Source organism: Cupressus sempervirens, chromosome 10, assembly GCF_028749045.1.
Source record: "Cupressus sempervirens isolate cs-2001-9-10 chromosome 10, ASM2874904v1, whole genome shotgun sequence".
Taxonomy (NCBI): domain Eukaryota; kingdom Viridiplantae; phylum Streptophyta; class Pinopsida; order Cupressales; family Cupressaceae; genus Cupressus; species Cupressus sempervirens.
This window is the reverse complement of record NC_143127.1, coordinates 364,118,556-364,406,913: the sequence shown is the minus strand read 5'-3', so window position 1 is coordinate 364,406,913 and position 288,358 is coordinate 364,118,556. Positions and strand designations below refer to the sequence as shown.

General features: G+C 35.3%; 2 protein-coding genes across 5 annotated transcripts; one reads left to right on the top strand and one right to left on the bottom strand.

The window, feature by feature from the left end:
* Positions 1-52,647: 52,647 nt before the first annotated feature.
* LOC149534165 (DNA replication licensing factor MCM7-like) lies at positions 52,648-54,111 on the bottom strand. The gene is made up of 5 exons (XM_089805981.1): positions 54,004-54,111; positions 53,701-53,884; positions 53,355-53,517; positions 52,888-53,091; positions 52,648-52,792 (listed from the first exon to the last, which is right to left on the bottom strand). The coding sequence occupies exons 1-5, from the start codon at positions 54,109-54,111 to the stop codon at positions 52,648-52,650; spliced, it is 804 nt and encodes a 267-aa protein (XP_089662107.1).
* Positions 54,112-126,298: 72,187 nt separating this feature from the next.
* LOC149534164 (protein KINASE OF THE OUTER CHLOROPLAST MEMBRANE 1-like) lies at positions 126,299-243,651 on the top strand. 4 transcript variants are annotated; one of them, XR_016358004.1, is made up of 8 exons: positions 126,299-126,416; positions 126,644-126,678; positions 173,598-173,985; positions 174,175-174,266; positions 189,391-189,864; positions 241,490-242,373; positions 243,095-243,260; positions 243,355-243,651. XR_016358004.1 is itself a non-coding variant. In XM_089807201.1 (7 exons), exons 3-7 carry the CDS (start codon positions 173,623-173,625, stop codon positions 243,109-243,111), a joined length of 1,830 nt encoding a protein of 609 aa, XP_089663327.1. In that variant the 5' UTR covers positions 126,299-126,416; positions 126,644-126,678; positions 173,598-173,622; the 3' UTR covers positions 243,112-243,651. The 4 variants fall into 4 exon arrangements, 2 of the variants coding, with proteins under 2 accessions (XP_089663327.1, XP_089663328.1); XR_016358005.1 differs by having other exon boundaries at positions 126,299-126,499; XM_089807201.1 differs by having other exon boundaries at positions 243,095-243,651.
* Positions 243,652-288,358: the final 44,707 nt, after the last annotated feature.

The window sequence follows — 288,358 nt, the reverse complement described above, 5'->3', positions numbered from 1 at the left end:
CATACTCTGCCTACTAGGCTGCCTACATACCCCTATCCACAAGATCAAGACCCTTGAACTACTAACTCTAAAAAATATATAGTTCTAGTTTCTAATTTTTTTGATGCAGCTTTATTCCTATAACCACTAGTGAGCTTTACTCACCTAATACAACTCTTTGCCATCATACACCCACTCAAGTGAATTAGGCAGTTTTCTATAATTACAATACTATAATACCTGGTGCAACATTTATGTTGTAGGTTACAATTAATGTAAGGTTAACCTATATACATCCTAACTCACTCCTTATGTAGTTATGTTTAAAAGCTGGTTTTGAAGCACATATTCCTTTTATTAAATGTAAGTTTGATCCAAGAATGTTCTCATTGCCTCCTACATAAATTGAATCCAATATTAGTAAATTCCCCCTAAGAAATAATAATTTAAGTGAAATAAACACATGAAAAATGAGAGAGAAAAAGAGGAATCTACTTACCAATAGGCGTTTCCATTGCATATATGGTCATGCTACTTGTTGAGTGAGTTTTTTTTTTTTTTTTTTGTGCCAAGATCTCTCTGTTTATATGAATACATACATACATATATAGAGATCACAAGGGCATGACAATGAAATGCAGTGATCACAAGGGCATGGGAACAAAATCCTAGATCTCTGTTGATCTCCACAATACACTAGATCTCTCTCTCTCTCTCTCTCTCTCTCTCTCTCTCTCTATATATATATATATATATATATATATATATATATGTATGTATGTATGTATGTATATATATATATATATATGTATGTATGTATATATACATACATACATACATACATACATACATAGACATACACTTATGTGTGTGTATGTATGTGATGGGGACACAACAAGAAAGGGAAAACTTTATTAACTATGAAAATATGCTAGTACACTTAGTGCAGAGAAAACAGACTCCAAAACATGCCCTATGGGCTTACAATAGCATAAATCTGGAGATAATTTCTTCTCCCAGTACCTTCTCTCAAACTCCACTCCGAACTGCCTTTTACATGCCAAAAATGTCCTTAAATAGACCCCAAAAGGTTAAGGACTAGGAATAGATTCTAGAAAGTGCAAGTTGGCATCCACCACCAAAATGGAAGGCTCTAGAAGTCACTTTAGAAGTCAATACAAATTTAGAAGAATCCAGAAATGGTAGCCGAACTTTTGAGAGGCATAACTTTTGAATCATAGCTCCGATTGATTAACCATTTACATTTTCAAAAAGCTCTCAGAGTGCTCTATAGCCCTACAGACCAACTTTGCTCATCTCCCATTTTTTGGCCTTGTACAAGGTCATTTAATGCCTTGAACCTGACTTTGAAGCATTCTTAGGAGGTCTCTAGAAACCAAAAAACTGCGATAACTTTCAAACCATGCAACCTTTTGACCTGATTCTTTTTCTAGAATGTTCTAAATAACAATTTTAATCCTCCCTCCAATTTACACCTTCTAATTCACCATAATTATGGATCAATTGCATAGTCCTAGCATTTACACGTATCCCAAGGTGCTTAAATACTCTAACCCATAACACTGATAGTGGAACTGTGAGAGTTCAAACCTTTATTTGACTCAAATGGGTATCCAAAAATGAAAACACATGGAACAAAAACTATCTAGGTACATTTTTTTTAGGTGACACATGATTGCCCTTATACCTCTGGATGCTCCTACATCCATATGTATATATACACATATATACATATACATATGTGTATATATGTACATACATACATATATACATATATATATACATATATACATACATACATCTGCATATGCAATTTTATCATCTTGGAAAATTGTATTTGATCCTACTAGTTGGGAACAACTGATTTTTCATTTTATTGTACCTAATCTGATGACAGTTCTACAAGAATTTGTAATCAATCCAGCTAATCAGCAACTAGACCAATTTAACTAGGTTATGGTTTGTTTCTTTCTAAAAATATTTGCTATAATATGTTTTTCTAAAATTTCTTGCTAACTCTACACATTTTTCCTAGTCTGCATTATTTTTGTCCAGGATCTTGAGCTAAGTCACTTAGCATGGGTTGAGTGAGTTTTATTGTTTAATTATTTGGATTCTGGAATATGTATGCAACTAGATCAATTTTTTTGTTGTGGCTAATATGTAATAAGCACCTTAAAAAAGATCTCTTTGTATATATAAAGACTACAAGTTGTGCAATTTGTCATGTATTGTATCTACATTTCCTTTGACATTTCTTGTAAGAGTGTTTCAAGGTTGGGAATGTGCTTCATGCATGGCATTCAAGTGGTGCATCTACATATGCAATTTTATCACCTTGGAAAACTATATTTGATCGTGCTAGCTGGGAACAATTGATTGTGTGTTTTATCATACCTAATCTAATGATAGTTCTACAGGAATTTGTAATCAACCTAGCTAATTAGCTACTAGACCAATTTAACTGGGTTATGGATTGGGCATGTGCTATTCCCATTTATCGTATGGTTGCAATGTTGGAGGCAACATTTTTTCAAAGTGGCATCATGTTTTGTATCATTAGCTTTGTTTAAGTCCTAATTTTAATGAAGTAATAAAGTGGTTTTTAGGTGGCAAGGACTGTATAATGAAGAGGAAAATTGAAAACTTGAATGTTGAAATGTTGAAATGAAAGCTATCGAGGATCAAACACCTATGCCAAAGTTACAACACAATGTGAAGTTGATTTTAGATATTTAAAAAATAAAAATAAAAACACGACATAAATCATTCCCCATTTATTTTGATTGTGGAGATCTCTAAACAAGGGTGGAGAGCTCTGAAGGTTGTCATGCCCTTGTCATTGGTGCATTTTGTTGTTGTGCCCTTGGTGGAGATCAATGGAGATCTACGATTTCATTTTTGTGCCCTTGTGATCACTACTTTTCATTGTCATGTTCTTGTGATCTCTACATTTTGGTGTCATGCCCTTGTGATCTTTGTGCCCTTGCTCTGTGATTTTTTTGTTGTGTCATGCCCTTGTGATCTCTGTTCCCTTTGCACTACAACATTTGGGGTCAAATTGTGATGGCAATTTACAATAGCAATGTAATTTGTGGTGTATTCGAACCCAAATGTAGTAGTGCTCTATAATTTTCTTCAAGGGGAGAAGAGGTACCTATGTAGATGTTCTTTTCTTTTCCTTCTAAACATGTATATCTTTATATTCCCCCCATCAGGTGATTAGAAAAGCTTCTCTTTATGTATATGTATGTGTATATATACATATACACACATATATATGTGTGTGTCCATGTACGCATGTATGTATATATAGAGAAGCTTCTCTTTATGTATATGTATGTGTATATATACATAGATTTCTTTTTTTATATACATACATACATACATAGACACACATATGTGTGTGTATGTATATATACATATACAGAGATCACAAGGGCATGACAAGGAGATACAAAGATACATATATACATACATACATACACATGCACATACATGCATACATTTGCATATGCATATGCAATTTTATCACCTTGGGAAACTGTATTTGATCTTTACTCAATCACCAAGAGATAATATAATCTATAAGAACATATTTATGCATACTTAGTTTGGTATGAATAGTTTTGATTGAATTCATTTGAGGACAGTGAGTCTACTCATGATGATAATGGCTCCATGTATTGGGTCTTTAGAGGAGAGAGACTTACAGAAGATTAGATTTTGTTTATGGATATGGGATGATTCATTTGTGATGCCAATATATCCTCCTCCATATTGAATTTATATATCATCAAATTGCTAGATAAAAATCATTCGACTTGGTCTTCTAAAATGGTATGGGCTACTTGGAATTGTCAAACTTGAACTGTTGAACTGTACATTCAGATTGATGAACCAACACTTTCAATCACTAGTTTCATGTTCAAAACCTTTGGCCTTTGAAATGTGAACTTTGATTTTTATTTGTGGTCCATGGACTATTATGAACCAAAATACACCTAAATGTTCTTGGAGACATCTAAAAGCATCTACACAAATTGATATGAACCATTCAATATAAATTACAGAGTTTTTGAATCTTAGTACTCTGATCCAATGCAAGAGCCTTCTAAACATTGAAACAACTAAACTACTAGGACATTGAACTTATCTAACATATGAACCTCCTTGAACCAATGGAACCATTTTGAAATAGGTTCAATGAGGTTCAAAAACCAAGAGGGACTAAGATATAAACCTCAAACAAGGGTTGCATGCTATGGTGGGGTAGGAGGAAGATGGTTGTCTGAATGGCTGATATGGCAAGTTGCAGAAAATTAGGGTGTCAGTTGCCAGTAGTCTCATTAATTTGATAAGGGAATCAACTTTGAAAGCAGGATGATCAAAATTGGCATGTTCATCCTTATGATAGATGTATCTATCTCAAAATAGAATATTACCTCAAACGACAAATGACAAGTGAAAAATTATTTAATGTATGGAAAATTAGAAGAACATTCACCTGTAATATTTTTGAAGGACAAAAATATAATAAAAATATAATTTGGTGGAAAAAGCCATGAGCTATGTGGCTCTACATTATGGCTATTCCATTGACCAGTAGTGGAAATGCTTCACGTTAAATATGAAGATCTTGAAATTAAAAAAGATAATTATCAAAGATCTATATTTGTGTTTTAGTGATAACAAACATACAGTCTAATTTTAAGAAAAATAATAGACTTAAATATATATGATTAAAAAAAATAAACAAGAGTACTAGTTGTAGCTATATAATTCTAGTATTATTGATTATGTTAAAAAAAATGTTTAATAAAACAAGTATGAATTAACATAAATAGATCATCTGCTCGATCGTATTATGACAATGTGAATGCATATGATCATTACTTGGATGATATTATGCACGAGATCTTTACTCAATCACCAAGAGATAATATAATCTATAATTACAGATTTCTACATACTTATTTTGGTATGAATAATTTCTATTGAATGCAAGGATAATTACTTGTGTGAATTCAAGACATGAATGATTAATTTAATTTAACACAAGTACTATGCAAGTGTGTGTGTATGCATATAAAGTAGTTCACATAGTGAACTGATATACATACATACATGCACATATGCATACAATCATCATAATCAGTTATTCTTGAATTTGACACAAGAGATACATGTTTAGAAGGGAAAAAAAGCAACATTTGCATAGGTACCTGTTCTCCCCTTGAAGAAAATCATAGAGCAAGGGCACTAAGATCACAAGGGCACAACATGACAACAACATGCAGTGATCATAAGGGAATGGAAACAAAATCCTATATCTCCACTAATCTCCACCAACATTTAAAGCTCTTCACCCTCTTTCGTACACAGCTCCCACAATTAATCAAAACAAATGTGGAATGTTTAATGTCATTTTTTTTTTTTTTTTTAATAATCCATAATCCACAATCCACAAGATCTCTCTGTATATATACATACATACATGAAAACAACAATGCAGTTTCTAAGAGTTTACAATTTTTTAACAAAATTAATGTTTTACAAGATAATGCACTTGAAGAACTATTAGCTTAGAAGCAAGAACATGGTGTTGAAATAGTATAGAAAGTGCTTGACTTAACAAGAGGTAGATATTTAGAAGTTTGATAATCAAAATTTGAGGCAAGAGAGCGAAGGACAAGGAGCAGCTTTAGAAGAAGGACAAGGAGCAACTTTAGAAAGAGAGTGCACGGCAGAAACAATAGCTAGACAACATAGATAATATTATGGGAGCCACTAGATAGAATCCAGGAAATTTTTGCAGTAGGTACTGTGACATTGGAAACACCAGTTAAATTGGTCTAGTTGTCGATCATCTGGGTTGATTACTTCATTAGTTTATGATCCAATGGTAATGTTAGTTATTATTTTGACATACATGAAAACATTATTATTATTCATTATTATATATGCATACATACATGAAAACAACAATGCACTTTCTAAGCATTTATAATTGTTCAACAAAATTAATGTTTTACGAGAAAATGCACCTGAAGAATTGTTAGCTCAAAAGCAAGAACATGGTGTTGAAATGATACAAAAAGTGCTTGACATGAGAGGTCCACACGTGAGGGTGTTGACCTAATCTGATGATAGTTCTATAGGAGTTTGTAATCAACCTAGCTAATCAGCAACTAGACCCATTTAACTAGGTTATGGCTAGTTTCTTTCTAAAAATATCTGTTGTGATATGTTTTTGTAAATTTTCTTGCAAACTCTGCCCATTTTTCCTGGTCTACATTATTTTTGTGGAGGATCTTGAGGTAAGTCACTTAGCATGGGTTGAGTGAGTTTTATTGTTTTATTATTTAGATTTTGGAATATGTATGCAACTAGATGAATTTTTTTGGTGTGCCAAGATGTAATAAGCGCCTTTAAAAAGATCTCTAAATATACATGTTTAGAAGGAAATACAAAGAGATACCTATTTAGAAGGAAGAGAAACCAACATTTCCATAGCTCCTTTGAAGAAAATTGTACAGCTAGAGCATGGCAATGAAATCACAGAGCAAGGCCATGACATGGCAACAAAATCATAGAGAAAGGTCACAAAGATCACAAGGGCACGACATGGCAAGAAAATCACAGAGCAAGTGCACAGCAACAAAATCACAAAGCAAGGGCACAACAAGGAAATGTATAGATACACAACAACAAAATTGCAGAGCAAGGGCACAAAAATGAAATGCAGAGATACATAGCAATAAAAAGGGCACGAAAACATTTAGAGCTCTCCATCCTCGTTTGGAGCTCTCCACCCTCTTTCGCATGCAACTCTCGACAATCAAAACAAATAGGTAATGATTTATGTTGTGTTTTCTTTTTTTTGTTTATACACATACGAGCATCGCAATTATGACACAAACATGGGTATTGCGACGATGTCGGGGACAATTGCAAAAAAACCATGACAATCACCACAAATTACACTGTAATCACAAATTGCCATTGTAATTTGACCCCAAATGTTGTAGTGGTCAGTCATTACAATACGTAATGATTGGTTCCCTTTGAACCTTTACATACTTATTCTCTTTTCTCTTTCATGGTCTTTAAATTTGCGTAGAATAGGAAGTACTAATAGTAGAGGCTACTCTCGTAGCCTTGTGTTAGAGATATATTTACATCTAGCATGTTCATTTCATTTTCACCAGTAGTACATATCATATGATGATTAATACAAAGGACATTTTAGCTTTAAGTTTTTGTACATAATGAAAAATGATTTCCAATAAGTATAAACTAAATGTAGATATAAAAGGAATATGTATCTTAGGTGAACCCTTTTGTAATGTTTAAGACTAAATTTTCACATGAGTAAAAATTAGTAATAATGATATTAAAATAAATAATGGAATAATGTTATCAAAATACATTATTATTTAAAACATTCCCAAAATAAATGTCAATAGGATTTATATTAACATTGGAAATTTTCTAGATTAGATTACATGATAGATTTTGCATCAACATTGCAAATCACACTATATGATACCTAACTATGATATAACTTCTTAAACCCTATTTATAAGAAAATTCAAATTTTAAATAAGGGTAATGAATTTATCTAGAGAGGAAAAGTTATATTTGATGTGTACTCATATTTTGGAAAATTCTAAACATTCACACATAAAAGAGAAAACTAATAGTATTTATATATCTCTAATCTAATAATATTTTTGGACTCTTCCATGACAACATAACAATATCACTAATTTTTTCAAAGTGTGCGATAATGTGAATTTATTCCAACAAAAAACTACAAATGTTTAATGTCAAAAAGGTGGATCCAATATATTCATGTATTACATGTGCAGGGGAAGGGTTGCCCACTAAAAGAAAATTAGGTGGCAAGTTGTTTGATTATGCTATCAGAGAAGTAAAATAAATTGTGGAAGATCAAAAGAAGTAATGGTAAAAGTTTGGATGCACAATTATTTTATATTGGGGGACAGATAGAAGAATTTAAACCCTTCTCAAATTTTTAGTCGATTCAAATGGTGAGTTATTTTTTTTAAAGTCAATTGACACCTCTAACATAATAAATAATTTAGAAAAATTGAGCTTGGTGTTGTGTCATGCCCAAACTAAGAGGGCAAAAACACACACAAATTTTTTTTTATTTTTTTTTTAACAATAATTACCCATGTCCTAAGTTGGAAATGATAGTGATAACTGCTTAAGTCAGTTTCTCTATATAATGTCTTAGGGTTATAAACAAGAGGATGGTTATCATAATTAAGATTGGAAATTTTAGTTATAAGATTTATCTCAATAGACTCATGTTATTACATTAACTTTTAATGATAAGAAAACAATTATTTAAATGACAAGGCAAAGTATTCGAGTACAGATTCATTGAGAAAGTATAATCAAAATCAACTATGAAACTTTTAGACAATAATCAATTTACAAACTAATCGATATTGGAAGTCACTTTATGGAAAAACAATTTAACTAGAATTAAAACATATTATATCTATATAATTTATTAACTTTAAACTTTTCAACTGTTTTAACATAAAGAGTAACTATCTAATCTTACTGAATTTGCATGATAATAGAACCTAAAATTTAGTATTAATTTATCACAATGTTTATAACAAAATCTAACTTAACCTTGTAATTCAAATAAAATCACCATTCAGGTACCAATTCGATTTATGCTAATAAAACTATGATCGCAACTAAACTATATTAAAAGATAAATTTATTTATTATTATTATTATTATTTTTTAAATACTAACTGAATTAAAATCTAACTATATTATATTTAATAAAATTTGATACTAAACTAACTTTAATTTTAAGAAGATGTTTACAAAACTTAAACAAAAATTACATTTAAATATATATATATAAACATATAGAACGCTAACCAAATTTACTTAATTAACCTAACGAATCTAAATGCATCGGAGAATATGAGAAATAAAAAATATATATAATTTAATGCAACATTGCACTAATATAATTTAGAATAAAACTATAATAATTGACACAATATTCTAAATTATATAACACTTACTAACTTACACTAACATCAACTATCAAAAAAAAGGTTAAACTAAACATATATAATAACAACTTAAATCTACCACATAAAACTAACCTATTAGTAACAACATAATCATCACTAGACACAAAACCTCACACCTACACTAACTTCTAACTCTAACAACTTCAATAAAAAAACAACATACTAATCTCAATTACTTACCCAAAACCCCCACTCCCTTTCTACGAATGGAGGCGTGAGTAATGCTTAAAGTTTCCTCTGACAAGAGGGGGATGTCAGACCCTTGCACCAATGGCATGGAGCAATTTCCACCAGCGCTGATCCAACCAACCCCCTGCGCTTTCCAAGCGCTGACACAGGGTAGAGGACAGGCCTGTCCCCTCCCTCCTGCACGTGACTTTCTGTGTCAGATCTGAGCCCCAAGGGTGAAGGGGAAGCGCTACAACAAGCTAAGTCTCCCTCCAAAAAAAAGATCTCGCCTCAACCAGGATCCCAATGCAATAACGCCATGTCCTTACTGGCAGAAGGGAAAAGATAGGGTGATGTCACCCACAAAGGATTTGACTAATACAAAACTCTTCTTCCACCCTCCTTTTGAGCTGACGCCTAGGGGAGAGAGAGAGTTATTGCAAAAGTTATCTTGGTAAGAATAGATAGAATTTAGCTAGGATATTAAGGATAGCTTTTGAAAAAAAAAGTTTATTTTAATGATGGCCTAATATTTTATTAGTCTGTAATAGAGAGCACTATATTTGTGATTGCCATACAAATTCTAGAAGGATAATGTGCCTCTACAGGCCTCTTTTATATGCATTTTTGAACTTTACTTGTTGGCTTAGATCATATTATGTAGCTTTATAGGATTGATGTTTTTAATGCATAATGATATTAATCTACCACCTTTTTGTGCATTTGGCTCAACAATTCAACTATTGTAAGATCATCAAAAACTACGTAAATTTCTTTTGAATCCCTGCTTAATAACTTTCATGAACCTCAGATGCTATGTGTTTCAATGATACCTACATTACAGGAAATAATCATCTACGTATTCGTTTAACTATCTATTATAACTAATGGAGCAAAATTGAAATAACATAGTGACGAAACTAGTCTTAAGGCAATTGAAACAATAAAGAGATCAAATGATAATACTCTATTCATTTTTTATGGGAGTATCAATACACACCACGTTCTTTCCTCTATCGTGTTTTCAGATTTAAGTTGGATATCTTGACATAATTCTTTCCTTCATGTTCTTGCAAATTCACCTTCAACACAACCTTACATAAACTAAATCATACCAACTCAAGGAAATACCATACATTTATAATTTGAATCTTGCATAATTGGATATCATTGTTCCATCTTATTTTTGATACACATCCATATAACAACATAGAATACGAAAAATTTGAGAGAAGCAAAATTTACTCCATCACTTATTTTATTATCAACCTGATTCAAGGCTCAGTCGGGAAAGAATCAGGAAGAAAACTCGGCTTCATTGCCATATGCAATAAGGTTTAAAATACAATTTTACACTAGGATCTCAATCCCAAATTACAACAATTTTATCAAATTTTCTTCATGATCAAATCAAGGAGTTTGTTATATTTTTTGAATCTCATTTCAAGAACCATGGAGGAAACCAATAACTGATCGGGTGACAACCAAGCAGAACCAAAAGAACATCAAGCATGCATAGTCATACATGGTTTACACAATAAGATTCACAGTGAATCAAGACTAGGGAGAGGTGGATTCTTCCAACTGGAGAAGTCACGCACAACACCAATTCAAATGCCCAATCGGGGCCGATAACTAAGAACTTTCGTTCTTCCATTTTAACTTGCCGTACTCATACCAGGTTTGTGCTGATGGGTAGGGGCCCATAACACCCTACCCTTTATCCCTCTTCTCATCCTGAGAAGAGACTCTACACAGGTTGGAGTCCAACTAAAAAGACCTCTCCCAAAATTGGTCACTTCTGCCCTCTCCTAGGGTGAGTAATACCAAAACACCCATGCAAGGAAACTCAAAATTGCAAACATAAACAAGAAAGGAAAACAACCAAAAGAAACAAGGTTTACAAATCTTCCCAACATACCCACAACCATACAACAGTAAACAACAACAAGGTAACAAGAACATGAAACAAAACATAAAAACTGAGTAAGGGAGAGGGGAGTTTTCCTACCTTCACAAGGAGGTAATGGCAATGAACAAATTTGAGTAGAGTATCCCTCCTTCCTCCAAGCTTCAAGAAATCTTCCCTAAAAGTAGAGATTGGGTAACCCCCCCACTAGACCAAGGAAGACCTCTAAATAAACCTCCAACTCAACCACCCAAAAGGAGCAATAACTATTTCCACCCACTAGCCACACTAGAACTCCCAACTCAACCTACACGATGGTTAAACCCTAAAAGGAGGTGGGGTAAGACAACTCATGACAACCACTTGCAATTTTCGCACAAAGGCAAAAAGGGACTTTTTGAGTGCCCTCAAAAGTCAAAGCTAGGGGCTTAGGGGTTGGAAAAGACCCCTAACCCATACCCACACCCATAGGTTAGAAAAAAAACATGTTTTAAAGCCTTAGGGAAGAGGTTAGAGACAAAATAAAAAAATCTAGAAATAAAATAGGTCCACCTAACAACTCTAACTAGCAAACTAAGCACATAACCCTTTTTACGAGTGTCAAGCGACACTGAAAGAACACAATTACGAATAATAGGGTTTCCAAATTTTAGCACATGGAGATCAGTTTTGTTCCTCCGTAGGGTTCCTCGGCTAAATATCTGCACACTCATTGCACCCATCAGTAGTCCCGTAAAATCACATGTATATAAACGTATATGTATCATAAATTTTCATAATTTAAAACATACATCAATAAAGTTTCTTCATCCTTTATAATTCTTAACCATTGAAATATCTTAAATCACATCTCAATCCTACATCTACTGATTTTGTCAACATACATATACATGAACATTAAATGACAATCATCAAATATATCTGGAAATAACATCACACAACATGAAATAATAAAATATGTTCCAAGCATCAGATAATGTCTCGACGTCTCGAGTCGTGAATAACAAAATAAGGGTAAAGTATCACTATGCTACGATGGGTCGGGGCGAGGCCTCACATGTTGGAGGAGGTTATTTTAGAGTTCATTTGTACCAAATTTTTTGCAAGCTATTATAAAAAATGTAGCAACATATGTGGTGGCATGAAGATTGTTTCAAGAGAGGCATCTAACAAATTTTTGGACTCCTTGTCTAGGTCATTCTCTTGACCTTGTTTTGGAGGCCATGGGAAAAATTGAACGGGTGAGATCAACTATAAAAGATGCATGAGATATACAAAAATATATTTATAATAATATGTGGGTTCTTGACTTGATGAATGATCATGCCAAGAAGGAAGAGCTTGTGCAATAAGGTTTTACAATGTTTGTACCTAATTTTCTAATGGTGTAAAGTATTTCTAGATTATTGACTTCTTTGAAGCAAATGTTTGTGATTCAAGCATGGCAAGGATCAAATTACTCAAAAAACATTGATGGAGAAAGGAAAAAAAAAATAGTGTTTTCTTATGTTGATGTCTTTACGAATAGAGCTATAGAGATTTTCTAGGCAACAAAGCTACTAATGAGGTTTTTATGCTTGGTGGATAAAGAGAATAATTCATTTGGATATATTTATAAGGACATATTTATGGCTGAAGAGGTCATCCAAAACTATTATAGGGGAATGCAAAGAGATTTTCCCTTATCTTGGATATAATTGATTAGAGTGGAACAAACAACTTCACAAAGCCTTTTATGTGGTAGGTTATTACCTTAACCCTAAGTTTTTCTTCTGTGATGGTTTTATATATGTTGATGGAAATGTTATGGAAGGTTTTCCCACATTCATTGAGAAGATGGTACTTGAGGTTGAAGTGAGTGACCTCATCATTTATGGGTTGTAGAATTATAAGCGAGCTAGTGGGAGGTTATTTTCTTCATCATTATCCATATGAGGAAGAACCACTCAAAAACCAAGTTATTGGTGGGAATATTGGGGGGGAAATACCCCAAATCTGCAAGGGGGTGCCCTTCAAATTTTGTCTCAACCTTGTAGTGCATCTAGTTGTGAATGTAGTTGGAGTTCGTTTGATGTCATTCACACAAAGAATCTTTACAAGTTGACTCAACAACACCTCAATGATCTAGACTTTATGCAATTCAACCTTTGGCAACTTGAAAGAAAATTGGAGAAACACTAAGAGAAAGTTATTGATTTGGATGAGATTAATCCCTACAACAACTTGGCTATGCAGGATGATGATTCCTTCTTGGATGAGACTAATCATTGTCTAGGATCAAGCAAGATAGAAGTACGTGCACTACTTCTAGGCCAAGTAGGGAGCCACAATCGAGTGTGAGGACTATACCCTCCACTTCTCAATCTTTTACTGGCACGGGGAGGAGGAAATTCTAAAAACTTGCGACTTATGATAATGATTTTCCAAGATAATCATCATATATCCATTATAAATATCAATCAGTAGTTAACTATTTTATTCTTTGCCTAACTTGGCAAGATGATGGGACTTATTGATTCATATGTAATCAAAAGTCAAATCTCTTAGAAACATTTGTTATCATTTTTTCCCAGTCCAATACATTTTTTAATTGAATTTGATAAAAAAAAGTGCTTTCTTAAGGTGTCAAGTTAAAAAAATTATGCTTATTGAGGGCTCTCTATGTCTTAATTTAGAAACTATGCAATATAAAATGTTATTCTTCTGGTCACATTTTCTTAGATACAAATTTTATATTCATGCTTAAAATCTAGCTCAATTTTATTAGTACTGCCTATACCACTACTATCACCACAAAAGTTGAAATTGAATTTAATCTAGTAATGTGTGTGCTAGTGTCAAAAGAGGGTGTTGAAGATGAAAAAATTCTTCATGAAGTGTCTACTATTGTTGAGTGAAATTGGAGGAATCTGAAGTATGTTAGGAAAATTTCAAAGCCAAAGAAAATCAATGTTTGAACTAAAACATCATAGAGGTGCATTATGTGAGGACGTTGGAACTGAGCTTACTTTTGTTGAAGAAGGTTCCTATGTTAAATTAAAAGAGAGGTTGTTCTATGAATCAAAATGATTTTGGTGGGCCTGGAATGGGACATTGTGAAGAAAGATTAAGACGTTAAACACTAGTGCAATTAATTTCTATGCAATTTCCAAAACATGTTTTTCTCTAATCAAGATTAGATAATATACCATTGTAGATAAAGAGTAAACTAAATCTTATACTTCAAAAATCGCCTATGATGATTACTTGCTTTCAAAATATTATAGACCAATAGACAACATAGTAATAATAATACAACTGGCTACTTTTAGACTTTAAAAAATAAAAAATAAATTTGCGTATATTTCCTTAGTGGGAATAATTTTGATCTAAAACACTTCACATTTTTTTTATCTTCACTAGATCCTCATTATTTTAAATGTTATTAGAAATGCCAATACATTAAAGAATATAAAGGACTCCTTAGATTTAGTTTTTTCTCAATGTAACAACTATTAATATTAAAAAATTAACTACAAAAGGTGGTAGGAGATATTATTTTTCAAATGGTTTTTTATACAAAATTTATGATTTAAGTGGAAGAAACTTTTCTTAGCATCTTTAAAATAATTTTTTAAAGATAGATACATTTCTTTTATTTCCTCAATATATTTTATTTTATTTTTATCAATAAAAGACCAAAACCATTTTTTTTAATTCAACTTATTTACAACCCAGCTCACCAGGAAAATGGTTAGGAAAGAGTTGACTAGAGAAAACCTTCAGTCTTACCCCCTATAAAAAATTTTAAAATAAATTAATTAATTAAAAAGAAAAAGAAAAGAAAACTTATTACTTCTTTTTGCATACATCCCATGCATAATTGAGAGTTAAGGAAATACCTAATTTCAATGTTACATTTGTCTCATTTAAACATACAAGATAATGTTGAGGAGTAGGAATATCCTCCTTTATATGCCATGATATGATATTATAATAAGATGCAATTGTATTACAATGCAATTGTATCATTAGTTTCTTTGTACTTTCCAATTGGAACCTTTAGTCATTTTGACTCTATCTTGGCACAGTCTATTTTGTAACCTTCGTGGAAGCCTAAATCCTACATCTGTCATAACATAAAGACCACCTTAAGAAGTAGGTTAATGCCACAATAAATAAAGACATAATAAACCTCATTACTATTTTAAGCAATTTGAGTTTTGGATAATAATGGACACATAAAATATATAATACTTATCAACCCTCAAGGAAATAACTAAAGTCACTTAAGAGCATTAGGTACCAAAATATGATATTGAGATAGATTTGTACCACATTATCCTGAGTCATTCAAAGGACCATTTTACATTTTTTTGTAAAGAAAGATGTCTCGGTCACTTACACTAGATATGACTAACATGACTACTAATGTTACCCAATATCATGACACAATGCATCAGAAGTACATAAAAGACCACATAAAATTATTCCACATAGATCTTGTTTAAGACCACAATTTTCTAAATTTATGAAACAAATCATTCCCTTATAATAGAGAATACTCAAACATTCATACCCAAATAGAAGTAAAGGGTAATTTAAATTGACTGATACCACCATACAAAGCAACTCAAAATATGATTCAAAGAATCTCAAAACTTAAAATCTGGAATGAGATATACAAGTCAAAGAATTATGCATATAATCATCTTAATGCATGCATACATGTTTGCATGTGTATAAAAAATGATTCAACTGTTGTTTCTAGAACAAAAAAATCAACAACTAAATTTAAAACTATTTTTATGTGTCTTGTACCCAACTTATGGCTTTGGTTATGAGTCAAAAGGGCTAAACTACTAAATATAAGAAACCAATTAACTCAACAAGTTCATATTCATCAAATAAATAATTTGAATCAATAGGATCTTAGACTATAGGCTTTCTTGCTAGTGGTAGGTATGGATCATTTTCTAATGATGCACAATCAATTGCTTATTTGGAACTTTCATAGCTTTACCAATATTTGTTGAATAAGAATGGTCTAAATATTTCATAACCTATCCTTAACAAGATAAATATTTAAGAAAACCCTATATCCATTGATATATCTATTGTCATAATATTGTCCTAAAGCTTTACACTTAATTACATATGTATTTGTTGAATCAAGAGTGGAAAAAAGTGTATTTGTGCACATTTCCTTAACACTTAAAAAGATTAGGTACCTACTTTCATCAGGTGTCATACTCTTTCACATGATAGGGAAAAATCTTCTTGTCAAATAAGAGTGAGTATAATGAGGGTTTCTACTATGGAACCATCAATTATTATCCCATATAATTGTAGTGACTTAGCCTAATATATATAATAATTGCACTCACAAACTCTTGACGATCATGGGTATTGGTCACTTAGCCATAGCTTGAATCTTGTTGTATCTTATACTAATTCCTTCATGATCATCTATATGGGTGGTCTCCCTACATTTCAATCAACTTTGTTTTTTATCTCGTGATATAGTTGAGTTGCTTCCAAATGCAAAGCACTTCATCAACCTACTATGGATTGTTTTACCATCACATGTTGTGGATGTTTCATATCATTAAGTAAAAAATAACACAATTTGAAACCCAAATAATGATCTTGAATATATAGTTCATAAGGAAAATTTAAAATGTAGATGGGAGCATTCTACAACCCAAAAATATGACCACAAATTTCTTGCAATGATTCCTCATCATGTGTCTAGAATATTGATTTGAAGATAGATGTTTCCCTTTATGCAACATTGATATTTTTTTTTTGGTATTTTGCTTGCTCAACATTTCTAACATGTTCAATCAAATATACTACCCCATGCAATAATTGATCTATCATATTGTCAATGACTACAATAGGAAATTGGTGTTGGAGTTTGATTCTCTCGAGATATTAATAGCCACCCACACACAATCACCATGAGTTCTTTTTTTATGACCATAAATATTATTGTAGAGAATGAACCACTATAAAGGTAGGAAGTGGCCTAATGATACTTATATCTAGAAATTATCTACTCCTTGAAACAAATTTTATGGCATATTTATGATTACACATGAAAGGAAGTCTTGTTGGGTTTTCCTCAATGGTTTTTAATTCTCATTTATAATGAAAGGTAAATATATTTTACCTTATTCCCTACCTTAGAATAGTAAGGGTCACCCACATTAATAGAGATGAAGCCAATTGTCAATAATAATGGTCAATTTAGTAGGCCTTATAATAGTAGGGTTGAGCTTTTTTTTAATGTACAATGCATGTGATTGATTAATTCCCCTAGTATTTTAAGGGCATAGACTCGCCCTCACCTAGGACCCCTACTATTTTATGGTCCCTACTAGTCTATGGTAAAGGAAAAACAATGCCCAATATATCTAGCACCAACCTTAGTAATGGAAGCATTTGAGTCATGAGCTTATCCGAGATTATTGGCATGACTGATGTTGATGAGATGAGGAAGTCCACTTTTAGTTTACTGATGTGTTCTATTAGTTGTGATGTTGTAATTGATGTCAACTTATGTGTTCCTTGTTCACTATGTTCTTGATGTACTAAGTCTTGATAGAATAGGTGAAGTGAGTTATATTATGAGTTATGGTGAGTAGTCATGCACATAGTTTCTAGAGGTGTTTATTTTACTTTCTCTATCATCACACATATTAATGATAATTTTGGTGCAAGTTATAATCATTTTTATGAAAATAGGGAATAGGTTTTGTACTATCTTAAAATGGTCACACTTCATTTTGAGACCTTTTAGCCCTCCTTACTGTGGTTTTGGTTGCTTTTTCTCTTATCATCTTTGATTTCACTCTTCTTCTTCATCTCTTCCTTTTTTTCATGGTCTTCTAAGTATCTTTTTGATTCCCTTTTGACCATATCTCATGTTCAGATTACTATCTTTCAATTTCACCTACATCAGCTCCTAGCACTTTTTGTGGCACCCGAGATTGGACCTCCAGGACTAGGTCGACTCAAGTTGACCTAGTCTGGACTAGGTTGACCCAGGTCAATCTAGTCCTAGACCAAGTCAACCTAGATCAACCTTATCCTCCTAGGTCAACCTGGTCCCCTGCAATTCCAAAGCTTGGGACCTGAAAGGCCTTAGGGGCTTCATTTTCATATCTCATTCTCAAGTTATCTCATATCCACAAGAAAGTGTTCAAGGTGTTCTTCTTCAAGAAAACATCTTCAAGCATTTAAATCCAAGCATCTCCTTTTTGCATCAAGCTTCTTTGTTCAAGGTGGTAGTGGAGTTTGGCTCTAAGAGGAAGATCCATCATTATTATCCATTCAAATTCTTCTATTATTCATCCATAGAAAGTCACATACATTTTCATACATGAGGTTTTGGCTTCTTTGATTTCCTTATTCTTTCTTTGAGTCAAGGCTATTACACTTACATACTTGATCACATATCAAAGTCAATTGTATCTTCAAAGGTAATTGTATCTTTTACTTGATATTATTCAAATCTACTACATGCAAGCATATCATTTACATTTAAATTTCTCAATTACAATTAATTCCTTAACCTAGGGCTTGACCAAGGCAAGCCCTCATCAAACCCCAGCCCCAAACCTTTCTTTTCGATGTTGATTTATAGGTTAGTAGCAAAAAGGATTATAGATTTGGAACATATTGTTCACAAGCTTCTTGAAGTCATTAGTTGCAGATCATCAAACTACGTTAACCTAATTGTAGGACATCTTCCCAAAGCAACCTAGTCCTTCAATCTTAGATTTTGGGGAGATTTCTAGATTTTGTTCCTTTCCTCATTTTATTACGAAGTTCGCAGATGGTTATTCATATACAGTTCAAATCTACAAGTTTTGGAGCTAAAATACATCTTCCTTTATGCATTTTGAGGCAATTCTTTCATATTTTATTCCCTTTCATATCTTTACCCTATATTTACATTTTAATTGGGCTAATTGTGTTTACATAACATCTAGATTTGCATTATTTAAGAAATTAGTTCAATTTCACATTCACATTATCCTATCAAGGGCCAAAGAGTACATTTCCTTGTAGTGCATTCCTATTTATTATTAGCTCCCTTATTTCTTTAGGTCTTAGCTAATCTAATTTGGGTCATAAGTGGAATCACACTTGGAAATTCACCCCTTTCCCTCACACACATATTTGAATGGCTTGGTGACCCGGTAAAGTGGAAGTCTACATCCTGATTAAAGTGCTTCCATTTTACCACTAAATTTTTTGGTGAACCTAACCTTCTTACCCTCTTTCTTGGAGTTAGATATTTCTCTTTTGACAATCTCTCTTCTTTGGCCTCAGCTTCACCTTCTTTTGGTGAATCCAACTTCATGCCTCTTTCTTATTGGAGTTAGATTGCATCATCTCTCTTTATATTTTGGTGTATCGAGGTCTACTTTTTTCAGCATTGGTGGAAATTTAGATCTTTGTATACATTATTTTCATATAGATTGTATTTCATATTTTTGCATTTTGAAAATCCAAAATTTGCATATAGTTCAGTTTTAGATTGCATTTCCTTTAAATGGGGTTGTTATCTTTCTTTTCAAATCTCATTCATGAGATTCAAGACATTTCATTTCATGCATACGATGATGCTTCAATATGTTCTCTTATTGAGACTTATCTTCCTAAAGATGATATTGATCAACATTTAGTGATTCATGATGTTCCTAACCTTGATAGTACTACTATTTTGGATGAGCTAGCCCTTGGATAGGAATATTGACTACTCTCTTCCTCATGAAAATTCTTTCTCTAATGTTTACTTTCCTCCTTCCTTGGATGATTCTCTTATTTGAGATGAACTCTTAGATAATGACATGGATTATTTCCTTCCTCGTGAGATACATTTAGATGATCAACATATTTCTACACATTTGATTGATATACCTTCTATAAATGAGGCCTTTATGAGTTTTGTTTATCCTCCTCCTAATAGTGTCTTATAAATAGAAGACCGTGAATTTGATCCTTCTTCTCATGGCATATCTTGCTTCACTCTAGGCCTTGTGGGAAAATATAATTCTTATGACCATATTTTTACCAATTCAATTTTAGATTGTAAGGATCCTACTCACATTGACTTTATAAGCGACTTCTCACCTCATTATGATTCAGAAACCCTAGATTCTACACCAACTTTCTTTATTCTTGACTTTGTGCATCCAACACCTTTATTTGATGATTATATGCAAATTGAATGCTTCTCTTTACATTTCCATCTAATTTACCCTAACAGATCTTCTTTATCTATGCTTCATCCTTCTTTTCTATTCATTACTTGTATTATGTTTCATACGAATGGCAATGTTGAATGGTATCTTTTTCATGAGCATTTTACCTAATATATCCACATCCTTGTTATGTTTCTCCTAGCTATTATACATTGTTAGCCTATCTTTTGGGGGCTCTTTGTCCCACTTTGTGAGTAACATAATAGTCATTCCCCTTGTCTCCTCACTTAGGGACAAGGCCTTGTTTTTCTCTTTCTATCTTTATTATAGGATACATTTTCTCCCTTTGTTGACTTTTTTTTCTTTTATATGATGACATGTTTTCTTGTATACATTTATTGTGATTACTTGTGGACTAACATCCCAAGTGCAATCTTATGTTTTCTTCAAGTTCTTTGTCTCACATAAATTGAAACCACTTAGGGAGGTATAATGTAATTCTTCTTCACTTCTCTTTTGCAATATCCTTTGTGAACTTTAATTCTTTTATAATTTTATGTTTTCTCTAGCATAAATTTATTATGCTTCTAAGTATATCTTTATTATAACATAATCTCTCATTTAGGGCATTTATTGGATTCTCTTTTTCTTTCTTTTCTCAAGGTTTTTTATCCCTTCGTTATTCATTTCATGATAACCAAGTGTGCATAATGTGGTATCCTTTAATCTTCCTCCTTCATTTCTCTATAGATTGCATTATTTTATGGTGCATTCCTATCTTTGTCTATGAAAAGCCTTGTTACATGTAGGATTGTGTGTCTATTGCCCAGCAAATATCTTTTTATACCTTAAGTAACAATGATTCTTATTTGATAATCATCTATAGTTTACTTCATAAGTGATATCTTTTCCTGTTTAGACTTGGGTATCCTATGATGTTTCTTGCTTTAATCATCTATTGTATTGCATTATTATATAACACTTCTTGTTGGATACAAAATGTTTCCATTTTGTCCATGACTATCAGTTGTTGCTTACGATTCATCTTTATATCTTATTATATTTTGTTACATAATCTTACCATATACTTTCTTTCTTTCTTCATGCTTGGTGGGCAAGATTTTTTTATACATACTATCTCTCTCTTTGTCTAAGGATTGACTTTCCTTAGTACTGTGGCATTTGTTTATTATGCAACATTCTTTTCCTATAAGGAATTGTGTCTTGATCATGACTCTCTCTAATACAAGAGGTGCATGGTGTTGATCATCACCTCTTCTTTATTCACAAAACTAAGTTCATTATAAACATTTTCCATTACTATGTGCTCTAAAGTCTTTTATCCTTCTTTCAAGGATTCTTATCTCACTTGTACACATGGGGCTCAATAGGTGCATCCTTGTTCTTCTTGTAAGTTATATCTTTTTTCATGACACTCCTATTGAAGGTAGTTTTCTTGTACACAATATCTCTTCCTTTCAAGGGTCTCTTCTCATTTGTGACATATCCTTTCATAATTTATCTATTTCCTTAGCTTATAAGAGTACACACTCTTTGCTAAGTTTATGGCATACATTGTTGATAAATGATATCTCCTTGTTGACATAAGTAGTTATCCTTGATTATCTTCCTTGTGATATCTATGTCTACATAGACATCCTAAGGAGGATGACATATATATACACCCTCTTTGTACATAGTTTCCATGAAGCACACACACAAATTTTGAGTATGACTTGGAGTACTTTGGCCTTAAGTGCTTGGTATGATTTCTACATCTCCCTCAAATCTATGCATTGTGGCTTCATTTCTCTTTTTCACACACAAGAACATATGCTAAATCTCATACATATTGGTAACACGTGACATTTTCTAAATCCTCTATGGGTCTTAGTAATACTTCTCCATCCCAAAGACACACATTTTTGTTTGTTTTTTATTTTACTAAATCCCTCCTAGGTTCACACACACACACACACACACACACACACGCACGCACGCACGCACACACGCACACACACACACACACACACACACACACACACACACACACACACACACACACACACACACACACACACACACACACATATTCAAATAGTGGAGATACCAGGAAATTGCTTCATGGGAGGACACATACATACACATGCATGCATAAGCCACCGATAGGCGCACATGATCGACTATCGGGCACACAAACCCACTAGACCATTTGATCTTGGTTTTTATTTTTATTTTTTAGGATTTACTATCAAGCACACAAACTTGTTAGACCATTCAATCCTCCTTCTATGTGATTCACAATAAGGAACATATACCTTATTGGGCAAGATAATCACTTTCTCTTTATGCTTTCATGTTGGTGGGACATAATCATTAGGGACATAGTCCTTTGCAATGCTCTTGCCTTTCCTATATGATCTCTTATGTTTTGTAATAGCCTTCCAAATATGATATTAGTGAGTGAGACATTTCCTTGGCTAAGGTCTCTTTTACTAGTTGATTTGGGCTTTAGCACTAACCCCTTTTGTGTCTTTTTGGCTTTGTTTTCATTTTATTTTATTTTTGATTTGTTTTCATGCTCTTGTGCATGGGAATGGAGTTAGGATCCTCGATTTGGGGGCTTGTGTGTTAAAACTTAGTGATGTTCTACCTTGATGTTACATTGTCTTTCCTCTCTTCCTTTTGTTATCCATAAAATGACTTGCCTCATACTCCCGCTAAAGTCGGGGCTAAATGTACCATCTTAAAATGGTCGTACTTCATTTTGAGACCTTTTAGTCCTCCTTAGTGTGGATTTGGTCTCTTTTTCTCCTCTCCTCTTTGATTTCACTCTTCTTCATCATCTCTTGATCTTTGACATGGTCTTCTAGATGTCATTTTGATACCCTTTTGACCATATCTCATTTTTAGATTACCATCTTCCAATTTCACTTGCATCAGCTCCTAGCACTTTTTGTGGCACTTGGGACTAGACCTCCAGGACTAAGTTGGTTCAATTTGACCTAGTCTGGACTAGGTCAAACCAAGTTAACCTCGTCTTGGACCAGGTTGACCCAAGTTAACCTTGTCCCCAAAAATTTTAGAGCTCAGGGCCAGAAAGGCCTCGAGGATTTAATTAGTTTGTGATAGTTATCTAGTTAACCTGAATTATTTTTTTGCCTAAAAATTAGTATAAAAGGAGGCTTGGAGACTTAATTTTCATATCTCATTATCAAGTTATCTCATATCCACAAGCAATTGTTCAAGGTGTTCTTCTTCAAGAAAGCCTCTTCAAGCATTCAAGTCTAAGCATCTCCTTTTTGCATCAAGCTTCTTCCTTCAAGGTGGTAGTGGAGTTTGGCTCTAAGGAGAAGATCAATCATTCCAATCCATTTAAGTTCTTCAATTATTCATCTATGGAATGTCACATACATTTCCATACATTAGGTTTTGGCTTCTTTTATTTCCTTATGGTTTCTTTGAGTCAAGGCTATTACACTTACATACTTGATCACATATCAAAGTCAATTGAATCTTCGAAGGTAATTGTATCTTTAACTTGATATTATTTAGATCTACTAAATGCAAGCATTTCAATTACATTTACATTTCTTAGTTACGATTAATTCCTTAACCTAGGGCTTGACCAAGACAAGCCCTCATCAAATCCCAACCCCAAACCTTTCTTTTTTGTGTTGATTTGCAAGTTGGGAGCGAAAAGGATTATAGATCTGGAACTTACCATTCGTAAGCTTTCTAGAGTCATTAGTTGCAGATCATCAGACTATGTCAACCCAGTTGTAGGACATCTTCCCAACTCAACCTAGTCCTTTAGTCTCAGATTCTGAGGAGATTTATGGGTTCTTTTCCTTTTGTCATTTTATTCCAACATCTACAAATATATATTCAAATATAGTTTAGATCTGCAAGTCTTTGAGCTAAAATAATTTTTCATCTATGTATTTCAAGGTAAGTGTTTCATAATTTATTTCCTTTCATATCTTTACCCTAGATTTACATCTTAATTGGGCTAATTGTGTCTACATAGCATCTATATTTACATTATTTAAGTAATTAGTTCAATTTCACATTCACATTATCCTAGTAAGGGCCAAAGAGTACATTTCCTTGTATTGCATTCCTCTTTATAATTCAAATTCAGTATTAGCTCCCTTATTCCTTTGGATCCTAGCTAATCTAATTTGGATCATAAGTCAAATCATAATTGGAAATTTCCCCCTTTCCTTTAGACACATATTTGAATGGCTTAGTGACCCAGTAAAGTGGATGTCTACATCCTGATTAAAGTGCTTCCATTTTAGCACTAAACAGGTTCAACAATACAAAACAAAGAAAAAGATTTGATCGACATGCTCTATAGGAATGTAAATAGGTGTTGTGATTGGAGGTATTTGATCTTCAAGATGTTATTTGGTTATTGTGATCATGACAAGATTGGTGATGGATGGATAAAGTTATATGAGTTTGATGATTTGACAGTGAAGTTATGAAGAATAATTGGTTAGGTTCTTGGTCAGTGAAGGCAGATCAGTTAGTAGGTATGACTAAAGGTTAAAAGATAGTGATGATGTTTCAAAGATGACATGGAATATTAGGTGTACAATTTTGGATGATATTATTGGTGATTCATGAAGAGGTGCATGAACCTAGGGAAGTGTAATACATTTTGACTTCCCTCTCAAATCAATGTGCAATTTTACCCTGATGTCAATGTGAGATGGAAAATGAGTTCAACTTGTTTGCAAACTTCTTAGGAGGGAAACTTGAATTTCATACAAAGGGTTGAGGTGGTTGAATGCCCTAATTATTATAATGTGTTAATATCATTTTATGCATGAAAAATATTAGAGAAAATGCAAAGATTGTGTTTTTATTGATGATACATTGTGAATCAAGGAGTGTGATTCAGACGATAAGTTAATCTACATGTAAGGAGGAAGTATGAACTTATTGTCCTATAAAAGAAAGGCATTAGTTCTATTTTTAGATCATTCATCTTGTTGTTCCCTAATAGTTGTTGCAAGCTAAATCCTATAATCAGTTAGATCTGAATAGATCTTTATTATAAAACCTTTAATAGGGTGACATTTAGCTAGTGTTTTAAGTCCTCTCACAAGGCTACTCCTAACAAGGTTAGAGGGAAATCCCTTAACTAGATGGCTCCTAATAAGGCCAGTTCTCAATTAGACTTAATGTAAGCTCATTTATAAGTACTTTAGAATGTAAGCTCATTTAAACTAATTATTAAGTACTTACATTAGATTATTCTCTTGTACTCCTTTATAAACCGATTATTAAGTACTTACAAACCGATTATTAAGAACTTAATGTAAGCTCATTTAAACCGATTATTAAGTACTTACATTAGCTTAGACTCTTAACCTAATGTACTTAAGAAGACTGCATTCATATTCATGGGAATCAATCCCACTATAGTTTTCATCCAAATTGGGTTCCCAAAATATAAATCCTTGTATCATCTATTGAACTTATGGATGGTTATTTATTGTTGCATGTTTCATTACAAGTGAAGGTTCTTTATTACATGCATATAATGAAGGTTTAATTGATAAGTTTTATCATATTTGATTTTTAATTTATGGTTGATAATTTATCCACCCCACCCCCCTCCCCCCAATATTAGGGCCCAATGATTCCAACAATTGGTATGAGAGCCTAGGTACTCTTGGTGATAAGCTTAACCACTTGATGCAAAATGTGAATTGACAAGATGTTTATAAAGGAGTCTCCTAAGTTCACAAAGAACAACTACCTAGTATGGGATCATAGGATGGAGTTGTATATCATAGATATGGGTGATCAATACAAGAAGCATGTAGAAACATAATATATTGTACCTACAGGACTCCTATATGAAGATCAATCAAAAGAGAAGCAAGAGAACACACAAGCACACAAAAGCATTGCAAGTACCCTTCAATATTCAATACAAATGACTTAGAACTACTCATGGGTCTAGAAGAAACTTGAACAAGTTTATGGTAGGGATAAGAATTTGCAAAAAGAAAGAAAATAAAATCTCAAAGGAATATAGGATGACATACAAATGGTAGAAGGAGAGAACATTACTCAACATGGTGCAAGAATCAAAGAAGTTATTGTAATGAGGTTCAAGTGGTATCATGGAAGAAGAAGCCATAGTGAGTAAAATGTAAAGAACTTTGTTACCTGCTTATGTCATTAGAGTGACTATAATTAATGAGTTGAGAACACTTGAGAAAGTAATGATTGATGAAGTAATCAGTGATCTTGTTTCTTTTGAACTTAATAATTATGATAGCAATATTTTGGAGGTTGAAGCTACCTTCAAGGCCTCTCTATTATTTCCTCCTACAAGAAAATTCGAAGAGGCTATGTATGAATTTTTTAGTTTGTCAAGTCTTACCAAGGATGTTGATGCTCTTTTAGAGGAAGAGCAAAAACAAGGAAAACTCAAAGCATTGCTAGCAAGAAGATTACCTAGAGTAACTAGTATGTACAAAGGAAAGTCACCATTAGTATGCTTCTCTTGTAAAATGAATTGGTCACATTTTTGATAGGTACCTAAATGGAGAACAACAAAAGATAAGGGTACATGTAAGAATCACAAGGGGAAGCCAAAGACACAATGTTATGTGGTTGTGGATGAAGGTGTAACCGATGAATAATCCAATGTTAATGATTAAGAGGAGATTACCTTTGTTTCTATAAAGGAACATCATTGTATAGAAGTCAAAGAAGTGGAAAAAGAACTTATTTCACAGATTAGAGAAAATGATGGCTAGATCTTAGATAGTGGGTGCTCACATCACATGATTGGTGACAAAAGTAAGTTTATTAGACTTAATACATTTGATGATGTTGTTGTAAGGCTTGATAATAGTTCATCATACTTAATGAAAGGTAAAGGTACTATTTACTTTAATGGAAAAGGCACCACAATTGATGTTTATTATGTTGAAGGCCTAACACATAACTTGTTGAGTGTGGGACAACTAAATGATAAAGGTTACATACTTGAATTCAAAGGAGGATTGTGTAGTGTCATTGGAAGATTTGGTGATGAGATTTCTACTTGAAGGAATACTAGAGGTAACTTATTTTAGTTGAACAATATAATTTATTATTGTTTGGTTGATAAGGTGGAAGATAGTGGGTTATAGCATGCCAACTTTCATAGTTGTGTGAAAGTAAGCAATGTTAAAGCAGTACGAGGATTGCCACAACTTGTGAAACTAGATAATTTGATGTGTAAATAGTGTCAACTTGCTACGTTAAATAATACATATTTCAAAAGAAATTATGGTTCATCTAAGAACATACTTGATCTAGCACATACTAATTTATGTGGTCTCACAAGATAAATAAGTTATAATGGTGATAGATACTTCATTATGTTTATTGATGATTATTCAAGAATGATGTGGGTGCCATTTATCAAGGAGAAATCAGATGCACTCAATAAATTTGAAGCTTTCAGAGTACTAGTGGAAAAAAATCAAGAGGAAACATGGAGTGTTTAAAATCAGATAGAGGAGGTGAGTTTGCATCTAATGAGTTTATCAAGTATTGTGAAGATAAATGTATAAAAGGACAAATATATTCTCTAAGAATTCCTTAGCAAAGTGATATTGCAGAGAGGAAGAACATAATCATTGTTGATGTTGCAAGGACCATGTTGATACAGGGAGATACACCAAAGATCTACTGAAGAGAAGCAATAAGTACTATAGTGTATACTATGAACTAGGTGCAATTTAAGAAAGGAACCATCAAAACACCTTATGAACTATGATATGGTCATTCTCCAAGTGTCAAGTATTTCAAATTTTGTGGAGGTAAGTACTACATAAAAAAGATGATTTTATAGGAAAGTTTGATCGCAAAAGTGATGAAGGTATATTTTATGGTTATTCAACTAAGAGCATAACCTACAAATTCTTCAACAAAAAAGCTAACAAAAAGATTGAGAGTGCCAATGTAAGGATTTAGGAAATTCCTCATAAATTTAAAGGAATAATTAGTAAGAAGGCAAAAAGTGATGGATAAATAAATTATATTGAACCAAAAGAAACTAGACTAATTAAGACAAAAACAATGTGGAAGAAGTAGCTCAATTGACTGAAGAAGAAGTTCGTAGTCTGAACCGATAATCTCAAGGTATGTGAAAAAGAATCATTCTATTGATCATATAATTGTTGATAGGAATTCAAGTGCGTTGTCAAGAAGTAAGATCAAAGAAATAAAATGTATGATATCAAAAATTGAGCCCAAAACATCAAAGGAAATAGTTAAAAACAAAGATGTCCCTAATGGTCTATTTATTTCATTAACTATCTTTAATAAGATAGATATTTAAGATGACCTTAGATCTATTAATATATCTATTGTCATAATATTTTCCCAAAGCTTTACACTTAATTACATATGTATTTGTCAAATCAAGCATGGAAAAATTTGTATTTGAGCACATTTCCTATTCATTTCAAAAGCTTAAGTACCAACTTTAATCATTTGTTGAACACCTAGATCTATAATGAGTTGAAGGCACTGAAGAAAAAAGTTGTTGATATGTTGTAGAATGATGAAGTTGCTAAAAGAGATTATTTGGAAGCTAAATTTTGCAACATTCCTAATAAGCTCTTGGAATATGAAGGTAATCTCTACTAGTTACTTAAATCTAGTTGAGAAGAGCATGTAGAATATTACTTCTAGTCTCCTTGAGGTTGCGACTAAAATGGGCAAAGGTTCTTCTAATGAAACCATAGTTAAAGGCTCTCCAACAGTTGATATGTTGAGTGGTGGTATGAGAAAACACACTAGGGAAATTACAAGGAAGGCCAATCCCATTGCCACTGCTCCTTCTATTAAGGACACTATTGAGGAGGTTGCTAGTGTGGGGAAGAGTCTAGTTAATGCAATTTAGAAGTAGGTCCAATGTCTTTCTTCTTCTATTGTTTGTTTATGTTTTTTAGTGCCCTTCTAATCTTCTATGTTGATTGGTATTTTTTCTTGCTAGTATTTGTTTCTTCTAGCAGTTCTTTTATTCTTTTGTATCCCTTATGGGATTCTAGTTCTTAAAACTTAATATTTTTTAGATGATAAATGGCATTTCAAGTCCCCTTAAATCTGTCATCTTTCGCTGGTTATTATGGTTTATCTTGAAAATATTTGGACATATTGTAAGGGGTATAGGGTCCCCTCAAAACCTATTTTTACCATAATCCAAAAACTTTCATCAGGTGTCATACTATTTCATCTGACAGGAAAAAAGACACTTGTCAAATAAGCATGAGTATAATGAGGGTTACTAATATGGAACCATCATTTTTATCCCATATAATTGTATGAGCTTAGCCTAATATTAGACAATAACTAGACTCACAAACTCTTGAGAATCATGGGCATTGGTCACTTAGCTATAGCTTGAATCATGTGCTATCTCACACTAATTCCTTCATGATCTTCTGTATAGGTGGCCTGCCTACATTTCTATCAACAATTTTATCTTATGATATAATTGGGTTTCTTCCAAATGCAAAGCACTTCATCAACCTACTATGGATGGTTTTACCATCACATGTTGTAGATGTTTCATATCATTAACTAGCAAAAAATAACACAATTTGAAACCAAAATAAGGAGCTTGAAGATAGATTTCATAAGGTAGATTTAAAATGTAGATGGGAGCATTCTACAACCTAAAAAGATGACCACAAATATCTTGTAATGGATCCTCTTCATGTGTCTATAATATTGTCTTTGAGATAGATGTTTTCCTTTATGCAACATTGATATAGATATTTTGGTATTTTCTTTATCAAGATTCTAATATGTTCAATCAAAGATACTGTATAATAATTGTTCTAGCATATTGTCGATGATTAGAATAGGAAATTGATGTTGGAGTTTTATTTTCTTGAGATATAGCTGCCCACACACATTCTCTATGAGGAGTTCTTTTCTAATGACCATAATTGTTATTGTAGAGAATGAACCACTCTAAAGGTAGGGTTGGGCCTAATGATAATTATATCTAGTAATTATCTACTCCTTGAAACTAATTGTACTACATAATTATGGTTATGCATGAAAGGAAATCTTGTTTGGTTTTCTTCAATGTTGTACCTTTTGATTCTCATCTATAATAAAAGGTAAATATATTGTACCTTATGCCCTACCTTAGAATAGTAGGAGCCACACACATTAGTAGAGATGAAGCAAATTACCCAATAATAATGGTCAATTTAGTAGTCTTTATAATAGTAGGGATTGAGCTTGATTTTGTGTACAATGCACATGATAGATCAATGCCCCTAGTCTTTTAAATGTGTAAACCCTCACCTAGGACCCCTACTATTTTATGGGTCCTACTATTCTATGGGTAAAGGTAAAAGAATACCCAATATATCTAGAACCAACCTTAGTAATGGAAGCATTTGAGATGTGAGCTTATCCAACATTGCTAGCATAACTGATGCTGATGAGATGACGAAGTATATATTTATTTTACTGATGTATTTTATCAGTTATGTTGGTGTCATTGATGTAAACTTAAGTGTTCTTGGTTGGCTATGTTCTTGATGTATTAAGTCTTGATAGAATAGGTGAAGTGAGATTTGTATTGAGAATTATGGTGAGCGGTCATGAACATAGTTTTTAGATGTGTTTATTATTATATCTCTATGATCACACATGTTAATGATAAGTTTGGTGCAAGTTACGATCATTTTGATGAAATAGGGAATAGATTCAATAGTATAGAAACAAAACAAAAAAATGATTTGATCAGTATGCTCTACAAGAATGGAATCAGGTGTTGTGATTGGAGGTATTTGATCTTCAGGATGTTATTGGGTAGTTGTTGTAATCATGACAAGATTGGCGATAGGTGGATAGAGTTATAAGATTATGATGATTTGATAGTGAAGTTATGAAGAATGATCAGTTAGATTCTTGATCAGTGAAGACATATCATTTAGTAAATATGATTGGAGATTACATGATATGTGATGATGTGTCTAAGATAACTTGGAATGTTAGGTATAAATATTTTGGGATGATCTAATTGATGCTTCATGAAGAGGTGCATGAACCTAGGGAAGTGTAATACATTTTGACCTTCTTGTCAATTTAATGTATAGTTGGATCTTGATGTCAATGTGAGCTGGAAAAAAAAATTCAACTTTTTTGCCAACCTTCTTAGGAAGGAAATTTGAATTTCATACAAAGTGTTGAGTTGGTGAAATGTCCTAAATTATATTAATATCATTTTATGAAAAAGAAAGAGAAATTCTAGAGGTCATTTGTGCAGTGGTGACAGATCGTGAATCAAGTAGTGTGATTGAGATGATAAGTTAATTTGCATGTAACGAAGAAGTGTGAGTTTATTAGATTTGTACAATAAGGTTATTAATTCTATTTCTAGATAATTCCTCTTGTTGTTTCCTAACACTTGTAGCAAGATAAATTCCTTAATCAGTTAGATCTTAATAGATCTTTATTATAAATCCTTTAATAGGGTGGAACTTTAGCTAGTATTTGAAGTCCTCCCACAAGGATACTCTTAACAAGGCTAGAGAGAAATCCCTGACCTAGGTGGCTCCTAATAGGGACAAGATCTTAACTTGGGTGTACTTAAAAGAAGTGCATTTATATTCATGGGAATCAATCCCACTATATGTCATCTATTGAACTTGTCGATGGTTATTTCTTGTTGCATGTTTCATTGCAAGTGAAATTTCTTTATTACATACACAAGGTGAAGATTTAAAGGATATGTTTTATCAGATTTTTTATTTTATTTGTGGTAGATTATTCATATACCCTACCCCCCCTCCCCCCCAAAAAAAAATAAAAAACATCTTAAGGCTTGATAACTCCAATAATTGGTATTAGATTCTGGGTCCTCTTGGTCATAAGATTACTTGAGGGAAAAAGTTGATTGACAAGATGTTTAGAAAGGAGTCTCCTAAGTTCACAAAGGAAAACTACATGGTATGTGTTTATTGGATGGAGTTGTACATAAAAGGTATGGGTTATCAATACTAGAAGCATGTTGAAACATAGTATATTGTACCTAAAGGAAACCTATCTACAAATTGTTAAAGGAGAAGAAAGAGAACACACAAGCACACAAATCCATTGCAAGAACCCTTTCCAATATTGAATACATTAATGTAAAATGACTTAGAACTACTTATGAGGTCTAGAAGAATATTGAAAAGGTTAATGGTGGTGATAAGAATTTGCAAAAAGTAAGAGAAGAAAGTCTCAAAGGTAAATACGATGACATGCAAATAGTAGGAGTGAACATTACTCAACGTGGTGCAAGAATCAAATAAGTTGTTGATGTAGAAGCATCCTGGGTGTAACGACAATCTTGCATCACCCAAAAATATTTTATTTTCAACCTTTTCTATTTTAATAAGGACTAGTAGACAGGGTGGTTACTATTTATGGGAACTTATTATTTTTAGTAAGTTTATCATACGAGCTTAGAATGTTCTCATTTTCTATAGGAAGATTCATTTTAGAGTTGTAAGCCTACCATAAAAATCTAATTGCTCAAGCATTAGTATCAAAGAAGTTATTACAAATTTTCAGTGGAAAAATTTGTAGAAAAATCTTCAGGCTCACCGTTGGAGGCCTTAGAGTGCTTGGATGAGGTCTGAAAACTTGATGTAATGGTGCTAGCACCATTCCAAGCCTATAGATTAGGAGTTGACATTTTGAAAAAGTGGTTATAATAGCCAATCGGAGCAATGGTTCATGAGTTATGGGCTTCAAAAGTTGGGCTATTGAAATTTCTAAAATAATTTGTCAAAGATGTATTTGGCCGACTTTATGTGTATTGTTAGGGTCTGTTGGCCCTAGGTATTAAGTTTAACCATCTAGAACCTTCTTGGGTGGCATAAAACTACCTATTTAAGAAAGGCCCGAAGATTGTCTAAGACAGTTGGAGGCAATAGTTCGTAGCACTATCTTGTAGATTACTATAATGAAGGTGCCCATTTTGGTTAGGAAATTGTAATTGAGAATTCTGTAGTTCTGCATTTGTGGCAATGATAAGAAGTTTTTCTTTGTTTCTGTTATGATTTTATGGTATTAAGGGGAGTCCCTTACATCAAATGGTATCAGAGCAAGAGTTCTTGAATGTGTGGACAGATCGCCCACTATGAGGCAATTTGCACCAGGACTGTGGTTTGGGCTGAGCGTGTAGACAAATCGCTGATTGTGAGGCAGTTTGCACTAAGGTTTCAGTAGAAGCTCAAAAATGCCTCCACAAAGAGAGTGTGGCAAAAGAGTTGTAAGTGTTATGCCTGAGCATTTTCAAGCCCTCCAAAGACAAATGCAAGCATTAGAAGAACAAATGCATAGAGGTATGAATCTTCCCATAAGAGATGAAAGCGAGGATGAGGATGAAGTAGAAGAAAATGATGAAGTAGAGGCAGTTCTAAATATAGAGGAAGAGAGGCTTTTTAGGGCCATCACCAAGATTGGAAAAAGACCTAAGTTTGAGGTTCCCACATTTTCAAGAAATCTTAACCTAGAAGAGTTGATCGATTGGATCAATGAACTAGAGGAGTACTTTAAGCATGAAGATATTGAGGATCTAAATAAGGTCAAGTTTGCGAAGGCAAAACTGAAGGGACATGCAAAGATCTGGTCGCAAGAGGTTTAGTTGGAATGAAATAGAAAGGGAAAGGAAAAAATCATCAGATGGGATCGGATGATAGCTAAAATGAAGCGAAAATGCATTCCTATGGATTATGAGCTTCATCTATTGAATAAGATGCAAGGAATGAAGCAAGTGGGAAAATCTATTCAAGAGTATACTAAGGAGTTCTACTGAGTTCTCATTAGAATCCGCCATATAGAAGCTAATAAGGAGAAATTTTCTTGTTATCTTAATGGGTTAAAGCCCAGCATTCAGGACAAGCCTAGTCTAGTTCAGATGAATAGTATTGAGGAGGCATACCAGTTTTCCCTAAGAGTTGAGGAGAAACTGAGCAAGAAGTTTGACAATAAGAATAGTGGAAGAGGTCATAGTGGAAGATCTGGCAGATGATCTTATGGAGGTCGTAATGATGATTAGAAGAACAAGGATGAGGATAGAAGTAGCAATTAGAACCAAAGGGGAAACAATTCTAATCATTTCCATGATCAGAACAATAGAGATCAGAGAAGAAGAGGTAGAGGACAAGGATCTGGAAGAGGAGGCTTCCGTGGAAAATCTTTTCACTGTGAGGAAGAAGGGCATAGAGCATTTGAATGTACCCAGTGCCAAGGAAGGATAGATTGAAGAATAGAAGGTCAGGCGAGAGTTTCACATGTTGATGAAGATGCTAGATCCTCACATTCTGAAGATGTTGAAAGAGGAGAAGTCCTAGTTAACAGAAGAGTCCTACTGAGTGGTGAAAATGAACCTGATCAAAGAAGGAGTTTGTTTCAAACAAGGTGCAGATGTGAAGATAAGTCTTGTGATGTGATCATTGATAGTGGAAGTACTGACAATCTAGTGTTAGAAATGATGGTCACCAAGTTGAACCTAAAGAGATAGAAACACCCACATCCATACCATATTTCTTGGGTGCAAGATGACCACAAGGTTATGGTCAATGAGCAGTGCTCAGTGAGGTTCAAGATTGGGAGCTACCAGGATGAGGTACTATGTGATATCATACCTATGGAGATATGTCATATGTTTTTGGGTAGGCCGTGGTAGTTTGATAGGCATGTTGTACATGATGGGCGAGCAAGTACCTACGCTATAACTAAGGATGGAGTGAAACATAAGTTGAATCTGTTGAAAGATAAAGAAGAAAAGGTATGTAGTGCTGCCAGAATATGTTTTCTTGATGGAAAAAAGTTTCTTAAAGGTATGAAACATGAGCATATGTGTTTTGCTATAATTCCTAAAGATAGTAAAGAAGAAGTAGAGGATGTACCTACAGAAGTTGCAGATATGTTGGAAGAGTTTTATGATATTGTATCAGATAATGTATCTGATGGATTACCTTTAATGAGGAAGATCAGTCATCAGATGGATTTGGTTCTAGCAGCCAATTTTCCAAACAAGGTAGTGCACAGAATGATGCCAACAGAAAGTGAATAGTTGAACAAGAAAGTTCATGAGTTGTTGCAGAAAAGGTTGATTCAAGAGAGTTTGAGTCCATGTGTTGTACTAGCAGTGTTAGCATCAAAGAAGAATGCAGAATGGAGGATGTACACAGATTCTTGTGCTATCAACAAGATCACCATCAAGTGTACATATCCTTTGTTGAGGGTGGATGATATTATGGATTGTTTGAGTAGAGCTCAGTATTTCACAAAGATAGATCTAAAGAGTGGGTACCATCAAATTCGTATCAAAGAAGGTGATAAGTGGAAGATTGCTTTCAAGATAAGGGAAGGATTGTATGAGTGGTTAGTCATGTCTTTTGGGCTAATTAATGCACGAGCACTTTCATGAGGCTCATGAATGAGGTATTGAAGGAGTTTCTAGGTAAGTTTTTCATTGTTTACCTAGATGATATACTGATCTTTAGTAAGACATTGGAGGAGCATTTGATTCATATTTGCAAGGTGTTTGAAAAGTTGAGGGAAGAAAAGTTGTTGATACACTTGAAGAAGTACAATTTTGTAAAGAAGGGGTTGGTGTACCTAGGATTTGTAGTCTTAGGAGAAGGTCTAAAAATGGACCCAAACAAAGTGAAGGCTATCCTTGAATGGCCTACTCCAAGGAGTGTGACAAAGGTAAGATCTTTTCATGGACTCACTACATTCTATAGAAAGTTCATAAGAAGTTTTAGTAGTATTTGTGGACCCTTGACTGAAACAATGAGAGGAGACAGGAAAGAGTTTAAGTGGACTTTAGGAACAGATAAAAGTTTCAATCTATTGAAACAAAAAGTTACTAAGCAACCTATTTTAGCACTTCCTGATTTTAACAAGATGTTTCAAGTAGACTGTGATGCTAGTGGTACTATAATAGGAGTTGTTTTGAGCCAAGACGGTAAACCTGTTGCTTATTTTAGTGAGAAGTTGAATGATGTAAAAAGAAAATATTATGTTTATCATAAGGAATTTTATGCCATCGTTCAAGCATTGAAGAAGTGCAAACACTATCTTCTTCCCAAGGAGTTTGTTTTGTATATTGATCATCAAGCTTTACAATATTTGAATAGTTAAGGAAAATTGAACCAAAGGCATTTAAAGTGGGTTGATTTTTTGCAGAGTTATACAATTTTTTTGAAACACAGAAGTGGGAAGTCTAACAAAGTTGTAAGTGCTCTTAGTAGAAGATAACTTTTGTTGGCAGAAATGCAAATAGAGGTTGTTGGGTTCAAGGAACTTAGTACATGGTATCCAAATGATCCTAATTTTGGTGAAGCGTGGAAGGCTTGTACAGAACCTATTACACTTAACAGGACAAAGTGGTTGGATTTTATGATCCAAGATAATATGTTGTTCAAAGGAAGCCAGTTGTGCATTCCAAGAAGTTCAATGAGAGAGAACCTCATCAAGGAGAAGCATAGTGGAGGATTGGCTGGACATTTTGGAAGAGATAAAACTATAGCTTTGGTTGCTAAAAATTATTGCTGGCCACAGTTATAGCAAGACGTGACGAAGTTTGTACAAAGTTGTTAAGTATGCCAGATGGTAAAAGGAGTGAAACAGAATACAGGGTTGTATCAGCCATTACCTATACCAAAGAAGCCTTGGGAGGATGTCAACATGGATTTTGTTCTTGGATTACCGAGTACATAGCATAAGCATGATTCTATTTTTGCAGTGGTTGATAGGTTTTCAAAGATGGCACATTTTATTCCTTGCAAGAAGAATAGTGATGTTGTTCATGTAGCAAAGTTGTTTTTTAGAGAAGTGGTGAGATTGCATGGTCGACCAAAGAGTATAGTCTCAGATAGAGATACCAAATTTGTTGGGTATTTCTGGTTTACATTGTGGAAGAAGTTGAAGACAAATTTGAAGTTTAGTCCATCACATCATACATAGATTGATGAGCAAACAGACATTGTGAATCACAGTTTGAGAAACTTGTTGAGATGCTTGGTTGGAGATAAACCAAAAGGATGGGATATGATTTTACCACAGGCAAAATTTGCATATAATAATTCTATCAATAGGAGTATTGGTAAATCACCATTCTAGATTGTATATGGGAGTAGTCCCAGAAATGTTTTTGAATTGAGGAAGTTGGATAAGGGAGAGATAAGTATTGTTGAAGCATAAGATTTTGCTAAACATTTGAAGAACATCCATGAGGAGGTGAGGAAGCACATCATAAAGATAAATACACAGTATAAGTCTAAGGTAGATGTGAAAAGGAGATATAAGGAATTTTCAAATTAGAGATGAAGTCATGGTTCATTTTAGAAAGGCATGTTTTCTAGTAGGTACATATAATAAGTTGAAGATGAAGAAGTTTGGACCATGCAAGATAGTGAAGAGGCATGATTCTGGAAATGCATATGACGTGGAGTTGCCTACTGAATTGAATATTTCACCAATATTTCATATTTCATATTTGACAGAGTATTAAGAAGGAGGTGATGGAGATGAAGTTGCAAAAGTGCAGTGGAGCATTCTAGCAGCTAGTTCGGCTACCAAGGAGATTGAGGAGATACTAGATAGTCATATTGGAAAAAGTACCAGAAATAGAACTTATGAGGAATATCTAGTCAAATGGAAAGGGGGACCAGTTGAGGATTCATCATGGCTAGCAAAGGAGGAGGTCAACTATCTTGGTTTCCTCTAAACACCTAAGACATGATGGGGTCACTTCTCAAATTACCCTAGGTGTCTAAGGCAAGAGCATCCTAGGTGTAAGGGCAATCTTGCATCACCCAAAAATATTTTATTTTCAACCTTTTCTATTTTAATAAGGACTAGTAGACAGGGTGGTTACTATTTATGGGAACTTACTATTTTTAGTATGTTTTTCATACGAGCTCAGAATATTCTCATTTTCTATAGGAACGTTCATTTTAGTGTTGTAAGCCTACCATAAAAATCTCATTGCTCAAGCATTAGTATCAGAGAAGTTATTGCAAATTTTCAGTGGAAAAATTTGTAGAAAAATCTTCAGGCTCACCGTTGGAGGCCTTAGAATGCCTAGATGAGTTTTGAAAACTCAACGGAAGGGTGCTAGCACCATTGCAAGCCTATAGATTAGGAGTTGGTAGTTCTAAAAAGTGGTTATATAGCCAATCGGAGCAATGGTTCATGAGTTATGGCCTTTGGAAGTTGGGCTATCAAAATTTCTAAAATAATTTGTCAAAGATGTATTTGGCTGACTCTATGTGTATTGTTAGGGTTTGTTGGCCCTAGGTATTAAGTTTAAGCATCAAGAACCTTCCCAAGTGGCATAAATCTACCTATTCAAGGAAGGCCCGAAGATTGTCTAAGACAACTGGGGGTGATAGTTCACAGCACTATCTTGCAGAATACTGTAATGAAGGGGTCCATTTGGGTTAGCATATTGTAATTGAGAATTCTATAATTTTGCATTCGCGGCAATAATAAGAAGTTTTTATTTGTTTCTGTTATGAGTTTATGGTATTAAGGGGGGGTCCCCTACATCAATTGTTGTTGTAATGAGGTTTAGGTGGTATCATGGAAGGAGAAGCCATGGTGAGTAAAATGTAAATAACTTTTTTGCTTATGTTGTTAGAGTGGCTATAATTAATGAGTGGAGAACACTTGGGAATGTTACCATTGATGGACTAATCGGTAAGCTCACTACTTTTGAACTTAATAATTATAATAATATAATTTTGTAGGATGAAACTTCCTTCAAGGCTTAAATAGTAATTTATCCTACAAGAAAAGACCAAGAGGTTATGTATTAATCTAATGGTTTGTCAAGTCTTACTAGGGATGTTGATGCTCTTTTGGAGAATGATAGAAAATGAGGAGAACTTGAAGCACTGATAGCAAGAAGATTACCTAGAGGAACCAATAAGTACAAAGGAAAATCATGATTAGTATGTTTCTCTTGTAAAAAGAATTGGTCACATTACTTGTAGGTGCTCCAATTGAGAACAAAAACAAGATAAGGACACGTGTAAGAATTAAAATGGGAAGCTAAGGAAACAATTCTATATGGTTGTAGATGAAGGTGTAACCGATGAATAATTTGATGGTAATGACTAAAAGGATATTGTGTTTGTTTCTATAAAGGAAGATCATCATGTAGGATAAAAACATGTGGAAAAAGCACTTATTTCACACATTAGCCAAAATGATGACTAGATCATAGACAGTGGGTGCTCACATCACATGACTAATGAAAAAAGTAAGTTCTTTAGACTCGATGAATTTGATGGTGTTGTTTTAAGGTTTGGTAATAGTTCATTCTACTTAATGAAAGTTAAAGGTACTATTTTCTTTAATAAAAAAGGCACCACAATTGATGTTTATTATGTTGAAGGCCTAACACATAACTTGTTCAGTGTGGGACACATAAATGATAAAGGTTACAGATTTAAATTCAAAGAAGGATTGTACAAGATCATTGGAAGGTTTGGTCATGAGATAATTACTGCAAGGAATACTAGAGACAACTTATTTTAGATGAACAATATAATGAATAGTTGTTTGGTTGATAAGGTGGAAGATAGTTGGTAATGGCATGAAATTTGATGTTATGTCAACTTTCATAGTTGTGTGAAAGGAAGCAATGTTAAAGCAGTAAGATTATTTCCAAAACTTGTGAATCTAGACAATTTGATATGTGAAAAGTGTCAACTTGCTAAGTTAACTAGTGCATCTTTCAAAACCAAGTCTTATTCAACTAAGAACATACTTGATCTAGTACATATTGATTTATGTGGTCTCAAGAGACAAAGAAGTTATAATGGTGATAAATACTTCATGTTTTTTTCCTGGTTATTATTCAAGAATGATGTGGGTGACATTTTTCAAGGTGAAATCATATGCACTGAAAAAATTCAAATCTTTTAGAGTACTAGTGGAAAAGGAATCAAGAAGAAACATGAAGTGTTTAAGATTGAATAGAGGAGGTGAGTTCACATCTTATGAGTTTATGAATTATTGTGAAGATAATGGTATAAAAAGACAAATGTCTTCTCTAAGAACTCCTCAACAAGAGGTGTTACAGAGAGGAAGAACATACTAATTTTTGATGTTGCAAGGACCATGTTGATACAAGGAGATGCACCAAAGATCTACAGGAGAGAAGCAATTAGTACTATAGTGTATACTCTAAACCAGGCACAATTTAAGAAAGGAACCAACAAGATACCTTTTGAACTATGGTATGGTCATTCTCTAAGTGTTAAGTATTTCAAATTTTTTGGAAGTAAGTGACACATAAAAAGAGATGATTTATAGGAAAGCTTGATCCCAAAAGTGAGGAAGGTATATTTTTGGGTTATTCAACTAAGAGAAGAGCCTACAAATTCTTCAAGAAAATAACTAAGGAAATGGTTGACAGTGCCAATGTAAGGATTTAGGATTTTCTTAATAAATCTGAAGGAACAAGTAGTAAGGAGACAAAAAGTGATGGGGGAATAAAGTATATTGAACCAGATGAACCTAGACTAATTGAGAAAAAATAGAAGAACTAGCGGCTAAAGGAGAAATTCCTAGCCTAAATTGATAATCTCAAGGTATGTGAACAAGAATTATTCTACTGATAAAATAAATTGTGATAGTAATGCAAGTTTTAAGTCAAGAAGTAAGATCAAAGAAAGAAAATGTATGATATCACAATATGAGCTCAAAAAAACAAAGGAAGTAGTTTAAAATGATGATTGGGTGAGAGCAATGAATAAAGAACTAGATTAGATTGAGAAAAATGATTATTGGACTATTTTTCCAAGACTCAAAGAAAAAAATGTGATAGTAACAAAATGAGTTTTTAGAAATAAAATAGATGAGGATGGTGAAGTAATAATAAAAAAATCAAGACTTTGGTGTAAGGGTCACCCACAAGAAGAAGGCCTGGACTATGGTAAGACATTTTCTCCCATTGCAAAATTGAAAGTTGTCATAATATTAGTTGCTTATACTGCATTCAAGAAGTTCAAGGTATATCAAATGGACAACAAATCATCATTCTTGAATGGAATTCTAGAAGAGGATATTTACATTGAACAACTAGATGGATTTGGATTGACCAGGGAAAATAACATGGTATTAAAACTTCATAAAAAACTACATGGTTTAAAATAAGCCCCTAGAGCATGATATGAAAAATTACAGTCTTATCTCATTAAGATTTGTCTCAATAAGACTTCTGGTATAGTAATTTTTACTTAAAGTTGAAGGTCAAAAAGTATTAATTGTTGAAATCTTGTTGATGAAATAATTTTTGGTGGTGATGATGAGATGAGTCTATCTTTTTATGATGAGATGAAGAAATAATTTAAAATATAAATGATAGGGGAAATCAAATTCTTCATAAGATTCTAAAACAATTTGGTGCCCCAGTGATTAAAAGTTGTAACCTATCCATGAATAATGAATTTAAGTTTGTTGATTCAACTTTATGTAGGTCCATCATTGGAAAGCTACATCATTTTGTTCATAGTAAATCGTTCATATCACAAGTAGTTGACATAGTTGTAAGGTTTCAGTATAATCCAAGGAGACACACATGATTGGAGTGAAGAGAATATTCAGATACCTAAAAGATACTATAGATTATGGGTTATGGTATGCTCATGAAGGTTATTTTTTGTAAGTGTCTTTACAGATGTTGATTGGAAAACAATATTGATCATTAGAACTACACAAGCAATGGTGTGTTCTTTCTAAGTGGTAGGCTTGTGTCTTGGACAACCAAGAAATATAATTCCATATCTCAATTGACAATTAAAGATGAATATGCAACATTAGCTATCAATTGCACTCAAGTAGCTTGGATGAAGAAAATCTTAGAAGGATCAAGAGAAAGAGAATTGAACTGGTGATAATTCTAGTACTATAAACATTTCCAAGAACCTAGTGACACACTCAAAGACAAAGTACATTGATATTAAGTATCATTTCTTGAGAGAGAAAAGTGCAAGAGAAAGTGATGAAGTTGGAGTACATTCTAACTAAAGAGAAAATTCCAAATATATTTATAAAGTCACTCCCTATGGATTCTTTTGAGTACCATATAAGTAAGTTAGGGATAATGCACCTAGTTAAGAAAAAATAAGATGCATATGTTACATCAATCTAGTGAGTATTATTGTTTTATCTTTTAGTGGATTGATGTAAAGGGGATTACTCCTTAAGGGGAAATGTTAGAGAGTTAAAGTCTTGATCTCTACGGTGCCTTTAGAATTGTTGCCAAAGGAGGAGAAGAGAAAAAGAAGTGTCAAATGAGAGAAGAGTAGTTAGAAGAAGGGAGATGATCTATAAAGTATGAAGAAATGGTGAACATAGGGAGAGAGAAGTCGATAAAGAGGACAAAGAGATTAATGAGCAGGATTAGGTTGAGCTTGACATTTTCTATCTATTGGTGTTTCAAGAACATGTTTTGGTATTTCTTGGTGTGTTGTCATCAATGCCAAAGGGGATATTGTTGGTATAATTAATTTTGATGAGATGGGGAAGTATATTGCTAGTTTGTTGACATGTGCTATCTGTTAGAATAAAGCAATAACTTACTTATTAAGTCATCTTGATCTAGTTGTTAACTTACATTTACTTCTTTCTTAAGATAGAACTTTATGCACTACTGATATTTAATAATTACATTAATTATTAAATTATTTCTTTTTAGTGTTTCTTATTTTAGGTTACTACATCTCCTTTATAAGAATTAATCATTATATACTTTATTTATCCATTTGAAATCTATTTTGAGATTTGGTTGATCTGTTAATATAATTTTTCATATTTTCAGAGCCCAAACTCTTGCTTTTTTATTCCATTCTTCCACAATCCATGCAAACTATTCTATCTTTTTTTTGGGATCAATTGTGTAAGCTTTTTTATATCAACATTTCAGATCATACTACATGATCCATCATCATGATGCAAGAGAGTCAAGGAGAAAATGAAAAATGATGGATCCTGTTGTGTGATATGAAATGTTGATATAAAAAGACTTACATAATCAATACTAGCAAAAAGATAGAACATATTCCATTCTTCCCAGTGACAGGTTATCTTTGCATGCAAGTGATCTTGGCTTTATGAAGTTGGATTGAAAACTTCTACATGGCATCGAAGCATTGACATGCGATAGCTTGTTCTGATTTTTTGAGGTTTTTGAAGTAACAAGGGTTCGCTCAGATGAACCACAATTTTCATTGATTTTTTTTTGAAATATAAGGTCACCTATTTTTTGGTGCACTTTGATCTCAATCAAACCTTACTATTGGGTTTGTAGTGCCCAAAAACCCTTATTTCCATATAAATTTTGACCAATGTGGATGTAGTTGCAATCTGAGGCAAAAAACAATAACCCAAAGTCGTATGGCCTTAGGCATGACTATTGAGGACAGCAATTTTTTTCCCTTGTCAAAAAATATATAAAAATAATTTATTTAATGAAAAAAGAACTTTAATGAATAAACCACTTTTTAAAGTATTAGCACATGATTTTGATTTTGGGCACATTTACATTGGTGGTGGTCCCTTTTTAGATTGCATAGGTATGACATCATCCTTATGCAGACTGCACCTTTGGACTTTACACTGCCCACGTAGCTCATGCTCCTCCCTGCACACCACATGACACCTTTAGACTTCCAATTGTATCATACATGTTGGCCTCTTGTTGCATCAACTCCCCTTGGGACTCATCTAGCTATGCCATTTAGTTCACTCAACAATAACTTCTTCTTTTCGGTGACCTGTTCTTATTTTTAGGCCACTGAATTTTTTCTCGAATCGACCCATTATTTTTCCAGCATCTAACAAATTTTCTTGGTGAGAGGGATTTTTTGATAATTTTTCTCAACAATTTTTTTTAGCCAAGGGAGGTCTTTTTTTGTGGAAACAACCATCAAGCCATCAAATTTTACCTTAGAGAATGTTATCATCATCCCTACTTCAACATGTCTACTAGCCCTTCTAGCCATTTTTTGGAGCTACCCTTGGTTTTTTTATCATATCTTGCTCATACAAACTTTGGGTTTTTCAAACAAAATATTGTTGAAAAGATTATTCTAATCCCATTGCAATGATGTAGGTTTGGTTGTTTGATTTTGTTATTTTGGTGATTTTTTTTCACTGGCAAAGCAAGGAGTTCAATTTTTCACTCTAGGAGACATAACTTGAGCATCTAAACTCTTTTTTTTGAAAACATTATATCATTGGAAAGCTCATTATGTGCTCTTTGCAATGATATGGGTCTTTCAAGATTCTACTCTAGGTACTTTCTACTCATTTTTTTACATTTTTGTCTTCTGGTGAATATCTTGGTTGTTTTAGGTCTGGGGATCATTGTTTGTTGCATGGGATGCCTTATCTTGGGTTTTTCTTTCTGTTGTAGAAGCCTCATATATGTTATAATCTTTTTGACATATTTTTAAAGTGTTTTTACTCAAATGCACTAAGAAAGTGCCATTTTCCATTTGTATCTTTGACTTCAATTATTTTCCTTTGTTTTGCCTCTTGATTTGAGTAGTGTCATATAAGGGAAATCATGCATCTAACTATCTTCCTGGGATCTACCACACCTTGTTCCTTATTGTATATGCACTATGGATAAAGTGTTACCTACCTTTGTCATGTGAGTGTTCCTTCCATGATATTAGCCTCATGATCTGTGTCTAGAGACTATCACCTCACAATACTATTATGTTTTTTTTGTGCATCTTGTTGTTCTTGGTTCCTTAGGATACAGTTCTTGTTGGGTACTTTCTCAATTGCCTATTACCTCTCCCTTTTCTACATTTCGGGGATCTCTTGTTTGTTCTTATGCTTCCTTGGTTCAATGGAGTAAGCTATGTAAATAATATTTGTTCCTATATATTAGGTAGATGCATTGGTTGGCTACTTATGTATTTAGGTGAGATGGATCATTTACCATATGGACAATTTTTTCATTCCTATTTTGGAGGCATCCTTCCATGTTCATTGATCAACTCTTCAAACTTTGGTGTTTTATGCCATTTTTATCTTTGAGTTTAATTGTTTTCCTCCTAATTCGAGTAGTTTTATTTGAGGGAACTAATGCAGATTATAGTCTTCTATACCTATTCATGTTCGATGTTCGATTGATCAACTCTTTAGACTTTGGTGTTTTATGCCATCTATATCTTTCAGTTCATTTGTTTGCTTTTGTTTGCCTCCTTAACGAGAGTGTGATCTAAAGAAACTCATGTAGATTATACTCTTCTCTATCTAGTCATGTTCTATGTTTGATTGATCAACCCCTAAAGATTTGGTGATTAATGCCATCTATATCTTTGAGTTCAGTTGTTTGTCTTTGTTTGAATTTTTATTCAAGCAGTGTCATTTGAGTGCACTCATTCATATTATATTCTTCTCTACATTGTCATGTTCTATTTAAGTAGATCTTCTTTACATTAGCAGTTGCCTTTTCACAGAGTTTTGGAGCTTCTTTGTGATCATTTTTTTGTTCCTATTTTCTGGGACATTCTCTAGTGTGGAGGCTTCTACAATTCTTCACTAGTTTTTCAAAATTCGTTTCATCTCTATTTGGAGTAGAGTTTTTCCTATGTGTTTTTCTCTATTTCTCCATGTTACAAAGATTTGATTGTAACTAGGTACCTCATCAAGCCATGTTATTGGTTGTGATTGGTTGTTATTTCTTGTTGCATGTTTCATTAAAAGTGAAATTTATTTATTATATGCATGTGGTGAAGATTTAAAGGATAAGTTTTATCAAACCTTGTTTTTTATTTATTGTAGATTACTTATTCAACCCCACCCCCACAATAATATTAGGGCTTGATTATTCCAATAAAAACCACCAAAAACATAGGCATATGTAATATATATAGTAGCAATTGATCCTGTAGATTCAACCCTACTATGGGAAATGGAACTGATGCCTCTATCTCTAGTTTAACAAGCAACTTGGTCAATAGTTTATTATCCCACATAACAACCCATAAATAATTCAATGAAGTAGAATATTGAGAAACATATGCTCATTCACATATACAATAGCTCTTGTCATAGGTCAAGACCTAGTATAAGTAGAAAGGTAAGTACAAACAATAACAATAATTGTTTTCAGCAGAAGTTGACTATGTAGCTATTGAATACTTCATAGTGTATTTAGTAGCATAGGCACATATATCTAAGCAAAAAAATACAAAAGATGTATGTATGTATGTATATATGCGTGTGTGTCTATGTGCGCACGCGCGTGCACATGTGTGTGTACTCTTATATATCTATATAGATATACAAGGATATATGTAATGTATAGAACACTACTTATATAATTTATATTATTACAACTAGTTTCATTTCCAACATGGTATGAAAAAATTAATGGAGTTATAGCTACTAATTATTAATTGTCCATCATAATTATAATAAAATACCATTATGGTCTGTATAAACAAATATTATTTATCATGCAAGAAATAAAATACCATTTTCTAAAGCCAAATGAGGTTATCTATGTCCCAAAACTTATTAGAAGAGACATGATTTTCCAACTGAGATAATAAACATAATAAGTACATTGTTTCTAAGAACATTATTCAATCTTTTCCAAACCTTCAATGTATGCTCTTTAGGTAACACCCTCCTATGGAACACATGAGAAATGTAATATGTATTTGAGTTGCATTTATGTGTATCTAATGTATTTCATTGTATTTCTCCCACATTTTTATCATTATCATTGTATAAAATCTAAAAGAAAAAAAGTATTTGATAAACTTAGGAGCATGTTTAGGTTAATTTCCCTTGGGGTCCTTAGTAGGGCGTTATAATTTATAAAAATAAAATTGAATTCCATACTATATAAACCCTCTTATTGATCAAGAATTATAAAATTAAAGGAGAAAGTGGATAATTCCACTCCAAAATATATATCTTGACAGGTAAACACCATTAAAGTTCTTGGTATAAGACATACTTAATTATTAGTATACAAAGCCATAAGCAAGATGATATAAATTATAACTATTAATAACTATTATCATGGTTAAAGCATGTAGCTTTGGTCTGACAATAACTGTGATCGGCATATATATACATATGTATATATGTACAACAATATGATGCACATACTATTTTATACACACACACACACACACACACACATATGTATTATTGTTGTATGTGAATAAATGCATATTTGAAACCAATGATCATATATATATATATATATATATATATATATATATATATATATATTGAGATCATTTAAGGCATGATTGAAACTTATTCTAATTTCTTTGATATTTGGATCACTATTGATCTATACTTTATATCGGGTTGCAGATCATAATGATTGGTGATACATTGTTAGACTTGTGTTAAGTCTGTAATAAATCGGGCATGATTAGTTAACACCAAACAAGTGTGAGGATGAATGTCCATGTCTCCATTCAAGGACATGACCATTCATCCCCACACCCTTCCACATGATATTTATACTTGATCTCCTCAAATAAACAAGGAATAAAAATCAATTAATGCAAGCAAATCAAAGGATTGAAGGACATTTCAAGTTCAAGAATATTATATTATCTCTGTTATTTTTTACTAACTTCTATAGATTCTGGAGCAAATCTATCCTGTTTCAACAATATTCATACCTACAATAAAATTGTCCATTGACAAGCCACAAATTTGAAATCTAGTAAGAAACTTTACATGGTATCAGAGCCTTGTTAAGGAGAGATCTCATTAAGTTTAAGAGATTAGATTTCACATTATGTTGTTGATGGTAGAATTGACTTTGTATCACCAAAGTCATTGAATGTTGGCTGAACATGTTGGAATTACAATAGGAAAGGTAAAATTCTAAAGGGGGGGGAGGGGGTGAATTAGCTATTAAAACATGAACCCATAAAAATTTCACCTCACATCCATCTCATACATTCAATAGATAAACTGAAATAACCTGTAAAGCACATACATCTAAATCATGTAAACATATAAGCAATCACACATATGACACCAGATATGATTACCCAAAATCCCTCCAAGTGAGAAGGTAAAACTGGGGTGGGGATGACACCCATAAATCTTCACTACTGCAGTTTTAAAGTGTATCTAATTAAGTTTACACTGTTTTGATCATAAACTATGATCTACCCTATGAAAGGTCTACCATATTAAAGGCTTACAAAGACTGTTAAGTCCTACCTTCTTAGAGGATTTCAACACCATGTTAGAAGTGTGCCTTGTTAGAGGACTTCAACTTACAACTAAATAAGCACCCTATTAAAGGATTTTATACAGCTTGCTAGGACTACTCTATTAAGAGATTTGACTGAAATCACTTGCTAAAATGCCTCAACATAGATCTTGTGATTGGCACTTTCTTGCCTGATGACATATCGCCTCTAAACACTTATCTTTTTTATCCTTCTCAATCAAATGTCTCAATGTTGTATCCTTTTCTCTATCCTCTATTCTTCTCTAACTGATTCTATAATTTACTCTTACTTCATAACTTCTAAGTCTCCATGAATGCTCTGTTTGTGCATGCAAACTTCTCCTATTGCTTACTAAACTTCATTACACACACATAGATAGTTTAGGATTTTGTCCTCCTTAAGAAGACTAGGAGACTTAGGCTTAGGTATGAATCTACGACTGAGATTCATCCAAATTAACTTAAACTTTTCCATTCTCTGATTGGCTACATGTAATTGCATAGGAAATCTACATGTAGATTCGTCCTTATCTCCAAAAGATTGTAATCTATCCTTAGGTCGGCTAAAAAATGGTTTACATAGTTGTTTCTACCATTACAAACAAATATGTCCAATCTATGTCACTCAACATCTGAAGTTACTAATGCTTGGCATCCACTGTAATTATGTTATGACTTAGCACCTACACTACTTGACATCCTATTTACTTGGCTCCTAAATCACTCGGCATGGTCTATCTACTCAATACTTGAGTGACTTGGCACATGAGTGACTCAGTACTCATTGCAACTTGACATAGTCTAATATTTATTTGTTATGCTTGGCATGTATTACTAGTTCGGCATGAACTAAGTAAATGGCTTAAGTGTGTTGACACTCACTTGTCAAAACCAATCTGAGATCAACAATCTCCCCCTTTGACATGAGTGTCAAAAAAACTTGAATATACATAATCAATCTTAATCTTCTCGAGTATAACATATCCATGACTTGACTTATATACAAAACTTTAAAATTTCAAAAAATTTGCAATAACCTATATACCTCAAAATTTGTAAATCCCCCTAAGTTAAATTTGTCTATTTTGTACCCAAAAAAAAACTATGTTCCATTTTGAGTAGATTTATCTCTGCTGATGTTCTTTGCACTTATACTCTTTCATGTTGTTCTATTTCTAACTCCCCCTTTTGTTCTCCCCTATAAGATAGTCTCCCCCTTTTTGACACTTATGTCAAATGGGCTATACACATATAGTGTGTTTGTCCAAAAATGATTTGTTGACCTCTAGTATTATCTTGAGAGTTGCATCCTACTTCTCACATGCAACATCCAATGACTTGAGTTGGATGGCAAGCTCGGCAGCAAGGTGTACTAGGCCATCTAGTGTAGAAAGATTGGGGTCTTTCTTTAGTAAAGTTTTTGCATAACCTAGCTCCTTGTGTAGTGTCTTCATATGAGGGGTGAGGGATGCCTATATACATATTAATTTGGCTCTTATACTAGCCTATTCTACTATTAATACAGCTAATTGACTTTGTGATTGAAGCAATGCATGAAAATGCTTCTCACTCTGAGCTGGGTTCTGAGGTAATTTTGTACCTGATATGTTTAAATTTCTCTCCAGACTCAGAATATGATGTCTAGTCTCTTGGGTGAATAGTGTAGGGTCACACAATTTGGTGTACAATGAGAATATATTCTCAAGTACCTTCTTCACATCCTCAACCTTTGTTGCTAATGCAACTTGAGTCAATGCTATCTCACCAGATATCTTCCCATTGACCTTGCTTTGGAATTTCTTTTCAGACCATTCTAAGAGTTTTGCATTAGTATCAATGTCTTCATTATTGACCCTTTCCACTATATCTGACAATTGTTCTAGTAGTGGCTTGGTCTCTTCAGGAGTAAACAAATTAAATGCATCTAGAAAGATGTCTTTTATGTCTTGAAGTGCTTGCTTCTGCCTGTGTTCTTTCCTAAGCATTTCCTGATGCTTTTTCTTCTCTAAAGCTTCTTACAAAATGCCTATTTGATCTAATGTCATTGTATTATAATCAAACTTAGGTATAACAATCTCTTCATCAAGAGTGATATCTCCATAGTGAATTACCTTTTCAACTTTTGTAGAGCTAGAGCCCAGCACTGAGATTTGCAATGGTATACCTTCGGTGCTTGGCTTATGAAGAGCTTTTGTTGAAGGAGTGCCAGATGTTGGTAGAGTTACCAATGCTTGGATGGCCTCTTGTTCCTTCACCTTAGGTGTTTCCTCACTCTCTTTAGGTTTTCTCTTTTCTATTTCAATGACATGAGTAGCACTTTGTCCTTGTGTTGTAGGTACAGATGAATCCATCTGTCCTATTTCCTATTGTTCTGTAGTGTCTTTCTCTTCTTCTACAGTCTACTTCTACTCAATTGTAACAATCTTAAGAAGCATATCAACCTTAGTAGATGTATCTATTATTTTTTTAATCAAAGGTTATACTTGAGTAATTGAAGGGATGGTAGAAGGTGGTTCTTGTGGATTCACCTTGTCCCTTGTGGTGTTAGTTACTGCCTTTTGGAGCTCATCTACACTAACCAAAATTGGATTTTCACATAACTTATCTTGCAGTGTAGAATGATTCAATATTTGCTTCAAGTCTTCTATAGTCAGGGGATTGATGTTCTGAGCTAAAGCATTAGGAACATTTTTGACAATAATAGTTTTGGTAGACTTGACTATGTCATGGGGAAGACTGATGCTCGACACTTGTGTGTCCTACACACTCTGTCCATCTAGCTACTACTTAGTTGTTGTCTTTTCATCATCTTGCTTATTTTTTACTTCCCCAACATTATTATCTTTATTCTCATCTTCCTTATCATCATCTTCCTAGTCATCATTATGTTCATCATCCTTGTCATCATGCTTACCTTCTGTAGGATCAACTTCTCCTTGTTTCACAATGGTCAACCCATAGATAAGTTTCCTATTTGAGTTGATTTCTCACTAATACATTAGACCTCAATTTGCGACGGCAAGAAAAGGTAATGTGTTTTTGGCTTTTTTTTTTCAATTTTAGCTCGATTCCGTCACAATTGCGATGACAGGCATCGCAATTGTGACGCCAGCGGGATATAAGAGAAAAAAAAAAGTGAAAAACCCTCATTTGCATGAAATCGCGCGACATAGGGTTCTTGTGAAAGAAAAGGCGCGCGTGCGGGAGATCACTTCGGCAGCATTGAGAGGGTCGGGGCATTGAAAATTCATGCATATACATGGAAAATGTAAGTAGCAAAGGTAAAGCTCCTCAATACATTGAAAATTCATGCATATACACATTCTTTCTATTTGTTCCTATTTCCTGCAACCAATATAGACCTTTATGAAAACTATCACTTATTTTTAGTGACTCATCTTTTTCTATGACAAATGCATTTATCCTCCTTCGTATGCATAGAGCTTACCTTCATACAGCTAGATTCAATATGATGTTATAATAATGGTACAGTCAAAGATCTTAGATGCGTAATAATCATCAAGGATATTTGACCTAGTAATATATTTTATGGAACTGTTGAAATCTTTCGAAAATCAATATAATTTAGTAACATACACAATGAAAGTTAGAATATGAAGATAATGGTAGAAAATTGCAAGAATGAGCTAGAGATGAATAGATATGGGAAGACCGAAAAATCTGGATAGGTAAACAACTTGTATAAGCTCACTCTTTCAATTTTCTTTCATAATCTTCTTTTCTTGGAAAAAGGTCATGATGTACAAACCCAAACATCAACTTATTTAAGTATATGAACATAAATTAAAAAAACAATGTCATCTTAGAGACTGTAAATGGTTACACAAATATACTATTTATTAGAATCTTAGTACCATTGAGATTCAAAGAATGCTTAAAAGTGATATGGTTACACAAATGTACTATTTATTAGAATCTTAGTACCATTGAGATTTGAAGAATGCTTTAAAGTGTTCTTGCTGTGGTGTAAGAATGTGGTGCATCACTCTGTGCTTCCTCTTGCCTCATAGCAACATATGCACTGGCAATGTATTCTGTTAAATCTTTGGGTACATAAGGCACCATTCTTCTTGCAGCTGCTATATATGCCCTGGTGAAAATAACTCGTGAGAATGTAATTAATGCAGTCAAAATTATAGTATGTAAGTTGAAGAATTAGAATCTAAGGATCAGTCAATTACTCACCTCAGTATGGATGAATCAAGAGGAGCAAAACCCAAAGGAGGTGGCTTGCACTTTTGGTGCACATATAAGACGTGTCTAGCCATTTCCAAATCACTATCCATGTTAGCTTTGTGAAGTATCAGCCACATTAAGTCAAAACGGGAAAGCAGTGTTGGAGGAAGATTGATATTTTCTGCAGGAGTTCTCCGGAGATCATACCGACCCCTGTCGCAGTTACAAGTGTCAGATCACAAGAAACAAAATTGAAGCAATCAAAAGGGGAAAAACTGTAACAAATTTGTCACTCAATATGCTGCTAATTTGGAAATGGTATGAAATGTATTTAGCAGTTAAAATTAATAATCCCTCATTCTTATAGAATTTGAGCATAAATACCCTTCACACTGGCCTGAAGGTTTCAAGAATCTAAGATTTAACAATTCATTTTGACATTAAACCAGATTAGAGATCAATGATTCAATTCATACCAGGCAGGATTAGCAACAACTAGAACTGCAGTTCTTGCATTTAAAGAGGTTGTTATGCTTGCCTTTGCAATACTCACAGTCTGCTGCTCCATCACTTCATGAATAGCAGTATGGTCTATCTCATCCATTTTGTCAAATTCATCAATAGCACATATACCCATATCTGCAAGAACCCGATTCATCCCACAAAAAATTGAAATGTTACTTCAGCAGCTCTATATGTACCAAATATAGATATTAGCTACACCTTCCACGATCAGCCTTACAGAACATTTGACTAACATCCCAACCCACAATTACAATGCCATTAACAGGTCAATACATTGAATTACTCATACCAAGGCACCACCCTTAAGAACCATCTCATTTGTAACTGGGTCCCTTTGAACAGCAGCTGTGAGACCTACACCGCTACTTCCTCGCCCAGTGGTGTAAACTCCAGGAGGTGCCACACTGACCATGTGTTTCAATAGCTGACTTTTTGCTACTCTAGGATCTCCCATCAACCAGACATTCAAATCGCCCCTAATCTGTGAATTCAATGAAAATTAGCTATACAGTTCCTTGAGTAGAAACAATTGGAATTGATGTGAGTCGGTAGATATTTGGCTCTAGCTACAACCAATTGTACTATTAAGGTCACACCTACCCTCCAATTGCGACGGGGTTGTTGTAGGTGCGACGGCAACCCCGTCGCAATTGCGACAGAAAACACAAGAATTGTGACGAGGATGACGGGACAACAAGGTGGCTGCATAGCGACGGATAGGTGTCACAAATGCGACGGCAAGGGTAGACGTCGTAAATTGTGACTAAATAACTATGACGTCTATGTCTGTCGCAGTGGCGACACATTGCTGTCATAATTGTGACACATAACCGTCACAAATCGATGCCAAATCTATTAGTGTCTTGACCACATCTTCAATGTTGTTTTGAAGAATGCTAAAGGCTCTATACTTAGGTGCAAACCTAACTACATATCTCTTTACTGCCTTAACAATTTGACCTTTTGTCAATTTTGGCATTACTTGGGCTAATGTTGTTTCCCTGATCTATTTCTCCAAGTTCAAATAGTAATGCCACTTTTGCTCAACAATATCATATAAACCTTTTGGTAATGAGTTGGCAAATTCTATCGGTGTGTTCTTGAACTTTGACATCATGGCATATGATGCCTCTTCCACTTGACTCTTCTCATCTCTTTCCAATTTATCAAAATCAATATTCTTTAAACTAGATAAATATGCATTATTCTTGACATTATCACACAAATTTTCAAGATCATATAGTGGTTTGTGACTTACCACTTTGAATTGGCTAATATCATCTGATTTTGTCCTTTCTTCATCTGAATCAGGTTGTGCAACATATTTTCTCCTTTGTTTCTTTTGAACTTGGCCTCCTTGATCTGTAGCATTTATTTCCTCCTTGGCCTTTTGAGTTGTATCATGTGTGCTTGCTCTGGTGGGAGGGGCAGTAGGCTTCACTAGGCTTGGTTTCACAATTTTCTTTGCCTTAGCCACTGGTTGTGCCTTAGCCTTCCTCTTCTTTGGCTTGGCAGGAGTAGGTGCTTCCTCGGCTTCTTCTCCCTCAGCACCTTTTATTTCCTCTTCTTCTTTATCCTCTCCCATGCCTTGATTTAATGCAAGAGGTCTTTGAGTTTTTTCTCGTTCTTTCATCTTCTTCCTCTTCCTTATGTGCACCCTCACCAAATTTAGCTTTAAGCTTCTTGACCAACATATCTTTCTTCTTGAGTGTGGAGGCAGTTTTCAACTCCATGGTAATTTTTGACTTTACAATATCATAGATGCCAAATATCTTTGCACTTTTGTCAACTTCCTCTGCTAGGAGTGTAGTTATGGTTGCAGATGCTTCATCAACGTTAATTTCATACCCAAGTGGTCTTAACCATCTAACTCTAGGTGTAGCAGCTTGCACAAAAGTGCAGTTAGCATCAACAAGAAAACATATATCATTGTAATGTTTCTCAACCAAAGAATCAAGTATCCTCATTCTTTCTTTCATAGATTTCTTGAAATCTTCAAAGTAACTTGTCATCAATGTCTCAAAGTTTTCTCTCATCTACTTAATGTATTCATTTATTTGCACCACAATTGACCTATTGGTCTTCCATCCTATAGTACCAAAATAGGGGAATGTATTATGCATATAGAAGAATATGCAAACTAGTATTGAACCAAACTTGCATTGTGCACTCTTGGTTTTCCTTATAGCTCCAAGGTTCTCCATCAGTTGTTGTAGCTAAAGTTTTGCCAAATCATAAGTATGATCTTTCTTTACAATTTTATAACCAACATCCACAGCTATGTAGGGTACACTATTCAATCTGATGGATTGATAGAATTTATATGAGATTACCCTCACAACAAAGCCTAGTAGTGGATCAGTGATGGTGTCTATTGTCATGCCTCTTTTGTTCCATTTTGCTCCAATGTTTTTCTCTATAATTTCTTTGGAATCACTCCTCAAGGTCTTGGGTTGATCTAGGGTTGGGTAGCCAATAACTCTATGAACTATCCTCCTAGATATCTTAATTGGTCCACCCTCTAGCCATAAGCATCCATCATGTATTTGGCTGAATACTATTCCAATTCATTCAATTTTGAATACAGTAGGAAAATGTAGGGCACACATTAAACCCTTCTTTTCATTAATTTTATATTCTTCCTTCAAAACACCATTTTCACATAATGTGTCATAGGCTTCTCTAATTTTTGAGTCACCAATGTTACCAATCTTGCCATTATAACATTTTCTAACATCTTGGACCATAATTACTTTTGGTGGGATCATTGACAGAGTGTCAAAATGATCTTGTTTATAGGCGATGTTAGGAATGGCCTTAAATACAGGTTGTTTGACTTCATTACTGACCAACTAAACATTTAGAACTTTCTTTCATTCCACATTTTTTGAACTAGATCTATCAAACTAGGGTTTATGCAAAATTGAAACTATGTAGCTTGGCTTGTGATAAATACCTTGTGAAATTTGAGGAACTAGTGTGAGATTGCTATGAGAATCTCTGTAAATGCTTTGAACAGGTTGTATGAATCACCTTCTACTCTGCTCTCTCTTGCTTGAATTCAAAATGGATGAAAAATGAGCAGAAATTGATCATATACCCTTCAAAAACCTTGCATTTAATGTGGAGTGCTTACACAACTATAAGCTCGGCATTAACCAATTTTAGGATCACTCGACATCCTCTGATATTTCCATCACTTGGAAGCTAATACGAATTTGGCATCAACTAGCCACCCTTCTAGCTTGACATCAACTAACATTCCACTCGGCATCCATTGGAAACATTTCATGCTTGGCAACAACATGAAAAACTTGAAGATTTAACTTGAATTTTCAACAACATCTTGCATCTTTATTCATGTTGTAAGAATTTGGTATAGCTTTGATACCATGTAAGAATTGTCCTTAGAGAAAAATTCACCCAAGATCAAGGAGCATAAGCACAGGCACATAGTAGACCAAAGAGTATGATCAATATGAAAATGCTTTCTATTATCCGAAGCATCTGCATACACACTAGAAGATCATGTATATAAAGGCCTCTAAGATGCATCTAGAATGTGTCTAGAAAGAACTAGGAGATAAGCATGAAAACTAAGCACATATCCTCCACAATAAGAGGATAAGCACGATGAGGTGTCTAGAATGTTGTAGACACCATGTGCTCAAATAATGTGCTAACTTCTAAGTGTAGACAACGTGTGCATAATTAGAGTACAAACTCCTATGTTATCAACATCACAACTCACAAGACTATGCATACTCCTAGGTGAATAATAAATAAATAATAAAATATATGCATTAACCTAAGTAAACTTAAGTAAGTGTAAATAGTAAATACTTATTTACACCAACACCCCCCCTTAAGTGCAACTTACGGGAATGCCCTTAAGCTTACATAATCTAGGATGAAATGCATGATGGGTCCTGGCTACTAGGCCATGTTAGGTACCCCATGTACATTATAAGATGCAATCTCTCATAAAGTGGAGAAAGAGGGAAAACATCATGGGAAACCCCCCCCCCCCCCCCAATTACAACATACATCGAATATATTAGGAGAAGGACAAAACCTCAAAGAGGAAAAGTCCCCCCCAAAAAAGGAGAAGAAGGAGACAAGGTAGTCCCCCCCAAAAGGTAGTGTGTCGATCAATGAGAAATGCTCCAATGTAGAAGCTAATCCATGACTCTTTTATAATGTCCCTCCCCTTTAGAAGAAATAATGACAAAGATACATGTGAGATGCTTCCCCTATGTGTGGAAAGAATCTTGATGATGAAAGGTATCTCTAAAACCTGTTCAAGTGTCCCTGTGTCGATGTCGATGGTTGCTCCCTCCAAGACTTCTAAAAGGAACATGTGAACATTGAGCAAGGATCCATGTAGAACTTGTCTCAAAGAACCAATAGTCTCCTGAAATGATAAAGAGATCTCCTACAACTGTTGTACATAAGTATCCACAATCATATCAACCTATAAAGACTGATCATGTAGAGAATGGACATGAGGGTCAGAGTGAGCCCTTGCAAAAACTATAGAAGGATTGTCCCCATTAAAGAGAAGTTTAATATCATCAAAGAATTCCTCCAAATCTACTATGTGTGACTCAACAAACAAACCCAAAATGTCAATCAAGAAGTCATCGCCTGAGGCTAGAACTAGAAGACATAGTGTACCCTACTATGCTAAAGTACATAAATCTATCACTGCAGCAACAGATGAAGAATTCGCCTCAAAGAGAAGATGAATATCATCAATAGTGTCTCCCACATCTTCAATATGAGACTCCACGAATAGGCTTGCAAGGGCAGGAAGGAAGTCATCGCATGAAGGTAAAGTAGGAAGACGTGAAGGGTCCTGTTGCACTGAATCCAAAGCATCTGTGGTTGGAAGTGGATCAATGGAATCAATAGGAGAATCAGGAGGTGAGATCTCAACTGGAGTTGAAGGTACCATAACTAGAGTGACTGGATATAGAATGTCCTCTAGAAATGGAGGTACACATGGATCTCCATATGCTTCCCAAAGAGCCATCCAAACATCATGTGGAAAACTTGGCATAAGAAGAGGAGAAAAGGATTCCTTACTCATACTATTATACATAAAGCTAAGAAGTTTAGAAAGATATTTGAACGAAGGTAGTATCTTCGAGCAAAGAGAAGGAATCACTTATTGATGTTCTCTTAGATGATCAAGCATCAAAGCACTCCATTTTTTATAGTTCCTTGGTGTCAACTTGGGTCTTATACCAAACTGACATATGTGACAAACTTCCATGGGATCAATGAATGTATGCACCCCCCAAAATATATAAATAATCAATCAACCCCCCCTAATGTATGATTTGACACTTAGTGCAATAGCCACATGCCAATTTAGGGCCTATTTCTAAAAGCAATATTTCTATCCACATAACCTATAATCTAATTTCAGATCTAAAAAGTAGACAAAAAAAAATGCACTTTCAAAGAAAACAGAACTTGTTTTGGAGTCCAGATGAGCCCATACCAAGCATTTGAAGTGGCAAAAATTGGGATTTGTGACTTGCCAAAAAATTCAAGAATAAAGATCTCAAACCACTTGCACCAATGTGTAGATCATGAAATTCTAGCCCAAAACAAAAAAAAAACCGCTCGAAAAAAGGAGTCTGTATGAGGGAGACATTGCTATTTGAAAATCGCTGCTATAATTATTTTTCCTGAATCACCGCCGCACCTCCAAAAAATAAATGGCTCTAGATTTTGCCTCAGATGTCCGATTTGGATGAAACAAAATCTAATTTGGGGGTTTTTTGACCTTCTGAATGTGATGCAAATATTAGATTTGGACCAGCAAGCTTTAATCTTCACCTGCAAAAATCTCTCCTATAGGCCTAATGGCCAAATGCAGATCTGAAAAAAATTGCAGAGAGGCAGATGAAAAAAAATGCAGATCTAAAAATTAAATGTATAGATTTGAAATGATCATACCAATTTCAAAAATTAGGCCTTCAAGTTGCCTGTTTGTAAAAGAATTTTGCCTCAATTTTGACTATTGCCCAACATAGGCGAATTTATAGTCAATTCACCGAATCGACGCACCAGACACAGTGGTGAGGTCTACTTTAATTTGGCTCTAGACGCTCCCAATTTCTATGGATCTTCCAGATCTTTGGATTGAAAGTGTTGAAGCAACAATGGTCTCGAATGGCTAGTGACAAGAATCTCCCCAAGCTCTGATACCATGTAAGAATTTGGTATAGCTCTGATACCATGTAAGAATTTTCCTTAGAGAAAAGTTCACCCAAGATCAAGAAGCACAAGCACAAGCACATAGTAGACCAAAGAGTATGATCAATATGAAAATGCTTTCTATTATCAGAAGCATGTAGAAGCATGTGCATACACACTAGACGAGTCTGTATATAAAGGCCTCTAAGATGCATCTAGAATGTCTCTAGAAAGAACTAGGAGATAAGCATGACAACTAAGTATATATCCTCCACAATAAGAGGATAAGCATGATGAGGTGTCTAGAATGTTGTAGACACAATGTGCTCAAATAATGTGCTAACTCTTAAATGTAGACAACATGTGCATAATTAGAGTACAAACTCTTGTGTTGTCAACATGACAACTCACAAGAGTACGCATACTCCTAGGTGAGTAATAAATAAATAATAAAATATATGCATTAACCTAAGTAAACTTAAGTAAGTGTAAATAGTAAATACTTATTTACACCAACACGTGCTAATGTAGTCTTTTCAATACTATCTCCTTTGGAACTGATGTATGATATAACACTTAATATCAGTCCCACATACCTCTTGATTGTATAGTTTGATGAGGTGTACTCACTTGACCCATTGAATGAGGTGATATCTTCTCCATTTGTTGTACTAGAATCATCTTTTCTTTTCCATGTCTTGTTCATTTCATTTCTGATATTTTCAACATCTGCTTTGCCTTTGCCTTTGCCTTTATCAAATTCACAACTTGGTGCCTTTGACCTTGTTGGACAATGTTTACTGATGTGACTAGTCTTAAAATAGCTAGCATGTGGTTTGACTCAACCATCTTTTGTAATTACTACTGAAGTGTGTTCTAATATAGTTTTCAGGAACATGTCCATAGTCTTGACAATAATGACAGCTAAATCTTTTATTATAATCCTAGTTATAAGAGTTGTCATTGTTCCTTATCTTTTTTTGCTTGTTCAATGACCACATGGATTTGGATCTACATTCAAAAGCTCTATGTCCATACTTCTGATAGTTATAGCAATATCCTTCAAATCTGTGTGTATTCATGGTCCTAGTTCTACATTCATGTGCCTGATGACCCTGCTTGTTGCACTTGTGACAATGAATCATGCTTATAGGTCTAGCATTTTGATTTTTAGTCTTGCTTCTACACACATTAGCAATATGTCCTTTTTTACCACAATTATGACAAGTAGGTTTGGAGTCCTTACCTTATTGTTCCTTTCTTTAGTACTTTTGGATGACTCTCCTTCTTTAGTGCTTGTGTTTCCCAGTCTAGATGTATCAGTATTAGATCTAGGGGATCTCATCAATTGCTAAAAGTACTTGATGGCTTCATTTGGTTTGTCGAAACTTTCAGCAAATTATTTTTCCCTCTTTAAGTCATTTTGCAATTGTTCATTCTGCAATTTTAGTGTCATTATCTCAATGTCCTTGATATTCAATTTAGGGTATCCAATTGCATGTTGGAAATCTTGGTTAGTTCTAATGATGTCTCTTCCAGTCTATTGGACAAAGCTCTATTGTCTTCTTCAATCATGGCTTTGTCTTCCACAGCTTTCTTCTTCCATTCAGTTACCTCACATAGCATTATGGCATGTGATTCTTGCCCTAACTTGAGATTTCTAATTTCCTCAGCTTGGATCTTGTTCTTTTCCATCAGATCTGCAACTATTGCATCAAATTCATTTGAGTCTCCATTTGCAAATAGCTTAGTAGTGTCAATCTCTTTCTGTTGTGTGTCATTCTCTACAATAGCAATTTCTTTCCTTCTCTTCAAGGAATTCTTTAAGGCTTCTCTTGCCTCATTTAGCTATTGTAGAATGAGATGTATTTCAATCTCTTGGTTCTCAATAGTCTTCCCTAACTTGTAGGCTTCCATTTCAAGATATTTCCTCAAAGTTGCAAAGCTTCTCTTTTAGAGGACAAAGCTTTGATACCAATTGTTGGAATTACAATAGGAAAGGTAAACTTCTAAGAGGGGGGGTGAATCAACAGTTAAACATGAACCCATAAAACTTTCACCTTGCACCCATCTCATACATTAAATAGATAAATTGAAATAACATATAAAGCACATACATCTAAATCATGTAAACATATAAGCAATCACACATATGACACCAGATATGATTACCCAAAAACCCTCCAAGTGAGAAGGTAAAACTGGGTTGGGGATGACACCCACAAATCTTCACTACTGTAGTTGTAAAGTGTATCCAATTAAGGTTACAATGTTTTGATCATAAACTATGATCTACCCTATGAAAGGTCTGCCCTGTTAAAGGGTTACAAAGACTATTAAGTCCTTGTTAGAGGATTTCAACACCCTATTAGAAGTGTGCCTTGTTAAAGGACTTCAACTTACAACTAAGTAAACACCTTGTTAAAGGATTTCATATAGCCTAATAGGACTACTCTATTAAGAGATTTGACTAAAATCACCTGCTAAAATGTCTCAGCATAGATCCTACAATTGGCACTTTCTTGCCTGATGACAAATCACCTCTAAACACTTATCTTTTTTATCCTTCTCGATCAGATGTCTCAATACTATATCCTTTTCTCTATCCTCTATTCTTCTCTAACTAATTATATAATTTACTCTTACTTCATAACTTCTAAGTCTCCATGAATGCTCTATTTGTCCTGTAAACTTCTCCTTTTGCTCACTAAACTTCATTCCACACACATAGATAGTTTAGGGTTTTGTCCTCCTTAAGAAGACTAGGAGACTTAGGATTAGGTATGAATCTATGACTAAGATTCATCCAATTTTCCACTTAAACCTTCCCATTTTCTAATTGGTTGCATGTAATTGCATAGGGAGTCCGCATGTAGATTCATCCTTATCTCCAAAAGATTGTCATCTATCGCCTAAAAAATGGTTTACATAGTTGTTTGTTCCATTACAAAAAAATATGTCCAATTTGTGTCACTTGTCATATGAAGTTACTGATGCTTGCATGCACTATAATTTTGTTCTGACTCAGCACCTGCATTGCTCGGCATCTATTGTTTACTCAGCTCCTGAATCACTCGGCATTGTCTATCTACTCGGCACTTGAGTGACTCAACACTCATCACAACTTGGCATGGTCTAATATTTATATGTTATGCTCAGCATGTATTACTAGTTTGGCATGAACTAAGTAAATGACTTAAGTGTATTGACACTCACTTGTCAAAACCAATCTAAGATCAACATAACAATCTACATGTTTTAAATCGCATCCCTCCTTAAATCATTGAAACATTTGATCAGGAGGACTCAATGATGTTGTGTGGACGTCATGTATAGGTTGAATATATTGCATATGGATTTGTCTTTGATGCTTGAGTCTCATATAAAATTTGTTGAGCATTTAGAAAGAATAGTTGTGGATCTAAAACAAAACAAAAAAAGAGTGGTTGTAGACCCATGAGCATGAAAGTTATGAGAATATCACTTTCTCTAATGTTATCTCATGCTGGCATAAAATGTTTGAAAAAGACCACTCTAACCCATGCACAGAATATCAACAATTACACTTAATAATGAATGAAAGATGTAGCTTGTGTTCTAAAGAAAAAATGAATGACAGTAGTAAACAGAATAAAGATGGATAGACATACATTGGTATAGTACCTTGAAGTGTTGCATTTCACATTAAAGTGGCAAAGATAAGGTCAAGAACCAAAAGACTGTGGAGTAAAATGTATAGGTAGATGTATTGACATATCATGGCCTTGAGGTGGTTGCTTCATTGTTGCCATGTTCATTGAAGTGGCATGTGAGGATGAAAGTGTTGGCTTACTTACATTAGAGAATGTAAAGGAATGGATTGAGACCATTGTAATGGTTGATTCATTATACTTTGGGGTTATGACTATGTTGTCACTAGCACTCGACCTTGCTGCCCCACATGCATTTGTGATTGTTGGCATGCTTGTGGTTTTTGGATCCTTCATTGAATGAAAGGACCCTATTAGGACTTAGAAGAAATCTAATATTTAGGAAAGAAAAGCTAATCCATGATATATGTATGTCACAGTTGTAATACTAATCTTAGAAGTCTATTGTGTGAGCGAGCCATGCTTTCATGATAGAGGGAGCAACTAGAGGGCCTAGTTCAATTGACTTTTAAGGAACTTGGCAAGATTGGCTCAGAGGGAGTGGACCATGATGCTACCACCTAAGTCATGATAAATGCATACTCTCTGAGCTTGAGATTCCTCTTATTAGGGTGCAACTAGAGGATCTATTGTAATTGACTATCAAGGATTATATTGATTCAGAGGGAGAAGATCATGTCTAGATGACTTGTCTATTGACAAGGAAACTATAGCAATCAAGAAGTAGATATACAATACATGTTTGTGAATTTCTTCATGTTTTGCTTGGAACCAGCAAGATAGAAAAGGAAATAATATTACTATAGTCTAGTGACCCAGCTCTAGGCTAGCTTTATGATGTGCTAAAATAAGAGATAATTATTTCATACCCTTGAATACTGTTCATTGGTTAATGCTATAACATTGGGATGAAAAATCTTGTATGCTTCTATGATTAACATTTTCCATTGGGATAGTTTTGTTTTATCAATTTTGAAATGTCTTTAGGATGGATCAAGAAGCATAAGAAATTACATTCAAGGGAAAGAAAAACTTAATACTTTAAGTTATGAAGCTGGAGTTAAGATGGAAATCATATTTTGAGGGAGTTTGATAATCTATTAAAGGAAACCATGGATGAGAAGGTCAAGAGGTTGATGTATGTACTTGGAGCTTAAAATAGAAGCCACATTATTATGAATGTTTGGTGTCACCAAACTTGGGGATAAATCCAAAGATTATTATATTCACTCATGTTACTATGGAATTAGACAAGTAAATTTGTGTATGAAAACTAACTGCCATGAATAATGTTGTGATCAAAATAGAGGGAGTTGTTAAAAGACCTGCCAAGTGGATCTTTAATGACTTTGATCATAGTGATTCATGGAAGTAGTTTGTGGAGATGGTTTCTGGACAAGCTACATTATCACTAAAGTACAAGTGGTCAATATTCTCACCAAGTCTCCTACCAAAATAATCTTTGTGCATTTTGAGACTAGCTTGGAAATTGTGGAGAATGAAGCTAAGACTGGATAGAGAAATGTAGCATATCATCTAATATTAGATGATGAAGCGATATGTTGATCCTAATTCTTTATGTTGATGATTATAGGAGAAGACTATCCCATTAATCAATGTAAGAAAGAATTGACTTCTGAATTTGACATGGGCTTAGGGATTCTTCATTAGTTCCTTGGATTGGAAGTTCATCAAAAGTCTAGGAATATCTTCCTACATCAAAAGAACTATACTATCAATATTTTGAAAAGATTTGGAATGTGGAATTGTCGACCTATGTCAACACCTATGGAAATCAACTTACAAGTTAAAGGAAGCAAGTGTTGAATCCAGACTAGTTGATCCCACTTTATAAAAATAGATAATTGGATCTCTGATGTATCTGGTGAATACTTGACATAATATCTGCTATGCTATGAAAGCATTAATTTTGTTCATGTGTGAACCTCATGAAATTCATCTTGTTTCCTTGAACCATATTTTAAGGTACCTTCAAGGAACTATTGGGTATGAACTTAAATATGAGAATACCATCTTGGAGTTACTAGATATATTGATTTTTATTGGGCCAAAAGTGTAAAAGATTGGAAGAGCACATCAAGATGTTGTTTCAGCTTAGGATCAACTATGATCTCATGGATCTACAGGAAGCAAGCTTTAGTTGCTCAAAGTTCTATTAAGGTAGAGTATATTGCATCAACAATGGGAGCAAGAGAAGCAGTGTGGCTTTGAAAATTGCTTTCTAGCTTACTTTGTGAGCCTCTGAAACCTACTACTATTCTCTTTGATAACCAAAGTTGTATCAAGTTATCTGTGAATCTAGTATTTCATAATAGATCCAAGCATATAGAAATTCCTTACCACTACGTAAGAGACATGGTGGAAAGAAGAGCTATTTAGTTGGAATATATTAAATACAGGTGATCAAACAATTGACATTCTCACCAAGGCTCTTCCTAAAGTGAAGGTTGATCATTTCAGAAAGAAACTTGGTATGGTTGAAATGTAAGTTTATGAGATTGAGTCTCAACTTTGTAAATTTGTATTATCTTTAATAAAGATGTTTAAAGTGTAAACTCTTTTGTCATATGTGTGACTCTATGACTTATGGACCTACCCTATGTACATTATAAAAAGGTGACAATCTTTTATAATGAAATCTCAACTCTAATATTATAAGGTGATGACTTTATAATTAGCAGATTACTATCATGATGAATATCATGTGACTTGATATTCATGGACAAGTCATGATAGTTAAAAGAACATGTTAATAGATATCATGTGACGTGATATCTGTAGAAGATCGGTATGTTCATTTTTATCATGGTGGATATTATGTGACATAATATCTATGGATATACCATGATCTCATTTATAATTATTAGATTTCTATCATGATGAATATCATGTGACTTGATATTCATGGACAAGTCATGATAGTTAAAAGAACATGTTGATAGATATCATGTGGCGTGAAATTTGTAGAAGATCAATATGTTCATTTTCATCATGGTGGATATTATGTGACATAATATCTATGGATATACCATGATCTTATTTATAATTATTAAATTACTATCATGATGAATATCATGTAACTCGATATTCATGGAAAAATCATGATAGTTAAAAGAGCATGTTGATAGATATCATGTGACTTGATATCTATTAAAGATCAATATGTTCAAGCTCATGGTGGATATTATGTGACATAATATCTATGGATATACCATGATCTCTTATGGTAGATATCATGAGACTTGATATCTATGTACACACCATAACTAGAAAGAATATCATGAGACTTGATTTTCTTAAATATATCTAGATTATATCATTTTTCAAATAAGGAGAACTTATATATGTATATGCACTTTGTCTTCCCTAGCTAAGAGGGAGTTTTAAAGCATGTAGCTTTAGTCTGACAATAACTGTGATCAACATATATATACATATGTATATATGTACAACATTATCATATACATACGGTTATATATATGCATATGTATTATTGTTGTATCTGAATCAATGCACAATTGAAACCGATGATCCTATATATTTTTTTTGAAATCATTTAAGGCATGATCGAAACTTATTATGATTCCTTTGATATTTAGATCACTATCAATCTATACTTGATATCGGGTTGCAGATCATAATGATTGGTAATACATTGTTAGACTTGTGTTAAGTATGTAACAAATCAGGCATGATTAGCTAACACCGAACAAATGTGATGATGAATGTTCACGTCTCCATTTGGAGACATGACCATTCACCCCCAAACCCTTCCACATGATATGGATACTTGATCTACCCAGATAAACAAGGTATCAAAATCAATTAATGCAACTAAATCAAAGCATCAAAAGAAATTTCAAGTTCAAGAATATTATATTATCTCTATTATTTTTGTACTAACTTCTACAGATTTTGGAACAAATCTATGCTTTGTCAACAATGTGCATACCTACACTAAAATTGTGCATCAGCAAGCCACAAATTTGAAATCTGGTAAGAAATTTTACAATCATAATATAGATTCTATAGATTTTTTTAGTTTTTTGGGTAGAGGGAGGCTTAATGTTGACTCAAAGAAAGCTTGACCTTTTCAAACTTTCCTCAGCCATACCAACAAAACTAAAGGTGTTATTTGATAATCTATTTCCATAACAACTATCTAAAGAAAAATAATATCTTACTAATAATAAAAAAGGTAGAAAACATGGTATGCCCAACCTAGTCCTCTATCTTTATCTTTTTTACTTTGTGGCCCTCGCCCTTCTCTTTACCCTTGTTGTTTCATGTGGATGCTTCCCCAAATACATAGGTAAGATTGGCTATTTCAAATACTTCATCTTGTACCTCTAATATCTCTTCCTATAGATATTGTTTGAACTAATTGTGAAGCTTGGGTCACTATGCATGCAATAGATATGGCAACAAATCTAATTTTTTGGTCATTGCCACCTTCCTAGCTTTAAATAACTCCTAATCCTTAGTGAAGTTGACTAGGTAGCATAAGATGGGAATGTTTACCTTATCATAGTTTCTAGGTAAGGGAATGGTGAGAGTTTTATTTATATTTCTTAATACCCTATCCAACCCTAATAGGATGTCACTTTCAATGATGCTCTAAATAGAATTTTGAGAATTTCTTATCATTTTCAAATTGAAACACTATAGAAATGAAGATGGAAGGAATGTGGAGGTTATCCCTAAACATGTCCTTACTGAAAATAAAATCATTTCTAAAAAAACTCCCTAACAATCCTAATTACAAGGTCATGTGGGAAAACTATCATAAGATTACAACTGTGCCTCATTATCAAAGGTGATTCGCATGTTCCTAGTACCCAACTTAATCATAGTATCTATCTCTACTACTCAACTCTCCAATACGATAATTATCACAACTTAACCATTGTATCTATTAGCATGATTTTTTATGGTATTCCTTTGGGGGAGTCTATCGACATGTTTGGAGAGATAATTAAGTGCTTATGTGTTGCATTCATGGGTTGGTTTGTCATTGATGTCAACATATATTATTTCTAGTTGGAATAGTCATAATTTTGGTCAGTGTGGTCAGAGCATATAGAGTTATGTTCAACAAGGTTATAACATATTGATGGATATGTCTATGTTTGTGAAAAGTAATTTGAAGGTTTGCATGAGTTGTGGAAAATTTGTAGAAGATTGGTTGCAGACCAATGTGTAGGGAACAATTTACTAGTATTTGAGTTGTATCTATTCAAAGAGATGGAATTTTGTTCACCGAGCTTGGATTTTGGTTGAAGGAATGTTCATGGTAATATGTTTGAGGTATTAGATGCTAGTGATTATTCTATGATGGTTGTTGAAGTTTAATGTGTCATATGTTCACGGTCAAGCTCATTGAGTATTGGAATTTGCTTTGGATGTGTAATTGTAATGTAACATGTAATGCATTGTCTTAATGAGGTCCTATATTATTCATTTTACATTGGGAAGGCCTCAAGGCTGACTTAATTAGTTGATTATGACTTGGTATAAAGGAAAGGTTGATCATATAGTTCACCCTTGTATATATTATCCTAATAATTATTTTGTGAAGACAATTCTAAAGCAATTTGGATAGTGGATTTAGTTGACTTCTTATTGTCTCCTAATAGGGTTGAAGTAGCTCCTAACAGGGTTGGAATCTTCTAGGAGGGATTAAAAGTCTCCTAACATGGACTATATTATCTTGCATTTTGTCACCACAAAATGTTGGTAACAACACAAAAAAATTTCAAGCTAGTTTTGTGTTTCTCTAAGCCTGAATTTGATGTTCAATTGCTTAATGTTGATTGATTGATCTATTTCAATTCGTATATCAAATCATTTTGTTGAAGGCCTTTGTCAAGTCTTTTTTGTTTTATTGTTTGTTGAACCTTTGCTTGATTTTTGAAGCCTCCATCATCCTTTATTTTCTTTTGAGTTTGCTTTTGTTGGTTTGTAGTCATTTGGTTTTGCTCATGTCATGCCTTTTGCTTTTCCCTTCAATTTGGTCTAACCTAGAGCTCAATCGGAGTTGTCAGTGAATAGATGACCATTTTAGTGCCTTAAAGTAGACCTTTTTGGTGCAACAACATGAATTAAAAATATGATATTATATTTTTAATTTGACTTTCACTTTTTTATCAATATTACTTAAATTCACTTTTTGTTAGGTTTTTAAGTTACTTTAACTTTAAATTTTAACTTAAAATGACTATAGTGCACTTTATGTTATAATTTTAAGTTGAGTTACTTTTTAATTTTTCACTTAAAGTAACTATATAACTATATAGTTCCAGTTTAAATATTTTATTTTTAAATCAAATGCTTATTTTAAATGTTACTTTTTAAATGATGTTTATATGTTATATTTTTAAATATGACATAGAAATATTGTTTATGACCCATTTAGTAACATTTTTATAAATTTAAGTGAATTAAATGACTTTAAGTTATCAAAAGTGGACATTTTATATGCAATTACATGTAAAATCCATGAAAACTAGATATTTTACATGTCACTGCATATAAGGTTCAACTTGGTGGACCTTTTTGATGTCATTACATCAAAAGGTTATCAAAAGTGGACCTTTTTGATGTCACTGCATCAAAAGTGAAGTTTTTATATCTTTTCATCCATAATGTGAGATGTAACTTAAAATGTGCAATTAACCTCAAAAGGTCTGATTTTGATTGCTTGCACATTTTAAAATATGTTATTGACCCAAAAAGGTCTTATTTGCCTTGTTTCCACATTTTAAAATATGCTACTGACCTCAAAAGGTCCAATTTTAGCTTGAGACATGTTTTGATATGTGTATTAGCCTCCAAAAAGTCTAATTTTGAAGAAATGCATTTATTTGCCCTCGAAGAACCCGATTTTGATCATAAATGGAGATTTTCTTGATGGATTTACATGAAATCTTTTCCATTTAAGGCATTTTTTATGGGCAATGAGTTTTCTTGCATTCAAAATGGATCTAACAAGTTAAAAAACATTTTTGGAAGCTCCAATCTAGGCACGTTTTTGACGAAATTAGCATTTTTTATCCATTTTTTCGCTCCAATCCAAATAGAATTGGCTTTATTTGGTGTTTGCATTGCATATTGGTGCATGATTTGAGGTTTAAACACGAAATCAATTTGCTCATGCACCATGGTGAATTTTTTTTTTTGCTAAAAACGTCCCAAGCACATATATTTCAAAATGTTGGATATTGGAGCAATCTTAGGGCACGTTTTGGCATCATTTGACAACTATTCCTTGTTTGTTGCCCTTTCCCATTTGAATTTGTAAAAACTTGAAAGATTCAAACATTTTTGGAGAATTTTTCAACATTAGAGCATCTTTCTCCTTCATTTTTGGCACTTATCTTCATGTAAGTGGACTTCTTCTTTCTTGTTATTTAATTTGTGCTTATCTTGTTGATTTTACACACATAATTGCTTGATGATTGCCACTTTTTGAAATCTATGCCATGGAAAGTGCATTTTTCCTTTAAAAATGAAGAAATTGTTCATTTTTATATTTTCGGTTCTTTCCCAAGTTCCAATTTTGAATTTGAGTGTTGAAGTGTTTTGCATCTTGGCATGTTTGAGTCACTTTCCAAAGGTATGTTTTTCTTTATGTTTTTGTGCTTTGTGTTTTCTTGCTGATTTTCTCCACTTTGGAGAAGTCACAAGTTCTTTCGCATGAACTTGTTGTTGCTTCACTTCATGCGAAAGCATCATCACGTTCCACTTTCCATTTTCGTGTCACAACACCTCACCTCTCATTCAACGAATGTGATTACATGTTTTCCATCTCATTCACCATCCACACATGCATGTAATCTCATTTTCCATTTCCATTTTCACTCATCTCACTTTTTGCATTCATTGGCACGACACGATTACACGAAATGTCTTACGTGTAATTGCCTCCAAAAGGTCTGATTTTGATTAAAATTCACTTTTTGAAAAGTCAAAAAAATGACATTTTCATCTCTCATGTATTTTGACTTCCCCTTTTCACCAAAAGTGACTATAAAACTCATTATCCCTCTTCCATTTTCCATTTCCATCCCTCCATATGCATTTGCGCCTCCATAAGAAAATAAATATTTTTGCTTCTTTCCATATCATCCTCCATTCACACTTACATGTGAAGTGCATCCTCCACCTACAATCACATCTCATCTCACCTTTCATCACCCCTTGCATGTTGCACTTACATGTACTCATTTTTCATGCAATAATGCCTTGAAAACCCTAAGTCACTTTTGAAATCAACAATCTTCATTTGCACACATTCTCATGCATTCCACCTTCACACATTCTCATTTTATTCTATTTCATTCCATCTTCCATATTTTCACTTTCATAACACTTCATTCCACTTTCTGTTCAATTCATTTTCATCCATTGCATCTGCATATGGTTTCTTCGAGATCATTTTGTTGGATCTACCAAGTCTCCAATTTGTTTCCAGATCTTTGTTGATCACAAATCAACTTGTATGGTGATTCCATGTGATGATGTATTTATGCTTTAGTATTTTTGTGTTGCACTACAAGCATAAGAAATGTCCTCACCATCAAAATTCAAAGGCAAAATGAAATATCAATATGATAAAGAGTTGGCTCATGCAACTCCCTCATCAATTGTATCTATTCTGGATAATATGATGGACACGAAGATTGGTCATGTGGATGTGGCTGATTTTTTGCAAAGAGTTGAAGCTCCAACTAGTCATGAAATAAAGCGTATCAAGAGAAGTAGCATTCACCTAGTGTCTACATTTCTTATGGTAGCCATAGAACTTGATTTCATTCTTGGATGCCCACAATGGTTTACTCCAAAGATGAAGATTGTCAAAGATGCTGACGACAAGGTTATCATTACCCTTGATCCTGAGGTCACAGAACAAATCTTCAAGGTTCCACATAATGTAGAATGTGTAGATTTGAAGAAAGAATCATCTTTGGCATGTTGGAATGGGCAAAAGGGTAATTATCAGAAGTATGTCAATCTTTACTGGTTAAACAATAAAAGAAGAAACTTCTCCAGATGGCCAAAAACTATTCATCGGTCTAACTTTAAACAAGAATATAAGGATCTCATCATCCTTCTCAAAAAAATTTGTGGCCTTAAAGATTCCACTAATTTTGAGCCATGCATGTATAAGTTCATGTTTCAAATCATGGAGAATAAAGAACACATCTTTTGGGGAGAGCTCATCAGCACTACACTTTGCCAATAGATAGGTAGTGTGGGAACATCAACACCCTTCTACATGAATTCTTATCTTGTTTATATTCCTACTACCATGGGATCTTTCTCTAGTCTTTCTACCAAGGGAGATTGTCTTCAAGTTCCTATTTTGGATTAGTATGACCAAACCACTTTGGCAAATAATAAATTTCATTATAAAAAAGTCCAAGATGCTTTCTTTGGGCATTTCCAATGCTTGTTCAAGAAACAATTATCTGTCAAAAGAGTATCTGATGTGGCATGGGAGAAGGTGAACCAATATGGTTGTATTTTCATTCAGTTTCTCACTTTCACATACTTGAGAGTTGGATATTTCAAAGGCAAGCTGTATACCTTACCTAGGTATGCTACCAATTGAATTATTTTGATGGAGCTAGCTAGATAGCTCATGAACGTGTAGAGTGATTAGCATGCTATACATAGGCTTGGTTTTGGCACTACCTCGGCTAAACCTTTGGCTATTGGAAACTATTCAATCATTTATGTACCTAAAGCAAGGAACATGGAAGCAGAGTTGCAGTTGATCACCTTGAAGAAGTTTAAACCCAGATTTGACTTTGATTATAGAGAGACAAATTCTCAAATGAAAAGAGCTTACACTCATGTTCATCACATTGAGGACATGTTTGGATTGATATGAGGACAAAGCTTGACATCATGAAGATGGACTACTGCAAATTAACCCTGCAATAGATAATTGATCTTAATATATTGGAGATCCCTTCAAATTTCTAAGTTGAAGATGATGGCAACATTCTTGATCTAGAGTTTCATCAAGCCGACTTTGATTCCTATCCAATGACAAAAAAATGAAGGTACTTCTATCATGGATAGATTTCAATCCATTTTGGCAAACACTAATAAATGGTTGAAAAATAAAGGTCGTAAAAGATTAAATCCTAAGATGGGCTTGGATTCTGGAAGTTTTGGTCCTCCTAGTAGGAAGTCACAACTGGAAATCACAGGAAAAGATGGTGCTTCATCTTTTAATGCTAAGGGTTTCCTCAAATTCAAATTGAAGGGTGGAAAAGGAGCTAAATCATCTCAAATCTCTAAACCAATTCAAGAATTAGATGAAGAATTAGAAGAAGAATTGGAAACAAAATCCGATAAAGAAGATTCAGATGAAGAAGGGGAAATCATGATCATATCTCCTCCAAAGCCTGCACAAGCTTGTGCACTGTCTATACATGAAGAGCCTTTTTTGCATGAAGTAGATGACAATGTGGATTCATTCTCCATTGTTTTTAATCCTTCCATTCCAGTCTTAGAAGTTAATACCATGGCTCTTCCTATTTCCTCTATTGCTCGTCACATCCCTACAAATGAACAATATAAGCATTTAGCAAATGTGTTTGAGGATTTTCCAACTCTTACAAGTGGTCAAGTTTCCCAACTTGATACATCTTTGACAGGGTTTGAGCTTTTCATGACAAAGTCTTCTCAACGTGTTCCTTTTCCTTCAGCTGTGCAGACTGAATCTTGTTCTATTACAATGGAAATACAATCAAGATCAATGTCAATACTCTCCACTATATCTAGTTCTATAGATGAAGGTTTCAGCCTACCTACATGGTTGAGAAAAATAATAATGAAGAGGAGAAAAGTGGTTGTTCCTCCGAAAAATCTCCCTGTTCAGAAGACCAAATACAAATCTTTGAAAGACAAGATTGTTTCAAGGATTTTGGTTGATTTAGATAAAACCAAATTTGTTAAAGTTGTTAAGCCCTAGGTGGACAAACTTGTTGAGGAACTTACTAATTCTGATTACAAGTTTACTAAAGTTGAAATCGAAAAGAAATCATGCTTGAGTTGTTTGCAAGATGCATTATCTAATGTATCAAAGGGTAATATTGAGCTATGGGAAAAGAAAAGTCAACTAAAACAGGAGGTCTCTCATCTGAACAAGGTCATTCAGCAACAATCTTCTCATAATGTTGTCATTATGTCTCAAACATCTAAAGAAAGAAAGTTGATTCAAGCTACCAAGTCTTGGATACATGAAATCATTTCTGAAGGAGTTCGAGCCATCACAGAGACATTTGCAATTCTTAGGCGCATCAAAGAGATGAATGAAATGGAGCAAAGTTAGATTTCTTCTTTGAATCAAGAAGTAGATAATTTGAAGGAAATCCTTGATGATTGGGATGAAATGGTAAGATTTTATTTGGATGTCTTGGTCTCATGTGACATTCATCCATCATGTGAAATGTTCTTTAGATATCAAGGTCTCATTGGTTACAAAGAGGAAACATTGAGGAAACTGATCACAAAGTTTCAGGCAACCTTTGGAGATTGTCAAGCAGTTGAAGCAAGTGTTATTTGTGATTTGGAACAGATGGGCTACCATGTTATTGATGAATCTGGTAATCTCATTATAGTAGAAAGAGTAAATTTAGAATATACAATTGGGATCAATGCTGATGTAGATTCTAAAGACTTTAGTTCACACATAATGAACAAGATTATCTTGTATAAATCCTCAACAAAACACTTTTTGGATACCATGGCAACAAATTTTAAAGTTTTACAATCAACATATGCAAATGCAATGAGAGTTAAGCCATATCGAAGACATGGAGATTGTTGATCTTCCCACCTTGCGTGACATCGTTTCCAATTGTTGTTTCTATTTTTTCATGTTAGTAGTTGTAAAGGATGCATTACATGAAAATTTTTAATTACATGTAATGTGAGTTACATGTATGTAAAAGGATGTAATGTGACTTGCATGTGCAGTTGCATGTAACCCTTTATTTTCTCCCGTAGTTAGAGTAGGTCAAAGTTGGTTGAGTTGCTCCCACTTTTTCCTCCACATTTTTCTCAACTCTTTTGCCTATATAAAGGAGAGCCCCATCATTGTAAAATCATCATTATCTTTATGCAAGAGAGCCCTGCAGAAATTGTGCCAACAGAACTTTGTTTGTGTAAGCACTATTTTGAGAGAAAGTGAACACAAAGGAGCATTTGAGACTTAACTTTGATTAAGTAAGATTGTTACTTGCATGACTTATAAGCTTTGTCTATAATTCATTTAAGTTATCTTTGATTCATGTTATCTTTTGTTCTTGATAATTGTATCTCATGAATTGAATAGAAAAGAGTTAAGAAGAAATTGGAGCCAGAGCTTTGACTAAGAGCAATTGTGGAAGTGTATAGCTAGAAGATTTGTCTATAGCTTATATTTTCTTCTTAATTCACAAAATAGTTAAGTTATTCTTACTTTTAGGAGTCTTTGTGCCCTAATTGTAAATATTTTCCATATAGAAGTATGATCAAATTTAGAGCCAAACAGGTACATTTTAGCTAGCCTTTGCGTTAGTGAAGGTTTATCGGTATCATTGTTTCCAGCTCTTGATAAAAGTATAGTTAGAGATTCACCCTACCCATTACTCACTCCACGAGTAAGTGGATTCTTTCTTGAAAGATAAGAAGAAAGGATATTGGTAACACCCATTTTATAAAATCTCTTAACTTCTTGCTTACCTTGAGTTGATCCAAGGAACGGTGAGAAGGGGGAGTCTTCCCTTTAAGGTAGGAGAGACTCTGTCTCACGCATTGTGGTTGGTCATCCTATTTTGCGACTGAATTTTTACCCAAAACTATCGGTTGCAAAATATCCACCCAACAGACTACATGTATTGATTGTATGTAAGTGGCTCCTAACAAAATCTTACCCTTTCACAAGGAACTTTAATATTAGTACATCATCTTGTGGGCATCATTCCTACTAGGGGTTTCCCTCTAATCAAGAGTTTCCCTAGTTAACATATCTCCTGTCATTTTGTATGTTTGTTTAATCTATTGGTTGTATGTTTTAGGTTTGATAAAGCTAAATTAAGTTGTTTAAGCACACAATTGATTCACCACCCCCCCCCCCCCCCCCCCCCCCAACCCCCGTAGTTGTATTGCTGGACTTTACTTTCTAATAGTATCTTCTTAATAGGTTTCGACATCCAAAATTTCTAATAAACTATGTTTATTTTCTTTTGTAATTTAAATGATTGGGGCCAAGGCTCATTATTATTGCATATTGAGTATCAGCTCATAATTAATTAAAGATTTCAATTGAAAAATGATAATAAATTACATACAAGGTAAAAATCAAATAAATAGTAATCACATTAATGAAATTTAGTAATTATCATTTTTTATTTAAATTAGGTAAACATTCGCCTATGAGAAATCTCTAAGCATAATTTTTTTTCGTGAAATGCAACTATAGACTTAAACTACCAATTAAACCTTTGAAAGTTTTCAAAACCCTTTTCTTCAAATCTATTTTTCACAAACTATGACATACATGAGATGAGGTCTCTTGGAATGTTCTGTCAAATAGTTATTGTGCTTGTATGTAGTTCAAAATCAGGTATTCATGTACATTAGTTTTATTATATAGAAAGTCTCTAGACAATATTTTCAATAAATAGATTGTGTATATCTATAACTAATGCATTTAATGCCTTGTCCATACTTCAATAGTTTGCATCCATTTTAGTTAGAGCATTTCCACCTGTAAAATTTGACATAAATTATCTTATTTTATTTTTACATATATTTGTAAAATCTCCCACTTTGCATAGACTAGGATTATTCTAGCAATGGTTGAAAATATTCCCATTAAGCCTATCAATTTCATTTTTCTAGAACTACTACATTTGGGCCCATTTTCTAACGATTGTTCATCACATGAAGTGATGAAACAATTTCAGACAACTAACTAATGATCCATTGTTGAATGGGCATCAAAATTTTTGATGGAATTGGAAGTTGTCACAATATCGATGCTAAATTTCATCGGTAGGACACGAGGAAGTGATAGTTGTGAAAGCAACTTGACTATCATTCCTATCATCAATGGTATGGTGTGTCGGCATTGGTAGTTTGATGATAAGGAGTTAAATTTACCAATGAGGATGTTGTTTGATGTATGGCATCCTCATCGTGTATTATGTCAAAAATTATTAGTTTGACATCACATATCAAACAATATGTTAATAGCATAATCGTGTCAAGCAAGATTTTTTCTAGTTAACGAGTTCATTTTGGTAGTGATATAGTATTCTCTTGCCATAGACCATTTTTAAAATTTTGACTTAAAAATTACATAAATGTATTAAAATAATACACATGATAAAATGGGTTTTGTTCATTATCTGAGTGGCATATATCAAGCTTAAAGCCCCAATATTGGAATGAAAATCAACTTGATGACATTTATGCAAGAGATTGACGCAATTTTGTCAATCTCTTGAATAAATGTCTTTAAGTTGTTTCTCATTCCAATAGTGGGACCTTTAGCTTGATATTTTCCAATTTTACAATCAACACTCCTCATATAACCATTTGCATTTTATTTTAGAATATTTCTACAATTTTTATGTCAACTTCAAAAAAAAATGGTTCCTCCAGCCACAAACTAGCATGGAAATCAATAATTGGCAAATATTTTGCCTGAGACAATTATACTATACAAAGGTCATCAGACTTCAAAGAAAGAGCATTGGCATGATTTACAAGTTCAAAGAATATAGAATAATAAAATATATGAAAGCACATTATGGATTTATTAACATTTTCATCATAGAAAAGGATGTCCATGTTAATAATGTTCTAATTATAGCAAAAAGGTGTTGCTATTATGGTGTTGACAAGGTTAGGTGGATGCTTGCATGAGACATAATAGCATATACATTGTATTACTAACTACAATGAGGGATGTAAATGGTTTCCTTAGAGAAATCTAATGCACAAACCAATCAGTCCAAAAGTTGCAAAGAACCTTTAAAACAAGTATTTTTCCTGGGCTTAAAATATACTACTAGTCAAAGTTACTATAACTATGCCACAACAATACATAAAAGAAAACTTCCCCTAATAAGTGATATGAGAGTTTTGGAATGTGGAATCCAAATCAGTTCATGACAAAAAAGTATTCTTGGGTCCTTGTGGAAGCATTCATATTTTACTTCCTTGTATATGTTCACTGGTAGACTTTTAAGCTTGATTTCCTTGTAACAAGGCATTATAAAGTTTGAACTATACTTACTAAATATACTCGTGGAATTTTTCTACCACAATGGGTTTCTATCACAAACAGAATGTTAAGGTGGTGTTCTTGAAATACCTTCTTGCCATTTAACTTTCTAAGTTATTATCTCAATCTATACGTCTATTTCATTTTGAGCACTATGTCAAGTAAAACAACATATGTAAGCTAATTTGATAAGAACAACAACATTTCAAAAGACTTAAGGATGAATATGTAAGTTAATTTTAAAAATTACAATATCATTGGCTAAATATTTGAAGACAAAAAATTATAATACTTGCAGATGAATAACGTATTTTGGATTTCCTTTATCATTTGTTTCTGATGGAGTCCTATGCATACAATCAACAATAAAGACTTGATATTCTATTTCAGAGGATAGATGGAAAATCCCTACAAGCAACACCCATTACAAGTATAGTGATGCTTATCTCTTTCTCTCTCATTTCACAATATAAGAGAACCACAAAATTAGAAGAAACTATATTTGTGGAAATTGCTCATTTTTAGTGTTTGAAAATCATGGTTACAAGTGATAAAGTTACATACATTTGATTTTGGGTGCACAAACAATGTATGCAAATAGTTGATTGACTAGGATAGTACAAAAATTGACACCAAAAATTTTCTACTCTGTGATAGTCATCTATACAAAAGATCAATTTCATTAAATGACAAACCAAGAAAGTCTGAAATGCATAATAAAGAGATATAAAATATCAATAATGACGAAAGAAACATACCTTAAACTGATAAGGTTCCATGGCAAAGGAGCTATCAAAACGAGGTGAGTGTAGAGTTTACTACATTAGAGGAAAAAAGACAAGGAAGGAAAAATGAATATTATTTGGTAAAGACAAGTATAGTAGGAATACAAATATTCATAGTAGGATTATTTGAAGCAATAATATATTACTTAATTACAGACGAGACATTACTAATTATGAAAGGAGCTCATTTGTATATGAACAACCAAGCACTTAGTCTCCTCAATAGCCAAGAAAAACTAAGTCATACGAATATGAAATGGATGGAGGCTTTGCAGGCCTACACCTTAACCATCAAGCACAAGAAGGGCATATCCAACAAAGTAGCTGATGCACTTAGTCTAAGGAGCATGATTGTTTCTCATATTCAACTAGAAAGTGTGGGAGTTGAAGCACTCAAATACATGTATGCAACATATCCTAACTTTGGAGAAATTCGTAAGCTATGTATCGAATTTGGTGATAGGTATCATGTTGAATTCTCTTATTTTCTGATTCAGGACAAACTTCTATTTAAAGAAAGGCTACTTCAAACTGATGTTAGAAACTTTGTGGAAACATGCATGATTTGTCAAAGAGCTAAAGGGAGGACTAAAAATGCAGGGACCTATAAACCTTTTCTAATACCATCTGGGCCATGGGAAAGCATAATAATGGATTTTGTTGATGGGGTTTCCAAGGACACAAAGAGGACATGATTGTGTGTTTGTGGTAGTTGATAGGTTATGCAAGATGTCTCACTTCTTTCCATGCAAATCAACCAACGATGCTTCCCATATAACATATTTGTTTTCAAAGACATTATAAGGATTCATGGGCTACCTCTTAACATAGTTTCAGAATGTGATGTGAAGTTTGTGGAAAACTTTTCAAGGCTTGGAACAAATTATTATGAGATTCAATTTCCACCTGAGATTGGGATCTCTCCCATCTTCAATATAGATGACCTCACACCATTCAAAGGAGGTAATGAAAAAGTTGGTTTAGAGAAGATTGTAGATGTACAAGACATCAAGGACCTACTATTGAAGGAATCTCCAAAACTAGACAAGATACTTGACACCAAAATTTTGAAGAAAACCACATGAAAGGAGTACAAGTAGTACCTAGTCAAAATCAAAGACTATTCAAATGTGGATGACAAAGGAAGACATAAAGAATCTCAACTCAAGTGGACTTGAGATAAATCTTCCTGGGGTGTATGGTGCAAGGGCTTCTACATGAAAAACTCTTCTTTGAATTTCACCTCTTTATGTAAATAATTCCATCATGCATATCAAAATAGGTCATTTCATGTTTTCAAGTCATTTGATTTCTTTAAGTTGTAATAAAGGCCTATTTGGTAATGCATTGGCATGACTTGGCACACCTATAAGCCATAAAGATCAAGTTTCCCAATTGGCCTATGGACATGTAATTAGATCAGTTAGTTCATAATTAAGGTCGTCTAAATGTCTTCGAAGGTTCACCTAAATAGGAATGCATTATAGTTCAATAATGTTGGCATATTGCAAAAGTTGCACTTTTGCAACTATGCAACTTTGGCAACAGAAAAAGAATACAAGTCTTTTCGCTTTACAAGATCATGAAAAGTCATGAGACACGTGTATATATGCTAAGCATGATTGAATGAGATTAGTGTAGAATTTTTTTGGATCATTTGTATGTTGAGGAATACCAAAAGCCCAAGAACTTTGTTTTTCCTGTGCATTTTTGCTGATCACAAGATTAGTACGAAGGTGTGCATATTGAAACAAGGTTGGAACCACCATGCATGTCTGAAGGGTCGTGTTAGCTCTAATTTGTAACAACTTTGAGATCTTAAAATTTTAGCATGGCAGAAAGATCATGATGTATATATTAGAGCTATCAAATTTCCACAATCCATTAGTGTCATTAGTTTGTTTTCTAGATTTGATTGTGTGCATAATTTTGATCATCAAAATTTCAAATCACACTACGTGATCCTTTCTCCTCTTCTTCTTTTGCATTTTCATCCTAATGATGGATCATGCAGTGTGATCTGAAATGTTGATGAAAAAATTTTTGCACACAAACAAATCTAGAAAATAAACTAATAACGATGATGCATATAGGGAAGTTGGAAAATGGTCTTGGAAGGAAAGATGATGTTGACATGATATTGGTAGAGGGTTGACATGATGCTAACAAGATCATGATGTTGACATGATGTAGAATGGTTTGATTTAATATATTATTGAGTTTCGCTTTATTTCAAGAATAGTTTACCATTCTCTTCTTCACCTAGCCAACCACGTGAAGGTGGGAGCTCAAATAGCCCCACCCCCTAAAATAACTCTAACTCCTCGCTAACATCTAACATTCATTCATTCCTTAACATTCATTAACACTAAAATTCATTCATTATTTAACATTCTTTAACATAAACATGTAACATTCCATAACACATAACACTTAATAGCACTCATTAGCACTCAATTACATTTAAAATATATTGAAAATGATTACCTGCACTCCTCAAGGACTGACATAGGTTCCTTTCCTTTTCCCTGAGTATCCATCTGTGCCAACAATATTATTAACACTATCAAAATTACTCCAATACACTTGAGAAAAGAATATAATAGAATAACATTTTGCTTCTATCCAATTTAAACAATTACAATGAGGTTTACCTACTAGGAAGAAGAGCCGAGAGTATCAACGTCCTTGTTTGTGCCATGTGGTTGTTGATCCATGTGGCCCTAAGAAAAAGATCAAATATAAAAACATTAACAAAAAAAACTTAATAATAAAATGTTGTAGCAAAAAATCTTACCATTCATAATTGTATTCAATAAACTATCTCTATATAGTGTATTGACTTATACCTCTCGATCCATGAGACTGTGAGGGATGCTCAGGAAAGGGGATCAGGTTCCTACATATGTTAGCTAAAAAATGGGAGCATTCAAAAATGGAGCACACACACAAATTTATGTAAGTTCATTGTTTCTACAATTTTAGTATATAAAAAATAGGAAAGAGCCTACAACACAATGATAAATTATGAGCCTCTCATATGGGAGGTATTGGGTTAAATCTACTCGAGCTTAACACATAATAATTATTAATATCCATAAATAATAATATTTAATTAATATTCTAGGCTTCAACTGTTATCGATAAAAATCATATAGTATGTACGAAAAAATATATGTGCATATATATCCAAAAGAATGCGAGTATGTACAAATTAAATAATTTTTCATCTCCATTTTGGACTCAGTTTGATATATACGTTTGTGTACATGTGATTGTGTGCCTCAAGTTATTCATATGCCTTGTCTATGCTTCTATGGTTTGCAAAATTGTTTACTTGATCATTTGCAACTACATCATCTCACAAAATTACTATATCCTTTATACTTTGATGGATGTTTATAAGCTATTCCAAAGTTATCATTTTAACATAGGAAGGCTAGATGCTAGTAAAGTTCTCATATGAACATTTGAAACTAACTATTTGGGGAAAGAAGTGGAATGGTAAGCAGTGAATTTATTAGAAAATAATGTATGCAATGATAGTGGAGTTTATTATTTAGTTGTAGTGATTGTTAAAGATATAGAGCTTATGAATTTTAAAAATGAGATTCCATATAGATCAACCTTGCAAATGAATCAATCACATTTATATTTAGATGAACAAATCACATTTATATTTAGATGAACAACTCACTCATAGAAATATAGATTTCTATATGAGCTAATAAAAAACATCATACAAACTTTAATGAGTGTAATATATCTAAAAGAGAAACGTCACTTGAAGTTGCAGTCATTTGAGAATTGATTTGACATAGAAGTATAACATATCTAGTCACACACACACACACATCATAATAAAAATTTATCTGTCATATATAGAAAATAGTGATGAGAGAAAAATAAAAAAATTGATGTTATATCTCTCATGTCATACATAACACTGAATATAAATTTATTCATATAGTCATTGAATGTGCATTTATATAAATCATCAAATATAGTAAGAAAATAATGGCAAAATAGATTTATATATAGGAAGTTAGAGATTATTAGGTAGACATAGGAAGTAGAAATTTGAAATTATTAAGTAGACATAAGTTGTAGATTATTAAGTAGATATTTGGAACTACTCTACAATAATCATCATTTAGTAGTTATGAGATGATCAAATAAGAGGAAACAGTTGAGAGCTTAGATTAACGCAATTATCAGATGATTATATGAAATGAAAAGGGTGTATGAGTAGAAAGAAACTAGAAAGACATTGTGTATAGATGAAGGTATGAAATGGATGATTATTGAGTACTCAATACAAACACTCAATATTGTGTATACACATATCATCATTCGAGATCAAATGGGTGTGTGATGAATTATACACATAGTGAACAATAAAGGAGGGAATTAGACATAACAAGGAGGTCCCAAGGCCCACACTTGTTGAGGTCCAATTTAGCAATGGCCCATCCTATGAAACTATTGTCTAAAACCTTTCTCATGAGATAATGTGTAATTTTCTCTTCATCAATGGGATGAAACCTAAATCTAGGGGATAGTTATGCATCACCCTTATCATGACTGTTGTGTTGACTTCTTATATGGGTGTTAAGAGAGATGGAAAAATGAGACATGAATATGGGATGTGTGGAGAAGCATAGATAAAAGATGAATATAGATGAATCCTATTGCTAATATGAAATGAATTCCCTCAGCCTGGTGTATACATGTGCATGAAAATCATTGTCATACTTTGGCTTGCTTGGTTGCAAAAGAGTATGTGTATATATTATTATCATTAGGAGGGGGAGGTGTTGATAGAATAAATGATTCATACTGCATGAAACAAGAGTTGAAGTATTCTTTACACACACACACACACACACACACACACACTATATATATATATATATATATATATATATATATATATATATATATATATATATATATATATATATATATATGGCAATATGAAATGAAATGGGTGGGTTAAGATTATGCACATAATTTGTGCATCAAACTAGGGTCATACTACAATATATAATATAAGTATATACACATAATATATATTATATTATGAGAGAAACTATGTGCACAAGATTATGTAGGCATAATTTGTGCATCCAACAAGGGTTATAGTATATACAGATAATATAGTTGGTGATATGATAAGAAATGGGTGTGTGAGATTACGTTGATGCAATTTGTGTACCAAACAAGGGTAGGAGGTAGTGTACAAACACACACACACACACACACACACACACACATATATATATGATATGATGAGAAGAAATGAGTGTGTGAGATTTTCTAGGCATAATTTGAGCACGAGGATATGTGGGTGTGAGCCTGCATAGACAAGTTTTGAGATAATCAAACGAGAGGACATAGTTGAGAGCTTAGATTGATACAATTTTCAAATGATCATATGAAATGAAATGGGTGTATAAGTAGAAAGAAACTATGAACATATGAAATGGTCAATACAAACACTCGATATTCAATGTCTTGAACATATCATCATTTGAGATCAAATAGATGTTTGGGATTATACACATAATGAAGAACAAAGGAGGGAGTTGAACATACCTGAGAGGTCCTAAGGTGCACACTTGTTGAGCTCTACTTCAACAATGACCCTTCCTATGAAACTATTATCCAAAACCTTTCTCATGGAACAAGATTATGTGTAATGAGCTCTTCATTAGTGGGGTGGAACCTAAATCCAAGAGGCAATTGTGCATCACCATTCTCTTGACTATAGCCAAAGTTAAGACCCTCCATTGTTGAATTCTCTTTCCAATCTACTCACAAGAACACATGAAAACAAATGGATTGTTTCACCTGTCCTCCACTATATAGGCCAAGACAACCCAACCTAGCTTAATTTGTGAGATACCCACTTATCCTTTGTAAAATCTAATATGTGGGTTGTTGTATTGACTTCTTATATGGGTGTAAAGGGACAGAGTTGGGGAAATGAGATAGGATGGGATGTATGGATAGGTAGAGATCATGTATGACTATGGATGAATCCTATTGCCAATCTAAAATGAATTCCCCCAGTCTAGTGTGTACATGTGTAAGAAAAGAATCACCATAGAGTGGATTACTTGGTGTCAAAAGAGTGTGTATATATTCTTACCCACATTGGAAAAATCCCAACTATTTCTCATCAAATTCCACCTAGATTTATAAATCAAAACCTCACAAACTAGAATTTAAAAAGACTATATCATGGTTAGTACATATACTAAATGAATATATGAATGTCATAGGAATGAGTGTGTTGTACAGTTGGGCCATGGGGGGGTTGCATTTTTGCTACAACTTAGTGCTGAAGGAAGTCATCCCAAATAGATTGGTACCGCAAATTGTGCACCTTAAAAGTGTTTTTGTATAGATTTTTTTTGTGGTTTCAAGAAATTTATTTTCAAATAAATTTTTCTTTCAAGATAGACAATTTCATTTTCAAATTACATAAATCACATTTTAAACAATTTCATTTTCAAATCACATAACTCATATTTCAAGCAATTTCATTTTCAAATCACATTAACTTGAAGTAGTACACATTCTTACCCACGTAGTATTGATGATATGTCATGGGCTTTCAATGTTGAGTGACTCACACTTGAATTTTCCACTCAAAACTCACCATGCCAAATTCATGACTTTTGTGCATGTAAGGTCAATTGTGAAAATGATTTGGTGTTTTGTCTTCTTTTTTTTTGTATTGCCCATGATTGTTAGTATTATGATAAAATAGATTTGTCAAAATTTTGATGACATTAGAGGCAATTTTTTTTTAAAAATCACCACTTTCACAAAATGTGTCGTCGACGTCAAAAATTAATGTCAACAATCAAATCCAAATGTATAGTGTAGAAAGTTTCTAAAACCTTTTTGACTACTCAATTTTGAGCATATCAAGCAATCATTTACCTGATGGAATGGTACATTTTTTTTTCTATCCCAAACCACCAACATGCCTTGTTTATGCCAATGGATGCCTATATAGCTTAATGAAGGAAAAATGAAAGAAAAACATAATGAAGAATGCTCATTTTCTCCCAAGGTACCATACCAACTAAAAGACAAGCTCAGTGTTGCCCAATTTCCTACCTCTTTTTTTTCTATGATTGTCTTCCATCTGCAAAGTTACTTATGTGAGTATTAATCTTGTTTTTGTATTCTCTCATTTAGGAACAAATAAGATGTTAGATAATTGGGAGGGGGAGGTGAATCAATTATGTCCAGTTATCTCACAGTCCCTTCAAACATTTCAATACCAACAAAGCATCACAAACATCAACAATAATAACTTCAATATATCCAATCACTCAATATACTCCTCCAACTTAATATTTAACTCATACATAAAATTATTTCCAAACTATTATGAAATTGTTCCTTGCATTACCGAATGTCAATAAAATTTTAGTTATTACCTAGTGATATCTTAGTTATTACCGAGTTGCAGTAAATTGTTAAAAATATGTAAATCAACTTGTAACACAAATAACATTCACATAATTTTGACAACAATATTTTTAACGTAGAAACCCTATTAAGGGAAAAACCACCTGGGAATGACAACCTAAATATTTCACTCTTTTGAAGTGATTTGTATTAGGAGACTACCTTGTTAAATTTTACATACACTTTGTTAAAGTGACCTTGTTAGGGAATTTCACCAAAAGATCATCTAGACCTTATCACTCCATATCCTTGACCAAAAATAGTTGTCTGATTTAAAGGACTTACAAACACCACTAATCAACGTTACTATTAGAAATGTTTAGAATAACTAAGACGGGGGGGAGAGGTGAATCAATTGCTCAAGGTCTATATGTACCACTTGAACAATCAAACATTAAACACATCATTGTTCTACTTATCATGCATATCCTATTGTTTCTTGGTCTCTACTATAAAACTGTCATATGCTTTAACTTGCATTGCATAATGAAAAAATCGTCACATGTAAAACATTCATAAGACATTCGTCGTAGTTTGACACTAGAATTTTATGTGGAAACCCAATTTGGGAAAAACCACTAGCAACATGTCACTCTTAATCACTCTTTCGAAGTGAACTTTGTTAGGAGCCAACCCTGTTAAAAGTTACAATACACACTATTAAATGTGACTAGGTTAGAGGATTTAATCACCCTATTAGGAGTGGCCTTGTAAGAGGAATTTGATCATTCCATTTAGAATGTCACCTAGTTAAAGGATTTACATAGACTATTAAGTCTTCAAATGACTATTAGGTCAACCTCTGTTAAAAGGATTTCAATACAAATTGTTTACAATGATAAGAAAGAAAATAATAGGTTTTGATCTGTGTGATTACAACTCACTTTTGTTGGTTTAGATCTTTGTTCAGTCCTTATGTTGGTTCACTAATAAGCCTTTCATTGTCATCTCTGATCTTGATCTTCTTGGACGCCCTTCAAGAAATTAGTCCACTCGTTTCATCAACACTTAATCCTTCTGCTCAAATTGACTTATCAATAACAACATCACATTTGCAATCTTTTCTCTTTTAGCTTCGCATCCACTCACTTGTGTGTATATGATCAACCTTGTTCTGTATGACTTCCTTCACATACAAACTCGTGCACACACTAGCTGGGGCTGGACTGGGCACCAAATGCTCAATTTTGTATCACCTTAAATAGGTAATTTGTGATTTACCATTTTCTACATCCATTGTAGATCTTAGGGTTTACTATCAGATTCAACTTCATTCAATGTATCTATACATCTTCTTGATCATCCTCTAGAAATGTCTCTAGAATCTTTTGGTTAGGTCTTTACCTAATCATCACCTTGAATTTAATGATCCAACTCATCAATCTTATCTTCAACACATTTTCGTCTCCCAAGAAATCAATTGAGTTGGCTTGATCTTACAATTTCTTTGAATTTGATCTTTTACTGTCACTCAACAATCACTGAATTCTAACACTCAATCAATACTAAAATACTTGATCGTTGTTTAAGCTTTCTAGCTTGGCATCAACTAACTTGCTCAATCAATGATAGTGCTCAGTCAATACTAGATTTTCTCAGCACTAACTATGGCTTGGCTGACACTAGCATTACTTGACACTCCTTAGTGTTTTATTCTTTTGCTCGACTTGGCTTAGCTTCCTTAACATAAACAGTTACATTGCTTTATCAAAGTCAATCTAATCAAATGTCCATTGTAACTTCCTTTTCCTAACTTCAACCTTTCCTCTAGGTGTTATGGTTATGAGTAACCCTCAAATCCTCTTTATCAATCAAATAGATATGACATTCAAATTAGGTAGCAATATGTCTCATCCATATATTTGAAATCAATGACAAAACAACAATTGTTCCAATTGTAAGTTTCCAATAGTTACTATATTGGATTTCACAGGCTTCTTAGGTCCACTCAGTACTTCCAAGATTTTCTTCTACAATAGTTAAACAGTAACACTGTAAAGTGATATGTTAAGAATGGCAACTACCTTTTCTTGTTCAGATCTTTTTTCTAGCTCCTTTGTCTTTTACTCACTTGAATGATTCTATCTTCCACAAACTCTTCTCCTTTTCTTCTCTTTACTTTTCTTAGTTCACTTGGTTCATCACTTCTTCTCCTTCAACAACTTCGTGCTTCATAAAATCCTTCAATCAAATCTCCTTCAACTTCATCAACTCTTGAACAACATCACAATGAAACCAACATTATTAGATTAGCAACATAGTGAAACCAACAGCCTTAATTGCCTTGTTCTCCTCCTTAAATATTTTTCTCAGTGCTTCCATATCCTTCCATCTTTTGCTACTTACTTTGCTACTAGCTTCTCGTATGTTGTAATGCTAACTGGAAGAGATCCCCAAAAGCTATTCTATAATAGATTTAGGATAAATAGATTGCTTCAATTCTAGAACTAACCTAGAATCTTCCTTGTGAGAAGAACAAAATCTCTACAAGCTAGGCATTTTCCATATCTCCAAAGGGAAGTTCCCTTGGAGCTCATTGTGAGGACCACCCTCAAACATCACACACTAAGGAAGAAATTAAGCTTGGAAAAATAAGTCAATCTTTGACTATTTAACACTTTTAGCTTAAGAATCAAGAAATAGAGTGTGATGTTTAAGTCATCCATATTGTGAGATATCAATCAATGAAATAAATCTTATGGGATGGGGAAAGACTATGGGGTATTCCATGGCTCAAATTGTTGTAAGCCAACTCAAGCATGCACAAATTTATGAAGCTGCCAAACCTAGCGGGGACTAGATCAATTAACTTATTATTCTATACTCTGGCCCTCAAAAGAGATGGGCACATGGTCAAGTCCTCGGGAATGGGGCATGTGAAGCCATAGTTGAAAAGGATAAGCATTCTGAAGTTGCCCCTACTATAGAGGCTCAGAGGTATTAGACTACTGAAGCAATTAAACAATGCATCTAGCCACTGCAATACTAAATTTCTTCCCAAATTTTGAGGCAAAAAGTTGCTTCCCCACAATCTTTCAATTAAAGATATTCCTATGAGTTTTAGGTCCAACCTCATATTTTCTTTATATTTTTTTAAACCAGTTGTACCTTCCACTTGTCGAACGACCTTCCTGTGTTAACTTCTATACAGGCACCTACAGAGATCCTTGGCAAGAATCTAGCTTTAAACCTGCCAATAATGTTCCAAATTACATACATATATACTTTATAACATGTCCTTTCATCGAGGGTTTTAAATTCAATTCCAAACTTTTAAATCGATCAATATTTTGAAAGACTGTGTTATTTATAGTTATAGATTTATATTTATTTCATATTAGTGGTAAATTGATTTTAGAATTTAAATTAAATTAGTCTAATTATGTATTGGTTAAAGTCAATTTTTTTTGGTTACATTTGATTTTCTATTTTCACACTTACAATGAACTATGAACACAATTTGGTTTCTTAATAAAAAAACCATTTATATAATTTTATCTTTTATAAAATAAATTTTGATAAAGTGAACTATTTCTCTCGTCAAAATTGATTATTTCTATTAATTTATGTCAAAATATTAAAAATAAGCATATACAATGGCATATTTAGGGATGACCTCTAAGACACATGTATATAATGATATGTGGTTATAAAAAATTCAAGTGTATCATGAATAAGGCATCATGCATTCTGTTACATACTAGTAGATAATGTATCTACCAATTATGATTGTTAAGTGTTCCATTCATTCTCTATCTACATATTCTTCATTGCATTTATCTCTTATCTCAATATTCTCCATCCAGTCTCTCAAACTATTACTTATTTTTCTCCCTCTTCCCTCCCTTCCCTGTCTTCACCTATACTTCATCCTACTTTAAAATACATCTGCTTGTTCAAATATTTGTTCCTGCTCTTTCTTTGTCTTTTACTTACTCGGATGATTCTGTCTTCCACAAACTCTTCTTCTTTTCTTCTCTCTACTCTTCTCAGTTCACTTGGTTCAACACTTCTTCTCCTTCAACAACTTCGCTCTTCATAAAATCCTTCAATCAGATCTCCTCTAGCTTCATCAACTCTCGAACAACATCACAATGAAACCATCATTATTAGATTACCAACATAGTAAATTGATAGCCTTAATTGTCTTGTCCTCCTCCTTAAATAGTTTTCTCAATGCTTCCAGATCCTTCCATCTTTTGTTGCTTAATTAGAATCATTGATCTTTGGTTTACAACATAATTCCTTCATACAATGAATTTAGACACATAAAATATAACCTTACATAGAACTCTGCATCCAACTTTATCCTTCTTGAATTTTCTCCATCATAGATCTTGTAACGAACTTTGACTCTCGCTTTAGACCTTCTTGAACTTTTCAAATTTCCATAAAAAGTCAGCCTTAAATTTCAATTTCTCAAACTTGTTCATATGGCTATCACTTGGTAAAAATTACATTTACTTGAGAAACATATAACTCAGTTAATACTGGTTCGTTTGGGCAACATTGTGTTCTTCCTTCCCTCTTTATAATCACTTGGGCATTATTGTAGTCACTCAATGAATATAGTCACCCTTCATTAACCTTGTGACTCAGTTAATCTTGTGATCTTCAATATATTGCAACAATACATGATTGTAAAATAACCAAACCAATATTACATAATCAATGTCCAATTCATTCAAGTACTCATTGAATTCTTTACATATCAACTTTGACTTTACCATACTTTCTTCAAATCCTCTTAATCAATCAAATGATATGGTACTTTCTTGAGTTAGCATAATGTTTAGATAACTAAGACTTTGACATCAATGATAAAATATACCAACTGATATGAGTCTTTTACATACATTCATCACCACCTAAAAATCTCCCACTGTCAATTACAATATCAGTTGCGGATAAAAATATCCCCCTTCTGCATTGATGGCAACACATAACATAAGATTTTACATACAAAAGGTAATCAAATGTATGCATTGTCAACAATACAACTTTTCAATTTTGAATCTTCAAACTGGTACTCGATATGTATATTCAGCAATAACAAAACTCTTCAAATTCTTCAACATTACTCCCCTTTGATTATGATCTCATGTTTCAAGTTCAGTATTTTGTCATCTTCATCTCTCTAATAATCCTCCTTTGGGTTATCTTTCTTCCTTTACTATTTTGATTATCTTTCTCCATTGATTCTCTCTCTTTAGTTACACTTCTACCATTCAATATCTTCTCATAGTAAATTCTCCCATTCAATATCTTCTCCTCCTTTGACAACAATGCCAAAGGTCATTATAAATTTCATCATGATACTTATAAAACCTTATAGTTACCCTTGTACCTTGCATGTATAGATTACACCAATTCAATCACAGTTAACTTCACAACTTCAAAAATACTCCTAAAGTGTGAGCACTTCTCCATCAACTCCAAAAGATTGGATGAATTGATACAGCATGGAGCTTCACCGAGTGAATTTTGGATAAGGGTAGGACCCCATTTTATCTCTGAGATACCCAAAAGTATCCTTGGGCAATGATTTGGTAAATATATCAGCAATTTGTTCCTTAGACTTCACATACTCAAGCCTTACTTATTTTTCTTGTACTTTCTCCCTCAAATAATGATACTTGATTGAAATGTTCTTTGTCTTTGCATCCATCACTGGGTTTTTTGATATTTTAATAGCACTTATGTTATCACAGTAAATAGTGACAGGCTTGAGTACTTCTTCTTACATTCCTTCCAATAGTTGTTTGATCCATACAATATTTGAACAATTGATTGCAACGACAACATATTCTGCTTCAACAGGAGATTGTGAAATACAACTTTGTTTCTTACTTATCCATGTGATCAACCTTTGTCTAAGAAAGAAATCTCCTCCACTTGTGCTTTTTCTGTCATCAACATTTCTAGCTCAAACAACATCAATGTAGACTTTAAGATTAAAGTCATTCTCTTGTTTCTATCATAATCTTTGGTTCCTTTGAGATATCTAAATATCCTTTTTACAACAGTCATTTGTGTTTCCCTTGGATTAGATGAAAACCTTGCAACAATTCTAATAGCTAGGGTAATATCTAGTCTACTATGTACAACATACTATAACTTTCCAATCATATTTGTACTATGTTTGATCAAGTTCTCTAGTAGTGTTTTCTTTTGAAAATTTCACTCCAGTCATCATAGGTGTACCAACTGGTTTAGATTCATCCATCCCAAATGTTTTCAAGATTTCCTTCACATACTTGATTGAGTAACATAAATACCTTTTGATGTTTGATAGACTTGTAATTTAATGAAAAATTTAATCTCTCCAAACATTGACATTTCAAATTCAATACTCATTTGATTAGCAAATGACTTACTCAACATATCATTTCCTCCAAATATTATATCATCAACAAATATTTTGGCAATAAACACCATATCTTGTGCTTTATTCTTCAAATACAAATTATTGTTTCTACTTGTTCTAGAAAATCCTATCTCAATAAGATAAGAGTGTAAACCTTTTATACCATGCTCTTGGGACTTGTTTCAGTTCATATAGTATTTTATTCAACTTGCAGACCATGTCCTTCTTTCTAGGTTCAACTAATCCTTTAGGTTGATCAATGTAGACTTCTTCTTCAAGTATTCCATTCAGAAATGCAGATTTTACATTCATTTGATATACCTTGAATTTCTTGTAGGTAGCATTAACTAATAGAACTCTTACAACTTCCAATCTTGCAACAGGTGAAAAAGTCTCACCATAGTCAATTCTTTCTTCTTGTGCATAACCTTTGTAAACCAATCTAGCCTTGTTTCTTACCACTTCTCCATTCTCATTCAATTCGTTTATGAAAATCCACTTTGTTCCAATCACATTCTTATCAACATGTCTCGATACAAGTGCCTAGGTATTTTTCTTCTCAATTTTATCAATCTCTTCATTCATAGCATTAATCCAACATTCATCATCCAATGTAGCTTTAATTAATCTAGGATCAAAATTAGCTATTAAACATGTACCTTCTCTTAGTTTTCTTCTTGTTTGTACTCCAACAATTCAACTCTAATTATTTGTTCAAGTGAATGGTTCTTTCTCACATATTTGGGCAATACAGGTTCAGTTCTCTAATTCTCAAATTTTCTTCACTTGTTAGGGGTTCAACTTTGTGCTCAGGTTGTATTGGCTGGTTGGGTATAATTTTCTGAGACTTGGTAACCACTGTCTAATGCTTAGATGATACTACATGATGCTCGTTAGGCATGTGTTGTAACTCGAGTAGAGTGTCTAGTGCATAGACATAACTTGTTGTAATCTTCAGGTTCTTTCTTGCTTTCCAAATCATCTCTCTACAAACTCATAAAATCTTACATTTTCACATTCAATTGTCTTATTAGTAGCCTTATTTAAACATTTGTAAGCTTTTATCTTAGATAAATATCATAGGAATATACCTTCATCTCCTTTAACATCAAGTTTACTATTCCTAGCATCCTTGTGAATGTAGCATCTACTTCCACAGATTTTGAAATAACTTACATCTGATGTTTGACCATACTATAGCTCATAAGGTGTCTTATTTGTTCCTTTCTTCAATTGAACTCAGTTGAGCATGTAAAAAAAATTATTGATTACTTCCCTCAAGAATATCTAAGAGACCTCCTTCTCAATCATCAATGTCCTTACACCGTCCATGATAGATCTATTTCTCCTTTCAATAATAACATTTTTTTGTGGCATCCTTAGTGTAGATAATTTTCTATTGATACCATTCTCATCACAAAAGTTAGTCAATTCGGCAGACATAAATCCACCACCTCTATCAGATCTTAAACATTTCACCAATTCACCAATTTTCTTTTCAATTCTTTATTTGTACCACTTAAACATATCAAAAGCATGTGATTTGACTTTCATGAAAATTATATTCAACATCCTTGAATAATCATCTACAAACAATATAAAGTATCTATCACCATAGTAACTGTCAACTCTCATTGAACCACATAAATCAATTTGCACTAATTATAGAATATCATTTGAAGTGTGTGTCTTGCTAGAAAAATAAGACTTTGTCATTTTTACTGAGTTGACATTCTTTGCACATGGAATTTTTAGGTTTTTGCAAATTTAGTAAACCTCTTACTCTCTTCTTTCTACTAATTTTCACCATATTTTAAAAGTTAACATGACACAACCTTTTATTCCATAACCATAGATCCTTGATTCTAGCAAATAAACATGTCTCAATTGAGGATCAAGGTAGAATAAGTTAGCTTCGATTTGCATTCTTGTTCCAATCAGATTACCTTCATCATCAAAGATCTTAACCTTTTTTTTCTAAAATTCTAGCTTGTGACCTTAGTTATTCAACTGAGAAACACTCAAAAGATTATATTTAAGTCCTTGAACCCAATATGCATCATCACATCCGATCTTATCATTTAGCATTAGTGATCCTTTACCTTCACCGAGTATGGAACATCACTACCAAACTTAATAGTTCCACCATCATCAATTTCTTCAAATTTTCTTAAATCACTAGTCATATGATGTGAACAACCACTATCAATAATTAATGAATCATTCTTAGTAACATGTGAAATAAGGGTAGTTGCATTCTCATACCTTTCACCATTTGGTTCTTCCTTGATTGCAACATAGACCATTTCAACTACTTCCTTACCATCATCATAACTTGACTTGGTATGCTCTTCTTCAACAATGTAGCATGAATTCTTGTTGTTGTATTTATAATCTTTGTTCTTCCTGTACTTAAAATATTTCTTGTAATTTCTATCATTTCTATCATATTTGCCTCGGCTAGGACATTTAGCAGCAAAGTGATCAACCGCATTACGTTTGAAATAGATCAAGGGTAGTTTACCTTTGTAATCACCTTTACCTCTTGATAACCTTCTTGCAAGCAATGCTTCAATCTCATCCAGATCATCTTTAGTTTTAGATTCACTTTCTTCTCTTTCTTTGGATTGCTAACAGTTAGTGAAGACTTAAAATCATTTCCCACTATAGTCATACTGTTATCATAATTACTCAACTCAAATGTAGTCAATTGACCAACTAGACCAACAAGTGTCAAATCATTTCCAACCATAGCTCTTACTTCTTGAATAGAAGAAACTTTGATAGCATAAACATGCAAAAGAGTTCTCAAGACTTTACTTACAATTTCAGATCCAAGATGGCACCTCTAGCAACTTTAATTGCACTCACAACATTCCTGATTTGATTCACATATTGTGCAACATTTTCATCTTCTTTCATTCTCATGTCATCATACTTACCTCTAAGACTTTAAGATTTAGCTCTTCTTACATTGTCATCTCCTCGATAAACAAGCTTCAGTTTATCCCACATTTTCTTAGCATTGACACAGTTCTTTAGATCATCAAATTCAACATCATTAAGAAAAGATGCAATATCAATCATTATACTATTGTGATTCCTCTTTTCATTCATTTGGTCCAAATTGAGGGGACCAACAAGTGTGACATATTCATTCTCCAACCATGAAATTTATAAATGTGATTAGTGCAAAATAATATTAGTAATAACAATTTAAGTTTATTGTCTCAACTAACTCATAATAGATATGTCATATATCTTAAATGCTATTTAGAAGTAAATTAGAAAGAATCTTGAATAAGAATAAATTATTTATTGAATAAAATTTAGCAAAAATTTATTTTAAAAATGTATTTATTAAACTACCATACTTATTTTTAGATAAATTCATTCTTAAGGCATCTATGCTAATTTCAAAACTATTTTAGACTTTTATTTATTTTTATTCAAACTTATTTCTATTTAATTAAGAGCTATTTAAAGTAGCTAATGACATACTTAATGGTTACTTTGTGGTGTTGTTCTTTTTGTCATCAAAGTTCAAACTCTATTAGTGTCTTATTGCTAAATGTTGTTGAACTGGGGATGATATTTCCTCTTTGCTAACTTAAAAAGGCTAGGAGTAAGACTAATTATTTAATTTAAATAAATAAATAGAATTGACTTCACCAAAACCAAGGATGGATACAAGCAAGGATGTGCCTCCTTAAAAAGACCTTAACAACAAGAGCCCATTATCAGGCCAAGCAAGAATTATATTTAGACCCACTCTTTGAGTGAGAGTGGAGTATTATGTCAAAGTCCTAGATTTATTTTCCTTTTTACCTTTTACTACTTCCCAACCATCTTATATTTTTATAGCCTCCTTGATCCACAATAATGTGGATTTGGATGAAGTCTCACTCGATTTTCTATAATTCACCCCTTCAAAATCCACAATAGTACTCATAGAACCACAACCATTTCTTGCAGAAGGTCCCAAGAATGTTGAAGGCCCTAAAGGATAGAAAGAAGCCCCTCTACCCCCTATTCACTGCAAATTATTCTTAGTTTATTGATGAACTTTTAGTCCCTTTAACATCCAAAGATGATGGTTTTTATCTTATTTTTCTAGAAGTTCCTTGTCCATACCATCTTGAAAATTACCTTTTTTCTTTGTTGAGATCCAAATTATAAGAAGCCTCTTGTGTCCCTTGTCTTTATAGAATCCACCTCATATTTCTCAATTTCTAATTCTTCACTCCCTCTTATAATAATCAAATACAACTTAGGGAAAGTCTCCTTTCATCATATGACCTATTTATAAACCCTCTTCCTTGAGCAATTCAATATAACATGTTTAGTGTGGAAGCATCTTATACATCTATAAGGGATACCTTTGTAGTCTATATTTTACACCCATATTACACTCAAATTTTTAAAAGATAATTATGCCAACATGGCTTTTGTCATATCCATTTTAACAGGGATATAAGAAAAGGTAGTATGAAAGTACTTGAGTGAATCCTTTTCTACCTCCAAAAGTCTACCTAAGGAATTCCCTATAGCTTCAAAACATGAGTTAAACCAAAACTATAGTGAAAAATTTGATAATGTTATTGATATAAGAATCTATAGGGAATAATTCAATTGTTGAATTGAAGGCTGGGTACCATGGTTTCAACAAAAATCATATATTTATCTTCCCAACTCTATTGTGGGAAGAAAAATTTATGTCTATCTTTTTCACTATCAAACCATAACATTAAAAAACCTCTCATTCCTAGATAGATCTAAACATCTTCTTCTGAAAAACTAATCTTGTGATTGAGATCCATTTATGAAGATCTCTTGGATTAGGCCAAAAACCCTTAAGTTCCTTAAACCTCGCATCAACCATGAATCCATAAAGAACTTTTCATATTTTATTATTTCTTCTTGAATCTCTCCTACCATATTAATAGGTGGCCTGTCTGGGAAAAGTTCAAACCACTTTAAACACTTCATTCCAATATAATAATTGCCTTCCTTCTTAGCTACAGCAGCAAAAGAGACAATCTTCATCACCCTTCAAATCCTTGCTACATTTCCCTATCTCCACTATTGTCAAGCCCCAAACAACAACTACATGATGAAGACCAAAATTTGGAGCCACAACAACCTTACTAGTTCCAAACCCTTTAAAATTTCACTTCCTCATCCACTATAGTAGCAACTCATCCTTTTTGTTTGATGCATAAATCCACACATCTCCATTCTGAAGTATCTAGAAAACTTCCACTTGGCCCCACACCAAATAAAATATGAGCACCATTGTTCTATAGAAGATTTCAACTAGTATTGTCATGGGAGGGTAAAACCTTAGATCTAGAAGGTAACATAAGAAACACAAATTTTTTTTTAATAATTTAAGTGTTATATCACTATTCATAATCATTTTATCTATTAAGCATGATTTCTCCAAACAAAAATTATATCAATTATTACAATAATTAATTAGTAGAGATTGTTCTAAGATAATTAAAACTAATAAAACTTTATGGAAATACTTATTTTATATAAAGGATCATATTGTTAAAGGCTATGTATTTAAATTAAGTCACTATTTAGCTAAGTTGTCACAAGTGAGTGGATTGTGTTAGTAATATTATTTAGAAATCAAACTTGATCCAAACACGACTTCAAAGAATTCAAACCTTAGTGAATGATGTAATCAAAGTACACTAAATATAAAACTAATTATAAATGTTTTGGAAGATCATATTTATCTTTAAAATGTTAACAAAAATGTTGGGATTGTAATTAGATAAATCTCTATATTAGTCAAAGTTGTAAGATAAGGCCTGATAAAAAACATTTTCTATTCTCTAGCACTTTCTCTCATCTTGATGATGGTGTTGGGATTAAAGATAGAGTAACTGAGAGGGGGGGTGAATCAGTTACTCACAAAAATTAATCCATAGATCCCTTAGATGTCTTAAAGATCTAGTTACTACTGATACTCGGTAAACAAATGATGTAACTCGATAAATTAAACTATTACTTATCTTCAAGCATTCATGCATGTAACTGAAAATAAAAATGAACACAAGAGACACTAGATTTAACGTGGAAACCCAATATGGGAAAAACCACCAAGTAACTAGTCACCAATTTTCCACTCTTCTGAAGTGAGCGCCGTTAGGAGCCAACCCTGTTAAAGGTTACAATACACACTGTTAGGTGTGACCTTGTTAGAGGATTTAATCACCCTGTTAGGAGTGGCCTTACTAGAGGTCTTTAGAAAAATTCAACTGAATTGTCACCTTGTTAGAGGATTTACAAAATGGTTGTTAAACCAACTCTATTAAGAGATTTGAAATCACTGCTACAGTGGTTAGAAAGATACAATGAATTTCCCTGAATAAGATGCAACTGAATTTGCTGACTACAGGTCTTTGTTCAACATCATTAGATCCTCCTTGATCAAGTATAGCTTTGCTGCTCCTCAATGATCTCTAATCATCTTTCAAATTTGCTTCCATAATAATCAATCTTCATATCACATTAATTCCACACACACTTCCACTTGCATTTAGAATTTGCAACTTGACCTCTTAATTATACCATTCAGATTGTCAAGTTGGCCCATTTACATGTTACATTTACCAATAAAACATATATCAGTCGGCTACAAATATTACTCTAAACAAATAGACGTTATTTCATAAAATAATGAAATCCTTTACTGGCTGACCTTGCTCGGTAAATACCGCTTCCAAAAAAATTCTAAGTTAACCTTCTTGACTCGGTGAACATTCCAATATCCTTAAAATCCTTTGGCTGTCGAGTTTACTCAGTAAGAACTATTTCTGCCACATTTGCTTTGATGACTGAGTGAGCTCGGTAAGAACTGTTTCTGTCACATTTTCTTTGATGACCGAGTGAGCTCGGTAAGAACTGTTTCTGTCACATTTCCTTTGATGATCAAGTGAGCTCGATAAAAACTATTTACTCAGTAGATACTGCAAGTTTTCTTTACTAACCTTCTAGGCTCGGTAGATTCTGTCCTTTTGCCTTGCTGACCATTTGAGCTCGGTAGACTCTGTCCTTTGCCTTGCTGACCTTCTAAGCTCGGTAGACTCTATCCTTTGCCTTGCTAACCTTCTGAGCTGGGTAGACACTGTCCTTTGCCTTGCTGACCTTCTGATCTTTGTAGACTCTATCTAATGACTGATATGACATTTGTGTGACATCAAAGACAACACACAATTGAACAATTGTATCCAACATTCTCCCTCTTTGGCATTGATGGCAACACAGCATGTCATAGTAGAATGAAATTTGAAAACAAGTCTTTTACTGATAGAATACTTCACTTTCTACATAAAACTCCATCTTTCATAATAATCTCTCCCTCTTACACAAACTCTTATTATTTTACAAATTTCAGAAAGATATGATAGTATACTCTCCCTCTTTGACAACACATGCCAAAGACAACTCAAAACAACTGAATAGCATTGTACCTGATGTACTGATTCATATGCAATGTCTTCATTGGATTGTTGCATCAACTGATAGATAGTCAATTTTGTTCTTGTTGATGCATCACTAGAACTGTATTTTAGTGAGCTTGAGATAGGGGAATGACCCCTAACTTACCTCTTAGATACAAGAATGCATCCTTAGGTAAAGGCTTTGTGAATATGTCAGCAATTTTTTCCTTTGTATGGACATAGTCCAATCTTATTTCCTTTTCTTGCACCAATTCTCTAACAAAGTGATACTTTATGACAATATGCTTGGTTTTTGAATGCATCACTGGATTCTTGGAGATGTTAACTGCACTTGTGTTATCACAAAACATAACAAAAGGTTCTTTGATTTCTTGCTTCATACCTTCCAATAATTGTTTAAACCACACAATGTTTGAGCAATTTACTGCTGATACAACATATTCAGCCTCTGCTGTGGATTGAGATGTACAATTCTGCTTTTTGCTTGTCCAAGAAACCAACCTTTTTCCAAGAAAGAAAGCTCCTCCACTTGTGCTCTTTCTGTCATCAATATTTCTTGCCCAATCTACATCAGTGAATACCTTTAAATCTAGATTTCCTCCAAGTTTATACCATAATCCATAATCTTCAGTTCCTTTTAAGTATCTCATGATCCTTTTGATTTCCATCATGTGATTTTCTTTTGGTTTTGCTGAGAATCTTGCTACAATTCCTACTGAAAGGGCAATGTCTGGTCTTGTGTGCACTACATATTGCAACTTTCCAATCATAGATCTATACAATGTCTGATCCACTTCCTTTGATTCATCATCTTTGGTAAGTTTTAATCTAGTACACATAGGAGTCCCAACTAATTTGTAGTCTTCCATACCAAACTTTTTTAGTATCTCCTTGATTTATTTAGATTGAGTGACGTAGATGCCATTCTTACTCTGTTGAATTTGAAGACCAACAAAGAATTTGATTTCACCAAACATTGACATTTCAAATTTCTTGTTCATTTGTTCTGAAAATTATTTGCAAAGATCATCATTTCTTGTGAACAAAGTATCATCTACAAATATTTCTGCCAAAACAATCTTATTATCTGGTCCTTCCTTTATGTACAAACTACTATTGTCATTAGTTCTTTGAAAACCAATCTGAATAAGATAGTTATGCAATCTTTCATACCATGCTCTAGGGGCTTGTTTTAGATCATACAATGCTTTATGCAATTCGCAGACCATGTCCTTCTTGTCTAGATCAAAAAAACCTTCAGGCTGTTCAATGTAAACCTCTTCATCCAATATGCCATTGAGAAATGTCAACTTGACATCCATTTGATAAACTTTGAATCCTTTGAATGTAGCATATGCAAGTAAGGTTCTGACACCTTCCAATCTTGCAACAATAGAAAAAGTCTCTCCATAGTCTACACCTTCTTCTTGAGAGTATCCTTTGCATACCAGTCTAGCTTTGTTCCTTGATACGTTACCATCTTCATTTAGTTTGTTTCTAAATACCCACTTTGTTTCAATCACATTTTTGTCTTTCGATCTAGGTACAAGAGTCCATGTTTTGTTTTTCTCTATCTGTTCTATCTCTTCATTCATAGCTTCAATCCAACTTTCATTGTCTAGTGCATCTTTGACATTTCTAGGTTCAAAATTAGCAAGTAAACAAGTGCTTTTCAACTTACTTCTTATCATTGTCCTTCTGATTTATCTCCAATGATCTGATCTGGTGCATGATGCTTTCTAACATACTTGGCTAACATGGGCTCCTTGCCTTTTGAATGACTTGCATTTTTATCCTTCTGTGCCTCAACTTCTAGTTCTGATTCTGGTTGCTCAGGCTCAGTAGATGTTAACTCAGTAGCTTCTGTTTGCAACTCAGGTTCTTGCAGCTCAGTAGGTACTGACTCGGTTTGAACTTCTTGTGACTCGGTTAATGAAGACTTTGGAGTTGAGGATTCTTGATTAATAGGTATACTTGGCATTGTATCAGGTTCCATGTAAACAAATCTTTTGTAGTCTTCAGGTTCCTTTTTGCTTTCTTCTTCTATTCTTTCTACAAACTCATCAACTTTCACATGTGCACTTTCTATGACTTTGTGAGTAGATAAGTTCAAACATCTATATGCTTTGCTTTGTAAGAGTATCCCAAAAATATTTCTTCATCACTTTTTACATCAAATTTACCTTTTCTAGATTATTTCAAAATGTAAAATTTGCTTCCAAATACTTTTAGATAACTTACATTGGGTTTGTAGCCATACCACAACTCATAGGGTGTTCTGACTGAGTCCTTTTTTAGCTGTACTCGGTTCAAGGTATAAACTGCAGTGTTGATAGCTTCCTTCTAGTATTTGATAGCAATGTCTTTCTCAATCATTAAGGTTCTTACACAATTCATGATAGATCTGTTCCTTCTTTCTACTATTCCATTTTGTTTAGGAGTTCTAGGTGCTAAAACCTGTCTTTTGATTCCCCTTTCAATGAAAAAGTTATTGAACTCATGTGAAATGAATTCACCACCTCTGTCAAACCTTAAGCATTTCAGTCTTTTGCCTATTTCCTTTTCTACTTTGGCCAAATACCATTTGAACTTTTCAAATGCTTCTGATTTCTCTCTTAGGTATATGACAGTCATCATTCTTGAATAATCATCAACAAAAAAAATGAAATTTTTTTCACCAGTATAACTTTCAATGCCAATAGGTCCACACAAATCAGTATGCACAATTTCTAGAACTTCTTCAGTCTGATAGTTCTTGCTTTTAAAACTAGTCTTTCCCATTTTACCAATTTGACAATTCTTGCATAGACCAACCTCAGGTTTCTTTATGTTAGGAATACCTCTTACTTTCCTAAATTTATTGATCTTTATCAAGTTGTTAAAGTTTACATGACATAACCTCCTATGCCATAACCAAATTTCTTCAATTTGAGCAATGAAACATGAAAATTCACCAAGTTCAAGATAAAATAAGTTACCTTTTGTTTGAGTGCCTGATCCAATCAGCTTTCCTTTTCCATCTAGAAATCTTGCTTTTCCATGCATAAATTCCACTTTCAATCCATTATTGAGTAGGTGTGCCACACTCAAAAAATTATGCTTTAGTACTTGTACCCAATATGCATTATCACATACAAGTTCCTTGGTTAGTGAGATTCTTCCTTTTCTTCTTATACAACAAGGTTCATTGTTACCAAATCTTACACTACCACCATCATAGTCTTCAAAGTATTCAAACTTAGTTTAATCACCAGTCATGTGATGAGAACAACCACTATCTATGATCCATGTATCATTTCTACTCATATGAGAAATGAGTGCCATTTCTTCATCATTATCAGACTCATCTTTCACAGCAATGTAGACAATTTCATCTTCTTCTTCATCATCAAAATCATTAGAATCTTTAGCCATGAAACATGTTTTCTTACCTTTATCCTTGAATTATTTGAAGTCTTTCTTGCCATTGTACTTGTGACCTTTCTTCTCATCCTTGTTCTACTTATTTGGGCACCTAGCAGCAATATGTCCAATTTCTTCACAGGAAAAGCAGATTAGAGGAACCTTACCTTTGTATTTCCCTTTGCCTCTTGAATATTTTCTTGCAAGTAGAGCTTCAACCACCTCAATATCATTGTCTGAACTTTGTTCTGATTCTTCATCACTGCCTGATTGTGAATCCTTCATCTTTTTCCCTTTTTCTTTGAGTGAAAGCTTGGCTTCAAATGTTGATTCAATGTTCTTGGTAGCTGGAACATAATTGTCATAGTTGTCTAGCTCAAATGCAGTCAATCTTCCAACTATGGCCTCTAAATTTATTTTATGATTTGCCTCACATCTTCTTTCTTGAATTGCAGAGACTCTGACTGCATAAATGGGAAGTAGAGTTCTAAGAACTTTACTTATAACTGTCTCATCATTGATATCTCCTCTAGATGCTTTGATTGCACTAACACATGCTTTAACTCTTTCAACATACTTTGCAATGTTTTCATCCTCTCTCATCCTCATTTGATCAAGTTGTCCTCTCAAACTTTTTGCTTTGGCTCTTCTCACACTATCATCTCCTCCATAGATCTCTTTCAGCTTGTTCCAAATTTCAAAGGTAGTTTTGCAATCCTTGATGTCATCAAATTCTTCATAACTTAGAGAAGATGCTATATCTATCATCATGTTGTTGTGAATCTTATTTTCAGCAATATCATTGATAGATAATGTACCAGAAGGTTCTTCATATTTTTCATTGAGGTACTTTAGCCCTGTATCACCAATAGAATTCAGATGAAGCCTCGTCAGTCCTTTCCATGCTGAGAAGTTGTCCCTATTAAGTCTTGGAATTTTCTTTTTGTAAGACATCGAGATCTTTAGCTTAGATCCTTGAAATCTTGTCGTGTAAGCACCAAAAGCTTTGATACCAATTGTTGGGATTAAAGATAGAGTAACTAAGAGGGGGGTGAATCAGTTACTCACAAAAATTAATCCACAGATCCCTTAGATGTCTTAAAGATATAGTTACTATTGATACTTGATAAACAAATGTTGTAACTCGATAAATTGTTGTATCTCGATAAATTAAACTATTACTTATCTTCAAGCATTCATGCATGTAACTGAAAACAAAAATGAACACAAGAGACACCAGATTTAATGTGGAAACCCAATATGGGAAAAACCACCAAGTAACTAGTCACCAATTTTTCACTCTTCTGAAGTGAGCCCTGTTAGGAGCCAACCCTGTTAAAGATTACAATACACACTGTTAGGTGTGACCCTATTAGGAGTGGCCTTGCTAGAGGTCTTTAGAGCAATTCAACTGAATTGTCACCTTATTAGAGGATTTACAAAATGGCTATTAAACCAACTCTGTTAAGAGATTTGAACTCACTGCTACAATGGTTAGAAAGCAACAATGAATTGACCTAAACAAGATACAACTGAATTTGCTGACTACAGGTCTTTGTTCAGCATCATTAGATCCTCTTTGATCAAGTATAGCTTTGCTGCTCCTCAATGATCTCTGATCATCCTTCAAATTCACTTCCACAATAATCAGTCTTCATATCACATTAATTCCACACGCACACTTCCACTTGCACTTAGAATTCGCAACTTGACCTCTTAATTATACCATTTAAATTTTCAAGTCAGCTCATTTACATGTTACATTTACCAATAAACCATACATCGGTTAGCTACAAATATTACTCTAAACAAATAAACATTATTTCATAAAACAATGAAATCCTTTACTGGCTGACCTTGCTCGATAAATACTGCTTCCAGAAATTTCCTAAGTTAACCTTCTTGACTTGGTTAACATTGCAATATCCTTAAAATCCTTTGGCTACCAAGTTTACTTGGTAATAATTATTTCTGCCACATTTCCTTTGATGACCGAGTGAGCTCAGTAAGAACTGTTTTTGCCACATTTCCTTTGATGACCGAGTGAGCTCGATAAGAACTGTTTCTGCCACATTTCCTTTGATGACCAAGTGAGCTCGGTAAGAACTGTTTACTCGGTAGATACTGCAAGTTTTCTTTACTAACATTTTGGGCTCAGTAGATTCTGTCCTTTTGCCTTGCTGACCATCTGAGCTTGATAGACTCTGTCCTTTGCCTTGCTAACCTTCTAAGCTCGGTAGACACTGTCCTTTGCCTTGTTGACCTTCTGAGCTTAGTAGACTCTATCTGATGAATGATATGACATTTGTGTGACATCAAAGACAACGCACAATTGAACAATTGTATCCAATAGATGGATCACTGTGTGTGATCCGAAATGTTGATGTTAAAAATTCTAACATAATCAAAATTTCCAGAAAACTTAAATTATAAATGGATTGTGGAAATATGATGACATTAACATTTGCAACAGATTTCATTCATAACATTTTTTAAAAGAGTGTATTACTCGTAGAGGTATAATAAGATGCTTATATATTTATATTTAAGAATGTACATACATATCACTATAATAATTTGAGTAGTCCCAAAGCATGCAAACATTAGTACTTTAACTTCCTAGCCCTTATCATTCTACCTCAAACGCTGGTCACATTATGAAATAGATGAGATATATAAGTGTTCCTTGTCTATTATTTAGCTCAATTCTCCCAATCATTTTAATCTTAGTGCTTTCCACTAACAAGGTAGAATTTGTGGGATTGTTCCCACATATAGCAAAAAGGATAAGAGCACATGAAGTTTGAGGCAACTATTAAACATATAGGGATAAAAGATGCCAATGATGTAAATGTGCAGAGTTTGGTGTCAATAAGATATAGAAGTAGTAATTTATATAGATATGTGTGAGAGTAGAAATAAATGATTGCACTGACAAAGAATAGAGAAGAAGCCAAGATTAAACAATTTCATGTTAATCTATGTATTCATGTTCACATAATCTTTCAAAATGACTCCAAAAAGTATATACAAAATTTGCCCTCATAATAAGTAATTTTTTTTCCAATTTTTGCTTGACAAACCCATTGCATTTGCTCACATTGCAAGTGTTATTTGAATTTCTCTACATGTAATCACCACCAAAAGATTTGTATAAAGAAAAATATTCTTTGTTAAAGAGTAATTATGCTTAAAGGTCAATTAAAGTCTAACCCACACCATTATAGATATACAAAAAGTGAATTTAAATAAAATAAAAATGTTTGAAAAATATATATGTATCTTCCACAGAATATCGATTATTAGATTATACTTCCCAAGATACTTATACTTATGCATTTGTTGGATGCAAATAGATCAATTAGCTTGGCCAATCAAATTTAACATTTTTTTTACACATATCATATTTCCTATGGTTATACATTTATACATATTTTTTAAATATTTAAAATATCAATTATCTTTATGTTTATTGGTTGAATATGAAAATAGAAAGGGAGAAAATTAATAAAAAATAATTTTTTATTGGAAATAAATACACTTTAAATATTTGGTTAAGGTATTAAATTATATTATTTTGAATCTTTAAGCTTGTTGGCTAGACATTGAAGTTTCCACAACTTTCTTAGAACATGGAGGCATGGAAGCCAGGAAAAATGGAAGCGAAAAGACCTAGTGGAGGTGTTATCTATGATACTAGAGGCCAAGGCAGTTTCCCATGATTGAAACAATGGAGACAGGGTGGGTCACAACAACCCCAACATTTTGACCACTTGGTTTCATCGCTTCTCATCATCTATGACAGGAGACAAAGAATGGAGGGACAATTTCCACATGAAAAACCCCACCTTCCATGCCCTTCTCGAATCCCTATTCCCAACTCTTGATCAGCCAGGGGAAGAGCAAGTAGAAATGCTTCCAATCCCTGTCGGTTCCAACAAGCTATCAATGATCAATATGACAACCTGTTGGTTTGATTGTCAAGATTCATAGCAAGAGGTTGGATGTGGAAAAGAATCAGGATTAATGCTTCTCATCTGTGGTCCCTTGGACCGATGGTCCTGTGGACGTCATTAAAATCCTTCATTCATTCATTCAACATTCTGAAAACACCATTTATTTAAATTAAATCAATCTAATTATGTATTGGTTAAAGTCAATTTTTTTTGGTTGAATTTGATTTTCTTTTTTCAGGCTTACAATGAACTATGAGCACAATCTAGTTTCTTAATCAAGATCATTTATATAATTTTCTCTTTTAAATATAAAATAAATTTTGGTAAAGTGAACTATTTCTTTGGTCAAAATTGGTTATTTCTATCAATTTATTTCAAAATATAAAAAATGAGCATGTACAATGGCATATTTAGGGATGACCTCTAAGACACATGTACATAACGATATGTGGTTATAAAAAGAACTCAAGTATATCATTAATAAGGTATCATGCATTCTATTACATATTAGTAGATAATGTATCTACCATTTATGATTGTTAAGTATTCCATTCATTCTCTATCTACATCTTCTTCATTGTATTTATCTCTTATCTCAATATTCTCCATCACGTGTCTCTGACCACTACTTATTTTTCTCCTTCTTCCATCCCTTCTCTATCTTCATCTCTATTTCATCCTACTTTAAAATATGTTCGCTTTAGCTAGGAACTTTGATGCATTGCATCTCTTGTTTAATAAAAAATATTTATATTAAAATACAAGATGTATAATATGTATAGTCTTAAAATGGAAACACCCATCAATTAAGAGCTTTGAGCTCTCACCCTTTAGTGATTTTATGGTCCATGGATGTATTTGTGCTCAAATGACTCTTTCTCCTTTTTCTCAAGTCCTCCTATGCAATCTCTGAGACCCCTAGATTATCTCTCCTTAGGATAATCTTCATATAGGTCAATCCATTCAACCTATATTTGCATAGGTCAACTAGGTCAACTTGTACCCATACCTATTTTGGTTTTGGAGTTTGTCTTGAGTGTTTAAATCGTTAAACATTGTGACGCTGTTAGGTTGCTTTGCTTTCAATATCAAAAACTTGTATACAAGGAAGCTTGGGCACTCTATTTTCACAAACCACGTGCATGAATACACACACTCACAAAACCTATGGATGTCAAGAAAGAATATTCAAAGCATTTTAAGTTTCCAAGGCAATTTTCAAGCTCTTCTCAAGATTCAAGGACCCATTATGAGGATTTCCTCTTCAAGATCCAATATTCTGTTCGCAATCAAGGGAGGAGATATACATTATGACATTCATCCTCTCCTTCCTTTGTACACATCTACATACATGGCTCCGTGATCTGGTAAATTGATTAGACCCATTGCATTTGTGGATATTTTCTACATTCCTATTGAAGACTCGACATCAACAACATCTTGTAGAACAAAACTCTTTCTAATAAGGGTTTCTTCAAGTAAGGTGTATTATTGCATTTGTCTTACTTCTTTACATGCTTTTACATTCTTATATCTTTCAAAGTTAATTCCTTCCTTAGTATAACTTGGGTTTTGTTGATCTAACTTAAATTATATTGAGAGTTATGTTTGGAAGCCCATCTTTCTCTGGTATTGAATGGCTTAGGATGAAGCTGTTTAACTAATGAATTCATCTAATCTAGTTCACATTAACAAATTCATCCCTTCTGTTTTGCCCTAATGACAATAATATAAACCAAACATAAAAATTTAGATATAGTCAAATAGATAGAAATGTTTGAAAGTGGAAATAAATGAGCAAAGAAAGATCAAAGAAGAAATCAAGATGAACACAATATTGTGCCATATGTCTATGTAATCATAATCATATATTTTTTCAAAATGAGTACAAAACTGTAATGCCCCACCAAGGAACCCAAAAGAAATTAACCTAAAGTTTCACTAAGGTTGCCAAACCTTTTTTTTTAAAGATAATAACTTAACAACAATAGATTCAATATAGCGGAAGCATTAACTCACATACATATAACCATCAGAAATAGATTACATCTCTTAAGGGTTCCATGACATTGACTCACATGTAAAAGTTTATTAATATTAAATCCAATATATAACAAATCCACCATCAAAGAATAACTACAAGTACGAATCCACTTAAACAATATACAATTATATAAGATGCCACTTGGCAATAATCAAATTGCTTAATCATCCACTGTACAGGTCACAAGGTATGAAAAGCTCAAAGAATAGACATCATGAATACAATACATCATCTCATAAGATCTTTGAAAATCAAATACAGTAAAACATAATCTAACTATCCATCAGAATCACACAATTAGAAACAAAGGATCATCTACACAAACACATCTAACAACAACATCCAGTTGTTGGAGCTCAATGGTATAAGAAAAAAAAACTACCACCTAGCCTCCTGGTAACCTAAATGGCCCACTCCCACCGTGCTAAGGAGATAGTCTCAAGTCCCATACATATATCAAAACACAAGTCATAGCCAACATCTAGGTCAAGGAAACACCTGAAAGAAAACTATCTCAAAGGGTACCAAGACACAAGTATCATCTAATCCCAGAGGCAACAAGTCATGTAGGAAATCCACTAAGTAAGTGGGCAAGTGTCATCACATGAGCCAACTCTAAAGTTACCCTCATAGCCACTCTAGACTCTTGCCCCCTAGTGTCTCTATATGACACCAATATCCTTTCATACAGACAAGGCATACTAACGAAGCAAGCTCGCAACCAAGCATCCTCTCTACTAGATCTCATCATAGTATGTACTAGCACTCGAGGCATGAATGAGGAAAAACATAGACTCTTATTAATTCATTTAAAAACCCATTTAATGAAATGTTATCACCGACTAAAATAACTTACAATGGGTTACCCAGGTAGCTACTCTGGGCTCCAACCTCCATTCCAAGCCACTTCCCAATGTACACATAGATTACCTCTTCTAGGCTCATAAAAATGCAAATCATAGAATCAAAGTTTTCACCTTAGCCCTTTACAAGTGACTGGTAAACACCTATAGATAAAACACAGTACTCACCTCAATCCTTTACAAGCAACTGGAAAGCACCTATGACCAATCATAACATTCACCTCATTCCTATGCAAGTAACTGGAAGGCACCACAAGACAAATCACAATAATCACCTCAGTCCTATACAAGCAACTGGAAAGCACTAGAAGATAACCGATCAAAAACTCAAAGGTTACAACAAGAAATTCACAATTATTACCTCAGTTCTATACAAGCAACTGGAAAGCACAAACAAACACTGATCATAAGTCATCATAGAAATACGTCACACATCACCATGGTCAGGTATAAAAGATCGCATACAAAATATCATCATGACATCACCAAAATAGAAACTCTCGGCCTTTGGTAGACATCCAAAACTAGTCAATGCTCTAAGTTAACCCCAAACCCAACACAAAAGAATTCATACAACTGGTAGTGTAGTTTCATAGTTTTTGTTTGGTTTTGAAAACATATAGTTTTGGTTTAACAGTAAGGTTCAAATTTACATTTCGTTATAGATTTTCAACTTGATAAAGTTTACAAATTCTCCCTTATAATTGAATCCATTTTCCCTTTTAAATCTGAACACACAGATACCACTAACTTCTAAAACTAATGCCTTAATTAAATATTATAAATAATTTAAATAATAATTATTAAATTATTAAAATAATAATTATCGATTTACTAATAAAATAATACAATTAGCAAAAACCATAATCATTAAATTATATATATATATATATATATATATATATATATATATAAATTTAAGTTTATTAAATAACAATTAGTATTGATTTAATAATTAACAATAATTAAAAACAATATTAAATAATTTAATTAACATCAATCTAAATCTATAATCTAAATATTTATTAAATTAAGTTATAAAATTTAATGCATTAAATTTTTTTTATAATTTTTAAAATAAAAAAACAAACACACACATATATATACCTGTTTAAAGGCTATATAAATACTGCCACAGTAGTCTACTACGGCCACATCAGAGTACTATTGCGTTAGCAGTCCTTCTGTTGCACACATAGCAGTAATATCACCGTTGAGGTTAGGGAATGGGAAGGAGAGGTGGGGTGTGGTGGCTCGCCTCCATCCCATTTTAATTTTGTTTTTATTTATTTATTTAATATTATTAATAAAACAAAGAATTCAAAGCCCCCTATTTTATATGAAAAATCACATTTTTCTGCTATGATACGTGATAAACAAATCATCATATATGTATATATTTTTATTTATTTATTTAATAAAATAAAAATTAATGGTATGGATTTGATAGGAACATTATACATAACCAAACAAATTTTACAACTCAATTCTTGATTCCTTCTCCAAGACCTATTTGATTTTAATCAATCAAATCACGAATACAAGATTCAAAACAAGGGTTTCAATTAATTAAATCATTCACAGACATTTGTAAGAATTTTAAGAATAGATAACGGTAAATTTCAATACGAGGGTTTCAAAAAGATTAAATTTATTCACAAACATCTTTGAAAACAAAGTACAATAGATTCACAAATAAGGGTTTCAACCCAAATTGAAATTCTACAGACAATTTTATTCAGATACGAAGAAGACATATATTTTTAATGCAAGAACTACTGTGCAAAACTCACGAGATCCTACCTGGATCTAATGCTAAACAATGAACACACAAAACACACAAGAATTTTCCTTTTCTTTCGAAAACCCTCTTCTCGGAAATCGACTCCTCCAAATCTCGATATGGAGAAATGAGCTCTGATTTTTTTAATAAAGAGCTTTTCCCCAAATTAGGGCTTCGATTGTGCAATCATGCGAAACCCCTTTTCCTTAATTACTTTATTATATTTTAATTTTCATGTGCAACCTTTTGCAATTTAATTAAAATATCTTTATTAAATTAATTCCTCTCTTTCTTGAACTAATTCACAAGACATTTTTAAATAATATATTTATTAATTCAACTAATAATATTATTTAGAGTTTATTATTAAAATGAAACTCCTAAATAAATTATTATTAAATTAAATAAATATAAATACGCCAAAATTAGAACTTTAAACTATATCTTTAAATTTAATTCTTTTATTTAATTAATTTCTCAATTAATTAAATATAATTAAATATTGAATTTTCTTTATAAGATTTTCATTAAATTATCTTTTAATTTGATTTAATTATAATAGAAAATCGTCACAGACCCACAAGACTAAATACGACAACTCAACTAAAGACAAAGAACATAATCAAACTCTAGGGTCAAAATCACGAATTCATGTCACTTGACGAATTTAGACGAGTAAACAACTCATATACTTGTCCTACTTTCTAAGAAAACTGGCTTAGGTTAGGGTTTGGACTCAAGAATTATCTCCCCACTTTTACCATTGAGATACTGTGATAGGGCACACTCATCCTGGGAATTCAAGGAAGTCGATGCCCAGTACCTGCATTCTGCATAAAATCTAAGCATGTGCATACACATATAATTTAAACTAAATAGGCAATGGCGAGGAGTGGTGCACCGTGTTGATCCCAACTCCATCAACTACATCAAGAATGTCAATCATAAAGTAAAACATACAAGTACACCATACACATGCATGTATGGAGTAAGTAACCATAAAATTGCATATAAATCATTCATCTAACATCATGAAATAATTGAAATCACTATATGAAAATACATGTATCATCATTGGAATAATCTTGAACACATGAAATAACTAAGTAACTATCACATAAATCAATTGAATATGAAATGACATCTAATCCAATCTGGTAACCAAGTACCGCTAATCATAAAACATAATCATAAAATAGGCCTAAAAGAATCTGACAATACGACAAGAAAAGTCAACTAGGGGTAGGCATTACAAAATGAGATTAACAAGAATATCTACAATAGATGTTTTTTGAAAATTTGCTTGGTACATCCATTGCATCTTTTCACATTTGAAGTACTAGTAATACAAATTTCACAAGATGTAATCACCACTAAAAGATCCAAATATAGGAAATTATTGTCTAGAGAGCATGTAACCACCACCAAAAGATCCATATAAAGAAATTATTTTCTAGAGAGCATGTAATCACCACCTATATAAAGGAAATTATTATTTATTGGGCATGTAACCATCACCAAAAGGTCCATATAAACAAAATTATTACCTAGAGAGCATGTAACCTCCAACAAAGAATTTATATCAAAAAATCATTATTTAGAGAACATGTAACCACCACCAAAAGATCCATATAAAGACAGTTATTATCTAGAGAGCATGTAACCACCACCAAAAGATCCATACAAAGAAACCTATTATCCAGAGAACCAAAAGTTCTATTTAAAGGAAATTATTATCTAAAGAGCACATAACCACTTCCAAAAGATCGATATGAAATAAATTATTATCTACGTCCATATTGGTAGCACCATCAACTTGAGGTTGTGGTAGTTCCCTATGGTCTTAGGTTTGCAAATGCTCTCAGGTTAAAGAGGTGGAACAACTAGTGGGCGAAGGGCCTCACCCGTGAGAACTAGTCTCACTAGGCAAGGTCGTAGGAATACTTCCTTGTATAAAAATAAAGAAATTATTATCTAAAGAGGATGTAATCACCACTAAAAGATCCATATAAAAAAAATTATTATGTAGAAAATATGTAATCATGATCAAAAGATAAAATATTTAAATAAAGAAAATTATGATCTAGAGAGTTGTAATGCTCATAGCTCAATAATATTTAAAGAAGGGAAAAAACTATATGTTTTATAAAATCATTATAATTTAATAAAAAATATTACATTAAAATACCAATATAGAATAATAATAATAATATTCAAGTTAGATATTCTTGATCCTTTAAACTGAAGAAATTCCTTCATCCATTTAGTATAATTCTACTCCAAGCTCTCCAAAAGACACTCCAAAGTCTTGGGAATGATCCTACTCCTTGTTCTGGACTCAAAACATACCCTAAGGAAATCATATCCCCAAAGTCTTACTACATCAGCAAGTTCAACCCCACATATGACCAACGCCAAAAGGAGTATTAGAGGCCAACATACTTTGGAGAGCTAAGACAGTCATTGCACAACTAAGGACCGACTCCCATCAACTCCAATGCGAGACCGGGCGGTGGAAGAGACTAAAAGAAATTTGGGAAGAGAGAATTTGCTTGTTTTGCAATTTAGGGAAGGTAGAAACTGAACAACACTTCATTTTGGAATGTGAGGCATTCAGGGACAATAAGGTCAAATTTGCAGATATCTTAGCTGACAACTCGTGGTACAACCTATTCAGCAAAGAGAACATGGAAAAGTTTGGTGGACTCATCATCAGCTTTAACAAAAAGTGAACCAAACTAAGTAGGTGTAGGGGGCATGGTTTGACGTAGCAAGTAATAACAAAATCTCATCTAATCTAATCTAATCTATTTTTCAGCCTAGTGGACGTTAAAATCTCCTCTAATCTATCGTGGAACGTAACAAGTAATAAATTTACTTATGCATTCATTCAATGCTATTAGTTTGGTTTTTTGAACCAATGGATTTTGATTATTTTTCTCTAACCTAAAGTTGTATTAAAAGTTTTATAATTAGATTATATTTAAAACATATTAAAATACAGTTTTCCTCTCATATCATTGGTTCTCAGGAATTTTGGCAAGGAGGAAAATATTTTTCTTCAATCAAATTAGGCTGAAATTAGGAGGAGGTCCCAAAAAATCTTTGTCACATATATTTGTGTAATAAATGATGATCATTAATGTTTTGTTGCCGTTACTTATCTGTTGTTTCCTCCCTGTGCTGTGCTAGATAGTTGGACCAGTTAAATTTTTTCACCTGTATTGGGTCGGTTGGGTCGGCGGTAGTGATAAGAGCATTATCAATGTTTGCCCAAAATGATAAGTAATTCATTAATAGCTCTAGTCAGTGGCATGTGTTGTATTAACCTTGTGACATCAAACTTTCCTTCAACGGTTGTTGCTGCTAAGTTTATATGTTGTTTCCTTCTGTGCGAGCGGCTACACAAACAGGTAAAATGTATATTTCCTTTTCTTTGAAATGTTTATTTCCTTTTCTATGCTACATGTATGTAAGTGTGTAGTTTCCCCTCTAATATATAATCATTAGTTTTTTCCTTTTTCTCTATTATTGCAACTAGACAAAATCCAGGCTTCAATGGGTATTTTTGCGCACAGGATTTATTGCAATCCAAGCGCTTCTGAATCCTCTAAAGAGTTTTTGAAACTTCAATTCTATTCTTCAACAGTTTTCTGCCCTCCTCTCGAAGATTTTTAAAAAAATTTGGGTGAGTTTTCATTTATTTATTTTTGAATTGTAATTTGGCTTACGTGATCCATCATTTTTTTCCTCTGATGGTGGAGAGGTCCAGTGATCTCTTAGCCTCTTCTTGCATCTTTCATGGAGAGCTTTCTGGAATTGAGGGCTTCAATTGGGTGCATTAATAACTCATTTTTATTTCACTGTGGTGGGCATAATTTTTCTAGATTTGGGTTAAGGATCCATATTATTATCAATTTTTGTTCATATACGTAGTTTCCCAAATCAAATTCGTGTAATGGGTATGCAGTTTTTTTGTTTTGTTCTCATTTGAATCATTTGTAAATTTTGTTTTACCGTTGTTGGATATGCCCATCTGACGGTTTAAAATGGCATTTGTTTCCCAAAAGTGTTGTTTTTTATTTACACTCAAAAGTGGTGTTTTTTATTTACTCTTTGTACGCTAGTTACCCTCTTAAATTAAGAGGCAGCAGTGTGAGAAGGGATTTTAAAGACAAGAGGACTTGCTGGTAAAGAGGAACATATAGAACTTTGAAAAAGTCTTATGTGAGTTGTTTATATTGTATGAATTTGCCCTTTTGATGTTTTTCTCTTTCCTATTTTCTGATTGAAATTTCCTTTCCCATCAAAAAGTTTGACCACTTAACATTCCATCTCCTTTGAGAAACTCCCAGGCCTCCACTGAGTCCATAAATCCATAGCTAAATATGACTCGTTGATATCAATCTCAGGAGCTATTTTTGAGAAGAATATTAAATTTAGCATTAAAGTTAGCGCCACTCAGAAGATGACAAAAAATGGGGATTTTTCTCTGAGAGAGGTGGGTGACTACGTAATCAACGACCACATTGGATTGGATTCATTTGCGATCCTATGGCATGCGAAGCACATGTTCATTGGTCGTGAAGTTGCTATAAAGGAAATCGCAACCGGGAAACACAACAGAAAGGTGTTAGATAGTCTTCAGTTGGAGATTGAAATTCTAAAGAGGATTGATCATCCAAATATTGTATGTCTGCATGACATTTTTCAAGTAAAGCCTTCCTCTAGCCTTGCAATAACTACAAAATATTGTAATTTAAAAATAAATAAATTGTTCTAATATATTCAAACGATATGGTGCCTAGTGGGCTTTGGTTCTAGATTTTGGTAATGCATATAACTTTAGTAACACGCTTTTCTATTTATATAATTGGCAGTAAAAGTAAGATTATTTGAGTACATTTAGGTTAGAAAACTTAAGCCAATTTCTGTAAGAAGAAAACTATACAATTTGACATATTTTACATGGCAGAAGTGGAAATTGACTGCATGGTTATCTTTTTTTATTTTTTTAGACAATTTTGTTAGAGGGAATGCTAGAGTTCTGGTTCAAAGATAATTTCCTTAGCTATGATTCCTATTGCGATTGCGTTTTAAAATAAAATTTGGTCTTTTTAATTCCATATTTGAAGCAGGTTGTGACGACAATCCTCTGTACTAGATTTTCTTTTTAATACAGAACTCACTGTAGGTATGTTATTTAATGGGGTTCTTCGAGTGATAATGTTATATTTTACAGTGAAACGAATACTAATTGTGTTAGTTCATATATATTATCTGGGAAGCATACTACTTACTCAAGAATCACTAGAAAGAGTGAAGTATGTTGCTTGCCTAATAACAAATGCAAGAGCCCTAATAATGCAAAATGATTAATAGGGGAGTACTCCAATTTAGGAATAAATGATGAAAGAGAATTCATAAGAGTAATTCCAATTCATCACGTCCCAACAATCACTTTACACACAAGTGTTAGATATGTGACTCTTCCATGCTTTTCTTACGTTGTAGCCAGTGTACATATTATTGATGACTGTTATAAACTTATACATGTTGTTTGTTGGTGGCACAAGACAAGATGATTTCTATTTGAGAAAAGGCACAAGAAGTTGAATAACACATCTTTGGATAGGGCTCCTAAGGTGTTAGTTTTTAGCCTTGTATATTTGAGAAGATCTTTCTCATTTTTCCATTTCAATGAGCGAGTGGCGTCATTTTTTGACGTTTGCTAATGTGCTTTACCTTAGGTTAAAATTTTTACATAGAATACATATTTGAGAGACTATAACTTGGATGTTGTGATGAATTGACATAATTGTTTTGTAATTTGAGGCCTTTTTCAGTTATGTAAATGCCTTCTATTATGAATGCTCTTGTTGAAATATACAATTATAAACAAATGCTCTGTGCCAATTTTATCAAATATAAAATTGTGACATTAACATTAAAATCATTTATATTATACTTCTATTTACACATTTAATGATATTTGTAATGTTAGATAATATTTGATATAAATAAATTAATAAATTTATTTTCAATATATTATTCTATTAGAATTTATACTACACATTTAAAAATAATTTAGGGTGCAACTTGGTATATATAATATAAATTTAATAAATATCTAATTTATTTAATATTTAAACTACTTTTTGGTTTCTCTTTCCATTCCCTTGTTAGGGTATGTCAAATTAATAGATTGATGTTTTTGAAAACTTTTTAAAGATTAGCGTTTTTTGTTGTCACTGTTCCTAGTGTTTTAAAAACCAATTTTTCTTTTTTGCAATGTTTATAGTTTTTTGAAGTGCTTTTTAATTCTATTATAAGTAGTTATCATTGTCCAATGCTGATAGTTGGAAGTTTCCAACTCCAACGAGCTTACCGCATGTAAAGATTATATTTTAGAATAATTTTGATCCAATTTGTAAGGTAGATTTTGAATTATTTTAGAATAATTTTGATCCAATTCGTAAGGTAGATTTTGAATTAAATGTCATTATTTGAAAATGTATACGTGGCTTGCTACATTCTTTTATAGTTTGCATGCAACAGACTTGTGTTGCCACAACATAGCAATGTTGGGCATATGCTGCAGTTATTGAGGTCCATGAGAAATCATTTTTTTTGGGCATTTTCTTAAAAGTCATCTTTGGATCATCTATGTTCCGGCATTTAGCATACATAATTCATGAAAGTAATATCTAACTTCATGGCGAATTTTGAGAATGTAACCATGAAGCTATCTCCCAGCTTCATGCACTCTGTCAAACAATTGTTTTGTGCCTTCCAAGCTACCACATTTTTCATACATATTAATTAAGGCACATCCCACTTTCAGATCTCCTATGCAACAACATGCACCTAAGGTACTTTACAAAGCTAAAGTGAGTATCATCAAAAGCTGTGCATATTTTTATGATTATTTCAAGTCTATATGTTCGGAGAGCATTCTTTTCTCCGCTATTTGTTTCATCATGCAATTCTAGTGCGCTCAAATTTATGTTTGTGCAACTCAGATGAAAAAAAAAGAGTTTTTTTGGCAATAGCAATGGAAAATGTATAGAGATTCTATCAAATGACCACTGCCCACATTCTAGGAATGAAAAAATCAGAATCTTTGCCAAATGACTAGTGCCCACATTTTGAGAATGAAAACAAATCAGAATTTTTGTCAAATGACCAGTGCCCATATTCTGAGAATGAACAAATTAAGGGTAATATACAAAGAGAGGATCTTGTTAGAATATTTGATACCTTGGATAGTAACAAAGATGGCAGTGTAAGTGGAGAGGACACAGATAGTTGGTGTCCCTGCCATAGCCGTGGCTCATGCATTTCGCTGGAGCAAATTCCTCTCCCCCTCCTCTCTGTAATGGCGGGGATGTCTGTGTGAACAGTATTCTTCAGCCATTATTCAGCCACCATGTCATCGTAGAAATTGGGCAGTGCAAAGCTTTTTTCAACCATGGTGAGAAGCAGAAATAAAGGGTCATGGCTACCATTTTAGAACCTTTAGGGCTTCCAACTTAAGAAAACAAGAAGAAGTTTCCAGAATTTTCGGTAGTTTCCAAAATTTTTTGAAGTTTTCCATGTTTTTTTCCATTGTTATAATGTTCAGAAAAATTTGTATTTTCTGTAAACGAAAATTATTTTTCTACTCACTTCATCCAATGAAAAATTAGATAAACCACATTTTTCAATTTTAAAAAATAAACACTTATATATAACTATAATGTTTTTTGCAGAACGAAATATAATACTTTGCGCTGATTGGTCTGTCAACAAAGTCAAAATAACAAATAGGGACTGAACGAATGCGATAGTTACATGCCTATCGGCAGGAACTTCTATGCTTCAACATCTACATGTCATTGGCAGCACATGCAAGCTCAAGTGTCAAATTTATACATATACATTTGTCCACCTATTAGGAAAAACAATCCATGCACTCTGTATATGTTGTGATATTTGGCAAACGATTGTTTAAGTTTTGTTTTGTTGTTGACAGTAGAAGCAATGGCAACCAATCCTCTCTTCCTACATTGTTATTTTTGAATTGTGTTTGAAAACCATTCTGGAACTTGTTTTCTCGGATTCTACTTGTGTGAAGAATTCAATGAAATTGAAATCTTTATACCCATATGTGGTTTAATTTTGTTGGTGGAGTTCTTGATCTCATTATGTGCATTAGTTTTTTTGGTGACAGTATTGATGAAACTGAATTCTTAATTTAGTTTTTGTGTATAGAAATTAGGCTAGATTTGAATTTATTTCACAAAATTTGTCACAGATGTGATATATTGTAGGTGGTTTCTGCAAGTTTGAGCAAGTTTCTGATTTCATTTATGTTTGTTTCAAATCTTGATGATACATCATACCGTGTAAGTTGAGGACTTGAAGCTTCATGTGCCAAACAGAGGGATATCCTCCTCAACCGCTTTGCTTCACCCACCCTGTCCTTGATGAAGATGTTCTACCTCATTGAAGTGCTCAGCCTTCCTACCAGTAACTCCGACAGAGTTAATTTCCTTACTCCACTCGGCCTTGTGACTGCTAGGATCTCCCATGGCTTCACCGTGCAATTCATATTCCACAGAATATGACTATTTGTGCTCTCCTCCTAATCTCTGCTCCAAAATTGGGTATTGAAGGGCTTTGGTATGGAGTAGGAGAGATCCCTAGCCTCAATCTTGTACGCCCTCTAACCTTAGGTTCACCTGCGCTTCTACTCTCACTCCCTTCTCCTCAATGTAGCAACTCCCCATCTCCATCACATGCAGATTCATCGCTTATCTACACTCTGCAGATCACTAAAGAAGTTTGAATTTGTGTCGATGGTGTTGAGTTGAGCAAGCTTGAATTATTGTATGCTCTACATGAGAAGCTCTCGTCATAAACATGGGGTGATTGCATGAGAGGAAGGAATATTTCTTGGCATGGGCAATACAGCCGAGTGTTCTTAAAGTTAGAATTATGGCTTTGGCCCGGTAGCTTCTAGATTTTTCCAATAGAAGCTTTAATGTACATTTAATGCACATTTAATGGTAAAAGACCTCGAATTGGAATTTCCTTCTAATTTTTGTTCTAAAAATTGATTTTTCGCCTTGCCTTTTTTGCCTTGAGCCAATAGAAGCTCAAATAAATCATATTATCTTAATTGAAAAAATTATAAAAACTAACAAACTTATGTAATAGACTTTGGAAATGAATTAATTCTACAATTCTATTGGTTGAAGTGTTGAAGAATAATTGAATCTTATGCACTTATTCATTCATTCAATGCTATTAGTTTGGTTTTTTGAACCAATGGATTTGATTATTTTTCTCTAACCTAAAGTTGTATTAAAAGTTTTATAATTAGATTATATTCAAAACATATTAAAATACAGTTTTCCTCTCATATCATTGGTTCTCACGAATTTTGGCAAGGAGGAAAATATTTTTCTTCGATCAAAATTAGGCTGAAATTAGGAGGAGGTCCCAACAAATCTTTGTCACATATATTTGTGTAATAAATGATGATCATTAATGTTTTGTTGCTGTTACTTATCTGTTGTTTCCTCCCTGTGCTGTGCTAGATAGCTGGACCAGTTAAAATTTTTCACCTGTATTGGGTCGGTTGGGTCGACGGTAGTGATAAGAGCGTTATCAATGTTTGCCCAAAATGATAAGTAATTCATTAATAGCTCTAGTCAGTGGCATGTGCTGTATTAACCTTGTGACATCAAACTTTCCTTCAGCAGTTGTTGCTGCTAAGTTTATCTGTTGTTTCCTTCTGTGCGAGCGACTACACAAATAGGTAAAATGTACATTTTACCTTTTCTTTGAAATGTTTATTTCCTTTTCTGTGCTACATGTATGTAAGTGTGTAGTTTTCCCTCTAATAAATAATCATTAGTTTTTTCTTTTTTCTCTATTATTGCAACTAGACAGAATCCAGGCTTCAATGGTTATTTTTGCGCACAGGATTTATCGCAATCCAAGTGCTTTTGAATCCTCTAAAGAGTTTTTGAAACTTCAATTCTATTCTTCAACCGTTTTCTGCCCTCCTCTCGAAGATTTTTTAAAAAATTTGTTTAAATATTAAATAAATTAGATATTTATTAAATTTATATTATATATACCAAGTTGCACCCTAAATTATTTTTAAATGTGTAGTATAAATTCTAATAGAATAATATATTGAAAATAAATTTATTAATTAATTTATATCAAATATTATCTAACATTACAAATATCATTAAATGTGTAAATAGAAGTATAATATAAATGATTTTAATGTTAATGTCACAATTTTATATTTGATAAAATTGGCACAAAGCATTTGTTTATAATTGTATATTTCAACAAGAGCATTCATAATAGAAGGCATTTACATAACTGAAAAAGGCCTCAAATTACAAAACAATTATGTCAATTCATCACAACATCCAAGTTATAGTCTCTCAAATATGTATTATATGTAAATTTTTTAACCTGATGTAAAGCACATTAGCAAACGTCAAAAAATGATGCCACTCGCTCATTGAAATGGAAAAATGAGAAAGATCTTCTCAAATATACAAGGCTAAAAAATGACACCTTAGGAGCCCTATCCAAAGATGTGTTACTCAACTTCTTGTGCCTTTTCTCAAATAGAAATCATCTTGTCTTGTGCCACCAACAAACAACATATATAAGTTTATAACAGTCATCACTAATATGTACACTGGCTGCAACGTAAGAAAGGCATGGAAGAGTCACATATCTAACACTTGTGTGTAAAGTGATTGCTGGGACGTGATGAATTGGAATTACTCTTATGAATTCTCTTTCATCATTTATTCCTAAATTGGAGTACTCCCCTATTAATCATTTTGCATTATCAGGTCTCTTGCATTTGTTATTAGGCAAGCAACATACTTCACTCTTTCTAGTGATTCTTGAGTAAGTAGTATGCTTCCCAGATAATATATATGAACTAACACAATTAGTATTCGTTTCACTGCAAAATATAACATTATCACTCGAAGAACCCCATTAAATAACATACCTACAGTGAGTTCTGTATTAAAAAGAAAATCTAGTACAGAGGATTGTCGTCACAACCTGCTTCAAATATGGAGTTAAAAAGACCAAATTTTATTTTAAAACGTAATCGCAACAGGAATCATAGCTAAGGAAATTATCTTTGAACTAGAACTCTAGCATTCCCTCTAACAAAATTGTCTAAAAAAGAAAGAAAGATAACCATGCAGTCAATTTCCACTTCTGCCATGTAAAATATGTCAAATTGTATAGTTTTCTTCTTATAGAAATTGGCTTAAGTTTTCTAACCTAAATGTACTCAAATAATCTTACTTTTACTGCCAATTATATAAATAGAAAAGCGTGTTACTAAAGTTATATGCATTACCAAAATCGAGAACCAAAGCCCACTAGGCACCATATTGTTTGAATATATTAGAACAATTTATTTATATTTAAATTACAATATTTTGTAGTTATTGCAAGGCTAGAGGAAGGCTTTAACTGAAAAATGTCATGCAGGCATACAATATTTGGATGATCAATCTTCTTTAGAATTTCAATCTCCAACTGAAGACTGTCTAACACCTTTCTGTTGTGTTTCCCAGTTGAGATTTCCTTTATAGCAACTTCATGACCAGTGAACATGTGCTTCGCATGCCATAGGATCGCAAATGAATCCGATCCAATGTGGTCATTGATTACGTAGTCACCCACCTCTCTTAGAGAAAAATCCTCATTTTTTGTCATCTTCTGAGTGGTGCTAACTTTAATGCTAAATTTAATATTCTTCTCCAAAACAACTCCTGAGATTGATATCAAGGAGTCATATTTAGCTATGGATTTATGGACTCGGTAGAGGCCTGGGAGTTTCTCAAAGGAGATGGAATGTTAAGTGGTCAAACTTTTTGATGGGAAAGGAAATTTCAATCAGAAAATAGGAAAGAGAAAAACATCAAAAGGGCGAATTCATACAATATAAACAACTCACATAAGACTTTTTCAGAGTTCTATATGTTCCTCTTTACCAGCAAGTCCTCTTGTCTTTAAAATCCCTTTTCACACTGTTGCCTTTTAATTTAAGAGGGTAACTGGCGTACAAAGAGTAAATAAAAAACACCACTTTTGAGAGTAAATAAAAAGCACCACTTTTGTGAAACAAATGCCGTTTTAAACCGTCGAATGGGCATATCTGACAACGGTAAAACAAAATTTACAAATGATTCAAATGAGAACAAAACAAAAAAACTGCATACCCATTACACGAATTTGATCTGGGAAACTACGTATATGAACAAAAATTGATAATAATATGGATCCTTAACCCAAATCTAGAAAAATTACGCCCACCACAGTCAAATAAAAATGAGTTATTAATGCAACCAATTGAAGCCCTTAATTCCATAAAGCTCTCCACGAAAGATGCAAGAAGAGGCTAAGAGGCCAATGGTTCAAAAGAAACAGACCTCTCCACCATCAGAGGAAAAAAAATGATGGATTACGTAAGCCAAATTACAATTCAAAAATAAATAAATGAAAACTCACCCAAATTTTTTACAAAATCTTCGAGAGGAGGGCAGAAAACGGTTGAAGAATAGAATTGAAGTTTCAAAAACTCTTTAGAGGATTCAGAAGCGCTTGGATTGCGATAAATCCTGTGCGCAAAAATACCCATTGAAGCCTGGATTCTGTCTAGTTGCAATAATAGAGAAAAAAGCAAAAACTAATGATTATATATTAGAGGGGAAACTACACACTTACATACATGTAGCACAGAAAAGGAAATAAACATTTCAAAGAAAAAGAAATATACATTTTACCTGTTTGTGTGCTCGCACAGAAGGAAACAACAGATAAACTTAGCAGCAACAACCGATGAAGGAAAGTTTGATGTCACAAGGTTAATACAACACATGCCACTGACTAGAGCTATTAATGAATTACTTATCATTTTGGGCAAACATTGATAACGCTCTTATCACTACCGCCGACCCAACCGACCCAATACAGGTGAAAAAATTTAACTGGTCCAGCTATCTAGCACAGCACAGGGAGGAAACAACAGATAAGTAACAGCAACAAAACATTAATGATCATCATTTATTACACAAATATATGTTACAAAGATTTTTTGGGACCTCCTCCTAATTTCAGCCTAATTTTGATTGAAGAAAAATATTTTCCTCCTTGCCAAAATTCCTGAGAACCAATGATATGAAAGGAAAAATGTATTTTAATATGTTTTAAATATAATCTAATTATAAAACTTTTAATACAACTTTAGATTAGAGAAAAATAATCAAAATCCATTGATTCAAAAAACCAAACTAATAGCATTGAATGAATGCATAAGTATTCCTGCCATAGCAGGAACTAATAACAAAATCTACGCGTCCATAATGTGAAGCCTTAAATATTCAATTTCATACAAAAAAATATATTTGACGGAAGTCCAGGACACCACAAACGTGTATGGAACCCACCATGTAAGGACGAGATGAGCAGCAATATCTCTTTTTCTCGTATTACGCTTCTCTAGGAATCAGTAGTCTTCTCCAGTCACGCAATTCTCTTTCTTTTCTCAAATGTAAGAATCTAATGTCGGTGGATCCTTATTTAGAAGTGGCCGATTCACTACTTGCAGAGCCATAACAGGCAAGAATTGCGTTTGTAGTATTTGTTTTCTTTTTTCAATCTATAAGATTTTCTGTGCTGTTTTAACTATTTGAAATCTGAAGGTGATTGGATTAATTTTTGTTTTTGTCAGAAATGAATTTAACAGCTTTGATCTGAGTTATAACTTATGTGGAGTTTACTGTTTGGTTATTTCATTTATTGCTGTTACTAATTTAATCGCGTTAAATTTGTCGAAATCTCTGCAGTTAAACGAAATTTGGCGAGAAACCGCAGTTAACAGGTGATATTTCTGAAGTTTTTGATATTTGTATTTTGTAAAGTAGTTTTTACCTTCTTTATTGCGTTTCCTGCTGTGCAATTAAATATATGAAGTGAAGTACTTATTTCTGCTTCATACTAGTGAACTGATGACCTTTTACCGCAAAGTGGATTTTCATAAACACCCCCGCCATCTTTGCTCTGAATTATTTTGGGAGTTCTTAGCACTTCAGCTTTAAGTTAGCTATATAAGTTTTAGATTTGGCTAATTTAGTTTGGAAATTCTTTCACAGCTGTTTTACTCTGGATTTCTCGTGGCTTAATTCCTTGAGAAAAGTAGCTTGGACAAAATTAATTAGGTTTTACTAGGAACAGGAGCTCGGCCATCAAGGACAAAAGTAGTTTGGAACAAAATGAATTGGGTTTTACTAGGGAAATGAGCTCGGCCTTCAAGGATAAAAGTAGTTTGTAACGAAATGAATTGTGTTTAACTACGAACTTAAGCTTCGCCATCTAGAACAAAAGTTTTTTTGGATTATGATAAATTAGGATTCGATTCTACATCTAGATTTTACAAAACGCTACTCTTACACTGTGATGTGCGGATGATATCCCACGGGTTTGACTCTGCATTGATTTTTTTTGAAGAGTTCGGAATATTGGACGCAAAATGAAATCCTGTTTAGAATAAAGACCAGGAGCGTCACTCCTTTACCTGCACGCATTTGAGTTGTTCATCATGTGTTGAAGAAGTCGAGATAGAAATTCAAGGAATTAAGCTTAGTTGTCTTTGGTTAAGATTGTTCTTGGTAAAGGACTGATGTAATTTCCCTCCCCGGCATTTCTCTTGTAATTTTAAAATATGCATTGAGAGAGATGAAAAACAGTCTAAAAACATCTTGAATAGCCATTTTGATGCAACGGTGGTGCACTACTGTTCTTTGGATGGATGGTTCCACTGTCTTTTGAGTGGAAGTGCATGCTGGAGTTAGTCACTGGTGTAATCATATGTACTTTCTTTCTATTTGTGCGTCGGGGGTTGGGAAACTAATGTGAATTAGATTGAATGGAATGGTAATAGATTTAGTGCGTGACTCTCTGGATGATATAGGAAGCGTTTTCTTATTGTGATTTTGACTTTTAGCTAACTGTTTTGGAACGTATTTTTGTCTCTCTTGCAACGTGTTTTACTTTCTATTTTCATTGAGCTATTTTATTTATTTGTAAACATTAAGGCCCTGTTTAGCTGCTGGCATTAGCAAATGCTGCATTTGTTTTATATCCAGTATTTGTCAGATGCTGTGAAATAACCCTGACAGGTGATTGCTTCTTAAACACCAAAAACTTAACACTTTAATCGAGCTCTGATACCACTGAGATATCCCCGACAGGATATTTGCCTCAAAATACTAAAACTTCAATGATTAGGCATTTTGTCAAACAGTTAGCACACAGGCTCTGATACCATTGTAAGGAACCTATTTACAAAGTTATTGAAGAAAAACTGAATTGTGACAATTTGTCGAATACTTATCACGTAACCTTCAGTTTATATTATCTTCAGTGATATGCACTCAGCAATATAGATGTAATAGAATAGATAAAATTACCAGCAATAATCAAACAAGAATCTTATTGGAGTCAAACCCTTACAATATTCAGTAATAATTTAAAGCCTGGTTTGAATGTAATAAGCTAGATCAATATCAAAACCTGGATTTGCTGATTCTGATAATCATTGTGAAATGGGTGGAAGTCTGCTATGACCCGATCCAAAGAATGCTGATGCCCTCAATTCCCACAACTCATAATTGCTCCATTTGGGTCGGGTGTGTCCTAGCGGAATGACAATTTGTTTCGATGTCTCCTCTATACCCGTCCTGCGAATGACTCCTGGCTATGATCTCCAGCCACGAATGGTGGTAGGCGCTGATGGTCCACAGTGCATTGAGATTCCGCCGGTTAATATTGTTGTTTGTGCCTTAATTGCCAATGAAGCCAGATCATGGGTGTGACAGAGCAGTTTGAGGGGATGCCCTGAGTCGATTCACTGCTGGTGTCTATGCAAGGAAGACGCCTGACTTGGAAAATAGCGAGCAGATGCAACCTTCCCGTGAGCTCTAGTAGAGTATCGGGTTGTCTTGGAATTGCTGGAGTCGTTGTTTAATATCATGCGGCAGATTATTCATAAGGAAGGACGTTCGGCTCCACTTCGACCTGCACTTGGTTAGCTGCGGGAGAACAGTTTCTAACAGAGTCGGGAACGGAGTTTGGACTTAGTTGCCGGCCCATACGAATGCACCTCGACCTCCTAGCTCTGGCCCGAAATCACTGCAATCGATGTTCAATACAGCCCTTCAAATCCCGACTGCAATCCGATCCATTACAAATATGACTCAGCTCCGGATATGGAAGAATAAGTATCAACAATATGAGTGGCCCGATTTCTTCATGGCTCGGCCAGATGCCATTATTCTGCTAAACTTTGTGCAAGTAATTTCAAATGCCTTCTATACAAACAGCCCATATACGGAAATGCTAATTGGAAGGGAAACTTGGAAACTTGTTCATGCCTCCAATCTGCCTTGCCACCTGAAATTATAATGAATTTCAAACCTTACGAAAGCTTAAATCTACAAATAGCAATTCTCAAATGATCCTCCGGATTTGGCCTTAGGCCACAAATTCTGCCCTCGATGAAATGACTATATCGTCACCTCCAATCTGCAATAATTCAGATGATATTTCACACCCTCAAAATTGCGAACCAATTGAGAGTTATCGTTCTCAATGGCCAACTGTGACAATTGCCGAAACCCTAGGTTTCCACAATGCACCCGTGATTGAATCACAATCTGAAAATACAAAGAGAAATAATCAACTGCCTGATTCGAATGGAGCCCCGGGGTGCCTATTTATTCTTTTCTCCATCTTCTCCAGAGACTTCTAGAACCCTTTTTGATCTTATCCCTCAAGTGACTTTATTAAATACTCCAAGTAACTTTATTAAATACTAAAGTCACTTTATTAAATACAAGGTCATCTTTTAATATTTATTTATTTAATTAAAATAACTAATTAGTCGTCCTTGGACAACTATTAATTAAATTAATTAAATCGAACTGTCACCAGAAATTTGGGGACATGACATGCTGGATTTGTTAATTGAAATTGGGTTTCGGGAAAATAGTTAGACCCGTTTGGTTCACCTGGAATTTGATGGGGACGATGTTTTTTTTACATTTGATTTTACAAAACTGAAATTTTGAATTTGAATTGGACCATTTTGATCCCACTGTTTTCATCCACATCAGCACATTGGAGGCATTTGATCCCACTTGCAGCTTCACAACATTATCCACAGATCTACGAAATTGAGAGCAGCTCATCTCCGACTTGTCGATCTGAGACCCACCAAGATTTTGAAGTCAAGGAGCTGAAAAAGAGGCTGATGACAACAAGATGACAACAACTGTAACTATGAGCAAGGTGTCAGTCAAGCATGCCTTGACCAAAGCTCCTTTCTTGAATCTCAATTTCAGCAACGAAGTTTGGAGCTCTGCTAACTCATCAACATTTAGATGAATCATATGCACCCTGTTCAGGGACTCATGTTCCAAGCTGCTCTCGGACTTGCCGATCAGCAACTTCCTGGATCCGACTTCGTAACCAGAGCACAAATATAGACATACAGGGAGAAGACCAGTGACATAGCCAAGTGCCCACGACTAGTGACATAGTCTGATCCAAGACACACAAAGAAGTTTGCAGCTACGTGGACCAAGATTGGCAACCATTGTTAGACATTTAAATACATCCCTGCCCACAGCAGGGTCTCCATGCGGAAACCCCGACATTGGATCTGATCTATAGAATATTGATCCTACAACAGGCTCTAGCACATATGTGTCAATCAACAACATTCACATTGGTCCATGACATTGCCCCATGCTTCAGCGATTTAATTCCTCTACGGTTTTTTTTGAGTGGGATTTTTTTTTTTCAAATTTGATTTAATTTTAATTCCAGTTCCATCTCTTTAGGTGGAATTAACAAATCCTCATTTCAAACCAAAATGAGAATTCAAAACTCATATTCCAATTCCGGTTTGATGTATCCAAACTGAGGATTAAATTTCTATAGAATTTGTACCTACCAATCCCGGTTCAATCCCAGCAAACAAATGGGCCCTAATATAATTTCAATCTTTTCTACCAGATTATCGGAGGGTTCTGATGGATACCTAGGAGAGGTTAACATGACCTTTTGTTCTCTTGCAGTTGGAACACAATCTTGTATCGTTTTCCTTTTGGCACAAGCTAAATTAATTCACAAGCATCTGTAAATACTATAGCTACTTGCTTTTGAAGATTACTAACACTTTTTGGTTTTACCTTAAATCTTTTAGTACTTTTATGAAATGTATATGCCTAGTTCTGTTAGTATGCATAATGTAACATTTCATAGAATAGTTATCATCTACATTATGTGCGGTTTTAAAGATCCAAAATTCAGTAAATTGCTTTTGCATATTCATTCACTTGAATGTGGAGGGTGAAGCTTGTGGTGTTATAAACAATGGTAATTTTGTTTCTAATAATTCTAGTTCAAGCTAGTAAATTGTAGTGTTCTACTTGTAACTTCAGCATGACAAAACATAAAGTTTAACCATTTTTGTCTCTATTTATCTGTATATATGATTGTGATTATACATGCCTATGCATAGACACATCCACACGCGCTCACATATATCTATACACACACTCGTACATATACTTGCATATGCATATAAATATATGTATGGTGCCAATTGATGAATTTGTACAAAGCTAGTCATGAGTTAATGATCTGCTTAATGTTTAAAGGTGATATCGATGCAGATGCACAATTCAGGTAACATATTGTTTTGTTTCCTTCATACGTTCACATATACATTTTCTGATGCCTATACATGTATGTATTGTTCTAACTAAAGGAATTGTGCAAAGTTAGGGATGAGTGATATCTATATAGAAAGTACAAGGCAATGTCAACCTGGATTTCAATACAGATGCACATTTCAGGAGATATATTTGTAATTGTTAAAACTGAACACAAAGAGAAAATGCGATGATTATTGTATTAACAATGAACTCTTAAATAGAGTTTACAAACACTAGTTATAGTGTAGTCTAAAAATAGACCTATCTGAGAAAAACTAAAAGGGAAGACTAAATGGCCATTAACTAGATGCTAAAAATAATTTAATACCTTCCCTTAATGGTCATTCTAGGAACTACCTTGCAAAAGACAATACATGTCTTGTAGTCACGAATACTATAGAACATCCAACTACTACTGACCGTCCCTAGATCTGCAAAATGTCAATGACCAAGTGTAGTTGGAAGAAATCGGTCCCCTTCTTCAGAATGATTTGCTGGTGTGAGAGTAGAGCCTACCATAGACTCTTGCATTGACCTTCCCAGAATTGGCAAAACCACTGAAACAAAATCATTGCAAAAACACCAACTTGATATTGGATAACCGAACTGTCCTTCCCTGAAAATAGAGATGCATTTTGAGAACAATTGCAGAACCCTCCAAACTACTGTAGGTAGTAGAATGCCCCAAAACCTATGTTCCCGCAAGTTTTTGGGATGGGGACGGCGGGACAGGTTTTTGAGACTGCCATTTTTTTGGGCGATTTTGGGGACGGGGGGACGACAAACGGGGGCGGCTATATATATATAGGGAAATTTTAAAATATACACTGAAAATTGCAAATATACATGTCATTCATATGAATCTAAGCACAAAGCATGTCATTTAAACATTATAGAACCTTAAGTACACCATTTGAATGCCATCTAGGAAATAATAACCGATTTGAGTACTTAATTGTCAATATGCTTATCAATATGTGAACAAAAATATTTAAATATAAGTTTAGCAGTGAACAATATCATAAAAATCTGAAAATCTAAATATGCCCAAAGGCTAGAGGGCTGTCATAAAATTTCATCATCATATTCAAGTTCAACATAGAAAACAAAATATAGAAAAATGAAGTAGACTGCTGCTCAAGCTCTTGGAAGCAAAAAAAAATCACCTCTTCTTGCAAAATGAAAACCCCAGCTAGTTGCAACACACTCTGACTTCACGGGCAAAACCAAACAAATGACAAAACAACCACAATGTGGTCTCTTTTGACCTTTTAGGGCATTTGGAGAGGCAAATCCCACTGGACGACCAAGTAAGGACAAACAAAATAAAGCTTTTTGTTTTAATTTTTTTTTTAAAGTTTCACAAAAAACGGGCCGTTATGGTTAGTGGACTTTTGGATGTCCCATTTCCTTACCGGGGACGGCAAGCCGTCTCCCTTTTCTTTCCTAGAAGTCCCTGAGTTTCGGAGATGTCCCCAGGTGATTTGCAAATTTTGGGGAAGGCTGGAGGACGTCCCCTACCCGTTCCCCCGTACTCGTAACGTCCCTGTCTTGGAAACTCGTTGGTCGGGGGCGCGTCTCCGGGTTACATAGCTCAAAACGGACTGCAAAGTACCACGATCTGAGGAGTACAAAGCATCTTTTGGAGAAAAACAATAAAAAATCGTGAAATAACATCCCCCGCGAACTTTGTGTCTTACAAAAATTAGAAACGTTTGTTGAGGAGAAAAATAGACCAAAACCAAACATGATTTTTGAGGCGAAAAATCAATCAAAACCAAACAAATGAAAGAAGATATGGATCAAAGAATATGGATAAAAGGATATTGATCAAAGAGTATGAAACTCCATAAAAACGGTAAATCCTAATTGAATTTTTTTAAGAGAAAAATTTATGAAAACCCATTAGATAATTTTTGAAGAAAAAATAATTAAAACCCTTCCATAATATGAGTGGATCAGAATGCATAGGAGCCAACCTCCTCATTTGAATACAGAGCAATTGAGGCTTGTTGTTAAGACCTATCCTATGAAAACTACGTGGCTGCAAACCATTTCCTGCAATCTTCATGTGACCAAGCTTGTGACTATAATTGCGCTGAACACTGCTCTTCTTTGAAGATGTCAGAGGTTCACCTCATCCTTTCTGTTGAGAGAACTGAGAGGTACTTTTGTTCTTGTTTGAGGCTTGCATTGGAAAGACCACCTATTCAGAAGAGGAGGAACTGTCGTGACTTTCAAATTTTGCAGAGATCAGAGAATGTTAGGGAAACACTAATAGACATGCATTGAGCATCTCTATGAAGTGCTTGTAGGATCGGGGCAGGGTTTTTAGTGTAATCACTATCATATCTTCTTCCTCTCTCTTGCAGCTAATAGCCTTAGATATGCCTGGAGAGATGTCTTCTGATCTATCATGATAGAAAACAACGAATTCTTCAAAAAGAAAGCACGACTCTTGTCAGACGTCTCATAAAGATCCTAAGATGTCCCAAATTTGTTTAGTTGTTTGACCAGAAGGCACTTGAGGGAATTGATCATCTATAACTGAGAGTTTGATCAATGTGAGAACTTCTTGATCACCTTCATCCCATTTATCATGCTCTGTTTGAACTGTCATGGGATGCTGGTTTTGTACCCAAAACAATTTTTTCCAGACAACAATATTCGTCATCATGCATTGCTTCTAGGTGTATTTGCGATCATTAAACCACTGACTGCCTTCCTTCATTTGTTCACAAAAATTCACTAGATGAATTAAATTAATCCATACATATGCATATGCTTACAACTATTCGTGTACGTTGGAAATAATAGGTACTAAGAGTGGGGGTGAATCAGTGTTAAAACAATACTCTACTTTTACTGATATCCTTAACTTGCAACAAAATAAACTTTAAAAACGATGAAGATTGTAACTGAAATGTAAAGTAGAAATGCAACAAGCAAATTGACAATGTATGCACACACTTAATGCTCAGATTTTTCTCGTGGAAAGACTAAATGACCATTAACTAGAACTAGCCAACTATAGCAAGATACTGAAAATAATCTAATAATATTATTTGCTTTTCCTTCATTTGTTCACAAAAAATCACTAGACTAATTAAATTAATACATATATATACATATGCTTATGACTATATGTGTATGTTGGAAATAATAGGTACTAAGATGGGGACGAATTAGTGTTGAAACAATATTTCTACTTCTACTGATATCCTTAACTTGCAACAAAATAAGTTTCCAAACTATGAAGCATGCAACTGAAATGTAAAGTAGAAATGCAACAAGCAAATTGACAACATATGCACACGCTTAACCCTCATATCTTTTCTCGTGGAAACCCTTGGGTCAGAGGGAAAAACCACAGTGGGGTTGACACCCACAATCTTCTTACTGTAGTTGAAGAGAGTGCTCCGTTAGGAGCTTACAATTTGTCACTTTCTAGGTGATTCACCTTGTCAGGAGTGACTGATACCCTATTAAAAGTATCTCAAGTCCAGTTACATACTAACTTGTTAAAGGATTTCAATCCCATTTATGCAGTGTTCACCCTGTTAACGGATTTATAGTAAAGTCCTACTAGAGACTACTTGGTTAGGGTATTTAGATTTGTTGAAACTGCTAGGAATACAACAAGAGAAATCGACCTGTAAAATGCACTTCTCTATGCTGATCAGATCCTTTATGCTCTTATCCTCGACCTTAAATCAATCCTGTAATCTCTTTGCAAATAGCTCTGTTGTCGCAGCTCATTATCGATTTTTCACAACTGCAACTCTCTTTTTCTCTTCTTTGCTCTATATTTTTCATAGAAGTTGTCATCTTATAAACCATCTTTACCCTTTGAGATGAAAAACTAATTAGGTTTTCTATTTCTCTCCAAAATTGTTTTTCCTATCTTAACTAACTCACAAAAACTTGGAATCCTTACTCCATCGGCCAAATCACAATGAATTATCATTCCTTCATTTTTATTTGGCAAAACATGGTTTGAATTAAGAATTGACTCATTCAATTCCTCGAACAATGTAATACATTTCTTGTTTTGTCTAGATTCATTGAATCATTCTTTGTCATGCCCGATCTAGCCATTTAATCAAAACTGTTTAATAACATTTGGCTTTTACCTATTCACCAGATTGTGCGGTAGATGATATCTTCACTTTTGCATGTACATCGGTAGTTCACCTGTTGTCTTTCCTCTTTACTGATAACAAAACCTGTTTCCTTTTATGGATGAGACCTTCACCTATTGTCTTGTTAATGAATTTCCTTATTGCATACTGGTTGTATATAACTGCTTAACATGCGGTGAATCTTCAAATACTTATGCAAAACACTCTTACTGGTGTAATGGTTTGCTAGCAATGACAACCATACTCAACAAAATCATCATCAATGTCATATATCATCATTCTTCATTCAACATATGTATGATTCTAACTAATGGAATTGTGCAAAGTTAGGGATGAGTGAATGATCCGTTTAATGAATACGGGGCAATATCAAACTGGATATCTATAAAGATGCACTTTTCAGGGGATATACTATTTTCTTTTCTTTCATTTGTCCACAAAAATTCACTAGATTAATTAAATTAAAACATTCTTGATCTGAGAAACAAACAGGCATTTTGAACAAGACTTTGTAATCCTAGTTTTATTACAGGTATTTCTGTGAATTGGGTTCTTCAATAATCTAACCTTTGAACAGCCTGCACTCTACATTCAAGTTATATTTCTTAAGTGACCCTTCAGGTGCAAAGCCTCTTCTCTATGCCCTTTAGGAATTGGCGACTTAGGTTCATTGATTGTGGCAATATCTATGAATGCTACATAGAGGGTGATAGGTAAAAACCTACAAGTCTATCATGGAATGACCTGGTTGTAGATCTACAAAGGTCTTGGCATGTAAGTTTAATCTTCGTTTCCATTGCTAGTTTTTTCGCCAATGTAGCCTTGGCATGAGTCCAGTATTTGGTGCAAATTTTAAGATTAATGCCATCTAAGTGCGAACCTTTAGTTGATAACAATTTTAGCATGTTGTGTTTGGTGTAGATCTTGCGTGAATATTGACCCTCGGGTTTGGTGCAGATCTTGCATGAATATTGATCCTCAGTTTTGGTGCAGCTCCAAGGTTTTATATCACCTTGACCTCTTTAGTGCAAGATGTTGTGATGCAAGAGGGTACTCCCTTCTTTCCACAGACATAGAAATCAGACACAAACAAACAATCACAAAGACGCTTTGCATTCAAACTACTACTTAGATTGCAACAATGAAATCAAATTACATTCTCCCTAAATCTGCAAATACAAATTTAACAATCATGACCTCCCTTATTCTCACACCTAAGTGGACAACATCTAGTGCATCTCTAACCTTACATTATATTACAATATTCATTATTCATAAATGAGTAATAAAAAACGGAGACATAGTCTCCTTGTATAGAGAATAACTGAGAATGAAATAGAAACTTTTTAAAAGGCTGACAAGAATTATTTTATGTTATCTAAAAACTTACTCATAAACTAAATGTCTTAATGATCATTAATATAACTAAATACTTTTTAACCCTCCCTTAATAGTCATTTCAAAACAACCCTATAGAAGACATAATCTCTTTTGTTCACAAATAAAGAAAGCTGCTCCCTTCTCATCTAAACATTATGTTGCTGCTGAGACCCTTCCTGGATCTGCAAAATGATAATGACCAAGAATCTATCTAACCTGATATTAGGTAACAAAGCTATCCCTTTGAGAAAAGTTGATGAAACTTGAAGCTACGATTTTGCGGAAAATTCGACAAACCCTTGTGTGTAGATGTTGCCCTAGCAACTCCAGGTGTGATCCAAAACAATTTCAAAAAAACATGATTATTGTGGAAAAAATTGCCAAACCCTGAAGTAAAGTTCAGAAAGGATCGGTTTTTTGGAAAAAAGTGTAAGAACACTCCAAAAACAAAATTTGAGGATAAATTTGAAAAAAACCGAACACAATTTTTGAGAAGAAAAATTGACCAAAACTAGACATGATTTTTGAGGATTAGAATTGATCAAAACCCAACACAAAATCCTAGACACGAATTAGAATACAATTTTGTTTTGAGGAAAAATGGTAGAACCCTTCACAAAACAATTTTTGAGGCAAACAATCACATAAAAGTTACAATATTCTTTTATGGACAAACCTTATAATACCAAGCTAGAATTTGTTGAGAAAAATATTATAAAAATGATTAAGGGTACTCCCCTTAATAACATGAACATGTAACAAAAATAGAGAAATAACAAGAAGTTGCAAGAACATAAAATTGACTTCTTATTATCTCCAAAGTATGGAATTACAAATTTCAGAAATAAAACATGCAAAGCCACATGGGCATTTCCCTTATAATATTTTGTAAGCCAAAACCACCACAAACATCCCAAAACTATACTAGACAAGCCTACAAGCCTAGTTTATTCGGTATCAACAATATCTCGGTTGACCCAAAATTTTTGGAAAACTTGGAATCGACAAACTCTGGCAAAAGATTCGGCAATAAATCGGCACTTTTATTGAACATTTGAAAATATACAATTTCTTAAAATATTCTTAAAAACACATACATGCACACCAAATTTGTAGAATATATATATTAATTTGAGATATCCACCTTATATCAATTAAAGTTTGTAGTTAAACAGTAATTCATAGCAAGTAGAACTTAGTAGATTAACATAGTGCTAGAGTCATATACCAAAATACAAGTACGACATTTGTATATAAATAAGTTAATACATATAGAAGTCAAACTCCATGAAACTACTACCTTTGAATACATATTAAGTTCAAGTTTCAGTATCAATGAAAACTAAAAGTAGTAATCATAAATTGTGTCTACAAATAAAACTCAAAAGAGATCATTGCTGCTGGGTGGGTGGTGTTGAAGTAGTTGTTGTGGCAACATCCTCAACAGGTGCCCTAATAGGTACCTCACGCTTGATAGAAGCCTCTGATGGATGACCAAAGCTCATGTTCCTCATCACATGCTGCCACATCTGCATCCCACTCATCTGCTTCTCTCTCAAACTTAGCTAGCTCTTGCTCTGTCAATAAAGGTTCACCCACATTTGCATTTGCATCCTCACCATCACAAGGATCAATCCAATTGGCTGAATATGGATCAATCTCATCCAAGTCTATTGCTTCATATGAAGCTTGCCTTTTCACCTTCTTCTCGTGCAAGAGAAGGTTGTACTTCACATAAACCAAGTCATTCAAGCGCTTTTGAGTCAACCTATTACGTTTCTTTGCGTGTATGTTCTGAAAAGTACTCCAATTTCTCTCCTAGCCAAAAGCACTACAAGATTGCGATAAAATTCGGATGGCAAGCTATTGAAGATTAGGCATTGTGGCATCATAATCTTCCTGCCAAAGATCTGCAAGGATTAAAAAACCATTTATGATGTGGTAAAACTTCCAATAAACTTCACGAGCGAAATAAATGGTATGATAAAACTAAACACATGTTCTTTTTTACCTGGTTGCAAGGTGTATCTCTTACGTTTGCAATCAGGAGAAGAAAACAATGGCCCCTCTTCCCTCTTGTAGCTCTGTAACTCATCAAGTATGAGGTCTCAAAGGTCTGTATCAACAACCAATCTTCGAATACATGTGTCCAAGCCAGTTTGAACCTCTGCATCTGCTTTAGAAGTGTTGGAGAAATAGTACTTGGGGTTCAAGAAGTAGGCAGCTGCATGAATGTGTTGGTGGAGTTGTCAATTCCCCCTACGATCAATGATGTTCCATATGGGTCTATATTTGGTCTCATTTGACCTATACAAGTTTTGAATGACCTCTTTTGCCATATCCATGGCCTCGTATAGAAACCCCATGGGGTTTTTATCCCCATCCACAATTCGTAGAACCTTCACCAATGGTTCTGACACCTGGACATAATAAAACATAGAAAAATTAGCTAATGAAAATATTTCAAAATTAAATATTAAATCATCAATTAGGACTTGAAAACTTACTTTGAGGGTCTCCTCCATTAGCTTTTCAAAGCTAGCATCAAACATAATCCTTACAATCTTCTCCGCTTCAGGCTTCCTAGCATAAGGACTCTCTAACCATGTCTTATCAAGAAACATGCGCCTAAGGTCTAACAATTTCTCTGATATGCTCTGCAAGTTTAGAAAATTAGTAGCAAAGTGTATGACCCTGCTCGTACAAGATCCTTACCACTAGTGTGCTCTCTCATAAGACTCAAGAACCATGTATGATTTGTTGTCTTGCATTTTGTCACCACAAAATGTTGGTACAAAACTTTTCACGCTAGTTTCACGTTTCTCTAAGCTTGAATTTGATATTCAATTGCTTAATGTTGATTGATCAATCCATTTCAATTCGTATATCAAATCATTTTTTGAAGGCCTTCGTCAAGTCTTTTTCGTTTTTCTTTTTGTCGAGCCTTTGCTTTATTTTTGGAGCCTTCACAATCCGTTCTTTGCTTTTGAGTTTGCATTTGCTTGTTTTTAGTCCTTTAATTTTGCTCATGTCATGCCTTTCATTTTTCCCTTCGATTCAGTCTAACCTAGAGGTCAATCGGAGTTGTTAGTCAAGAGTTATGCCCGTTTTAGTGTCTCAAAAGTGGACATTTTAGGTGCAACAACACGAATTAAAAATATGATGTTATATTTTCAATTTGACATTCAGTTTCTGAAAAATATAACATATATTCACTTTTTGTTATGTTTTAAGTTACTTTTACATTAAATTTATAACTTAAAGTGAGTATAGTTCACTTTATGTTATAATTTTAAGTTGAGTTACTTTTTAATTTTTCACTTAAAGTAACTATATAACTATATAGTTTCATTTTTATTTTTGGTTTTATAAATCAAATGTTTATTTAAATGTTAATTTAAAATGATGTTTATGTATTATATTTCATAATATGATAAATAAATATTGTTTATGACCCATTTTGTAACATTTTTATAATTTTAAGTGAATTAAATAAGTTAAAGTCTTCATAAGTGTACATTTTATATGCAATAACATGTAAAATCCATCAAAAGTGGATTTTTTACATGTCGTTGCATATAAAAGTTTACTTTGGTGGGCCTTTTTGATATCATTACATCAAAAGTTCATCACAAGTGGACCTTTTTGATGCTATGACATGAAAATTGAAGTTTTTATGTCTAAACATCTAAAAGGTGAGTTGAATTTTAAAATATGCATTCTCCTCCATAAAGTGCGATTTTATTTGGATGCATATTTTAAAACATGCTATGCACCCAAAAGGTCTGATTTTGATCAAAAGCATGTTTTAAAATGTGTTGTGCCCTCCAAAAAGTCCAATTTTGAAAGAATGCATGCATTTGCTCCCCAAGACTCCTAATTTGCTCATTGCGAGAGATTTACTTGGTGGATTTGCATGAAATCTTCTCCATTGAAGGTGTTTTTACTTGGCAGTGAGTTTCCTTACATCAAGAATGGGTTTAACATGCTGAAAATTGTTTTTTGGGAGCTCAATCCTAGGGCATGTTTTTGAAGAAAACTCTAAATACCTCCATTTTTGATCAACTTTTTTGCATGAGGATGAATCGATTTGGTTTTATTTGATGATTACATTGCATATTGGTTAACATTTTGATGTTTAAACACCAAATCGATTTACTCAAGCTCCTTGGTGAAACACGTTTTTCACAAAAAACGTCTCGTGAGTTTCCAATTGCAAAAACGTTGGATCTTGGAGTGTTTTTAGGGCACGTTTTGACATCTTCTAACAAGAACTCCTTGTTTGCTGCCCTTTCCCATTCAAATTTGCAAAGCTGGAAAAAGTCTTACTATTTTTGGAGAATTTTTCAACATTGGAGCATTTTTTTCTTTTATTTTTGGCACTTAATCTTCATGTAAGTGGACTTCTTCTTCCTTGCTATTTAATTCATGCTTATCTTGTTGATTTTATGCATGAAACTACTTGATGGTTGCCATTTGTGAGAATTTTTGCCATGGAAAGTGCATTTTTCCTTTAAATATGAAGTTTTTATTCATTTTCATATTTTTGGTTCTTTCCCAAGTCCCAATTTCGAATTTGAGTGTTGAAGTGCATTGCATCTTGGTATGTTTGAGTCACTTTCCAAAGGTATGTTATTTCTTTTGTGTTTTGTGCTTTGTGCTTGCTTGTCAGTTTTCTCCACTTGGAGAAATTGCAAGTTCTTTCCCAAGAACTTGCTTTTGCTTCATTACATGCGAAAGCATCATCACGTTTCACTTCCATTTTCCATGTCACAACACTTTGCATCTCATCCCATCACCCGCACTTACATGTAAAACGCATCCTCCATCCGCATTTGCGTGTCACCTCACTTTTCATTCCTTATTACATGTTGCATATACGTGTAATCCATTTTCTATGTAATGACGTCTTAAAGATCCTAAGTCACGTTGGAAAATCAACAATTTCCAACAGCACGCATTCCCATGTGCCATGCACTTTACTTCAAAAAAAACAGAGTTACAGGTGCTGATAGAAAGTTATTCCGAGTTTACATTCGGACATTGTTAAGAAGGTTTTCAAAGTGTCAGAGACTCTAGTTTGTGTTGATCTACAAAGGAGAATTCATGACAACTTGAGCGAGAAGTTGGATCACATCAAGTTTTCAAATGACAGCGGACAATTCATCAATGGTGGAGGTTATCAAAAGACACAACACCATGGTTACCAAGGTGAGTGCAGTGGTACAAAGTACAGGAACTTCTGATCCGGTGATCATTCAGGATAGCATCGCCAAGTACAAGGCCCTTCAGAACAATCCCTAGGATTGTTTCCTTCTCTTCTGTCTTTTTCTTCTTGTTTCATATTTGTAATTGAAGAGAATGTATTATATGAAAATGTGTAATTACATGTAATGCGAGTTGCACGTGTAGTTGCATGTAACCCTATATTTTCTCTTTTAGCTAGACTAGGTCAAAGTTGGTTGAGTTGCTACCACTTTTTCCTCCACCTTTTTCTCAACTTCTTTGCCTATATAAAAGAGTGCCCCCTCATTGTAAAATCATTATTATCTTTATGCAAGAGAGCTCTGGAGAAATTGTGTCAGCAGAACTTTGTTTGTGTAAGCACTATTTTGAGAGAAAGTGAATACAAAGGAGCATTTGATACTTAACTTTGATTAAGTGAGATTGTTATTTGTGTGAGTTGTAAGCTTTGTCTATAATTCATCCAAGTTATTTTTGATTCATATTATTTTGTGTTACTGGTAATTGTATCTCATGAATTGAATAGAAAAGAGTTAAGAGGCAATTGAAGCCAGAGCTTTGACCAGGAACAATTGTGAAAGTGTATAGCTAGAAGCTTTATCTGCAGCTTATATTTTCTTCTTAATTTGCAAAATAGTTAAGTATTCTTACTTTTAGGAGTCTCTGTGTCCTAATTGTAAAGCTTTTTCCATATAGAAGTACGATCGGACTTAGAGCCAAACGGTACATTTTTAGCTAGCCTTTGAGTTAGTAAATGTTTATCAGTATCGCTGTTTCCAGCTCTTGGTAGAAGTGTAGTTAGAGATTTACCCTGCCCATTACTCGCTTTACGAGTAAGTGGATTCTTTCTTGAAAGATAGAAGAAAGGATATTGGTAACACCAATTTTATAAAATCTCTCGACTGCTTGCTTACCTTGCGTTGATCCAACGAATGGTGAGAAGGGGGAGTCTTCCCTTTAAGGTAGGAGAGACTGTCACACACGCTGTGGTTGGTCATCCTATTTTGCAACTGGATTTTTACCCAAAACTGTTGGTTGCAAAATATCCACCCAATAGTTTTTTTGGCGACTCCGCTGTTGATCACGAACTCATTCATAAGCCTTAAGCTTTCGTTTGGAGTTTAGTTCCTTATTCTGATTGGCATTATTGGTTATCACATTGGCAAGTTTTGAGCACGTGTATTCCCGGAGAAAGAAGGGAGATAGTTCTTCAAGTTCTACTGGATCATTTTGGGCACAATGGGCTCGTTTTGATTTACTTACTAGCATTCCCTATCTCTCCCGTACTACAAGTTATCCTCCTAAAAAAATTCTACTGTGTCTAGTGAAGATTCCTAGTTTTTTGTCAACACCCTATTGTTTGCTGCACAATTACACGTAGCTACTACTAACCCTCCAATCATCAATATGGCTGCTGGTCCGTAGGGAGCAGCTTTTGGTCTGTTAAATCTTGCAGCACCATTGCATGCATTACCTAAAGGTTCTCATAAGAATTTTCTCAAATTCTATGGAGACGGTAAGCAACACCCTGATTAACACATTAAAAGCCTTTTACATTACTGTGGGAGTCTTTGGTGTTGAACATGAAGATATATTTGTAAGGCTCTTTATTGAGACTTTACAAGGTATAGCCGCTGATTGGTTCTATAATCTAGAACCTAATTCCATCACTGATTGGGCATCTCTGCATGCTAGGTTCCTTGAAAGATTCAAGCCTGCAGAAGATGAGCATGCTCTCCTAGCCTAGCTCATGCAAATGAAGCAGGCAAATGATGGAGTGCGGGAGTTTATTGCTAAGTTCAATAAATTAGCTAATAGAATTCCAATTGCTTCTTAGCCCATTGCCACAAATTTGAAGTGTTTCTTCATTAACACTCAACTTCCTGAAGTTAGCTTTTTACTTCGAAGGGCTGCCCCTGCAACATTGGCTCATGCACAATCTTTGGCAATTGAAATTGAAGATGATCTGATCCTTGCAGGAAAGATTCACAAAGATGCTAGCCGATTCAAGAATAATTCCTCCTCGGAATCCTCTTCATCGGGTAATCTAATCCACTAGTTCAGAAGCTGGCAAATGAACTTCTTGCTCTCAAGAAGCAGATATCTCAAGGTTCATATGCAGCACCATATAAGGATATTCCAAGGCGACCTTATCCTAATGCTGCAAACAATTATGCAACTAAGAATCAGAATAAGCTTCCTCCTCCTTTGGAGAGGCTTGCGCTCGAAGCATCACCAAGTAACACAACTACTGGTTACTTCGAAGCTGATCCATTGAATGACAATCAAGATGAACATCCTTTTGAGGATAATGCTGCTCTGTATCATGATGATCCTCAAACAGCTGGTGACTTTACTATTGGTTATGTGCAGTACAATGCTGAAGACTATGAAATTGATTTTGCACAAGCTTATGCGGTGATGACATGTTCACAAACTAAGTTGGCTCAACAACAAGAGGAGGCTGAAAAGAAGTTGGATGTTCCTCAGATGCCTGTTACTATTGTAAAGAGGGGGACACCATTGCCCAATCCACTTAATGATCCAGCTAAAAATTAAGTAAGTGCTGATCAAACTACTCTTGCATCTAATATGTTAAAGCCCAGTATGCCTAAATCTTAGGCTGAAAATTTTAATTCTTCCTTAGCAAATTCTTTCCAAACTTTTGATATCATAGATCATGCTAAGAAGACCAAAATTCAAATGTTTGAGGTAGAATATCTACAAGCTCATCTAGATCAGCTAGATATACTTGCTAAATTTGTCAAAGAATCCTAGCCTACTCAAAACCACTTGGTTGCTCCTGAAGTCAAGAATATGCAAAATAACTTAGTAACCATTCCATCCTCAGTGCCAGGGAAGATTGAGCCTTTCTATCTTTCTCTTTTGATCAATGGTTTTAAGTTAAGTAACTACGTTATAGATTCAGGTGCCTTCGATAATGTCATACCTGCCAAGGTTACAGATGCCTTAGGTTTGACCTTAACCAAGTCTTTTCGTAGCTGCTATTCTATGGAGAACAAACAAGTGCCTCTTAAAGGGCAAATCAAGGATGCTCAGTTTGCTTTTGCATTATTCCCAGACAAAATGATCAAAATTATGGTCTTAGTTGTTGATGTACCAGCCTCCTATGGTATGTTACTTGGTCGCAATTTCTGTAAGGATGTAGGAGGAGAACTCAACATGGATATGACTAAAGCTAGAATACCTATTAAAGGTTTTATGCAGAAATTGTATCCTGAAAGAGAAACAAAGTATGTCGTAGTCAAATCCAATGATCCACATGCCTAAATTCTTTTTGAATCAGCAGGGATGGGAAATTATTATCTACATGCTAGTGAAGCATTTGAATTCGCCAAAGACTGGACGGATTTTGAAAGCTCATCACTATTATCAGACACTGAGAGATTTGTTGATGCCATAGAGGGAGATGTCATTCTTGATGAAAAATTATTTTTAAAGATGATCCTATGGATTGTTTTAAGGATGAAGAGATGCATTCTGAAGGTGATTCTATTGATTCTCTTGAAGGAAGAATTATTCTTAATGATTTTGGTGCAAGTACAAGTAGCTCTACTACTGTTTGAGTTATGGAATTTGATGGTGGTTGTGCTTCTATGGGATTCGGTGTTGGAGTTGTTTTTATTTCCCCCGATGGTGAATTTGTCCCTTTTTTGTACAAGTTGCAATTTTCCAACTCCAATAACACGGCTGAATATGAAGCCTTGATATTGGGATTGAACATAGCGCAGGCTAGAGGAATTCATAACTTGCATGTTAAAGGAGATGCTGAATTGGTAGTGTGTCAAGGGTCAATATCAAGCCAAAAATGACCAACTTAGACACTATCGTGATTTAGCCTGGGATTACATCAGGCTTTTTGATGCATATTTCAGTGATCCCTAGAGAATTAAATGATAGAGCTGATGCGCTTGCTGTTTCAGCCACTCTTCTACTTCTACATCAGGATTTTGAAGACAACATCTATGAAATACAGTTGGTCTACCGACCAAGTATTCCAAATAATTGTGAACACTAGGAAGTCTTCAACGATGATACTCAAATCATCAACTTTCTTGAAACTAAAGAAAGTTTTGATGAAATGTACTTCGAAGGAGGTGAGTATGATCCAAATGAAGTTCTCTTTGAAGTAGATCTAGAAACTGTTCATGAAGTCATTCAACTTAAAGGGAATAAGATTCCTAAAGGTTTGGTTTCTTTGGAAAAGTTGTTTGATAAACATGATAGGTATATCAAAGAACAACAAAAGACAAGAACCAGGTCTATGGAACAATACGAGAAACACAACATTGGAATGAATGAAGACCTAGAGCTGGTGAACATTGGTAATTGGTGCACGGAGGAAGAGAAAGAAAAGTTTATTACTCTTCTTTGTGAATATAAAGATGTCCTAGCTTATTCTTATGAAGATTTTAAGTCTTTCCGTCCTAAAGAAGTACAACATGATATTCCTCTGAAGTTTGGTACAACTCCTTTTCGCCAAAAGCAGAGGCAATATAATTCTAAGATTTCAGGTACTATTTTGGCTGAAATTCAGAAGATGCTCGAAGCAAGTATCATTTTTTCTATTCATCATTCCTCTTGGGTAGCCAATATTGTTCCCATTAGAAAGAAGAATGGGGAGATTCGGATATGTGTGGATTTCTGCAATCTTAATCAAGCATCTCTTAAGGACAATTATCCATTGCCCGCCATGGACCAAGTGTTGCAAGTTGTCACTGGTTCTGAGATGTTGTCTATGCTCGATGGTTTTTCTGGAGATAATCAAATTGAGATCCGTGAAGACGATTAATACAAGACAACATTTACCATCCCATGGGGAACTTTTGCATATAGGTGGATGTCTTTTGGTCTTATTAATGTTGGAGTGACTTTTCAAAGGGCGATGGATCTTGCTTTTGATGGTTTAATCTGTTGGGTGGATATTTTGCAATCGACAGTTTTGGGTAAAAAACTAGTCGCAAAATAGGATGATCAGCAATAGCATGTGAGACGGAGTCTCTCCTACCATAAAGGGAAGGCTCTCCCTTCTCACCGTTCCTTGGATCAACTCAAGGTAAGCAAGAAGTTGAGAGATTTTGTAAATAGCGTGTGACCAAGATCCTTTCTTCTTAATTTTCAAGAAAGAATCCACTTACTCGTAGAGCGAGTAATGGGCAAGGTGAATCTCTAACTACACTTCTATCAAGAGCTGGAAACAGTGATACCAATAAACCTTTACTAACTCAAAGGCTAGCTAAAAATGTACCAGTTTGGCTCTAAGTCTAATCGTACTTCTATATGGAAAAGCTTTACAATTAGGGCACAAAGACTCCTAAAAGTAAGAATAACTTAACTATTTTGCGAATTAAGAAAGAAGTATAAGCCACAGAGAAAGCTTCTAGCTATATATTTTCACAATCGCTCCAAGTCAAAGCTTTGGCTCCGATTGCTCTTTAAATCACTATGCTCTTTTATTGAACACACAATAATAGCATGAATGAAGACAATAGGCACAAATTACAGTCAAAGCTTCTAATTTTCTCTGTCACAATTGCTTTCAGTCAAAGCTTTGAATCCAATCGCTTATTTTATTCACTTTTCTCCCAAATTCGTACGACACAATCAAAGTTATGCTTACACAAATATGGCAGAGCTTTCTTGCATACAAAAAAAGATGATTTTTACAATGAGGGGGCACTCCTTTATATAGGCACAAGAGTTGAGAAAAAGGTGGAGGAAAAAGTGGGAGCAACTTAACCAACTTTGACCTAGTCTAACTATGGGAGAAAATATAGGGTTACATGCAACTGCATGTGCAATTTGCATTACATCTTTTACATACACATGCAACTCGCGTTACATGTAATTACACATCTTCATGTAATGCATCCTCTCTAGTGACAAATATGAAAGAAGACAGAAAAGAAGGAAACAATCCTAGGGATTGTTCTGAAAGGCCTTGTACTTGGCGATGCTATCTAGGATGATAACAGGATTGGGAGTTTTTATTTTTATTTTGTACTGTTGCATTCACGTTGATAACCATGGAGCTACGTCTTTTGATAACCTTTGACTTTGATGAATTGTCCGTTGTCATGTGGAAACTTGATGTGATCCAACTTTTCTTGCTCAAGTTGTCGTGAATTCTCCTTTGTAGATTGACACATTCTGGATTCTCTGACACTTTGAAAACCTTCTTGACGATGTCCGGATGTAAACTCGGAATAACTTTCCATCAGCACTTTTACCTTTTTTTTTTGACAAAGTGCTTGACGCATGGGAATGCGTGCAAATGGAGATTGTTGATTTCCAAAATGTGACTTGGGCTTTTATGATGTCATTACATGGAAAATGGATTACATGTAAATGCAACATGTAACAATGGATGAAGGATGAGATGGAAAGCATGGAAAGATGCGGATACATGTATTTACTCATGAAGGTGCGAATGCATATGAAGAGATGGAAATGGAAAATGGAAGGGAGATAATGAGTTTTATAGTCACTTTTGGGGAAAAGGAGAAGTCAAAGTACATGGGAGATGAAAATGACATCCCTTTTGACTTTTTAAAAAGTGACTTTTAATCAAAATCGGACCTTTTGGATGCAATTACATGTAAGACATTTCGTGTAATCGTGTCATGCAAATGCAAGCGAAAAGTGAGATGGGTGAAAATGGAAACGGAAAATGGGATTATATGCATGTGCGGATGGTGAATGAGATAGAAAACATGTAATTGCATTTCGTTGAGTGAGATGAAGTGTTGTGACATGGAAATGGAAATGAAATGTGAAAGATGATGATGCTATCGCATGTAATGAAGCAAAAACAAGTTCTTGGGAAAGAACTTGCAATTTCTCCAAGGGGAGAAAAATCGGCAAGCAAGCACAAAACACAAAACACAAAAGAAACAACGTACCTTTGAAAATAACTCAAAACATGCCAAGATGCAATGCACTTCAAAGCTCAAATTTGAAATTGGGACTTGGGAAAGAACCAAAAACAGGAAAATGAATGAAAACTTCATATTTAAAGGAAAAATGCACTTTCCATGGCAAAGATTTTCACAAATGGCAACCATCTAGTAATTTCATGCATAAAATCAGCAAGATAAGCATGAATTAAATCGCAAGGAGGAAGAAGTCCACTTACATGAAGATTAAGTGCCAAATATGAAGGAAAAAGATGCTCCAATGTTTGAATTTTTTTTCAAAAATGGTAAGACTTTTGCCAACTTTGCAAATTCGAATGAGAAAGGGCAGCAAACAAGGGATTCTTGTTACAAGATGCCAAAACGTGTCGTAATAACTCTCCATATTCCAATGTTTTTGAAGATTTATGCTTGCAACACGTTTTTGGCAGGAAAACGTTTTTCTTCATGTTGCAAGATCAAAATGTTTTGATCATTAAACTTCAAAACATGAACTCCAATGCAATGTATTCCCAAAAGAAGCCAAAACGATTTGGTTGGGAGGAAAAACATGTATTAAAAATGATTTTTTTTGCAGATTTCTCCAAAAACGTGATCCATTATGAAAGTTCCAAAAACGTTTTTGAAGCAAATGAATCTATTTTAGAAGCAAGGGAACTCATTGCCATGCAAAAACATTTCAAATGGAACAAATTCCATGCAAATCCATTGAGTAAAACTCAAGTTATGAGCAAAAATGAAGGATTTTGGAGTTTTTCTTCAAAAATGTGCCTTGGGATTGATCTTCAAAAACAAATTTTCAGCGTGTTAAATCCACTCTTGATGCAAAGAAATTCATTGCCAAGGAAAAACGTCTTCAATGGAGAAGATTTCATCCAATTCCACCAAGAAAATCTCAAGTTATGGGCAAAATCGGGTTCTTGGAGGCCAAGTGCATGCTTTCCTTTCAAAATCGAACTTTTTAGGATGCATAGCATATTTTAAAACATGCTTTCCTTCCAAATCGGACCTTTTTAGGTGCAATGCATGTTTTAAAATATGCATCAAGTGAAAATATGACCTTTTTGGGTGCAATGCATATTTTAAAATGTGCTTCTTAGTGAAAATCGAATCTTTTGGAGGGGAATGCATATTTTAAAATGCATCTCACTTTTTAGATGCATAAGCATAAAATCTCCATTTTTCATGTCATAGCATCAAAAAGGTCCACTTATGGTGAACTTTTGATGTAATGACATGAAAAATGTCCACCAAAGTAAACTTTATATGCAATGGCATGTAAAAAGTCCACTTTTGATGGATTTTACATGTTATTGCATATAAAATGTCCACTTTTGAAGTCTTTAAGTCATTTAAAATTGTAAACATGTTACAAAATGGGTCAAAAACAATATTTATTTATCATATTATGAAATATAATACATAAATATCATTTTAAAGTAACATTTGAACAAGTATTTGATTTTTAAAACCAAAAATAAAAATGAAACTGTATAGGTATATAGTTACTTTAAGTGAAAAATAAAAAAGTAACTCAACTTAAAATTATAGCATAAAGTGCACTGTAGTCAATTTAAGTTATAAATTTAAAGTAAAAGTAACTTAAAAACATAACAAAAAGTGAGTATAATGTTATATTGTTCAAAAAGTGAATGTCAAATTGAAAATATAACATCATATTTTTAATTTGTGTTGTTGCACCTAAAATGTCCACTTTTGAGGCACTAAAACGGGCATAACTCTTAATTGACAACTCCGATTTATCTCTATGTTAGACCGAATCGAAGGAAAAAATGAAAGGCAAGACATGAGCAAAAACACAGGACTAAAAACAAGCAAACACAAACTTAAAAGCGAAGAATGGACGATGAAGGCTTCAAAAATCAAGCAAAGGCTCGACAGAAAGCAAAACGAAAAAGACTTGACGAAGGCCTTCAGTAAAACAATTTGATATTTGAATTGAAATGGATCAATTGATCGACATTAAACAATCAAATATCAAATTCAATCTTAGAGAAATGCAAAACTAGCTTGGAAAAGTTTCGTGTTGTTACCAACATTTTGTGATGACAAAATGTAGGACAACATAATCAATGACAGTATTGTCGTATACTTAGATGACTTGACTGTTTATTTCAAGAAATGTCAAGATCATTTCTTTCATCTATGACAAGTTTTAGAAAGGTGCAGACAACATGATGTGTCTTTGAATACCAAGAAGTCAGTTTTTGGTTTGATGGAGGGAAAACTCCTAGGACACATTGTGTCAAAGGAAGGTATTAAGATTGATCCTGAGAGGGTACTGGCAATTCAAAACCTATCTCTACCATCAAGTAAGACAACAGTTCATTCTTTTTTCGGAAAGGTGAATTTTCTCAAAAGATTTGTACCAGATTTTGTCAAACTAACTCGTCATATTGTTGAGATGATGAAAGGCAAGATTACTTTCCATTGGAATTAGGAAGGAAGGAAAGCATTTGCAGAAATCAAGGACACTATAACACACGCTTTTGTGTTGGTATGTCCTGATTATACTAAAAGCTTCATTATGTATAGTTATGCTTCAGAGCATACCCTTTCTACCATTCTGATGTAGAAAAATAATGAAGGTGTTGAATCACCTATTTCATTTATGAGTTGTCCTCTGAAAGCTCATGAATTGAAATACAGTCAAATGGAGAAACATGCTTATTCTGTTGTCAATGCAGTGAAGATCATTGCTCTAGTTCCGGATACTACAGTCAAGACTATTTTGACTCAGCAAGATTTTGGTACAAAAAGAGAGAATTGGATCACCAAGATTCAAGAGTATGATATGGAGATATGCCCTACCAAATTAGTTTGTGGTAAGGGACTCTGTCAGCTTATGGCTGAAAATGAACCATTGCAAGTAGAAGATGAGAATTCTTCCTCACTTCCTATTGTATTGTTCGTTAGTACAATGGATAATTGGTTTTCCGAAATGGCTTATTATTTAAGTTATGGTGAGTGTCCTCCACACTTGACATACAAGGAATGAAGTTGAAAGCTTCTAGTTTTGTTCTTTGGGAAAGTGGTCTCTTCAAGCGAGCATTGGATGGAATATATTAAAGGTGTGTTGATAAAAGTCAGCAAATCCGAATTTTGGATTCTTTTCACAATCAAGTATGTGGTGGACATTTCTCAGCACCTGTCATTGCTCACAAGATTTTGAGAGCACAATATTATTTGCCCACGCTTTTTCAAGATACATATCAGTGGGTAAAGAAATGTGAGTTATGCCAGCAGTTTGTTGGTAAGCAGAAACTTGCTGCCCTTCCATTGAAGCTAGTAGTAATTGATGAGCCATTTCAACAATGGGGAATTGATTTCATTGGTACGATTAATCCACCTTCAAGCAAGGGTCATACTCATATATTAGTAGCAACGGATTACTTCAAATGGGTTGAAGCAATTCCGATGAAAGGCTCTACATCAAAAATTATATGTGACTTTTTGAAGTAGAACATCATCTCACATTTTGGTGTTCCAAATAACGCAGATAATGTAGCTTCTTTCTCTTCTAAGGAGGTTATTGAATTTTGTTTCAATCATGGAGTTACCTTGGCACATGCATTTGATTATTACCCTTAGGGTAATGGTCAAGCATAATCAAGCAACAAAAATTTGGTCAACATCATGAAGAAGTTGATTAATTCAAATCAGCGAACTTGGCACAAGGCTTTGTTTAATGCTTTGTGGGCAGATCAGATCACTCTGAAGCGAGCAATTGGAATGTTATCTTTTCAATTGTTATATGGGATCAATGCTGAGATTCCAATAACTTTAGAGCTTCCCACTCTCAAGTTGGTACGTGCTATTGAAGATGAAACTTATTCAGATGCACTGGATAAGAGAATTATGTTTCTTCAATAGTTGGAGGAACGAAGAAAAGACACTGTTGACACACTTGCTGCTCATCAGCAACAAGTGAAAGTTCTTTTTGATAAGAAGGCCAAGTATCAAGAATTTCAAATTGATGATCTTGCCCTACGTTGGGACAAGAGGTGAGAACGAAAAGGAATGCATTGTAAATTTGATTCTCTTTGGCGAGGTTCTTTCACAATTCATCAGATTGTAGTCGAAAATAGTTTTTGGCTTGCATATCATGATGGAACACCAATGCCACTACCTTACAGTGGACAACATCTAAAACATTACTTCCAATAATTATCAGATAAGTACCCCTTGTATATAGTTTTGATTTTTGAGTTGTTAGTTTGGTTTTTGTTTTTGGTTACTTGACTCTATAGCCCAATGGAGTGGATAAAGGCACTTAGAGAACTGGATTCTATGTCACTCTTTATTTCCAAGAACAAATGAGTAACATTCCCTAGACAGAGCCAGCGGTTGTCCTGCATTTTGTCACCACAAAATGTTGGTAACAACACAAAACTTTTTCAAGCTAGTTTCGCGTTTGTCTAAACTTGAATTTGATATTCAATTGCTTAATGTTGATTGATCGATCCATTTCAATTCGTATATCAAATCGTTTTTTTGAAGGCCTTCGTCAAGTCTTTCATTTTGCTTTCTGTCGAGCCTTTGCTTGATTTTTGAAGCCTTCACAGTCCGTTCTTTGTTTTTGAGTTTGCATTTGCTTGTTTTTAGTCCTTTAGTTTTGCTCATGTCATGCCTTTCGTTTTTTTCCTTCGATTTGGTCTAACCTAGAGGTCAATCGGAGTTGTTAGTCAAGAGTTATGCTTGTTTTAATGTGTTAAAAGTGAACATTTTAGGTGCAACAACATGAATTAAAAATATGATGTTATATTTTCAACTTGACATTCATTTTTAGAAAAATATATCATATATTCACTTTTTGTTATGTTTTGAAGTTACTTTTACTTTAAATCTATAACTTAAAGTGACTATAGTTCACTTTATGTTATAATTTTAAGTTTAGTTACTTCTTATTTTTCACTTAAAGTAACTATATAACTGTATAGTTTCATTTTAATTTTTGGTTTTATAAATTAAGTGTTTATTTAAATGTTACTTTAAAATGATGTTTATGTATTATATTTCATAATATGATAAATAAATATTGTTTATGACCCATTTTGTAACCTTTTTATAATTTTAAGTGAATTAAATAACTTAAAGTCTTCATAAGTGTACATTTTATATGCAATAACATATAAAATCCATCAAAAGTGAAACTTTTTACATGTCACTGCATCTAAAAGTTTACTTTGGTGGACCTTTTTGATGTCATTACATCAAATGTTCATCATAAGTGGACCTTTTTGATGCTATGACATGAAATGTGAAGTTTTTATGTCTAAAAATCTAAAAGGTGAGTTACATTTTAAAACATGCATTCTCCTCCAAAAAGTGCGATTTTATTTGGATGCATATTTTAAAACATGCTATGCACCCAAAAAGGTCCGATTTTAACTTGTTGCATATTTTAAAACATGCTATGCACTGCAAAAGGTCCAATTTTGATAAAAAACATGTTTTAAAATGTGTTGTGCCCTTTAAAAAGTCCAATTTTGAAAGAATGCATGCATTTGCTCCCCAAGAACCCGATTTTGCTCATTGTGAGAGATTTACTTAGTGGATTTGCATGACATCTTCTCCATTGAAGGTGTTTTTACTTGGCAATGAGTTTCCTTGCATCAATAATGGATTTAACATGCTGAAAATTGTTTTTGGGAGCTCAATCCTAGGGCACATTTTTGAAGAAAACTCCAAATACCTCCATTTTTAATCAACGTTTTTGCATGAGGATGAATCGATTTGGTCTTATTTGATGATTACATTGCATATTGGTTAACATTTTGGTGTTCAAACACCAAATCGATTTACTCAAGCTCCTTGGTGAAACACATTTTTCATGAAAAACGTCTCATGAGTTTCCATTTGCAAAAATGTTGGATCTTGGATTGTTTTTAGGGCACGTTTTGACATCTTCTAACAAGAACTCCTTGTTTTCTGCCCTCTCCCATTTGAATTTGCAAGGTTGGAAAAAGTCTTACCATTTTTGGAGAGTTTTTCAACATTGGAGCATCTTTTTCCTTCATTTTTGGCACTTAATCTTCATGTAAGTGAACTTCTTCTTCCTTGCTATTTAATTTGTGCTTATCTTGCTGATTTTATGCATGAAATTACTTGATGGTTGCCATTTGTGAGAATCTTTCCCATGATATGAAGTTTTTATTCATTTTCATATTTTTGGTTCTTTCCCAAGTCCCAATTTCGATTTTGACTGTTGAAGTGCATTGCATCTTGGTATGTTTGAGTCTCTTTCCAAAGGTATGATGTTTCTTTTGTGTTTTGTGCTTTGTGCTTGCTTGCCGGTTTTCTCCACTTGGAGAAATTGCAAGTTCGTTTCCAAGAACTTATTTTTGCTTCATTACATGCGAAAACATCATCACGTTTCACTTCCATTTTCCATGTCACAACACTTCGCATCTCATCCCATCACCCGCACTTACATGTAAAGCGCATCCTCCATCCGCATTTGCATGTCATCTCACTTTTCATTCCTCAATACATGTTGCATATACATGTAATCTATTTTCCATGTAATGATGTCTTGAAGATCCTAAGTCATGTTTGAAAATCAGCAATTCACAACAGCACGCATTCCCATGCACAAGCACTTTACTTCAAAAAAAGAAGAAAGTTACAAGTGCTGATGGAAAGTTATTTCGAGTTTACACCCGGACATCATCAAGAAGGTTTTCAAAGTGTTAGAGACTCGAGTTTGTTCTGATCTACAAAGGAAATTCATGACAACTTGAGTGAGAAGTTGGATCACATCAAGTTTTCAAATAACAACGGACAATTCATCAAAGTTAGAGGTTATCAAAAGATGCAACAACATGGTTACCAAGGTGAATGCAGTGGTACAAAGTACATGAATTTCTGATTCGGTGATCATTCAGGATAGCATCGCCAAGTACAAGGTCCTTCAGAACAATCCCTAGGATTGTTTCCTTCTCTTCCGTCTTCTTTCTTCTTCTTTCATATTTGTAATTGAAGAGAATGTATTATATGAAAGTGTGTAGTTACATGTAATGTGAGCCACATGTGTATATAATTACATGTAATGCGAGTTGCATGTGACCCTATATTTTCTCTTTTAGCTAGACTAGGTCAAAGTTGGTTGAGTTGCTCCCACTTTTTCCTCCACCTTTTTCTCAACTTCTTTGTCTATATAAAGAAGTGCCCCCTCATTGTAAAATCATCATTATGTTTATGCAAGAGAGCTCTGGAGAAATTGCACCAACAAAACTTTGTTTTTGTAATCACTATTTTGAGAGAAAGTGAATACAAAGGAGCATTTGATACTTAACTTTGATTAAGTGAGATTGTTATTTGTGTGAGTTGTAAGATTTGTCTATAATTCATCCAAGTTATCTTTGATTCATATTATCTTGTGTTATTGGTAATTGTATCTCGTGAATTGAATAGAAAAGAGTTAAGAAGCAGTTGAAGCAAGAGCTTTGACTAGGAGCAATTGTGAAAGTGTATAGCTAGAAGTTTTGTTTGTAGCTTATATTTTCTTCTTAATTCACAAAATAATTAAGTATTCTTACTTTTAGGAGTCTTTGTGCCCTAATTGTAAAGCGTTTTTCATATAGAAGTATAACCGGACTTAGAGCCAAATCGGTACATTTTTAGTTAGCCTTTGAGTTAGTAAAGGTTTATTGGTATTATTGTTTCTAACTCTTGATGAAAGTGTAGTTAGAGATTCACCCGCCCATTACTCGCTCTACGAGTAAGTGGATTCTTTCTTGAAAGATACAAAGAAAGGATATTGGTAACATCCATTTTATAAAATCTCTTGACTTCTTGCTTACCTTGAGTTGATCCAAGGAATGGTGAGAAGGGGGAGCCTTCCCTTTAAGGTAGGAGAGATGTTGCCTCACACGTTGTAGCTGGTCATCCTATTTTGGAGATTGGATTTTTACCCAAAATTGTTGGTTACAAAATATTCACCCAACATGATTGTAGATGTACTTTGCAATATTCCTTCCATCTTCAATCATCTTCTCCACCCAATTCGGTTTCCCTAGATCCTTAAGAAGTAAGTCAAGACAATGGGCTGCACAAGGGCTCCAAAATAATGTGGGATGCCTCTCTATCAGAAGTCTACTAGCTGCCACATATGCAGTTGCATTATCAGTAACAATTTGTATGACATTAGCCACTTCCATTTCTATTACCACCTCATCCAACATTTTGCATGAATTTTCTGCATTTTTCATTTGATTAGAGGCATCAACAGATTTTAGAAATACCATTTGTCCTTTGAAGCAACTATAAAATTGATGAGTGACCTATTCCTGCCATCTGTCTACCCATTAGATATAATACTGCAACCTTTTTGTTCCCAAACTTTTCTTTGATCTTCCACAAACTGATGAATGTGTCTTACCTCATCATCTAACAATGTCCTACTCACCTCATAAGGAGTTGGGGGTTGGAACCCCTTACCAAACATAGAAATCGAAGTTACCAGTTGATCCCAATACGGATTATATAAAGCATTGAAGGGAATATCACAGCAGATCCAAAATCTTTTGTAATTGCCGCCTTTGTCTTCTCATGCATCTCTTTGTTCCATGCAGTGTCTAGCAAGCTGGGTTGAGCACCAGGAGTTAAGTGGAACCCAAAAGTCTGATAAAGACGCACTCCCACTTCTCGATCCTTATATCCGAGGCCCAATAGAAGAAGAAATCTTTCCACCTGTTTGTGATCCTCTAGAACTAAAAGTCCTCACTGGGGCAGCCATGGCCTCGAAAGTCCTCTTTTTTGCTGCCTTATTTTGTGCATATTTTTGTAGGCTTGTGAAAGCCTCTCTTGTAGCCTTTTCTGGACATGTATCACACGGTGTAATATCATTGTTTCGAACCTTTGCAAGATGGCATTTCAATCGGCTTATGCTTGAAGTTGTATGCTTATGGCAAAAGATACATTCAACTTGTCCTTTGCGTTCTCCTGGGATCCCATATTTCCATAATGCATCCTTCTCTTTGCCACCGACCATCTTTTGAAGGAATAGATAGACTTTAAGCACCTAGCAAAAAACAACCAATTATAATTACTATTAGAACACATAGAATAAAATTTCAAATTACAATTACAAATTATAACAAATATATACAACATTCTTCAAATTGTATATAAAATTAGTAAAATACATAATGTTTCAATAACAAATGTCAATGAGTATTATAAAATAACAATTTTTTTATAGGTATTGCTAACTGTAAAGAAGTTAGTAATACAAACTTTTATTGGTAACTTTAATTTTTTACTATTAAAATATAAATTATAAATATTAGATATGTTAATTAAAAAACAATATTATTATAAATTTAAATTATAGTTGCAAAATAAAACATTAAAAATTAAAATAATTAAGACAAACCGATATTACAATATTACAAAATTATAATAAACAGTAAAATTAAAACTAAAATTTATATTGGTTTTAATTAAAAATAAATAAAATTAAGTTTTAAACAATGAAACATTACAAAGTTTAATTTTAAATAAATATATCAAAAACATTTAAAAAAAAAACATACATGGTTTGAAGTGGATGCAGGCTAGAAGTCAATGTCGACAAATATTGCGAATGCCAAATATTGTGAATGTAGAGAAAGTTGATTGTTGTAGGCAAATGCTAAAGGCAGGAAATGTCAACTATTGCAGAGTCTAAATTGCATTTTTCATGCAAATTTGTTGTTGCCGGATGCAGGTAGCCGCCGAATGGAAGTTCGAAGGAGCTACAAACAACCGTCAAAAAAGACTAAACGAAACACATTGTTTGTGTCAAATAAAACCTAACATGCAAGCACTGATGACTTTTCAACGGTTTTTTGCAACGATATTGTGATTACGATATATTCTAATAATTTCACTTCATTGTTTTCCTTTATTTCACAGCCAATATATGGTGCGATATATTTGGCCTATAAACTGGAGCCGAAACACTATGAGTTTGGCAATATATCGCCAATTTTTGAAACTATGCCTTGAACTATAATGTCTCTTAAATTAAGATAGTTGAATTAGCTGATTCATTAAGAGACATAGTTGAATTAGCTGATTTATTTCTATGAATTTACAGATTTGTACTGAAGCTTTATTCTGATTTATGTGAACATTGCCTTTGGCTACTTATATTTTACAAGTATACTCTGATTGCATTATTGGACAATTATATATTTCTTCATACATTGCAATTTCAATTATTTTTACCGATCTGTAACATAATTTATAATTGTGTAAGAAATTTATGTTTACTGTACAGGGTAAACGAATACTTATCGCATTAATAGACTAGAATGTAGCACAAAGATACTTTATTCATATAAGCAGATATGTAATTCCAATTACAATGATCCATAAATCCATTCGGACGATGTACATATACTTCCCGAAGGGGTGATTTAACTGTCACGCAACCTTTCAGATACTAACTCTACTCGTCGCCTATAATATAGTTTTTGCTGACAACATCATCAACCCCCAAAAAGTAAAGTCGTCTCCGGACAACAAAATAGAGACAACTTACACATCAAAAACCACTAATTACATCAAGTCTCGCAACAAACTAAGAAGAGGGATGCGTCCTTAGTGTGGTAGACATCCTTGGTAATGCTTGTGTGGTAGACGTCTTCTGTGCTCTAAGCTCGTTCAGTTGTGCCTGCGGCACTTGCTACATCCGAGCATCCAAATTCAGTTTGGCCTACATTTGGAGTTCTAGTGCTTTCTTCATCATGTCGGCTATCCTTTGGAGCTCCACTTCTTTTGTATCTGATTCTTTCTTCGCATCCCCCAACTGAGATACAACTGCTGCCTTCTCAGCAATGAGTGTTTCCCGCTCCTCCCAAGCCACCTGCTGGGTGGCCAAACTCGCTTGTACTGAGGCTAATATGGTAGTTGTCTCCTCCCGAGCCCTTATTGCTGCCACTTGATCTGCCTCACTCCTATGCAGACCATAGTACGTCTCTTGATACACCTATACTATCCCTTGCGTGAGCTGCTCAATTATACTCTCCACCATAGGCTCCTAAGTATTCCACTCCTGTCACATCTCTGGGGTCTCTATGTTCGGCCATCCTCTTGCCTTGAAACATACAGAGAAGGCCGTTGGACAACCAACTCGCATAAATGCCAAGACCTGCTTTAACTCCTGTACCATCGACTCCAAGGCGCGTCTCTGTGCCGAGACTACTATTTGTCTACCTCGAGTCAGTACATCTGCTAAGTATGTCTCGATATCCTCCTCCATAGCTGTCGAGGAGTTAGATGGTGTGGTGTGCTCTATAGCCATTGCTATCTCTACCGCTTCCAACATCCTCTCAACCGTGCTCCAGGTTAGAGGTAGGGGTGGTGGTGGTTCCACTGTGAGGGTAGGATGACTCTGCTGGGGCTGGAGGATTTGTCACCTCAGGTACTTCTCTCATGGGTGAGGTAGTGAAAAGTGTTGGTGCTACCGGTCTGATTTTGAATCTCCTACCCAAATACCCACTTAGCTCTTGCGCACTTAAATCCTCGGCTACAGCATCCTCACTAGTCAACAACGCATCGTCTATCGTCACTATTGCATCAGATCCCACTACATCTAAGTGAAATCCGGGTGTCCTCGAACCCACTGCTTCCGCTTGTGTAGGTACCTCCATCACAACCTCTTATGTCCCTACCTCATCATTGGGTATAATTGCGGTTGTATGTGTCTTAGCCCCTATCTCTAGTAGAACTACGACTGTAGCTGGCAAAGCCTCTTGGTCGACCGAAGGCTCAGCAACCCTCGGAGGTGCTGATGCTGGTTGGGCTGATGGCCAGGGTGTTGGTCGCGCTGCTGGTCTAGCTACTATGGTGACTGGGGTTATAACCACAGGCTGTCTAAACTGTCCAAATCTCAGAATGTGAACATCTACTAGGACTAAGTGAGAGTGAGATGTAGCTGCAAGGGACCTCGGAAATAATGGTAGTGGTGCTGTGATAACCTCGACATCCTCATCATCCTCCTCATCCTCCACCTCCTCCTCTGAGTTGTTAGTGTCTTCGGAGGATGTGTCTTGCCACCCACTATCAGTGTTCCCATTCTTTGAGCTCTCTACCTCCTGTCGCAGCCTCTTCTGTCTGATGGCCTTTTGCCCTCTTGGAGTATCAAGGTGCTTCCACTGCATGATCAAAGGCTCCTCTGGTTCTATCGGACCTGGTTTGATCCCCAGTCTATCAATAGGTATCATTTGTGTTGTGGCGTCGAGAAATAGACCAATGGCATAGTGTGGCATATAGAATATTTTGTGCTGCTATGTCATGAACTCATGCATGCGCTTAGCCAATAAAGATGCCTAATCATATACTTTGCCAAGCATGACATTATTCATCATGCTCACCTGTGGGAATGAGATATTTGATGCCCTACTCGATCCAGTGAGTACTTTTTACCAAGTCCATCAGGCAACGCCCGTGTCCTTCTTGTATATCGGATTTCTTCAATCCTCTTCTCTTCGAAGTATCCATTAAGGCTTCTCTTTTTGCCTGAGGCCATTTACCACATACTAGTTCTACTAGCTGCACCTTCACTTCTCAACTTAATTTCTTTGGCTTGTTAAATTTTCTCCCTCCCTGTGCATGACTTGGTATGCCGAACACCCTGGTGAAGTCTGCCGCTGTAAAATATATCACGAGGTCCTATCCCAGATACAGAAATGAACTTGTTCGCAAGAATCGATTGTAGGTATCTAGCATGGTGCAGAAAAAATCCTCAAAGTCGCAAATGCAGAACACTGGCATTTGCAATGTCCCTTCGTATGCTTTCTTTCGCAAAATGGTCATTCGAGGTCTCCTGCCAACACTTCCTACACTCCAACCCGTTCAAACCCTCGAACGTCACATTTTGGGGTGTGAGGTGCGTAGTTGCAGCCGGCTGTACTTGTGCCCTTGCCTTCTTTTTGCTTGTACTTCCCATAATACACACTCCCGATGGTAAAGGCTGTACGTTCCTGTTCATTGTGCTACTGGCTGAATCTTCTAATTTTTTCTTCTAGGCCCTCTTCCCTGCACTCTCTATGACTGTCCTTTCTTTTTCTTTTGTTTGCCCAAAACAAAAGCGGTTGAACGGTTTCACAACTATTGTACCTTACTAGTTGAATCTTCTAATTTTTTCTTCCAAGCCTTCATCCTTGCACTTTTCATGACCGTCCTTTCTTTTTCTTTTGTTTGGCCAAAATGAAAATGGTTGAACAGTTTCACAACTACCATACCTATGTCTACCAATCTTCTGTGTGAGTCCACTCTTTCTAATGCTAGTCGATTCCAGCCGTACAGTAGCCGTGCAATGTCCAAGTTACACAATGACTTTACTTTTAGTGTAGGCCTCTCCAGGTCCGTACAATGTTCGTACTGTGGTGATCCCTTCACCTTCTATGCTTTATATGGTGCTTTCCCTCCTCTCCTTTCTCTCCTCTTCTCTCTATGAGTCTTTTACTTGTGCTAGGTATGGCTGTACGACCTCTGTGGATTGACTTTTATCGTGTTGTATGATCGTACGACGTGCTTTCCTTGCTGTTGTATGAGATATATGGTATCCTGATGCTACTAGCTCTTGATGTTGATAGTGTTGTATGGTTTGGTATTATGTATCCTTGCCACCATACGATGCCTATTTAAGGTAGTACGGTAACGCTATTTTCCTCATATAAGGTCGCACAACACCTTTTGGTATCTTTATGTGTTAAGTCGCACGGTGAACTCGCTTACTCTCTATGCCCCCAGACTATGGTGCGCTCCTTTGCCAGTTCCATACAGTATAATGTACTTTGTCTTCTATGTCCGTATGGTGTACGACCCAAAATAAATGAAATGTTTTCCTGCTTCACTTTCTCCAATAACCGCACGGTATGTTTTCATTCCTTACTCGTTTCATTGGTTGTATTATTGTAGAGTTTATCTCCTTTTGGGGGGTCGTACGGTATATGGTAGGATGGTCTCTTCAAGCTTGCAAGTCTTTCTATACGGTGCCCTTCTCCTGGTCCTACTACTATACTCTTTCCTCTTGTTCACTTTTGTACATACTTATTATAATTAACTATTTTTATTTATTTAGTATTCTTGTATATATATATATTTTAGTACTTATTATTATACCTTTATACTGCCTCTGAGTTATTCGTTCTAGGGAGTCTCCTTTTCTCCCAGAACCTTTTTCTTTCATGGTAGATTTTTAGTTTTGACCCATTTACTGTCTCTATCACCTCCTTTCCATCCAACGTCCATAGCTTTATTGCTCCATTATCGCCCACTTCACGAATTTTATATGGCCCGACCCACTTCACCTTAAATTTGCTCGGTTTGATTTTGTTGCGCCCATTATATTTTGAAACTAATTGGCGTGGTTGGAATCTATTTAGTTTCAAGTGCTTGTCGTGCCATACCTTGCGTCTACATTGTGAAAGTTTGGTGGCTCATTATGCTTGTAATTGTCATTTGTCAAGTTTATTCAAGTTGTACAATCTTTCTCTGAGACTTTCCATATTTCCCAACTTGTTTTCAATCGCTATTCTCAAAGTTGGTACCATGAACTTTGTTGGTACTATGGCTTCCTGCCCATACATCAGCTGGAATAGTGTCCCGTGGTGACTTTGTAAGAGGTATGGTATGCCCATAATGTCGATGGCAGCTTTTTCTCTCAATCCTCTCCTTCAACTGCGCAAGATTTGTAGATTACTGCAACCAAGATTTTATTTGTGGCTTCTGCTTGTTCGTTTGCTCTAGGATAATATCGGCTTGATAGAGAATGGTATATTGTGAATTTTGTGGTCAGTAGCCGAATGACATAATTGACAAAATGTCCCCCACAGTCGCTTGTCAATTGTATCGGGATCCTGTACCTTGTGATGATTTTCTTGTAGATGAATCTTGCCATGCTCACTGCAGAGTTGTTTGGTAGGGCCTGCGCCTCTACCCACCTGGTAAGGGACTCTGTTGCCACCACAATGTACCTGCATTTTCGAGTTTTGCTCATCTTGAGGGGTCCAACAAAGTCCAACCCCCAGCGTTCAAATAATTCTTGCGTGTGTGAAGGGTTTAGAGGCATGAAATCCCTCTAGAGTGGCTTCCCAACCCTTTGACATGTATCACATGCAACAACCCACTCCCTAACATCGTTGTGCACGGTTGGCCACCATAATCCTGCCAAAAGCATCTTCTGTGCAGTTGTAGCTGTCCCCATATGTCCTCCTGCAGGTCCTTCGTGTGCTTCCTTAAATACCTTTGGAATTTCTTCCTCTAGAATACATCGTCGTAAAATTTGGTCGGGGCCCATCTTATACAACAACCCGTTAATCAATTGGAATGTTTGACTTCGCAAAACCAGTTTTCTCCTTTCGCTTGGGGGCATTTCCCTAGAAAATTGCCTCGTCGAAAGATATTCCCCGATACTTGCATACTAGGATGGTAGTACGACAATCTGGAATAGTTGTGCATCGGGGAACTCATCGTTGACTCCTTTCGACAGTTCTCCTAATTTGATCTTCGAGAAATGATCCGCACTTACATGGCTTTTCCTAGGCCGTACAACAATTTTAAATGTAAACTCCTGCAACAGTAGTAACCATCTGCTTGTCCGTCCTTGGATGATCGGTTTGTTCACGAGATATACAGGGCTTGATGATCTACGTAGAATATGAATGGAGTCGCTAGTAGGTAGTGTCTAAACTTCTGCACCATGTACACCATTCTGAGAGTCTCCCGCTCTGTTGTACTATAATTCTTTTTTGCTTTGACAATAGCCTACTTGCAAAGTACACTGGATGGTCCAATCCGTGATCACCTGTCTGTGTCAATGTTGCTCCAATTGCGTAGTTCGATGCGTCGACATGTACATGGAACTCCTTCTCCCAGTTCAGATAAGCTAGGATAGTTGCTGTGGCTAATATTGTTTTTAGTCCCTCAAAGGCTTCATTTTGCACTATTTTCCATTTGTATGGTTCTCCCTTGTAGGTTAGTTTATCGAGCGGGTAAGATATTTTGGCAAAGTTCTTAATGAACCTTCGATAATATCCTATGTGTCACAAGAATGATTTTACCTCAGTCACAGGTTAGTTTATCAAGTAGGTAAGATATTTTGGCAAAGTTCTTAATGAACCCTCGGTAATATCCTATGTTTCACAAGAATGATTTTACCTCAGTCACATTTGTTGAAGGTGGCATTTCCAGGATTACCTGGACTTTGTTAGAATCCATCTTTAATCCTGCTTTGCATACGATGTGTCCCAACAGTTTCCCCTAGAGTACCATAAATCTACACTTTTTAGGTTTAGTGATAGTTGTACTTGTCTACGTCTTTCCATGCATTCCTTGAGAGCGGTCAAATGCTTGTCCTTTGCACTAAAAATTGACCAATCGTCCAAAAATGCTTTGAAGCTTCCGACTGACATCTTGTCGAAGATGTGCAGGATAATTCTTTGAAACGTTGCTTGGGCATTGCATAGACCGAACGACATTCTGTTGTAAGTGAATACCCCATCTACTATGAAGGTTGTTTTGAGCCTATTTGTCATGTCCCCTCTTTAGCTTTATCTAGTAGTGACATGAGAGTTAGCCTATTATGGAGTCTCGTAGGCTGGCAGTGGTGATTAGGGACTCAATCAGGGTTTTCAGCGTCTAGATTTGGTATTACAAGCAGTAGTAGATTAGTTGAGAGCAGTTCCTTGATTTTAGGATGTAGTATCTTTTAGGATGTGGTAACATTTCCAGAATTGAGGTTCTATGAGATCATCCCCTGGTCTCAATTTCAGGAGATTTGGGTGTGTTCCCCATTTTTTAGGAGTATTCGTAGATTTGAGGGTGAGACTGCTAGTTGGCCCAAGTTGTCCGGCATTAGTCACAGGTAGGTGACAAACTTAGTTTCATGTTTTAAAGGTGTTTGGGTTGTTCCTTGGCTACTTGGGGAATATTTTAATATATTTAAATATTCTCCTAAGTTAGCATTTTAATAATTTAAATAAAGCTAAGTTTTTAGCCATTTTGGAGTAATTAGGAGTTTTCTGGCTCCATTTGGATCGATTTGCCTGTGTGATAGCTTGTTGGAAAGAACTCCGTCTCTACTATTTGATTATCACTTGCTGGGACTTGTTTGATGCTTGGAGCTATTTGTCATTAATAAAGTAATAATTTCCTTCTATTTGGATGCCTTTATTGGGGAAATAATGTTATATTATAAAGTTTAAATGAAATCCACTTTAGGGTTCTTTTAGGGTTCGATTTGCCTTGGAGAGGGGATATAAGGAGATGGTAACCTAAAGGTGAGAATCTTTATCATTTTGTCAACCTATTTTGGACGCCATTGCTATGGAAGAGCATTCCTCACTTAGGACGCAAACCCTAGTGTTGAGAGCAGATTTGTTGGGATGTAGCCCTCAACAAGATCAGATTTGAAGGTTCTTATGCATACAGTTTGATCACAACAGAGGATCAATTTGTAGTATTGCAGTCACACTTTGCAAGGAGTGGATTTATAGGGAAGGCAGCCACTTTGGTTCAGCCTAACTTTTCTTTATAGTAGCTCGTAGGAGGAATTCTGGAGTGTTTATTTGCAGCAAACTGGAGTTGTTTTATTGTAGCAGCTTGGGCTCTAGCATTTGAACTTGGTTGGTTGTAGTTAGTTCCCATCTTCAGCTGGTGTCAACCTTGTTTGGAGTACATCTGTATTGGTACTATTTTGAAATAAATCAGACTTTGCTGGTACGGTTTTAGAATCATTTCCAGAATAGTATGTATTGCTGCATATGATTTCTATTACTTCTATTTTATCTATTATTGTTATTTATTCGTTGTAATACCTTTATTCTGAAAAATACAAAAAGAAACAACATTCTTCTACAACTTCTGTCTAGCTCTATAAGATCAAAGAAAAATCTACAAGAAAATATAATTTATATAATCAAACATTATAGCAACAGTAGAGCAAATATCTGTTTGAGACATTTTACTATCTTCTTCTACGATGGATATCTGGTTGTCTCCAGAAAACCCATCCATGAATGAATAAATCTCATGCCCTGCCACTTCCTCCAAAATAGTGTCAGTAAATGGTATGGGAAACGGGTCCTTAATCGTTACTGCATTCAAGCATCGAAAGTCTACACATATTCTTATCTAAGTGGTGTCTTTTTTTAGAGATATCACGATTGGGGATACCCACTCACTCGTTTGTACCCTAAAAATAATGCTTGCTTCAAGCATCTGATTAATCTCATTTGTAACACGTTCAACATCATTTTTGTTCATCTGGTAGGTTGCATCCGTACGGGTACTGCTCCTATTAGTGGGATGTGGTGGACGCATAATTCCGATGGTACCCTTTTTAGGTCCTTATACGTCCACGCAAAAACATCCTTATATTCCATAAATATTTTAAATGCTGCTACTTTCAGGATTGGATTCCAGTGATCCCCTACAAATATATTTTTCGGGTTAGCCTCGTCTCCCAAGTTCATCGTGTTTACTGTGGGTTCTTTGTATTTAATAGGCTTTTCCTCACTAAATGTATGTGTAGGTGTTTCGTTTATCTGCGCCTCTCCTTTCACTTCTCTATATTCCTTCGGGAATTCATTTTCCTCTCCTTTATTACCTTCCTCGACCCCTAACATGTGACAGCTCGGAAAGAGCTCATAGTCCTCCATTTGCCAATGGAGTAGGTCGTTCACCGAACCCAGGTTGTCATTGTTGCCCTCCTTCTAGTCTTAGAATTCCTTCTTCGTTGGGTTCCATTCGTTTCTTCTCTTCGTCACCTCCTTCGCCTTCTAAATCTGATGATGTTGCCTCCTCTCCTAGCATCTATGTATGTAAGTCAATTACAAATCTACGACCTCTATGGACGGAGCGTTTTTTTACCATTCTTGTTTTACTTTCGCCTGTATTAGCCTGCCCCATTTGAGAATGACATCTTTCCCTTTTCTTTCCAATGGAATAACCACGAAGTCTAGTAAGAATGGTTGTGTCCCGATCGTTACTGGTTGTGCCATCAGAGTCCCTAGGGGTTTGATCCCGTGTTGATCGACGGTGAGCAATTGGAATGTAGGTGGCCATAACATAGGTTGCCCCAACTTCTTCCATGTTCCTTCTGGCAGTACATTCACTCCTGACCCTCCATCTATGATGATGTCCATGAGGATGGTTCCGAGAATTACCCATCTCCACTACTACAAGGTGTCTTCCTGTGGTGAGCACAAGTAGCATTGGGTCCGCTATGGTCGTTCCGCTTCCACCTTGTGCGTCTTTTTGTGGCTCTTCCATCGCCAGTGGGGATGGTGTCTTGTTCAAGATTGCAGTCCATAATTGAGGCATTGTTAGAAGGTCATTCAGCTTAATGGGAACCTCAACTTGCATTGCCTGCCGTATGATATTTTGTTCTGCCTGGTTCCTCCTTGAGGTGCCAACAGTGTCCTTTGTTTGCGATTTTTCAGCCTCCATTTCTTTTTCTAATTTTGTTTGCGCTTGTTGCAACCTTTTTCTTTTCCTCTTCCAGATCCGGATACGTTTTCGCTTGCGCGCGAGTGATAGCTAATGTCTCTTCATCACATGTTTCTATACATAACAGTTTCACCCTCATGGTCTCTAGGGCCACACCATTTGCACAACAGTTGCGGTGTTCCCTTTGTAGTATAGTCTCTGGCGAAGTGGCCCTAGAGGTTGCCCACACGACATTGTATCATTGGCCGTCCACTCGAATCATACTGTATGACTTCGGCCCCCATTATTGTTGTCACCACCTCGTCCACGTCAGTTGTTGTTTCGATACCCTTCTAAGGTTGCTGCATCATTTTTCGTATTCATTCCCGCTTCCGAGGTGGATACTTCTTGCATTAGTAGTACTTGTTGGTTTCCCTTGGTTTACATATTGAACGGGCATTCCTTGGTGGAATGTCCCACAATTTGACAGATATCACAAAATTGGTTCTTAAGATAGGAGCCCTTTGTGTGACCCTCCTTAGAATCCGTACAGCACAGTTCCCCTTCTCTCACTTGGCCAGGATTCTTTTTCATGTTTTTGAACTCTTTCATCATATGTAGCATGTCCTGTAGTGCTCGAACCTCTTTACTTGATTCCTCGTCGCTGCTGCTTTTGGAGGATGAATCTTTTTCTGCAGTGATGGTCATAACCCTTTGACGAACCACCTTTTCTTCAACCCATGTGTTGGTTGGCTTTCCATCTTTCCTACCAGCTCCTTCACCTCCTTGCATATACATAGATTGTTTCATTCTTGCCTTATTTGGTACTATGGATTTTCGTTGCTATCTCGTTATCATCCCTGAGTAGTCAAAACTCTACTATGAATTCTTTCTTTATGTCCATCCATGTTCTTAAGTTCTTCGGGTCGGTGTCTGAAAACCAATCGATCGGTACACCCCATTGGGTAGTTGGAAACTGTCGGACCAAGCCATCCTGATCCGTTACACCATTCGTAGTCTAGATTGTTTCACATGTTTTACAATGTCTCAGTGGACCGACCGTCCCATTGCCATTAAATTTCGGCAATTTTTCCTTTGGTCCTACCATTGTTAATTTCTTCTGTATTTGCGGTACTTGTTGCGCACCCGCGATGTTCTGTTGCGCACCCGTGTTGTTCTACTGTGCACCTGTCTTGTTCTATTGGGCACCTACGTTGTTCTGCTGCGCACCCATGCTGTTCTGAGCCCCTGTGTTGTTCTGCACAACCGTGCTACTTCAAACAATCGTGTTACTCTGTGGTGTGAAGAGGTCTTCTGTAATGTCCCCATTTCCAAGATCAATTTTAATAATAGAGTTAATATAAGGAATAAATAAATAGTTATATTATAATTATAATTGCATTCAATAAAGTTAAATAAATAATAATATCTATTTCTAAGATTGAATTTAATAAATAACAATAATAATAAATAAGTATAATAACATAGTTTATCATTTTTATCAAATTGATATAATATAATGTTATATCCATTGAATAAAATATAGATAAATTCTTTAATAAATATATAATTAATAATAAACATATTATTATTATTATTCATGATTATGTGAATTTAGTAACTATCTTAATTATATATTTTCACTAAAATTATATTGATCAAATATTGTAATATAAACCGAACCAATATATGAATGGTCACGACCTTTGATCTATACACATATATAGGGAAGGGATAGCATATTGAAAATCATCCTGGGAGGACTGATTGAATCAAAGGGTGTGAAGAGAACATATCAGCAGTTGGAAGAAGAATACAGATCGTCTCATCATTGCCTCAGTGAATGCAAAAATTTACCACAAGGGATGAATTACTAATTATGTCCCCCCCTGTGAAATCTCAGTCATCTAGCAGAAGAGAAGTCTTGATGGAAAAGGGGGGTCAATATACTCTATCTTCACCGTAAATCATCTTGGCAGAATATGTAAGGTATAGTTTGCAGCCATAGAGGAGGAAATCATTCCAAGATAAATATAGCATCCAGCTCAGCATTCCCTATATCAAAACGTAGATACTTCCTCTTCCTTATTCTCCATTACTAAAGGAAGATCGAAATCTCTAAGAAACACATCGGCCTGTTTGATACCAGTCAGCATTCTGGAAAGGATAGTGAACAAATCAAGAATATTGGAAGACCAAATTCAAGGAGTCGAGCAGAGGGCATCTTTGGAGCAACATACACTCAAACACTGGTCTATTTGGCTACTCGGGCTGAGGGAACTCAATTCATCTCTTAGAGACAATACTACTATTAATGCAAAAATACATCATCAAACCAGCGGTAGAAAGACAGAGCTAAGACTTGCAGATTGCAACAAATGATATGATCAGAATATAAGTTCAAAGCATTGAGATTGGAGGTTATCATAGGTATCACAGTCTATAAATAAAGGTGGCAGTTCACATACCTGTGATCGTAACCTACAGATTTGAGAATTAAGCAAGACACACACACACACACATTATCAGATTTCATATTGAGAGGGAAAGGATACCTTTCTTCATTACCAATAAGGTGTAGAAAATACATTAATAATATTAACAATAGACAACCTAGATTTTTCCCAAATAATATGGAAACTATGTGAAGGCAACATATGTATTAAATTCACTCCCATTCAAACATTAGAAGAACAGTACCAAACAAGTCAACAATTTTAGTGGGTTCCATATACATTGCATCATCGACATTTTTAACAAAAGTAATATGAAGGATATTGTCTAACAAAGAGTGTTGGTAATTTGAATAAACTTGGTGGTATTAAATTGAGATGAAGTAGTTTGTGTTGTATCTTAGTACAAAAAATAGTAAGAAGAAGTTCATAATACTGATATAGGATTCAAGAGGATTGTCCCAATTATTAGTCAACTTGTACTCGTTCGTCAGGTGTATCAGGAACGAAGAGTTCACCCCACACTTGTGCTCTTTCGACACCTCGAGCCATGTAGGTTCCTTCCCTTCAGTTTGAATTCTCTACCCTTGGCGTATACAAATTTAGTAACTCCTCCCTTGTCTCTTCTACCAGATTCAATCTCTGTCAAGTTTACTCAAGCAAGTTCTCTACACTCCTCGGTTTGCTAGGTGAATGCACTCCGTCGGTCAGTGCTCCTTCACCCTCTCAGTGCCCGTTGGCAAGTTGTTGAAACTTTTGTCTTCACTCCGCCTGTTGTGTTAGAATTAATGCTTCTCGTGCTGTGTGTATATCATCCTTGTCTTTTATTTATTCCTATCTTTATTGAAAAAAATTGGCATTAATCTTCATATCACCTCTTTTGTACCAAGTTCGACTGGCAACGACGCCAAATGTTTACCGTATAGGGTAAACGGATACTTATCGCATTAATAGACTAGAATGTAGCACAAAGATACTTTATTCATATAAGCAGATATGCAATTCCAATTACAATGATGATCCATAAATCCATTTGGATGATGTACATATACTTCCAAAGGGGTGACTCAACCGTCACACAACCTTTTGGATACTAACTCTACCATTGGCTGTAATATAGTTTTTACCGACAACAACTTAAATCTTTGTTTTGTGCAAATTGTATTTTTAGGCCCTTTGATTTCTTCTTTTCAACATAATTAAATCAATGGTTACATTGTCACAAATGAATATAACATTTATGTTTTAACTTTGAGCTTAACAACTAACTGCAATACTTTAATTTTATCAAATGTTGGTTTTATACTAATACAACAATTAATTTATAGGAGTATGGTTGGAACAGCAGCTTTATTGTGAATTATGTGAGTTCTTAACTTTGGCTAATAATTATTGATACTTTGTCATGGTTTCTTTTACTCACCCCAGATTCTTAGCTGGTGCTAATTTGTTTGCAAGAGGGATTCTTGAATAAAATTAATTGGGTTTATGAAGAATAGTGTTCACTGATCCTTTGCTTCAGTTACCATTGGATCAGATCTTCTGATATCTGGGATGCTGACACTAGGTCACATCTAGTTGAAGTGTCAATATAAAATATTGGAATTTCTGATCAGAATCAATAGCAGCAGAACTACCCGTGAAAAGGAGTAGATAGTGTGTCAAATTTTTTACCTTTGTGAAATGATTTATGTAGACAAGCTTGTGTAAAGGGTAGTTTGGAACTGCATGTATGTGAATGCTTTCAGAAAATAACCAAATCTTATGAAAATTAAAAATAAACTATTTAAATAGTAATGTTTTGTGTAAATATTTGTTAATAAGCAATAAAGTAGTAAGGAGAATACTGTTTATATGTTAATGGCAACCTCTATGGCTTTGAATGTTTGATACAAAAATACCAATTATTTGTTGAAGAGTGTAAATTGAACTCATTGATGTGTTTATAGTGTGAGGATTTGGGGACCACCCTTAATAATATCATTAAGGTTGATAAGATTTGTATGTAGAGATGGTCAGCTGGTATAATACTGCTTTATCGCATTATATTTTCCAGATTTAGTGTAATATGTGTCAGATTATACTGTTTGGGAAGGTCTTCTCATGAAACACAAAAATACATTTTGCTGAATGAGAGGGGTGCATGATCACTTGAGAGTTCCTACTAATAGTGCATATAAGTTACTGCAATAATTTTGTATCAATGTTTGCTTTTTCTATTTTTCATTTTTAAATCTTTAGAAGTCAAATACATAGTTTTTTATGTGATGATGCATTTGATTGTTTTATGTCGTGGCAAATTTATCCGTCTTCTTCAGGTGAACAATCATTTCATTCCTAGCTCATGGTTCTATGTCAAGGCTTTTGGGAGAATTTTTGAGGTTGACACTAATTACACCTCTATTTTTCCTTGAAACAGGTTTGGATTTATATAGGAGTATAATATGAGCAGCCATACTGGTTCTTCATCTCCATCCAAATCCACTTTTGAATATGAATTTTTGGAAGGAGATGAAAGTCTTAGGACTGTTGCAGCACTACCCATCCAATCCAATCCCTGGATTGACCCTGGAGCCTTAAGGATTACTCATAGAATTGGCAGGGGTCCTTTTGGTGATATGTGGATTGCAACTCTTCATTATGCAGGGGGTCATGATGAACCACAGGAAGTGGCTGTTAAGATGTTAAAGTTCACGAGTGAAGAACAAGCTCAGCCTTTTATGGAAAAATTTCAGAATGTGTTTTACAAGTGTCAGGAAAAACAACATGTGTGTTGGCCATATGGTCTATCTGTAATTCGTGAGAAGGTAATGCCTTTCACAAGCATATTTAAGATCACATTGTTACTGAATTATTTGACTTTTTTGATTGGTGTGTTTTGGTTGGTTTGGTTAGTAGATTCATTAATAGATTCAATTTGGTGAACGTGTGTGCACATACTGACAATGTGATAAGCTCTGCCATCTTGACCAAAAATCCGTTTCAAATTTGTGCAGATTTGCATAGTTATGAAACTTTATGAAGGCTCTGTGGGAGATAAAATGGCTCAACTCAAAGGAGAGCGACTTCCCTTATCAGATATTTTAAGGTGCCACAGCAGATAGAAACATAAGTGTCTGCAAAATTTGATTTTTCATGATGAATAATCTGAGATTCAATTAGAAGAGTGTGTACATAGATGCATGTTTTGTATCCACACACATATCGAGTTGCAGATATGTGATAATTTAACTGCTCATAAGTCTTCTACTAAAGGGATTTGTGTACTACATCCAAAACTTACACTTTTTGATTCAGGTAGTTAGAGGTAACATGACTCAATACTATAGCTAAACTCTGATCCTCCCCACTCATTCTTCACCAATATGGTGTTCAAAATGGCATGACACTCTGTGCATATCTTTTCATCTCTCAGAACAGATTCTTAGCATTCATTGTGAGCTTTGAATCCATGGCCCTCTCACTTAGGGGTGGGTTTTTCACAATTTTCATGTGCTCATCTACCATGCCACATCAAACATGGACAAATTGCCAAAAGCAATGCTGGCTGACCTCTGCCACACAAACAAAATCTTTTTTGGCAAGGTTGCATGGGGATGGGGGTACTTGGGTACTTAGAGAATGGGTACAGGTACGGGTACAGCTATTTTTCAAAATAGGGGACGGGTACTTGGGTACATCAATTTAATATTTATAAAAAATCTGAAACTATGAGTCATAACAATGGTTTATCAAAACAAGAGCAATGATAAAGTCTGCAGATGTAAGGTATTGTTTTCAGTTTTAGATTTGCAATACGTTTGTAATAATAATGTATGCTAAATGTTTTAGAGGCATGACAGAGAAGGAAAACTTGAAACATGAACAAGAAGATCATAATTCATATAAAAATGACATATTGCAAATGATAAACTTCTGACTTGAACAGTGATAAAGTTTACTGTTAATGAGTATTGTATCAAAGTTTCAAACTGATTACGTATTGAATTAAGCTTGACAAGCTGATATGCAAACCAAATTCAGAAATCTTAATCAAGGTCCTTAGCTATGAGGTTCTCCATTGAGTATCCGGTACTTGGGTACATGTCCTAGGGGTGTGGGTACGTGTACCAGTGCAACCTTGTTTTTTAGTGATGGTAGTCCTAACTCACATTAAAAAGCAATGATTCCTAAATTTGTGGTTCTAATGCAAAAGAAACCTCTCTGAAAACTAAGGGCCGTCAGTCTACCAATTCACACTTTTTCAATCCTCAAACAATAATATTTCAAAAAGCTGTTTAACTGGAGATGTCTGTGCAAGATGATTTCCTTTATACAGAGCTGATATCCATCATATATGACTTTAATCAGAAGTTTGATGCGCATCAGTATGGAATCTGGGATAAATTGTTTATTAAAGAACTTGATTTTAGTACAATTCCTCACCAAATCTTGATGGAATACTCTAGTTGCCAGACAAACAAGGCTATACCAGGGTTCTTTGATGCTGGGTTTGATGATGGTTCGCTCATGTTGAATGCTCAGAGTGGTACTATAAATTAGCAAAAAGAGTTAACACCCTGTTCATTCTACTCATCAGAATAAGTAGAAGGGATGTTGTGATGAGAATGTTCTGAATATATATGATCTTTTGTGTCTGATCCTAGGTAATAGGTCATCATGGTTGGTTTGCATACAATGTTGGTGGTTGAAGAGGTCTCAGTTCAATCTCCGGCCCTTTTAGACATATAGCACTATTGCAATGGGCACAAGGAATAGCAAACTACTCTCCAAAGCTAAAGAAAGGGATTTGAGATGCTGCAAATGTAAATTTTTCATCTGGCTCTTTATGGGCACGTGCAAAAAGGAAGAAATTCATCAAGAAGATCATTCACACAAAGGGCTTAAACCCTGTTAACGACACTTGATAAACTGAGGAATGGGTAAGTTTATCATATATCTTAGACAAGGAAAGAACAAATTGTCTCACTTTCCATTTTCAGGTCTTCTGACAAGGGTACTGCTGGTATTCAGCCTCTAGTGGACATTTACACCATTGCAAGAGGTAAAGTCTCCTAAATCTGGATTCACTTCACAGTGCATTACTATGCCCTGCTTGATTGAACCACAAGAATTTTGGTTCTTGCAGACCTTATAACTGGCAAGTCTATTGTCTCAAAATTCTAACTCAGAAATTTTGTTCCTACAAGCTACACACCTTATAACTATCAAGTCTATTGCTCCAAAAAATTTGCTCCCTTTTCATCCCCTCCCCTCTACAACCTCTTAGCCCCAAAGGCTTTGCCCGCCTTCTGTTGTCCTGCATTTTGTCACCACAAAATGTAGGTAACAATACAAAACTTTTTCAACTTAGTTTCACTTTCTTTGAGTTTAGTTCATTATTTAATTGGTTAGTATCGATCAACCAATCGTTCCCAATTGATATAATGAACCCTTTTACTGAAGGTTTTCGTCAAGTCTTTCTAGTTTTTCTATTTTTTGAGCCTATGCTTGATTTTTGAAGCCTTCAATGTCCTTTTTCTCTTTTTTGAGTGTGTTCGTTGGTTTTTGGTTCTTTGCTTTTGTTCAAGTTATTGCTTTCGGTTTTCCCTTTGATTCGGTATATCTTAGGGCTTAAACGGAGTTGGCAATCAAAAGATATGATCATTTTGACATCTAAAAAGTGGACCTTTTAAGTGCAATTGCACGAATCGAAAATATCATGTTATATTTTGAAGTTGACATTCACTTTTTGAAAAATATAACATAAATTCACTTTATGTTATGTTTTTAAGTTACTTTATCATTTTAATTTTTCACTTAAAGTAATTGTAGAGCACTTTATGTTATATTTTTAAGTTGAGTTGCTTTTTAACTTTTCACTTAAGTGACTATATTAACTATTAGTTTAATTTAATTTTTAAGTTTTAAATCAAAACATCTTAATAAATATTGCTTTTAAGATGATATTTGCATATTATATATTAACTATATAGTGCAAATATTAATTATTTATGATCCATTAGAGTAATATTTCTTCAAAAATTAAATTGACATGTGCTTAATTCATCACTTAAGGTGTGCATAACATGTTTACAAGCATATTTTCATCAAAATATGCAATTGCAGCCAAAAGGTTTGATTTTGAACGAAAATGCAATATGAAGACACATAAAACATGTCATTGCATGTGTTTTAAAATATGCAGAGACTCCAAAAGGTGAGACATGCATATTTGTGTATTTTCAAAACATGCAGTGACCTCCAAAAGGTGCGATTTTGCACTAAAGGTCATTTAAGAGCAAAATTTAAAACATGCACTTGCACCCAAAAGGTGTGGTTTTGATAAGGAGTCTCTTTTGGTGATTTTAAAACGTATAATTGCACCCAAAAGGTGCGATTTGTCTTTAACTCCGTGAATATGTCTTCAAGAAACTTGAAATTGAAGATTCAAGGGAAAAAAAACTAGATGCTTTCCTCCTCCAAGAACACGTTTTTCATAAAAAATGCTTAGATTTGTCCATATAATGGCTTGAAATCCATCACAAGGGGGACTTTTTTGAGTTTTAATGCATATATATGCGTTTGGGGGTCTTGATTTTTCTTATCCAAGTCAAAAATGATCAATATATGCATTTTTTAATCACTTTTTTGTTAAAAACGTCCAAATTTTGGAAGAACACATTTTTGCCTTTAGATGTCAAAAAAGCTACATTTGATGCCTTTTATTAATCACGTTTTTGCTAAAAACGCCCGAAAAATGGGGTTTTTTATCCACTTTTATGCGTTTTGAAGTCACGTTTTTGCATTTGGGTCCATGTATATACATTTGGGGAAGACTTTTTTGCATTCCTAAATGAAACATGACTCAAATATATACTTTTTTTGCCACGTTTCTGCATGAAAAGGGCACGTCTTTGTTTAAAAAACTCAAAAATTGATATTTCCAACCCATACGTTTGGATCAATAGGGGTTGTTTTTGAGTTTCAATCCATGCTATTGCCTTTGGAGACCACGTTTATGGCATTCTCATGTCAAATTTGACCCTTCATTTCTCATTAATATTTGTTGAATGCAACTATGAAAAATGTCAAATTATTGTTTGAGAATCCGGATTTGGAGGAGAATTGGTCTTCAAAGTTTATGATTCTTGCTATTTTGGCTTTTTGATCTCCAAGTAAGTGGACATTTTCATACTTGCTCATCAATTCATGCTTATCTTGCTATTTCCATGCATATTTTAGCTAGCTTGATGTTGCACACTTGTCCATATATATACCATGAAAAGTGCATTTTTTCTTTAAAAATGATGAAAACTCTCATTATCATATTTTGGGATTTTCTCCAAACTCCAATTTCGAATTTGCATATGAAAACAACTTGCTTGTTGACATTTTTGAGTTTAAGACCAAAGGTATGTATTTTCTTTGTGCTTGTTTTCATTGTTTGTTTGCTTGTTTTCCCGTTTTTCTTCTTTTGGAAGAAGTTGCAAGTTCTTTCCCAAGAACTTGAGCACGTTTCACTTCACTCCCTTCCACTTCTTCGTGCGAGTGCATCGTTCCATTCGATATTCACCATTGCATGCCAAAGCACGTTGCATCCATTCCTTTTATATGCAATTACATGTAATTCCATTTCCCATGTTACGACACACTGCATCTCATTCTCCACATGCAATTACATGTAATCTCACCCTCCATCCACAATTACATTTAATCTCTCTCCATTCCCACTTACACGCATTTCCATCTTATGAACCTAAATGTTATTCATTTTACATGCAATCCACTTTACATGTAATGACATCCAGAGAAACGATTCTTGATTAAAGGTCACACTTTTAAAGTCAGAAGTTACCATTTGCATGGATTCCCATGCACCTAGCCTTCATTCCTCAAGGCATCTTAATAAGAACTCATCCTTTTCCCATACACATTTACATGCCATCCATCTTCCTAAGTCCCATTTTAGCCCTCCGCATGTGCTTTTCATATCACATCAAATTCATTGCATATGTTCCATGAGTATCTAATCAATACTTCGAATATATTGTTCCTCAGAGATCCATTTTGCCAAAATTGTCATGGAGTTAGAATCCATATCTTCCAATGATGGATTCAATCCCATTGAAACTTTCATGTTGCAGCAAGTCAAGGTATGTTAGGATTTCTATAAAGAATAAAGACATCTAGTACAGAAGGCATGCTTCAAATCAAAGAAGCAGTAGTTCATTTTGTCTCCATTTTCCCAATGGTTGTCTGAGAACCTGAGTTTGTGTGGGAATGTGCCAAGCACTTTGTTTCAAAAATAAATAAATTTGCAGATGCCTGTCAAAAAGTTGAGTTTAGCTCCGAACATCATTGAGAAGGTCTTCAAAGTGCCGGAAAATCCAGAATGTGTAAGTTTGACAAGATAATTCACAACTTGGAATGAGGAAAAGCTTGATCACGTCGAGTTTTCAAATCACAACTGGGAACTCATCATGGTGAATGCAATGGCATAAAATATAGGAATCCCCGATCTCGTGATCATTAAGAAGTACAAGGCCTTTGCCGACAATCCACAGGATTGATTCATTCAGAATCAATAGCCTCAACACTTTCTTCTTCTTCTTCTTTCATGTTTGAAGTTAGAAATGATGTATTGCATTAAATGATGTAATTACATGAAATTGTGTAATGAAATGTAATCCAATAATTTCTCTCACCTATTTTTACCAAGTCAAAGTTGGTTGAGTTGCTCCCACTTTTTCCTCATTTTTCTCAACTCCTTTGCCTATATAAAGGAGTGCCCTCTCACTATATAAATCATCTTTTGTTGTATCAAAGAAAGCTTTGTCAAGCTTGTACAAGCATAACTTTGATTGTGTAGTATTAATTTGGGAGAAAAGTGAATAAAAGAAGCTATTGGATTCAAAGTTTTGACTGGAAGCAATTGTAATAGAGCAAATTAGAAGCTTTCACTATAATTTGTGCCTATTGTCTCTAATTCATGTTATTATTGTGTGTTCAATAATAGAACATAGTGAGTTAAGAAGCAATCAGAGCCGGAGCTTTGATTGGGAGCAATAATGGTGATACGTAGACTAGAAGCTTTGACTGTAGCTTGTATTGCTGTCTCAAATTCATGAAAAATAGTTAGAATTTCCCTACTTTTGGAAGTCTCTGTGCCCTAATGGTAGAGGTTTTTTTTGTAAATTAAACAAACATGACTTAGAGCCAAACCAATACACTTTCAATAAGCCTTTGAGTTGATGTTGGTTTATCGGTATCACCGTTTCCAGCTACTAGATATAAGTGTAGTTAGAGATTTTATCTTGCCCATTAATTGCTATGCAAGTAAGTGGATTCTTTTCTGAAAGATAAGAGGAAAGAATATTGGTAACACCCTTTACAAAATCTCTCAACTTCTTGCTTACTTTGAGTTAATCCAAGGAACAGTGAGAAGGGGGAGTCTTGCCCTTTAATGTAGGAGAGACTTTCTCTCACAAGCTGTGGCTAGTCTACCTATTTTGTGACTGAATTTACCCTAAACTATCAGTTGCAAAATATCCACACAATAGTTTTTCGACAACTCTACTGGGAAATGTTACTCGTTAGCCATCAAGAAGATCATGTAGAGGTGGTGATGCTATCCTGGATGAAGATGTGTCTGCAAGGTTGTTCATGGAAACTCTACAAGGCGTTGCTGCTGATTGGTTTTACCATTTACACCTCGTTCTATCACAAGCTGGGCTACCCTCATAGCCATGTTTGAGGAAAGGTTCAAGCCTTCAAAAGATGCCCATGCATTGTTGGCCCAACTTGCACAGCTGAAGAAATCATTTCACGTGCCTATGCGTGAATTTGTTGCTCATTTGAACAAATTGACACGAAGAATTCCAGTTGTTGCTCAACCTACAACTGCCAATTTGAAGTGTTTCTTTGTCAATGCTCAAATTCCTGAAGTTCGTTATTTATTAAGGAGAGAAGACCCAACTACTCTTGTAGTTGGACAAACATTGGCGATTGAAATTGAAGATGATCTTATTTTAGCTAGGAAGATAAGAATTGAAGCAAGTGGGTTTCAAAAAAGTCATTATTTCTTCTAATTTATTTTCTTCCAGCACAAGGACAAATCTTGCAGTGTAGAGGTTAGCAAATGAGTTACTTGCCCTCAAAAAGAAAATACCTCAAGGCATCTTCTTCATTCCTCACGAAGATGTACCAAGGAGGCCTTTTCCAACTATTCATCATAGTTCTATTGTAGGGAATCAACAATAGTTAATTTCACCATCAAAGAAGCTTGCACTTAAAGAACCATTAGCGAAGACAATAGTGAAGCATCTTGTATGTGAAGCTAGTGATCTTTCTATTCTCTTCCAAGAAAAGGAAGAAGACATAGCTGACGACTCTCATATCTGGTGCACACAGTCTCAGAAGACCAGTGATAAAAAGACGAAGAAGGAAAGAAAAACTTCCAATAATCGTGTCATAAAAGTGGACATGCAAGCAAGTTCTAATCTAGCTGAAAATGATGTATTTGTGTTTGAAGGTCATGAACTTGAGTACACTTTACATAAATGTTCTACCTTGACACTGGAGAAGGAATTTCTCATAAACAATAACGACTTTCCCAAGTCAGAAGTTTGTGAGTAGTATGTTGAGGCAGGCAGTGTAGTCATGTCGTTACTGAAATCACATGAGCAAGGTTTTCTTTATTTTTCTGAGGTGTTGATGATTGATGAACCAGTTAAGCAAGTTGTAGTTGGAAAGAACTCAAAATTTGTTCATTCAAGGGGATGTCCACTTAGACATCTTGCTTGGTTGGAGGCTAATGGAAAGCTAGAGATTCCACATGCACGTGAACTTGAAAATGCTATCAAAGAAGTATGTTTAGTTCTGGAGGAGCAAGTTCAATTCATGGACCTCTTTTGGAGTAGCAATACACATGATTCATCTCAAAAAGATGAATTCTTCCATCTCTTCCAAGATGTGTTACATCAGGGACTAACATCATTGCTCCAATTCACGTTCCATCAATATGAAGTTGCATGAGAACATGCAAGGCACTATAAGCTAATGAAAAAAGGTAGCTATTTTGTTGAGCTAGTAAATGGTTTTATCTAAAATTTGCATTTTTGGCTAGTTTTAATAGGGTAGGCTTTTCTTTGTTTTTGATAAGTGTGCTTGCACATTTTTGTTTTACTAGTTTTGCTTTGCCTTAGTCGCGTTAGATTTGTTCTGTTTTGTTTTTGGTCGCTAACTCTATAGCCCAATGGAGTGGATGAAGGCACTTAGGGAACTAGATTCTATGACACTTTGTTTCGAAGAACAAACGAGTAACACTCCCCAGATAGAGCCAACTGTTGTCCTACATTTTGTCACCACAAAATGTAGGTAACAGTATGAAACTTTTTCAACTTAGTTTTGTTTTTCTCTGATTTAGATCATTATTTAATTGGTTAGTATTGATCAACCAATTGATTCCAATTGATATAATGAATCCTTTTATTGAAGGCTTTCGTCAAGACTTTTTAGTTTTTCTGTTGTCGAGCCTATGTTTGATTTTTGAAGCCTTCAATGTCATTTTTCTCGTTTTTGAGTGAGTGTTTTTTGTTGGTTTTTGGTTCTTTGGTTTTGCTCAAGTTATTGCTTTCAGTTTTCCCTTCGATTCAATCTATCTTAGGACGTACTTGGAGTTGGAAATCAAAAGATATGACCATTACAGTGCTAAGAAAGTGGACCTTTTAGGTGCAACTGCACAAATTAAAATATCATGTTATATTTTGAAGTTGACATTCATTTTTAAAAATATATAACATAAATTCACTTTATGTTATATTTTTTAGTTACTTTATCATTTTGATTTTTCACTTAAAAGTAACTATAGAGCACTTTATGTTATATCTTTAAGTTTCTTTTTAATTTTTCACTTAAGTGACTATATTAACTATATAGTGTAATTTAATTTTTGAGTTTTAAATCTAAACATCTTCAAAAATATTACTTTTAAGATGATATTTGCATATTAATAATTATATATTAACTATATAGTGTAAATATTAATTATTTATGACCCATTTGAGTAATATTTTTTTAAAAATTGAATTGACATGTGCTTAGTTCATCACTTAAGTTGTGCATAACATGTCTATAAGCATATTTTCATTAAAATATGCAATTGCATCCAAAAGGTGCGATTTTGAATGAAAAGATAAGTTACCATATTCGCCCCGTAGCATACAAATTCAACATTCGATTCATAACTAATTTGAAGTTGGTTCCGATTCTTGTCAAATTTGTCATTTGTTTGATAAATTCCTTGCGGATTGTCTTTTTCGGTCCTTGGACGAATTTGGGCAAATGTTGAGCGAATTTTGTAGTTGACGGAAGAGCTCGGGAGGAATTTGGAGAGAATTTGCATTGAATTTGGGCGTGCAACCAAAACAATTTGACTTTTTAATGTTTTTATTGTTTTGAAAAGGCGTTCTTTTGGTTTAAATATAATTTGATTTATGATCCAATCGACCCAACCCTAAAACACGCCTGCACTTCATATAGTGGTGTATGAACTTATTTGCTACAAGATAATTTTACACATATATATATATAAATAAAAAATAAAAAAATCTTGTACGAACAAAGCCAAAACAAACTTGAACCCAACCCCAAAAAACTTTGATCGAATTTCGAACCCGAATGTCTACCCTGCATCTAGACCAAGATGCGAACCAACAACTTAGATGAAAAGACAATTTTAAAACACATAAAACATGTCATTACATGTGTTTTAAAATATGCAATGACTCCTAAAAGGTGACATGCGTATTTCATGTATTTTAAAACATGCATATGCACCCAAAAGGTGCGATTTTTCTTGTGGCCTCCATTACATGTATTTTAAAGCATGCATATGCACCCAAAAGGTGTGATTTTGCTTGTGGCTTCATTACATGTATTTTAAAACATGCATATGCACCCAGAAGGTGTGATTTTGCTTATAGATTCCATTCCACGTGTTCTTAGAACATGCACTTGCATCCAAAAGGTGTGATTTGAATGGGAAGACTTTATTACATGTTTTTAAAATACGTAATGCACCCCAAAAGGTGTGATTTGCCTTTAATACATGCATATGCCCTCATAGAACTTGGAATTGAAGATTCAAGGGCAAAAAACTTGATGTTTTCCTCCTTCAAGCACATGTTTTTCATAAAAAATGCTTAGATCTGCCCATATAATGGCTTGAAATCCATTAAAAGGGGGGCATTTTGAGTTTTAATGCATATGCATACATTTTGGGGTCATGATTTTGCATACCCAAGACAAAAATAACTCAGCTTTTTGCATTTTTGAGCCACTTTTTTTTAAAACCGCCCAGATTTGGGGCAATTTTGATCATGTTTTGGCTCAAATAGAAGTTGTGAGATTTTGATACATATGTATGCTATTGAAGAACACATTTTTGCCTTTAGATGTCAAAAAAGCTTCATTTCATGCCTTATATGAATCACGTTTTTGCTAAAAATGCCTAGAAAATTGGGTTTTTTATCCACTTATGTGTATTGAAGCCATGTTTTTGCATTTGGGGAAGTCGTTTTTGCATTCACAAGTAAAAACGATCAATTTACATGCATTTTCTGGACACGTTTTTGCAAAAATGATCCATATTTTTGCATGAAAATGACACATTTTTGTTAAAAACACTCCAAAAATCGCATTTCCAGCCCATATGTTTGGTTCAATAGAGGTCGTTTTTGAGTTTTAATGCATGCTATTGCCTTTGGAGATCACGTTTTTGCCATTCTCATGTTAAATTCAACCCTTCATTGCTTATAAATATTCATTGAATGCAAGTGTGGAAGAAGTGAAATTATTGTTTGAGAATTTGGATTTGGAGGAAAATTGGTCTTCAAAGTCTATGATTCTTGCTATTTTGGCTTGTTGACCTCCAAGTAATTGGACATTTTCAAACTTACTCATCAATCTATGCTTATCTTGTTATTTCCATGCATATTTTAGCTTGATGTTGCATAGGTGTCCATATATATGCCATGAAAAGTGCATTTTTTCTTTAAAAATGATGAAAACCCTTATTTTCACAGTTTTGGAAACTCCAAATTCGAATTTGCACTTGAAAGCAACTTGCTTGTTGACAAGTTTGAGTTTAAGACCAAAGGCATGTGTTTATTTTGTGCTTGCTTTCGTTGTTTGTTTGCTTGCTTTCTCGTTGTTCTTCTTTTGGAAGAAATTGCAGGTTCTTTCCCAGGAACTTGAGCACATTCCACTTAACTCCACCTTCGACCTCTTCGTGCAAGTGCATCATTTCATTCCACCTCCATCATTACATGCCATAGCACATTGCATCTCATTCTCCACATGCAATTACATGTAATCTCACTCTCCATCCTGCATTTAGATGCAATCTCATCCTTCGTTCCCATTTACACACATTTCCATCTTCGGAACCTAAATGCATGTTTATTTTACATGTAATCCACTTTACGTATAATGACATCCAGAGAACCCATTTTTGACTAAAGGTCACACTTTTAAAGTCAATAGTTATCATTTGCACGCATTCCCATGTGCCTAGCCTTCATTTCTCAAGGAATCTTTATAAGAACTCGTCCTTTTCCCATATGCATTTACATGCCATCCATCTTCCTAAGTCCCATTTTAGCCCACTGCATGTACTTTCCATGTCACACCCAATTCATTGCATATGTTCCATGAGTATCTAATTAATACTCCGCATATATAGTTCCTTAGAGATCCATTTTGCCAATATTGCATGGAGTTAGAATCCATATCTTCCAATGATGGATTCAATCCCATTGAAACTTTCAAGTTGTAGCAAGTCAAGATATGCCAGGATTTCTATAAAGAATGAAGACATCCAGTAAAGAAGGCATGTTTCAAATCAAAGAAGCAATAATTCATTTGGTCTCCATTTTGCGAATGGTTGTCTGAGAACTTTTGTTTGTTTGAGAATGCACCAAGCACTTTTCTTCAAAAAAGAAAAAGAAAAAAGTTAAAGTTGTTGGTGGAAAGTTGTTTTGAGTTTACATCCAGATATTGTCGAGAAGGTTTTCAAAGTGTCAGAGATTTCAGAATATGCCAATCTACAAAGGAGAATTCACGACGACTTGATCACATCAAGTTTTCAAATGACAACGGACAATTGATCAAAGAGAGTCAAAGGCTATCAAAAGACGCAACACCATGGTTATCAAGGTGAATGCAGTGGTACAAAGTACAAGAACTCCCGATCTTGTGATCATCCGGAATAACATCGCCAAGTACAAGGCCCTTTAGAACAATCCTTAGGATTGTTTCAATTCTCTTCCATCTTTCTTCTTATTTCATGTTTGTAATTGAAGAGGATGTATTACATGAAAATGTGTAATTACATGTAATACGATTTACATGTATAATAACATGTAATCCAATAATTTCTCTTGTTTGTTAGATCGGGTTAAAGTTAGTTGAGTTGCTCCCACTTTTTCCTCCATTTTTTTTTCAACTCCTTTGCCTATTAAAAAGAGTACCCCTTCATTGTAAAAATAATCTTTTATTGTATGCAAGAAAGCTCTGCCAAACTTGTGCAAGCATAACTTTGACTGTGTAGTACCAATTTGGGAGAAAAGTGAATAAAAGAAGCAATTAGGTTCGAAGCTTTAACTGACAGCAATTGTGATAGAGCAAATTAAAAGCTTTGATTGTAATTTGTGCCTATTGTCTTTGATTCATGTTATTATTGTGTGTTCAATAATAGAGCATAGTGATTTAAGAAGCAATTGGAGCCGAAGCTTTGACTGGGAGCAGTTGTGGCAATACATAGACTAGGAGCTTTGACTGTAGCTTGTATTACCATTTCAAATTTACGAAAAATGGTTAGAATTCCCTACTTCGGGAAGTCTTTGTGCCCCAATCGTTGTCAGCCGACTGGATGGTTCCGGCGGTGTTTCTGTAGCCGACGGATTGACTGTCGTTGGTGTTTTGTATTTTGTAGCCGACGGGTAAATAGTTTGTAGCGGATGTAATGTTGTGGCCGACGGACTCCTTCGGGAAGGTTCGGCGGTAGTACTTATATCCCGTCTGCGATCATTGTAAAGCATCATCTTCTACTATCATACTCTTATGAAGCGTAATGTATGTCTGGCATGTGCGAATATAATTCTGCTATTCTGTTCCATTGTCTGTATGTGTTGATTTCTTTACCAGTACGGTAAACAATCGTAGAGGCTATTTTTATAAAATAGGTTAAAATAGGACTTAGAGCCAAACTTGTATGCTTTCAGCTAGCCTTTGAGTTAGTGTTAGTTTATCGGTATCACCGTTTACAACTTTATATAGAAGTGTAGTTTGAGGTTTCATCTTGCCCATTACTTGCTACTTGCTCCACAAGTAAGTGGATTCTTTCCTGAAAGCTAAGAGGAAAGAATATTGGTAACACCTTTTATAAAATCTCTCAACTTCTTTCTTACCTTGAGTTGATCCAAAGAACGGTGAGAAGGGGTAGCCTTCCCTTTAAGGTAGGAGAGACTCTGTCTCACACGCTGTGGCTTGTCATCCTGTTTTGCATCTGGATTTTACCCAAAACTGTCAGCTGCAAAATATCCACCCAACACCTTCTTTCCACCCCTTTGTATCCAAGGGCTTTACTGCTTGACCCCGTCCCTGTGGGGATAGTCTCTTCATTTCCACTGTTATTTAATCCACAAACATCTTTATACTTTGCTGCAATGATGACAATTCAGCCATTCCTAGAAGTGGCATCATGGCTCAAATTCTGCTGCTCCTAATACATATCCAGCAAGAAAGCTCAAATCCTTGGATACTGTAGTATACATTATAACTGCCAACATTAATGATGACCTTTGCAGGCTAACCAGAAGCATTGTAAGAAAAAAATGAGAAACAATTTGTAAGCCAAAAATGCATCACCTTGCTATTTACCGATGTGTAGTTTCTAAGGGACAGTCAAATACAAAGGGCTTCCAGATTTCTTAGATCTACTCCAAACAAGTCTACAAAAGTTGCAAAACTGCACTGATGCCATTGAGAAATTTTTGTCGAATGGGAAGGCAGAGAGAAAACTCTTGGAGGTAATTGGATCCAACAAGCAAGTGTTGCTAAAAGGGCTAATGCTGGATTGAGTTAGTTGCAATGCCTGGGAAAATATTCATGGATCAGAGGAGTGGGGATTTTATCTAAAAAATCTGAGACCAAAACGGTTTTAATCCCAAACTTTGATGATCAACACAAAGCAATTGAATCATAATTTTAACTCCATTCTACCCAATTTTAAAAGTTGGCCAATTATTTTCTAAGTTGACCCTATTTTTTGCATATTTGCCTAATGTATGCCTTTCTAGTTCTTTCCCTCATGAAAACCATAATCCTAACTCTTTTTGTCCAAATAAATTGCTCTTGAGAAAAAAGAATCTTTCCTTTGGTCTGTTGATTTATTGCTGATGTCATTTCCTGAAATCAACAATCCCTTAAATAACTAAACATTAATACAGTCATGATTCAAGAAAGGGACTTGGAATGGAATTTCAACCAGTCTCGTTTCAAAGGCATATATTTATGTGTTTCAGGTTCCTCAATTTACAAAATGACAATGTGCACATGCACATATGGCTAACTAGACATATGCAGCTTTATTCCTCTCTGAAGAGAGACTGCTTGACTGATGGTTACTATCTGATTTAACAGATGGTTTTGGTCTGCACTGAAGTCTTTCCTTTGATCTGGCTTTGTATCTTGGGCTTCAATGCCTATTTTGAAAAACTCTCATATTCAAAGACTCATCTGGTAAACATATCTTACTGTGCTGGTTAAATGTCCTTCTACAAACATATGGAACAGCATGTACTCTTGATTTGTGGACCTCTTTGAGTTGTATCCATTTTAAAATATCAAAATTAGGAGGCACATATTTTTGAATGTGCTTGAAAAGTTTGCCACACATCCATTTGCCAAAATATTCAACATCTTAGATTTTTACTTTTGAAAGGTCTTTGTGTGATTAATGTTTTGTTTTTTATTATATTTCCAATTAACAAATTTCTTTTGTTTGCATGTGAAGACAAAATAACAATAACAATGTAGCAGTCTTTATCATAGAAAAATAAATTTTGGTGCAATATACCATTTTGAAAGATAGTGTTCTCATCTTAGGTCTAATGAATGTAAACAGGATGGCTTGAGCCTGGCTCTAAATTTATTTCTCCTTTTTCCAGGTATGGCACTGATGTGGCACAAGGTGTGTTAGAGCTGCATTCTCAAGGGATCCTAGTTCTTAATCTGAAACCTTTTAATTTACTTCTCGATGAACATGATCAAGCACTTCTAGGAGACTTTAGTATTCCAATGCTACTTCAGAAAATTCCATTGTCAAGTACTGATGTAACACTAAGACTGGGCACACCAAATTATATGGCACCAGAGCAGTGGGAGGCAGATGTAAGAGGTCCAGTTTCATATGAAACAGATTGCTGGGGATTTGGCTGTAGCATTATAGAAATGTTTACAGGAGTCAGGCCTTGGTATGGGAAATCAGCAGAGGAAATTTATGCTGCAGTAGTTATCAGGCACAAAAAGCCAAAAGTTCCCAATGGGTTGCCTAGTGCTATTGAAAGCATTCTCAAAGGTTGCTTTGAGTATGATTTTCGTAATCGACCATCATTTGCAGACATACTTTTTGCTTTAAAAAAGTAAGTGTTTTCCTATAAACTTATAGGAAGGTATCAATTTGGTTCTAAACGCCATGCATGATTATGATAGTTGATTACTCTTTTTCATGATCTTGTCAAGAGAATGTGGCCTTTTGAGACCATCTAGACATATTTTTTGGTATTTAATTGATTTAGAAGGTTATTATTTCTTCAATATGGTCAGGAATAACACATAATGTGTGGGAGTTTTGTTTGTCACATTTTAATATTTATCCATGGCAGTATTTCCTTTACATGGCATTGATACAACAAATTGGAAGTGCAAATGGAACTCAATTTATCTTATATTTAAGTGAGCATAAAGTTCTTAATCAGGTAACTTCTGCAGCCTAAGTATCAAACTTGAAAACACAATTAGCACCTAAGGCTTCTAGGCTACAAAAAATGTGAAGCTGATGCCTCTATTCCCTGTTCTCCTTTTGTTGAATATGGTCACGGTCATCAAATACCTCATTCGAGATACCAAATCCTGTTCATCAAATTATAGTCCCTTATGAGTTGTGATCTGTTCTAATTCAAGATCAATCTCGTCAGGGTCAATTGTTTGATGATCTTTGACACTAAATTTTAGTACAAGTTCCTGAACTATTAGTTTGTGCTAGCAATTTGAGTTGATTGAGTTTCAAGTATTAAAATCTAAGTCAGGAAAGTTAGATTACTGTTAAACTTCATTAAGTGTTAGCAATATTTTATGGTTAACTTAATGCTTTAAAATTTTCAACCTTGAATTTTTTTCAGCCAAGATGAAGGTTGTGGCAAACAAAGACCAAAATCATTCATCTGTTGTTGGTTCAAATGGTTGGTTCCTCAAAGTGTAAATAATCGAATAAAGTCCAAGAGCACTCAAAATGGGAATAACTGCAGGCTGGATCGGAATATGAATTGCTGTCCATAAAAGTGACTGTGTTTCATTGCCAAAGAAGTCCCATCATTGCCCCGACATTGGATAAGTGGCCAAAGGAAAATTTCTTCATAAATTCATAATGTATTTAAATTTGCATTAATAAGAAAGGCTATAGTTAAATTATGATTGCATATAAATATGAGGTAGAATGAGATAGCGAGGCTTTTAAATTTTTTTTTGTGGACTTAGGGTTAAGTGAGGCACGAGGACCCAAAAAATGAGTTAGAATGAGATGGAGAGGCTGTTTTTGGTTGATTTAGAGCTAAGTGTGGTGTGGGGATCCAAAAGTAAAAAGAAAAAAAACAATTATTTTCTTATTTCACACCTTTTATTTGATTTGAATTTTAATGACTCGCATCAATGGGGACTCTTGATTGTCCTGGAAGATCCTTGATGGATCTCTTCTACTAAACTGCTGTAATTTTTTATATTTAATTTTGTTTTCCGGTTTATTTATGTTTTCTTGCAGAACTAGACAGAAGTGCAGAAAGGTTTGTCTATTTTTGATAGTTTTATAACATAGAAAGGAATAGGGAACAACAAACATGAAACAAGATTGGAATAAATAAGGTATGCAACAAAAATGAGAATTATTGCAAACCCTACCAGGTAGATTTGTCTTAATTATAGAGCCAAGCAATAAATCCAATGCATTTCCCAAAGCTCACATACAATTTGATGTCAAATTGGAAGGTGAAGATTGTTCTCGAATCTAGCATACATATGGAGGTGAATACAAGCAATACCCTATACACCACATGGTGTATTTGCTGCAAATGGCATCCCACAGGCTGCAATGAACCACATCCCAATTGGAAACATGATATGCCACGCTGAAACCCCAATGAGAATTGATGCCTCTGTCCTTAATCACCAAGCACAATGCCTAAGAAATTCGGTGCCATAGATTGCTGAGGGCTACGTCCTAGCCAATCACTAACCTAGGGTTTGTGTCCCAGACTAGAAATCGCCCATTCAGAGTAAATTCATAAACAAGTTGTCAAATATGCAAAAGATGATCTTAGAATGAAGCTTCTATCTCCTTATAACCCCTCTCAATTGCAAATCGAACCCTAAGTGTCTCCAAGTGGCGTTGGGTAGTGAAAATGTTATAATTTCTTATTTTAAAGTGGTCATGTTACTAGAAAATGACCTTTTTCCTCATAGACAGAAATCTGTTCACTGAATTGACGTAAGACCAAAGAGAAAGATTTAGAGAATTTCAAGATCTTTCCAACGAGCTATCACACCATAGGATGCGCATCCAGATGAGGCCAAAAACCCCTTATTACTCCAAAATGGCTAATAACTTAGCCTTATTTAATTATTAAACGCTGACTTAAGAAATATAAAAAATATAACCCAAATAGCCACAAAATGCCCAACTGACATCATAAACCATAAAATCATCCAGTCACCTGTCTGTGATTGAAGTCGGAAATCAAGGATCCACTGGTAGTCTCATCCCTAAAATCTAGGGATGCTACTAAAATTTAGGAAACAAGCACTATCCCTCTGGAACTGAACCCAAAGAGTAATCTCATGGAGACCCAACCTTGGGCAAGATCATACCTCCTAAAAAGTATGAACTGCCTCCTAAAAGCAAGGAACGTCTCCCAACTGATCAATAACTGACAGAACATCAAGTCCCCAACATTGAATAACCATATTGGGTCTCTATAAGTTGACTCACATGTCTCTGCTAGATTGAGCTAAAAGAGGGGACATGACAGTCCTCCCCTCTTGGAGATGCTTGCCCACAAGCAATACAACACTAATCCTCCACTATCCCAAGCAATCCAAATACAGAGCACTGATCGACCCCAAACTTGAAGTGTCTCGTCAGGACAAACATACTCCCCACTATAAGGTGTAGAAGTGAAGTAGATCACATTGTCACAGTAGAGTATCCACCCCTGAATACCCTCGCACCCAAGAATCCAAACAAATGGCCATCCTGCCCTCCTGTCAAAATTCAGACCAGTAGCTGGTCCCAAAACAATGTTGTTATGCAACACGTCCCAAACCTCATACAATCTCCGTGGCAAATCTAAGGCACCCACTCCTGTGTGTTGAGATATTGAGGGACATGGGCTTATGATCAAATCACTGTTACTATCCGAGTCCTGATCAGTAATCATACTCCTAGCTGATCCACCCTCAGACGGAAGTGGGCATGCCTTGAGAACGATCTTCCTTCTACCCACCATAAACTCCAATTGTCTCTTCCTGAAATCTTGGCTATATCTCCGCAAGTATTGCAACCACTGTACACCCAAAACTACATCCGTGCCCCCTAGATCACACATGTAAAAGTCATCTATCAGGGTGTATCCATTCATGCCTATGCTCAACTCTGGGATACCCTTGACGCATTGCAGAGTAAGACCATTGGCCATAGTCATATCGATTCCTGGAAAATTTTGTGCTTGTAGACCACATCAGTCTACCATTCTTGTATTTATAAAATTATGTGTAGATCCACTGTCCACCAAACAATACACAGTATGCCGATGGATCATACCCGAGATGTAGAAGAGGTGAATCACCGGTGCACCTAACAACATAGCCATAGTCCCCTGTGTTGCGACTGCTACCTCAGCATCTTCGAGCTCAATTTGGACACCATCATCTTTGTCATTTATATCCCGAACCTCCTCATCATCTGCATCTGATATGACCTCAATAAGATGTGCCTTTCCTTGCCCAAGGCACCTATGTCCTAGTACCCATGGCTCCTTACAAGAAAAACATAATTTCCTCCTCCTTAGTTCATTTCTAGAATCCAGGTCTACTTTGGGAGGTGGAGGTGGCGTGTCCTTAGCCTGTAAAGGAGGTCTCTGTGGTGCCTGTATATTCCCTGATGGTTTCTTATCAGTCTGATAAGAGGTAGGAGTGGTGTCCAATCTCAATGTCACATCAATAGCATCCTTAAGAGTGGCTAGCTGGAAAGCACGAACCAATCCCTTAAGCTTGTCCTGCAATCCCTCAATGAATAGCATCACACTACGCTTCTGTATCATATCAGGTACCATAACTGCAATGCACTGGAACTCATTAATATAAGCTTCTGCACGACCAGTTTGTCTCAGATTAGCCAACTCTCTATAGTAAAGTTCTATATCCTTACGGTCAAACCGTGTAATGAGTCGCTCAATGAACTCAACATAGGAATGTACTAAGGCGTGAACCTGGGTAACCAATCCATGGTGCCACCAATCATAGGCAATCCCCTCTAGATGCAACACAACAAACTGAATAGCCTCACGCTCAGGCATGAGCCGTAATGAAAGATATATATCCATCTTGTGAACCCAAGCTTGTGCACTCGTATCTCCTGAGCCATTATATGTAGCCAATGTGATCTTTCCAATAGCTCTATTGAGGTCATAGTTCTACTGCTGCTGTGGTGGTCTATAACCATGATCTCCCCTGAACCTAGCTGTATCTCTACGTTGTGCACAATACTGGGGAAGAGGGAAGACATCCCTAACCTCAGGTGGTAGAGCTCTCCACTCAGCTATGGCTGCCAAAACTAACTCCTGGAACCCCACCTCTGGTCGTTCCACCTATGCTGGCCGTTCACTTGGTATGAACTGAGGAATCAATGGTCTATTTGTAGCAGGTGTATGATGGCGATGCTGCCTAGAGGAATGAAGGGGGCTCCCAACTGAAGAATGGGACTGATGGCTGTGCTAACTACCAACCACTGAAACTAATCTACTTTGCCCGCCTCTGTGTCCACCCATCTCCAAATGCTCCAAGGTATCCTGTAATCTGTCTAAAGCCTGAGCTATCCTGGGCTGAGTAGTGAATAGGGTCCGCACCATCTCTCTCTCCTCATCATCCTGATTCCCTGTGTTGCCCACCTGTTCTTCTGCCATAATAGGCTCCTGGTCTATTCCAAATCCTTGCTCAAGTTGAGCTCTCCAGGCGTATAAAATTTGTGTATCTCAGCGCTTGGATGCATAGATTTGTATTCAATCCACCAACTAGTGACTACCTAGATGCTAATATGAATTATCAAAACTTTTGATCCAGTACTTAGATGCCAAAATGAATTATAAAAACTTTTTAGCCAGTACCCAGATGCTGAAATGAATAATCAAAACTTTTTATCCAATACCCAGATGCCAAAATGAATTATCAAAACTTTTTAGCCAGTACCCAGATGCTGAAATCTATTGTGACAATTTCTCACAAATCCTACAGGTTGGCACGATGTAAGCTCTGATACCACTGAAAGATCCCTGATGGATCTCTTTTGCTAAACTGCTGTAATTATATATATATAATTTTGTTTTCCTGTTTATTTATGCTTTCTTGCAGAACTAGACAAAAGTGTAGAAAGGTTTGTTTGTTTTTGATAGTTTTATAACATAGAAAGGAATAGGGAACAACAAACATGAAACAAGATTGGAATAAATAAGGTATGCAGCAAAAATCAGAATTATTGCAAATTGTACTAGGCAGATTTGTTTGAATTATAGAGCCAAGCAATAAATCCAATGCATTTCCCAAAGCTCACATACAAATTTGATGTCAAACTGGAAGGTGAAGATTGTTCTTGAATTTAGCATACATATGGAGGTGAATACAAGCAATACCTTATACAACACGTGGTGTATTTGCTGCAAATGGCGTCCCACGGGCTGCAATGAACCACCCCAACTGAAAAGATGATATGCCACGCTGAAACCCCAATGAGAATTGATGCCTCTGTCCTTAATCACCACGCACAATGCCTAAGAAATTCGGTGCCAAAGATTGCTGAGGGCTACGTCCCAGCCAATCACTAACTTGGGGTTTGCGTCCCAGACTAGAAATCGCCCATTCAGAGCAAATTCATAAACAAGTTGTCAAATATGCAAAAGATGATCTTAGAATGAAGCTTCTATTTTCTTATAACCCCTCTCAATTGCAAATCGAACCCTAAGTGTCTCCAAATGGCGTTGGGTAGTGAAAGTGCTATAATTTCTTATTTTAAAGTGGTCATGTTACTAGAATATGACCTTTTTCCTCATAGACAGAAATCTGTTCACTGAATTGCCTTTGACCAAAGAGAAAGATTTAGAGAATTTCGAGACCTTTCCAATGAGCTATCACACCATAGGATGTGCATCCAGATGAGGCCAAAAACCCCTTATTACTCCAAAATGGCTAATAACTTAGCCTTATTTAATTATTAAACGCTAACTTAGGAAATATTAAAAATATAATCAAAATAGCCACAAAATGCCCAACTGACATCACAAACCATAAAATCATCCTATCACTTGTCTGTGACTGAAGTCAGAAATCAAGGATCCACCGGCAGTCCCATCCCTAAAATCTAGGGATGCTCCTAAAATTTAGGAAACAAGCCCTATCCCTCTGAAACTGAACCCAAAGAGTAATCTCATGGAGACCCAACCCTGGGCAAGATCATACCTCCTAAAAAGTAGGAACTGTCGCCTAAAAACAAGGAACGTCTCCCAACTGATCAATAACTGCCAGAACATCAAGTCCCCAACACTGAATAACCATACTGGGTCTCTATCCAACCCTGTCAGCCTACAAGACCCCATAATAAGTTGACTCACATGTCTCTGCTAGACTAAGCTAAAAGAGGGGACATGACATGCCCTTGGGAAGTTTGGGAGATCTCTGAGATATCGTTGGCTGTCATGAGGATATTCAACCATTCTTGACCCATCCTCAGTCTGCCTCCCATTTGGGAAATAGTCAGGACAAAAAAAAAAAAAATCAGAGATAGCTAGGGGATGTCCCTATACCGCATCTATGTCTTTGGAAATGCCTAAGATGAACACTTCTTAAAAAAAACCCTAGGGATACATCCTTGGGTAGCATAGAGTTAGTGTTTCAAGATACCAAGTTTTAAGACAATTTTGTTAGTGTAGAGTTTTCTTACCAGTATCTAAAAATTAACATTGTGGATGCTGATAGATGTCTAAATGTTTAGTTAAGAACTATTAGAATATTATAATGCTTTTGTACTGGTCATCTTAGTTAATCTTTAGTTTATTAGGTAGTTTCTATTTTTTTTTCTGTGTCCAGTTTGTTGGTTAACAATTTGTCTCCTTATCTTTTTGGTTTATACCTTGACTCATAACTTGCCCAATGGCCAATGGAGGACAAAAGATGTTAACAACAGAATGGATCAGTGTAGTTATCTATCAAAGACCCCTGAATTGAAAGGTACAGCTCCCTTTTAAATGCAAGATATGCAATGAATTTTGTTTTTCGGGTATTTGGGGTATGCTCTTAACCAGAGAGTAGAAGAGGCATATACCAAGTTGCTAAACACATGCAATCTATTCTGACCTACAATGCAATGAATGGAAACATGCATAAGCAACTATGATGGTAGGAAGAAAGGAAGAGATTGTGAAATAGGTAATTCCTGGATTACACAATTAGCTGATGTTTTGACAATACCCGGATTGTCTATCTCTCAGCTTCTCCACACACCAGTTTTCGGCTTCCTCATGCAAGTAACTATACTAAAACACACAAACTACAGCGTACAATACAGAGAACAAATGAGGTGCTTATGCTGAAGAAAGACATACAATCTATTGAATGAAGGAAACAAAAAGCCAAGTTCATTTACATTCATTCAATTCTCAACATTAGCACATTCATTCCATACACATACTAAAACTTAATGAACAACAAAAATTAAAATGGAGTAGTCCCAGCTACAGGGGTTTGCCCAAAGGTAAATTTTGCCGATCTTATTAACTTCTTAAGAGGTTACATTTTAAGCGGTTACATGTATAGGCCTTCTCAAAATGGCTGGTTACATTGGATGATTGCTTCACAGAGCATCTTTGAACAGAATAATCTAAAAATAGGACAAGCTTAAATCATTTTCTGTTATAGAGACTGACAAAATGCCATGAATGGCTACTAAAAGAAAGAGAAAGGGAAGAATGACAGATGTTTGGAAAAGCATCAGAACATCATGTGTTCTTATGAGTAACTGATTTAGCTCTATAGGCTTTCATGGCGTTAGTTACTTTGTCTAGTTCTTCGACATCTGGAATGATGATGTTGTCAACATGAACCATCCAGTAGTCATGCATTTCTGTCAATTCATCTATTTTGGCAACCTTTGACTGGAACTTTTCCGATTCTCTCCTTATGATTGCATTCACTGCTGAGAGTTTCTGGATCTTGGACACTTGGAAATTGAGTGGGTCAACGGCTTCATCGAAAAATGCCAAGAACTTAGATTTCATTCTCTCAATATCCACGAGCTTGCCATTAGCAGACACAAAGGACTCTGTGTGCAATATCTTCAAGTATTGGAACAACTTCTCAATAACCTTTTGCACCAGGTCATGTACATCCTTGAGCTCATTTGCGGACCTCATAGAGCTTTTTATAACAAACTCCAAGGATTGTTTCCAGTGAAACAATGACTCCTTGCCTGTCTTCAGAATCCCATGAGTAATGGCCACATTTGTCTTCATGTCAATTACTTCTTGTAGAAGGGCCAATTGCTTTGTCAGCTTGTTTGCTGCCTTTTGTATGGTTGTCTGATGATTTGAAACTGCTTCCCTGAGCTTGTGAGCATCCAATACTAGGCTTCCCAAGTTTTCCACTAGTAGGGGACCTTGAGCATTCATCTGATCTACCCATGCTCGGCCTACCTACCTGAATTGTCTTTCTTGTTGCAGCTTTAGGAGTAGATTTTTATTCTCCTCTGCATTCGGGTCAAATTGACTCGACGAAGTGCTCCCAAGTGTAGACCTTATGTATTCCACCAATTCTCTGTTCGAGGCCTTCAATATTTCCTATTTTGCTCTAAGCTCTTCTAGCTTATCTTCGATTTTCTCATTGGTAGACTTCCACATGATCACCATGGAGTTGTGAACTGGGATGCCAAGATCCATTGTCTTGATCTAGAAGTCGTCTTTCGAGAGCTCGTGAAATTTGCCTTCCTTTTGTGGGTCAACAATCTCAACTAGCATATGGCCAGTTGTCGAATTAGTAGCCAGTGCAACAATTGTCTTCTGCTTCTTCGTCTTCTTGGATTGCTAAGAGGAAGTGACTTGTGTGATCAAGTCCTTCGATGGAGTTGCTTCCTTATATCTCCTCTTCTCCCTGTCAATGTTCTCTTCGATCCATGACTTTGTAGAGAGCACATTGATAGCGGATTGCAAGGCAGTGGGATCGAACAACTTCCTCAGAATTAAGGGAGTTGGCTTGCTCTGAGAAGCAACAGGGAAGGCAGCGACCTTAGTTACTGAAATGGCCAAGGTATCCCCTTGCTGAGATGCATATTGTTCCTGGCCATCCATGGGGTTAGTGTTGCCATCCAAATTGATGACTTAGATAGGGGAAGATGGCTTGGCCATTGATTTTTCTTGTTCTTTCCCCTTATCCTTATCATCTCGCTTCTCCCCAACTTTCTCGGTGTTCGAAAGAGAGCCAGCTTCACAAGTAGGAGTGATTGGCACATTCTTCTTTGGAGGCTGGTCTCGACCTTGTCCAATGGATTGTAATGGCCTTGCAGATGTCGATGTAGTAGTTGTGGTGGTTGTTGCTGGAGTTGACTGGGCGGCTCCAGCTGATACTCCACCCGTAGAACTAGTACTCCTGGTCTTTTTCTTCCTTGCTCGGGTCCACTCCACCTATTTATTTGTTCTCTTGATTATCCCCTGCATTAGAACCTCCATAGTGTCAATGATTGGACCTGCAGGCGGGGTAGACAAAATTGGGGTGCCTTTGATCTTCTCGTAGGATGTGGGGAGCATGTAGGCTCCATCCTCTGTAAGGTCAGTAACATCAACATAATCGTTATACAATTTAATCTCGTTAATGGTTAACCGTGACCAAAACCTCTACCAAGTTTGGTACTCGTTGAGACACCTGGACCAAAAGTCTTCAATATCCAGAACATGCCTATAGGCATATCCCAACTTCGAGTGATCCCTTACAAAGTTAATTGGATCATATTCAGGCCTGAGTACCTCCTAGTCTAACAACTTAGTTTTGCTCTCAAAGCTCTTCACCAAATTTCGAGCATCTAATCTGGAAGCACACGAATATTGGCCAACCACAATAGGGAAGGGAATCTCGGCTATCTTCTTTACATTAGAACACAAGGTGTTCACTTCAAGGATCTGTCGACACAGTTCGACTAGAACCACCTTGTCTTCTGGATATCTTGGCAACCTCTTAGGAAAGCCATCGTAAGCTCCTATTCGCAAATAGGAGAAACTTGAAAACTGGATGAATGAGCATTCGAATTGGCTTATGGCCGAAATTGTCTTTGGTGAAAATCTCCTTTCATGGCATCCTTGCAATTCTCGGTATAGTGTAATGTTCCCGTTATAAAATAAATCAATAATCAAACTATTGTTAATGGGCCGATTGATTTAATATATCTCGGACCCATTTTTTGTTTTCGTAGTTTGTGTTGCCATCTGCTATCTTTGTACACCCTCAAAAAGTTTTCCCGACAAGTATTTAAGCACGGCTTGTAGGTAGTCTTTAGGCATGCAATTTGGATTATTTTTTCTGTACTGCAAATTCCTGTTGGAGTTCTCTGTTGTTTTCCATTTCGGAAGTGAAAGACCTTCCCTATTTGGTTTATCTAGTTTCAGTGGGATTTAACCCACCCTATTCCGTCTTCTGTAACACTTTGCTTGGATCTAGCAAATCGGAGCATCATCTTTCGGAATATATTAATTGAAGGATTATCCATATTATTGTGTCTGGATTTTATCTAAATTTGTTGTGTTTATGTATGAACAAGATTGCATTTCATAGTTGTGTTTTACCATTCTCAGCTTAGACACCTAACCATACAGCGTTTGGACATTCTCGTATTGCTACCTCATTGTCCATACGGCCTTCATTCTTCCACACACCATCCACCCACACCCCGTACTTCCCTTGCATCCTCTATCTACCCACTGTACTGCTTACCGTACAGCCTACCTAGCCCTCATAGCGTACGCCACCCCTCCATCTCCATCATACAACTTTGACCACCGTACGGCCATTTCTGTTTACCGTACGACCTTCATAGACTCCGTACGACCAATTCACCATACCGTACAACATCCTCTTCTGCTTCACCATACTTCGCAACTGTATGGCTTTCATCCTCCTTGGTGACCGTATAATACCCCATCTGTACTACTACGTTGACCACCGTACGGCTTCTGAAATAGCACCATCCCATGTACTTTTCCTCAACGGACGAAAAAAGATCGTCTCCAAAGGCGAAATAGGACTCAGGAACATTATAGTGGTATCAGAGCTTTGATCTTGCCAGCCTGTGGACAGTGAATGAGAGTTTATAGCTGGAAGAGAATAAGAACTCATTCCATTTATATAATGGTCGCTGAATCGGAACCCACAGTTGTGGAACTCGTGGCACTACTGAGAGAACTTGTGAAGAATCAGGCACAGATCAATGATACTCAACGACTCATGGAAGAGACTCTCAAGTTGGTAGAAAATAAAATATCCAGAGAACAAAATGGTTAACAACGCGAACTCGGTGTCGGGTAAAGAAAACCCTCATCCAACACGATCTCGACTTTCCATGTCATCTTTTCCCCCTCGGATGGAGATACCACCCGGAGGGAGGCATCCAACCTTTGAAGAAATGCAAGAACAGCTGAGAGAAGATTGGAAGAATGCAAATTTCAAGAAAGATATATCCTACAAAGATTATGCAGATCTGAGAATGAGATAATTGGGAGGCGGAAATAGAGGATATTTTAATGATGATCTTAGGAGGAAGTTGAGTAAAGTAAATTTGCCTCCATTTGACAGATCCGGATTCATATCTGTGCAAGCATGGGTAATGAAGGTTGATATTTACTTCCAACTTAATCCCATGCTAGAAGAAGAAGCAATTAAATTTGTGGCATTGCACTTGGAGGGAGTAGCACATGAATGGTGGCATCACGACACCATCAAACTAGGGCATGATCAAATAAATACTTATGCGGAATTCATTGAGAAATTGATAGATCGATTTGATGGTAAAGATCTGGAACTCAATTTCAAAGATTTGGCACAGTTGAGGCACACTGGATCAGTCAACCAGTACATTGCAGAATTTCAGAAACTCTTTGTTTCGGTCACGGACATTTCTGAAAGAAGATGGATAGTGCTCTTCATGGATGGACTGACAGAATCACTGAAAAGTTGGGTAAAGGGGTTCAATCCTGCCACCTTGTCGGAGGCCATTAAGAAGGCATGGAGTATGGTATCATTATCGGCATCATCCTCGCGAAGTTACTCACATTCCAAACCGTCAGTGTTTTCGAGGGATAGAGATAATAAACCTCCGCCCAAGAAGCTGTCATTGGATGAAGCCACTGGATAGGAGGTCCGAAGGAAGAAGCTATGTTTCAACTGCAAGGGACCTAGGGAGCCTGGCCACAGATGCCTCGGAAAAGGAAAGATCCATTACATTGAGGTCGTGTGCGATGGTGAGGATGAACAGGAAGAAATACCCTCTGAAGACAACCAACATCACGATGACATCAACATGGTTAGTTTGAATTGTACGGAAAGAATTGCAACATTGGTATGGCGCGGAGGAACTATCACCCTAGTCGGTAGCTCGAGGTACACAGTATTTTGTGTACAGGGAACCCTTCAAGGACAAAGGGTTATGGTGATGCTCGATAGCAGAGCCACTTTAAACTTCATAAACTCATCTTTGGTGAAGCAAAAAGGTTTACCTACGGAGACACACGCAGAATTTCAAGTCAAAGTTGTAGGAGGGGCTTCTACCCTACACACACCTTGTTCCTTTGCTAAGTATCACAATGGCGAATCACACGGTGATCGAGGATTTCTTCATAGTGGACCTTGATGACATGGAGGTTATTTTGGGCATATAGTGGATGGAGACACTTGATGATACACTCAGAGCTTTAAACGAATGGATTTCACTTTTGTTGTTGATGGAAAGAAGGTTGTTCTCCGCAGAATGGCAAATGAGGGTCCTACGGAAGTTTCTGCACATCAGATGGAGGCAATTTTTTGGCGTGCTAACGTTGCTTGGGCTCTACATTGTTTTGTTTCGGTAGAACCTATAAAAGGGCAATGGACACTTTTCCAGGATGATGATCTCCAGAAGATGTTGAGCAACCATGATAAAGTTTTTATAGAAATTCCTCCTAGCATACCACCTCATCGAGGGTTTGAAGATACTATCGAGTTGGAAGTAAGAGCCAAGCTAGTCATAACCACACCATACCACCACGCCAAGAAATTCAAAGATGAGATCGAAAAGACGAATCAAGAACTGCTAGAGAAAGAATGGATCCATTCCAGTTCTAGCCCTTTCACGTCATCAGTGGTATTGGTCAAAAAGAAGGATGGGACGATGTGCATGTGTGTGGACTACCGTGTGTTGAACAAAAAAAATAAAAAATAGATATCCCATTCCAAGGATAGATGATTTGCTAGATGAATTGCATGGCGCAGTCTATTTTTCGAAAATACATCTCCGTTACGGATACCATCAGATCCGCATAAGGGAGGAAGATGTGGAAAAGATAGCCTTTCGTTGTCACTATGGGCATTATGAGTTCCTGGTCATGCTGTTCGGATTAATGAATGCACTTGCTACATTCCAATCATGCATGAATCGCATCTTCAACAAACAATTACGTAAGTACTTACTAGTATTTTTTGATGACATTCTTATTTATAGAAGGACATGGGAAGAGCACTTGAAACATCTGGATGGAGTCCTAAGGATCATGAAGGATCAATCTTTGTTCGCCAAGCAATCCAAGTGTGAATTCGGTATGATAGGAATATTGTACCTGAGATAATTTGTCAATAAATATGGTATTCAAGTTCATCAGGAGAAGATTTAGGCTATTCTTGATTGGCCTCCCCCAAAATCACTCATGGAATTGCGAGGATTTTTTGGACTGTGCAGTTATTACTGGAAGTTTGTAAAACAGTTCTCTTAGCTTAACGCACCACTAACAGATCTGACAAAGGGTCCTTCCAGTGGAATGAAAAGGCACAACTCACCTTCGATAAGCTGAAGGAAGCAATGAGCACTTGTCCCATGCTAGCTTTACTTGATTTCGCTCGACCATTCATTATGGAGTGTGGCACATCTAGAGAAGGCATTGGCACAGAACTGATGCAAGATAGACACCCCATAGCCTATGAGAGAAGGAAGCTTACACAAGCAAAATTGTTGTTTTCCATCTACGACAAAGAGATGTTGGCCATCTTACATGCACTAACCAAGTTTTGACAGTATCTAGTAGGTGCCAAGTTTGTCATTCGTATGGATCACAATAGCTTGAGATATTTTCTAGAGCAACGAAATTTGAACGAGAGGCAACAAAAATGGGTAAGCAAGGTTCAGGCTTTTGATTTTGACATTGAATATGTGAAAGGAAGGAACAATGTGGTTGCAGATGCTTTGTTCAGGAAACTTGCCATCTGCTTACTAACCCAGATTTCAGCAGACTAGAAAACACATTTGTTGGTCGAATATTCCAAAAAACACATTTACCTGTGAGCTAATGGATGGCAACACCCAGGATGATCAGTACAAAGTGGTGGATGATATCATTTACTATAAAAATCAGATATTTTTAGTGCTGGAATCCAAATTGAACTCACCCTTGGCAAGATAGCTGGGCTTCCTCAAAATGTATAGATGTCTTAGAGAGAGGTTTTCATGGAAAGGATTTAAAGGAGACCTATTGCAATATGTAAGAGAGTGTGCGGTCTGCTAATAGAACAAATCCGAAATACCTGTCGGGTTATTGCAACCTTTGCCAATTCCAGAACATAAGTGGGAAAGTATCTCAATGGATTTCATAGCTGGACTTCCCAAGGTGAACAGAAAAGATTTTTAGGCTGCACAAGTTGCCGATTTGTTTTTTAGATAAGTCTTTCGTTTGCACGGGTTACCCCGAAACATTGTTAGTGATCGGGATGGGTGTTTCATCAGTATTTTTTGGACATAATTGTTTTGGTTGGCAGGGATAGAATTGTCACCAAGTACTAGTTACCACCCTCAGACAGATGGGTAAACGAAGATTGTGAACAAGTGGCTCGAAGGTTACCTTTGGAACTACACTTCGGCACAACAATGGGCATGGGTCAAATGGATACACCTAGGGGAATATTGTTACAATACCGCGTACCACATGTCCATCGGAATAGCACCATTCAAAGCTTTGAACCCCTTTCCTTCATTAACATAGTGTTGGGTGATAGTCGTGTACTGAGGGCGAGGGATTGGCTTCAGGAGGGGCAGGACATCCTTAGATGCCTGAAGGAAAACTTACAACGGGCACAAAATCAACAAAAGATGTACGCCAACAGACACCGAATGGAGAGGAGTTTCAAACTAGGGGACTTGGTTTATCTCAGGCTTCAGCCATATCGACAATCCTCATTGAAGGAAAAGGGAGAAGAAAAACTGAAGCCACGATTTCATGGCCCCTATCGTGTAGTTCGTCACATTGGTGAAGTCTCTTATGAACTGGAACTTCCGAAGGGGAGCCGTATTCATAACGTCTTTCATGTTTCATCCCTGAAGAAGGCCATGCGGCAGAACGTCACGATAGCCACATACTTTCCACCGCTTAGTGAAGAAGGAAAGATCATACTGGAACTAGCCGAGATCATCGAAGTTCATGAGAAGACCCTGCAGAACCACATGGTGAAGGAATATTTGGTGCGTTGGAAACACTTGCTGTTGGATGATGCGACGTGGGAGGGCGAGCGCATTCTTTAGCACTCGTCATTGCATTTGCTTTAGGACAAGCAAAATTTGGGATGGGAGGACTGTAATGTTCCTGTTATAAAATAAATCAATAATGAAACTATTGTTAATGGGCCAATTGATTAATATATCTCGGACCCATTTTTTGTTTCCGTAGTTTGTGTTGTCGTTGGCTATCTTTGTACACCCTTGGAAAGCTTTTCCTGACGGGTATTTAAGCATGGCTTGTAGGTAGTCTTTAGGTATGCAATTTGGATTATTTTCTTTGTACTGCGAATTCCTGTTGGAGTTTTTTGTTGTTCGCCATTTCGTAAGGGAAAGACCTTCCCTATTTAGTTTATATCAAGTTTTGGTGGGATTTAACCCTCACCCTATTCTGTTGCTTGTAACACTTCGCTCGGATCTGGCAAATTGGAGCATCATCCTTCAATATATTAATTAAAGGATTATCCGTATTATTGTGTCTGGATTTTATCTAAATCTGTTGTGTTTATGTATGAACAAGATTGCATTTCATAGTTGTGTTTTACCATTCCCAGCTTAGACACCTAACCGTGCGGCTTCCAAACATTCCCATACTACTACCTCATTGTCCGTACCATAGTTGAAAAACTCGGATTTGGCAATAACTTGGCGAACCCCAAAATTTTGAAAAACTCGGATTCAGCAATAACTCAGCATTTTTATCGAACATTTGAAAATATAATTTTTTAAAATTAATTTTTAGTCACGATAGTATTCATTATTATTTAGTCCAAATAAAAAACTCCATATTCAAATTATATATATATATATAGCTTGAAGGCATGTGCACATATAAACTTCTAAACCTAAAATCTAAATAAAGTTTGACAAGGAAATGCTTGGAAAAAAGTTAGACATTAAATTTGCCTTCTATAAATTCAAGTTGTAATTGTTTAATTTATTAAATATAAAAGTAAAATAAAACATATTTAATTTAATTAGCATACTCAATACTAATAAGCTGAATATTTAAATGTGCTAGTTATTATAAATAATATATTTTTAAAGTTTCATTTACATACTTCCAGTTCATCAAATTTAATATAAAGTTTTTGAAATGTAAATTAAATATTTTTATATAGAATAATTTGATTTATTTTGTTATAATGTTAAAAAATAAATAAAAGAATATCACACTCAAGTTAACAATTTAATAACAATTTAATTGAAATAACATTATTTGAAAATTTTAAAATACATACCCTAATTCTACAGAAAATAAAAATCTTAAAATCAAATACCAAAATAAACTTTGATAAATTTTTATAAATGTAATGTTTTGAATAGAAAATAAAAAAAGAAATCTAAAGGCTCGTCTTCCTCGGCCGCCATTGCAAAATGTAACGGCACCCATTGTAAAATCTAACTCGTTGAAATGCTAAGAAATGATGCCCAAAACTAATAGCAAAAACACTTTTATGTGTCCACTGCGGAAATGTTCTCCTAGTGAGCGAGGATGCTACAAACGAAATGTGGTGATATTTTATCCATATTCTCGTGCGATTTTGTGATTTTTTGAGGAAAACACTACTCCGAGAAAATCATTATATTTTTGCGATTTTTTCGGCAATAAAATTGCCCAGGGATCTGGCCTGCGATATATTGCGAGATCTGCGATATTTTGCAGAGTTTTTAAACTATGGCTCTTACAACCTTCATTCTTCCACACACCATCCACCCACACCCCTGTACTTCCCTTGCATCCTCCATCTACCCATAGTAAGGCTTACCATACGGCCTACCTGGCCCTCACATCGTATGCCACCCCTCCATCTCCATCATACAACTTTGACAACCGTACGACCATTTCTCTTTACCGTACGGCCCCCCTAAACACCGTATGGCCTTCATAGACTCCATACAACCAATTCACCATATCGTATGACATCCTCTCCTGCTTCACTGTAGTCTACAATCATACGGCTTCCAACCTCCTTGGCGACTATACAATACCCTATCCGTACTACTACGTTGACCATTGTAGGGCTTTTGAAATAGCACCATCCCGTGTACTTTTCCCCAACGGACGAAAGAAGATCGTCTCTAGAGGTGACATAGGACTCAAGAACATTACACAGTCTCATTGTGAAGGCATCATTAACAACCACATACTCATAGCTTCTTTGCAGCTGCAGATGTGGGTAAAATTCATATACTTTGGTGCGCTCATCATAGTTCGGGATGCTAGGGAGGCCGGGCCACAAGTGGTGAGTTGCAAAGGCATAGATCAAATATGAGGAAATGTAAAACTACTTGAATCCGTTGGCCGAATTCAACCAAGAGGTAAGCTCATCATAGATAATCTATGCTCAATCGATCTGCATATCCTCAACACATATTGCTTGTACTAGGAATAAATGATGCTCGATCAACTCCTAAATCTCCTCTTTTCCTTTTAGTCTGAGGAGTGCGAGGATATCCACTATTTCTCTTTTCAAATTTGTGCTGAAAAGGGTCTTCGACATTTTGCTCTTCTTTAAGTGAGTAGTTAGAAACCATGTCCTCTACGTATCTTCACGTTTGAGGGTCTTCTTCTTGTTGAACATAGAGGCGGAAGAGTCGAAAGCAACATCACAATATTGCTCCTTCACAAGAATGCCAAATGTGGACTACATAAGTGCCTTGTTGATTGAGATGAGAATAGATTGGTCAGGAAAGAAAATCTGCTTTGTTTCCGGGTTGCATCTCTCAATGCATTCCTTCACTAGCTTAGGTGCATGAATTGCCATAGGAAAACCAACTGCTTCAACCAATCTGCTCTCTTTAAGTTTCTGAGTGATTGGGTGAATGGGTTGAGAATTAAGTCTTCTATAAAGATCACCCAAATCGTAGAATTTGAAAGATGTGTCTGTTAGCTCTTTTAATTTACTGTCTAGGCCAAATAACTTATCGTAACCAACAGCTCTGATTGCCATTCGCTATGATTGCACAAGATACAGTTCTCAATAAATAGCCATTCTAAATATACTTGAAGAAACCAATTGCAAGCAATTCCGATGAAATAGGTATAGGAATTAGAACATTGGTGCTACACGAACAAAATTAAGTTTGGCCAACAATTATAACAGCAGGAATCGCATTAAATTCCATGATCAACGACTATTTAAACTTTCCGTTCATTTGCATGTAAAATATTAAATTCCCAAAAGCTCTATTACTTTATTTAAAGTGATATGACTAAAAATCACTTAATAACACAAATACTTTAGCTTTACGGGAAGTGTCTTACTTCGCCTCAGAATCTAGAATGCAGATATACTTGATAATGTTAACACATGCAGGAGAGAGAGAGAGAGAGAGAGAGAGAGAGAGAGAGAGAGAGAGTTAGCTTTTTCGCAAACCCATTGTCCTTCTATTTGAGATTGCAACACGAGGAGTGATCCTCAGATGGCTTGAGCACTTCATCCTTTCACTTTCCGCCTAAAGTTTTTAACATTGCATCTCTTTTATATTGGGGTCGAATTTCCATCACTAACTTTTCCGGAAGTATCTTTTGAGCATCTCGGAAGGATTTTCGCATTTTAGAGTAACTTGTCTTTCTATTCTCAAAGCCTTTTGAGAAGTGGCCTTTTTTATTGCCTTGGGACAGAAAACCCCTTTTAATGCAACATTTCCCGGACTAGAGCACAACTAACAACACTTCATTCTTTCACCTTAATCTGATGGCCTCAAAGCTAGATCTCAAGCATGCCTTATTGATTATGAGCCCTAAATGATTCATCCGACATCGTTTTCACATTGTTTGATCACTAGGACTGAGATCTGGCTCAAGTTTATACAGTTTTGGAAGCAGAACAAAACAACTTTGCTTCCATGAGTACGCAGCAGAAAACCCATAGATCTGTGTTCCCTCATAGCACTTGATTTTACCTCCACAAATTTGAATGGGATTCATTCTCGCTTCAATCCATAGTTTCGTAGGCCTTTCCAACATGACATAATCATATTCACAGCTTGTTAATCACTGTCACGGCTTCATCCTTCGGATACGCACTCGATATAGTATGCTCAAGGGGAAAATCAGCTTGAAAGCTCGAAATCCGTGGGACATGGAATGTTAGGGCAAGATAGCAGAAAATGAAATGCAGAAGAACTTACTATTATCAGGAGGATGCCAGAACACACCCCAACCGCGCCTAGATCACCTAGACCCCGCATGCATCGGAAAAACAAGAAACCCACTTAGATGGTGGGTAAAGGTAATGCAAGGGGGACCTAGAAAACAAATAAAGGAAAGCACTCGGGAAAGATGAGAAGTGACCTAAAAGATACTTAAGACATCACACTTGGACACACACTTTCATACCAATGACTTTAAGTTTTACAAGGGTAGGATTGAAACTTGGCAACACAATTCACAATTGTTTCTCTTAGAAACAATGTCTTGTAAATCTATATAAGGAATTTTCATCTCATCTGTCTAACAACATCATCTTGGAATTGCATATTTAGGGATATCAACATATATCCGCCAACTTAGATGTTATCTTTTAATATAATCTGAAGTATGTTTCAACAAGAAATATCAATCATATGATATTCATCATACTTATATTCTTATGTGCATTGACATTAAATTCTTGATGCCTACCAAAAGAATATGTTATAAGATATGTGTTATCTGATCTCTGACACTCCGGGACAACAACTGAATGTAGTTTATTAGATAACAGCTATGGTCTCAAAGAAAATAATTTAATGTAGTCCATCATGATGAGAAGCATGATGTTGAGGTAGGATTTCATCAATATGATCATCTCATAAACATAATAAACACTAGCATCAACATCATGATACCTACCATTAATTATATTATTATATATCCAAGAAGGATGAGTTATTTGATCTCTGACACACTGTGGGACAACAAGAGATTGTTGTCAATTAGATAACATTACGATCTTAGTGACATCAACTTAATATAGTCTCCATTATGACAAGTATCATGACCTCCGGCAGACTCCAGGACATCAACTTAATGTAGTCTGTCATGATACATTTGTTATCATGATAATAGAGCAAGAATACAAGAACAACACATGCAGTGAAGAATTGGGCATGATCATAAAATATCAAATAGCTTGTGATATCAATATGTGGAGGAAATCAAACCTATGCATATATGTATGTATATGTATATACATATACATACGTATGTGTATGTGTAAACCTATTCATATATTGGATCAATTTTATCAGATCCAACCGAAGCTATTACTTTAACATTCCCTCCTAGCGAGGGAGGATATGATCAATTTCTTAATCTCATATTCAAGTTTGCATAAAAAATGCTTATACACAATTATATCCCTTTAAGAATATATATACTATTTGATTTCCGACACATTCTGGGACACAAACATAGTCGATCAGATAGTTAGTCTTGATCTCATGATTTCCGGCTCAATCCAGGACTATCATGATTTACTTATTGTCATGCCTTTCGACACAATCCGGGACAACAAGTTTAATGTAGTCTATCATGACAATGGATCGAGAATACAACACAACAAACACAGTATCATGATTTCCAGCTCATTCCAGGACAACAATCTAATGTAGTCGATCATGATACATTTTTTTAACATGATTACTGGCACATTCCAATACAACTTCTTAATGAAGTCTATCATGATAACATGGTCAAGCTATTGCTAAGATCGTCACCTTATAATAGCGACCTCACACATATATCAAATGAAAGATCGTCACCTTTCATGACATAAATCACAACAACATCATTTAGTAACTCAAATGATATCCATCATGAACCAAGTCAGAGGGTGGATCCACCTATAAAGTATTCTGCAAATTCTGCTACTAAACTGATGTAATGCTGTTATTATTGCTGAAGATGGTCTTTATCAATATTGGAGGGAATATTAAGTCTTCTTTTTGTGATGTACAGTTCTACAATAATATATTTATATCTGCTATAATTCATATGAGGCAATGAATGCTAAAGGAGCAGACTTAGTTTTCTTGTGTGTCCTTTATCCACATTCACACCCTACATAAATATAGCAACCAAGGGGCATGTCCTTTGAAAGGACATGTCCCTTTCAAGGTCGGCCTTAATTGTTAGCATCTATTAGGAGACATATTGTTAATATATAAATTAACCAAGATGATTAGTCTTTAACTATGATGACCAAAGGAGACGCCGATAACTATTAAGGAGAAGACAATTATTTATAGGACTAACTTACTAACGGATTTCATGCTTTATCAGATCTGTACGATTTGTACAATTAGACCAGTATGATCATTAGAGTTATAGAATTTAACACCACCATAGCTGCTCCTACAGGATAGAACAATGGTTTTCACCTTAGACTTCTCTCTCACAGAGGAGAGTACATTACAAAGAATTTCACTTCGAACTTCTCCCTTATAGAGAAGAGATCATTAACAAAGGATCGCACCTTAAAATTCTCCCTCCGAACAACGATCTTGGGAAGTCAGGTCCTCTAGTTACTCCCTTAGAGGTTCTCTACACCCAAGGATGTGTATCAAACTCCCTCTGAATCTGATATCAATCTTCCGACTTTCCCGTGATAAGTTGTTATTTCCTCATGATGTACACAAGGGTAGGCCCATCTAAATCATGCAGCCACACATGTATTTTTAGACTCCCTCTGATTATTAATCTTCTGAGCTCCTACATTGCTTTTGAAGAAGTGTAAGACTCCCTCTTAATATAGAAGGACACTCATAATCTCAATCATCAAGGATATTTGCTTCAAGAGCCTCACTTATCCAACTTGATCACTAGATGACTAATGAATTCTAGATCACAACTTCTTTGGAGCTACTGTCATAAGATTGATTTTGCACAATATTTTGTAGCATGTGTAAAGTACCAACCTTCTTTTCCTATAAGAACATCATCAGACATAATAGGAAAAGATCAAGGCAAATAACTCTTATAGTAGAATTACAAATAGGAGAGAGACTATAATGAGTAGATAAATGTAAAAGATAAGAATACTTATCTGCCCATGAGGTCCTGAAACATCTCCTTGCTAAAGATGGTTTAAGTGGGAATGAAGCATTGGTTATAATCCCCCCCGCAATGCAAAATGCCCACTCTTATATCGGTGAACACTTTTTGCATCACATCAAATATGACAACTTCTTTCTTAGTTCCAGCTTGGTCCTTCGATCCATTGAAGGTCCAAACAATCATTAAGCTTAACAATAGAAGCAAATATGTCCTTCCATTTGCTTAAACTCGTCCATGATACCCCAATATCTTGACTGAGTAAGATTGTCCCACATGAATGAATTTTCAACTCATACGTCGAATTTCATTCATCAAAGAGAGACTTGTAGATGGCTCAAATGAATTCTCAAAAGCTTCATTGACATCTCACAACAACAACTTGAATTTCCTTTGTTCATGCAAAGGTATTTGTCTCCCCTTAGCACAGGTTGTGAGAAATGTTTGGCAAAGAGGTGGAATTTGGCTCGACGCGTGTAGATTGCATTTGTTTAAAAGTTTTCAACCTTTCGATTAAACCTATATTATGCACATCTTGCAATCTGTGTATTCTAAATTTATATCACTGGTATTGTGGTTCCTTGATACTGGAAGAATTCCTCTGTTTCATGCTTCTCAATGATGCCAGAGCACAGTACAATTTGTTGCTTCCAAAATACTTGCTTTTCTGACCAGTATCAACTATGATGTCTTAAGGAATATCCATGCTGTCATGATCATAGAAATAATAGTTTAATGTGATTTAGATTTAGGAAATGACAATCCCTGCTGTGCTAACCTTTGGTTATTCCTATGGATTTCCGTTGGCTCCCGTAATTGCTTCAAGCTTATATGATGATGCTCATCTATCAATGGGCCCACTAAGAGAAGTTGCGATATCTTTTTCTAAAAAAAACTCCTGATCTATATATAACATTTGTTGTGGGTAACAACTCTTATTTCAATTTGTGATCTGCACCATTCCAAATTTGTGGAAATATCCAATTGTAGGTTTCAGATAAGAGGAACTCGATGACAGGCTTCAACAGTCATATACTCCCCCTGCATGATCAATTCATGATTACTACCTCAGATCGAGAGGATGATGCGACATCTGTGATTAGAGGATTAGCATTGGAACTCTTGCCTATCCAATTGTTGCAGTATCTTGGTCTTGTTGTCATCACTCCACCAGACTCCCCTTTAAAATCAACTTGATGATTTCCATCCAATATAATGTTCCATAAATTAGTATTTTGTATAGGTGTTTTATTAAATAGTTTTAGGGCCACATAAAGAAGACCATTCTTAGCATTTCCTAAATTATTGCATTCCAAGGGATTGGATCTCCCTAATAAATTCTTTTAAATAGTTTTCATGTGTGCTTGACTCACACACACATTGAGAAAACATATCTAAAAGAGCAATTGTTACAAAGATGTCAGAATAAAATCCAAAAGACTCTCAATGCACCCTTTCTGCTAGGTACATATTGGATATTGGCAGCAATCTTCAAATGTGTAGGCTGATGTTATGACATCATCCCTACTTGTTACAATTCTGATGAATACAATCTCTCTTATACAACTACCTCCAATGGATGCTATATATATATATCGATGCTGTTTACCGTACTGGTAAAGAAATCAACGCATACAGACAATAGAACAGAACAGCAGAATTATATTCGCATATGCCAGACATACATTATGCTTCATCATATCAGTAATAGTAAATGATCATTTACAATGTTCCCGGACGGGATATAAATACTACCGCCGAACTTTCCCGAAGGAGTCCGTCGGCCACAATATTACATCTACTACAAACTACTTACCTGTCGGCTACAAAATACAAAACATCGACGACAGCCAATCCGTCAGCTACAGAAACACCGCCGGAACCATCCAGTCGGCTGACTCCATCCCCCCCAAAAAAACAGTCATCTCCTGATGACTAACAAAATTAGGAGACAACTTACAGACAACAGAAGAAATACTAGAGAGAAGGGGGCGTCCCAGAAGTGTGCTGCTGGTGACGTAACTCATACACTTGCTCTGTCCTGATGCAGAGATCTGTCTGAATTTGAGAATTAACCTCAACGGCCTCCTTTAGAAGGAGCGCCGCATCCATAGTCTGCCTCCTAGCTAACTGCATCCCGTGCTCAGCGGCATCCTTATCTCCTGCACCGCTGCTACCTAACCTAGCCACATCCCTCTCCTGCACCGCTGCTACCAAATCTGCTAGTAGTGCTGCCCGCTCTACGGCCCATGCTGCCCGCTGGTCGGGCAAGTCGACGGCTATCTTCTGTCTAGCCTCACTCTCAGCTGCCAAAGATCTCTGTGCTGCAACCCTGTCCGCCTCCGCACGCTGACGACCATAGTAAATATCCTTGTACAATCCCACAATCTCATGTGCCAGCTTCATCATAGGGGTGTCACTAGGTCCTAACTCCGACTCAGTAGCCCAATCTACCAACATCTCAGCTGTCTCCACTGCCGGCCAGCCCCTGTCTACAAAGCAAGCTTGAAATCGTCGAGGATAGATCCCACGGATATATGCTCTGATCAAATGCCACTCCCTCCTTCGAGTGAGGGCCTGAATTGCCACATCATGTCCCTTCTTCAACACAGACTTCATAGTCCTGAAGTAATCTCGGCACCTGTCCTCATCTGACTCGTAATCCTCCTTGGCGAAGTCCTCCAATGACCATTCCGCATCATTGTTCTCCTCATCAGTGGGAGCCATGCCCACATCCGGTGCCGCCTTCTCTGCTGTTGGCGCAACCACGGCATGTGGCATTCCCTCCTGAAGCTGAGGCTCTGGTATTGCTGGTGATGGTCCTGAACGCCTAGGAGACTGAATGGACGGACCCCGCTTCGCAGGAGTGAGTCGGAACTGCTGCCTCAGAAACTCACTAGCTCTATCCATCACCTCCGGTTGGTCTGACTGCGCGAGCTCCATGTGCTCCTCCGGTACTGGCTGAGTTGACTCGGCCTTTGCCAAAAAAGATGACGAAACAGTGACAATTGCATCACAATCAATGACCTCCAACCGAACCTACGACTCAGGCTTCGGCGGTGGCAACTGTGCTCTCTGTGAGACTGTGACGACATCTGCTGGTACAACTGGAATCACCTCGACATCTGCTGGTACAACTGGAATCACCTCCGCTACAACCATCGGCAATATCTTGGCGACTGTCCGTGGGACAACATCTGTCATTGTCTGTGGGACCATCTCCGACACTGTTCGTGGGACATCTGCCTCCGCTGGAGGAGTCATAAGGATTGGGGCATGGCGCTGACCAAATGCTGGAATGACTTTCGGAAAGGTAGTCAAGTGCGTCGAAGTTGACAGCTTAGGAGGGGTAAAGAATGTGGGCCCACTACCCGCTGCCTCACCGTCAACTTCCGCTGATATGCTCACCTCTTCTTCCACAGACTCAGCCCTGTCACTCATCGAAGTGCCCTCTCGTCCGCTATCTGTCTCTCCGGAAGCAGCTAGTCCGCGAGGTGCTTTCTTGTGACCTGCTGCTGATCCTCCTGTATCCAAGTGTCGCCAGTAGAATATGGGAGGCTCCCCATCTGCCAATTTGCCCCTTGGAGGAGCCTCAAAACCATCTAGTGGAATCTGGCTAGCTGCAGCCTCCAAAAATAGCCCGATGGCATGGTGTGGCATAAAAAATGTTCGATGCTGAAGTGTCATGAATTCCTCCATCCTGTCGGCAAGCACTGAGGCCCAATCATATACCACTCCCTGCATGATACCATTCATAAACAATCTGCGGCAATGCTATATCCGAAGCTTGAGTGGCGCCTGTCAACCTGCTCTTGATGACGTCCATGATACACCGCCAATGACCCTCCCGAATAAAGTCCCTACAAAGCCCTCTGCACTTTGTCCCCTGAACCGCTGCCTCCCTCTCGATGGGTGTAAGATCCCGACACACTAGATCTATCCAATGCTCCTTCCGTTCCCATGAGAGTTTATGGTTTTTGATTTCCACTTTCCTCCCATCGGGGCCAGGGATGCCGAAAACCCTAGTCAAATCCCTAGGTTTAAAGGACACCGTCATCCGTTGCTGCTTGTACAGGAATGTACTTGTTCTGTTCCGGGCGCTATATGTCTTTATCATGGTGCGCAATACTGATTCGAACAACCGGATGGAAAAGATGGGAAGCTGAATGGCCCAATGCACCTGTGCCCGCATCAAAATTTGTTTAATCTGGTCTGCCTCCGGGGTCTCTTGCCACCACCTCTGGCACTCGCTCCCACTAAGACTCTCGAATTGGATGGTGAGATAAGTGAGTTCCTCCTTGGTCTTTTGTTTCTTGCTATTGGAACCGAAGGGGCCTGCCACTCGAATCCCTGATGCCAAGACCCTTGAATTCTTTTCCATATTGGCTGCCAATTGACTCTTCCACGACTTCCGCTTGCCTGTTGACTCCATGCAAAAATGGCTTATTTCTCCTTATATTTGTTTCCTTCGTCCGTTACAAGAATCTCACTCTGGATGTGTTGAAGTCACCTTTCCCACGGACCGTTATGGTAGCCGAGATAACCACTGGAGGAGTCCAACCCAAATGAGAACAATCAAAACGTCCCCTCCTTCGAATTTCCTCCTTGCTTCAACCGATGAAACACATCCTACGGACGAGATCTAGACAGAGCTTATGGTCTCCTCCAGTGCAGGGCAGATACAACTATAGAGGAATGCGTGAGTTGCTCGTAGGAAGCAATTGCCTCCATGCTCAGTAGTTGCACAAATGCAAGCAGTGATAGATCTATGATGGAGAAATGCTTCATACGTTACAAAACTGATTCATTCCTTAGAAAACTCGATCTCGTCGATGCAAGTGTTGCTACTAGTCCGGGGAAGGTCACAGATGCGCCTCTCCTTCATTCCATTCCATAAACGGCCTGCTGCAGTGCTAGTGGGACTTGGTGCATTCAAGAACATTATAAAGATTATGCCTCCGATGCTTGCGTTCAGATGCTTGCATTCAGATTATAAAGATTATGCCTCAGATGCTTGGGTTCAGGTGCCTCCTCATCCCGACAGATCCGTCTAAAAGTCCTGTGCGATCTCCCTCCATGCAGACTTCTTTTTTTCTTTCCCTTGTACGATATAATTTCCTTCTAGCAGAACAAGCACTCTTCTTTATGTCTCTGTTTCCCCTCGGAGAAGTCTAGCTGGAGGAGGGAATGGAGTCTGGCGAAAATGTTTTTTACCCGCAGGCCTGTCTGGCGGAGGGACTTTATAATTTTAAAGCCTGCGGACATGCTGCCCGCGAGGCTTTTATTAACCCGCGGACAGTCTGTCCGCGAGGCCTTTCCCTTTCTCGCCCACGGACAGGCTGTTGCCCGCGGGGCTTTTCTGTCCGCGGGGCCTTTCTCTCACCTTTTTAAAAAAAAATTTTTTTTTTTAAATTTTTTTATCAAATCAAATAACAGAGGTACCTTCAGATGGCGTCGCCGCCAGAGAGTCCTTTAATGATGACGTTGGAGGATTCAACGATGACAACCACCTTCTTGCGCGGTATATTTTCAATTTAGATCCATTAACTGATTGAGCCATCTCCTATCCGTCCAAGGTCGCCAGTTTGATTGCTCCATTGTCGCCAACCTCTCGGATCTGGTATGGTCCAACCCACCTCACCTTGAATTTTCTCGGCTTGATTTCATTGCGGCCATCATACTTTAATACTAACTGTCCCGGCTGGAATCTGCTACGTTTCAGATACTTATCATGCCAGAGCTTGCGTCTGTTTTGTGCCACTTTTGTCGCCCACTGTGCCAACAACCGTTTCTCCTCCAACTTATTTAAATTATTTAACCACTCTTGTAAGCTTCCGTCGTCATCCAACTTGTTTTCCAACGCTATTCGGAGACTCGGGATCATGAATTCTGCTAGAACTACTGCTTCCTGTCCAAAAATTAATTGGAATGGTGTGTGCCCTGTCGTCACCTTGTACGCTGTGCGGTAAGCCCATAGGGTAGCAGGTAAGTTTTCCTCCCAATCAACACCTTCAACCGCGCAGGATTTGTAGATGATGGATACTAGGATTTTATTGGTGGCTTCCGCCTGTCCGTTTGCTCTTGGATAGTACGGACTCGACAGTGAATGATAAATCTTAAACTGAGTGGTGAGCAGTCGAATAACATGATTAACAAAATGACCTCCCCTATCACTTGTTAATTGTAGCGGAATTCCATACCTAGTAATGATCTGTTCATAAATAAATTTCGCAGTGCTGACGGTCGAGTTATCTGGTAACGCACGTGCCTCCATCCACTTGGTCAGGTAATCTGTTGCAACAATGATGTATCGGCAGCGTCGAGTCTTGCTCACCCTCAGTGGTCCAATGAAATCTAATCCCTATCTCTCAAAAAGTTCCTGCATGTGTGAGGGGTGAAGTGGCATGAAATCTCTCTTTAGCGGCTTCCCGACCCGTTGGCAAGTGTCACATCCGACGACCCATTCCCGCGCGTCATTGTACACCGTTGGCCACCAGAGACCTGCGAGCAATATCTTCCGTGCAGTGGTGTCGGGCCCCATGTGTCCTCCTGCGGGACCCTCATGTGTTTCTTTTAACACCAGCGGTATCTCTTCTTCCAACACACACCGCCGAAGAATATGATCCGGCCCCATTTTGTAGAGCAATCCATTGATCAATTGAAACGTGCGACTCCTGATTATCAACTTGCGCCCATCATTCGGTGACATCCCTGTGGGAAACTGTCCTTTTGACAGGTACTCGCCAATACTCATGTACCATTCCGGCAGTACCCCAATCTGAAACAACTGCGCGTCAGGGAAGTCGTCATTCACACCCTCCGCTGGTTCCCCTGTTTTGATCTGCGACAGGTGGTCGGCATTGACATGTTTCTTTCCGGGGCGGACAATGATTTTGAAAGTGAATTCCTGCAACAGGAGGAGCCATCTGCTGATCCTCCCTTGGATGACGGGTTTATTAATCATGTACAACAGGGCCTGGTGATCAACATAGTACACAAACGGTGTAGCAAGCAAATAATGACGGAATTTTTGCACATCATAAACCATTCCGAATGCTTCTCTTTCAGTCGTGCTGTAGTTTTGCTCGGCCTTTGATAGCAACCGGTTGGCAAAGTATATTGGATGATCCAATCCGTGATTACCTGTCTGTGCTAGGGTTGCGCCGATCGCATAGTTGGAGGCATCCACATGAACATGAAACTCTTTATTCCAGTCCGGATATGCCAGGATGGGTGCGGTAGCTAGTCATACCTTTAGCCCTTCAAATGCCTTGTCCTGCCCTTTATCCCATCTAAATGATTCTTCCTTGCAAGTTAGCTTATCTAACAGTTGAGACACCTTGGCAAAATTTTTAATAAATCTCCTGTAATAATCTATATGCCCGAGAAAAGACTTTACCTCCGTCACATTAGTAGATGGTTGCATTTCAAGAATGACTCTCACCTTGTCGGGATCCGTCTTTAACCCTTCCTTACAGACAATGTGTTCGACCAGTCTTCCGTGCGGAACCATGAATCTGCACTTCTTGGGATTCAATGCTAGCCAGGCTCTGCGACATCTCTCCATACATTCACCAAGTGCTGCCAAGTGTCCGTCCTTCGTGCTAAATATTGACCAATCATCCAAGAAGGCTTTGAAGTTTCCCACGAACATCCTGTCGAAGATATGCAGTATAATCTGCTAAAATGTGGCCGGCGTGTTACACAACCCAAATGGCATCCGGTTGTACACGTAGACCCCATCTTCGACGACAAATGTTGTCTTCAACTTATCCTCCTCCGCTATAGAAATCTGATTGTATCCGGAGAACTTGTCCATAAAGGAGTAAATTTCATGGCCCGCGACCTCCTCCAGAATGCTGTGTGTGAATGGAATCGGAAAAGGATCCTTGATCGTCACTGCATTCAGGCATTTGAAATCGATGCATATCCGGATCTGAGCAATATCCTTCTTCAATGAAATGACTATCGACAACACCCATTCGCTGGTCTGTACCTTGAAGATAATGCCAACTTCCAACATCTGGTTGATTTCCTTCGTAACCCGTGCCGCATAGTTCTTGTTCATCCTGTAGGGTCGCTTTCGTTCAGGTACAGCTCCCTCCACCAGCGGGATGTGGTGCACACACCATTCCGGCAGTACTCCCTTGAGGTCCTTGTATGTCCATGCAAACACATCCTTGTAATCCATAAATATCTTGAATGCCGCGGCCTTGAGTACTGGATCCCAATTATCTCCGACTAGTATGTTCTTCGGCTCTGCCTCGTTCCCCAAATTCATCGTTTGCAGCGTAGCTTCATTATACTTGATTGTTTCCCCTTCACTGAATGCATGGGCGGGTGTAACATCCAACAGTGCCTCCCCCTCCTTTACTTCACTAAACTCCTTCGGATATTCGTTCTCAATCAACAGAACATTGCAGCTGTGAAATAATTAATAAGTCCTCCATTTGCTAGTGGTAGAGATCGTTGACGGAATCCAAGTCGTCATCCGTTGATCCCCCGTCCAATCGGAGGACGCCTTCTTGATCCGGTTCCATCCGTTGTCTACCTTCATCCTCCTCTCCCTCAGAATCTGACGACAGGGTCTCTTCCCCTACCATTTGTGTATGCAGATCAATGATGAATCGGCGGCCTTTACTTTCCAGCGATAAGGTGTTCTTCTTTCGGTCGTGTTGAGCTCTTGCTTCGATAAGCCACCCGCGGCCCTGAACGGAATCACCACGAAATCCATCAGGAACGGTTGAGTGCCAATGGTTACCGGCTGTGCCATGAGAATACCCAGTGGTTTAATGCCATGTTGATCGGCGGTCAGCAGCTGAAATCTCGGAGACCACAATGTTAGCTGTCCAAGTTTCCTCCAGGGATCTTCTGGCAATACATTTACGCCGAACCCTCCGTCAACTATTGTGTCTGTGAGAACATGTCCAAGGATCCCCATCTCGACGACTGCAGGGTGCTATCCGGATGTTAGCGTCAGCAACATTTGATCTTCTCCTCCAATAGCAATTTCCTTTTCCTTCCGTCGACTTGGTTCTCCCGGTGACTTCTCCTTCCCGAGACTTGATTCTCCTGCCATATTTGAAAGAGCAGATTGAAGTTGAGGCATGGTGAGAAGCAAATCACTTACCTTTACTCGCACCTCCGTTTGCAAAATTTGTCGTACTATGTTTTGTTCTGCGGAATTCCTCGGTGAAGTGCCTGCGGTGTCCAGCGGTGTTGCTGCTTGGGATACTTTTCCAATCTCCGCCCGTGCTTCCGCAAATTTCCTCTTTTCTTCGGCGGGGTCCGAGTATTCTTTTGCTTGTTGCCGCGTAATCGCCAGAACTTCTTCCTCATCCGCCTTGACAGTGAACAAGTTCACTCCGAATTTTGGACACTTTGAGTCGTCGTGATCGCCGGGTCCGCACCATCAGCACAATAGTTGAGGTGTATTTGCTGTTGGACACTCTCGCGCAAAATGCCTCCACAAGTTACATGCGCGGCACTGAATAATCGGCTGTCCGTTTGCATCATACTGGATCCGGCTTCTGCTTGTATTGGTATTGTTATTGTTGTTGTTATTATTTTGTCCATGCTGATTATCCCTGTATCCTCCGGATGTAGCGTCGGCCGTATTTGTGTTTCCGCTACTACCTGACGGGGAAGCCTCCTGTGTGAGAAGCACCTGTGGAGATCCTCTTGTCTTCATGTTAAAGGGACAGTCTTTTGTCGAATGGCCCATGATCTGACAAATGTCACAAAATTGGTTTTTTGGACACGATCCTTTAGTATGGCCGTCGGTCTTACACTTCGTGCACCACAGTTCACTTCCTTTTTGGCTCCTTCAGCATATTTTTAAACTCCATCATGCGAACCATATCCTTCTGTAGGGCACGAACCTTCTTGCTGCTGCCTTCGTCGTCGCTGCCATCATCTCCGGCAGGCTCGTCGTCATCAGAATCAGATGAGCTAGTTTTCTTCTTCTTTGTCTTCTGTTCACTTTCAAGATCCAGTGCTCTATTATACGCGTCCACATATGACGACGGTGGCACAATTTTCATTTTCCTCCGCAATTCCGATTGCAGGCTGTCCATGAACCATCTTTTCTGCAATCCGTCCGCCGGCTTGCTTTCCATTTTGTTTATTAAGTCTTTTAATCTCTTGGCGTAGACGCGGACAGTTTCGTGCTTCCCCTGTTTGGTATTGAAAATCTCTGCTACGATTTCATTATCATCCCGCAAGAGTTTAAATTCCGCCAGGAACTCCTTTTTAATGTTATCCCAGGTATTCAGCTTTTGTGGATCTGTATCCGAAAACCAATCAATCGCCACACCCCGTAGGGTTGCCGGAAATTGCCTGACCCATTCGTTGGCATTTGTGATTCCGTTTGCCCGCCAGATCGTCTCACATGTCTTACAATGTCGGATGGGGTCGGCGGTACCATCACCTTCAAACTTCGGCAGCTTTTCTTTGGGTCTAGCCATCACAACATTGGAGGTCTGCACTGTCACACCGAAGGTCTGCACTCCTGCACTGGCAGTTTGCACTCCCACACCGGAGGTCTGAACTCCCACATCGGAGGTCTGCATTCCCACACCGACGGTTTGCACTCCCACACTGGCGGACTGCTCTCCCACACCGGAGGTGTCGATAGTTGCGAACTTTGGTGAAGAAGGATCTTCTGAAGTTGTTTCCTGCGGAAGTCTATCCCAAACGAAGAGGTCACTCCACGCTCGTGCTCCCTCGGCACTGCGAGCCGTGCGAGTTGATGCTCTTCCATCTAAATTTTCTTCCCTCGGTGAACACAAAGTCAAGAACTCCTCTCGTGCTTCTTCCACCAATTCCACCTGCTGTTGAGTCTCCTCCAACAATTCCTTCGCACTCCTGTTTCCGTCGGCAAGCTTCTGGAATCTCCTTCGGCGGTCTGCCTGTTGTGCCAGAATTAAATGTTCTTGTGCAGTACGGATTTCATCTTTTCCCTTCGCCTTATTTTGATCCTTGTTAAGCTGATTTGGCATTAATCTTCATTCCTCCCACCTTCCAGATTCATAAGGCAACGACGCCAAATGTTTACCGTACTGGTAAAGAAATCAACGCATACAGACAATAGAACAGAACAGCAGAATTATATTTTCATATGCTAGACATACATTATGCTTCATCATATCAGTAATAGTAGATGATCATTTACAATGTTCCTGGACGGTATATAAATACTACCGCCGAACCTTCCCGAAGGAGTCCGTCGGCCACAATATTACATCCGCTACAAACTATTTACTTGTTGGCTATAAAATACAAAACATCGACGACAGCCAATCCGTCGGCTATAGAAACACCGCTGGAACCATCCAGTCGCCTGACAGATGCAATGGCTGGATGAGTATGTGCCACAGATATCGCAGAGATATAGATGAGTGTTTGCGGCTATTTTTATTTCATTGATCTTATGATTGTTCAATGTTGGAATAGGGTGTATGTGGTGAGTTCAATGATCACACAAGAATTTATGATCGTCAATGATGTCTCAATATTGCATGAATATCTATGATCACAGCACCTACTAATGGTTGTTGTCGAAATGTCAATACAGACCAAAGTCTATTCGTGGTGATTGTTGGCTTTGCAATGAAATGATTTGCTGGTATAAGATGATAACCTCTAGATCACAAGATAAGAAAGTATGAAATGTTGATAATGAACGATCTTGTCTATAACTTTCTGTTTGACTTTTGTTGTAATGGCATATGAATTATTTCATTATCTTTAACACGATGTTGTTCCTCGTATAGTTTAATTTTTACTCTTAACTGTGCAATCATGGTCTCAGATTTTCATAAAAATATCATCGCTGCTCTTATTCGTTTTCAGCCACAGTTTCCTTTTCATTGCATGTGTTTTTTTCTTGGTTCATAAGTGTTTCTTTTTCAAAGAATCGTCAAATAGAATGGTTGGACCTGCATTTACCTTAAATGAAAAGACATGCATTCACCTATGCCATGCCAAGGAAAAAGACATGGATGCCCTGGCCCTACGTATCAGTAACATCCCTTGTGTCTTTATAGGGATGTTATATACACAGATTGATATAACAATGATCCTGATTGCTATCTACAAATCATACAATGAGTATGAAGATCTATTGGGCTTGCTGAAGTTATCTCTTTTCATTTCCTCTGAAATCAGACCAATTATCATTCCTTTTTTTTACATTTACAGCCCTTCTCTGATACCATGTTAAACAAATATCGTTTTCTGCAAATGTAATAACACTGCCTTCATATTGGTGTTTTCCAAATGTTGAATTGAATGACGTATAAATATGAGAGGTATGGTTAACCATCATTAGTAATAATATATTAACAATTATATATATATATCATAGTTATGGGACTTAGACTCGCCTCCGACTCGGAAAGTCAAAATCCGACTTAGACTCGGACTCGGACTTGGCCAGGACTGGGAAAATCGAAAAACCCATGAAATTCAAAGATTTTAAAGAATTTAACGATTTTTTCATGCATCATTTAGTCAATTAACATCAAATACACAATAGTTGAGATTCAATTAACATCAAATACACAATAGTTGAGATAAATAGAAGCTACTTAATACTCATACACAATTTTGCATAGATCACAAAAGTATAACAGCAAATTTTTGAAGGAAAAAAATTGAATAACATAATATAAAGTTGAAGATTTAAGATTCAATCCTTAATAAATTCATGACATACCACAATATCATTTTCAAAATTAATATACGCTGAAAAAAAAACACCTTCCAAAAATCTCTATCTAACTTAAATTTTTTTTTTTAAATTAAAAAAATAATAATTTTGGAGAGTCTTGGGCTCGGGACTTGGCAAAGTCCCTGGACTTAGCGAGTCCACATGGACTCTTCTAGGACTTGGTCGAGTCTGAGTCTACAGGTAAATTGCCTCAGAAAGGGTGACTCTGGCTCGGACTCACAAAGCCCTGGTCGGACTCGCCGAGTCTCGTTACACTGATGTGTGTGTGTGTGTGTGTGTGTTTGTGGTTGTATATAAGTAGATGTAAGAGTATTTGTCTAAAATGATAATTTACCAACAACAATGTATCTCATGATCTAATCAATCCAACTGAAGCTACAACCTTAACACAGAGGACATGCTTTAAAATTTTGAATAAGGTTATCCATTCAATACAACAAAGGATGCTAATTTTTTTATCAAACAGAGCTCAGAAGCAAGACAAAATTCCATTGATGGTGTGGGACACGATTTGTAAACCAAAAGGAGAAGGTGGTGTGGGATTGAGAGATTGGAAGTTGATTAATGAAGCAACGGGCGACAAGTTAATTTGGCAAATCTATAAACAACTAGATAAAAGATGAGCAAAGATCTTGCAAGCTAAATATTTGGATGATGCTGATATTGATTGGAACTTTCTTTTGAATTGTAAGAAGTTGATCACAAACCACTTGACATGGAAAGTAGGCAATGGTTAGAAAACACATTTCTAGAATGATTCTTGGGATGGACACCCAACATTGTTGCAGGGTGGTGTTTTACAGAATTTAGTGGATGTATCTACTCGGGTATGGGGGATAAGGTAAGTGAATTTTTAAACATGGATAATTTTGAGGTTGGGCAAGAGGCTTAGTGGAAAAATCCATATATGCTTGGTGTATCGGAAGAAGAGCACAACACTCTTCACAAAATGTTGGAAAGTAGAAAGGACATTGGTTCAAGGGATCAAATGAAGTCATCTGGTGTAGGGAAAAGTGCAGTTAGTATTCTATCAAAATTGGGTATTCATTGCTAAACAATGAGTACAAAAAGGTTGAGTGCGAATACAAAATATGTTGGAATAAATTTTGTCTCACTAAGGCAGGTGCTTTTTCATGGCTGGTTGGTAATGGGAAAACTTTAATGGGGGATAGGCTAATGAGGTTGGGGTTTGCTAGGCTGTTTAGATGTGTTTTGTGTAACAAGGTAGAGGAAACACTGGACCATCTATTCACGATATGTGATTTCTCCCAACAAGCTTGGCAGTTTGGGTTACATAAACTAAATTGGAGTTATCCCCTTCCGTGTAATTGAAGGGTTGGTTGGAAGCATGATACACTTAGAAGGGCTCATCGTCCTTTTCTTCAATTTGGGAAATTTTGCTATTGACTACTTTGTGGGAAATTTGGAAGGAACACACCAGGGGTGTATTTCAAGACAAGGTTGAATTTGTGGAACGGTTCTTGGTGAGATTGGAGACGAATGTTGCATCTTATATTAATATGCTAAAAGTCCCTTTCAATTGGTTTGATTCAATGGTACAATACAATTGGCCCTTGGTTAAGTATAGGGCTATTAATGGGCCTTCGAAGGATAAACTGCAACAACCGGTTAGTGGTAGGACAGTGGTCACCTCTAGAGGAAGGGTGGATCAAGATTAACTTTGATGGAGCATCCAAAGATAACTCGAGACTGTCAGGGATCGAATTTGTAGTACATGACATCCAAGGGAACATCTTAGCTATTGGAGCTCAAAGGATAGTCAATGGGAAACAATGAAGCAGAATGTATGGCAGCAATTGGAACAATATTCATGGCCAAAGAATTATGAGTGCGAAGACTTATCTTTGAAGGCGATTCACAACTTGTGCTGAGTGGAATTGTTAAAGGAGAGATGGACATGGTATCTCAATTGGCATATCAGAAGGATTTGAAATTTGGTGGGAGATTTTGTAGATTTCCGAGTTACTTGTGTCCTTAGGGAAGCAAATTTAGTGGTAGATAAATTATCTAATGTTGGGTTGTTGGGCTCATTGGAAGACAAATTTGAAGTGTTTGAAGATTTCCGGTCTTTGGGGTTTGGGGAAAGACCCATGATAGGAAATGACATCACTTCATTTCTTGTCGAATGAAGTGCAACTTAGCAATGTTATGAATCTGGAGGTGGACGGGTGATGGATGTGATGTTTTAGTTGCATTTAAGTATATGGGGGTGTCGTTGAAGGGTTAGCTCATTTTTGGGTTTTATTGCTCTGGCCCGTATCTACCATGATGTCGCTTTTGTCATGTTAGATAATAGGGTGCGCTTTTCGGAGTTTAAATGACACTTAAATGGACTGTTGGCCGCAACAAGATGCATTTTTCTTTGCCCCAGTGTCTGTTGTTGTTCAACTTGAGCGAAACTTCCATGGAGGCCAACTTCCAAGGTTTAGAAATCTCAGTGCACCAAATAAAAAATGTTTTCAAGTTTGATTATGTGGAGTTCTAGGAGGATGTCTATCTATTGTTTGGGCAGGAGTTTCTAAATGATTTGAGGCCCCAGACCAGCTTGGATATATTTCCTCACTGTTTTTGGCTTTGGCTTTGTTGGTGGGTTCCCCAAAGGACGAGGTGTTGCAAGTCTGTAGGGCCTGTTCAGAGCCCAAGTGGGCTAGTTGTTTGACAGAGATTATGGCGAGGATGGAATTGGAGGTGGGCATATGTATGGGTCGTGGCCTATGGTGTCTCATTGGTGGCAGTGATGGGAATCTGTAGCCACTCGGGGTTTGGTCTTTGGCCTATATGGCATCTTATTAGTGGCGGTGATGGGAATCTGCAGTCACTCGGGGTTTGGTCTTCTTCCCACCCAATGGAGATACACTTGGTGGATGTTGGGAAAGGATTGCGTGACTTGCTGGTTATTCTGCAAAAACAAGAGGTGGTGAAGTAGGAGCTAGTGGATGGTTTAACGCGGTCGGTGAAATCGACCCCCGTAAAGTTTATTGTGCCTCAAGTTGATGGAGTCCCTGATCCATGATGCCAAATTCCCCCAAAACATATTGTTTGAAGGCATGGTACTCAAACTGGTGCCAATGGCGTCGAGGGTCTTGGTGGTCGTGTGGTTGGGGATTTATTCCTCAACTTCTCCAAGGAGGAGGGGTCTAGGTGGTTTGGGTGAAGATTTGGTGTTGTTGTTTGTCCTATGGTTGCCCAATATTGGTAGTATGGGCTAATGGTTGTATGGGGGTCTTTCGTCTGTCTAATGAGTTTGGTTGGTAGATTGTAGGCTTGTATAGAGCGGTGTTTTGAGTTCTGTTTTTGCAGTTCAAGGTTCAAATCTGTCATTCTCAATGGCTATGCAATTCCTTTATTATATCAATAAATTTTGAAATTACTAATCGAAAAAAAATTCCACAAGTTTTTTTGGAATTCACTTTAAGGATATTCTATTTTCTCAAGTTTTGAACAAATTATAAAAGACTATCATCATGAATGCTCACAAACATAAGGAATAATAGTGTTTCTACAGTGCTTTGGAATGTGATTAAGCTTGGGGTAGCTTTTGTCTCTCTTTTGTAGAAGCTTCTTTTTGAGGTGAATTTTCTAACCACCTACGCATATTTAAACACACTCTACCACTCAATTTTCCAAAGCCTTCAAGCATGTTATTGGTGCATCCAACAACACAAGAGCTCCAAAATTAGTGTAATGCCCCTCTAGAAGAAGTTTTTTTTCTCTTACATATGCTATTGTGTTGCTAGTCATAACTTGGACAACATTTTTAGTGTCCATTTCTAGCATCATTAACTAGAACAAGTTACATAGTCTACATTCTTCATTTTATAGACTTTAAGCACACCGATGTGCCACTAGAAAGTTTGTTAGTTTGAAATCTTGTCATCTGCTTACCCATACTATGAGAACTGTTCATCTCATCAAATATTGTAGTCGTTTTTGAACACGTTTTTTGTTCTTCTACTATCCTTCGTTTACTTTTATGGTTTCCTCTCTCAAGGGCCATTGAAATAAGGATTTGGAGTGTTAAATCCTTTTTTGACAATGCTGAATGCATTTACCATGGGATTTTTGCCACATGTGAGTAGTATGTTATTGTAATACCAAAACTTTATAGCAACCACCCCAACTTAATTGCACTTCTCTTGGTTCCAGGTAACATCTATTATGAAGTAACTGGTAAAATACTTACTAGATATTAACAAAGACCGAGAGGTCAATATATAAAAGAATGAATGATGTTTCCTAAGTAAACGATCGTAAAGAATAGAAACATTCTATTTTAGCTAATAGAAAACTAACAGATAACTATAGGGTAAGTAAAAATTAGAAATATTCTAATATTTACAATAGATTACAAATAAATAACCATTAGATAATAATAGACACTACCCTCCCTTAATCTATCTACACCACCAAGTCGTCCTCTGAATTAGACTAACTTATCACAACCAAGAGGCTTGGTGAGAATGTCTAATCTGTTGTAGGAACACACTGCAAGTCTATTATCCTGTCTTCAACTAGCTGTCGTATGTAGTGACAATAAAACACACTTTTACCACTCAATTTTCCAATGCCTCCAAGCATGTTATGGGTGCATCCAACAACACGAGCTCCAAAATTAGTGGAATGCCCCTCTAGAAGAAGTCTCTTTTCTTTTACATGTGCTATTGTGTTGCTAGTCATAACTTGGACAACATTTTCAGCATCCATTTCTAGGATCATTAACTAGAACAAGTTACACAGTCTACATTCTTCATTTTATAGACTTTAAGCACACCAATGTGCCACTAGAAAGTTTGTTAGTTTGAAATCTGCTTACCATACTATGAGAACCATTCATCTCATCAAATATTGTAGTCATTTTTGCACACATGTTTTTTGTTCTTCTACTATCCTTGGTGTATTTTTATGTTTTCCTCTCTCAAAGGCCATTGAAATAAGGAGTTGGAGCCTTAAATCCTTTTTTGACAATGCTGAATGCATTTACCATGGGATTTTTGCCACATTTGAGTGGTATGTTATTGTAATACCAAAAATTTATAGCAACCACCCCCACTTAATGGAGCCACTCTTGGTTCCAGGCAGCATCTATTATGAAGTAACTGGTAAAATACTTGCTAACTATTAACAAAGACCAAGAGGTCAATATATAAAAGAATGAACGATGTTCCTAAGTAAACGATCGTAAAGAATAGAAACATTCTATTCTAGCTAATAGAAAACTAACCGATAACTACAATCTAACTAAAAATAATTTTTACAATAGATTACAAATAGATAACCATTAGATAATAATAGACGCTATCTATTATCGTAATACCCTCCCTTAATGGTTAATCTATCTACAACACCAAGCTGTCCTCTGAATTAGAGAAACTTATTAAGACCAAGAGGCTTGGTGAGAATGTCTGTAGTCTGATCTGTTGTAGGAACATACTACAAGTCTATTTTCTCGTCTTCAATCAGCTGTCGTATGTGGTGACAATAAACATCCACATGCTTGGTTCGTTCATGGGAGACTGGATTCTTTGCTAATTTGATAACACCTTTGTTATCAACAAACGAAGTGGTTGGTCTTGCTGGTGACATCTGCATATCCCCAAGGATCTGACGAAGCCAAACAACTTCACATCTTGCCTTAATAGTCCCTCTGTATTTAGCCTCTATGGAGGAGAGAGAAATTGCCTGTTGCTTCTTATTGGTCCATGTCATGACACCGGATCCCAAACTGAACACATCCAGAAGTTGACTTTATATCGTCAACAGAGCTTGCCCAATATGAATCTATGAACCCACTAAGTTTAGGATTAGAACTCCGAGAGTAAAGAAGTCCATGAGCTGTAGTGCCTTTCACATTACGAAGCGCACGCTTGGCTTCCATCCAATGATCAGCCTTGGGAGTTATCATAAAGCATGAGATGTAGTTGATCAAAGTTGATATCAAACCTAGTAGCAAAGAGGTAGATGAGGTTGCCTGCTAGTTTCCTGTATTTAGTATCATCAACGAGAGGAGAATCAATCTTGGCTAATAACTTGAGACCTTTCTCGATGGGTGTAGATGCAGGCATGCAAGCTTGCATAGAAAATTTTTCTAACAGAGCCTTGACATATTTGGACTGAGAGATGAATATACTAGAAGATTGTTGTCAAACCTCAACACCTAGGCAATAATGCATGAGCCCAAGGTTTGTCAGATCAAAAGACTGGCATAAATTATGTTTGATTCTGTGAATCAAAGAGTGCAAACTGTCAGTGATGATCAAATCATCCACATAAATAACTAGAAGGATGATGTCACTGTCAGTAGTCTTGATGTAAAAATTTTGAGTTTGAAGAACTCTAGAAGTCTTGATCATTGAGTTACTTATCAATTTTCATGTACCATGCCCGAGGGGCTTGCTTCAAGCCATAGAAAGCTTTCACTAATCTGAGAACATGACGTTCTTTACTGGCAACCTTGAAACCTAGAGGTTGTGTCATGTAAACTTCTTTGTAGAGGTCACCCTTCAAGAAAGCACTCTTGACGTCCATCTGATGGACCTTCCAGCCAAATTGTGCTACTATGACTAGGACTAATCTGATTGTGCTCATCTTTATAGTAGGAGAAAAGGTCTTCTTATACTCAATGTCTTGATGCTGAGAAAAGCCCTTTGTAACTAAACGAGCTTTGTACTTATCCAAAGTACCATCAGATTTGTATTTGATTTTGTAAACTCATTTGCAGCCAATAGGTTTCTTCCCTAGTGGAAGATTAGAAAAAATTGAGGTGTTATTCTTTAGCAGGCTTTGGTGTTCAAATGTCATGGCTTGTTCCCACTTTGGAATTTCTTTAGCCATGGAATATTTTTGAGGTTCAAACACACTGTGATTGTTGGCCATGAGAGAAAAGTTAATGAACTCTATTGGTTTGCTCTTTTTCTAAGTGGTTCTCCCATTAATGAGCTCATCATCACGAAGATCAACAAGTGTTTTATCCCACCACTTAGGTTGGAGAGGAGAATGACCAACATTAGTATCAGGAGATGGTCTATGATCAGGTTCCTCATCAGAAGAATTTGGATCAAACTCAGGTAAAGGATCTACTAATCTGGGTGATCGTACAAGAGAAGTTGGAGGTGTATGTACAGGGATCACTCATATAACTGGAGCTGCAGGAGCTATTGGAGCCCTCCCATCAGGTGGACATAATGGAAGTCTAACTCCCAAATCATGAGCCTTCATAGGTTGGTATGTTGGATCAGGAATAGGGGAAACATGCATGAATGGTCCTCGTTGCTCATCAAAGATTACATCACCACTGTACAGGAGACGAGATGTCTCAATGTCAATCAAGCAGCAGACTTTGTGAAGACTATTGTATCCTTCAAGCATGAGTTCTTGACTCTTGGCATCGAACTTGGTGTAGGACCTATCAGAAATCTAAACAAAAGGAAGAGAGCCAAAAGCCTTCAGGTGATTGAATCTGGGCTTGTGACCTGACCAAACTTCTTCTGGAGTCTTACCTTTGACTGTCACTATGGATGACTCGTTTAAAAGATAAACTGCAGTGTTAATTGCTTCTGCCCAAAACTGCTTCAGAACATGTCTGTGTTCGAGCATGGATTGGGCTAGCTCGGTGATTGTTATGTTTCGACGTTCAACTACACTGTTATGTTGTGGTGTGTGGGGTGTGGTTAACTGGCGTTTGATGTCATGAGTATCCAAGAAGCTAAAGAATTCATTAGAACAAAACCCTCGGTTGTCTGACCTGAGAGTGATACTAAATTTTTCAACTAATGGTTTGAACTTCTGAAATACAATAAATGCATCTAATTTCCTTTTAAGAAAATATACCCACATTTTTCTATTGAAATCATCAACAAACGACAAAAACTACCTAGACCCAAGAACAGAAGGAGTGGCCATAGGGCCGTAGATATCGGCATGAACAAGTTGAAGTACCTGAGAAGCTTGCCATGAATCACCACTGGTGAAAGGTGCGCAATGTTGATTCCCAGCCTAGTATGCATCACAAATTCCAAGCTGCTGAGTCTAAATCTCTGGCAAATCGAGGACAAGCTCTTCTCGAGCAAGCTATGAGAGATAATGCACATTTAAGTGCCCATATCGCTGATGCCAAAGTGTGCTAATAGAAGACCGCCGAGAAGCCATAGCTAAGTGCCGAGAATCACTAGAATTAGTAAGTCTGAAAAGACCATTATCCTCAAGACCTACTGCAACAATAGATTGAGTCACCCTATCAGTGATGGTACACTGATGTGAATTTAAGATGACATCCAACTGTGGAGAATGTCGTAGCAATTGACTGACTGGGAGTAGATTGAGTTCCATCCCTAGAACGTAGTACACATTGAGGAAAATGAGATTCTTCCCAGCTAACTAAATCTGATGTTGCCTTTGCTGACAGTCGTGTACTCTTCTCCGCTACCAAAAATAACAGTTTCTGAATAAGGTTGGTAGTCAGTGAACCAGTCTCTACGGTGTGTGAAATGACGAGTGGTACTTGAATCTATATACAAGGCAAATGACTTCACATGATCTGCATGTCTTTTAGCCATGGAGGCGTAAAAGGCAAATATCGTCAGCTCAATGTGCTCTGCACTATTTGCTTTGGGCTACAAACTTGATTGCTTAGATTGGGCAGCTAAGTGTTTCTGACATTCAACCTTCATGTGACCATATTTGTGGCAATTGTTGCATTGAATGTTCTTTTTCCTGGAGCTTTCTGAAGCTGGAGCAGAGGACTTCTGCTAAGAAGACTACTAAGACTTGCCTTTATCCTTCTGAAATGACTTGGTAGCAAAGGCTTGCTCTGTGGAGGTGGAGGTGGAGCTGGAATTGCTACTGAACTTTTGTTACAACCGACCTTGCTGAAGCATAAGTGTGCAGAGATTTGTGAACTTTATGTCAACACCAGTAGAAGTGATGTTGAGAGTCTCGATAAAATGCTCGTAGGACTTGAGAAAACTTTTGAGGGTTATGACCACAATGTCCTCTTCTTCCATGTTGCGTTCAATGGCAAGCAATTGATCACGGATTTCCTGAGTCCTATTCAAGTGTTTCTGGAGTGACTTTCGCTCATCCATGATAGTAGAAAACAAAGTGTTCTTGAGAAAGAAGGCTCTACTTTTGTCTGATGTCTCATGAAGTTTCTTCATATGCTCCCATATCGTGGCAGTTGTTTTGCCGGATGGAATCTAAGGGGGTTGATTGATCAGCTATAGATAATTTGAGAAGCATCGTTGCTTCCCGATTATTTTGATCACATGTATCCTGATCAGTACCAGTTGCAGCCAGACGCTTTGTAACACCCAAAACAATCTGATCAGTACTAGTTGTAGTTGGACGCTTTGCAACACCCAAAACAATCTAATCAGTATTCTGATATTCAAGGATTGCTACCATCTGCTGTTTCCATGTGCTATAATTCTAACCATTGAATTTTGAATTTCCCTCAAGCAAAGTATTAGTCAGAGATGCCATAATACGTTTTTCAATGAAAAATGTGAAAATCTGTGAAGGCATGTACTTCGAGGCAAAAATATAGAAGACAAAAAAATTGAAGGGGTGCCTAGAAGAGAGCTTGAAAAACCCAAAAAGACTATGTTGTTGGTTTCTAGATCCACTGGCTCAAAATCGAGGCACCTAGAATAATCTAACGACAACCCACTTGAGCTTTCGAAAAACCCATTAAAATTTTGTATTTAGAAAAAAAAAATTGAGCCAAAAAAATAGAATTTTTAAGCAAAACCCTAGTTGCGGCCATGGAAGGAAACAATTGCAGAAAAAATGGCAATTCCAAGTAGCAAGTGGCCGATTTTTCCACAAAGAAGGTTGTTCCTTCACAGACGTTGCTGGAGCTTGGAGATTTGTCACCAAAATGGAGATGTATCAAGCGTGTAAATTAGAAAACGACCGAAAGATGCGTCTGCAAAAAATGATGCTTTTTCTCAAAAAAAAAGGTTGTGGTTGCAAACAAAACCATGGTAATGGGTCCTGTTCAAGACTAAGTCGCAGCAAAAGGAAGTGGTTTGAAGATCAAAAGCAGATTTTTCAAAAAATAGTGATTCGTTCAGAAACCCTGGATGAATGCAGATTGTACAGACAAATTTCTCAAAAATGAAACCCTAGACAGGTTGTAGAAAAAATCACAGAAATAATTTTGAAAAATTATAGCAAATAACTTTGAAAGAAATTATAAATGAAGACCTAGAAGTCAATATATACAAAAGAATGAATGATGTTTCCTTAGGAAATGATTGTAAAGAATAGAAACATTCTATTCTAGCTAATAGAAAACTAACAGATAACTATGGGCTAACTAAATATTAGAAACATTATGATATTTACAATAAATTACAAATAGATAACCACTAGATAATAATAGACGCTATCTATTATCGTAATGGTATCTTCATGTAAAGGTTATGCTCCAAGTATAAGAATCCTACTAAGCTAAATTAGATTGAACCCTCTGAAATGGATGAATTGAAAATCTATTGGCCAATAAACGAGTCTCTAAAAGGTATGGGGGATGTTCATCATCAATCCATTGGCCTCATCCACTCTCTTCTTCTACCTTTTTCTTTTCATCTTCTATTGTACTTATCCATTTAATTACACAAATTTACATCTTGGCCATAAATTTCCACAAGGTGGTAGGAAATAATTGAGGCTTCTTATCAAACTAAACCCACAATATTAGTGATCACACGGCCTTGATATGCCATGTTTTCAAGTGGAGTTCCTTTTGAGTTGACTGTGCATTGCCCTTGGAGGATGTCATTCTTGCACAAGTGTAGTGCAGTTGTTGAGAGTAACGTAGATAAGCAAGAACAGAAAAGTTCTAAAAAAAATGTAGAATGTGAAAAGCTAGGGACATTACCTTTCAAATTAAGCTCCTATTATCAATAAATCCTTCCAACATGATAATGGCCACAGCAACTAAGAAATGGAGACAATGTGGACTTTTAGTAACATCCAAGTTAGAGTGCAATCTTGCCCTATCACATGTATGTAAAATTTATCCTCAAAATTTGACGAACCTCTAAATTTTATATAAAAAATGTATGGGAAGAGGGCTTTTATTAATTCATTTATTTATTTAAAAGCATTGAGATATGGAATGTGGGAGGCAACTTTTGGAGATGTCATATGAGTGATGATCATCCAACTAGGGTGATTGGGCCTCTTGTTTGTAGATAGGAGTATATATTTGGAACCGCCTTCCTTTTGCAGGTAGTAATCACTATGAGAAGTTGAGGTGATGCAATAGGCAGTTGTGAGAGACGTAAGCAGATCACATATTCCCTTGCAACTACTTATTTCTTTGTTTTCTTCTTTGTTGTTCATTCTCCTTTGAGGTTGGAACATGTTGAGCAACAAGCCATTTGAGAGACTTGGGAAGGGGCTTGTAATGGCTTTTTCTCCAAGAATTAATTAAATATTAGCATCGGATCTGCCATATCAAATATTAGAGTTGAGATCATTCATAGGATGCAATATTGTCAAAATAGATGTAAATAATCAACTTAAACTAAAATATTTAATTAACTGATAAGAGTTCTAGATTAAATAATTAACATGGCAATGGAATAATATAGCCATATAATTTAATCATTTAATCATATATAAAATATTCTGACTATCTTTCAACATTAAGGGTTTCTGATGCTAATCTATATCTTGAGCACTTGGAATGGTCATTCCACTCTAACATGGCTCAGTGGTCTTGATCGTCACAGCAATGGCACATCTAGGAGGAACCAGTTCTTATTCAAAACTAATGCAAATGCTTCCCAAGCATCAACACAGCATGTTCAAGAGCATTATATCAACATGCAGAACAACCTTAATCAAAAAAATCCTAGGTGTACTTTGAAACCCAAGTTGGACACACTCTATGTGCCCCCTTCTCCAAGCCCATAAGCCATTCTTATTCTTCTTTGAGTGATCTCCATGCCCCCTTTTGAAGTGTCACTTGAATGCCTCATATCACATTTTAAGATTCGGTGTCCAAACTGTCACAACCTTTTTACATGAATGCTTCATATTGCATATTAAGATTCGGTCTCCAAACTGTCACAACCTTTTACAAGAGTTTCCTTCTAAGAATTATTTAAATAATAATTAGTCCTCTAGCTTCTGAAAGGGTTTTTAAATCTACTCCTTTTCAATTCCGCTTTTAATGAAAGGATCATAATATGCTTTATTTTTAGATTCCTTTTAGTTCTAAATGTATATTTTATACTTATCTTCTCCTAGGGAAAATATCACATAACATTTCTCCCCCTGTAAATCAGCTTCAATTCTCAATAGCAGGGGGAGCAAGAACACGTCTGCATAATAACTAAAGAAATATGTAATCAATAAATTAAATTATTGACATCAAGTATTTCCATACTTCATTATGCTTCTATTTTTTATTTTACTTCGTCTACTGTCTTTTCATCTTGTAATTCATAGATCTCCTTTTTTAATAATAGAGTATGTTGTAGGCCAATGGATTGAGACTTTATAAGGAGCCCTAATGTATTGAATCATTTGATTCTAATTAATATTAACTGCCTGAAAATTTAAGTCTACATATTAAAGCCTCACCTAGAAAATCTGTGCTCCTCATTTAGTACTTCCTGACCCAAAGAAAGTCAAAGAATTGAAGGCTCACCAAAACAGGAGATAATGTTCATCTGCTATATTTAAGATACCTACTGAACTTTCTCATTTTTCCATGCTGCTGCAATCACCTTCTTTTCTGTCAATCTTCTTCTGATCTTCTTTTGGAAGGAACCTCAGCAAGCTTTAATTTGCCAAATTCATTAGAAATATCCAAGGTTAAATGGGGATGCATTCCTTGTCCCCAAACCCCATCCCCTGGACATTTCCAGGATGGCAGAACGCAAAGGGAATGTTCCCCTCCCATACTCAATTAGCAGAAATTGGTCGAAATGGCAGGATGTCCCCTTCCATTTGGAAACAGCTATCCATCCCTGCATTGCTGGCCATCATCAAACAGCAGGGAACACTTCCAGTATTCAAAAACATAAAAATACTTGTCCTTAAAAGTTGCACGTGCAAACTGCTTTGGAACAAGTTTGACAACCTGTAAACATTTTATTTTGGGTTAACTTTTCTGAGGACCCAAATTCGTGAATCTCAAATATGGATCACTCTCTGAACTTCTTATGGAACTCTGAACATTTTACTCATTAAGAGATATTTTTCTGTAAGCAATCATTCAGAAATGCTACATTATGGGACAAAACGAAAAAAAACCAACACAATTCTATTTTTTTCTTAAGACGGCATAGTAGAAACAAATCTGTGGGCTTTGACATTAACCAATGGTTCTAAGCTGGCATTAATTTGAATCTATGTTTCATGCATGCATCTGAAGTGTTGAGTTTGAAGGCTTATTTTATGTCTCAGACAAGACATTTTCTGATTAAAAAGTTAAAAACCATTAAAAATATAATACGCTATTACATTTTGAAAAATTCACATACATATATATTGCCATCCCCTATTCCCGTTCTTAAAATGCCATGGAACATAGGAATATATTGTGCACCCCCATTATTTCACCACTTGCTAGGAATGATTGGCACTTTCAGATTGTTCAGACCCGATAGCTAGGGACACACACATTTTCCTTGCATTCTGTTCTAATTAGTCACCCTTACTACTACTTATGCATTCTCATTAGCACCATTCAAACCACACATATTAGGATTTTGTAAAAACCCCTTCTGGTCTTATACCTATTTGCCGATTGAAAATGAGAAATGTTTTGTTTTTTGTGTTTCTCTTCCAGATTTTAGGATATGTACGTTTTGACCCTTTTGAATATGGGAAGGCCTCAAATATGAAATGACTTTGCAATTCTAAAAGTTTTCAATCTTTTGGTATTATCCTTTGTAGAAAATGAATTAACAATTTCATGAAATTTGAAATGATTATATTAAAATCAGACGAGCTGGATAGATTATCTTCACACCCTTTTGGAAAAATTATACATTAGACATTAATAATTAAAATGGCACCTGAACCGGAACTGCCGGATGTCAAACCGTATCACCTTCCTATTGCTCACAAGGTGTCCTTGCTGCCATTACCCAACCACAGAGAACAACTAACCCTGGCCATTCGTGGTGATGAATATAGCTGGGTGTAAATACTTGCAAGGGCCGGTGCTGCTACTTGACCTCCAAGCACCCCACATGGCTGCTAAGAGCAATCACAATTCCCCAGCTTGACTTTTCCAACAGCTGTCTCGGCTCCAACGTGAGGCTGTGATGTGGTATGAAGGCTTGTGTGATATTGCCGTCCCACGTATGGTGTAATCAGACTTTTCTTTCAATCACGGCTGTCACTTATTAAATGAAATGTAGACTGTCCATAGCCAATTCGACCACAACTGAATTATGTGGACCCTCAGCAAGAAATCGTAGATCATCACAACTCAGGAATTATTCACCTTCAGAATCTCCAAGCCACAGTAATACAGTAAGGAGACAGCAAATTGTTTATAACAACACAATTTGCAATGAAATTACTAGAAAAATCTCCCAGACATAGGAAACATAGATAGGAGATTTAGATAGTGAAATCACTGTACATCAATAGTGACTTCAAACATCAGAAACTTTAGAGACTCTTATACATCAGCAAGGGCATACAGTTAAGAACCCAGGAAGAAGCCATAAAGCCACAAAGTCAAATATATAATCAATGCATGTCTTTCCCAATGAAATGAGCTCTCATTTATAAACATTCGTTGGCAGAAGTTTCCATAAAACTCCACTTCAGAAGTTGTGGAAGTTTCCCAAAAGAATCAACACTAGAAACTTTCCAACTTGTTTTTTAGAAATATCTCTTAAAGTCATTATTATAATAATGCAACTCAATGAATAATAAATAAATAAGAGCTCATGCAATTCTTAACCTGATTAACTGTAGGTGACGACCAACTGCCAAAAGTAGCAACTACTAAAATAGACTTACTAAAAATAGTAAATCCATAATTGAGACCCCCAAAGCTCTGTCAGCTCACGAGGGTCAGTATGGTGAACTGACTTGGCCAATTGTAGGAACCTGCTAAAAATGGGGATATTATAGATTTGCAGGCATTTGAGCGGGAGAAATGTCTTGTAACTTACATATTACTATATTAACAGTGTTACCTTCAACTTTTATTCTAATGCTTAGCTTGTTGATGTATATTTGTTTTCAGTTATGTAGGTGTTACTAGGTAAAGAGGTAGGTGTGGACAATTTACATTTAACATTTTATTTCTTGGGTATTACTAGGTAAGGAGGTAAGTGTGGACAATTTACATTTAACATTTTATTTCTTTTGCAATCTTTGAATGCTTTTTAGAACCCTAAACTAGATATGGAATCACACTGTGGTATTGTATAGAGGCATTTGTAGACAGCCCAAATATGGGCTCATATATGAACACTTCTGGATACAGTCGTTCTGTATCAAGGAGTGTTGTATCTGTACCCAGTAGCCAATGCATGAGTGCATATATCTGGATAGGAAAGGGAAGTATTGGACACCTGTGCCTGTTTTCTTTTCTTTTGGGAGCTGTACTGGCTAGAGTCTAGACTCACCCACATGCATGGAAATTGCAACTCAAGTCTGGAGGGGATCCTAAACACACCCATTGCACTACTGGGTGCAAGAGCATATTCAGTGGGGCTATAATCTGATGAGGTCTACAAACCATTTACCTATATATAATCTTTTCAGTCGCAAACTCTCCAAAGTTAGAGTGCATGCATTGAAAGTGTCCTTTTTGACCTACATAGAAAATGCTGACTTGGGTTATTGATGTTTTTCTGTTTGTGAATACTATCTAGTAATCTACTATGATATTTCATAGCATATTTAATCTCTTTTTAAAGTGATATGCTAATTCTGTATACAATTACATAGATATGAAACATGTTTTTAAACTTTTAAAGCTAATCCTTTGTATACTAGTACACGCTATGAACATTTTACTTAAGTTGGATGATTATTTTTTACATTTGGCCCAATGACTAATAATCAGAATATACAGTTGCATGAATAGTGCATGCATCCTTCCAGCTGCTTTGTAATACTGTTGCATAACTTTACTAGATTAGCTGCCTTTTTATACCTTGTTTTTATTAATTTGAACAGCCCCAATGCAATATTTGGAGACAGTGGATGGATTTGTGCTAGAGACAAGAGCGAATTGAAAGGGAATGATGTTCAGAACTGCAACTGGCTATTTTTGAAGGACAGGCTTCAAGTTGGGGATTATGTGAGGTCAAGAAAGATTGCCAGTATGATAAACCCAAAGGACATGAGTATTGTGGAGGGGACAATAGTTGGAATGGATAGTGATATGTATGTGCTTGTAAGGGTGCATGGCTTGCACGACCCTATGAGGATCCATTCCAGTCATCTGGAGAGAGTATCTTTAGGCTTCGGTGCAGGAGACTGGGTTCGGTTACATGGATCGCATCTGCAGAATTCAGGATCTGGGGAAAAACAATCTCCTGTTGGTGTTTTACACTCAATAAGCCGTGATGGGAAAGTTGAAGTGGCTTTTCTAGGGCTTGAGACACTTTGGACAGGACATTGTTCTGAACTTCAGATGTCTGAGTCATTTGCTGTTGGAGAATTTGTGAGAATTAAACCTGGTATAGCCTCTCCGAGATTCAAGTGGCCTCACAAAAAAAATGGCTGGGACATGGGCAGGATTGCATGGATTTTTCCAAATGGGTGTCTAATGGTGAAGTTTCCAGGCCGTCTCTTTGGAAATGTGCCTTGCTTGGCAGATCCAGCAGAGGTAGAGCTTGTAAAACTCAAGGACTGTGTTGGCATAGTGAAAAAATATCATCATCTCGAATCTGTGCACTGGGCAGTGCGGCCTTTGATTGTTACTTTGGGTCTTTTGAGTGTTTTGAAACTTGGAATGCTTGTGGGTCATATTGGTTCCAAAGCAAAAAGAAAGATAAAACAGAATAGTCAACGGTCTTTGGATGTCCAAACTACAAGACAAGATCCTCAAAATTCTGGTAATGCTCCTTGGCTTCCACCTTCAGTGGCTAATATTTTTTCAAAGAAGCGGTTACCTCTGCACGATAGCTAATTGTTGGTTTTAATGTTGTACACTTCAATTGTTGAGCACTGTAAATTTTGATTGTGAAAATCTGTACATAATCAAATGTAAATTCATTTCAAAATTTATGTACTGTTGTAAACCTAAATAGAAATCAATGTGACTTTAGTTTCTTATGTATATTTAATGTTTGTATATTTTCTCCTGAAGATTATGAACATGTGACAAATAGTTGAAAGAAAACTACCCTGCCAAGAAACAAATCAAGAGCAGAATCTTTCCAACTGTAGTCCAGAGCATCATTTATCCAAGGAAGATGACCCTTTCATCTTTAGAATCTTTAAAGGATATTGTATTGAGTGTTTCTTATTGTAGAATAAACCTGGAACATGTAGAAATTACTAATTGCTTAATTTAATTCAAATTGACAATGAATGAATGATTGAAGGAATTTAAATGACGGTTGATCTGTGAATTTTTTATTGCTGCGTGGCATATCAAACATTGATGTGAAACGTGAAGCAGTTTTATTGAGTTGTGCCCTGCCTGGCTTTACTTTTGCTCAGAGAGTGGAGTGTTAGAAAGTTTCAATGTAAAGGATCTCGTGGTTATTTTTTACGGGGAAGATATTTATAGAAAACTCATCTTTTTCCTCTCATTGGTTTGAGTGATTATAGATAAAAAGCAGAAGTGACATCAATTACGTAAATGGAAGCGATCTCGTCTGACTCTCTTGTATATACTGTAAAGGAGCAGTTTTTTCTCCCAATGAAAATGTGCTTGACAAAAGGAGTTATATTCGACTCAACTAAACAAGTTTATGCACGTTATGATTCCACTGCAGTAAGTTGGAACACCTACCTTAATTGCAGTTCTTGATATAATTTCCCGGCATCATGATTTGATGGTAGATGATGTGGTGATCATGAAATGGCAGATTTGGATGGAGAAGAACAGGATTTGTCAAGGAAACGTGTACCTGCAGTTTTTACCAATAAGGAACCATTGACGTATATATGTACTAAATTATATTGTATACCAGTAGATCTGGTAAACTGGTCTCTATAATTGATATGGACATGCTAATTTGCATTTGCTGCAACTCTACTGAACAGAATCAGAATTTCCAGCAGTTGGTTTGTAGCTGTTGTGATTTTATTGATAAATGAATTATGTATAGCCTTTTGAGGTGATTTTCTAATAAAAATGCACCTACAGGCTAGCTTTTATGTCAGCTTATATCTCTTTTCAGTTATTAGTATTTCCAATAAAGTTTAGTTCTTATTGAGCTCTGAGTTTGCATCGCAGTATTTTATCAGTTCTCTTTTCATGACTTGATTACCTGCCATGTTTATGCAATTTACTATTTGGTATTTTTATGTGAAAATATATTGTTCTAGAAGCTGGTTGTTGATAAAGGAGCAGCAACGAACATTGGCTGCATGGTTGGAGTTTCTGGGGAACCCGGCTGCAGTCAGCATTATGTTTGAAGTTGGGACAAATTATGGGTTTTTGTTCGTAGAGTTTATTTTATCGTATACAATAGTGCACTATGTATTCATACAATAGTGCACTTTGTTTTCGCCACTTAGGATACCATTGCATTTATATAAGGATGATTCAGTGGGCAAAGAAAGGGTAATTCGTTTAAGATTCTATGGATGTTTTACTGATTGCAACTTCCTACTAGTGCAAAAATATGGAATATGTTAATTTTTTTTATCGCACTATATGTTTTTTGAAGGCACCCTCACTAGTTAATTTTTTTTAGTGCACTTTGAGTTTTTTGAAGGCACCCTCCCTGTTACACTCATGTAATTTGATGTATTTCCTCTTCATTTATGTTCTCATGATAACATTTCTTCTAGTTAAATACTGCAAACAAGATCCTTACTGATGACCTAATCAAGCATCACAAAGAAAACAATAATTAGGCAAATATAAAATTGTAATTGAATTCTAGTAGCACAGGAAGGGTGATGCTAGACTTTTATATTTGGTGAAGCTATTTTCAATTGTTCTTTTGCCCACTATATTATTTTGTGTAGAATAACCTCAATAATTGTGAGTTTATGTCGATGCTTCATGTTGAAGTGGAGCAAATGATTCTAGAAAACAAAAGTTTTTGTGGTGCAATGATAGATTCACATTTGAACATTTATTGTTTTTCTGGTCTTATTTTCAGATGCCTTCATTGAACAGGAAATTGCTTAGGCATTGTCTGCCCAAATTATTGTTGCCTGAGATCAAGATTGAGTCAATGTCCAAAATGTCAGCCACGGTAGTGGAGATAATAATAGGGTAACAATAGTTTTCATCAGTAAGAAATTTTTTTAACTAGTCAAAGGGTGCATGCTATCAAAACGGGTGGTATGTATTTCGTCTTTGATGTCGCAAGCTATTTTGGTACATGCTGATCTCTTAGCTTTCGTAGTTTAGATTTATGTTTGTTGGGTTGCTTATTTGCTGTTACGGTCATCTTGTTTTGACATGTTTATAGGTCAGTATTGTATTTATGTATATAACATCTGATATGGCATGTAATAATTTTTAAATAGAGTAAAAAAATCCAAAATAAAGACTACTAAATATACAATATTGTTTTTGATTAAGGAAAACAGGTTTTGAAGGGTGCTTGAAACCTTTTACAGATCATTTAATTTTCAATGAAGCTCAAATTTAGAAACAATAGCCCTTAGATGAAACAGGTTGTCTAACAAAATAAGGTGACTAGGGTGGCCTCACAGATAACACAGTGCATTACTACCATCTAAACAGGTTTTAAATGGGACCCTGAAACCCCATGGTTACAAAAGAATATATTAAAATCCAAACTATGTCAATCTACAAAGCAACATGCCAAAGAGACTAGGATAACCAAAACAAAAAGGGACAACTTCTAAAAAGACCAGCAAGCAGTTGGATAAGAAATCCAAGCTTCAAGAATTACTTTTAGATCTTTGTCTTTTGAGAATGTAGAGACATCTTTTTACTTTTGTCCCTCCATCTTCCACCATCCCAACAACCTTTTGCCAAGCAAAGTCATCCAAACCACAAGAGTCCCCCAAATCCCTTCCAACCAGAGCAGAAGAACCACAAGAACATGAAAGAGGGGCTATAGCTCCCCTCGGAGCCAAGGTAGGGCCACATGAGGAGCATTAACCAAATTAGAAATAGCAACATTCGAAGGAGGGACAATAGAATTGGCCACCATCGTAGGGAAAACACCACAAGAATCCCCCAAATCCTTACCAGCTAGGGCAGAAGAACCATCACCGCATGAAAGAGGGGCAAACACTCCCCTCGGAGCCAAGGCCACTTGAAGAGCATCAACCAAAGAAAAAATAGCAGCATTCGAAGGATGAACAACAGTATTGGCCACCATCGTAGGGGAAACATTTAAATCATGCGAAACAACAATAGAATTTGCCTCCAAATAATCCTGAGAAGAATCATCCAACCCATCCCCAATAGAGGGAGCTTTCTGAACAATGTAGTGATCATCCAAAACCTCCTTCCACCAAGGTGACTTTTTCGATCTAACCTTTCCAGAGCAACATTTCGCTGTGAGGTGGCCGGTCTTTTGGCATTTCCGACATCTAAATGAAATGCCCTCATAATCAAGAAGCTGATTCCAAAAGCCTATGGGAGAGGCCAATTTAATCATTTCTGGAAGCCCCTTGGAGACATTTATCTCCACAAGGATGCGTGCATACGTTGTCCGAAACACATTGGAAGATACAGAATCAACCAACAAAAAATCCTCTACGGCCTCCCCCACAGCCTCCAGGACTAAATCTAGCCATAAGTGAAGGGGAAGGTTAGGCAACCTTACCCACAGAGGAATCTTGTTAAAGGATTCAATAGACGAATCAAAATCCACATACCAAGGTTTAGCCATCAAGGGGAACCTCTCCTCACAAGAGAAACCACGCTTTAGGATGGCATTTCGATCGTCTTTAGAAGCAAATTTCACAATGAAAAAGCCCCTTGCCACAGGGAAAATCTAGACAATATCTGAAACTATAGGCTCCCAAAATTTGGAAATCCAGGCATGCAGATATGACAAAGAGGGCCAAAAACCCCTGAAATGAAAGATGGCAGTAGTAGATGGGAAGTCCTCCACTTGAGTAGAAATCTCATCGACAATATCAGATGCAAGAATGAGTAGAGGGTTACTTACTGTAACAGGGACAATAGCACGGGTCTTTGGACGCACAACCTGACCACCAAGACTAGCCTCATAGGCAGCCACATCAGCATAGGAAATGGCCGAATCACCCACAACTCCTGGGGAACGAATATCCCTAGAAGGATTAGGAGAAGCCCTAGCCCAAAAAGAAATAGAAGCCACAACAGAAACTGTAGTAGGACCGGAAGCCGAAGTGGCCGCCATAACGCCAGACGCAGGAGTCGAAGCTAGACGCGGGAGCCGAAGCTGAACGCGGTTGTTAAGCTCTATAAAATTAACCCTATTATTGACATAAATATATAGTATTGTTGGTGATATGATTGATGTTTATTTTTCTTAAAAATTATTAGATGTTATTATATCATTTTTTATGAGCGGCTAATAAAGTTCGATGTAACACGGGGACTTGCACCCCCCTCCCAAACCTTGAAGTATTCATCCTTGAGACGTCCCTGCACTGGGTACTTGCGTACCCAAGTACCCCACCCTCCACCATTCTGCAACCATGCTACCATGGGAATGGGTACTTGATTATTGATTTTTGAATGTTAATATGTTGAATGTTTAATGCATAGTTACGAGACTCGAACTCGAACTCGCCTCTGACTCGGAAAGTCAAAATCCGACTTGGACTCGGACTTGACAAGGAGTTGAAAAATTGAAAAACTCATGAAATTCAAAGATCTAAAAGGATTTTAAGATTTTTTCATGCATCTTTTGGTCAATTAACATCAAATACATAGTAATTTTTTCATGCATCAAATAGTCAATTAAGATAGAAGCTACTTAATACACATACACAATTTTTCATAGATCACATAAGTATAAAAGCGAATTTCTGAAAGAAAAAAACTAAATAACACAAATTACAATGTAAACTTAAAGTAATAAACATAGTGTCATTGCAGTGTCAAATGTCTACAATATTCATGGATTACAAAATTCATGGTATCAAAAGTTTAAAACATATATCAAAATAACAACTAGAGGGTAGAACAGTAGAAGACTAAGGCTCATAGTAGCCTATGTCCTCCTACGAGTACATCTAAGATAAGTCATGGAAGATTGTAGAACCATCCTCTCTCTCTCTCTCTCTCTCTCTCTCTCTCTCTCTGATGCTGAACCTCATCTTCATCCTCATCCTCACCCATATAATCCTCATCATTAGACTCAGACCCATCACTCCTAGCTTTAGGGTCCTGCACTCTGTCTCCTTGTGCTCTAGCCTCCTCAACTGCCACTGCTACTGCCTCAGCCTCCCAATCCCCTTGATCAACCCACTCCACTTCTTCATCACTGAAGATAGGATCATCAATTACTGTGCATGTGGATCAACATTCTTTAATACAATTGGTGATGTATCGATATCAAGGATTTGTCTATGGCGAAGGCGAAGGTTGTAGTGATTAGAGCCAACCGGTTTGCTAATTTCTCTCTCAAAACTCCAATACTCTTCTCTAACTCTTTCATCTTTATCACAAGCATTAACAAAGGGTGGAATGACCTTTTTAGGTCAAATAGATATTATACAAATTGAAAAAAGGCAACTTAACTCTTTTTTTTCCTTTTCCTTTTCACTTTTCTGCCTTAGCCGCCGACAAGGGTCCTAGGCTCGGGACTTGGCGAGTCCACGTGGACTCTGCTAGGACTAATAAGATAAAAGACAAATCTCATAGAATTTTTATCTCCTCAGGCTATACATAAATACAAAAATAAAAGAAATACTATTGAATTGGAAAAGCTCAATGCTAGAAAACTCAATGTTGGTTGTGTTTATAATAGAGATTATAAACTATTGGTAATGTAATGCCCCGCCAAGAGATCCAAAAGAATTAACCTAAAGTTTTACTAAGTTTGCCAAACATTTTTTTTTTTTGAACAAGAAGAATAACATACACATCAACATAAAGTAGCGGAAGCAATAACATACTATAATCTATAAGCATACATAACAGGGTACATTCCTTAAGAATCCCAAGACATTGAGTCACATTTAAATTTAATTAATACTAAGTCTACCAATTACCACATCCATATGAAAGAATAATTATAAAGTCCAATGTCCATTTAAATAATATACATTTGCTCTGAATGCCTCTTAGCAAATGAAATTCGGAATGCTCAATCATCCACTGTACATGTCACAGGGTATGAAACGCTAAAAGAATATACATATGTAGAACTAGAAATACATCCTCCTCCTCGGATCCATGATACAAGTACAAGAAAATATATGAAGTCATCCACCATACATGATATATTCATCCATCATAAAAGGTATAAACATCCATCATAAAATATAGCCATCCATCATAATAATACATAGATAGAATGAAGGAAATGCAGACAAAGAATGCTCCAGCCATGGTGACTACGGACGGATCTCAATGGTAAGAGTAAAAAGCACTACCACCCGACTGCGTGGAACCTAAATGGCCCACTCCCACCGCACTGAGGAGATAGTCTCAAGTCCCAAATAGGATATCAAACCAAATAAAAAAAGTACTCTCTAAGTTCAGGAAATCCTAAAAGTATTCTAACTCAAGGGTTCCAAGATAGATCGACATCTATACCCAAAGGCACACAAGACACGTAGGAAACCTACTATGTACGCGAGAAAGTGTCATCGCACAAATCACACTAGAGTTACCTTAGGAATCTCTCAGGACCCCAGCCCCCTAGTGATCCTTATGCGGCCACTAGTATCCTCTCGTACTGACAAGGCATACTACGGATGCAAGGTCACAACCAAGCGTTCTCTCTATTGTCATCCTAGTTTGTACTAGCACTTGAGGAATGGGCGAGAACATACAAAGACTCTTCTTAGGTTCATTTTATTCCCATTTAGTGTAATGTTTTCACTTTAATTTACAATGGGTTACCTTGGGAACCACTTAGGGCCTTGGCCCCCATTGCAGGCCACTTCCCAACATTACATATCGATTACCTACCCTAAGCTCATGAAATCACAAATTAAAGAATCACATAAAATCACCTCAGTCCCATACAAGTGACTAGAAAGCATCAAAAAATAGTTCGTAATAATTACATCAGTTCTTTGCGAGAAACTGGAAAGCATCTAAAAAATAACTGATCGAAGACTCCAAAATGGTTAAGTCAAGTAGGTCATACATTCACTTCAGTGTCACACAAGAACACTAGAAATCAATAACAATCAATAGATCAACACACATCAGAGAACATACCGGACACGTTACCATGGTTGGGTTAAAAAGATCGAGATTCAAACATCATAACATCACAATCACATAATCCCCAAGCCTCTAGTAAACGTCCTAAACTGGTCAACACTCTAGTCAACCCCGATCTCCAAACATAGACATCACACAAAAAACAAGATACTCACAGTTGGGTTTGATTGATAATATATTGTTGAGTTAATGTAAAGTTTCCATTCCCAGTTGAACGTATGTTTTAAATAGATAAAATCCACAGTTTATCCTTACAAATGATCTTGTTCTTAAATTTAAATAATGGTACAATTACTCTATTTTGATTTTAAATCCATTGATCCAAATGCTCTAAGGATAATTGTTTATTTAAAATATTAAAAATAATCCCCATTAACCTTAACTAAAATAATTAACAATTTCATTAAAATCAGATTTATTTTGCAAAAAGAGGGGTAAAAATTTATTAAGACAGAAAGGAATACAACAAGGAGAGCTCAACAAGGAGCTCGATCCTGAGCAACAAGATCATCAAATTCTTGCACCATCTCAAAGGACAGTTGCCTCTTATCCCTAATATTCCAACCCAGATAATGACTAGATGCCCATTTGGCTAAACAATTAGCAGTTCTATTCCATTCATGAGGAATATACGTGAACCTAATGAACTGAAAAGAGGAAGAGAAGAAAAGAATTTGTTTAACAACAATGGCCAGCTGCCAACTAACATCCTCAAGCTCTTGCGAAGAAAGCATGTTTACCACCACCTGGGAATCAGACTCACAGATAATCTTCCTCCATCCCCGCAAGCAACACTGTTCCACAGCATATAAAATAGCCTGAGCTTCCATGAGATTGTTAGTATAATCACCCTTATGAACTGAGAAGAAAAATTTAACATCCCTAGAACTACAACGAGCCACTCCACCAATACTAGCCGAACCAGGATTCTCACGGGAAGAACCATCAGTGTTAATTTTCAGAACTCCACTGGGAGGAGGAGTCTAGTGCCCATCCAAGTTAACTTGACCCTTCCTTTGATGGTGAAGCTGCTTGGACATAGAAGGAAACCTATGAGCTGCAGTCCCATCCTGCAGATGAAAATTGAGGCGATTATAGATAGCAAGATCAACCGGATCCATACCCCCATCAAGCTCACACTTCACAAGAATAGTTTTCTGAATAGAATGTGATATTTTCCACCAAAGATGTAAAACACCAAGTCGAACATCTTGGAATATGCGACGATTCCTCTCCAACCAGATATGCCAAAGCATGAAAGATGGGCCAGCAATCCAAGTAGCATGGAGAAAAGAAGACTTGGAGGGAGCAGTACCCAAGTGGGCCCAGAACTCAGGCAAAGAGGAAGCATGCCGACAAGAGCAACCCCAAGCGCTCCACCAAAGGTGCCATATCTGAGTAGAATAGGAGCAATGGAAGAACAAATGGGAGACAGACTCCTCTCCATTACCACACAAAACACAATAAGATGGGCCTTGAAATCCACATTTACAAAGATTATCCTAGGTAAGACAATGGTTGTGAGCCACTAGCCACATGAAAAAATTGCACTTGGACCAAGAAACTTTATTCCAAACTTGCTTCCACCAAGGGACCTCAGCATCCCCAAATAATTGTCTAGTTATCTCCTGATACCCAGCAGAGACATGATATTTACCAGACAAGGTACCGCCCCAAGCCAAAACATCTAGACCAAGCAAAGAAGAACACTCTCTAGAGGCCAGAATTTGAGAAAGCTCCTAACGATCCATGTCTGTACCTCTAGGAGGCCAATCAGAAGAATGCTTCCATCTGTAACCAACAACAGGTCCCAATTGATAAGGAGTCTTGTAATGAGCCACTTTATCCCATCCAGTGGCAAGAAAAGAGTCACAAAGGGGCTGAAGATGAGGGTATATGGATAAAATGGAAGGGAATCCATCCCAAGCATCAGACCAAAAAAAATCCTGAGAACCTCCTTTACATATCCAAAACAGACCCCTCTTTACCAACATCGCACCTGTCTTCAAAGTATGCCAAACCATTGAGCCATGACCTTCAAGAGGAAGTGCAGAAACAGAGCAAGGATCAACACCATGAAAATATTTATGAGTGATAATACGAGCCCAAAGTTGATGTTGTCCAGAGCACCATCGCCAATAAAGTTTAGCAGCCAAAGCTTGACTACTCAATAGAGCAGATCGAAGACCAAGACCACCCTCCTTTTTAGGCCTACAAACGGTTGCCCAATTAACCAAGCTCCATTTAGTACTACGCAAATTACCACTCCAAAGAAATTGTCGAGAAAGAGCATCAAACTCCTTGAGAAAGTAAATAGGTGCAGCGTGAACCATGCTTCGATAAGTAGGAAGAGCTTGGATAACAGCTTGAAGAAGAGTAACCCGGGCAGCAGTAGAAAGCCATCTATGAGTCCAATGATTTACCTTATCCTGAAGCTTGGTAATCAAATTTTGCCAGAAGAGACGTGGCTGCTTGGAAATAGCAATAGGGATGCCAAGATAAGTCAAAGGAAGTGATCCTATCTGAAACCGTAGGATACCAACAATTCTGTGCTGAATAGAATCAGGAGTGTTAAAAAAGTAAATGGAAGATTTGTGCTCATTAACTTTCTGGCCTGAAGCTGCCAAATGAACGTCCAAAGCATGTCGAAAGGCTTCAGCTTCCTTGATCCTAGCAAGACCAACAAGAGAAGAATCATCAACAAATTGAAGATGGGAAAGAGAAGGTAAGCCATTACCCCACCGCCAGCCTTGAATAGAATTCTGGGACACCTGATGCTTAATGAATCTGCCCAAGCCTTCAGCCATGATGATGAATAGATATGGGGAGAGAGGGTCACCCTGGTGGAGGCCTCTAGAAGCACCAAATAGTTGAGAAGGTTGACCATTAATAAGAACAGAAAAAGAGGCAGAAGTAACACAACTCATAATCCAACTCACCCAGTCAGAGCTAAATCCAAAAGAAAGAAGAATACTCCTTAGGAAGCTCCATTTAACTCTATCATAGGCCTTAGCCATATCCAGCTTAACAAACATGGCTCTCTCCCTTGAAGTAGCCATAGAGTGAATAGCCTCAGTAGCAATAACCACCCCATCCAAAATTTGTTTGCCAGCAACAAAACTACCTTGTTCTTCTGAGATAATAATGGGAAGCCACCTTTTCAATCTCTCAGCAATCAACTTAGTAATAACTTTGTAAACCACATTACGTAAGGCAATTGGTCTAAAAAACTCCAATTGATTAGCACCCTCTCTCTTAGGAATAAGAGTCAAGAATGTAGAGTTCAAAGCTCGAAGCATCTTCTTGCTAGCATAGGATTCTTTAACCACCTCCAAAAAATCATGATTAATGATGTCCCACAATTCCTGAAAGAATTCAACTGGAAAGCCATCAGGACCAGGGGCCTTTCCCTTAGGCATGCCAAAGACCACCTCCTCTAGCTCTTCCAAAGAAATAGGACGCATGAGATAATCATTCATTTCCTGAGTGATAAGGGAAGGAATACAAGACAAAATAAGATTTTCTTCATTATCAGCAGGAGGAGAGTCCTCAGAGAAGAGGGTAGAGAAGTACCAAATAGCCTCCTGGAACAAAGCTGGCAAAGAATTCAGTTGGATACCTTGAGAATTAACCAAAGAAGAGATAGTGCTCTGATTCCGGCGAGATTGCACTGTTTTATGGAAAAAGGCAGTGTTACGATCACCTTCCTGGAGCCAATCAACTCTAGCCTTTTGCTTCCAAAAAATTTCCTCTCGAAGTTCTCATTCTTCTAGAGCTCTAGAAGCAAGGGATTTAGCCTTGCCAAGATCCTCTGAGAAACCTCGATCTCTAATCTCCCTTGTGATGACATCAAGATCTTCTTGAGCAAGCCTCTTCATAAAGTGAAGGTTCCCAAAGCATTCCCTATTCCATATCTTGAGCTGCCTTTTAACATATTGAAACCTTTTAGAAAATGAGAACATTGCAGTACCATATGCAGGAGCACCATCTTTCCACCAACAAAAAACACAATCATGAAGAGAGGAGTCCCGAAGCCACATCAACTGGAACTTAAAAGGAGGATGCTTCGAAACATAAGCCCCTATAGTGGAAAATTTGATTGGCCAATGATCTGAACCCCTCCAATCAAAGGATTTCTAAAGAGATAGTAAGGGTGCCACTAACCCAAAAGCAAGAAACAATAAATCTATCCAAACGTTCTGAGAAAGCAGCAACACCAGTCCTGCGATTATTCCAGGTATAGAGATCATTAGAAGGCTTAACATCAGAGAGATGCAAAAGAGATATATGTTGCCGAAGAAGAGAAGAAGAAGGCCCCAATCTAGCCAAACCACCATGCTTCTCCTCCAGACTTAAAACTGAATTGAAGTCCCCTGCTAACACCCAAGGATGATAAGGATGACAATTTCTAACATATTGAATATGTTCCCAAAGTTCCTCCTTTCCCACAAGATCAACAGGTGCATACACATTAGTAACCATGATTACCTCTCCTGAGTCTAGAGCAGAAGCTACCATAGAGAGAGCTGAGCGAGAAGACATCCAGCCAAGAGGAGAAATTTTAAAATCAGATTTATTATTAATAATTAAATAAATCTAATTCTTCCCTAAGTTCTTATTAATTATTAATAATTAATAACAATCCATTTAATAATTAAAATTTATTTAATAAACATTATTAAATTAATATTAACACTTAATAATGAAATTATTAAATACTAATGAAATTAATATTTATTAATAAAAATTATTAAATAATAATAAAATTTATTTATAAAACTTATTAATTAAAATATCATTAAATAATAATGAACTTTATATTTTAAAAATTATTAATAAAACATTATTAATACATAACAAATAGTAATAAATTTATTATTATTATTTTTAAAAAAAGAACTTTAATTAAAATTAAAAAAAGAACACCCATTGCATTTATAAGCGGCAAGGGTTGCCGTGCGACAGAGCGGTAGCGTTGCTGACACAATCCCAGCGGCAGCAATATGGCTGTCGGCGACAAGGGAGATAAGGAGGGGGTGGGGTGTGGGGTCTCCCCCCACCCTTTTCATATATATATATATATATATATATATATATATATATATATATATATATATATATATATATATATATATATATATATATATATATATATATATATATATATATATATATATATATATATAACAATTTTGTTTATTTAAAACAAAACCCCTCCTCCTTTATAAAATTTTCATTATATATATATATATATATATATATATATATATATATATATATATATATATATATATATAAAGAATTTCTTATCACAATTCTAATAGGAAACTTTAGGCAAACCATTCCAATTTTCCAACTAAAATTCTGTTAATTTCAAACCCTACTAAATTCTTTAATTTACAAAATGAGGGTTTCTTGATTACTTTTCTAATCTCCACGTATACAGAAGGTATTGACATGCATTCAATAATTACAATATTAAAATGTTCAATGATTCATCACAGAGAAATTCGAATTAACAATCCACAGTCACAAAGAAGACAAGAAAAGTAAAAGTGTAACAAATTTAGCGAATAATCATGAGCATCTACTTGAACACTGATGCTAATTGCTACGCCCAAGAAACTTGTAGAGAAATTCCTCCTCTCAGAACCTTCACCTTTCCAAAAATTTCTTCCTCTTCCTAAATTTGCAATCATTCCCAAAGCTTCCATCCATTGAAAATGAACCCCCAAATTGTGATATGGAGTTCTCACCTAAAATCGGGGCACAAATTGTGCATTCACCCAAGAGAACCTGCTCACCAAATTTCAACTTCTATTAACTTTTCTTTGTCTTTCATTTATCTTTTCTCATGCACGTTTATTAAATTATTAAATAACTTTATTTAATTTTTACTTGACTTCTCTTTTAATTAATTTATTAAATTTCAATTAAAATATCTTTATTAAATTCACTTGTTTTATCTTTTAAATTAATTTCTTACATTTTAACCTCATGCATACATCATGCGAACTTAAAACTTTTAATAAATTAATATCTTTTCACTTCTTAAATTATTTTCGAACGTTAAATTGATAAACTATTTATTAACTTAAATAATAATAATATTTAGCATTTAATTAAAAATGAACTCTAAATATATTATTATTAAATCAAATAAATATCATCACGTTTTAAATTTATTCTTATAACTTTTATCTTCAAATTTAATTCTTTTTATCTAATTAATTTCTCAATTAATTAAATATAATTACATACTAAATATCATAATAATTTTCTATTAAATTAAATCTTTTAATTTGACTTAATTAATAGAAAATACACCAAAGACTCATAAAACAACATATTAAAACTTGTTGAAGAAAAATACATACAAAATCAAACTAAGGGGTTATAATCACGAATTAACGTCATTCGACGCATTTGGAAGGTAGTCAACTCAGATACTTGTCCTAATTTTCTAGGACAATGGCTTAAAGGTTTAGGATTTGGACTTAAGAATTTATCTCCCCTCTCTTACCATTGAGATAATACGATAGGGTACACTCATCCTGACAATTTAGGAAAGTTGATACTCGGTCCTGCAACCTGCATAAAATCCACACATGTACAAACACAATATTCTAAGCTAAATAGGCAATGACAAGAAGTAGTGCATCGTGTAGATCTTGACTAACAAGTGACTATGACTCTCTTCCTTAACCACATCAGAAACGTCATACATAAAGAAAACAAACATGTACACCATACACATGTAGTATGGGGTAAGTATTCATAAGAAAACACATATGATAATAAACCATCTAACTAATCATCACCAATAACTTAAATCATTGAATAATCATCATGCATACATGAAATATAGAGTACCAAGTAATCTCATCATATAATCAACTGAATGTAAAACAATATATGATAATCACAAAACAATACTACTAGTAATCAAGCATAAAATTGGCCTAAAAGAGTTCAACAATGATAAAAAAAAATGTAAACTAGGGGTAGGCACTATAGGTAATGACTCAAATACTATTTTTATTACATTAAAATTGCTAGTTGTGTGTATGATAGAGACTTAAACTGTCGATAATGAATCAAGACTATTTTTATTACATTAAAATTGCTAGTTGTGTATAATAGAGATTAAAACTATCGGTAATGAATCAAATACTATTTTTATTACATTACAATAACTACATAAAGAAGAGCATAAAGAGACAAAGAAGATGCTTGAACTTATGGGCCAAATGGAACATCTTATACCCAATTCTATTACTTAAAGTTTTATGCCTTAGGGGTTCTCATAAATTATCATAGACGAAATTTCATTTATTCTTTTTTCAAATCTCAAATAAGATTATGATCCCTGATTGTAAAATTAGATTATATCCATACATCGGCACATAAATCTTGTTAGATAACAATAACATATTCCTTAGAACTATTAGTTACACTTGTATGAAAAAGGAAATGATCAAATGTATATAGAAATCCAAACAAAATCAAATCTATATACCTTTTTCTCAAAGGTTCTTCCCCCATGCCCTTATTGTTAAAAATGCTTTAAAGTCTCAGGTTTACCTAAAATAAATCTAGGGCCCTAAACAATTTGAGAGAAAATTCATCATTAACTTTTAGACTAAAATAAAAACTAATGTGAAAATTTAAAACTAGTGCCCAGAAATACACTAAAATAAATTTCTGCAAGAAGTTTACCCCAAAGACTCATATCAAGCTCATACATGGCCCTTTTGGATGATAATTTTTCAAAAATTTATTGTCATCTCCCTGGTGATTACCCAAGTCTTTTGTTCTCTTATTTGGGCATATTGATTCTGTATACAAATGAGCAGATTTTGTAGAATGCTCTAGGTAAGAAAAAGCTTAGTACACATTTAATATGGATGGATGGACCATAGGCTTTTCATTTAAGTCAATATCTGTATATATTTAATTTTCCATAGTTTGATTGTGCTCTATTATTACCACTTGTCTGTGTATGTATCCCAAATGTGGAAGCACAAACTATCCACGTGAATTATTATTGCAATGCCACCTAAAGGGACATCCCATATTGATAGGGTTTGTTGATTGATAAATGAAAAGACCATTGGAAAAATAGCTTCCACCAATCAGAAATTAAAAATAGTATAATAAAAATTCACTCAATATAATTAAATGAACAAGAGCATAAGTTAAATGTTTGTCATGCACTAATTTTGAGGCAAGTTAATTAGAAAGAAGAAGATGAAAACTATAGTTTCCCTCCTTAAAGGCAAGAACTAATAATTCGTAACATACCTCAATCAAGAAAGCCATGTGCTTTTAGAGTGATAAAAAGTATTTGACAAATTGCAATGCAGGAAAGAATTAAATCTTCAAAAATAACTAGAAACAAATGTACATGGTTGATATTGGGAAAATAGTTGAGCTTTTCCTTTTTTACTGTTGGGCTCTCTAAATGAACTTTGGGCAAAATGTAAATACTATTTGAAAGTTCCAAAATAAACTAAACCAAATTTTTAATTTTCAAACTAAAATTTATTAGGATATTTTTGTCCATAGAACATATAAAATATAATTTAGTTTATTTTAAAATTTTAGTTTGATTTGATATTTTTGATACTAATTCAAATATACCAAATCCAATTTCTCAACAATGGGTGATATGCAATTTATTTGATATAGTTTAGGCAAATAAAATTATTATTTTATATAATAATAACATTAACAAGTTCTCTACGTGTAAAAATTGTAGAGCTAAAAAAGGGAATTAATACTATGAAATACAAACTAATACTATAGGATACAAATTCAACATTGCTCTTATACATGAATAAGATTTGGTTCTGACTTTTGTTTAAAAATTGTCATGTTTGATGTTAGATTGGTTTTCAAATTTGAAAATATTTAATTTTCAATTAGAAATAAATAACGATATTTGTTTCAATTAATCATTTAATTTTTTTTACTTTAGGAAATATAGTCTTTCGATATCCTTCAACTTATTTTATTGATATTTTGTAAGATATAGGTATGCTAGTTAAATTAAAATGAACTAACAAAATTGTCTTGAATAATGAATTTGAATTAGGAATTTGAATCAAAATTATTAAGTGATATTTAGCCTTAAATTTGATGAAGACAAGTTGTGATGGATGTTGGAAGTTGAGTCGTCATCACCTTGGAATTGTAATGTTGATTTATATGAAGATCTCAGGTTTGTAAATTGATCATTTTTATTATTTATCATTTACTTGTATGAATGCAAAATCAATCCTTTGCAAACTTGCAAACTAGAATTCAGGCATGGACTCTTATGAATGATACAAATATATGATCTTAAAATGTGTTCTATTAGGGAATCATAGCAAGTACAAGTTTGAATTCGGACTTGGATTCTTAAGTGGATTCATGTATAGCATTGTGTGAAATGGAAAAGGACAAGCAACAAGCATGCAATAGTCTTAGGATGTGCTTTGATGTAAATGTTATTAGAGTTTGCAACTCTCCTAAATATTATATTTTAAATGTAGTCAATATGAAGGGACTAAGATGTTTTGGGTCTTGAAATGAATGTGTGTGTTGTAACATATAACCACCAAAGACACAAGTCAATATAATGTATACTAACTAAATAAATATTGGAATAGTCAAGAAGGTGGGAATTTGAATTTATTTTTTTGTGTGTAATCTCAACTTCAAAAGTGATATTGGTTAAGTTTGCACTACAAATCTGATTTAAGGTGATAATAGCGAAGGAATACAAATATGGAATCAAATATAAAAGCATTGGAATATAAAATGTCATATAATTTTACGCAAGAATTTCAAATATATTTGGGAGAGGACCATAACTATGCAACTTTATAACATAAAAGAATTAACCATTAATATGAGGCTAAGCCATTGTGAAAGTAAATGCTCAATTTTTTTGAGAATTTAAAATTTGTGATTATTAGGATTCAATGATGTAGTTTTATTTTCAAATTCATTTTGTGAATTGGTTCATGGAAAGCATATGCTATGAGAATAAATATGAATGGTCCACTTGATATTTGTTGCATGTAATGCCCTACATAAACTTGAGGGGACAACTTACTAAACCAACATTAAGATAAACCTTTTTTAAACATAGAATGTATCTACATTACAACCACATGATACATGGATCATAACCACAATACATTTCATTAAATGCAAGATTAATGCTAAACATTCTAGCTACACAACTAGGTCCTCTAGGATTCCTTAACGTTGCTACTAGAAACACAGTGTATACAAGACTAAGACATTAAGATCGCCATGAAATTATGAGTGATCTTACAACGTAAAAGAATTCATTCAATATTAAAATCAGATAACATAATGTTATATGATAAAATTAAGGATAAACATATGCATCCACTTCTTCCTTACATTAGAAGTAATCAGAGATGCATATTATATTTACAAAGTACAAGAAACCATTGCAATGATCTCCTCAAAAAGATAACATACATACATACATACATACATACATACATACATATACATACATACATACATATATATATATATATATATATATATATATATATATATATATATATATATATATATATATATATATATATATATATATATATATATATATATATATATATATATATATATATATATATATATGTATGTATGTATATGTATGTATGTATGTATGTATGTATGTATGTCATGTTATTACATCAACACAAAGCTCCACAAGAAGATAAAACAAGTCTTGAAATTTATTTGGCTAAGCTACAAAGAAGAAGATGCAAGTACATCTCAACTCTCAATCAAACTCCAAAAACTAATACTTTATTAATTCTCTAAGGATGACGAAGCCTTCTCAAACCCATCCTCATATATGCATGTAAATCTCTAGGACATGGGCAAGACTATTATCTTTCTTACTATGAATTTTCTAATCTAGTTAATTTTAATTATGTTATCACTTGATTAAGACTTCATAGTGGATTATCCTAGATTGACTACTTTGGACCCGAGCCCCATTGTGATACCCTTCACATTATGCTCCTAGCAAGACCCTCCTATGCTCCAAAAAATCCAAGTTAATAATTTCAAATGGAACCTCATAAAATCCTTAAAATTCAAGAAGCCAAAATAGTCATGTTTGGAGCATAGACTCAAAATCATCAATAAGATCCACTATGCCAACATAACAAGAGGACATCAAATCATATAAACATCGATATGAAAATCAAATAGGAACTCTCTACATTCCAAAACATATCCATAATTCTAGATGCAACATACCACATGTATAAGTCCTCTTTGGATCCATTATAATACTACTAGATATATAAGATCAACTCGATCCATCTAATGCATAATCAAACTCCAAGAACAAATAAATCATGATACAATAACATCATGGTCGCTACATACAAAGAAGATCAAAGAAGCCACATTTATTATCAAGACAACATTCAACCAATTTTGATAGTTAGAAATCAAGAAACATGAAGGACCATTATGTGACCTCAATTACATAGTTTGGTCCAAAACATAGTAAAACATCCAATTCTCCTTAGAAAACAAAAATCATAAGATAATTTTCTTTAAATAAGCATAAAAAACCCCAAGCCTCTGGTATACACAAGGAAAAATCAACTTCCAAATCCTTTACATCATTCCTTACATTAGCATAACACAAATATAAACACAAGGGTAACTCAAAATTGTAATAACATAAGTCTAATACAAAAGATAGCATACTTGAATCACAAAATGAACAAAGAAAGTGGTCTTAGAGAGAAAACTTAAAATTCATATAACATTAACCCAATTATTAATATTATAACTTCACCTATGATCTCAATAACCCCATTACAATGATAAGGTTAAAGCATGCATGAACGATCCTATAAGATAGTATTAGAAAAAATATTTCCTATTTGAGAAATCTTATCTCCAACTACCAAAAATTAAAGCACAATGACACCATTTCAAACTATTTAAACAACAATAAACATGTTGGCGACAAGTAGGTGATCATATGTAAGAAACCCAAACTCACACTTCTACTACACTATCATAATGAAATTAACATATAATAAAATTTCATTCATTAAAATACATTTTAATAGTTTAACCAAAATTTCTTTCATAATACTTATAATTATTTATACTTCCTATTCAAGGTAGAATATAATTTCTATATTGATGTACATACACAAAAAAAAATCCTCCTTGAAAATTTACTTAAGAAACATGATAATCATAATGTTATACAACAATAATAATGATTTTTTTTTTCTCAAGACATATAAAAAGATAAACTAATCTCAAAAAATATACTTCTAACCCAAAAAATAAACTCATGAATATCTAAATGTATCTAAAGATCTCATAGCTAATTAAACAACATTATTAATACATTAAAATTCTAAATCTAATCTATCAAAGAAAGTCTAATAAGCCAATCTAATATAATTAACTAAATTTAACCAACATCTAATTTACAAAATAATTCTCATACTATCTTTAACTAATTTGACTTAAGTAGTAACTAAATAAAAATAATTTTGAAGAATCAATTTTCTTTAATATAAAAAAACTAAAAATTAAAAAAGAACCTTCATTTTGAACTAATTTACCAAAGCCATAAGATTCTCTAAAGAAACACAAAATATTGTTAAGGGTAAGAGAAAATTAACATTGGAGAAAGTTCAGACAAGTCAATGTAAATTGACTTCTAAATAAATGCACTATGCATACCTTTTGAGCCAATATAAAAAATTGATAAATAAAAATAATTCAACCCAACAATGAACGAATGAACAAATGAACGATTTTAATGACATCCACGAGACCATGACATTCTATCTGACCATCAAAACGCACTGAGAAAATTATGTATTTCTTTCCATTTTATCTTCGGATATGGATCTTAACCAAGAAATCCGTCGTTTCCTTGATCTTGTCAACTTCAAACAAACTATGCACGTTGTCTGCCTTTTGGATGAAATCATAGTAAGTTCAGATGTTGTCGTAATTTGTGCACTCGGATAGGAAATGCCATTCTATTTCAATAGCTCCCATCCTACAAAATATGCATATCCTCTCCTCCCAAGCCTCTGTGGGCCTCTTCCATTTGTCCATCTTGCACCTAAGGTGATGGGATCCAATCCTCAACTAAGCCAATAAAACCTTGACTTACCTTTAATAGTAGCCCCAAGGTACGCTTTCTTGTCACAATCCATGGTTTGGTTGAACTCTTTTATTTAGTAAACCTTTTTTCTACCAATGTTATTATTCTACATGGCCCTTTGAAACTTTTCTCTAACAAACCTTTTTATGCCCGCATTATTGTTCAAACACTCTTGCACCTTGATGTTCCATTTATCCATCCATTTAATGTTTTTCTTCATCCAAGTTTTCTTCCTATGGTTAAGAGCTTCTTCTTTCAAAATTTTTGGCCATCGTTGGTCATGCATGTTTTTCGTCCTTTTTAAGTAGCTAAGTAACTGATTATCATTGAAGCCTCTAACAAAAAAGCGTTGGCTTCTAACAAACAAAGTTCATAGGGAACGAAAGATTTGACTTTGAGATTGTTTGTGATTAAGAGTTTTTTATCCTCTCTATTTGTCTCCAACCACATTTTGGCATGTCACCCCCCCACCTCACAACCATAAAGGACCACCAGTGTGACCAACAAGCCAAAGAGAGTCTTCTTAGTTTTCTAGTCCCATTGTTCTATTGTCATGTATGTATTCTGAAGCAAAAATGAAGTTTTCCAATTCCTTTGAATCCTTTTTGCTCTACAAGTCTCCCAACTGAGTTTATAATGAAAGTCAATCCCAAGGTACTTGTATTCTTTCATGATTTCCAATGGGTTGTCTTGGAAAAGGAATGTAGTATTCTCTTCCTTTCTCTTTAGGAAAAAATCATGGCTTTGGTTTTGGAAATACTCACCCGCATCTCAACTTCATGGAAAATTTTCTTTAAGGACCTTAAATGATCTCTTAATCCTTGAGTCATTTTTGCTATCAAAATAAGGTCATTAGTGCAAAAGAAGCTTCACCACATACCCTTCCAACTGAACATCCTCCCCCTCTGAGTTATCTAACCAATTTTCAGTTTATTGAAGTATAGCTCGAACAAGGTAAGGGATAAAGGGTATCTTTGCTTGACACCAATGTCACTCCCAAAATATTTAGACATACCATCACTAGTTTTGATTTTGGCTATGACTTTGTCATAGAATCTATGCATCGTTGCTCTATATTCATTTGGGATGCCTGATTCTTTCATTATGTTCCATAACTTGGCGCTAGGCATTGTGTGAAAACAAGGAAACAAGGAAAAATACACAAACAATAAATAATATTCATAATAACAATATAATTAGTAATCACATGCTTTTGTGCATGCAACAATGTCTCGACAGAAAATTATATGTTAAAAAATGCCAAATATTAAAATTATAACCGACCATTCATATATTTGTTATCAATACGTAACATTATAGACTATACTGATGGTTGTTGTCATTATAGATTTTTGTAAAAATTAATAATAACAAGTTATATTTGTTTAACTAATTAGATAAAATCTAAAATGTAGTAAATAAAGAAATCATAAATAATTACATTTAAATGCTATAAAACGAATGTTATAAGGTATCTTGTAACACAAATTGGAGCACAAATTTTTTTTATTAAAGATTTATATCTAACCATTTCATAATTTCCCTTGTCTATATTTATTCTCCATAGTAACAATCTAGCTTTGCGAAATGTAATATAAATCTTCTCATAGATTTATTTTTATTTTTATTTTTTTATAATAATAGAATCACTCTGTAAACCTTATTTAAATTCACATAATCTATTTATGATTAGTTTCCTAACATCTATATTCAAGTTTTATTGAAAAATTATATTGAAACTATTTATGAAAATGCAAAGTGCAAAGTCAATTAAGACCGTGAGGGAAACCATGTGTCTGCAAGAAACACAATATTCCTGTAGTTACTCCATCTTACTAGCTTCATTAACTTCACAACTTATTTAAAAAATCTTCAAATGCTTACTTAAATATTGTACAAATCTACTTAACCTTTTCATATTTATTATAATCCAATCCTAAAGTGAACCTTTTTTTTTGCATGCAAATTATTTTATATATTTAAACGTTTCTATATATTTATTTTTACTAACACATAATTAAAAATATTCTAATTTGTATTTGCCCCATTATCAATTTTCATAGTGTATAATGCTCATTTTCTCTAACTCTAATTGAATCATAACCTTGAATCTAAAGTGAACCCTCGTTAAACTAAATTCAAACATTTTGAATTTATAAAATATTTAATATGTAATGTTAAATAATTAATTTAATTATAATCTTATCTTATAGAAATAAATTAAATTAAATTTATTAAAATTATTTTAAAATAAGTTTATAATTATTAATGATTATAATTTTAAAATAAATAATAAACCAATATCAACAATCTTTCTATTTTATTTGTCTTTCTTACTTTAAATCACTTCTTAATATTTAGAAAGTTAATTTAAATTAAATTATTTTTAAAATGTGAATATGAATCTCACTATGCCAATCATTGTATATTCTAAATTAAATTAAATTTCAATTTCAAAAAATATTAAAGTAAGAACTAGATCCACAAATACTTTCTATATTTTTCTATTTTGATCCAAATCATTTTGTATTAATTTTTTTTTGTATATTCTTCTCCTTTTCTATATTAATCATTTTATTTTTCAACTTTACTCTCTTCTAAAAATGCATAACTAATTTGAATTAGAATTCTCTCTTTAAGATGCATAAATGATTTTTGCTATTCAAGGTCTTCAATATCAAATCTAGGTAATTTTTTTGTTCATTGGAGCTCCTATTGTTAAATCTTATTGCTTGCATATATAAGTAACACACTCTAATTTTAGTTACTATTACATATGTAATTACACATAATCAATAAAAGTAGATTCTCATTACATTTGAATCAAATGATGGTATCCAAATAGGATAGAGTTTGGAAACATAGTTGTCTTGATTTAAACAATTAAAAAAAGAACTTTTCTTGCCTAATTAAAAATGAATAATTTTTCACTAAAATAATATACAATTCTGAGACTTTCTTTTACGTTCTTTCTAGCACCTAATGATTCACTAATATTTTTCTATCTTGTGATTTTTTTTAAAAATGTTGTAAAGAAAATGATTAACTAATTCACAAAAACTTGTCACACAATTTTTTTTTTATAAAAAAAAACTATAACAAAGAAGAGAGAAATTGCACATAAATGAGGTTACGAAGATTTGGGAATATTATTGCACATATAAATGCAAGCACTTGAGATTATGTAGGGAAAATTAACAAAGTACGTAAGGAAGATTATGAAACCCTCCTCATAGCATAGAAACAATATATATCAACCAATCCCCTCATACACAAAATTCCATTGTTTCACTTTGATTGAAAAGTTTGTCTTTATAAACAAATATTAATAAAAATCTATTAAATAAAGAGTAGAATATAAAAAAGAAATTAAAGATTAAATTAGAAATAAAATTGATTATTTTTAGGATCAGAAAATAGAAACCGCTAAAAGAAGATTTATCATCGAAAAATATGAAATTCAAGAAAGGATGACAAATTTTTGGTTAAAATTTGTAAAATTTGGGAGCAAATCTCATAGATATAAGCCTATCAGCTTAAAATAGAATATGTCATCTTAAATATAGATCATTGAACCACATAAACTTAAAAGGCTACAATGGAGAGAGCATTCACGATATTTAAAATAAAAAGCATAATATCAATACAAAACTAAGATGATAATAAAACTTAATTTAACACAATTTTTTTACTACACTTGAATAAATGAAACAAATAAAAGAACAACTAAATGTGAGAAGACATTAATAAAAATACAAATTTAATATGGATAAAGGCCAAAATAGAGAGGGGGAGAGGGTAGGGGAGCGAGAGAGAGGAGAGGGAGGAATTGACAATGTTTGTAACTCAAATTAGCATGTGAAAAATGTCTAATCAAAGTTGATGATTATAGATATTGCACAAAAAAGATTAAAAGAAACCTTAGAGAAATACATAGGAGAGTGAATAAAACTAGATTCAACCATTTGCATGAGCATCCTAATTCCTTTGAAATAGGTAAGAACATTCATCAACACATACTGATGGTCAAAATAAATAGATAAATAAATGTATTAGCATTAGCAACCATGCTACAAAAGAAGTTTGAAATGGTAAATTGATTCTTGTTTGGTTGCATGCTAGGGAAACAGGTTTACCCCTAACATTGTGATAATTCCAAATCTATAAATAAAGCTTTCCATAAGTGTGGCCTAATAAGAATTCACATACATGGAATTATTTTCATTAGTTCAAGTAAAAAAAGATACAAAAGGGCATTCTATACTATTGTGCATGCATAACATGACATCTAAATTATTAGTCACCAAAATAGACAGCCAAAGGAATTCAAATTCAAAAGGATAACACACTAATATCAATTTCCCCAACTATATCAAATAAACCCTAAATATATGACGAGCCTCTAAAATACCATTATTTTGATTACTTTTTATCTTGTTTTTAGCAGTTATCTTGCAAGAAACAATTTAAGACTTTATGGTTTAAGCAAAAGAACTTATGTTTTATGAATATGCTATCCATATGTTAAGACATGGAGATTGAAGTATTGATTGATCAGTTATGCTGTGTTTGCTTAAATCTATGGCTTTTTATGGTTTAATGAAGGATATTACATGTTGATAAGTATTTCCTCATCTATGCTATGTTTGGGTAGGTTTCTTCCTACAGCCATAGGATTTGCAAGAGTGATAATCTGAACATTACCTTTTCTAATATTGATGATGAAATAAATGCATGTATGAAGAAGTTGTTGTGTTTAATGCTCTATAGGTGTTGTCACTCATATTGAAGACAACATTTCAGCACTAAAGTCAAAGCTGACTAGATGATTGATGAATCAGCACAACAATAGATCATGGTATGAATTCTGTTATGGTAGCTCACGAAGATAGTTTCCTCAACTCGCTATATTCCTAGGGAAGTTGAAACATAGTTAATAGCATTTTTGTTATAAACTTTATGATTTGTAATTGATCCTCATTGATGGAGTGATCATAGGAGTAGGAAGTTGTTAAAAGCTTTCCTTTAAATAAATTTTGTTGTAACCCTGAAAGGAGATTCTAAGATTTTAATCTTTTCTTGGTTTTGACCAAAAGAAAATAGAGTAGACTATTTTGTTCAACATAGTAGAATTTTGTTTTCAAATGTAATTGCTTATTATGAATGAATAGAATACAGAATTTAAGTTTCCACCTTTAGACTTGATTGTTTTCTGTTCACTCATCCAAGGGAGCTCACTTGGTGAGTGAACTACTTTGTTAGAATGGATTTCCTTTCTTAGTTTGTTTCATTGTAAAGTAGACTTCTATTATTCCTGCAACCATTGATAAGAGAATCATTGAACTATTCTTGTAGCATAGGTGTTTAGATAGATTTATTGTTTGCAACATTACTCTAAGCTTTAAGGAAAATGTTGTTTCAATTCCTAGCTTAGTTTCCTTGAGCATTCCTTTCCTATTGTAGTTGTAATGAATTAAAGTGGAATCAGAGCATATACTTTGTAGCCACCCTCTCAAGCTTACGCTCCTGAGTTGACAAGTAAAATGAAGTCAATATGTTATACTTAGGAAAATACATGATTCTATTTAGTCATGGAGTCAATGTAAAAGGATTTCCAATCCTTTATTACTAAGATATTTAGCTGACTGACTATTTTTGGCACTATTGCCAGGAAAGGTGTCAATCTAATTCAACCCTGAAGTCATTATGTTAGATTAGATTTTGCATTCTTGCATGCATAGAAGAAGAAACCCCTTTGGGATATTAAATATTCAGGAAGACATTTTTAATCTTGAACCTGAAAAACCTCGCAGCGACAATGAAGAAGAGCCTTTTTGAAAATCCATTCACTGCTACTCAAGAAAAAATACCCTCATTCTCTGATGAATCCTTGCATTTGAATGATCTCTTTGCTGAACCTAAATACCAAGATAATCCACTTGCTCTTTTTATTTATCAAGCACCATTAATAGTACCTCCTCCAGGAATGGCTCAGCCTTAACCAACATTTCTCTTTCCTATCCCTCCTCAGTAAGGTAACCAAAATTTGAAAAATATACCTACTTCTGCACTTCCCAAGTTTTATGGCTTGACCACTAAAGACCTTGAAACCTTTCTCTTTGAGTTTGATATACTATGTAGAAGCTATGACTATACAACTAATGCTCACAAATTAATGTTGTTTCCTTCTACCCTCAAAGAAGTTTCTCTAAGATGCTTCATGGGGTTGGGTGCCAATGTTGTAGCAGATTGGCCTACAATGAGCAATCTATTTTCTCACAAAGTATAAGGAATACCACATAGGTTGGGATTTAAAGGGAGATGACATTTTCAAAATGTCCCAAAAAGATGATGAAACATTGGAAGACTATGTTTCCCAGTTTATGTTTAACCTGCAGCATAACACACAACATCAATTGAATGAGGAGTCAAAGAAACATCTTTTTCTAGATGAAGGAAGCATGGAAGCTCTAAACCTTATGGCAGAGGGAGACATTACTCAAAATACTTGGACTAAGATACAAAATATATGCCTGAACTATTCTAGAGCTACTGTGAAGAAGGGTAGGGGACTTATAGACTTACCACATAAGTCTAATGGCAGTTCAAGGGTATCCAAGATGGAGTTATCTAATTTTCTATCTGACTTCAAGCAATACATCATTAATGAGGTAGCCACTCAGCTAGACACTATGCAAGCCCAAAGGAAGAAAGATGAAGCTGATGCCATGTTGACTGAATACTATCCATATTGTAGAGAAAAGAAAAAGCATTGTAGATGTAAGTCTATTGCAAGTATGTGGACATAATCAATGCCAATTGAGTTCAAAGCCATTGATGAAATTGGAGAGGTACTCTATGTCGCTCAAAGAAGGCCATGGGATCAAAGAAAAGGTATGCCACAAGATCCTCTTCAAAGTTATCATAGTAATAATCAATGGCAAAATTTTCAAAATACTGGTTTTAGTGGAAATCATAGTTGACAACAACCTCAGTAGGGTTGGCAACAACCTTTGAATTGGAGCCTCCAATCTAGTAAATCAACCACATTGCCACCAACTTAGCAACAAGCTCTAATTCCTCCTCTTGTAGCCACTAATACTCCTTCCAAGTAGACCCAACTACCAATTCAATCTAACCCACACCTGAACAATACTAAATAGTAGACTCAATAACAAATCTATGCCATCTCATTTAATGATATTCACCTAAGATCAGACACTACTCTTCTTGCACCCCAAGAACCTATAATAAATGAAGTTGAGGATCCTTCAATTAATCATACAAATGAATCAAATCAGCATACCTCTCGTGCAACCAAAGAACCTCCATTTCCCCATAGGTGATCGAACAAGGCCAGTCCAAGGAGAACCATGTAGTCATTGATTTTTTTATTCAACTGAAATAGATGATAGTAAAAATACCACTACTAGATGCTATCAAAGAAGTCCTTGCCTATACTAAATCTATTAAGGAAGAATGTAGTAAGCAACCAAGAAGGAAGAGGAAAGATCCAAAAACCATTCATATCCTAGGATAGTTGTCTAACTTAATACTGGAGAAATTAGTTGTACCCAAATACTCTGACCCTGGGAGTCCTATAGTTACAGTTATCATTCATGGCATCTAAGTTCAAAATGCTTTGGTTGACCTAGGAGCATCTATTAATGTCATGACAAAAGAAGTATTGTCTTAGTTGCATATTGTTGGCCTTAGAGAAACACCCACCATCCTTCAACTTGCCGATAGTTCCACCATTAAACCAGATGGGATGATAGAAGATGTCATAGTCACCCTAAATTCTTGGAAGTATCTGGTTGATTTTTTTGTTCTCTCCCCAAAAACTAATATGGGAGGATATCCTTTAATCCTAGGAAGACCATGGTTAGCCACTACATATGCTTATATAGCTTGCCAATCTAGGAAGATGACAATATCCAATGGAGTTCATATCAAGAACCTAACTTTATACTCTCTTGCTCAACCATTATTACTAGATGACCAAGTAGTTTGGCCAAATTTGGGTGATGATGATCCAGAAGCCAATTTCATCCATTAGTTGATGATGATAGGAAGAGAATCATTCATAGCTGATCGAGAAGAAGATGAAATAATTTCATCCATTATTTTGAATGAATATGGAACAAAATCTTCAATGTTTCCTCAAGATGAATTTATTTTAGAAATCATTGTACCACCTTTAAATCCATTCAATCATATAGAAGCTTCACAGTTCCCCCATTCATTATTACCTCATGAGATGGATTCTTCCCTCATTGCTCAATTATTCATGGCAGATAAAGTTATTAAGATAGAAATTGGTCTAGGTAAGGAACTGAATGTAAATAATGCCTTATCACACTCCCAACAAGAAGAAATGTTGCAATTACTATAGGAAAATTAGAATGCATTTCCTTGGGATTACATGGACATGAAAGGATTAGATCCTATGCTCTGCACTCACAAGAATTATATTAGTCCTGACTTTAAATCTGTTAGACAACCTTAGAGGAGAGTTAATCCTATCTTAAAAGACATTGTTAAGAATGAATTGCAAAAGCTCTTAAGTGTTGGTTCTACATACCCCATATTTGATAGTCAGTGGATCTCACCCTTGGTCATAGTACCCAAGAAGGGAGGAAATGGTGAGATTGTGTAGATTATAGGGAGCTTAATTTAGTCACTAAGAAGGACTATTTTCCATTACCATTTGTAGACCAAGTCCTTGAGAACCTAGCTAGTAAAAAGTATTTTTCTTTTTTGGATGGTTTTAGTGGCTATAGTCAAATTCAAATAGCCCCAAAAGATCAAGAGAAAAAAACTTTTACCTGCCCATGGGGAATGTTTTCCTATTCAGTATTACCTTTTGGCTTGTGCAATGCCCCAGCTACATTCCAACGAGCTTTCATCTATATTTTTCAGATATTTCTACTAATTGTATGGAAATCTATATGAATGACTTCACTATTTATGGTGTTACTTTTGAAGAAGCAAAATAAAATTTAGAAATAGTACTCAAAAGATGTCAGGACTATAACCTATCTTTAAATAGTGAGAAATTTTTTATAATAATGGAGGAAGGGGTAGTTCTAGGTTATTTCATTTCATCAAAGGGCATCCAAGTAGACCCAGTAAAGATTGAAGTTATCAGTACCTTGCCGACAGTAGAGAAGTAGAAGGATGTACAAAGTTTTTTGGGACATGCTAGATATTATAGAAGATTTATTAAAAACTTCAGTCAACTTGCAACACCTCTATACAATCTGCTAAAAAAGGACTCTAAATTTGTTTGGAGTATTGACTGTGCATCATCCTTCCTATAGCTTAAGGAAGTTATTACCACAACGTCTATTTTGAGAGGACCCAATTGTGGCTTACCTATTCACATTCATATGGATGCCTCAGACTATGCTATAAGTGTTGTGCTGGGACATAAAGTAGACTCTGTTGAACATGTCATTTATTTCATCAGTAAGAATTTGTAAGGTGCAAAATTTAATTACACAGTCATTAAAAAGGAATTACTTGCTGTCATTTATGTTCTTAATAAATTCAAGTATTACATCACTAGAATGAGACATTTGTTCACAATAACTGTTCTGCTATAAAATATTTGGTGAACAAACCTGCAATATTAGGAAGATAGACTCGATGGTTATTACTCATGCGAGGATTTGACATCACCATAGTTGATAAACCTAGTAGGGCCAATGTGGTAGCCAAATTTCTCTCTCAGTTGCATCTCCTTGATGATCCTGCAACCATTGAGGATAATTTTCCAGATGAGTATCTTTTTCTATTAGGCACACAAAACCCTTGGTATGCAGATATTGCTAATTACCTCACCACAAGAAAAATGCCAGTATATTTCTCTACCCAAGACAGAAAACTACTAGCAGAGAAGAGCTTTAAATATTCATGGATTGTTGGGTTTATATTCTATATTGGTCCTAATTAAGTCATGCGTAGGTGTCTAAGAGAAGATGAAACATATGATGTCCTAAAGTCCTACCATGATGAACCCTATGGAGGTCACTTTATAGCCAAAAAGAACAACCTTCAAGATCTTAACAATTAGGTATTATTGTCCAAGATTGCACAAGGATGCAGCCAAATATAAAAAGAAATGTGACAAGTGTCAATGAATGAGAGAACCCACTAAGTTAGATGAAATGCCCCTACAGCCTCAAGTAGTGGTCACACCCTTTGACAAATGGGGGATTGACTTCTTAAGACCCATTGAGCCTACTTCATAAGGAAAATCTTATATTTTGGTGTGCACTAACTATGTCACCAAATGGACAGAAGCTAAACCCATGAAACACCCAAGAGACATCAATGTGGCAAATTTTTTATATGAATCCATTTTCACATTGTTTGGTGTTCCTAGGCAATTAACATCTGATCAAGGGACTTAGTTTACATCAAATTTAAATATTGCTCTTATGAAGGAGTATACTATTAGGCATGGTAAGTCATCACCTTATCATCCTCAAGCTAATGGTCAAGTTGAAGTTACTAATAGGGAGCTGGAATCTATTCTAACTAAGATTGTAGCACTTCATAGGAAGGATTAGGCGACATGCCTTCTCGAAGCTCTCTGGGCTTATAGAACCACCTGGAAATCCACAACTCCTTTTACTCTATTTGAACTTGTTTTTGGTAAGTCAGTCATCATGCCTATTGAATTAGAATACAAAACATTGAAGACTACCTTGGAGCTCAAGATAGAACTCAATATTGCCCAACAAGATAGAATCCCGAGTTTAAACAATCTTGATGAATGGAGGAAATCTGCACTAAATAATAATGAGCCCATTCAACACCAAAGGATATAGTGGAATGATAAGTTTATCAAATAGAAAATGTTTGTTGTAGGAAATTGAGCACTCCTTTATGACTCAAGATACCAGCACCATCCATGAAAGTTCCAAACACACTAGTTAGGACCATATGAGATTGTTGCATAATTTCCAAATGGTGCAGTTCAATTATCTACCATTGATCCCATTCACTTCAAACTACTTGTCAATGGGCATTGCCTCAAGCTTTACCATAAACTTGCTAGCCATGAAGAGTTCCTACAACAATTCCAACACAATGAGGATATTGTCATTCATATAGCCACTGAGTTTGGGTCTTCTACCCTGACTCCTACTAGTTCTCGACTCCGATCAAGACATTCACAATAAATAATTCTTTTTGAAGTACTTTCTTTGCATCCATTTTACTTCCACTTTTCTCTCTTCCATCTTACCATTCCATCCCATCACTTTGTCAATTTTGATGATCATTTTAGAACACCTTTCCTGCAGTAGTTGCTAGGTACCTTCCACATAACTCTTCATGTATTTTATTCTATTCAAGCTTAGTTACAGTTTGGTATTGTTTTTGTTTATTCACTATTTCTTATCTTGAACTGGTGGGACCCATGCCTTCATTTGGTTGGAGGGAGGGGAATATTTAAATGATTGTTTTTAAAAGTTGATTGTTTTTAAAAAGCATTTTTCAAATAACATGTACCTTCAAAGTGCATTGAGATGACTAGAAATAAGTACATAATTAATATCACATGCCCGTGACTTGCCCTTCTACGATTGTGTCATTATGAAATTAAAGACATTAAAAGAGGTTATTTAACTTTTAATGATGATTTGCAACATGTTTGGGTGACAGGCCTATACATGCACAAAAATATGAAAATTGATGCAAATGATATATTGTGAGATATGGTGCATTTAACTTCAAATCATACATGTCATTATTCTGAAGCCATTTTTCTAAAAAAATAGAACCAATGTTGTAAGCCTTGAACATCAAAGTTTTTCTATAATTTAGCTGCAATTGACCATGGCCGGCAGTATACAAAGAAATGATCCTATTGATCATCAAGTTTTGTTGGGGGATGTAGCCACCTGTGAAATGTTTAGAAGAAGGGGATGGCTAGATTATTGCCTCAGCTTGAACGAATTTAATGAAGAAGTAGCTCTCCAATTGATGACCACCTTAAGAGATGAAGTTGCAGTGGTTAAAGGTATGAGAATTGAGTTCTCAAAGGAAGTGATAGTTGAAGTCACTGGGTTGCCAAAGGAGGGTGAAAATTGAGAGAAAAAGTTTGATTTGAAGACAACTAGGGAACAATTTAGCATACACTAGGACTTGCCATTGGACATTGATAAGAAACAAGGAACTTTGAGGCAATCCTTGCCAATTGAGTTTATTCAACCTATTGCATTTATCATTTGATATTTCATGTGTGAGGGATGGTACAAATATCTGCATGCCCTGTATTTCAAGTTGTTGGCTAACTTATGTCATGATTATAGATAGGTAAACCTCCCTAACTTCCTATTCAATATTATTAAGAAGAAAGCTTCTCTAGTTCAGCCAGGAAGTGATTTGTCAGTCTCTCACCATGGTTTGATAAAGTTAATTGTAGAAAGAGAACTAAACAAACAAGCAATTTTTTCATGGGAGGAATTCTTGCAGATGAAAGAGTTAGAACCTAGGTTGGTTGGCCCTAGAGGCTAGTGGGTAGGATGAAGGGAAAGAATGTCCACAAGATTATATAAAGTTGTCCCTAGTGCTAAGAATACTCTTGAAGCCTCTCCCTCTAGTCTTAAGCCAACTAAGAAACATATTTATAAGGCTAAACCTGCCATTGTTAGAAAGAAGAAAAGAAAAGAGGTAGAAACTACTAGTGCTCTTGAAGCCCCATCATTTGTTAAAAATAGGTCGTATGCTAAGAAGGATAAAGATAAAATTTTGGAACCTAAAGTAGAAAAGCTAGAACAATCAAATGAGGAGAGTAACCCTAATGAACCCTTGCACACTCAAGAAGAGGAAGACCTAGAAAAACCTCCTAAAGTGCCCATGATAGAAACACCTATAAGGAGGAAATGAAAGAGTTCCCAAAACCTGTCAACACCACCCATGAGGTGAAGTGCAAGACTCTTTGAGAGTAGGGTTCCAAAGGTCTCTATTCCCATAATTACTCCTGAAGTGTTTGAAAGTGAAAAGGATCCCTCTCTGAGGGAAAAATTGCCACAAACCAAAGTCAATAAAACTGAGAGTAAAACTCATAATTTTCCACCTAAAGCTGAGTGTGGTATCAATTATGTGCTTATTGTGAGTGTGAAATGCGAGCCTCAGATTTTCACAAACACTTCAACATGGTCATTACCTATGAGATCATCCTGGAATAAACATTGGATCATTTATCTAAAAATTCTAATAGAGAGACCTATTGCCTTCTAACTAGAAGGATTATGTCTTTGCTCTTAGACTAAGAAGTAGGCAACCAAACCTCTAGAATGAAGGATTTATGTAGCTAAATGAAATTGCAATTAATCTAGATAAGAGATGCAATTATTAATCTAAGAAATGAAGAAGTGTACTATGCTAAATGGATGCATATTTAAAATCTAAATGATATTACAATGAAAGAAATAAAGTTATGCAAATGTGAGCAAAGTGAGTAAGAATTTCAGCATAAGTTTGACACAAATTCTAAAATTCAACCTGTGTAATGAGGAACGTAGAGCTTCTTTTATAGAATCCAAGAAGTGATCGATGGTCGAGATTAATAAGAATGGATGGTTAAGATTGAAGGGGAGAGCCAGTCATAAAGGAAACTTCCTCATGAAAAGTGAGTTAACTAGTTGCCTTTGAGTGATAAAAGGAGTTAACTGGTTCCTTTTTGAGTGATAAAAGGAGTTAATTGGTTCCTTTTTGAGTGATAAAAGGAGTTAACTGGTTTCTTTTTGAGTGATAAAAGGAGTTCACTGGTTCCTTTTTGAGTGATAAAAGGAGTTAATTGATTCCTTTTTGAGTGATAACAGGAGCTAACTAATTCCTTTTCGAGTGATAAAAGGAGCTAACTAATTCCTTTTTGATTGATAAAAGGAGTTAACCAATCACCTTTTGGAGTGATAAAAGGAGCTAACTAATTCCTTTTCAAGTGATAAAAGGAGCTAATTGATAAAAGTTGCTAATTGATTCATTTTCGAGTGATAAAAGGAGTTAACTGATCACCTTTTTAGAATATTTAATTTAGTAAAATAGAATATGACCTCATAAAGGGATAACTTTAACTAATTGAATAATTAAATTCAATATTTAAAAAGAGGAGATATCTTATTAAATTAAATACATTTAATTCCTTTGTATATTAGATAAAGAGGTAATTTTAATTTAATTAAAGTAGAACACTTATAATTAAATTAAATTAAATCAATAGGTTTATGTAGCTAATTTGAGTCGATATTTAAGAATTAAATAAATAATATGATTAATGCAGATTAGGATTTTCTACATTTGACACCTAGGTCAAGTAGCAATTATCAAAATTAGAATTGCCTAGTAAAATAGGACTTAGGAATAATTGAATAAACCAAATCTGGTTAATATGGCAATGTGCCAATTTTGGGGTATTACATTTGCCCCTCTTTGAATGAATGTGCGAGCAACATGTTTGATTCAAAGAAATTAGAAGTATAGATCAAGAAATGAGATTGGTTTTGAAATTGATGATATAGAGACCAATTGATTAGCTTTTAAAGGTTATCTCTAGAATGAAACTTAACCTTAAGGGATCCAGATAAAACACCTAGATACCAAAGTTGATTGCATAAAGATTGTCAAATTTTATAGAATTATTCCTAGAACAAGACTCAGCTCTCAAGTGTCGGCATGTAGGATGTCCTGATACCTGTCCATTAAAAGATAACAAGATTAAAGATGATTCATAGAATTATCCCCAAAATGAGGCTTAATCCTTAGCAAAAGTTAGGATTATCTCCAGATCAAAGCTTAATCCTTAGCAAGAATTTGGAATTATCTCTAGAATAGAGTTTAATCCCCTAGAGTCTAGATAGAACACGTGAATATTGATCCATAAAAGATAGTAAGATCCAATCATGAGTCATAGAATCATCTTAAGAATGAGGCTTGATTCTCAACAGTTAAGGTTTAGACTATCCCAATATTTGTCTATTGAAATCTGACCATAAATGTTATAACATGTGATTAGCTGATCAAAAGATGAGATAGATAACATAGATGCTAGATAGAAGGAAACAAGATGCCCTGATTGATAAGATGTCGTGAGTGATGAGGACATAAGATTTAGATTGAGTTGAAATTTATATTTAATGATGTAATCATCCTGCCCCCTCGAGAGCAAAATCAAAAGATGACACACCAGAAATGTGATGTAGCACAATATGTTAAGAGATACTAAAGAAATCTGAGGTTGAAAAGAACATAAAAGAGATCATAATGATCAGAAGAAATATAGAAGAGATCAAAGTGATCTAAAGAAATATAGAAGAGATCATAATGGTCAAAAGACTATAGAAGAAATCAAAATGATCTAAAGAGAAATTAGAGGAGATTAGAATGATCAAAAGAATTTAGAAGAGATCAGAATGATCTAAAGAAATATAGAAGAGATCATAACAATTAGAAGAATTTAGAAGAGATCACAATGATCTGAAGAAATATAGAAGAGATCAGAATAATCAGAAGAATTTAGAAGAGATCAGAACAATCTAAAGAAATATAGAAGAGATCAGAATGATCAAAAGAAACATAGAAGCCAATTTGAAGTGATTTTGAGTTCTAAAAGATGAATTTTGACCAAAATTTGACCAAATTTGACCAGATTTGACTTTTTCCAAAAATTTTGGAAAATTTGAAGAAAGTGTGATTTGAAAAGATTTCAAGATTCACAAAGTATTAGAAAAAAATGGATTGCACAAGCATTCAATTTTGTCGGTCCCAAAATTTTAAAATGTGATTTTGAGTTGTTTAAGTGTATCAGATTTCGAATTTGATCTCGAAAATGGATTCAAAGTAGTCAAAGTAGCCAAGAGGGTGATTAATCAATCATTTGTGCAGTCATGAAGAAGCTGACAATCCCACATCACAAAGGATGCAAGTAAATCAATGATCGAACTTATGCAAGCAAAATATCCAGTGCAACCCTATGCTAGATGCAACCTTAAACTAGATGTAACCCTAAACTAGATGCAACCCTAGGTTTGGTTACCAAGCTTCAAAAAATTTCATCACTGAGCATATAGAAAAACCCCATATGTCATACAATTCCCATCGATATTGCAATCATAGAAATATGAATAGGACATATGTTCTAGTTTTGTTGGGATTAAATGTAAGCATTCGAGGCACAAGAAGCTAGAATGACCAGAACATTTTTCCCTTTTAATGTAGCAAGTTAACATAAGCATCAAAGTATAACCACTAGGATGACCAGAATGCTTCTTGCATGCAAACACACCAGACACATGGGAGATCCCTCTTATGCTAAGTAATCAGTAACTATTCTATCCGCAATGGCCCTTGTGTCTGTAACCTGAGACAGAAGTTGCCATATATAATCGTAGTGACTTGTATGTTCACTTAGTAGGATGAGTATCAGTATTTACTGTAGCATAAAGAGTTCACTCCAACAAGCAAGGAGAAGAACCAACCTCATTGATTTATCCATATAAAAGGAGTCGAGGTACACATGACCATCCAATACAAGATGGAGGCTCTTATAGTGGACACCCCATTTATATGTATGCCTTAGATCATTGGAACTAAACCACAAACAAAAAGAAAAGAAAAGATCATGCCCCCACTCCTTGCTTCTCTAGTCGAAAATGACATCATCGAGTCACTCAAAGAGACATGATAAAGAAAAAGAAAAACAAACAAAGAAAAGTTCAGCATATCTCAAATAGATTCAACATTTTGAGTTCATTTTCTGTGTTGTAGGATTGATGTCAAGTGCCAATATTGAATCTTGGTAGGAAACTGAGTGACAGTAGACAGACACAATTAGAATAACTGGTGACTGACATGAGAGAGATCTTCCATGAGAGGAATCTCAATAGTGACACGAGCGGTAGTAGGCAGACACAGTTAGAACAATTGGTCACTAATACATTTGGCATCATTTTGTGATGGCTATGTCACAATTATGATAGAAATGTGTTGCCACTATGACAGTCATAAACATCGCTATTTTTTAGTCACAAATTACGATGTCTATCCTATACTATCCCAATTGTGATGCCTATCTGTCACTATGCAACCACTTTATTGTGATAGCAACCCCATTGCAATGCATGTGGCTGACATCGCAATTGCGATGAACACCTTGGCAATTGCGATGGCAGTTGGGGGTTGTCGCTATAGCAACCCTGTCGCAATGCTTGTGGTTGACATCGCAATTGCGACAGACACCCTGGCAATTGCAATGGCAGTTGGGCATCACCGCTACAACAACCCCGTCGCAATGCTTGTGGCTGACGTTGCAATTGTGACGGACACCCTTACAATTGCAATGATAGTTGGGCGTCGGTGCTACAACAACCCCATCGCAATTCGTGTGGCTAATGTCACAATAGTGACAGAGAAAAAGTAAAAAATAAAATAAAATTTGCTGGCTTCCAGCTACGTCAAACCAAATCAAACCTCCTAAACCTTGTGTAACTTCATTTGGTCACATCTTATATTTGAGCAGGTTGGTGTCTTATTGGTGCTCCTTTCATTATTTCATGATATATTATTATCAGGCCATCCAATCAGCTATAGGACAAAGATGATTCTTGAACAATCAAATTAGCAATACGATCGATCTACATTGTAGTTGGACACTTGGTTTGAGGTTCATCTCATTGATTCCCATTCATCACAGGATCTTTATCTGATTAGACCTCGATAGAAAACATTGAGATTTCCTGAGCCCCAAGCCCAAATTGTGCAAGCTTCAATCTTCACATATCATAAAGCTTGTATATAGAGTTGAGCATCTTGTAGCTAGAAGCTTCACCTACATTAGCTCTTAGATGGTGTGAGAATGCTCAGCTCTATATACATGCTTTATGATATGTGGAGATTGAAGCCTGCATGATTTGGGCTTGGGGTTTGGGAAATCTCAATGTTTTCTGTCAAGGTCTAATCAGATAAAGATCTTGTGATGAATGGGAATCGATGAGATGAACCTCAAACCAAGTATCCAAATGCAATGTAGATCGACCATATTGCTAATTCGATTGTTCAAGAATCATCTTTGTCCTATAGCCGATTGGATGATTTGATAATAATATATCATGAAATAATGGAAGGAGCACCAATAAGACACCATCCTGGTCAAATATAAGATGTGACCAAACGAAGTTACATAGGGTTTAAGAGTCTTGATTTGGTTTGATGTTGGAGGTAGTTGAGAATGGCGTAGCTAGAAGCTTCACCTCCCTTGTCTCCTCCCTTTGCTTGACTCCTTCTTAGGCCTTAATATGTCATACTTATGTTGCTTAAATCATTGAGTACTGACAATTTTGCTAAAACTGATTCCTTACATTTCTTTTTTCAGAAGCTTTCTTATAAAGATAAACTATGATAGAAACAATCTCTTGAACATGCACACACTTTTCCAGCTATGGTGGACTAGGAATGTGCAATATATATTTTGTGCACTACAATATCATGTAGTGAAACCGATTATACAAATATAGAAGTAGTGAAACCATGGAAGCAAAAGCCAGTAAAATTGGGAGGGTTCAATGAAAACAAATATTATGAAGAAAGATTGCAATGATGTGGCATTAGATTGAATACATCGATATATGTAATTGGATCAAAATTTTCTAAGATGTGTAGCATCATAATTTTCTAAGATGTGCATATTGATCTCATCATTATTTATTTAATTAACGTTACTTGAATGATTTGAACAAAAACTTACACAGAATAATAAAGCTACTTTGATTTTTAATCCATGTCACTCAGGTAGAAGAAAAATAGAAAAACTTTCTTTTTTAATATGTATAGCATACCTGAAATGCACCCATAAAGCCCCATCTCAGTTGATTTGTTGTCAATCTTGGGATGACAAGAGAAATTACTGGCATAGTAGGCCTATACTTTGCAATCAACCTAGGGAAAATAAAACATAAATATTGTGTTGTGAACTAGAATGCGTAGATGTCTTATCTGTATATCAAAAAATCAAATTCAGATATAGAACAAACCTTAATTGCATCATGAAATTTATTTGAAAGTTCCAACCATTTTTGCTGCCCTTCTGTTGAGACCTTTCTACATTCTTCCTGTCAAAAATAAAGCCCAACCATCAAACTATCATGATCATACTTTAAAAATTTACTATTTAGCTTTTGACTTCACATTTTAGAAGTTAAATCACAACAATAAGAAAAAAAAAAAATGTTTTGTGAATTTCATGAACACCCCTAAATCCAGAGGGGCATGCTGGGGAAGTAATTTGTTCCCTATCACCTTAGAACTAAAATAAGAAACTAGTTTTTGTTCAAAAGAAACATTGAGACCATAAACAAACATAATGAAAAAATAACCCAAAATTTAGATATTATAATTTATTATTATAGTTTGAAATAGAAAAATTTCATAACAGCAAATGATTAGGGAGCTCCATGAAAGTTGGCTTACATGTGCTTTTAAAAAAATGTAATTTCATATTAGCCCTTTGCAACTTTCACTAAAATAAATACACAAACCATATCGAGATACAACCCAAGCTAACTTCAGTAAATAAACAAGAAATAATGTTTAGGAAAGCCATGAATAGTAATAGCTCTTTTAAATAAAAGTTGCAAGAAATAGCTTATATAAAACACCCCACTAGGAAGCTGTGGTGAAATTTAGAAAAAAAAATGAGCATACAAATCTAGTTAGGACAGGAACAAGAAGATAGTTGGATCAAAAAGATTAAACATTGAATCCATATTGCAATATCTCAGACTCTCTTCGCACAAGCAACAACTATGCTTAGTGAACTAACAAAGGGCCCATTCGATATAAAATTCAGAGAGTATGGGTGGGAAGATTTGGAACTTGGAGGTAAGCTTTGTATCTGACCATGAACTCATGGATACAATTGATTTGAAGCCCAAGAGTTAGATATATTTGTCAAGAAAGATATCTAATATGATCAAATCCTAATTCTCTTTGCTTAAAATAACCTCTTCCAAGCAGCGGCATATTCAGATAACATAGTCCCAAGACAGTGTTGATCAAGGGCTTCCCTAGTTAATTATGATAATCGTATCATTGGTGATAACATAGTCCCAAGACAGTGCTGAGATCCAAGGATGCAATAAAAAAGCTACAAGTTTAGAACTTCATGAAAGTTTAAAGCATGAAGCCTTAGATGCCTAGGAAAACAGTCTAAACATAGGACAAAATAGAGAAATATTTAGTATCTTATTGAGCTTCACTTTGTTTCGAGAATAGTTTAATATTCTCTACTAAACAGGGCCAACCACGTGAAGATGGAAGCTCATTTGGCCCCACCCCCCTCCCCCTAACATCACTCTACATTCCCTGTTAACATCTAACACTCATTCATTCTTTCAACCATTAATAAAATGTAACATTCAATCAATATCACATGATAACATTCAATCAATATCACATGATAACATTCATTAACACATTAGATTCATTAACATGCAACATTCATCAATATTCTGCATTAACACATAATTCATAAACATTCATTAGCACATAATTAAATTCATTGAGACATAAAATTCAGTCATTATCAATTAAGGTATGTAGATGACAATCATTTCTTTTTTTTTCTTTCTATTTCTTTTTTCTATGTAAGCTCTAAGAGGAGCATCAATGTCATCATCAATTCCCCCCTCATCAGTTGTTCTATTCTCTGTTCTTGATGATCTCAAATTCCTATGCTATTGCAAAGGAGGGTCCTCTGCAATAACAAATAAAAGAGTTAAATTAAAAATAATTTATTATAATTGTTACAAGTATTTAATTATTTTAAATAACATAACTGTGGCGCTCTTTACTTGATCTGATCACATCATTTTTTTTGGACTCAACGTCAACACGCTCATGAACATCGACCCCTTGATCCTTTACAACTACTATACAAAATGTTACGTTAATCCAAACACCAATTGCAATTACATATAAAAAATTTAATAGAAAATGTATACCTCCACCATTGGGATGCACATCATGCGAACCTTCAACATCCATAGATTGTGTAGAAGGATTGTCAGGCTGCATTCCAACATCCTATGCATTGTTATCATTGCTTGTTTAAAATAGATATACTCACTTTATATTGGAACTTAACATCAAATAGACTAATTGGTAAAGTATTCAATTTGAAATAAATTTCATTTAGCTTATTTACTTGTGGCTCAGATGCATCATTATTAGAACCTTCCACACTGATTTTAGCTCGTAGCCATTTAGCCACAACTCTATAGCCTTGTTGGAAGCCAATTCTCTTATCCTCTTCTATGAGGCATCTCTTGAACTCTGAGCCCTGCATTTTTGCATGGTATGGTGAATTTTACTTGCATTGTTTCATCAACCAATGGAGGGTAGTTAAAATATCAAAAGGAAATACAAAAGTTGCCAAAACACTTGGTGTCAAGGTTGGGTGTATGAGGCCTTGAATGGTACAAGGGAGAAGTAACTAGTATGCAACCTTATGTGATGAGTTGGGTCCATGAATTAGAGTAGTTGTAACAGTAGATTAGTTCCTTGTTTGAAGGTGAATCAAGCCTTGAATGTTCTTGTGGAGAACAGAGGATTGAGATGATAACTTGAATTTCTTAGTTGTTCCAAGGTGCTAGGAGTTTGTTGGTGCTTCCAAAGTGTGTTACTCTGCATCATATATTGGTGTGGAGGAACACTGAGATCCAAATTGAGGATCAGGAGCATAGACAAGCTAGTCTATCCTGGAATTTCCCATCATAATATATAAAAAAATTGATACAATTTTTCATTTAATAATACTTACAACTTGTGCTTGAAGTTTCGAAAAACCACCAGAGCCGAGCATGTGTGTCCCATGGTTTTCTAGTCTTGCCTTTGTTGCCTGTAATGTGTCAGGCAATCTATGAAAAGTTTGAAATATGTTAGATAGTATAAATATAGAGGTTAATTAGTACATAATTACATTCTCAACAATGTCACATACCTTGCTGTACTCTCTACTGGTGTAATATTATTTTTCTTGTCAGCTTTATACTTTCCATCCAAAATTAGAGCCTGCAACTCAACCTTAGGAACATAGGGCGGACGCTCGTACCTGGGGTTATCCTGTAAATTTTTTCTGTAATGGTCCCTAATATACTTCAAACATGAACTAGCTTTTTCAAGGAGCTTGTTTCTCTCAAATGCACGAGGTCCAAAGAGTTGGGTCATGCTCTCTATAAGATCATCCTTCAACTTTTTGTCTTGGTTATTCCACCTTTTAAGTAAAAAAAACATGTTAGACTCATAACTGAAGTGAAGCTACCTTTAATATAGTTCAAGAAATGGATGAAAAGGAAAAATATTCTAGCAATGATATGAAATCAAAATAATGGTTTGGGGTTTTAGTTAGGATATGATGTTCCACCAGGTATGTAGGGTGGGCCCAAATATTTGCAAACACTCATCACCAAGTTTTTTACAAAAAACATCATTCCCTACAAAACAATCATGGGATCATTAGTCGATGAAGAGTGATCAAAAACTAAATTACTATTATATCACTATAGAATAATAATAACTTTAAAGTACCTAGAACTTTGGCTAATTTTAATGGAATGCTTTCATCGTCATTGACAATCAATATGACATCCTTCACTGTTCTCATACTAGGAACATAGGAACATCCAAGAAATGATGCTGTAGCTCCTATTGCAAAAAGTTTCATAAGTTTCATAAGTCTTTGTCACAAAGTATAAAAGAACAAATGATAATTGATGTTAAAAAGTTGTAAAAAAAAAACTGTTTGTTGCTGTCATAAGACAGTTATGAAGGGCAGTCGGTGTCCAATGAGTTTTTGTTCAGTTTGATGAGTTAGTTAGATGGGAAAAAGGCTTGAAAAGCAAGATCTTTATAAGACACAAGTGTTGTAGTCGATAAAAGGGGTGTGTGTGTATGAAGAAAAGATATAAATAAAAGAATTCTGCACTTCACTATCATAGGGACAATTTTCTAATTTGCAAGATTCAAACTGGTAACTCAATAAAGTTCTTGCCATTCAAAAGTTACTATTTTGCCTCTTGAAGAGATTTTCATGTTTGGTTAACTTTGTGCAAGGGTTTTTTAAGTTATTCTCAAGAAAAACTACTTTTTAGATCTCTGATGTCATAGGAAATGTGACAGTCTGTCACTGTTTTGAAGTAATTTGGGAAAATGTGTCTCTCCCACTTTCTGTGATTAAAATGTAACTTGTGGGAGAGGTACTAAGGCTTGTAAATATGATGACCTTAACATGATTTAGATGCAGGTGACAGTGAACAAAGAAAGGAATGACAGGGTGACTGTTGAACCAAATAGTGAAGGTGCATTTGCAAGGCACCACATGGTGAATATGATGATCTGAGGATTGGAATGACTAAATACTTCTTGAAAACATATGATAGGGTTTTTTTTAAAGTGTTTGAGCCATTAGAAATATTTTATAAGTTGATTTAGGGTCTTTTCTAAGAAGCCCTAGGCTAGAAACCCTTACAGGGAGGGTTTGATGGAAAAGTATCTAGAAATGCATGGAGGGTTAAACAAGTTGAGGAATCTTACTATTTATTAGATGTCTTAAGGTTGTGTAAAGGTTTGGGAGGTTGATAATAAGCACAAAAGGTAGTTGCTTTGTTAGGCAAGGGCTAATTAGGCCTAATTGATTGTAGAGATGGCCATAGAAGGGTTCATCAGTCACAAGTTGAAAGGTTGATATTTGCAAGGGTTTAAGAACTCATTAAAGGGTATTTGAAGAGGTGGAGAAGTTACCATTGTGTTTGAGAAATTTGGAAGAAAAATGCAATTTGCTTGCAAGACAGGGCTAATAGTTCCCAATGAAAGGGAAGTTGAAACATGGACAAAGTGAATTGAAAGTTGTTCAAAATGAATCAAGGTAGTGAACCTATTATAGAGGAGTGTTTGGTTGATATCCTAAAGTCAGGTACTTCTTATTGATCCTTGAGTTGAATTCTAGTTCCTTGGGTGGATTCCAAGACATTGTTGAATCCTCGAGTAACTTATGAAAGGTGACTATTGGGAAGACAAAAAATCAGATATAGATCAGAGTCAATAATTACAACATAGTTTTGGAAATGGATATATATATATATATATATATATAAATTGAAGATGATGAAAGAATTGATTACTACTAAGGAAGATCAAAGCAAGACAACTCCATTTATCATGAAGTAACTCATACACATTAGAAATGAAATCATACTTGATGTAAGTTTATAAGGCTCATCTGAAATATCAACTACATCACTGTAGATTTATTATCCCATTAAACATTCTATGAAATAAAGGACATTATATTAGACACTTATTTCATCAATAAATGCAATATTTATTCACACCTCATTGCATGATCGGACACATGAATATGGTGCAGGGCACCTAACCTAGGAGGTAGGGGAACAAGTAGGAAACAAGTACCTAGGAGGCAGGACACCAACGCACTCCATGGAAGGGTGGATTCAAGCAATTTAGGAAGTTTTAACAAGGTTTGGTCCATACTTTAGTAAGTTGGCCCATGTTTGGTAATGTTTTGTAATAAAGGCACATGTAAGGCCCATTAGCACTTTGGTGTGGTTATAAATCGAGTGACTCAAATGGGACCAAAAGGCCTTAGAATAGGGTGTTTGAGTCAATATAGGCCTAGAGAAATGACCATGCACTTGTTAAGTTCATTAGACTTACTGATTTGCAAAAAATGCAAAAAATGCCTAAAAGTTGTTGACAACTTTTAAAATGCTGATCGGTAATTACAAAAAGTTGCTATTTATTTGTTTCATGGTTGGAAATGGCTATTTGGTTGTTACAATGGTCATATAGGCCTACAAATATGTCATTTGAGGTCTTAGTTGGAGGGAGAGATCAGGTTGTAGCAGATGCTTGGAGAAAATGAATAAAAACCTCTAATTTACTGGTAAAATTGTTGTTACAGTGGGTTGTACAGTACTTTCATGATTACTCTACAAGTAGATTAGTGGTGGATGTGTGTTTAGAAGGTTTTGGATTTTATTTGATTCAATTTTCAATTGTGTGTTGTGAGTTATTAGCATTTTTGTCCTGAGAGGTCTGAATAGCCCTGTTTTCTAGGGCTTTGTACAAATGCAACCCTAACTTGCAAATCCACCAGTGGAAATCTCTGAAACTGAGGGATATGCAAGTTAAGGGACCTTTCTACATGATTCTAGGAGTTGGAGGCGTGGTGAGTAGGGAAAGTATTTTTCCAAGCCAGCCCTAGGTCAAGAAAGACCATGTGCTTGACTGGTTTTTGCTGTTATTGTGGTGA

Coding starts and splice junctions, on each gene's coding strand:
- LOC149534165 (XM_089805981.1), bottom strand. CDS start 54,111: ATGCAGCCACCTTGTTGTCCCGTCATCCTCGTCACAATTCTTGTGTTT. Junction 53,518..53,700: donor TGAGATGGTTCTTAAGGGTG/GTGCCTTGGTAT, acceptor GGGTTCTTGCAG/ATATGGGTATATGTGCTATT. Junction 52,793..52,887: donor CTTGATTCATCCATACTGAG/GTGAGTAATTGA, acceptor TATTTTCACCAG/GGCATATATAGCAGCTGCAA.
- LOC149534164 (XM_089807201.1), top strand. CDS start 173,623: ATGAGCAGCCATACTGGTTCTTCATCTCCATCCAAATCCACTTTTGAA. Junction 173,986..174,174: donor TATCTGTAATTCGTGAGAAG/GTAATGCCTTTC, acceptor AAATTTGTGCAG/ATTTGCATAGTTATGAAACT. Junction 174,267..189,390: donor CCCTTATCAGATATTTTAAG/GTGCCACAGCAG, acceptor TCCTTTTTCCAG/GTATGGCACTGATGTGGCAC.